The sequence below is a fragment of the Pan paniscus genome, chromosome 2 (genome assembly GCF_029289425.2).
Source record: "Pan paniscus chromosome 2, NHGRI_mPanPan1-v2.0_pri, whole genome shotgun sequence".
Taxonomy (NCBI): domain Eukaryota; kingdom Metazoa; phylum Chordata; class Mammalia; order Primates; family Hominidae; genus Pan; species Pan paniscus.
Genome location: NC_085926.1, coordinates 58265845 through 58510000, shown reverse-complemented (window position 1 = coordinate 58510000; position 244156 = coordinate 58265845). Strand labels below are relative to the sequence as shown.

The window sequence follows — 244156 nt, the reverse complement described above, 5'->3', positions numbered from 1 at the left end:
CCCAAAGTACGACAGTAGGGAAGAAAGAGAGGAGTCACAAAACAGAAAATAAGTAACAAAATGGCAGTATTACATTCTTACCTATTAATAATAAAATTCAATGTAAATTAACTGAATTCTCCAATTAAAAGACATGGAAGCCAGATGCTGTGATATGTACCTGTATCCCCAGCTACTTAGAAGGCTGAGGTAGGAAGATTGCTTGAGCCCAGGAGTTCAAGACCAGCCTGGGCAACACAGTGAGACCCTGCCTCTAAAACAATTTTTTAAATTTAAATTTAAAAAGACATAGAGAGGGGCCAGGCACAGTGGCTCACACCTGTAATCCCAGCACTTTGGATGGCCGAGGCAGGTGGATCATCTGAGGTCAGGAGTTCAAGACTAACCTGGCCAACATGGTGAAACCCTGTCTCTACTAAAAATACAAAAATTAGCCGGGCATGGTGGCACATGCCTGTAATCCCAGATACTTGGGAGGCTGAGGCAGGAGAATCACTTGAACCCGGGAGGTGGAGGTTGCAGTGAGCCAAGATCGTGCCACTGCACTCCAGCCTGGGCAACAAGAATAAAACTCCATCTCAAATAAATAAATAAATATAAAAAGACATAGAGTGGCTAAATGGATTAAGAAAACAAGACCCAACTACTATATACTGCCTACAAGAAATTCACTTCACCATTAAAGACACACATAGCCTGAAAGTGAAGGAATGGAAAAAGATATGCCACACAAAGGAAAAACAAAAAAGAGCAGGAGTCGCTATACTTACAGCAGATAAAATGGATTTCAAATCAAAAAATGTAAAAAGAGACAAGGAAGGTCACTAGAGGGCCAGGTGTAGTGGCTCACACCTCTATCCCAGCTCTTTGGGAGTCTGAGGTGGACAAATCACTTGAGGCCAGGAGTTCGAGACCAGCCTGGCCAACATATCAAAACCCCATCTTTACTAAAAATACAAAAGATAGCTGGGCTGAGGCACGAAAATCACTTGAGCCTGGGAGGCAGGATATCACTTTGGAAACACTGCCGGGGTACACAGCTTTTTGGTACAAGTAGTGTCAAAGGAATCCCTGGCTTTGAGATATAAGGGCTCCAACCTCCCAGCAGTCCTCCCAGGGCAGCCCCAGCGACAGGCACAAAGGTCACACCCATGCAGGAAGAGAGGGAGGAAGGAGAGGAGCTCCATAAGCCCAGACAAGGGCTTGAGAGCAGACAAGGGCTTGAGAGCTGGCCAAGCAGGTTCTCTCAGCTTCTGTGTTCCAGCCCCTCTGTGGGAGGAGAGAAGGGCAGGACCACAAGCCTGCCAGAGGCTGCGGCCTACAGCCGGGGAGAGGCCAGCCCGGCCTACAGTGCGGACACAGGACAGAGGGGAGCCAGGTGAGCCAGGTTTTTGGGCAGGGAGGGACTGGGAGACCCCAGAGGAGAGGGCTGCCCCCGTGATGACCCTGTCTGCAGCTCCGAGAGACCCTGAGCAAGGCTTTCTTCACTGGGCACCTCCTGCAAATCAGGCCCTGCACTAAGTGTTAGGGTCACGGCATGACAGTGACAAAGATCCCGGCCCTCTTGCAGTTTCTGTGTTAGTAGCAGGGAGATGGAAGTAAACAAAAACGTATGAAATGAGTAAATGATCTCAAATGTCAGAAGGGGATAAGTGAAAAGAGAAAAAGGAGAGCAGAGTGAGGACAGGGAATGCCCGGGGAGGGGGCTTGGGGTTTTAAAGAGGGTGGCCTCTTTAAGGTTAAATGAGGTTCAATGCAAAAAGCCCTAGTGACATTTGAAGAAAGGGTGTTCTGGGCAGATGGAGATGCCCTAGCAAAAGCTGGCAGTGGCAGGAAGGCCTGGAGCATTCAGAACAGCAAGGAGGCAGTGGCAGCAGAGCAAGGAAAAGAGGTAAGGCAGGACGAGAGGAGCCGCACTAGGTGCACTTGCAGGACTCCAGGGGGCAGAGGATGGGGCCCCTTGCCAGCACCCCCACAGCCCTGCTGGGGGTATTGGTTTGAAAGCCTCATATGAATCACTTGCTACATGTGGTTGCATGACCCTTATAAAGTCTCCTCCCTTTCCAAGGCCCACATCCTCTCCATAAAATGGTAATAACAGCAGTGCATCTGTCAGGTTGAGGTCAGGAAGGAAGGGGATCAAAAGCATGGCAGCCTGCCGGAGAGATTTACAACATACCTGCTGCAAGCTAGGAAACGCAGAGCTGGCCTCCCAGGCCTTGTGGGAGGAACATGTAAGCAAATAAGAACTTGTCCCTAACCCTAGAGCACCCAGGGAACAAGGGAGCTGAACTTTGTTCAGAGAGAACAGCAGGGGCAAAGGGTAGGAAGAGAATGAGTGGAGGCCAGGGATGAAGGCAGTAAGTTGACATAGGAGAGAGGTGAGTGGAGTAGGGGTGGGTAGACACAGCAAGGACTCCATTCCACAAACAGTGGGCCCCAAGGAGCAGATTCCAAGCAGGAGAGGAAAACAATGTGATTTGCAGTTCAAGAGTTCACCTGGCAGCTGGGAGAACAAATAAGAGGAACACTGAGGCCAAGTAAGAGATAACAGTGGCCTGGATGCTAGCCAAAGAGATAGCAAGGAGCAGATGGCCTCAAGAGACTTGTGAAATAGGATGGACTGCACCTCATGGTTGCCTCACTCTGGAGGAATAGGGGCTTCTCAGAGGCCAAGCACTTGCTATGAAGGAGATAGGGTCCAACCTGGGTATGAAAGACACTCAGGGGCTCCAGGGGAACACTTCACAGGCAGGAAGCAGGCTTCCTCCCTTCAGTTCCACAATACACCTGCAGGGCTCATAGAAATGGAGCTGAGTGATCCTAGAACTTATGAGCAGCTTAACGAGACCAAGGTGCCCCCAGCAATCCTCCACAGTGGAGCTGTAGTATGGACAAGTCATGTGCTTTGTGGTCAGACCCCATCCAACTCCTGGCCATCTCCAGCTGTGTGGCTAGGGGCCACTCAACCTCTCCAGGATTATTTTCTTCAGGTGTAAGCTTCACTGACTTTTTTGTGAAGATTTCCCTAGGCAATTCATGTAACTCAAACTGCAGTGGATAGAGCCCAGTCTTTGGGGTCAGGCCCTATCCAATCTTGGCTAACAAGTATTGAACAAACATGTACCAAGCAATGGCTGCATACCATGCCTACCATGCACACAGTGCCTGGTCCACAGCCAGTGTCCACAGGGGGAGTGGGGAGGTGGAGTGGCATTCAGGTACTTAGGGATGTCTTTCTTCTACCAACCAGCCCTGGCTGACACCCAGCCCTAGGCAGTTCCTCTTGCACACAGGTTCTTTGCACTGACCAATGCTCAGAGCAGACCCTCGGAGCAGCCGGGTTGGAAGTGTCTCTCCACAGTCACCAGACAGATCCAGGATAGGATGGGCAGCTCAGTGCACCGAGTGTCATTGGGGGATACCTGGAGCAGGCAAATGCACCCCGACATAGAGAGCGAGAGGTATATGCAGTCCTTTGACGTGGAACGGCTCACCAACATCCTTGATGGAGGTGCCCAGAACACTGCACTCCGCAGGAAAGTTGGTAAGGGGAAGCTGGGGAATGGGACATCTGTTTTATGCCCCATGCTTCTCTTGTAAGAAGAGTCCTTCATTAGCAGTTCTGCTTCCAAATAACAAACTTTGCCCTTGAAATTCCACTGTTAGAGATTCATTCCTTCGAACTGTAAAGACAATCTTCACATGTCAATATTGCCTGAGCCCACCTAGGGGATAGAAGAGTCCTAGGCAGCAGAAGACCTGGATTCTGGTCCTAAAATTCTGCCACTGCATAGCTTTGTAACCTTGGGCAATTCACTTTCCCACCTTGGTCCTCAGTTTTGTCATCTGTAAAATAACAATAATGTCTGACTTCCTTTCCAGATCCATGAAGCAAGTGGGTGAGAAGATTTGAAGGTGCCAGAAACCTCACCCAGGTCCCTAAGCCCTCTGTTCTCTGTCCTCTGCAGAGAGCATCATCCACAGTTACCCGGAGTTTAGCTGTAAGGACAATTATTTCATGACCCAGAATGAGCGTTATAAGGCTGCCATGCAGAGGGCATTCCACATCCGGTTGATAGCTCGGCGCCTGGGTTGGTTAGAAGATGGTCGTGAATTAGGCTACGCTTACAGGTGCTCACTCCTCGAGCAGCCCCACTAGAGAGGGATCTGCCTGGGATCACCTGGAAACCCCCTAGCCCCATGAGCCATTTCCCCCAACAAAGGGAAGACTTGTTGGGAAACCAGGATGCTAGGTGCCCTTTATCTCCTGTACTCTGCTCAGGCAGGGGGTACCTGGGCCCCTGTCTCCAATAAGCTACTCAACTACAGCATCTCTCCCCAACAGAGCCCTTTCTGGAGACGTGGCCTTAAATATACACAGAGTCTTCGTGAGAGCCCTCAGGAGCCTGGGCTCAGAGGAGCAGATTGCCAAATGGGACCCACTCTGCAAAAACATCCAGATCATCGCAACGTATGCACAGACAGAGTTGGGACATGGTGAGCTAGGACTGCTGCGTGTGGTGTTTAGGTTGTGCACTGCAAAACTCCAGAGGGCCCATTTACATCTAGGTAGTCATAGGTTCATATGCTCCGAGGGACATATGTTTAATAAGAAAACATTCCAGCAGCTGGCAGTCAAGGGTCTTGAGGAAGGGGTGCCGCCTTCTAATTTGCACGTATTGTATGAGCTCCCAGTGGGGCAAGTCGTTCCTTCTGGAAACATCAGCAGCCACCCCTTCTCATGGACTGGCTATAGGGGACTGTGTGTCCCACACACAGCCCACAGATGAAAGGGGAGAACTGCCTGCAAGTACAGCTGGGAGCTGGGCCCCACTCCATACTGCGCTGATGCCTAAGAGTTCAGACCCACCTAGAAGCAGCTTCACAGGTAAGAACCCCACCTCAGGCCAATGTCTAACACCCCTCCTTGATCCTAAGGGACATATCTTCAGGGCCTGGAGACTGAAGCCACCTATGACGCAGCCACCCAGGAGTTTGTGATACACAGCCCCACGCTGACTGCCACCAAATGGTGGCCTGGAGACTGTGAGTATACATCCACCCCCCTTCCTTATCTCTCCCCAAGTAGAAGAATGTTGGAGGGCAGAGTAGCACTGGCTTTGAGGTTCAACAGACCTCAGATTGATTTTCTGTTCTAGGCTGCTGACCTTGGGCAAGTCAGTTCACCAACCTGAGCCTCAGGTTCTTACTCTGTAAAATAGGTGGGATATTAAACATTTCATTAGTGAGTGGCTGGAAAGTCCCCAAAGGAACTTTGAAGTAGAGGAGACAATCGATCCATGAGAGACAAGGCCTCACTCACACACACGCACAAACACACACACTTGGTCTAGTCCTAGGCACTCCTCACAACCCCGGTTCCTCTCATCTCCCGAGTTAGTGGCAGAGCTTGCCACCAGCCAGAGCACAGGCCCTGTGATGACACAGTGGAAAGAATACGCCTGCCTGCCCCTGCTGCAGACACCCAGGAAGGCTCACGCCCACCACCAGCCCCCATCAGGCCACCAACGCCGTACCTCCTGCTGTGGCCACCAGGTGGCGGCCACATCAAGCGTCCCTGAGGCTTGGTGATTTACCAAGCCCCAAGGAGGGATTTCCCCTTCCTCCAACTTGAGAATTTCACCTCCAAGGACACATCTGTGGCACTTGGGGACCCACACCTTGTGTGGAAAAAATTAAAACAAATATGCTGAGCCCAACTAAAGCAGGAGAGTGACAGAGATGAGAGACACATAGAGAGAGGGAGACACAGGCAGAGACCAGAGACATAAGAGAGAGACATGAGCCGGGTGCGGTGGCTCATGCCTATAATCCCAGCACTTTGGGATGCCGAGGTGAGTGGATCACCTGAGGTCAGGAGTTTGAACCAGCCTGACCAATATCATTAAACCTCATCTCTACTAAAAATACAAAAATTAGTCGTGTGTGGTGGCGGGCATCTGTGGTCCCACCTACTCGGGAGGCTGAGACAGGAGAATTGCTTGAACCTGGGAGGCAGAGGTTGCAATGAGCCGAGCTCAGGCCATTGCACTCCAGCCTGGCGAAAGAGTGAGACTCGGTCTCAAAAACAAAAGAAAGAAAGAAAGAAGAAAAAGAAAAAAAAGAGAGAGATGAGAGAGTGATGACAGAAAGAGAGAGAGAAAATAAATGACCACCGTCAAAAATGAAGACAAAAGAAACCAGCCTTTTAGATCAGACAGACCAGGGTACAGATGAATCCTAGCTCTGCCCCTCCAGGCCAATGACCTTCAGTGTGTCACTCTACTCTCTGAGCCTGTTTCCTTAACTGGAAAATGGGACTCATCATCCTCTCTCCCCTGCAAGAACTGGAAAGCATCTATCACAGGGTCTAGCGCCACCTGGATTTTGATAAATGATAATTATCTGTATTCATTATTATAAGGTTGATGACAGAGTAATTCATTAATAGTTGGGGGGGCAAAAAAAAAGCTGGATCATTTCACAGTGCCTTTGCCAACGCTGCTAGGTTTGCTTGGTTCTTTGGGGGCAATCCCCTCTCTCTTTGATCAGTGACTTTTCAGGGCCCCAGAGGTACCCATCCAAAACCCCAGCCCCAGGAGGCTGGGTTGGTTGGGAAAAGCAATGCGCAGGTCTTCCTGTGACGGGCCGCTACTCTCTCTGCCCTCAGTGGGACGGTCAGCCACCCACGCCCTGGTCCAGGCCCAGCTGATCTGCTCAGGAGCCAGGCAGGGCATGCACGCTTTTATTGTGCCAATCCGGAGTCTTCGGGACCACACCCCACTGCCAGGTAAGCCCATAATGCTCCCTCAAGGAACCCTGCCAGGAGGAGAGCCCAGGTGGCCTCCCTGACCTGGGGCCCCAGAGGGCCACAGGAGTAGCTAAGACATGTCTCCCTTGGGCAGGGAGCAGTCCAGTTGGACAGACTTGGTGCTAACTGGCTAGGTGAACTTGAGCAAGATTTAGCATCTTTCTGACCTCAGCTTGTTCACCTGCAAAATAGGTACAATAATCCCAGTGTCACAGGCTGCTGTGACCTGGAATGTGTGTATGATACCTGCCACATAGCAAGCACTCTCTCAACTGATAGGTGTCCTCATCTCCATCTCCTTCAAGGAATCATCATTGGGGACATCGGACCCAAGATGGACTTTGATCAAACAGACAATGGCTTCCTGCAGCTGAACCATGTGCGGGTTCCCAGGGAGAACATGCTGAGTCGCTTTGCACAGGTTACAGACCTGGGGAGGCCGGGGACTTGTACTTCCTGGAGAGGGGACCTGTGCTTTGTGCAGGCTGGGCCTGGGTCCTCCATAGAGCTTAGTTTGGGCCACATAACCTCCTCCCCCAAGAGAGGCTCTGATATCCCACAGATTGGGGTGAAACCCCTGCTTAGGAGCAGTATGATCTTGGGCACAGAGCCTCAGACCTCTCATGCAGAAATGCTCGTCACATAGGCTGACAGAGCAATCGTGGGGTGGGGTGGCAGCCCCAGGAGAGGATAGGGCTGAGGTGATCTGCATAATATTTACCCACAGTGAGGCCTGACACAGCCAATCGCCCAACAGATACCAGCCAGAATGCCAGCAGGAGTTCTGAAGGTCCCAATTCTGCCAGGCATCACCCCTTTAGTTATGGGTCGTGGGGAGGTCCGGGGTGTCCCAGGAGAGGCACTGTGAAGCAGGGCACTTGGGGAAATGGCCTGGTATTTTAACACTCCAACTCCAGATGCGCCGGTTGAGGGGCGAGGTGCCCTCCATGTGTGGAGCCCCACAGCTCTGGAGAAGCGAGGGCATCCTGGGAAGCCTTGGCCCAGAACTTGTGCCCGTCCTTGTTCCACACAGGTCTTGCCAGATGGCACCTACGTCAAACTCGGTACAGCACAGAGCAACTACCTTCCCATGGTGGTGGTGCGGGTGGAGCTGCTGTCAGGGGAGATCCTCCCTATACTGCAGAAGGCCTGTGTCATCGCCATGCGCTACTCGGTCATCCGCCGCCAATCCCGGCTCCGGCCCAGGCAAGGGGTGCCCAGTGACTGACTACCGCAGATATGCTGCCTCTTGGTCCCACAGTGCCTCCCCCTGACACCACCCTTCTGCCAGAGCCAGAGTGCTGGGAGCAGGCAATGCCCCCCACCACATACACACACACAAACACAAAATCTACCCAGCCTGGCCCCATCTGGGCATGTCAGAGGGGTCTCTCTGGCTGCCTCTAACAGGGCTGACCAGCCGGCCTAACCTGCATCCTCAGTGCCTGGCCCCCATCGGGCTCTATGTGATAGTGTCTTTGGCCCTGTAGCACCAGGTCTGTCTGACTCTGTGTCTGTCCGAGTCCAGCCGTGTTCTGTGCGGCTGTGATGGGTTGGACGGGTCTGGGTCAGCCAGTTGCCAGCTGCATCAGACTATGGCTGGCTGAGTTGATTCTGTCAGGCCGAGCCTAGCAAAATCCAATATCATATCGACTGTGTGTGGCTGAGCTCGTTCTGTCCAGCTGTGCTGTCAGCATCCGACTGGTATGTCTAGTCTGGATCCCTTTTGTTGTAATTGGTTGTGTTGCTACCACTCCCTCCACCCCACAGCACAGAATAGCAAGGGCTGCCTGAACCCTCTGTGAACACTCAGCTCGGCCATTTCACTTCATCCCTCAGCTTCCTCAGCTACAAAATGGGTGTGGCAGAAGCGGCCTTTCAGTGTGGTGTGGAGGGTGAAATGCAGTAAGGCACATTAAGCCCTCAGCCCAGGGTCCTTTCCTCTGGCAAGCTCACAGCGCCCTCGCCTGGCCTGGGCTTCAGAATCCGGGCTGCAAGAGTTCTCTGGAGGACAGGGCCACTGGGAAGAAGGGGCTTCTGCTGCTGTCCTGCCCGAGGCCCATTTATCTGGGCTGCAGAAGTGTCCCCAGGGTGGTTATAAGAAAGATGCGCCAGGTAAGCAGCTGCTGTCTGGAGAGGAGGCTTCTTGTAATCACATCCTCTTTCAATCCAGTTACTGCGAGCTCCTAAATGCTGGACATAGCCTTGGGCACTGAGGACATAGCAGCGGATAAGGCAGACACAGTCCCTTCCTTGGGGTTCCATCAGACCTGAGTTTACATCCTAAGAGTTATTGTTTAGGCTTGACATATTCCTCAGCATGCGGCAAGTGCACACGGGCAGTGGAAGGTCACAGGTTCAAATCATCACAGGTGCAAGGCCACAACTCTTCACCTGAAATCTTGGGACCAGACGTGTTGGAGTCTCAGAACTTTTCAGGTTTTAGGATAATACTGTGTATATGCTGGAATTCTATAAGCCTCCCTTAACAAGGGGCAGTACCCACCAACAAATGTGTCAGTATTCCTGCAGTGAAATGTGTGGATGTTCATGTTAGATGGGATTTTTAAAGGATTATCAATGGCCTCGTGTCAGTTCAAGTTTTGCAATGAGTTCTAAGGAACTGTCTGTTTTTAAGGTTTTTATGGTGTCGGGGATAGGGGAAGGTGGACACAACAGGTAGTGATCTAAATCTTCTGGTTCTTTTCCCTTCAGTGACCCAGAGGCAAAGGTCCTGGACTACCAGACACAACAGCAGAAACTCTTTCCTCAGCTGGCCATCAGTTATGCCTTCCATTTCCTGGCAGTCAGCCTCTTGGAGTTCTTCCAGCACTCCTACACTGCCATTCTGAACCAAGACTTCAGCTTCCTGCCTGAGGTACCTGCTGTCTGCGGAGGGGCAGGCGCTGGCAGGCGCTGGGAGCTAAGATTGTTCCACTCACTGGGGAGCAGCCACAGCCCCATCCCCATGGGCACTCCCCACCCCCACCTCTCCCAGCTTTCAGCATCCCAGGGCGTCTGGGTGAACAGCACCCTGGTATATAAATTTACCCACAACCAGCCCCCAGAGAGCTACAAACATGCTAAGAGAAAACAATCACACCTAGCGTAGAGAACACAGGTCCACAACCCCTGATGTGTATTTGAAACCTGAAAAGCTCCAAAAAACAGTTGTTTGGAACTCATTTGGTGGCATAGTTTGACCTGAACTGACCTGATTTATCCCTCTGCGTGTGAATACATTTTGCAGAAAAATTATTAATGTGTTTAATCACTAAAGCTGCCCCAAACCCCACTGGGGCTATTATATAAAATGCACTTTAAATGCCACTTGGCCTCTCTATAATCCAAAAGTTACTCTGATTCCTAAACACATCTGGCTCACAGGTCTCAGGTAAAGCATTGTGGACTTACATATATAGTAAAATTCAGTCTGTCCAGGCTACCATGCTTTATAAGCACTGCTCATTAACCCTTCCAACTGCAATGAGGCACAGAGAGATCAAGGGACATAACTTTCCTCCCAAGGACTTGAAAGCTCCAAAGATAGGCAGGGGCTTCAAGAACCAAAATCTGAAAGCAGGCCTGCTGCCCAGCAGCCTCTGTCCTGTTGGGGCCACTGTAACAAAATACCATAAAGCAGTGGTTTATAAACAACAGAAATTGGCCTGGCATGGTGACTTACACCTGTAATCTCAGCACTTTGGGAGGCCAGGGCAGGAGGATTGCTTGAGCCCAGGAGTTCAAGACCAGCCTGAGCAAGATGGTGAGACCCCCATCTCCACAAAAAAAAAAAAAAAATGAAAAATTAGTCAGGTGTGGTAGCACACACCTGTAGTCCCAACTACTACTTTGGAGGCTGAGGTGGGAGGATTCCTTGAGCCCAGAATTCAAGGATGCAGTGAGCTGTGATTGTGCCACTGCACTCCAGTCCAGCCTGAGCAGCAGAGTGAGACCCTGTCTCAAAAAAGAAAAACAAACAAATTTATTTCTCACAATTCTGGAGGCTGGGAAGTCCAAGGTCAAGGCACTAGTGCATTTGGTGTCAGGTGAGAGCCTGCTTCCTGAACGGCTGTCTTTTTGCTGTGTCCTCATATGGTAGAAGCAGCCTCTTTCTTTTTTTTTTTTTTTTTTTTCCTGAGACAGAGTCTCACTCTGTCACCCAGGCTGGAGTGCAGTGGTACAATCTTGGCTCACTGCAACCTCCGCCTCCCAGGTTCAAGAGATTCTCCTGCCTCAGCCTCCTGTGTAGCTGGGACTACAAGTGCACGCCACCACGCCCAGCTAATTTTTGTATTTTTAGTAGAGACGGGGTTTCACTATGTTGGCCAGGATGGCCTCGGTCTCCTGACCTCGTGATCCACCTGCCTTGGCCTCCCAAAGTGCTGGGATTGCAGGTGTGAGCCACCAGACCCAGCCAGAAGCAGCCTCTTTCATGAGGGCACTGATCCCATTCATGAAGCCTCCACCCTCATGACTTAATTACCTCCTGAAGGCCCCACCTCCTACTACCCTCATAATACCTCCTAATCCTAGTCCTAATCATCAATACCTCCTAATCCTAGCCCTAACCCTTGAGGGTTAGGATTTCTACATAAGAATTTTAGGTGGACACATTCAGACCCTGTCACCCTCCTACAACCCAGTAAGTGGGCTTACAGTGGACACCCATCCTCATAAGCTAGCTTTCTAAAACCCATGCCAGCAAAATCCGTAACTCCTGGAGGTTTGTGGGCCCAATCCAGGCAGCACCCTCTTCCCAATCCTGGAGACACTGGCCAGGCCAGGTTTTCCTTCACTCTTATGCCCCTACAGCTACATTGCCTAACTGTGTGCCTCTGGGTGAGTCACATAAGCTGAGTACCCGCCTTCTCATTCATAAAGTTGTGAGCAGAGGAAACACTTCTTACCTCAGAGCTGAGCTGGGCATGAGTAGATGCTCAGTAAGTGGTGCACAGGGTTGGTCCCTATGGTGGAGGCCCCCTAACACCGCCCAACCCCCCTCCGTGTTCTCACAGCTCCACGCACTGAGCACGGGCATGAAGGCCATGATGTCAGAATTCTGCACCCAGGGAGCTGAGATGTGCCGCAGGGCCTGTGGCGGACATGGCTACTCAAAGCTGAGTGGCCTGCCATCACTGGTCACCAAATTGTCGGCCTCCTGCACCTACGAGGGTGAGAACACAGTGCTCTACCTGCAGGTGGCCAGGTAAGGTCCAGGCTGACCCAGGCCTTTGCCCAAGTCCTTGGGGACCCACCAAGCTTCTGTTGGGTGGAGGGTTCCGTCTGAGGCCCATAAAAAGAGCAGGCTTTGCGAAGTGCTATTTGGGAGCTGTCCAATTCCCCAGTATGACTAACCTATCCACTTCTAGGCCACCATCCTCTCTCACCTCCACCACAGCCTCAGACCCCTCCCTGGTCTCTTGCTTCTATCCTGTCCTGCTTCTCCACAGGCAGCCGGAGGGATCTTTTCAGAGCCTAGGGAGGATCACATCTTTCTCTGGTTTGAAATTCTTCAACGGCTTCCCAGTGCTCATAGGAAAATGACATATTCTATGCTGTGGCCTGCAAGGTCCATGTGACCTGACCCCTGCCTCCCCGTCCATCCTGCTGTCACCACCTCCTGCCTCTGCTCACTTCTTCTTTTTTTTTTTTTTTTGAGATGGAGTCTCACTCTGTCACCTAGGCTGGAGTGCAGTGGTGCAATCTCGGCTCACTGCAACCTCTGCCCGCCGGGTTCAAGCAATTCTCCTGCCTTAGCCTCCGCAGTAGCCGGGATTACACACCACCATGCCCATCTAATTTTTGTATTTTTAGTAGAGATGGGGTTTCACCATGTTGGCCAGGCTGCTCTCCAACTCCTGACCTCAGGTGATCCACCTGCCTTAGCCTCCCAAAGTGCTGGGATTACAGGCACAAGCCACCGCACCCAGCCACCTCTGCTCACTTCTGCCGGCCACACACTTCTTTCTGTCCAGGAGGCCTTTGCATTTGATCCCCTCCCACCCAACATGGTCTTGTTTCCTTTGGAGCAGTTTCACAATCTATCATTGTCTCATTTTTTTGTTCACCTGTTTAGCTCTACTCTCCAACTAGATTAGGAGCTCCCTGAGGGCAGGGACTACCCCTACCTTGCTCGCTTTAGCATCGCCTAGGCTTGGTGCAGAGCCTGCACACAGAGGCTCCAAGCAATGGCCAAGTCAGCTTCCTCCACACAGGCGATTTCTTTTCATCCCTCTTAGGTCTGTGGGCCCTGGAGGCCGACAGAGCCTCATCCTCACCTATTCTCAGGTGAACAAACAGGGCAAATGCTTCCCTATGCAAGGAGAAAGAAGTTCACTGGCAAATATGAAAAACAACATTTATTATATTTTTAAAAATATATAACATCCCTTGGTTTTTTTCCAAATTAGAAAAGGAATACAATAGCACATATTATGCACTCTGCACTGCGCCAAGCACTCTACAAATATCATCTCATTCCATTTCACAAACCCTCAATCAGATGAGAACTGTCCTCCCCACCTAGAGCTAGAGAAACCGAGACTTGGGAGGTGAAGCTTCTTTCATCACACAGGTCTCGGCGAGGCTGTATGGGAATTCAGGGCTGTCTAAGCCCAGAACCTGTAACCACTGGATTATCCTAAAGCAGCAGTTGAGAGTCACCTATAATCCTCCTACTCCTGTTAGCATTCTTGCCTCTATCCTTCTTTTTTCAGCTAAGAAAATTTAATTTCCACCCAGTCACTGTACAAGTCATTATAAATCCCAAAATCGCAGTGTTCTGATGGAAAATTCTGTTTGCTCAGATCACAGAAGGGTTTATGTTCAGGATCAGAGAGTGTCTGGCCCAGCTCCACAGGTCCCGGGGTATGCCTGACTGAGGGCCTCGAGGCAGGATGGCCCGAGGGGGAACCCTCAGGAGGGAGACCAGGCAGAGGCCTGGTGACCTGGCTCTCCCACGGGAAGGCTGGAACCTAGCATGAGCTTGCCTGTCTCTGGGAGTGAGGGGGTGCTGGGCTGTCTCACAGAGTCTCTGCCCTCTCACCTGCCTCCTCTTCCAACCCCCAGGTTCCTGGTGAAGAGCTACCTGCAGACTCAGATGTCCCCTGGCTCCACGCCACAGAGATCTCTCCCTCCATCTGTCGCATATCTCACCGCACCTGACCTGGCCAGGTGTCCAGCCCAGAGGGCAGCCGACTTCCTCTGCCCGGAGCTCTATACCACGGCCTGGGCACATGTGGCAGTAAGGTAAGCCAGTGCTGAGAAATCAGCCATCCCACCTGGGCACAGGCTCCATGCCACACTAGGGCCTTTGGATTGGTTGGGTGGACATTCGTGGATTCAGTTCTAAAAACCACCCCATGCCTAGCCTCCCCGGTCCTCTCAGTTCCTGCCACCATGGGCAGAGAGAGGGGATGTCCCCCCCATCAGCCATGGACCCCCGTCACTTCCCCATCCTGGTCACAGTAGTAGAAGGACATCACACCTCTGGCCAGTGAGATATTTTTAAAATCTCTAGGGTCCTATGGTGATTTGCAATACAACGAATGTACCCATATGTAAATACTACAAATGTATTGATATGCAAATACCAATAAATAAAGCAATACTCACTCGTATGTTTGAAATATCCCATAATCTAAAAATAATTTTTGAAAATATGACTACACCACAGGATAGAATTCATTTATTTCCAGGGTCTAGTAGGCTCCAGGGAACATGGACAAAACCAAGGACTCATCCATTCTGTCATTCAACAAATATTGTTCAGTACCTACTATGTGTTAGGAATGAACAAATATGCCAGGGGCTGGGAATAGAGAGGTCCTGACCAAACACACATACCACCATGGAAAAGATGGAGGTTTAACTACCTAAAAAGAAAACGTTCTGAATGCTGCCCCCAAATTAAAACACCGAAAACAGGCTGGGCATGGTGGCTGACACCAGTAATTCCAGCACTTTGGGAGGTCGAGGTGGGCGGATTGCTTGAGCTCAGGAGTTTGAGACCAGCTTCGGCAACATGGTGAAACCCCACCTCTACCAAAAATACAAAAAATTTTAATAAAAAAATTAAAAGGAAACACCAAAAACAAACTGGAAAAACATATTTTCAGTATATAATAAGAGGTCTTATATCCCAACCTGTGGTCCCAGGAATGGTTAATAGTTATTTCAAGATCACAAGCAACTTGGAACATTCATTTATTTATTCCAAAAATATTTATTAACTGCCTATAATATGGCAGGCACTGTTCTAGGCATTAGGGACCTATCAGTAAATAGGCCTGATAAACACCCCAAACTCATAGAGCTAACATTTCAATTGGGAGATTTGAGGAGGGGAAAATAAGGCTGCTCGAGGTGATTAAAGTGTCATGGTATTTCTCCTTGCTTGAAACTCAATGTGACATCTGCTTATCTATTCCCTGACAAAGCAAAAAACATATTGCTTAATAAACAGTTTGCTTTACACACAAATTCTAAGGGTCATGGATGGATGGGCAGGGAATAGAAAATAAGAGGGGATTAAAGGTTATTTAATGACTAATTTAGTGGTTTGCAGGACAAAGGTTGGTTTTCTCTTTTTGTTTTTAGGTCCCTTGGGTAGAACCTGCAGCAGGCTAGGTGACCGACGGGCCTCTCTAGCCTTTACAGAAAAACCATTCTCCTTGCTCAGGCCATAGGACGTCAGTCAACAAAAAGGCCTGAACATACTGGTGTGAGGCTGGAATCTGCATTAGAAATAGGGGACAGCTCCTGGCCTGTGGCCCTGAGGCTTTATAACATGGCGATTAACAACAAGTCAAAATCCTGGCTCCACTCCTTACTAGCTGTGTGACCCTGGACAAATTGGTTAACCTCTCTGGGACTCAGTTTTCCCCATTGCAAACTGGGGGGTGCCTGCCCTTAAAAGAGTTAAAAAGATAATAAATATCAATCATTTAGCTTTATGGCACATAAGTGGTCAATAAACAGGCATTATTTCTACTTCTGAGGGACCACAGGAAGCCCATCAGTTGTCTTTTCCACTCAGTCAGGAAGCTGAACCTTTTTTGCTTTGGCCTTCAGGCTCATAAAGGACTCAGTGCAGCTTTTACAGACCCTGACACAATCCGGAGCTGACCAGCACGAGGCTTGGAACCAGACCACTGTCATACACCTCCAGGCTGCTAAGGTGAGCGCCTGCCAGCTGAAGCTGAAAGGGATCCATTTTGCTTCCCAGGCAGCCTACCCTGCTGGGAAAATCCGGGCTCTGCCATTATTCCCCAACTCTGCTTCAGTGGCGGCTGCCCTCATTTCACTTCCAAGGCTTTAGTCCAGGGTATTTTAATTGAAGGACTTAACTCCAAAGCAATCTTGCTGGCAGCTCTTAGGGGAAAAGGTAATGAGGCAGTGTTATTGGATTTGCTTCAGGTTGTTCAAATATTTCCTCCCAGATAGAAAAGCAGGTCAAGTCTCCCCTTAGCCCCACAGGCAATCCTTGGATGTCTGATTCCATTTCCACTCGTTTTGTGTTTCTGCATAATTCACAGTCGGTCGGCAAATATTTGAGCACCCACTCTGCCCTGGGCACTGACCTGGGTGCTCAACAGTGAAGCCACTGCCCATGCACGGCTACAATCAAGGAAGCACCATGACAGGGAAATACAGGCTGCTATGGAATCCCAGAGCAGGTACACTTCTGCCCACCTGGAGGAGTCAGAAAGACTTCCCAAAAGAAGTGGCATATCGGCTAAGACTTCAAGGATAAGCTGAAATTAGCCAGCTAAAGGGTGGGGTGGCAGCTTTGGAGAGAAAAGTTTCCAGGCAAAGGGAGCTGCGCGTGCAAAAGGAGGCAGCAAGAAGGATCCTGGTGTGCTTGGGAGGAAGTGCAAATCTCCCAAGGAGGACCTAAGGAGAAGAACTGAGATAAGGGGAGAAGGAGAGACAGGCAAGGCCTCTGACCTTTTGCACCACTGTGAAAAGTTGGGGTTTTGTTTTCATTGCAATGCCTTTGCTGAGTTTGTTTGGAGGTGGGGTAAAGTGATCAGTTTCATTCTAGAAGAATCATGCAGGTTGCCCAGGATGGAATGAAAGGGAGCAAGTTAGAAAGGAGCAAGTCTGAACCGGGACTGAGGGTGGTCCTGACCATGAGCATGGCAGAAGGCCTGGAGACAAGTGGGTAGATCAGAGATGCTAAGGGGGAAGAAGGCAGGGACAGGCCTCAGAGTGCTGGGGTGGGAAAGAGGTAAGAACAACTCCTGAGTTCTAGCTTAGGCAGCTGGGACTCTGGCACTGCCAATAACTGGAAAACTAAAGTGATCACGCCAATCCTCAGACCCAGAAAATGGCAGCCTTGGAACAGGAGAGCCCTGAAGGGCTGCAGAGGCCCTCGTGGGACAGGGCTGGTCAGGCAGGCTGGACGTTGAGCACCACCACGTGACCCACCACCTCCACCACACCACAAGTGACGGGATTACCTCTGCAGCCCTCAGTTCTGCTCAGCCTACAGCAGGGGCACCCCCTGCTGTGCTAACTGTCCTGTCAACACAGAGGGTGAGCCAAGGCTTCCTGCTTTCACTGGATCACCAAAACAGGAACCACAGCCACCCATTATCCACTCATTCATTTTCCAAACCTATGGCCTGCCTTCAAATGGACCAGATGCTGCTTGCCAGGGTTACTTCATTTAATCCACACAGCCCTGGGAGGGAGACTGACATTATTTCCACTTCAAGGGTGAGGAAAGAGAACTCAGGAGTTAGGTCCCAGAGGTAGGAAATAGCTGAGTCCAGATGCTTTCCCTTCCCACACCACTGAGGGTGTGATGAGTGACTGAGGTGAGCAACAAATTCTGGGGGGATGGAGGGTGACAGCCAGCCAGCCTGCGGGGGAAGAACACGTCCCTGACAGCTTCCTGGGGAGGTGGTGCCCCAGCTGAGTCTCCAAGGTCATAATGGATAGGGCTTTCTGTACTCTCCGTGCTTTGTGGGGTTATTTAGTCTACAGAAAGCTTCAGCACCCAACTGGGCCCCATCTAGAAACCATAAATGTGCAGGTAGAGATAACTGCAACTTGAGGGAAGAGGGGATGATACTGCCAGAAGAGTAGACAAGGGGGAGCCACGGGCTAAATTCTGGTCCCAGCTCTGTGTGACCTCAGGCGGCCCCTTCCCTCTCTGGGCTTTAACTTCCCTGTCTGTAGACAAAGGGGCATGGAAGAGCCCTTTAGGCTCTGTCAGGCTGTGGTCCTATAATTCAGACTCTGACCAGAAGAGATGTCAGTCTCCAGGACCATGGGAACAAATGCTGGCCTCATTATAATCCAGCCTCAGTCTCCTGTGGCTTTGGCCACACAGGGTTAGGAATACAGCCCTGGTGTGGATCTCACTGCTACCACTTCCTAGCCATGACCTTGGGCAAAAAACTTAATCTTTCAGAGCCTCAGTCTCTTCGTCTGCAAGATAGAGCTAATAACAGTACCTACTTTGTAGGATTCTAATAAAGATTAAATGAGTAAAACTTAGAGAGGCAGCGAGCACCCCCACCCCCAAATTAGACAGGAGGCAAGATTTAAACCAACACACACAATGTAAATAATGTTCACTGTGCTCAGAGCGTGGGGCCAAGGTTCAGCTCAGCCCTTCCCCAAAGTGTAGAGGTCACCTCTGTCTCTGATCCTCATCCTGCTTTTTAAGGCCCAGGCCCTTGGGCAGCTCTCCATCACTCCACTCCTCAACTCAGAGCCTTGAGCATTTGAGGATGTGGCTCTCAGATTAGGACAGGAAAAGGAGTGCGGGTCCGCAGTTCTGCCAAGCTGGACCCAGTCTGAGCAACAAAGGCTACTGGGGCCAGCAGAGGCAACACAGCACATCTGCTCACCTTCCACAGCCAAATGCTGCAAGCCCAGCATGGCTGTGAGCACACCATGTCTGAATGGCAAAGTAGAGTTGTCAGCACCTGTGTGAGGGCCCCCTAGGAAACACAAGTTCTTTCCAAGTGAGAAAGCGGATCGGGTCACTGCCCAGCTGAAGACTCCCAGTCCCACAGAGCAAATTCTGACCATGTTATTCACAGCCCTTCACTGACCTGGGCCCCAGGTATGAGTCCACCCTAACCTCCATGGTTCCCCATCATCACCTCATTATACCACCACACTTCAGCCTCATTAAATTGCCTGCAGCTTCCTGAAGGTACAGCCTTTTGCACATAAAGTTCCCCCTGCCTGGAATGACCTTTCCCCCAACTCATGTCCGCCTGGGTGAATTCCTTTGAACCCCCAAGGCACTCTTTTTTTTTTTTAAGATAGAGTCTCACTCCATCACCCAGGCTGGAGTGCGGTGGCATGGTCTCAGCTCACTGCAACCTCCACCTCCCAGGTTCAAGCAATTCTTGTGCCTCAGCCTTCCGAGTAGCCAGAATTACAGGTGTGCACCACCACACCTGGCTAATTTTTGTATTTTTTGTAGAGACAGGGTTTTGCCATGTTGGCCAGGCTGGTCTCGAACTCCTGACCTCAAGTGGTCCGCCCACCTCAGCTTCCCAAATTGCTGGGATATAGGTGTGAGCCACCGCGCCCAGCCGAACCCCCAAGACACTCTAAGTCTTGCTACTGAAAATCACTACAGCAGCATGGGCATCACAGGGGACCTTGTTAGAAATGCACAGTCTCAGGCCCTGCCCTGGAATCTGCATTTTGACAAGATCCCCAGGTGATCTATATGCACATAAAAAGCTGAGAGGCAGGGCGGGGTCCAGAGGCTCACGCCTGTAATCCCAGCACTTTGGGAAGCCAAGGAAGGAGGATCACTTGAGCTCAGGAGTTCGAGACCAGTGTAGGCAACATAGCAAGACCCTCGTCTCTACTAAAAATACAAAAAAAAAAAAAAAAAGCCGGGCATGGTGGTGTGTGCCTGTGGTCCCAACTACTCAGGAGGCTGAGGTGGGAGAATCACTTGAGCCCAGTGGGACAGAGGTTGCAGCAAGGCAAGATTGCAACATTGCTCTTCAGCCTGGGTGGACAGAGTGAGATTCTATCTCAGAAAAAACAATTAAGAAGCACTGCTTTATACTTTCTCTCTTCCTTGCTCTCCCTTATAGAACTCATATATCCTACCTGACAAAATAATTGTGTGTGCTTGTCTTGACGAGATGCGGACTGTTCAAAATATGTTACAACCAGTAGGACAAGGCACCAACCAATCAAAATGGACTTCAGCCCTAGGGGAAGCAAGGTCCTGAAGGCCTCCTGCTGGGTCAAACATTAATCCTTTAGTTGCTGGGCTGTGGAGAGAAGGAGGGGTTCTTCGGGAAGGAGTCCATCTGGCAGAAGGGGCTCTCACAGGGTTGATGGCAGTGGACAGTTGCCAGCTGGTATTAAAGTATTATTTTAACAACTGCCACAGCCAGACCATTACATATGGGCTAAATAACAGCACTGCTTACCTTAAGGAGTTTATACTCTAGCTGGAATAAATTTCATATATATCTTGAAACTTTCTCACCCCATGGTGCACACATGTGCACGCACACACACACACCACTGACTTGAACACAGCAGACAACAAATAGCTATTTTCTTTTTTTTTTTTTTTTTTTTTTGAGATGGAGTTTTGCTCTTATTGCCCAGGCTGGAGTGCAATGGCATGATTTTGGTTCACTGCAACCTCCGCCTCCTGGGTTCAAATGATTCTCCTGCCTCAGCCTCCCAAGTAGCTGGGATTACAGGCATGCACCACCATGCCTGGCTAATTTTTGCATTTTTAGTAAAGACAGGGTTTCACCATGTTGGTCATACTGGTCTCAAACTCCTGACCTCAGGTGATCCACCCACCTTGGCCTCCCAAAGTGCTGGGATTACAGGCGTAAGCCACCGCGCCCAGCCTTAAAATAGCTAATTTCTTAAGAACAGTGGTGCTGTCCTCCACCTTCCCCAGGCCAGCCTCCAATATGCCTGTATTCTTTCCTTCCACTTTCCAACCTACTTGAAACCGCTCCAAGCAAAAGAAAACAAGGGCCATGTTTCAAAGCCCACCAGTCCCCCCCGTCCCCGCCCCCCGCCCCCCACACACACACATATACACAACATCAAAACGCCTTGATCAGACCCAGAGTGAGCTAGGAGAAAAGGCAGCTGCTCATCAGCCTGCTGGGAAGCACATCATGCCTCAAGTTTATTCCAGCCATCTTGCCACGCTTCCAGGGTGACTTCTGGCGTAGAAAACCAGAAATCAGGAGAACATATCTTTGTGTCTTTGTAGGTGCACTGCTACTATGTCACTGTGAAGGGTTTTACAGAAGCTCTGGAGAAACTAGAAAATGAACCAGCGATTCAGCAGGTGCTCAAGCGCCTCTGTGACCTCCATGCCATACACGGAATCTTGACTAACTCGGGTGACTTTCTCCATGACGCCTTCCTGTCTGGTGCCCAAGTGGACATGGCAAGAACAGCCTACCTGGACCTGCTCCGCCTGATCCGGTGAGTGGCAGATACTTCAAACCATGTTAGTCTTCAGAGAATAACCCTACCCCTTGTTCACAGGTCACTTCCAACTCCAAAACCTTGCTAATGGGCAGAGCAGCAACAGCCCTGGAGAGGTCTACACCCTATTATCATTACACCAGCATAAAGCATTATGAATTAATGAAAGAAAAAAATGGGAAAAATACTGAAGAATAAATGAGCTACCTCAGTTGAACTCTTTACATTGTCAAGGAAATAGGAATAGTATCTAAGGAAAATCAATAAAATGAAGCATGCTACATATGAATGATATGTGCTAATGTGCTAATAATAGTCTCAACCATAGCAACTTTTTTTTTCTTTTCTTTTTTTTTAGACAGGGACTGGCTCTGTCACCCAGGCTAAAGTGCAGTAGTACAATCTTGTCTCACTGCAACCTCTGCCTCCGGGTTCAAGTGATTCTCCTGCTTCAGCCTCCCAAGTAGCTGGGATTACAGGTGCCCACCCCCATGCCCAGCTAATTTTTGTATTTTTAGTAGAGATGGGGTTTCGCCATGTTGACCAGGCTGGTCTCCAACTCCTGACCTCAAGTGATCCACCTGCCTCGGCCTCCCAAAGTGCTGGGATTACAGGTGTGAACCAACGTGCTCAGGCATAGCCAACCTTTAAAGAGCACTTATGTGACAGGCCCTGTGCCAAAGGCTTTTACATACATCTCATTTAATCCTTACAGCCCTTTGAAATGGGTACTATTAATCTCCTCATTTTATTGGAAAGGAAATTCAGGCTGATGGGAGTTGCCCAGTATCACACAATCAGCCAGAGGAGGGGCTGGGTACAATCTCAGGTCTGGCCCCTGGGCATGAGCTCTTAACCTGTATGTCAAGGTTAAGGTTGAGGTATTATATACTTTGAACACATCCTAGTCTTTGTTGAATGTGCTTAAGCAAATTCTTACCAAGTTTAGTAAACTTACCTTAATCTTCCCTCAGCTTCAAGATGAAAAATTTTTTTAACTCTGTAATTCATATATCGATTTATAAAATAATAACACAAAGTTTTTTAATGCAGCATTAATGCAGTGCCATGTATGGTCAATGAAATACTAATGCAGTGCTTTCACACTATTATTCTATAATCTAAACGATTGCTTTAAAAACATATCAAAACCAAAGCCCAACCTGATCAGAGTCCTAGAAAAAATAGAAATAAAAACAATAAAGAAAAAAAAAAAGCCTGGGCAACATGGCAAAACCCCACCTCTACAAGAAATGAATCAGGCACACACCTGTAGTCTCAGCTACTCGGGAGGCTGAGGTAGGAGGACTGATTGATCCCAGGAGGTTGAGGTTGCAGTAAGCTATGATCACACCACTGCACTCCAGCCTGGGCAACAAAGTGAGACCTTGTCTCAAAAAAAGGAAAGAAAAGAAAACATTGCAAATTATTTACCATTGTCCATAAGATTTAAAAAAAATGGACTAATTTGAGAATATAATCTTTTTGAGACCTCACTGGGCAGAAAATATGATACCTATTGCACGGAGTTAGAGGCGACTCCTAGAATCTCCAACAATTCTCATATCAACAAGACTAATAAAAAGAAAAAAAGAGGCTGGGAGCAGTGGCTCACACCTGTAATCCCAGCACTTTGGGAGGCCAAGGTGGGAGGATCACTTGAGGCAAAGAGTTTAAGACTAACTTGGGCAACATAGTGAGACCCTGTCTCTAAAAGATTTGTAATTTTTTAAAAATAAGATTTTTAAGACAGGTTTTTAAAAAACTAGACCAAATTCCTTTTATTTCTCACAATATGCAATATGTTACATGCCCTTTATGACTACTCATAGCATGTAACAGATAGCTGGTGGTCAAAAAAAGTTTGTTCAGGCCAGACGCGGTGGCTAATACCTGTAATCCCAGCACTTTGGGAGGCCAAGGTGGGTGGATCACCTGAGGTCAGGAGTTCGAGGCCAGCCTGGCCAACATGGTGAAACCCGGTCTCTACTAAAAATACAAAAATCAGCTGGGTGTGATGGCACATGCCTGTAATCCCAGTTACTTGGGAGGCTGAGGCAGAATCGCTTGAACCCGGGAGGCAGAGGCTGCCGTGAGCCAAGATCGTACCACTGCACTCCAGCCTTGGCGACAAGAGTGAGACTCCATCTCAAGAAAAAAAAAAGTTTGTTCAGTTAAATCATCAAAAACTGTCAAAAATACGTTTGACACAATCATGTCCCAGGTATAAAACTTTCCCTAATACAGGGAATCCAGTGGTGAAAACTATTAAGAGCATAATTAAGTACTGCACAGTTCAAGCCCAAGGGTGTCCATCTTTTTGAAACTCTCAGAATTTAAAAGCACTTGAAAATAATGTTCTAGCCCCAGTTGTCAGTGATGATAAAATACAAAAGATTACCTTAACACCCTATAAGCATGTTTTTTAAATTTGCAAACAGCATTTCTAAGTGCTTGCCTTGGCTCCAGAAACTTACAATTCAAGACAAGACAGACAGCCCAGATGCAATCTGCCAACTTACTCATGCGTCAAACCCAGAAATTGATTTACTTCCATGATGGTTCCTAAGTAGCCTTACTACTGCAGGGTAATTAGGCACATAACAGATTCTATGCATATCACTGTTTGGTGTCACAGTTCCCTGCCTTGATTAGTCACTATCTCCCTAAGATTTCTGAGATGAAAACTGAAGGGCGGCATAGTATGCTATGGATGCCAAGAACAAGCTCTCTGCAATGTTAACTGACCCAAACAGTTTTCAGTTGTTTAAGCGGTCATAAAACCTCAGCTGGGGGGACTTCCAGGTAAAGATGACAGATTAAACTATGCATTTACTTCTGTTCTTTCCCGAAACCCTACTAAAACATCAGTGAATGGACTGAAATTTTTTAAAAGGCATAAACCCACAAAGAGAAAGAGATGTTGTCTCTGTGTTGTCCGGGCTGCTCTTGAACTCCTGGGCTCAAGGGATCCTCCTACCTCAGCCTCCCAAAGTGCTGGGATTACATGCATGAGCTAACACACCTAGCCTCTGTGAGTAATTTTAAGACTTTCCTTGACTCTGCCCTGGCAGAAGGGTAAATAGAGGATCTGTGGACTAGGGAGCATCAGGTATAGTTGATAATAAGGCTACCCTTCAGAAAACACAGGGTTCTTTATAGGCCAAATACTGACACCTCCCTCCCCCAGACCTTTTTTCCCACTGGTTCCTAAAAAACTGGCAGCCAGACTAGTACCCTGCAAGAAGATGGTAAGATGATCCTTCTCTGGAGAATCTGACCAGCCCAAGGAGAAGGAGCTAAAGACACTGACATCAGAGTCCCCCAATGGTCCACCCAATTCACTCCATAGTGAACCCCATACTAGCAAGCATAGCCACAAGTTTGTAATCAGCTAGTTAAGGCTTTGCTTTTAGCTATGATCAGACACTCAGGGATCACCAAACACCTGAAGAATGCCCCTAACATAAAAGATGGAGACCAAAACAAGCAAGAACAAGGCAATTCAGAGGACATAAGAGAATCCACAGGGAGAAGAAAACTTAAAAAAAAAAACAGTGATATCTCAGAGTTAAGAGACGGTATTGCAACCACAATAAAAACCTGAATGCCATTATTTAAAACTAATATTCAGAGAACCTAAAAAAAGAGCTCCTTGAAGTTAAAAAATGATAATGGAAATGAAAAACTCAATGTAAGGACTGGAAGATAAAGTTGCAGAAATCTCACAGCAAGAAAGCAAAAAGACAAAAAAAAGGAGGACTTTTAAAAAGTAAGAGGACCAATCTTAGCTGTTCATCATCTGAAGAACAGGTCTAGAAAGAAGACAGAGAAAACAGAAGGAAGCGAATCATTAATAAAATAATTCAAGAAAACATTCCTCAAATGAAGGATATGAGTTTCAGATGAAAAAGGGTCACAGATGCCTACAGACTAGAGGAGAGGAGACAGGCACACACATGCACAAAATAAGTCACACTGTATACCATGTGAAATGGTAATACCTACCATGAAAGAAAGGATAGCAGGAAGTGGAGGAAAGAATGCTGGGGGTCAGTAGGGAGGAGGGGGAGCTACAATTTTAAGTAGGCCAGAGAAGGCCTCCCTGGGAGGGTGACATTTAAGGAAAGACCTGAGGAGAAGGTAGGGAGAAGCTGTTGTGGCTGCTAGGGAAAGAGCATTACAGGCAGAACATAAGTACAGTCATGCATCACTTAATGACCGGAGGATCCGTTCTGAGAAATGTGTCTTCAGGTGAGTCTGTCATCATGTGAACATCACAGAGTGTACTTATACAAGCCTAAATGGTATAGCCTTTTGCTCGTACAGTCACACCTGCAAAGCATGTTGCTGTTCTGAATTCTGCAGCCAATTCTAACATCAATCACTAAGCAATAGGAATTTTTCAGCTCTATCATAATGTCATGGGACCGCCATCATATACATGGTCCATCACTGACCAAAACATCATTATGCAGTGCATGACAGTACAAATGTTGGAGACCAGAGTGTGCTTGGCATATCCATCCAGAGAACACAGAAGAGGCCACAGGGGCAGGAATGGCATGACTGCGGTGGAAAATGATGGCAGAGGGCAGAGAGTTAAGGGAGTACAGTAGGGGGTGGGAAGAGACGGTAAGGTAGATCATTGCAAAGACTTAAGAGAATGCGAAGGTTTTGAGCATGGGATAGAATGGGAGGGTTTTGAGCATTGGATAGACACAACCTAAAAGAATCTGATGTGTATTTTTAAAGGCTCGCTCCAGCTGCCATATTAAGAACTAAGAGTGAAAAGCAGGGAGATCAGCTGGATTGCTAATGCAATCATCCAAGTGAGTGATGATAGTGGATTGGAGCAGTGACAGTGCTGGAGGTGGTGGGAATGGTTGAAGTTTGAATATATCTTGAAGGCAGAACAGGATTTGCTGAAAGATTAGATGTATGGTGAGAAAGAAGAGAAGAATCAAGGTTTTTGGTCAGAAGGACAGAGCTGCCATTTACTATAAATGCGGAAGACTACAGGAGGCCCAGGTTTGGGCAGGGTGGACAGGAAGGAGTTGGGGTTCAGATACATTACTTTTGAAGAGCCTATCAGAAATCCAAGTACAGATGTTGGTAAGCAGGGGACACTGGAGGAATAAGTTTGGAAGTCATTGGCGTATGGTTGATATTTAAAGCCTTGAGAAGAACATCACAAGGAGTGCGTGAAGAGAAGAGGTCCAAGTACTCAGTCTTGAGACCCTCGAAAGATAATAAGGAAGTAACCGTGGCAAGAGCTATTTCTGTGGAGTGGTGGGAGTAAAAACATGAACAGATCCAGTTCAGGAGAGAATGTGAAAATTGGAAATCATAAGCATAAACACACATAACACTTTCAGGGAGTTTTGTACTAAACGGGAGCCAAGGTGATGGAGAAGGAAATAGAGTCAAAAGCTTGTGTTTAAGATGGGAGAAACGATTGTCTGTTTGTATACTGATGGAAATGATCCAGTAGAGAGGGGATTTTTTTTTCTTGTACCTTTCTTTGAACTTGATCTTGGCCTCCCATCACGCCTTGTGTTTAAGAGCAAGGTCTTTGAGGAGATCCTTGTTGATGACAGTTTGTCCAAGAGGATATCTACAGAGTACCTTGTGGGCATGAGGTGATTGCAGTTATAAGCTTTTGCAAAAGACTTGATCCTTGACCTCTTGGAGATCTTCTTGCCTATGGCAGCTGTCACTTTGTGAGGATAGCAGTCAATTCCAGCTACCAAAGCATGACTGTAAGAATGGACTGAGGTGCCATCATCAATGTCCTTCATGATAATGGCTTTGCGTCCAGAGTAGCATCCAGCCAGGACCAGCACCACTTTCCCACTTTTTCATGAACTTGCCCATTTTGACAGCAACCAGCCAGGCCTACAGTAAAAAGAAAGAAGGGCATTTCCACTAACTTTTTACCCCTGAGGGGAATTTTGATGTTGTTGGAGAAAGGCAGGAGAATGTTGTTCTCCAGTATGCAAGAGGAAAAGACATCTAGTAGACAAGGAGGGACTGAGGCCTGAGCTGACAGCCTGAAGAGAGAAGGCATTGTATGTATAAATGCAAGGGTGGGAACTTACACAGATTCTCTTACTGCTTCCACTTCATTAGTGAAATACGATGTAAAGCCATCCAGGCAAAAGAGATGGGAAAGGTGGATAGTGTCAATCTGAGGATCAAAGAGATGGTAAGAAATAACTACCTAAGAAAAGGAAAGAGTAAATGAACAATGAGTAAATATTGCCATGTAATACGATTGCTGAGCTGCAATCAGGGCCCACTTGAGCCCTTATTACACCAGTTATGATTGTTTTTTCCAGCCATGTATAGCTACAAAGGTGGTGGCACAAAGTGGGTGGAAAACTAAAGACAAAGAGGTATGCGTTTTGCTAAACAGGTATGACAAAGCAAGAAAAATCGTTGAGTGTGTGTGTGTGTGTGTGTGTGTGTGTGTGTATATATATATATATATTTTTTTTTTTTTTTGAGCGGGAGTCTTGCTCTGTTGCCCAAGCTGGAGTGCAGCGGCACGATCTCAGCTCACTGCAACCTCTGACTCCCAGGTTCAAGCGATTCTCCCACCTCAGCCTTCCCAGTAGCTGAGACTACAGGCACACACCACCACACCTGGCTGATTTTTGCAGTTTTAGTAGAGACAGGGTTCCGCCATGTTGGCCAGGCTGGTCTCGAACTCCTGACCTCAGCTGATCCATCTGCCTCGGTCTCCCAAATTGCTGGGATTACAGGCGTGAGCCATCGCGCCCGGCCTGTTGAATGTATTTTTGAGAGAGTAATAGAACATGGAATTTCAGCTGGATAAGGAATGAAGTGAGACCACAAGGGGGCAGGGGGACATTAAATTGGTGGTAGGGCTCATATGATGTTGGGGATCATCAAGAAAGGATTACATTGGATACAGTATCCCAGTTACCACCAATGCTTTAATGACACACAATCATCATAATGTCAATACTAAATATTGGTCTGGCCAAAATTATAACTATATTGGGAGGCCCGAAGGCCAGGAGGAAGAAGAATGGGAACAAGGGGAGGTAGGAGTGAAGAGAGGGGGTGATAAATATAAATCTTTACCTTTTGAATGAAGAATCAACAGATAATATCTCAAACTGAACCATCAACAAGCAGCAATATAAACAAGATATTTTGACATTCAGATAAATACTGAAATATCAATTAAAAGATTGAAATTGCCAGCCGGGCATGGTGGCTCATGCTTGTAATCTCAGCACTTTGGGAGGCCGAGGTGGGCAGATCACCTGAGGTCAGGAATTCGAGACCAACCTGGCCAACATGGTGAAACCCCATCTCTACTAAAAATACAAAAATCAGCCAGGCATGGTGGCGGGCGCCTGTAATCCCAACTACTCGGGAGGTTGAGGCAGGAGAATGGCTTGAGCCCAGGAGGTAGAGGTTGCAGTGAGCTGAGATCGTGCCACTGCACTCCAGCCTGGGCAACTGAGACTCTGTCTCAAAAAAAAAAAAAAAAAAAAAAAAACAGATTGAAATTGCTTCTGAGGAAAAAGAAGTGGAAATCAGACAGGTATATGCTGGTTATTTATTTATTTATTTATTTTGGGACAGGAGTCTCACTCTGTCGCCCAGGCTGGAGTGCAGTGGCATGATCTCCACTCACTGCAACCTCCGCCTCCTGGGTTCAAGTGATTCTCCTGCCTCAGCCTCCCAAGTAGTTGGGACTACAGGCATGTGCCACCATGCCTGGCTAATTTTTTGTATTTTTAGTAGAGACGGGGTTTCACCATGTTACCCAGGATGGTCTTGATCTCCTGACCTCATGATCCACCTACTTCGGCCCCCCAAAGTGCCGGGATTACAGGCGTGAGCCACCACGCATGGCCGGATATGCTGTTTTTTAAACAAGCCTTACGGAACCCTTTGACTCATTATACTATGCACATATAACTGATTAAAAAAAAAAAATGCTGAATTGTTTGAAAAGCGAATAATCATGCAACCTCTAATTAGGTATTGTTATTCACCATCCAAGACTAGTTTGATTCATAAGAGCAATCTAAAATACTTACAAACTCTTGTTTCCTATCCCAGGAAGGATGCCATCCTGTTAACTGATGCTTTTGACTTCACCGATCAGTGTTTAAATTCAGCACTTGGCTGTTATGATGGAAACGTCTACGAACGCCTGTTCCAGTGGGCTCAGAAGTCACCAACCAATACTCAGGTAGTTGAGTGGAACACATTATAAATTATGTAAGAAAGCAGAGAACAGGCAGTGAATACACCTTCATGTTCTCCCATTTTAATTGATTCCCGTTAGGTTGGCAATCACTTGGCGTAGCACGTCTGTTTAAAATATTCTTAGAGAACACATAAAAGAAACAAGGAGTGGCAGTATGGCCTGGCAGGAACTCTGAGCCTGGATTGTAATCAGCAAAATGCACTGCTCGGAACTTAGTAAAGGGAATTAAGAGGAAGGCCCAAGCTCTAAATCATGGCTTGACAGACCCAAGGGCATACACACAGAGTGGTAAACTGGCTTTTAAGTAACAAAAAGAAGGAGATAAATCACTGCGGTAACTGAACCACCTTATTTTCAGCCTTTTAACTTTCAGTTTTGTGTAGATAAAAGTAGGTATTCAGAAGTGGTAGGAAGCTTGAGGGATGTCTCTCTCAGACCTGATTGCCTGCTAGAGATGATACCCTCTCCTCTTCACTCTAAGGAATACAATCCAAGGAGCAAAGAAAGCTGCTGCACTGCCATTAGTAGCCCAGGAAAGCCATATGAGTGACAATTGAAAGGGTCATGCCAAAAAAATCCCCAGCCATCCTAGGAGAGCACACCAGAACTCTACATCATTAACAGCGAGAAGACGGGGAGGACTCATAAGGTCCCAACACTCAAGGGCCAGGGTATGCTCGCAGCTCTCTGCTTATGAGCCTCTTTGGGAAAAGTTGTAAATGTCAATGAATATGTTAACAGGAGTGAGGTAATAAACCCTGTAGTTAGAATATGAGGAACCAATATTTAATAGCAGATTTTACATAGATGATCAAAACAAAAAGTCTATAGGTACAAAACAGATTATTTTAAATTTTATAGTGCAAATACATGATTCAGGTGGTGAAGCTTTCTTTTTTACCTCTTTGGTCCAATTTCAGAAAAGGTGTCTTAACACCACATCAAATTGGCAACTCTCAGGCTTTCATTCACACCCAGCATGGTGTTAGACTTGCTCTTAACAATTTGCAGCCTGTCATACCACATGGCTTAATTTAACATGATTATCTAAAGTTACAACACAACTAACCCATCTTGGTCACTCCCTGTCCCCAGAAAGACATCCTTTTAACTCAAGGAAATATAAACAACATATGTTCACTGCTTTAGTACAGTTAACCTACTTCCAGTGTGTTACTTTTTCTAATGATTAGATCTAACATTTCAATCTTGGCATAAAAATACAGCAGTCCTCCCACTCCAGACTAGCTTCCATGGTCTAAAGATAAATGTGTGCCCTTTGGTGCTCCACAGAAAAACCCGCCCTGCTCTAACACCTGTCAGAAATGCTGACATATATAGCCCAAACCTGTTATACTGGCAACACAGGAAACATTCTGGTTTCTCTAGAGAGAATGGAGGGGGCTTTCTTGTGTTTTAGTTGGTTTTAATATTTATTTTAAAAGACTTTAATCTGGATACTACATGAGAACATGTTTATCTAAACGAGAGGAATGACTGACCCAGAGGGTCAACACATTTGGGAAAACATTGATGCACTTCATCCCAGTCACTTCTATCTCCTTCCACTTGACTGTGAACAACGAAGGAGTCTTCACCTTCCCAACTCCAAGATCTATCACAGAGTAGACACTCCACGTCTATGGAATAAATGAACATGGTTTTACGACCTGCATAGTGAGACAAAGGAATCTGCTGCGTACACAGTGCCACACACTCTTGTCATCCTAGCTTATATTACCTTCCTAAAAAGGTGACAGGTATAGCACTGTGGATCTTTCACGCATGATAATTTGGGAATGTGAAGTTACAAATGACCTTAGTGAACTGTTTCCAGTCAGTTAAAATGACATGAGGCTGCCTGCTAATGTACGTGATCTTACATTTCTGGCTCCTTTTAGAGATCACCAAAATAGCACTTTTAAAGTGTATTTTTTAATGTGCTGTGGATAATTTTTTAACCCTACTCTTAAGATATGCTATAATTTTGAAGCTGCAATAAGAGACATTTTCCTCATTTGCACTAATAGAAAAAGGCACACTACAGATATTTTATGTATTTTTATTTATTATTATTTTTGAGACAGAGTCTCGCTCTGTCGCCCAGGTTGAAATGCAGTGGCACAACCGCGGCTCACTGCAACCCTCTGCCTCCCAGGTTCAAGCAATTCTCCTGCCTCCCAAGTAGCTGGGATTACAGGCACAAGCCACCAAACCCAGCTAATTTTTGTATTTTGTATTAGTAGAGATGGGGTTTCACCATGTTGGCCAGGCTGGTCTCAAACTCCTAACCTCAAATGATCCGCCTGCCTCAGCCTCCCAAAGTGCTGGGATTATAGGTGTGAGCCACCATGCCTGGCAGATATTTTAAATAAAACAGCAGCTATGTTGAAACACGCCCTGTAGACATAAAAGTACAGACAGGAATATATTTCACTGACATTTTTCTACCAAAAGAAAAGTGCTATGCTAAGGTAAACATCTTAGAATCATAGGAGAAGCTCTCTTCTGTCTGGGGCAGCGTTGAGCTTTATTCCTGGACAGGATGATGTGCTTTCTTGGTTTAAGGGAAGAATCATTGGGGATAATTTCAAAACAAAAATCCTGTTTTTCCCCAATTATTCTATTGTAAAAATGTGTCCAAGTAGGAGTTAGATGCATTAAATACATCAACTGATTCATTCATTCAATAATTCAACAAATATTTACTAAGTACATGCTTTGTGCCAAAAACTATTCTAGATACTGAAGATACACTGGAGAACAAGAGTCATAAACCCAGACTGAGTGCAGTGGCTCAAGCCTGTAATCCCAGCACTTTGGGAGGCTGAGGCGGGTGGATCACTTGAGGTTAGGAGTTTGAGACCAACCTGGCCAACATGGCGAAACTCCGTCTCTATTAAAAATACAAAAATTAGCCAGGTGTGGTGGTGCACACCTGTAATCCAAGGTACTCGGGAGGCTGAGGCACAAGAATCGCTTGAACCCAGGAGGCGGAAGTTGCAGTGAGCCAAAATCGCACCACTGCACTCCAGCCTGGGCAACAGAGCAATACTGTCTCCAAAAAAAAAACAGTCAAAAGCCCAGTGTTCGAGGAGCTTACAGTTTTAGTGTAGACAGGCACACACACACACACAAAGTAAATATTATAAAAGATGAGACTAGAACTAAGAAACAAAGAATCAAGACACTGAATTACAGCATAATGAGGAAAACCTAGTCGGACCTAGAATACTGCTTATATGATCCCTATCTGGTTCCTTGCTTTGTGATTAATGTTCAGTTTCAGAGAGCCTCAAAGAGTCAAGCCTTTTATTTGTACGAAATTCCGAAAGCAAGTGATAAGCTGTGTTTTTAATTGGCCACCTGCATCCACAATTTAAAATCTGCATGAGAAAAGGAAGGATGCCCTTTGGAAAAAATGTTTCTCCATATGTTCACACAAAATGAGTCTTAGAAATAATTTTTAAAATTAAGAATCTTACGTAATGTTACTTTTTGAAGCTAGAGACTTAATTTGAAAGTAAAAGTCATTAATCCTGGCAGAAATGTACTGTGTTAACAATGCGTTTCTTTCTACAAACAGGAGAACCCTGCCTATGAGGAATATATAAGACCACTATTACAAAGTTGGAGATCCAAGCTATGAAATAACCAACAGTATTCAAGAAGCAACCAGCACCATCATGTGATAATGGTACTATGGCATATATGCAACATTAAAATTTTAAATTAGATATTTATGTTTTAGAGTCATTATCTTTTAGATACAGTCTGAAGTGATATATGTGAAATAATACCTGTGATTTACTTCAAAATAATCCATAGGAGAAAAAAGCCAAAGTGAACAGTTGTTGAAGCTGGTCAATGGGCAGGTACATGAGTGTTCATTACACTATCCTCTCTACTTCTGAATGTGTTTGCAATTTCCAGTGGGGCGTGGTGGATCATGCCTGTAATCCCAACACATTAGGAGGTCAAGATGAGAGGATCACTTGAGCCTAGAAGTTCGAGACCAGCCTGAGCAACATAGAGAGATGCCATCTCTACAAAAATAACTATCTCACGCCTGTAATACCAGCACTTTGGGAGGCCGAGGCAGGTGGATCACGAGGTCAGGAGATCGAGACCATCCTCGCTAACACGGTGAAACCCCGTCTCTACTAAAAATACAAAAAAAGTAGCCGGGCGTGGTGGTGGGCGCCTGTAGTCACAGCTACTTGGGAGGCTGAAGAAGGAAAATGGTGTGAACCCGGGAGGCAGAGGATGCAGTGAGCCGAGATCGCGCCACTGCACTCCAACCTGGGTGACAGAGCGAGAGTCTGCCTCAAAAAAAAAAAAAAAAAAAAAAAACTGGCCAGGCATGGGGGTACATGCCTGTAGTCCCAGCTATAGGGAGGCTGATTGCCTGAGCCCAGGAGGTTGAGGCTGCAGTGAGCCGTGATCACATCACTGCATTCCAGCCTGAGCAACAGAGTAAGAACCTATCTCGAAAAAGAAAAAGAAAGAAATTTCCCACAGTAAAAAAACTGTACCACTGTCCATTTATAGCATCTATTTGGTTAAATACAAGGATTTTGCTGTAGATCTAGCAAAAGCCAATAGGCTCATCAGTTAGTGTGTTTTTCGCACACATTTATCCTTGGGTTTAAAAGGACACACATACATGCACACACACAATCCTCCTAAGTGCGTATACTTGCTGTAATCTAAATAAAATACAGCTCTAAGAATGCAACTATCATTTTTTAAAAATCAACTCTTCCACAGTGATTATTTAAAATTTCATTAAAAGACATAACTGTCTCAAGTTACCCAAATATAATGAAGCTACATTTTTCATATCATTTTCAATTGCCCAATTAGACAAAACACTCTAAATGTCACTAGACAAGTAAAATGGCAAAAAAAAAAAAAAAAATTCAGCTGGCTACTTTTCCTAATTTACTCATATAAACAATCATTTCATTGTTAATAATCAGTAAATTTGAGAAAATTTACCAAAAGCAAACTTATCTCCAGTAAACAGGACAAGGAAGAGGCCTCATAAGTTTTTAACTTTTAAAAACTTGGGCTGGGTGCAGTGGCTCATACCTGTAAACCCAGCACTTCGGGAGGCCAGGGCAGGTGGATCACCTGAGGTCAGGAGTTCAAAACCAGCATGGTCAACATGGTGAAACCCTATCTCTACTAAAAATACAAAAATTAGCCGGGCATGATGGCACACACCTGTAATCCCAGCTACTCAGGAGGCTGAAGCAGGAGAATCACCTGAACCTGGGAGGCACGGGTTGCAGTGAGCCAAGATCGTGCCACTGCACTCCAGCCTGGGTGACAAGAGTGAGACTCTGTCTCAAAAATAAATAAATAAAAATCATTTAAAAATAAAATAAAAATAAAACCTGGAAACTAGTATTATTCCTATTTCCCTACCTGTTTTCAACCCAAATCATTTTATTTCATATGGACCTCAGCTAGCTCAACAACACGTAACTGGTTGGGCCTTTTTTTTTTTTAAGGTAACTATCAAATCAATTTTAAATACAAGATAATTTTCCAAAATGATAACCTTGTACTCGTATATTGATTTACTGAAACCACAGCAACCTGTCAATAACATCAAAGGATCTTAGTTTGAAGATGGTGAAAATAGGGTAATTACAGGTTTCTGGATGTGGGTCATTTGTCACATTTTAAAATAAATTTTCAGAGACGTGGGCAAAAATAGACATAAGGAAGTGTTGTCATCTTCCTTGCAGAGAGAGAACCTCAGAACATTCTCACAGAGAGGAGAAAAGGAGTGGCCTGCTTGCCCCAGGGCACACAGCCTCAGAGCTCCACTCTTCCCTTAGAAAATAGGGAATAAATTACATGACTTCCTTTTATACTGTGGTCTAACAAAGTAGGAAGTCTCAGTACAATTAAAATAATCCTTCCTATGAGTTACTTTCAAGAAATAGAAGCACATGAACTATGCAAAAGAAGACTACAGTGAAATAAATAAAAGTACGTGTATTTCTCCAAGTACGTGCATTTCTCCAACCGTTCTAGGTCATTCATTCACTGCAGTTTGTTTCTTCTCTTCAGAAATAAACTTAACTTTGTTAACAAAATACATTTGTGGATTACCACAAAACATGAGCATAAAGGGCTAAAGTCATTTTGTTCCTGTGCTTAGCACAAAACTGAAATAATGGTCATAGAACTGTGGGCAATTAAAGTAAAATCTGTAATCTTCAACATAAATTCTTTTGAAAAAATATGAAAAACTGTATGTTCACTGTTCAAATATGCACCCTTTTAGTCAAAATTAATAATTCCATCCATCCTTGCTTCAGTGACGCAACAGTTCTTATAAACTGCAACCTAAGATCCCACTGTGTCCTCTCACATCAAATACAAATGTGCTATGGGCAGTAAACACTGGGACATAAACAATGCATATTTTAGACAAGAAATATGATTTTCTCCCCTTAAGTAATAATAATCAATAAATACAAACTTAATTTTCATATTTCATTTTTTATTAGTTTTTTTTTTTTTTTTTCTGGTAGACAGTACACTTGGGAATTATACTGCACCAGGCATAAAGAGTAAGTTTTCTACCACAGGGACATTTTGTATTCAGAATTCAATATAAATATTTCTAGTCAGACATTTCCATGGCTACAGATATTTGGTTCCTTGATTTATATGCATAGAAAGAAACAGTTGTCATAACTGTAAAAAGCAGTACTTAATAAGTACTTTTAAATGATTGGAACAGTTTTCCTTTAATATTACAATACTACTTATTTATTGGTTTGGAAACTAGGTCACCCTACATGATGTTTTGATTTTTCTCAAAGGCATCATGAGTACTCTGCTTATTCTTTCATCTTTGTATTTTTAGCCTTCTAGTTGAGTTAGGGACCATTTTATCAGAAATCATTTTAGCACTGTAATAAGAAAAGCTCTGTTAAGGGTAGATTATATACCATAATGATTTTCAGACTTCTTTTTATAAAAAAGGTATCTGGAGACTCTGAACAGGCACATGCATACTCAGGGGGAAGGGAACAAAACATGGAGGAGTCTGCCAAAGCACAAAACTTCCTTCTGGTCCTCACTGCCTTCAAATAAATACAACTATTTAAAAGAAAAAAAAATATCTCACACTGTGATTTAAAAAAAAAAATCAGTATCTTCCATTTCCTGGAGAGTCTTTCCAGGAACCTGTGGCAGGGTCGGAGATCAGTCGTCTGTCTTCCGGGCTAGCCTACAGAAAGTCCAGTTGTGCTCCACTGTGTTTTCATTGGCCCGCTCACTCATGTGATGCACCCGGGTGTTGCGGATCGTGAAACCTTGTTTTGTAATGTATTCCATCAGGTGGACCCTAAGAGAAACTTCCTGGTGATAATCACAGGGTCCAAAAGTAAAGGAAACCTGGCAGTCTCTGGTGTCCATCATGTGCTTATTCCACTTGGTAAAATAATTTGAGATGCCTTCTAGTAAGGAATGGACCTTAGTGGTGATGGTTAGTTGCGTTATGATGACAGCCACTGGGTTGGAGTACTTAGAAAGCTTCCGAGTACTAGACAGCTCCACAACTTCTTCAAAAGTATCCATGGGATACAAAGGCTTAGGATCATTGAGACACTGAATCAAGGGCTCAATCTGGTAAAAATCTGCTTCTTTCCGAAGCAGATCAAATTCCTTAAAATCCAACGGTAAGGTCAATTCTGAAGTTCTTAAGAAGTTGAGGACATATCGGAAAAGAGGTCCATCTCGATCAATAAAGTAATTGCCTTGAGGGTCTCGAGCTGTGGGGAAGTCCCCCCCAAACATAGCTCCAAGCATGGAATCCGGGTAACGCGTCAATGTGGTGAGAGACGTTGTATACAAGTGTCCACCTACATTTAATGTGACTGGGTCAGTCATCTGAAATTTGTAAAGAAATGATCAGTCATCTGAAATTTTTAAATACTAACTTTGACAAATTAAGAAAGTAAGTGATACTGAGCAAAGCCCAAGATTCTTTCAGGCTATAATGTATTTAGTAATCCTCTAATGCAAAATGACTTTACTACCAGCAATAAACCCACCCAGATGAAGTGATCTAACATTTGCTTTCAATAGAAAAAAAAAAGGAGAAATCCAATTTCTCTTTAAAAGACTTATGCTAAGAATACAGGGCATTGACTTCCAGAGCCACATCATTTCAGGCCCATTATCTATAGAGTTTTCAGGCCAGAATATATTGTGGGAAGGGAAAAGCCACGCTAAAATACACTTTTTTTTTCTGATTTTTTTTAAGGCTTGCATTTTTCTGAATTTAATTTAACATTAGATAGAATTAAAATGATCTGATAATATAGACATTTACTTTCAATATTTCTTTGGTTTCTCCCCCTCAAACAAAAGGAACAAACTATGAAATTTGTTTTTAAAATAAAAAGTTGGCCCAGATACAGTGGCTCATACCTGTAATCCTAGCACTTTGGGAGGCCGGGGCAGGCAGATTGCCTGAGCTCAGGAGTTCAAGACCAGCCTGGGCAACATGGCAAGACCCCATCTCTATTAAAAATACAAAAAAAAAAAAAAATCACTGGGCGTGGTGGCCTGAGTAGTCCTAGCTACTTGGGAGGCTGAGGTATGAGAATCACTTGAACCCAGGAGGCGGAGGCTGCAGTGAGCCAAGATCACGCCACTTCACTTCAGCCTGGGCGACACAGAGAGATTCTGTCTCCAAAAAAAAAAAAATTATTTAAATTAAATTAAAAACTGTGCAGACCTAATCTTGGTAACTTTTTCATGGAAGTGATACTTTCAAATACTAAGTTAAAATATACAGTTTAGTCAATACAACCAAGCCAGAAAAGCATCACATACCCAAAAGCTAACAGCAGCCATAAAATTTCATAATCTGATAGTATATTCACTTTTGTAACATTAATGCTGCAATCTGGCCTTTAATTTTGAGAAGCAAGCTTCTCTTAAAAAACATACCTTCAGTTTTAGAAATACTATTTACGAAAAAAATAGGCCAGGTGTGGTGGCTCACACTTGTAATCCCAGCACTTTGGGAGGCCAAGGAGGGTGGACCACTTGAGCCCAGGAGTTGCTGACCAGCCTGGGCAACATGACAAAACTCCATCTCTACAAAAAATACAAAATATTAGCCACACATGTTGGTGCCCACTATCGTCTCAGCTACTCAGGAGGCTGAGGTGGCACAATCACCTGAGCTTGGAAAGTCATGAGCTGAGATCACGCCACTGCACTCCAGCCTAGGGAAAAGAGCAAGACCCTGTCTCGAAAAAAAAAAAAAAGGAAGAAAGAAAAAAGAAAGGCAGACAGAGACTTCAGGTACTAGGCAAGTAAAATATACCTTACACCAAAGGAATAGAAAAATAGGGAGACATATGCACACACAAAAAATGCAAGCGGGGAGAAGAGGCACTTTCTCAACCATTAATCTCCCAAACCACAACAAAATATCCTCCAAACTCACTAGATCCTTTTGTAGTCACTATTCATGAAGAAAGAGCCTTCAGAGCAACACACTTGAAAAAATAAAAAATCACGTTACCTCTCCAGTGATTATAAAAAGTATTTGGAAAATCCATTTTGAGTTTGATTCCATTAAAACACCAAACAAAGGCAGAGGATCATTTGAGGTCAGGAGTTCGAGATCAGCCTGGCCAACATGGTGAAACCCTGTGTCTACTAAAAATACAAAAATTAGCCAGATGTGGTGGTGCACGCTGATAATCCCAGCTACTCAGGAGGCTGAGGCAGGAGAATCTCTTGAACCTAGGAGGTGGAGGTTGCAGTGAGCCAAGATCGCGCCACTGCACTCCAGCCTGGGCAAGAAGGCGAGACTCCACATAGAAAAAATTAAAAAATTAAATAAAAATTTAAAAAACACCACACAAGACAAAAACGCCTCCAAAATACATCTAAACTAAGTAAAAGGGGGAAGAGAGGTTACACAAATTCACAATTTTCTGTTCTTATAAGATATACCTAAAAATACATAAGGATAAAAAGACACACAAAAATAATTCCCCAGCCTTCAAAATGCATCTCCAAGAAGCACTCACCATATAGCCCCAGTCTCCATTATCCATCTGCTCCAGTGATGCGTCTTCAAGAGCCCAGGTTTCAGGGAAACTTCAAGAGGAGAAAAACAGACATATGATAGCATATATAACTATGAAAATAGAGAAGAAAGGCTTTTTCCACCCAACAGAGGAGGCCAAACACCAGAAAAACTACTCGTCCTTGCTCAGCTGAAACCTACTACAGGGCAAAGATCTGGAGAAGAAAGCATTCCCCTAGGGCCTTCTACATGTCCTGTATTCTTACCATAGAGAACCCATCTGGAACTAAGAGACTGAAGATTTTCAGAGAAAGAACTATACTGTACTTAAGAGAAGGAGGAACAGTCTAGGAAGTAACCCAGTCATTCAAATTCTACCTCTCTTCTTAGAACATCAATTTTTAGAATTTATATAAGAGAATATTATGATGAACTCTACAACCTTATCCTGGTACAAACCTATAATGGTCCTCACCAAAAAGGTCATTTAAGAAAAAGGGACAGGCTGGGCGCGGTGGCTCACGCCTATAATCCCAGCACTTTGGGAGGCTGAGGCAGGCGGATCACCAGGTCAGGAGTTCAAGACCAGCCTGCCCAACATAGTGAAACCCCATCTCTACTAAAAATACAAAAAATTAGCTGGGCGTGGTGGTGGGCACCTGTAATCCTAGCTATTCAGGAGGCTGAGGCAGGAGCATCACTTGAACCCGGGAGGCGGAGGTTGCAGTGAGCCGAGACTGTGCCACTGCACACCAGCCCCTGCAACAGTGCGAGCCTCCATCTCAAAAAAAAAAAAAAAAAAGAAAAGAAAAGAAAAAGGGAGAAGGGAAAACTCCTTTTCATCAGCATTTCAGCTATACAAGCCAATCACCTGAGTAAAAGCATCAAAAATCATAAACCTCCCAGGATACCAGCATCCCTTTCCAAGAGAAATACATCAGAATGGTATTTATCTTACAATATTAAAAAAAATGATGATGCTTTTAAATAATGATGTGTTTCTCTTTGTACAATTAAAACAAATAGAAAGCGATTTAAATGCCGAAGTGTTAAAGAGCACAATTTGGGGCAAAAAGAACCTTACCGATATAGATGAGAGTCAATCAGCCAGCACTCATGGAGAGCCAGCCTTAAGACACTGAGAAATGCTCAGATACTAATGATGCCAATGTGAATTTATTTTTATCTACAATTCAAAAGCATTTAAACAAACAGTTTCCCAGCAACTGAACTGCCTTAGTCAGTTCCCTCTCACACACTTCAATCCCAAATCAACCTGTAAAGCAAACTGCAGAGCAAATTTCTAAAGCTCTGGCAAGACATGGTAAGAAACATGGACTTATTGGTATTCATCCAGGAAAAGCACTGGCTTTTTTACGTGGTCCTTTAACAGATTCACTTTTCCCACTTTTAGAGGAATCTGGCACAGAATTCCCAGAACAAGCCCTAGCTACAGAAGATCACAAAGGCTCTTTCTCAAAAGGTCACTCAGGCATGTAGAGAACATTTGCATAGCACAGCATGGGCTGAAATCAGAGCCTGAAGCATCTATTTCTCTACCTTGCAAATCCTTCAAAGCACACAAACTAAAATGTGGACCAGACTATGGGGCAGTCAGTTTTTATTCTTTACACTCAGCAGTTGGATATAGACAGGCCTCCACATGCTATGGGGTGAGAAATGGAACAAATGTCAAATTCAAGACTGTTATGACAGTCTTTCATTCCTCTGACTTGCTTCACAAATAGTATCCGAAGTAAACAGGACCAAGAAATGGGCTTTGCCAATTTGTCTTGCCAGGATCTGATTCAGTTACTGATAACAACAGATTAGTAACTGAGCAATTTAAAAGGCCACTCATCCAAAAGTTCTGGTAAGATGCTCATCTTTGGCATTTTCCCATCACGCAAAGTATTCATTCTGACAGCCTCAATAATCATTCATTCAGCCAACAATTATTGTGGGTCACCTATGGAGTGGAGGGGGTGCCTATGTGCAATGCGGACACACAGAAAGAGGAAAAGGACAATCTTTGCCCTCACGGAGCTTTCCATCTATAATGGAAGGCAACATGCAGTGACTGAAGTACAGAACAGAATTCAAAGTGCTATACAACAGATGGACCAGCAGAGGCCCGCGAGAGGGGAAAAGCAAGATTCCAAATGGGAAATAGAGGACTTCTGGGAAGAGCCCATTCAGTTGAATCCTTGAAAGAAAATTCGGACAACCTGAGAAGGGATTCTAGAAGGAAGAAACAATTTAATAGACAGGGGCATGAAAGACTTTTTTTCCCCCTACAACATTCCTGATACCAGTAGGCCGAGCAGGGATTACTATCCTCATCTTAAAGATGCAAAACAGAGAAACAAGGCAGATTAAGTGACTAGCTGAGGGCGCCACAGCTGGGAAGTAACTAGATAAGAACTTGCATGTTCTGACTCTTAGTCTAGATTTTTCCATAAATCCCCTCCTAGGGTAGAAATTGAAAGAACAGAATCCAAGAGACAAGAAATTGAAAAAGCTTAACTTTAAACTCTCTATAGCCATCTATTAACCCTATCCATCCAGTAGGGTTTTATTTACAAATTTTACAGTAACTCAGCCTAACTAAACAGTCATAATGGGTTTGTAAAAATTCTCCTGAGGGCGCCCCCCCACCAAAAAAAGGCAGGAACCCATTCAACTACTGTGAATAACGGTTGCTGTCCTGTCTGTAGTGACATAAAGAACTCCAATCCGTGAATATCCAAATGATTAAATGAGAAACAGAAGATCAAAGACAAGGAAAAAAGCAGACATCAATGTTGCAGCCGTTAACGAAAAGTCTGTCCACTATTAACCCTTTTTTTCTTTTTTACTACTAAATCAAAACAAGGTAACTTCTTGAGCAGTTCTCTAAAAAAAAAAAAAAAAAAATTAGATGATGTCCCTGAATCTGTTCCACAGCAAAAGCAGAAGTTCCGGTACAAAGATGTAATGAAAGCTCATGCTTAATAATTCAGGAAAGCAATTATGGGAATCTACAGCCCATGTTTCTTAAAAACCACCCAAAAGCCTTCCTATACTTGTGTATAAGATACATCAAAATAAATTGAAGCAAAGTCACTATTAGTCACTTCCAATAACAATGACTAAACTGTCTAAAGAAATCAAATTGTGCATTAAAGAGTTCAAAGGGAAAAAACAGTATTGATTAGTTTAAATTTTATCTCTACCTGCTTCTAAATATCTTCTGTGGAGATGCTTAAATACAGCAAGAAACAAACAAACAAACAAAAAAGCATGAAAAATTCCCTGTTATCCAATAGCTGGATAATGAGCGGCTTCTGAATTCTGAATTGACGACCATTAGGAACATCTCTGAAACGATGCAGATGAATGAAATACAATCCCAAAGAATTTCCAGAATAGTTTCAATCTCTTCTACTGAATCATTTTCCAGAGCTACTAACAATTAGAAAATGATTCATTTGCTTTTCATCTTCTCTCCCTTCTGGCACAGTCTCCAGTGGAGGGCTTAATGAGACGTTAAATGACCACAAGACAGGCAGCAGAAGGAAGATCTTGAAATGGGTATCAAATAGGCCTATTTTACTTGATGAAAGCAAAGAAATATCTAATATTTCAGAAAATCTACCAGGAATGGTAACAATAAAAAACTTTTCCTTTATAGTGACTTTCCTTACTAAAACTAAAGATGGTTTTGAAAGACAGCAAATGCAACTGAGCACAAACAGCTATAAAATTCAAAGAAGCCTCTGACCCTGCAAAATCAGTTCACCTGAAAAGATGTAACCTTTGATGCAAATAAAATTCTTGTGAAAACAACACCGCCCATTCCCCAAAGAATATAAAGCAGTGCTGAAAATTCAACCATGTTTAAGCTTCAAAGGTTATTGTGACTAATGTATAAATTCTGACAGTGTCATGTTAGCAGGTAATTAAGCTTAAGAAAACACATACTGAAGAATTTATAGAAACCTTAAAAGGAAGTATTAATTTTCTAAAGTAGCATATCTGAAGAAATGCATACATAATTCAGTAAGTTAATAACTTAAAAAAAGAACCTAAGAACGCTTAAATGCCATTCTCCCTATCACTGCAGAATTGCAATTACAGGCCTAATGGTTATGATGAACTAACTTAACAAAAATATTCTGGGTTTATCATTCCTGCTATAGATTAAGAATTCTCCGGGGCAAAAGTCCTAATCCTATATAACTACCTATATGTTGCAATAAAAACCTCCAATGAATAATAAAAAACTCCAACTACTGACTTCCCAGAGTTTCCAGGCAGCCCTTTAAAAATGCTTTTTTACTGAAACCTTCGTGTCTGGTAGTCAGAAAAGACTCAATAAACTCCCTCTTTCTATACTTACCTTCAAAATTGCCTTGTATTGAGTTGCTCTTCTTGAAATGCGGGAGTTTGAAAGTGAAATACTTTTTATATTAACTAGTTCAGCGACATCTAAAGGAGTCTTTGGGGTTAACATTCACATACAGGCCAGCACAAGTAGCCAGGCATACAAGGATAATGTGATTATGGTTAGATTATCCTTAACCATACCACTGCAGAAATGGATTTTTCTCTACAAGTAATCATTTTCTCTTTCTCCTTTCTCAACCATGTGGTCTAGAAGAGAGAAGCTATAGGTTTAAAAGTGACCTAATATTAAAAAGCTGTCACGAATAGTCACAAAATCATAACACTCCTCTTAACCCTCAGTTTCCGCAAGATAAAACGGAATAATACCACCTTCCCAAAACGGGGTAATTACACCATTTAGGCACAACACAAAGGCAAAAATTGGCCTATAAGAGTAACACATCAGGACAAGGAAAGAGAACAGGTTCCCAGGGAGGTCCTGTAGTTGAATTCTGCTCCGTTACTGATTATGAGACCCTGAGAAAATCACTCTTTATGCCCAGCTTCTTTGGGGAAATGGAGAAAATAAGGGAGATCATGAATATAAAACAATCTGTAAACTGGCAAGTATTAGACAAATGTGAAAACACTAGTGGTAGCAGCATAAACAAAATTTCTAGGTTAACATGAGAAACTTGAGTGTGAACACAAGTAATTTAGAGCATTGGCCTGGAGACGGCAAATATGGAGGAGGCAGCCTCTTAATTTGCTTCAAATCTCCCCAGGTCCTCCTTTTCCCAGAGCTCCAGAAGGGAGAACTACATACAGGTAAAGGGGAGTGTCTAGTTTTCCCAGAGATCACCAAACACCTGAGCTCCTGACCTCAGAAGGAACTTCTTTAAAGCATGACTCAGGATTATCTCCAAGGTAAAGCTGAATCCAAATACATACATGCACTCCATTTTAAATGGACCCCAAATATCAAAATCCAAGCGCACTGAAGGATTCATAGGGTTCACCCTAAGATTCCTTTAAGTAGTAATGCTTTGGTTAAAATATGATTTATGAAAATTCAAATCACAAAACTTTGGAATGGCATCCATGGCTATCCTGACCACTCCATCGTTCATATCTAAGGCATAGCACAAAACCAAGTATCAGTATGGACTGATGGTTTTCGGCCAAAGAGAAAATACTCTCAACCTACCAAGCCTGCTGACAAACACATTTTCCTTTTCCTAGCTACATATTTGTTCATTTGAAAACATCTCAATCTTGGGCTCAGGACTGTGCTACATGCTGTCCCCAAGCTTCTCTCCTATCCCAGGATGATTCAAGTAATAGGGCATTTGTGACAGCGAAAAAAAGAACACGCCAGGGGGATATGGAAGAGATACTTAGGCTACCCCAAATATTCTTAGCCGAGCCGGGTCATCCCAGGTCACTTTGCCACCCAAACCTCTTCTATCACAAAGTCCTAAAATTGGATCCAACAACTTGTTCTAGAACTGGCATACTTGAACAGAAACATGGTAACTTCGGCAGAATATCCAAGCAGGATCTCTGTCACGTTTCATTTTCCCCGTCCCACCCCCAGACACAGCCTCCACCACTGTCAGCCCAGCAGGTGCTGCCAGGGCTCCCCATTACCATGGCCATTTATCACCTCTGACATCAAGCATTAAAAACGCCACCACACACACACAAATCTAGGCATAAAGAACTCAGCTGCGATCTGAGAGTCTCTTCAGGGCAAAAAATCCCAAAGGCAGGGTTTTGAGTCCTGCCTCAAGCTTTAAACTAGGGCAATTGGTGGCTAATAAGCGCCATCTCCCAAAAACAATCATTTTCGAGCACACCCCAAATATCTCCGTCCGGGCCGCCCTTCGCTGCTGCCCGGCCAGCGAAGCCCCCGCAACCCGACCCGGCCAGGGGTAGGGCGGGCGATGCTCCGGGCCCGGACGAGGGGCGCGCCGCGGGGCTCCGAACCCGGGCCCGCAGAAACCGCGCATCCCCGCCGGGCGGGCCCCGGAACCCCCGCCCAGGCCCCGCCGCGGGCACCTCCGCTGCTGGCTCGTGCCAGCCCGGGACGCGCGGTCCCCTCAACGCGGCCCCGCCGCCGCCCCGTTCCAGGAGCCCCCGCCCAGATACTCCTCAGCCCCGCTCCCCTGGCTGCTCGGCGCAGACGTCTCCTGAAACCCGGCCCTCCCAAGCCCCGGCCCCGCAAGCCCCGCGCCAGCCCCACTCACTGCGCGGCGGCGGCGGCGGCGGCTGCGGCCGGGCCGGGAGATGCCCGCGGCCGGAGAGCGCGAGCGCGGGGACAAGCGAGCCCGCGCCCGGCGACGGCGGCGGCGGCGGCGGCAGAGGGGACGACTGAGCCCGCGCCCGGAGTTGCGGCTCCAGCTGCCCGGCGCGGGCGGCGCCTTCCCAGCAGAGCCGCGGCGCCACGAGCGCGGGCGCCCCCTAACGGCAGCGCGGGCGGGAAGCCAGAGAGCCAGGCGGCCTGAAGAACTCAGCCAGCGCAGCCGGAGCCGCGCGGTCAAGACCACACGACCGCAGCCCCGAAGCCCCGCCCCGAAGCCCCAGTCCCGCCCCTTAGGCTCCGCTCCGAAGCCCCGAAACCCCGCCCCTACGTCCCGCCTCCGCCCGCAGCCGGGGGTCCGCCCAACCCCAGGCCCAGTGCGTCCTCAGGGCTGGTGCCTCCACAGCTGTTTCTCCTTAGTCATTTCACGAACTTGTATGGGCCCCCCACTATATCTCAGGCCTGGGGGTTTAGGAGATACAGCGGCCACCAAGACGGAGGCGGGTCCTAATGAAAGGAGAAGACAGACAAGACTCAAGGAAACAGCTAATAGACAAAATAATGACAAGTTATGACCGTAAGTGTTGGGAGGGACATGATTAGAGGACTTAGATGGAGAAGAAGGGAAGGGAGCCCCTGCTTCAAACGCAGTGGCCGAGGAAGACCTGGACCCCGACCTGCGGCCAGAGCTCCTCCTGCCTGCCCTGCATTGGGGAGACAACCCTGCGATGAGGCCTGTGAAGAAGCCCCCGGGGCCACCGGGGCAAGACGGTCTGGTCCGGCCTGGCGGGCAAGACAGCAAAGGGCTGCTGGGCCCAGAGGCTCAGCAACACGGGCAGCCAGGTGGAGAGAAGGGCAGAGCTACCTTCAGCAGACAAAACGACCTGTGCAAAGGCTCTGGGGCCTGGAGGAGCTCGGCCCTAGATGAGACTGGCGCTGGTATTGTCCCCACTTCACCAGGAAGGAAGCCAAGGCTGCAGAGGATGGGCAGCACCTAACGCCTCAGGGCTAATTGGTCTCCATCCGTCCACTCGTTCCAAGTCCATTCACTTCCTGCTAGCCAGGCCACTGTCCCCTTCCGGTGGGACCAGTTACCTGATGCTGGGTTTAACCTTCTCCACCAGAATAACCACTGGCCTTAGAAACTCACTTGGGTTTCACGTCTGCATGTGTGTGAGCTAGCTCTGGGGTTGAAATTATATCAGCATGATCATCACAGTTATATCTGATACTTGATTTGTCTCCAAAAGCTCAGATTGATAGGTTAAATAAATGACATATGCTTCATCAACATAACTGAGTGCTACATTATCAAATTCACAAAGACTAGGTGAGAATACAGGGAAATGTGTGTGAAAATGATCAATACACAAACTAGTACACATGATATCCTGATTTCATTTTTAAAAACATAAATATATACAGACAAAAATTTTGAAGGAAATACATCAAACCATTGACCATCGTGTTCAAGATAACAGTATGGGAATGTTAATGGCATTACTTCATAACGTTCTTCTGAATTTTCATGAATATTGAATTTATAATCAGAACACATGAATACTGAATTTATAATCAGAAAAATACAATGAGTTTTGGTTTGGTTTTTCTTTTTTTGCCCCCCACTCCGCCCCACCCCACTGGGTTTTGTTGTTTTTTAATAGAAGGACAATACCAAAATTACCCAATACTCAGATCTCCAGAATTTGGTGCCATTGAAAACCCAGAATTGCCTCTGATTTACTGGGTATCCTTGAAAGAGTCATTTCCCCTCTCAGGGCTTCTATTTCCCCATATAAAAACTGATGGATTAATTTTGTTGGTGATTTTGTCAGACCTAGTCCTTCCTATCTTAAAATTTTTATAACTAGTGCTAATTGTACTTTCACTTTTGTATTTTATAATTGATAGATGGCTATTGAAATGCAGTTGGGTTTTATATAATCTTATATTCAGCAAAAGTGAACTCTTTCAGTTCTAATAAGTTTGTAGGTTCTCTTGAATTCGCTGTGCAAATAATCATAGAGTCTGCAAGTCATAGCAGTGTGGTATCTTCCTGTCCTTTTTTTCCTTTTTCTTGCTGTACTGTGCTGACTAAATTCTCTCACACAATGTTGAAGAGCAGTAATGGCAGTGATGGTAATGGGCATTTTTATCCTGTTCTTGACTGCTTGTAACATATCACCATTAACTATAGTGTTTGTTGTGGATTTTTTGATAGATTATCAGGGTAAGGAAGCACTATTCTTACTATGAATGGGTGCTGAATTTTATCAATGTGAGATTCCCCCCATTGCAATGTAATGAATTAAAACCATGGATCTTACTATATTAAACCATCCATATATTCCCGGGATAAACTCGCCTTGATGATGTATTTTTTTAAGTCAATACATTTTTATTCAAGGAATTTCACACGTCATGATGTATTATTTTTTCAGTATACCGCTAGATTCCATTTGCTGATATTTCATTTAGGGTTCCATTTGCTAATTTCATTTAGGGTTTTTGTATCCACGTGGATGACTGAGATATGCGACTATTTGCTTATTCTCTCCTCGTCTGGCTTTGCTATCAAAGTTACATGAGCCTCATAACATACCTTAAGGAATGAGTGTCTGTTCACTAGACTGGGATTTTCTGTAGTTTGAATGTTCTCTAGGATTCTCCCGCAAACCATCTGGATCTGTTGGTTTGGGGGGTTGGGGGGTGGAAAGGGTTTATATTGGAAGCTGTTTGCCTCCACAGAGCTCAGGGTTGCAAGCCTGCTGGGGAAGGCTGGCTTCTGGTTTACAGCTGCCCCTGACCCTCTGCACCTTCCTTTTCCAGGTGGCCACCAAGTATCCAGGCTCCTGTGGTAAAGATACTGATCCTGGTCTGCCCTGGGGCCAGGCTGACCTGGAGGGAGCTGTTTATTATTGCAGCTACACCTGTTACAGGAAGGAACCAAGCCCAGCATGGTGCTGGGAGGGCAAAGGGGGACCAGCAGTTGACAAAACAATGAAGTGTGGAGATCTGAGTCCCCTCCCTCTCTCCCTTCTCCCAACTCTCACTGCCTAGCTGACCTCACCTCCTACTTGTCAGGAAAACCTTTCCCCTTCAGTGGGAGCCCCCTAGAACCCTCCTCTGCCCTCTTTTGGAATGACCTGCATTGCACTGTCCTCCCCTCATGAGATGGCTGGGGGATTCCACCTCCTGTCCAGGTGATCCCCTCCCTGGGTTCTAGTCCATTCCTTCTCCCGCCCTTTAGCCTGTCCAGGCTCAGATCTTCCATCCCTCCCTCTCTCCAGTCCCCATCTCCCACGCCCATCAGCAGATAAACAGCCTCAGGTCTCTGTCCCTGACTCAAGAATTTTCAGACTTCTCTTTCGACACAGTGTCCCCCTCCCTCTCTTCCTTTGCTGTGTCCCCCCACTTCCCCTAAGACCCCAACCCGTAACATTCAATCTGGCCTCAGGGCCCACCTCTCCATCTAAATGGGTCACCAGAATCCTCCTTGATACTAAATCTGAAAGAACCTCCTCCGACCTGCATGGCTCAGGCCTCTCCACAGCAAGGCTTCTGCAGTGACGTCTGCCAGGGGACAGCCCCTTCCCTTGGCTTCTAGGATGCGTGTTCTCCTCCTTCTTCCGTAGCTCCTCCTCTTAGACTTACAAAGATGCTCCTCTTGCTTTACCCCGACACTTAAGCTCAAGTTCCTGTTCAACACCATCCCCTCCTCTCCATGTACCCCTCTCCATGGAATGGCTCAGCCACCTCCATGGATTCCTTTACTGTGTCTGAGCCAAAGGCTTCCAAATCCCTGTCTCCGGCCCAGCCCTGTGTCCTGAATCCAGAGCTATAGATCTTGTCTGTTCTATAGCCCCAGTTCTGTACAAGGTACTGTGCTAGGTGCTTTTACCCACTGTATCAGTTACCTTTTGCCACATAACAAATAATCCCAAAAGGTAGGGACTTAAAACGGCTTCCAAGTGCTTTCCCCTCTGTTTCTGTGGGTCAGGAACTTGGAAGCAGCTCAGGGTCCCGCAGGAGCTTGCCATCTAATTGGCGGCAGGGGCTGCAGTCGTCCGAAGCCTGGAGACTTCCCTTCCAAGCTCACTCACGTGGCGTTCAGCACAAGGCATTCATTCCTTGTCATGAGAGTCTCTCCTGACAACATGGCAGCTGACGTCCCCCAGAGCAAGTGACCCAAGAGAGAGCAAGATAGAAGCCACAATGTCTTTTATAACCCAGCCTCAAAAGCGACACACATATGATTATGGTCCCACAGATCAACCCTACTACAGTGTGGGAGGGCACAACAAGGCATGAACCAGGAGGCTGCCACCACACCCTCACGATAGCTCTGAGGGCAGAATACCCCCACCTCCCACGGGATACGTGAGAAGGCAAAGGCACAGAGATGTGAAGTTATTGATCCAGGCCACGTGACTAAGTGTGGCAGGAGAGACTGGAACATGGTTCTGCCGGCTCCCTGCAGTTTCCTCCTCCTCACAGCCCATCGAACCAGGGTCTACCGCCAGCCTCCTCACCCTCAGCATGTGCAAACCTGAACTCTCCTCACCACCCCCAAACCTCCCAAGTCCCCAGCTCAGCTCGGCAAATGGCGCCTCCGTCCTCCCATCTGCCCAGACCAGAAGCTTTGAGTCATGCCTGCTCCTCCCTCCCCCTCACTTCCCAGTGCCAGAGAACCCAGCCCTGCCAAGTCTTCCCCCTCAGTGCAGCCTGGATCCATTTCTCCTTCTCCCTCTTCATCTCCACCACCAAGCCAGCAATGTGTCCATCTCGGACCTCTGCAGTAGCCCCCTCCTGGTGTCCCCCGTTCCCTCCGCCCTGACCCTACACTGCCCATCCGTCGTCCTCTCTCCAGCATGAGTCAGCTCTAAGAGCACGAAGCTGTGTGTCACCCTGCCTGCTTTATACTCCTTCAGTGGCACCCATTGCCTTCAGGGTCCAGTTGAAACTCCCTGCAGTGTGGTCTGGTCCCTGCCCACTGGTCCTTCCTCCTCCCCTCTCCTCTCTCTCTGGGCCCAGCCTCTCTGGCCACATTTTAGGTCCTGGGACCCACCGCTCATTTTCTCACTTCAGGCCTTTCCATTATGCGGTTCCCTTGACCTAGATCTCTCTTTCCCCACCCCTTAGCATACCTGTCTCCTCATCCTTCAGCATATTGTCACCTCCTCAGGGAGGTCTTCCCTGACCTCCCACGGAGGCTGAGTTCCCCCAGCTATAACTTCCACAGTGCCTGTCCTTCCCTCTCTCCACCTCGCTGCTTCTCAGCTGGACTGTGAGCTTCCTGAGGGCAGAGGCTGTGTCCCATTAGCTCATAACTGCACCCTAGAACTTCACCTGGTACCCGGCACTTAGCAGGTACTCAACAGCTATGTGACGGTTTGGTGCATACTCTGCACTGCCTCCCGCCCTCTTGCACTCCATACTCCAGCATGTGGACAATGTTCGTTTCCTTAGATGAATTACGGGATCTCTGACCTCCAGATGTTCACTCATGCTGTTCCCTCTCAGGCATGCCCTTCCCTTTCTTCCCCCAATTCACTCAGCTAACTCCAGTTTATTCATCAGCAACTTGGTTTGCCAGATTTAGCAAATGAAAATACAGGATGCTCTGTTAAATTTGAATTTCAGATAAACAGCGAATATTTTTTTTCATATAAGTATGTCCCAAATATTGCAGTAGATACAAGCATCCAGTATTTTACCTGGCCACCCTATCAGGAACCAGCACCACTCCCCTCTCCCTTGAGAGGTCTCCCTGGCCTTCACCTCTACTTTAGGTCTGCTCGCCCCCTAAGCCAGAGGTCCCAAACCAGCCCCCTGCTGGCTCCTGCTGAGCACATAAACACTCCCTCTGTTTTGAAATAGTCCGTACCAACTGGACTGTGATCTCCTGACACAGAGAACTTTGTCTCAGACTCCATTCAGAATCTCTCTTCACCTGGGACAATCTTGGCCCTCAGGAGATGGTCAGTCAGGTTTAGAGAGAAGAGAAATGAAAAAGCAATGAAGACAAAAAAGTAAACGAGAAAGGAAAAGGAACTACGAAATGTAACACAGCCCAAGGAGCAAGAGCAGGCTGAAGCTCTTGACTGATTGTGTGCAATGTGGAGTTCCCCTCCCCACCTCCTTCCATGCCTTGCCTTGCCTTTGTCAAGTAGAGCCCCTCTTCCCCCAGTTCCAGCCTCAGGGAGCTTTCAGATTATTCTGGAGCAGGAATGCACAAAGAAACCAGTCTGGGTCCCTTTAGAAGGTTTTCCAAAACAACCTCTCGAGCTTTAAAATGGGAGGCCCTAGGCAGGCGCAGTGGCTCACACCTGTAATCCCAGTACTTTGGGAGGCCAAAGCAGAAGGATGGATCACTTAAGCCCATGAGTTCGAGACCAGCCTGAGCAACATAATGAGACCCCCCCCCCCCCCGCCCACCGCCATCCCTACAAAAAAATACAAAAATTAGCAGGGCATGGTGATGTGCGTCTATAGTCCCAGCTACTTAGGAGGACGAGGTGGGAGAATTGCTTGAGGTGGCTGATGCTGCAGTAAGCTGCGATTGCGCCAGTGCATTCCAGCCTGGGAAACAGAGCAAGACCCCATCTCAAAAAATAAAATAACCAATTCATTAATTAAAATAAAATGGGAGGCCCTGTGAGGGAGCAAGGTGGGAGTTCATGCTTCAGCCCCAGATGGAGGAGAGCTGTGAGGGTGCACTGGGCAGGGAGGCACCCCTGAAGTGGGGGGCTGCTCAACTGCTATCAGAGTCCAAGCAGGTCACCCGAGGGCCAAACCCGCACTCAGCCCACACATGGCCATTCAAATTACCTGCCACAAGCTCTGCCATGCTGGGGGTGGTCCCTAGGGACTGCAGGAGGTGAGGAACCCTAAAGCAGTGAGTTGCATCGATTATCTGAACCCTCATCTCTGCTGATCTCCTTCCAACTACCCGTTGTGGCATATTCTGAGCAGTCGAGGAACTGGCCAGTGGGGAAATGCACTCCACTCTGCCTCTCTTGGTGGTGGGCTCTGTCTCTTCTGTGTATGGGTGTGTGTATGGGTGTGTGTGTCCCTTTCTTTTCCTTTGGTCCTTTTGCCACCAGTTTCACCAGCTGTGGTTTTCTTAGGACTTGTAAATGGCCTTCTTTCATTTTATACTCACTGGGCGCATCAACTCAGAAATAACTTCCTAAACAGTCCCCTTGCACTCTCTGTCCCTGGGAACTGGCCCCGGTCCCTCTCCACACTTTCCTCAGCTTCCAGGCCACCCTCTGGCACAAGCAACCCTTGCAGCCAGCAGTTTCCAATGCCTCCTCCACATCCAGCCATTAAGACGCTTTGGCAAGTTTGATGAGAGTGTTTTTCCTTTTTTTAATAAGGTTTCTAATTGCCTGTTATTTCCAACCTTCTCTTTAATCAGCTTCCAAAACTCTGCTGGGAGCTACAGAACCAGGGAAAGGAATCTGGTTCTCACCAGTGTCAGGAGAGAGGCCCTGTCATTGTCCTTGGATGTCACCATCCTCTTCACCATTATGACTCTGTAATTATAGACAACGGATCTTAAATTAGCCCAGGAATCAGAAGCTCTGGCTCCTGTCTTCAGCCCCAGGAGTGTCTCAGCGTGCCACCTCTGAAAAGTTAACTGGCTTTGAGACCCCTTTTATGTCAAGTGGGAATAAAGCCGCCTAGCCATAGCATCACCGGCTGGTGTGAAAAAGGCTCGTAAAACAACTCCAGATTCTGAAGTCTCACTCTTTCAACTCCGTGCCCCCAAACACTTGTCTGTAACACATTTCAGGCCTTGGTTTGTCCTCCCCCTCTGTTCCTAGTCCAAGCCATTTCCTCTGCATGTGTTTAGTTGTTTAGCAAGAGTGTAATCACTTGCAAAGCCTTGCTTCTCCCTTTTCTGTCCAGTCCCTCCCAGGCTGGGTCTCTCTGGGTCCTAGGGCCTCTCTTTCCCCACTTTTTCCTACCTGGATGCCCACCCTCAACTTCAACCCAATGAGGGGGCACCGACCCACTGTCCCCGCCCCACCTCAAATATATTGCCTTGTCAAGGAGTTCTGCATGACTGTCTGAAATATGGTTATGACAGGGATCAGGACATGCTCCCCCAAAATATGGCAACCTGGTATACTGGATATTTTTAAGCTGAAAGAATTTGAGATGCAGGAAGGACTCTCTGACTTTCCCCTGAAACTAGTCATAAGCCCTTATTTAGTTCCTTATGAAGTCCTCCACATCACACAAAACTTATATTACATAAATGTGTAAGTTTTTCTCTTGTTAATCTGTCTTTTGCTACAGAAGGAAAAAGGTATTTTTTCCTCCATATAGTTACCTTTATAGAGCTCCTATGTTTTATACAACATGCAATAATGATATTTGTAAAGTTGCCATAATACTGGATCTGTGAATGTTATAGGAGCTTCTGAAATGTAAAGTATGATTACAAGGCAAGAACACTATTTTAACCCTAGTAAAATGTCCCTAGGGTTTTGGGGCGATACAGGGTTTGGAGGGCTCAACACCTCAATGGCTAACAGTGGATCCATTGTCATCTCAGCAAAAAAAAAAAAAAAAAAAAAAGAAGAGAGATAGACAGAGCATCATGTTGAGCAGTAACTATAGCAACTGCATGAAGAGCCATGTTTTGGGATTCAGAATTGCCTTACACATGTCACTTATTTCCTGTTACTGACGTCAGGTCCCAAGATGACTGGGTGGGACCCCAGCTTGCTCTCTGGCTCTGTCACTTACCAGCAACCAGGGCTCAGACCCACTCAAAAGCCTCTCAGCCTCAGTTTCCTCAACTGTAAAATGGAATAAACAACTCCTATGCAGGGTTGTTACGACACTAAAATGAAACAATTAAAGTATGAAAAATTCTGATAATGCAGTGCCTGGCATGAAGTCGGCACACAATAAATTGGTAGCTCTTATTGTAATAACTAATTGCCGTACTGCTGATTTGAAGAGATAAATTTAGAAGTGAAACCCTGGCAGGCAGCAGGAGAACTGGGCTGAGAGATAGGGGACTTTTTGAGACTGATGATTTGATTGTTCCAATAAGACCTCTTAAAACATCCATTTATTTTGGTTGCAAGTTGAGATATTGTCCACCTTGATAATTGCTATGAATAATTAAGGAACAATGACTTCCATTGACGTTCTTATAGCACTTGTGTGATTAATTAAATATGTCTTTTTATAATCCTTTCTGAATTAAGACACACAAAACCTAAACTCCTAACATTGTAAAACTAAAGTGGCAGAGTGATGTAATTATACACAGTAATAAACAGGAAAGTAATAACTTTAAATATCATTAAATACTTAAGTAATAACGAGGAAGAAACAGCATCCCCATTTTGACTGAATTTTTTTTTTTTTCGGTATAATTTTGTTACTGGGGTATAACGTCCATATAGAAATATGCACAGAGCAAAAACAGCTCAATGAATTTTCACAAAGTAAACATACCCTTGTAACCAACATGCAGATAAAGACAAAGAACAGCACCAGTACTCCAGGAGCCCCTCATATCCTGTCTTGGCTAATCTTTCCATTACTTTCTTTATTTTGTTTTCTTTTCTCCTCTTCCTCCTTCTTCCCCTTTGAGATATAATTTGCAAGCCATACAATGTATTCATTGTAAATATAGTTTGATGATTTCTTCTAAATTTATGCAATTGTGCAACCATCACCACCATTCACTTATTTGTTTGTTTGTTTTTTGAGATGGAGTTTCGCTCTTGTTGCCCAGGCTGGAGTGCAATGTCATGTTCTCGGCTCGCTGTAACCTCTGATTCCTGGGTTCAAGGGATTCTCCTGCCTCAGCCTCCTGAGTAGCTGGAATTACAGGCACCCACAACCATGCCTTGATAATTTTTGTATTTTTAGTAGAGACAGGGCTTCACCATGTTGGCCAGGCTGGTCTCGAACTCATGACCTCAGGTGATCCACCCGCCTCGGCCTCCTAAAGTGCTGGGATGACAGGCATGACCCAACATGACTGACCACTATCCAGTTTTAGAATTCTTCCTTTGCTCCAAAAACTTCTCTTGTTCAAAGTCAGTCCCTTTTGATGGTCAATCCTTACTCCCATCCTCAGCCCCAGACAACCATTGATCTGCTTTCTGTCCCTAGAGTTTAGAGCTTTGCCTTTACCAAAATTTTTAAATAAGTGGAAGCATACAACAGGAGACAAACAATAATAGTCTTTTGTGTTATAACTGGTTTTTGTTTTTGTTTTGAGACGGAATTTCGCTCTGTCACCCAGGCTGGAGTGCAGTGGCACAATCTCGGCTCACTGCAACTTCCACCTCGGGGGTTCAAGCGATTCTTCTGCATCAGCCTCCCGAGTAGCTGGGAGTACAGGCGCATGCCACCATGACTGGCTAATTTTTCTATTTTTAGTAGAGACGGGGTTTAACCATATTGGCCAGGCTAGTCTTGAATTCCTGACCTCGTGATCTGCCTGCCTCGGCCATAACTGGCTTTTTAACCATAAAACATATAAATATGAACATTGCCAGATTAGAGTTTTCCAAAGGTGGCACATGAAACAACTTTAGTTCCTCAACAAAATACTAGCAAACAGAATTCAACAACACATTAAAAAGATTATTCACCATAATCAAAGGGGATTCACCCCAGGGATGCAAGGATGGTTCAGCATATGCAAATCAATAAACATGATACATACATCATCAGAATCAAGGAGAAAAACCATATTAGCATTTCCATAGATGCTGAAAAAAACAGACAAAAGTCAATATTCCTTCATGGTAAAAACCCTCAACAAATTGGGTATAGAAGGAACATACCTTAACGCAATAAAGGGCATATATGACAAGGCTACAGCTGAACAGGGAAAAATTAAAAGCCTTTCCACTAAGATTTGGAAAAAGACAAGGATGCCCACTTTCGCCACTTTTATTCAACATAGTACTAGAAGGTAGAGAAATACGTCAAGGACATTCAAATTGAAAAGGAAAAAGTCAAATAATCCTTGTTTGCAAATAACATGATCTTATATTTACAAAAGCCTAAAGACTCCATGAAAAAAACCCTTAGAACTGATCGATGAATTTAGTAAAGTTGCAGAATACAAAATCAACATGCAAAAATCAGTAATGCTTCTATATGCTAACAGTGATCAATCTAAAAAGAAATCAAGAAAGCAATTTTATTTATAATAGCTACAAAAAAATAAAATACCTAGGAGTAAATTTAACCAAAGAAACAGGGCCAGGCATGGCAGCTCATGCCTATAGTCACAGCACTTTAGGAGGCCAAGGTGGGCATATTGCTTGTGTTCAGGAGTTTGAGACCAGCCTGAGCAACATGGTGAAACTCTATCTCTACAAAAAGTACAAAAAATTAGCTAGGCATGGTGGCATGCACCTGAAGTCCCAGCTACTTGGGAGGCTGAGATAGGAGGATCACCTGTGCCCAGGAGGTTGAGGTTGCAGTGAGTCATGATCACACCACTGCACTCCAGCCTGGGCGCTGGAATGAAACCCTGTCTCAAAAGAAAAAGGAAGATCTGTACAAAGAAAACTATAAAACAGTGATGAAAGAAATTTAAGAGGACACAAACAATGGAAAGATATCCCATGTTCATGGATTGGAAAAATTAATATTATTAAAATGTTTATACTACCCAAAGTGATCTACAGATTCAATGCAATGTCTATCAAAATAATGACATTCTTCATAGAATTAGAAAAAAGAATCCTGGCTGGGCACAGTGGCTCAAGCCTATAATCCCAACACTTTGGGAGGCCGAGGTGAGAGGATCACTTGAGTTCAGGAGTTCAAGACCAGCCTGACCAACATGGAAAAACCCTGTCTCTACTAAAAATACAAAATTAGCCAGGTGTGGTGGCACATGCCTGTAATCCCAGCTGCTCAGGAGGCTGAGGCAGGAGAATTGCTTGAACCTGGGAGGCAGAGGTTGCAGTGAGCTGAGATCGTGCCATTGCACTTCAGCCAGGGCAACAAGAACAAAACTCTGTCTCAAAAAAAAAAAAAAAAAAAGAAAGAAAGAAAGAAAAAAGAATCCTAAAAGAATGTGGAACCACAAAATACCCCACATAGCTAAAGCAATCATAAGCAAAAAGAACAAAGTTGGAAGCATCACACTACTTGATTTCAAATTATACTACAAAGCTATAGTAACCAAAACAGCATTCCACTGGCATAAAAACAGACACATAGACCAATGGAACAAAATCAAGAACCCAGAAATAAATCCATGCATTTACAGTCAATTGATTTCCACAAAGGCACCAAGAACATATATTGGGGAAAGGGCTGTCTATAATAAATGGTGCTGCAAAAACTGGATATCCGTATGCAGAAAAATAAAACTAGATCCCCATCTTTCACCATACACAAAAATCAACTCAAAATGGATTAAAGACTTAAATGTAAGGCCTACAACTCTGAAACTACTAGAAGGAAACATTGGGGAAACACTACAGGACAGTGGTCTGAACAAAGATTTTTTGAGTAAGACCTCAAAAGCACAGGCAACAAAAGCAAAAAATTAACAAAGTGAAGAGACAACCTTCAGAATGGGAGAAAATATTTGCAAAATATTTGGATATTTGACCCTCAAAAGCCTCATGTTGAAATTGACCCCAGTGTTGGAGGCGGAGCCTAATTGGAAGGTCCACTTCCAATGGGTTATAGGGGCAGATCCCTGATGAATGGCTTGGTGTTGACCTCACAGTAAGGAGTGTGTGCTCTGTTAGCTCCTGTGGGAGCTGATTGTTTAGAAAGAGCCTGGCACCTGCCTCCCTTCTCTCTTACTTCCTCTCTCTGGCAATGCCAGCTCCCTTTTGCCTTCTGCCATGGGTAGAAGCAGCCTGAAGACCTCACCAGAAACATGCTGGTGCCACACTTCTTGTATAGCCTGCAGAACCACGAGCCAAAGAAACCTCTTTTCTTTATAAACAACCCAGCTTCAGGTATTCCTTTATAGGAACACTACACAGACTGAGACACTGTATTAGTTCATTTTCACGCTGCTGATAAAGACATACCCGAAACTGGGAACAAAAAAGGTTTAGTTGGACTTACAGTTCCACACGGCTGGGGAGGCCTCAGGATCATGGCAGGAGGTGAAAAGTTCTTCTTACACGGCAGCGGCAAGAGAAAATGAGGAAGAAGCAAAGGCAGACACCCCTTATAAACCCATCAGATCTTGTGAGACTTATCCACAATCACAAGAATAGCATGGGACCCAGGAGGAGGTAATCATTACCTCCTGTCCCCAGGTAATGATTACCTCCTCCTGGGTCCCTCCCACAACTTGTGAGAATTCTGGAGATACAATCCAAGTTGATATTTGGGTGGGGACACAGCCAAACCATATCACCATCCAACAAGGGATTAATAACCAGAATATATAGGGAACTCAAACAACTCAATAGCAAAACAAACAAACAAATAATCCAGTAAAAATGGGCAAAATATATGAATAGACTTTTCTCAAAAGAAGACATACAAATGGCCAATAGGCACATGAGAAAATGCTCAACATCACTAATCATCAGGGATATGCAAATTAAAATCACAATAAAATATGACCTCACCCCAATTAAAATGTCTGTTATCAAAAAAACAAAAAAATAACAAATGCTGGCAAGGATGTGGGAAAGGGGGAACAGTTGTATACTGTTGGTGGGAAAGTAAATTAGTACAGCCACTGTGGAGAACAGTATGGAAGTTCCTCAAAAAACTAAAAATAGAACTACCATATGATCTAGCAATCACACTGCAGTGTATACCCAAAAGAAAGGAAATCAGTATGTCAGAGATATCTGCACTCCTATGTTTATTGCAGCACTATTTACAACAGCCAAGATATGGAATCAACCTGTGTGTCCATCAATGGATGAATGGATAAAGAAAATATGGTATACATACACAATGAAATATTCTTCAGCTATAAAGAAGAATGAAATCCTGTCATTTGCAGCATCATGGATGGAACTGGAGGAGGTCATTATGTTCATATAAGCCAGGCACAGAAAGACAAATACCACATATTCTTATTCATATGTGGGAGCTAAAAATGTGGATCTCATGGAGGTGGAGAGTAGAATGGTGGTTACCAGAGGCTGGGAAGGTAGAGGGGATGAAGAGACGTTGATTAATGGTTACAAAAATACAGTTAGATGGAAGGAATACATTCTAGTATTTGATAGTGCAGTAGGGAAATTATAATTAACAATAATTTATTGGCTGGGTACAGTGGCTCATGCCTGTAATCCCAGCACTTTGGGACGCCAAGGTGGGTGGATCACCTGAGGTCAGGAGTTCAAGACCAGCCTGACCAACATGGAGAAACCCCATCTCTACTAAAAATACAAAAATTAGCCACCGTTGTGGCACATGCCCGTAATTACAGCTACTCAGGAGGCTGAGGCAGGAGAATCACTTGAACCCGGGAGGCGGAGGTTGCAGTGAGCCGAGATCGTGCCATTGCACTCTAGCCTGGGCAACAAGAGCAAAAAAAAAAAAAAAAAAAAAAAAAACTCTGTATCAAGAAACTGTATTTACAGGCCAGGCGCAGTGGCTCACGTCTGTAATCCCAGTACTTTGGGAGGCCAAGGCTGGCGGATCACCTGAGGTCGGGAGTTCAAGACCAGCCTGACCAACATTGAGAAACCCCATCTCTACTAAAAATACAAAATTAGCTGGGCATGGTGGCACATGCCTGTAATCTCAGCTACTCGGGAGGCTGAGACAGGAGAATCGCTTGAACCCAGGAGGTGGAGGTTGCAGTGAGCCGAGATGGTGCCATTGCACTCCAGCCTGGGCAACAAGAGCAAAAACTCTGTCTCAAAAAAAAAAAAAAAAACACACACACACAATAATTTATTGTGTATCTCAAAATAGCTGGAAGAGAAGAATTACAATGTTTCCAACACAAGGAAAAGTTAAGTACTTGAGGTGATGGATATCCCAATTACCCTAATTTGATCATTCCACATTGTATACATGTACCAAAATATCATATGTAGCCCCAGAATATATACAACCATTACATATCATGTTTAAGAAAGAAAGAATTGGCCAGGTGTGGTGGCTCATGCCTGTAATCCCAGCACTTTGGGAGGCTGAGACAGACAGATCACCTGAGGTCGGGAGTTTGAGACCACCCTGACCAACATGGAGAAACCCCCTCTCTACTAAAAATACAAAAAAAAATATCTGGGCATGGTGGTACATGCCTGTAATCCCAGCCACTCAGGAGTCTGAGGCAGGAGAATAGCTTGAACCAGGGAGGCGGAGGTTGCGGTGAGCCGAGATCGTGCCATTGCACTCCAGCCTGGGCAACAAGAGCAAAAAAAAAAAAAAAAAAAAAAGAAAGGAAGAATTTTGTGTGTATAGATAACCATTTGCTATCTTAATTGTGTATTTTTAATTAGATACATGAAAATAACTAGCACATCATGCCAATGATGTCACAAATACTATTGCTTAGATCTGGACTAAGTTTAAAAATTAATCAATTTAAAGAAACATTAGGCCCAGCGCGATAGCTCACGCCTGTAATCCCAGCACTTTGGGAGGCTCAGGCGGATGGATCACGAGGTCAGGAGTTCAAGACCAGCCTAGTCAAGATGGTGAAATCCTGTCACTACTAAAAGTACAAAAGTTAGCCAGGCATGGTGGCAGGCGCCTGTAATCCCAGCTGCTTGAGAGGCTGAGGCAGGAGAACCGCTTGAACCCGGGAGGTGGAGGTTGCAGTGAGCCGAGATTGCACCACTGCATTCCAGCCTGGGTGACAGAGCGAGACTCCGTCACAAAAACCAAACCAAAACAAACAAACAAAAAAGAAACATTAATAATAACACAAGATAACATAGATAACAAAAAAAAATAAAGATATGTGCAAAGGATTGAAGCCAGTAAAATAGTAGCTTAGATTAATAGAGAGAAATAGTTTCTGTGAGCCCTGAAATTCTGCATATCCATCAATATTTAGCCTTTAAAAAATAATAACAAGAGCCGGGCGCAGTGGCTCACACCTGTAATCCCAGCACTTTGAGAGGCTGAAGCGGGTGAATCACTTGAGGTCAGGAGTTCGAGATCAGCCTGGCCAACAAGGTAAAACCTCGTCTCTACTAAAAATACAAAAATTAGCTGGGTGTGGTGGCACATCCCTCTAATCCCAGCTACTTGGGAGGCTGAGGCAGGAGAATCGCTTGAACCCAGGAGGCGGAGGTTGCAGTGAGCCGAGATCGTACCACAGCACTCCAGCCTGGGTGACACAGCGAGACTACTTCTCAAAAAAAAAGAAAAAAAATTATGTTCATGGCCATTGAGGTGTTTTATTCATCATTTCAACACTTTTTTTAATTGTGTGCCTTCTATGTGCTAGATGCTAGATAAATGTTCATTTAGAGATACTACTCAAACTGCTTTTTGTATTTACATTTAAAATATCCTTAAAAGGAATTCGATGATTCAGATTAAGTCAGAAAATGTCTATGGAGGTTTAGGAGCATAAGAAGGTGCTGTGCTGTCCCTTCCCTACTCCCATGCAATGAAGGGGGTGCAGGGGTGTGCAGGATAGAGCCCTGACCCTCAGAGAGCTCACGATGAGGTTGGAGAGAAAACATAGCAATAAAATGAGAAATGGCAGCAAAACAGGAAAGATCAATCCCCAGGAGATGCAGTGACACACAGTAGTGCATGGTTACATGTTTGCAGACAGCAGCTGCCACAAAGGCTTTGGGCTGACAAGAAGATTCAGAATTCAGGACGGGGAGTGAAAGTGTGTATGGATGATGAGGGATTTGGCTCAAGGAAGGGTAGAATTTAGACAGGCAAAGAAGAAAGCGATGGTTCCAGCAAAATCAGAAGCAGAACAGAGAAAAGCATATGCTAGGGTCAATGAGCTGACCTATGGACTAGTGCAGAGTTGAAAAGGGTGAAGAGTTGGCCACAGGTCAGAAGGGCTGATTCCAATGTTGACTACCCACAAACAACTATGACCAGGACTCATGAAAAACAAGAGATGTAGTCAGAATGTTTAGGCTGCCTCAATCAATCATTTGTGGAATCTCTACAGGATAGATAGGTGGCTTGGTGGGTGAGTGGATGTATGGATGGATGGATAGATGGATGGTTGGATAGATGGATGGATGAATGGATGGATGAAGGAATGCAGGAAGGGAGATTGTGCATATGTAGCCCACATCCATCCCTGCCTGTGTATGTAAGACCTAAAATTAAAGTTCAATATTATGTGCTGTCTTGACATCTGGTAAAATGAAAGGGCCTCAAATGGCCTAACAAACAAGTCCTCTTCCCCACTATGTTCCTGTAGATATGGTCCCCTGGCCAAATAACCTTCCTTATTTAAGGGACAAGGCACAGTTCCTGCTTATCACTGAGTAGGAGGTTTCACTTCCTGCCAGCCCACAGAATTATTCCAAAAGCCAATCACTTCCTCCTGTAGGGACTAAAGAGCACTTCACCCTCTTAAAACTACAAAGCCTGCCTCCCAGAGCCCCTGATTGTTTACTCTGTTCCTGGGTGCAACCTCCATATGGTCCTGTGTCCCCCTCCCCTGGGCTGTGAGTATATGTGATGAGTAAGCTGTCTCAATCTCACCTGGCCAGTGTAGTGTTCGGTCACCCCCATAACCCTAGCTAGGAATCCCTCCCTCACTAATGGGATGAAGAGGAAGCAATCAAAATAATCCTCTCCATTTTTCTTTGGTGATAGAACCTGGATTTTGTTCAAGGGGCCATCCCCCACAACATGACTTAGAAAATGGTCGCTTCAACCCTAGCTCAGAGATAAATCCTAATTGGTTTTATTCCCTCTTAGTGGTACCATCAGACTCTAGCACGTGACCCAGTTCTGCCCATTAAAACCCGAGGATATATCTGATGGGAGGTTTCTGGGAAGGAATTCCTGACTCCTGAGAAGGGGACACTGAAATAAAGGCCCCTGTTCTATCTCTGTATGTTGCTATGTCTAAACACCATGTGTTCACCTGCAGCTCCAGTTACCCTGTGGCCATGAGCATATGCAGCCTACTCTAGAGGAAACTGGAAAACAGATGGAAAAACCTGGGTCAGGCTGGGAGCAGTGGCTCACACCTGTAATCCCAGCGCTTTGGGAGGGTGAGGCGGGAGGGTCTCAGGCCCAGGAGTTCAAGACTGAGTCTTAACTGCCACCATTGAGCCAGTGAATCAACCTTCACACCTTTGAATAATGTCTTTTCTTACTGTTTATGCCAGTTCGGGTCAGTATTTTCTCTTCCTTGCAACTGCAAACATCTTACTGATACATCAGCTTTTAGCTGTATTGGTAAACATGAATTCCTAAATCCATCCAAAGGGATGGCATTCTTAAAGAGTTTTCAGAAGGACCTTAAGTTTAAAGTTCAAATTGACGATGAAGTTGATTTAATTATCAGAGAAAGGAATTAGCCATTGAGTGCCTACTGCCTACATTCACAATATCCCTAAAGTTGGTTGCATTATTGCCCCTGTTTTATGGAGGAGGAAACAGAAGCTCAGGGAGGTATGTGACCAGCTCAGGTCACTTGAACAGCAAGCATCAGAGCTGGAGTTTAAAACCCAGGTCTATCTGTCTTGTCAGACCCCTGCAGGGGGTTTCACCCTGAGTGGATTAGACTGGGAACTAACTGGGAAGGCAAAATGAAGGAAGAGTTGAAGGAATATCAATAGGCAATTTTTTTTTAAGCAAAACTAGAAGGACTTCTTCTATTTTTTAGAGAAAACAACGCTACCAGCAACCTCTCACTTTTTCTGGCACATCTAAACCAGACCCAAAAGTATGTGAAAATGCAAAATCACGTGTCAGATGTACAATCCATCAGTCACCAAGTATTTATGGAGCTCATAGCATGAGCCTGGCAGCCACGGTAGCTGCTGGGCGCTGTGTTTTCTAGTCCCACTGAGAGAGGGGCCAGACTATAGTACAAACTCCAGGACAAGATGAGAATAATCATAAAAATGTAGTTTAAAGATCCCCTCGCAGGCAGGGTGCGGTGCCTCCCGTCTGTAATCCCAGCACTTTGGGAGGTTCAGGTGGCAGATCACTTGAGGTCAGGAGTTTGAGACCAGCCTGGCCAACATGGTGAAATCCCATCTCTAGTAAAAATACAAAAACTAGCTGGGCATGGTGGCGCATGCCTGTAGACCCAGCTACTTGGGAGGCTGAGGCAGGAGAATTGCTTGAACCTGGGAGGCAGAGGTTGCAGTGAGCTGAGATCCCGCCACTGCACTCTAGCCAGCCTGGGTGACAGAGTAAGACTCTGCCTCAAAAAAAAAAAAAAAAAAAAAATCCTCTCTCAGGATTATAGGTTCAGCATTTTTTAAGTATCTAAGATACAGCTGAGCACTGATTATAAATAAGTTGTTGGACTCTAGAGTCAGGAAAACTGGTATTAAAACCTCTTCCACCACTGCAGTATGACCTTGAGCAAGCTTCTTATATCACTGGGCCTTAGTTTTCTGATCTGTGAAATGGAAATAATAATAGTACTCAGTCCAAAAGGCTACTGTGCCAGGTCCAGTTTGTATCTAACAGATGTTAGAAAATATTGCTTTTTATCCGTTTATTATTCCTTTTGAAAAAGTAGATGTCTGTAATCTCCCACCTGGAAATACAGAGCTGGCTGTGGGCCTGGATCATGCTATAGGGTGTTAATCCACATGGTTGGGTCTTCTTGTATTTTCCTTTCTCTCTTTCTCCCAATTCAGAAGGGAGCTGACTCTGGGAATACCGTCCAGAGTCTGGAAGCCTGTGGAGGGTACAACCAGCCATTACGGTAACTTCAGAAAGGGCCCCAGGATGGCAGGAAAGCAGCAGAGGACCCTGAAGCAAAAGGGGCCACTTAGCAAGACCAACAGATCCCTTGACCAACTATGTGGACCAATGACCCAGAGCCAGATTCATTTCCCTCCCTAATCATGGCCTTACTTCAGCCCCCAGGACGGTGGGCAACTCAATGAATACGTGTTGCTGGGGAAGTGGGTATGTGCCCGGCAAAGACCATGGTTAGAGGTTTTATACCAGTCTGGCACAGCAAAGACCTGAACCCAGAGTCAAGTTCTAGAAAAGAAAGCTTTATTTTTTGTCTACCTGAGTTGTGGCCCGAAATTCCTACCAGCCATAGCTGGTGTGAAGAATTTCCAGTTGCTTGTTCCAAGGAGACCACAGTGGATACAAAGGTCCGCAAATCTCAACCAAGAGCAGGAAAGAAGGTAAACCTACAGGCGAGACCACAGGCCCATCATCAGGAGGAGGGCGCGCAGACAGTGACTGGCCAGAGGACTTTGGTGTGGGCTTGGGCACCAACGAGGAAGCAAATGAGGGAATGAAGGAACAAATAAACTCACCTGGCAGAAAACTGCCACTGTTCACAGTCTTTCACACCCAATTCTTATTAAATCCAGAGATTTGGGTTTGCAGCTAGGGTTTAGCAATTAAAACTGTTATGTTGCAACACCTTTCCGGTTTGAAGTGGTAAAGGCATAAGGCCTGCGAATTTGTGGATTTGATTTGACACCACAGCCTTCTGTGCAAACATCTGACTCACTCTACACACACCCAGTGGGGAAGAAGCCAGCTCAGGTTTCATTCTTAACCCCCAAACCCTGCTGTGAATGTCAGTTCTTTCCCAGAAGCAAACTGAACAAAGCAAATCTCTTTAAATCAGTGCTGACAACCTAAACCCAAGTTTATGAAGGTTCAGGCCACAGAGGAGGCCCTGTGCTCCAGGGTTGCACTGTGAGGGGTGAGGGGCTCTGACTCAAATGAGCCGGAACCTAGGCTTCACTATTTTCATCACCTTAACATTTACATTCCGACAGCCTGGGGAAATGGATCTTTGAGATGACAGAACATTAACCTTTGCTATAGCAAAGTCTGGGCCGTCTCCAAGTGCCTAACAAAAAAATGGTACTCCTTATCTTCATTCTAGCCTCCAGTCTGTTGGAAAGGTCAAAACAGGGGAGGGGCATGGACAGCAGCGAAGTCTCAGGAAATCTTAGTGCTCACAGGGCCTGTAGCTATCCTCCAAGTCCACCCTGGCATTTTCTGCACGAGTAAACTCAGGCTTAGGAGAGGTTAGGGAACCTCTGCAATGTCCCAGCGCTGGGTGGTCCATGAGCTGCGGCTGAGATCCATGCTACCTGCTCTGGTCTTTTCATTCACTGTAATGAACACGTGCTGGTTACTACCAAGGAACTTCTGTCTGTGGTTGTATGGGTCATGGTGGACAGTGCAGGCCCAACCTCCCCTATGGAAGTCGAGGAGGCCCCAGATCCCCTCTCCTCACCTCCCGAGAGCAGAGATGTGATCCACACCCTGCCATCAGGACACTCCACCTGCAATGTCTGTGGGAGATCAGAATACAACCCCCTAAATACGCCTCTTTGTTATAAGCACTGTTGAGCTGAAGGCAATTGAGAAGATGCAGATGCAGGAAAGCTCTCTGCCCTTCCTCTACTTGCCTAAAAGCAGGACATAGATTACGAAGACAAAAGGTATTCTGTACCCCCTTCTACCAAAGAGGACAAAGCTTGGGGCTGGGCGTGGTAGCTCACGCCAGTAATCCTAGCACTTTGGGAGGCCGAGGCGGGTGGATCACCTGAGGTCAGGATTTCAAGACCAGCCTGGCCAACATGGTGAAACCCTGTCTCAACAAAAAATAAAAAAATTAGCTGGGCATGGTGGCAGACACCTGTAATCCCAGCTACTTGGGAGGCTGAGACAGGAGGATCACTTGAGGCAGAAGTTGCAGTGAGCTGAGATCGTGCCACTGCACTCCAACCTGGGCAACAGAGCGAGACTCCGTCCCAAAAAAAAAGGAGGACAAAGGTTAACCACTGAAGACAACTTGAGACCTTCATGGGCCCCTGGAGATGACGCCAGAGGAATCGACATGAACAAGCTTCACTCACTGGCCTTTATCTGCCAATTACTTGCCTTCCCACAAGTTACTGCCCCTGGAGACTCAAGTTCTTTTCCCATCTTGTCACTTCTCTAAACATTCACTGTTCTTTGTTGGAGATGCTATATAAGCTGGAATTCCTGGAGAACGACTCATTCCCTGGGTATCCCTCATGTATATATGTTGCTGGAAAAGAGGGTCCTGATCCAGACCCCAAGAACAGGTTCTTGGATCTAACGCAGAAAAGAATTCAAGGCAGGCCGGGCGTGGTGGCTCACGCCCGTAATCCCAGCACTTTGGGATGCCAAGGTGGGCGGATCACCTGAGGTCGGGAGTTCGAGACAGCCTGACCAACATGGAGAAACCCCGTCTCTACTAAAAATACAAAATTAGCCAGGCGTGGTTGCACATGCCTGTAATCCCAGCTACTCGGGAGGCTGAGGCAGGAGAATCGCTTGAACCTGGGGGGCAGAGGTTGCGGTGAGCCAAGATCGCACCATTGCACTCCAGCCTGGGCAACAAGAGCGAAACTCCATCTCAAAAAAAAAAAAAAAAAAAAAAAAATTTCAAGGAGAGCCACAGACCACAGTGAAAGAAGCAAGTTTATTGGAAATCACCCTGTTACAGAGTAAAGTAGAGCATCCTCAGAAAGCAGGAGGAGGAACATGCCATCCTTGGTTAGCATCTCTACTTATAAGAAACTATAAGGAGCTATAATTAAACTTGAAATGTGCAGATGTGCTCGCTAAAGGTAGTGGCTATTAGTATTGTCAATGACCATTAATCCTTCAATCGAAGCCTGCTCATTATCATTATCTTTAAGTACATTTGCTCCGTGCTTAGGACATCTGGACATTCTGCAGGCTTAGTGGGAGCTGCTCTGTAGGGCCATAAATATTCTGTAATTATAATTGGTGGTCAGCTTAGAGTGTGGCTACTTTCAGGTCCTAAATATTAACCTTTTTAGTGTCTTATGAGTGCCCAGTTACTCACTTCAAGAGGGAGTCATTCTGGTCATGTGTTATTAAACCAGAGGCCTGGTAAGCAGGGGTTCCTCTAACATATATAAAATACATACATTAATAAACTCCTGTTTGCTTTGCTTTTCTCTTGTTAATCTGTCTTTTGTTACAGGGGTCTTTTCCAACTAAGAACTTAGGAAAGTTGAGGAAAAATTTTTTTTTCCCAACATGCCCAAACTGCCCATGACTGCCACGTTGGTCCTGCCCCAGGAACAGACTACTGTGACCAGAGCCACGTATTCTTTCTTTTTTTTTTTTTTTTTTTGAGACGGAGTTTGGCTCTTGTTGCCCAGGCTGGAGTGCAGTGATGCAATCTCAGCTCATTGCAACCTCTGTCTCCTGGGTTCAAGCAAGTCTCCTGTCTCAGCCTCCTGAGTAGCTGGGATTATAGGCATGCACCACCATGCCTGGCTAATTTTGTATTTTTAGTAGAGATAGGGTTTCACCATGTTTGTCAGGCTGGTCTCAAACTTCTGACCTCAGATGATCCACCTGCCTCGGCCTCCCGAAGTGCTAGGGTTACAGGGGTGAGCCACCACGCCCGGCCCCAGAGCCAGGTATTCTAATGATAAATTTGCCAGGTGACCAGTTCACCTGTTGACTAATTTGCATAATGAACAGTTTGCCTTGAATTCAGACCTCTTTTGAGAGTTTTTGCATTTATTCAGCTGCCCTATTCTTTTTTATTTTTTTTAGTCACATTTTAGGCATTTTTAACAATTTAAAAAATTAACTTCCTCTAAGGGGCTTTTCCCCTGCTAAATCTCATATTTCTGATTATTTATGAAATGTATATTCTAAGCAATGAAATTGCTATTTATTGTGTGGGAGTCTTGATAATATATCAACCTTCAAACAAACTGTAAGATACTTTTTTGTAAGTTTACATAAAGACTCTTCAAAGTTGTATGTTTACAGCAAGAGACCCTTACCGAGTCTGATGTTCAAGATATTAAATTCAGAAAATTATCCTAGATTTTAAACATTAAATGAGTGCTCTTGGTGAGCAACTGAGCTGACTTTCATGGTGGCATGAGACACCAGCACAGCTCTTAGCAGCTAACCATAATTAATGTCTGATAATGAATAAGAATATACTAGGCCAAGTGTGTGATACTTGGTTCATATTCTATTTCAGTCCATAAATAAGTATTGTGTGTGACTATATTTATAATAAAAGCAGGCCAGACGCAGTGGTTCACGCCTATAATCCCAGCATTTTGGGAGGACAAAGCAGGCGGATCACTTGAGGTCAGGAGTTCGAGACCAGCCTGGCCAACATGGTGAAACCCCGTCTCTACTAAAAATACAAAAATTAGCTGGTCATGGCGGCACACGCCTATAGTCCTACCTACTCAGGAGGCTGAAGCAGGATGATCACTTGAACCCAGGAGGCGGAGGTTGCAGTGAGCCGAGATCCTGCCATTGCACCCCAGCCTGGGTGACAGAGTGAGACTCAATCTCAACAAAAAATATATATATAATAAAAATTAAAACAACTAACATTTTTTAAAGGCTGGCCACGTGCTGAAGACTGGGCTGAGCTGTGTACTCCTGTTTTCTCTTTTTGTGGTGCTTCCTGAGAGCAGGGCCTTATCTTTCCTCCCCAGCATATTCTCAGCTGGCTCATAGTAGATGCTCTATAACTATTTTCAGAATAACTGAGTGACCTTGTTGGCTGGTACTGTTGTTATCTATCACCTCAAGTGTGTAAGTGAGGAAATTCAGGTTTAGGAGTTGTTACTTGCCCAAGAACAAGAGAAAGGGCAGCATGACCCTGGAGCCTGCATTCCTAACGCAGGTGAGTGTGACCTCACCCTTGTGCTCTAACAAGTAAAGCCCTAGAGGGAGGCAGGGGAGGATGATAGATGGATTAAAACATTATTTTAATGTGAGGCTCAGAGTTGGGGGACTGAGGGTGGGTGTGTAGGTACAGCGATCCATCCGTGGGATGGTTCTGAAATGGCTCTCTGTGAACCCTAAATGCCTTTATTATTGGGAATGTGGGAGTAGAACATTCCAGAATGAGCCAAGGCTTTCTAGGGAGGCTTGGGACAGAGAACAAGCTAGGGACAGAGGCCAAGAGTACAACAGGTGGCCTGTTCAACATGTTGTAGCTTTCCAACAAAAGGTTAGCCTTGACCTCTCTTTTTTGCTTCATCTGACACATACAAATTATTTTATTTTATTTTATTTTATTTTATTTATTTATTTATTTTTGAGACAGAATCTCACTCTGTCTCCCAGGCTGGGGTGCAGTGGTGCAATCTTAATTCACTCCAACCTCTGCCTCCCAGGTTCAAGCAATTATCGTGCCTCAGCCACCCAAATAGCTGGGATTACTGGTGTGGGCCACCACACCCTACTAATTTTCTTTTTCTCTTTTTTTTTTTTTTGAGACAAAATCTTGCTCTGTTGCCCAGGCTGGAGTGCAATGGCGCGATCTCTGCTCACTGCAACCTCTGCCTCCCCAGTTCAAGCGATTCTCCTGCCTCAGCCTCCCAAGTAGCTGGGATTACAGGCGCGAGCCACCATGCCCGGCTAATTTTTTGTGTTTTAGTAGAGATGGGGTTTCAGCATGTTGGCCAGGCTGGTCTTGAGTTCCGGGCCTCACATGATCCGCCCACCCCGGCCTCCCAAAGTGTGTGAGCCACTGCACCTGGCTAGTTCTGCATCTTTATTGTGGTGGTTGCCCAATTCCATACGTGCCACAAAATAGCACAGGACTATCCACACACTGTACCAATATCAATTGCCTTGTTTTGATATTGTGCTATAGTTACCTGAGCTGCAACCATTGGAGAAACTAGGTGAAGGGCACACAGGACCTCTTTGTACTCTCTTGGTAACTTCCTGTGAATCTATAATTATTTCAAAATAGAAAGGTTTTTTTAGCTGGGCTCAGTGGCTTACACCTGTAATCCCAGCACTTTGGGAGGCCAAGGCGGGTGGATCACGAGGTCAAGAGATCGAGACCATCCTGACCAACATAGTGAAACCCTGTCTCTACAAAAATACAAAAATTAGCTGGGCATGGTGGTGCGCACCTGTAATCCTAGCTACTCTGGAGGCTGACGCAAGAGAATCGCTTGAACCGGGTTGTGGAGGTTTCAGTGAGCCAAGATCACACCACTGCACTCCAGCCTGGTGACAGAGCGAGACTCTGTCTCAAAAAAAAAGAAAGTTTTTTTTTAAAATTGTGGTTCAAGCATCACCTGGTTTCTCCGATTTCCCTTTATAAACATTTGCAGAGATTCTGGTGAAGTGCAAAGATGGATATGCCTTTCATATACAGAAAGTTCCCATATTCTTTTGACAGCTTTATAATATTCTATTTCATGACTGTGCCAGGTATTTTTAAATTCAGACCCTAACCCATGAACATTTAGGTTATTCCCATTTTTTGCTGTTATAAATATTATCATAAATAGTTGACATGAATCATCTTATCACTCATTGTTTTTGTGACTGTGTTTGCAGATTCCTGAAATCAAAACTGATTTTCTTAACAGCTATGCTATGTTGTCATATTTATCTGTGTTTTAAGCCAATATATACATTTTTTCAAAGAGCCTCAAAATTCCTAAAATAGATATTTATATCTACATTCTAAATGGCAAAAGAATGAGAGAAAGAAAGAAAGAGAAAGAGAGAGGGAGGGTGAGGCACGGTAGCTCATGCCTATAATTCAAGCACTCTGGGAGGCCAAGGCAGGCATATCACTTGAACACAGGAGTTTCAGACCAGCCTGGGCAACATAGGGAGACCTCGTCTGTACAAAAAATACAAACGTTAGCCAGGCATGGTGGCATGCCCCAGTAGTCCCAGCTACTTAGGAGGCTGAGGCAGGAGGCTTGTTTGAGCCTGGGAAGTGGAGGTTGCAGTGAGCCAACATCATACCACTGCATTCCAGCCTGGGTGACAGATTGAGACCCTGTCTCAAAAAATACATATAAAACAAAAAAATTTTAAATAATTAAATGGCAAAAATAGTCTTGCTATGGTTTGGCTGTGTGCCCACACAAATCTCATTTTGAATTGCAGTTCCCATAATCCCCACACGTCATGGGAAGGACCAGGTGGAGATAATTGAATCAGAGGCAGTTACCCTCTTGCTGTTCTCATGATAGTGAGTGAGTTCTCACGAGATCTGATGGTTTTATAAGGGGCTTCCCCCTTTGCTCAGCATTCACTTCTTTCACCTGCCACCGTGATTATAAGTTTCCTGAGGCCTCTCTAACCACGTGGAATTGTGAATTACTTAAATCTCTTTTCCTTATAAATTACCCAGTCTCAGGTATGTCTTCATGGCAGCATGAAAACAGAATAATAGTCTGCTTCAAGTTACTGTACATGTTCAACATTAATAAAATAACATTTCTGGCTGGGCACAGTGGCTCACGCCTGTAATCCCAGCATTTTGGGAGGCCAAGGCAGGTGGATCGCTTGAGCCCAGGAGACCAGCCTGGGCAACATGGCAAGACCCTTGTATCTACAAAAAAAATAATAATAATAGAAAAAATTAGCCAGGAGTTGTGGCACGTGCCTGTGGTCCCAGCTACTTGGGAGGCTGAAGTGGGAGGATCACTTGAGCCCAGGAGGTGGAGGTTGCAGTGAGCCAAAATTGTGCCAATGCATTCCAGCCTGGGGGGGAGAGAGTGAGACCCTATCTTAAAATAAATTTAAAAAATCAAATAACATTTCTGTGTGGTTAATTTAAACTAGTCATTTATCTATTGGCATTGATTTAATTACTTTTAAAAAGGAATATACACACTATTATAATATAGTTCCTTTTCACACAGACCCAGAGATAATGTGGTGAAATCTTGCCTCCCTAAATATAAGAACAAAACATAAGACTGGTATAATCGTTCAGAGAGACATTAACACCAATGCTATAAGTCAGTTCTAATGTATTTAATAAAACGGCTTTCCTTTAGTCAAAAAAAAATTTTTAATCTAGTCAAGTAATCAGCATCGAAATGTTTGGGGCACTGAGAAGTGTCTCTTTTGTGCCTGGAAATAGGTGTTTTCTTCATCCTCTGGAAGTTTACAGTACAGTGTGTGGGCGAAGCTTTCTGGACAACCTGTCCCTCTGTCAGCTTTTTGCCTCTGCAAAGCCAAAATGTGGGTTCTGTGTCTGAGTATTGCAACCCACAAGAAACGTGGCTAAGGCCAGAAAACATAAGTGTGAATACATTTGGAAGGCTGCGCATCTCATGAGTCACATGGGAGCAGCCCCGACCGTGGTTTGTGCACCTTCTGCCCTAGCAGCTGCCAGTCAAGCGAAGAGGCGACCTCTAGGGGTGAGCCTGGGCAACAAAATAGTCACCTTCCCCTGGGAAAGCGAATGTGGGGATCCACCTTTAGGAATTCCCTTTTCTAAAAAGCTACGCCTCTAAAGCTTTCAAAAATGAAATTCTATCAATAAGGTACCAGAAGTAACCAAATGGACCCATGTGCGTGCTTGCGTGTGTACGCATGCGTGCATGCCCATATAAACTGAGTATCAATAGGAGCAGGAAACTAGTATCCGTGCTGGCCTCCTGGGAGGGGAACCGCATAAAGGAGATGGGGACAGCGGGGAAACTCACTTTCCCCTCCCCTCAACTTTTATTATGAAAAACTTTCAAACAGAAAAGTTGAGAGAATAGTGCAATAAATTCCCGCATACTCAGCACCTAGATTTCACGTGGTTAGCATGTTTGTATTTGCTTTATCTCTATATTCGTTTGTCTGACTTCTCTTAGACTCACCTTTCACAGTAAAGTCTTTGGACCCTTTCAACTGTATACCGTGTGTATGTCATCTATCCAAATAAGTTTATTAGTAATTAATAGTAACCACCTCTGAGAGGCGTTGTGAGGGAGGGTTAAATTAAATGAGGAGAAGGGCATAAAATATCTGGCGCAGCGCCAAACACATTGCTCAAGAAATGCTGTGGTCGCTCTCAGATTTCCCTTCATTCACTCTTAGGTCCCACAGTAAACTCAGCACCTTTGATTTCATCTGAGTCTTTTCCCAAGCCAGCCCTCTTTCCCCTTTTCCACCCCTCTCTCAACTTCTCTATGGCTCCTGGCAGGCACAGAGTAAAAGGGATCATCACACCCTGCAGGAAAGCGGCAGGGCCTCCAGACAACACTTACAGGCAGACCACTGGGCTGGAGGAGGCCTAGGTGGCCATGACTCTTAACCCTTCCCTGGCTGCTCCTAGAAAATGGCTTCATGCCTACAAATAGCCACCCTTTCTCATGGCCTATCTTGTAATAGGTTTGGCAATTTTCTGATGTCAGAAATACATAAGTACAAAATATTAAAATAATATAAAATAAGGCCGGGCACAGTGACTCACGCCTGTAATCCTAGAACTTTGGGAGGCCGAGGCGGGTGGATCACGAGGTCAGGAGTTCAAGACCAGCCTGGCCAAGATGGTGAAACCCCATCTCTACTAAAAATACAAAAATTAGCCGGGCACGGTGGCAGATGCCTATAACCCCAGCTACTCGGGAGGCTGAGGCAGGAGAATAACTTGAACCTGGGCGGCACAGGTTTGACAGAGTGAGACTCTGTCTCAAAATAAATAAATAAATAAATAATATATTATATATATAAAATATAAAATGTAAGTATGTGGTAAAAACCAAGAAGAGATGCTAACTGTATCTCTAAATATATCATATAATATGTATGTGCAGTATAATATACATATATTAATATACTACACTACACATAATATGTGTTAACATGTATATGTTTCATCACATAATATAACATAAATATACAATATAATTCAATATGTGGTAAAAATTAAAAAAAAAAAAGTAGAGATTCGGCCAGACATGGTGGCTCACATCTGTAATCCCAGCCCTTTGGGAGGCTGAGACAGGTGGATCACCTGAGGTCGGGAGTTCAAGACCAGCCTGACCAACATGGTGGAACCCCATCTCTACTAAAAATACAAAATTAGCCAGGTGTGGTAGTGGATGCCTGTAATCCCAGCTACTCGGGAGGCTGAGGCAGGAGAATCGCTTGAACCCGGGAGGCAGAGGTTGCGGTGAGCCAAGGTCGCGCCATTGCACTCCAGCCTGGCCAATAAGAGTGAAATTCTGTCTCAAAAAAAAAAAAAAAGGTAGAGATTCTATGCTATGTCTCTCTTTCTTGTTCTCTATACACATGTATATTCAACATACAGAACATGTATATAACACATTACATATGTGTATATTATATTACATATGCTATCTATCACACATATGTATATGTATCATAGGAAAAAGCAACTCTTTTTACTCTATATACTCACACCCTCAGTACTTTACTTCTGACATCAGATGTGTGGGTTTTTTCCAACACATCAATTCTCTGGCAGACACCAATTGGGTGTCCTACAATTAATTCAATTTTGACACCAGTTAGAGTTAGTGCAAAGCCCACAGGTTAAGGGCTCAGTCCCATAAGGCTGCCCCCACTTCAGATGCTGGTTGCAAGTCCCAGGTTGTCACTTGTACTTCTGACCAACCAACTACAAATCGGGATTCCCTTCCTCAGGTTTGATACTTTGCTAGGGTGGCTTCTAGAACTCAGAAAACACTTATGCTTACCTGTTTATTATAAAGGATATCACAAAGGATGGAGATGAACAGCTAGATGAAGAGGTACATAGGGCAAAGTGTTGGGTGACCATGCCCCAGCACTTCCACCCATTCAGCAACCTGAAAGCTCTCCAAAGCCCACAGTTTTATAAAGGCATCATCGTATGGGCATGATCAATTATTAACTCAATCTCCAGCCCACTCACCTTCCCAGAGGATAGGGAGTGGAGCTAAAAGCTCCAAACTTCTCATCACGGCTTGGTCTTTCTGGAGACCGGCCCCCATCCAGGAACCCACCAAGAGTCACCTCATTAGGACAAAAGATGCTCCTATCACCCAGGAAATTCCAAGGGATTAGGAGCTCTGTGGAACGAACTGGGGTCAAAGAGCAAATATTAGAACAAAAGATACACCTAGCACCTCTATCGCTCAGGAAATTACAAGCAAGGGTTTTCAGAGCTCTGTGCCAGGAACTGGGTCGAAGACCAAAATATATTTCTTTTTTTTTTGAGACACAGTCCTGCTCTGTCGCCCAGGCTGGAGTGCAGTGGCATGATCTCGGCTCACTGCAAGCTCCGCCTCCCGGGTTCACACCATTCTCCTGCCTCAGCCTCCCGAGTAGCTGGGACTACAGGCGCCCGCCACCATGCCCAGCTAATTTTTTGTGTTTTTAGTAGAGACGGGGTTTTACTGTGGTCTCAATCTCCTGACCTCGTGATCCACCCGCTTCGGCCTCCCAAAGTACTGGAATTACAGGCATGAGCCACCGCGCCCAGCCCAAAATATATTTCTTAGTATAAATAACAACATTGTAGTATGTTATATGTATATACACATACTAACATACACAATATGGTACATATGAGATATAGATATGTTTACAGATCTAGTTAACATTTCTAACGACTTGGTTTTTAACCACGTACTGAATTATGTTTGGCCAGACTCACCCTCCACCCATCCAGGGCCCTAAGTCCCATCTCTTATTTTTCAAGGTAAAACAGTTGAGTCACCACCTGCTCTGTTAGCCACATCCAATGTGACTTTGGGGTCTCAGATCTTTCTGGCAACTGCGCATAAGCCCAGACCTTACTCTAGTCCTTGGGGAGAGAAAACTAGGGAACTCCTCTGCCCCTCAAAGGCCCTGTTTTTCCATTGCCTTGGTTCTGTTGCTACCACACTGGGCACCAGGGAGAGCAAATCCCTATAAGCCATGTGTGCCTTCTCCACCACCAGAAGGCTGCTCCATGGGGCCTGACCCTGCCCACGTGTGACTGTTCCTAGAGGAGAACAGTTCCCTCATGCAGGGTCACAGCAGCCCCAGATGCATCATCCTTGGGTAACAATTCACAGCCACTTGCTGTGGAAGGGCCCACAAAGAAAACCAAGGAAACCCTAACAAAAATAAGAGCATTTGCTGAGCATTCACTGTGTGCCAGGCACTGTGCAAAATACTTTTTTTTTTTAAGAGATGGGGTCTCACTATGTTGCCCAGGCTGGTCTCAAACTCCTGGACTCAAATAATCCTCCCACCTCTACCTCCCAAGTAGCTGGGATTACAGGAATGAGCCACTGCACCTGGCTTAAAATACTAAAAACATGTTATCAAATTTAACCTGATCACCTCAACCCCTCTACAAAGCAGGCATTTTTCCCTGACTTGAGTTCTGCTTTTTTTGGTGAGTTCTTCTTGGGAGACCTTAATTCATGTTTTAAAATTAATTAATCAATTAACATTTATACAGCACTTACTATGTGGCAGACACCGAGTGAGCAGCTTTACAAACATTAACTCACTGAGCCCTCATCACAGCCCTATGAGATGAGCACTACTATTATTCCCATAATAGTCACAAGCAATAAGCTCAAAGTCACACAGCTAATAAGTGGTAGAAGTGGGATGCCTGTTCTGCCAGTGGAAATGTAATGGAGGTGACTCAAAGTGGGAACATATGCACATGAAGTATATTGGCAAGGGCATGGAGAAATAGGCACTTTCAGGTATTGCTTATGGGAGGGCAAATTTGCAAGGCAATGTGACAATATTGAACACAATTTAAAATGCATGGGCAGTAGTTACTTTGACCTTGATATTCTTCCTCTAGAAATTATTCACAGATATTTATATGCGTATGAAAACATATGGACAAGTCATCTTATTGCACCACGTTTGTATTAGTAAAAGCTAGAAGCAACCAGAATGATGATTAATAGGACATCAGGGCAGGGCATGGTGGCTCACGCCTGTAATCTCAGCACTTTGGGAGGCTGAGGCAGGCGGATCACATGAGGTGAGGAGTTCAAGACCAGCCTGGCCAACATGGCAAAGCCCCATCTCTACTAAAAAATACAAAACTTAGGCCGGGCGTGGTAGCCCACGCCTGTAATCCCAGCACTCTGGGAGGCCGAGGAGGGTGGATCACGGGGTCAGGAGGTTGAGACCATCCTGGCTAATACGGTGAAACCCCGTCTCTACTAAAAATACAAAAACAAAATTAGCTGGGTGTGGTGGTGGGTGCCTGTAATCTCAGCTTCTGGGGAGGCTGAGGCAGGGAGAATTGCTTGCACCCGGGAGGCGGAAGTTGCAGTGAGCCGAGATCACGCCACTGCACTCCAGCCAGGGGGACAGAGCGAGACTCTGTCTCGAAAAAAAAAAAATAGGACATAAGTTAAATGAGTTATAATACAGCCACACTCTGGAATACTATAAAGCTGTGAAGATGAATGAGTGAAACATACTGGTACTGAAGTAAAGTCCTCCAAGATGTATTTGTAATGAAAATACAAAGCACAGAGCATAAGTGTGTTTTCAAGGCTAATATCCAAGCCAAAGTCTAGGGTCTGACTCCAGGGAAGGTAAACACATCCTCTATCTATTACCATATGAATGTGGTGATAGCAGCCCAGTTGAATTTGTTTCCATTTAAATATATAAATTTGGCTGTGTGGGGAGGGGGCAAAATTCAGGTCACAGTGGGGCTTTAGTCTCCCTGTCCTGGTGCACACTTTCCCCACGGAACTGAATCTGGAACCAATAGAGAACACAGAAAAAGGCAACGGGGATTACCCACTCCCCCGCGCACGCACTCTTGGACCACAGCTCCTCTGGTTAGTGACAAATATCCCTCCATAATGTTAAGTGCCTGCCCACTCGCTGCTGCCACCAACTCCAAGGTATTGCCTCCTGGCATGGGCAGAGGAAAATAGAAAAAGAAAGCAAAAACCAAAATGGGATTCTCTCTGCCGCTCCCTAGCAAACGCGGGGGCGCGCGCGCGCGCGCACACACACACACACACACACACACACACTCCCCAGATGAAAAAGAGAAGGCTTCTCTTGGAAGCTTCCCGTCTGGACCTACTACAGGCTTCTGAGTTTCTGGCAGCTGTGTTTGAGTCCAGGCTGGGCAATACTTCAGGCGAAAAAAATATGTAAACTTTCCACCATTTTGATGGAACTTTTTTTTTTTTGGAGACGGAATTTCGCTATGGAGTGCAGTGACGCAGTCTCGGAGGCAGCCTCTGCCTCCTCAGTTTAAGCACTTCTCCTGGCTCAGCCTCCCGAGTAGCTGGGATTACTGTGGGTGCGCCACCACGCCCAGCTAACCCAGCTAATTTTTGTATTTTTAGTAGAGACGGGGGTTTCACCATGTTGGCCAGGCTGTTCTTGAACTCCTCACCTCAAGTGATCCACCTGCCTCAGCCTCCCAAAGTGCTGGGATTACAGGTGTGAGCCACCGTGCCCAGGTGGAGCTTTGAATTCTCATCTCTTTCCCCAATCCACTGGCTACAGTTTGCTTTTCAGAGTCCTTAGCTGCTCCATGACTTCTGAAAGGATCTGTAGTTGCAGCCAATGTGATTAGAAAGTATTGGGAAGATCACAGAGTTGGGGGAGATCAAGAGAGACATCCCAAATAGGTTTGTATGAACTCATGGGGTTCACCCTGTGCTTGCAGGTATGGATCTCACCCCAAACAGAATACCACAGGCTTTGTGAACTCTGTTGCAGGCAGCTCTCCGCCCAGGTCACTGAATGATCTCAATTTAGTAGAAGCCAATTATAGTTTGGCCAGACTTGGGGGCACACAGGTGGGACTCATCTGAACAGCCCTGCAAATACTTTCAAAACTTTACTTGGAATCACAGCTCACACAAAGCCAGTTGAAATTTCTGACCTGAATTTCACCTTCTAGGTTACCTGCTAAAATAAAAAATATCGGCCAGGCACGGTGGCTCACACCTGTAATCCCAGCATTTTGAGAGGCCAAGGAGGGCAGATAATTAGGTCAGGAGATCAAGACCATCCTGGCTAACATGGTGAAAACCCGTCTCTACTTAAAATACAAAAAATTAGCTGGGCATGATGGCACGTGCCTGTAGTCCCAGCTACTCGGGAGGCTGGGGCAGGAGAATGGTGTGAACCCAGAAAGTGGAGCTTGCAGTGAGCCGAGATCGCACCACTGCACTCCAGTCTGGGCGACAGAGCAAGACTCCATCTCAAAAAAAAAAAAAAAAAAAATCAACATTATTTAGCCAGACTGACAATGAAATAGAAAGGACAGAAACTACTAAATTCAGGAATGAAAGAAGAAATATCACTACAGATTCCTTCCTCGACACTTTAAAAGGCTCATAAGTGAATATTATGACAAACCAAGGCATAAAAACTTGGCAACTTAGAAGAAGTGGACCAATTCCTTGACAGATACAAATGATCTCAATTTTTCCAAGAACAAATAGATACCCTGAATAGTTCTCTATCTGGTAAAGAACTTGAATTTGTAGCTAAAAGCCCCTGAAAAAGACATCTCCAGGTAGTTTCACTCACAAATTCTAACAAACATTTAAAGAAGAAATAACACCAATTCTACACAATCTCATCCAGAAAACAGAAGAGGAGAGAACACTTCCCAGTCCATTTTGTGAGGCCAACATTACTTTGATATCAAAATCAGACAAGACAATAAAATTACAAACCAAAGATCTTTTGGCCAGGCGTGGTGGCTCACACCTGTAATCCCAGCACTTTGGGAGGCCGAGGAAGGCGAATCATCTAAGGTTGGGAGTTCAAGACCAGCCTGACCAACATGGTGAAACCCCGTCTCTACTAAAAATATAAAAATTAGCTGGGTGTGGTGGCACATGCCTGTAATCCCAGCTACTTGGGAGGCTGAGGCAGGAGAATCACTAGAACCCAGGAGGAGGAGGTTGTGGTGAGCCCAGATCTTGCCGTTGCACTCCAGCCTGGGCAACAAGAGCAAAACTCTATCTCAAAAAAAAAAAAAAAAAAACAAAAAAACAAAACCGAAGCTCTTTCATGAATATAGACATGAATCTCAACAAAATATTAGCAAATTAAATCCACCAATATACATGCATGTGTGCATATCTTACCATGAGCAAGCAAGGTTTATACCAAGAATTCAAGGATGGTTCAATATTTGAAAATCAATTAATGTAATCCACCATGTTAAAGAGGCCAGGCACGGTGGCTCATGCCTGTAATCCCAGCACTTTGGGAGGCTGAGGTGGGCGGATCACAAGGTCAGGAGTTTGAGACCAGCCTGGCCAATATGGTCAAACCCCACCTCTACTAATAATACAAAAATTAGCTGGGCATGGTGGCAGGTGCCTGTAGTCCCAGCTACTTGGGAGGCTGAGGCAGGAGAATTGCTTGAACCCAGGAGGCAGAGGTTGCAGTGAGCCGAGATTGCACCACTGCACTCCAGCCTGGGCCACAAAGCAAGACTCTGTCTCACAAAAAAAAAAACAAAAAACAAAAAAAAAAAAAGCTAAAGAAGAAAAAAATCAATCAAATAAACTGATGTAGACAAAGCATCTCACAAAATTCAGTGGTCATTCTGGTAAAAGGACTCAGCAAACTAGGAACAGAAGAGAGCTTCCTTAGCCTGAATAAGGGCATCTGCAAAAAAAACAAAAACAAGCATCATACTTAATGTTGAAAGATTGAACACTTTCCGTCTGAGATCAGGAACAAGACAAGGTTATTCATTCTCACCACTCCTATTTAATATTGTACTAGAAGACCAGCAATAAGACAAGAAAAACAAACAAAAGACATGCATTTTAGAAGGAAAGAAATTGTGTTTTTCACAGACAACTTTATCGTCTATGTTGACAATTCCACGGAATGTATAGAAAAGCTCCTAAAAATAATAAATGAGTTCAGCAAGACTGTAGGACATAATATCAACACATGAAAATCAATTGTGTTTCAAAACAGTAGCAGTAACTGACTGGATTCTGATCTGAATTCAATTGAAATTTTTTTAAAACAGCATTGACAAAACCTTAAACAAAAAAATACTTAGGCAGAAATCTAATAAAATGTGCAGAATCGATACACTGAAAACTATAAAACACTGATGAAAGAAATCAAAGAACACCTAAGCAAATGAAGAAAAGGCTACACTTGTGAATGGTAACATTCATTCAGTATAGTTAGGATGACAATTTCCCCAAAATGTTCTACAGATTTAACAATATTCTAATAGATATTCTATCAAGAATTTTTTTGTAGATGCAGATAAGCTGATTCTAAAACAATTTTGAAAAAGAAGAGCAGACCAGGTGTGGTGGCTGACACCTGTAATCCCCGAGGCCAAGGCAGTCAGATCACTTGAGGCCAAGAGTTCAAGACCAGCCTGGCCAACATGGTGAAACCCCATCTGTACTAAAAATATAAAAATTAGCTGGGCCTGGTGGCACACACCTGTAATCCCAGCCACTTGGGTGGCTGAGGCACTTGAACCTGGGAGGCAGAGATTGTAGTGAGCTGAGATCACGCCACTGTACTCCAGCCTGGGTGACAGAGTGAGACTCTGTCTCAAAAAAAAAAAAAAAAAAAAAAAAGCAAGGTTGGAAGACTCACTCTTTCTGATTATCAAAATTACTATTTAACTACAGTAATCAACACTGAATAATATTGAAGAAGGGATAAACACAAGATCAATGGATCAGAATACAGAGTCCAAAAATAGATCCACTCAAAATGGCCAATTGATTTTGACCAGGGTCCGAAGGCAATTCAATGAAGAAAAGATAGTCTTTTCACCAAATGATGTTGAAACAACTGAACAACCAGATGCCAAAAAAACTCGGATCTAAACCTCACACCTTAAACAAAAATTAACTCAAAGTGGACCATAGATCTAAATGTAAAACTATAAAACTTTAGAAAAAAAAAAAAGAAAACTTTGCAACCTGACAGTAAGCAAGGAGTTTGTAGATATGACACCAATACATGATCCATAAAAAAAAAAAAGATAAATTCAGTTTCATCACAATTTAAACTTTTTTCTTTGCAAAAGGCACTGTTAAGAGAATGAAAAGACATCTCACACTGGGAGAAAATATTTGCAAATCACATATTCAACATAGAGCTTGTATTCAGAATAGGTAGATAGATATCAATTGTAGGAAGCTGTAAGAAAACAAATGACTGATTTAAAAATGGGCAAAAGATTTGAACAGATATTTCTCCAAAGATGATATACAAATGGCCAATAAGCACAGTAAGAGATGCTCAATATCATTAGCCATTAGCGAAGCACAACTCAAAACTACCATGAGATATCACTACACACCTACTAGAGAGGCAAAAACCAAAAACAAACAAATGATAATACCAAATACTGATGAGAGTTCCAGTTGTGGAGCAACTGGGGAGAATACAAAATAGTGTAGCCACTCCAAAAACAGTTTGATAATTCCTTAAAAGTTAGGCTGGGTGCAGTGGCTCATGTATGTAATCTTAGCATTTTGGGAGGCTGAGGTGGGCAGATTGCTTGAGTTCAGGAGTTTGAGACCAGCCGGGGCAACATGGCAAAACCCCATCTCCACAAAATATACAAAAATTAGCCAGACATGGTGGCATGTGCCTGGTCCCAGCTACTTGGAAGGCTGAGGTAGGAGGATTGCTTAAGCCCAAAAGGCAGAGGACACAGTAAGTCAAGATAGCACCACCACATTCCAGCCTGGCAATAGGACAAGATGGCAGCTTTTGCCACTTCTATTCAACATAGTATTGGAAGTCCTAGCCAAAGCAATTGGGCAAGAAAAAGAAATAAAAGGCATCTAAATTGGAAATGAAGGAGTAAATTGCCTTTTTCCTCACATGACAAGATCTTATATGTAGAAAACCCTAAAGATTACACACACACACACACACACACACACACCTATTAGAACTACATTTGATCTTGGCCAAAAGGCCAAGAAGTGATTCTGTTAGAACAAATGAACAAATGTAGCAAAGTTGCAGGATATGAAATCAACACACAAAAACCAGTTGTATTTCTATACGTTGATAATAGACAATCTAAAATGAACATTAAGAAAACAATTCGATTTACAATAACATCAAAAAGGATAAGGCCAGTCATGGTAGCTCACACCTGTTATCTGAACACTTTGGGAGGCCAAGGTGGGAGGATTGTTTGAGGAGTTAAGAGGCTGCAGTGAGCTGTGATCGTACCACTGCACTCCAGCCTGGGCAACAGAGTGAGATCCTGTCTCCAAAAAAGAAAAAAAGAAAGTCAAGATAACAGGAGAAGCAGCTTCTGCTGACCAAGATGCAGCAGATAAGCTCCCAGATGCCATTAAGAAACTCACTGAGGCTGGGTGTGGTGGCTTATGCCTGTAATCCCAGCACTTTGGGAGGCAGAGGTGGACAGATAACCTGAGGTCAGGAGTTCAAGACCAGCCTGGCCAACACAGTGAAACCCTGTCTCTACTAAAAACACAAGAAATTAGCCAAACGTGGTGGCAGATGCCTGTTATCCCAGCTACTTGGGAGGCTGAGGCATGAGAATTGTTTGAACCTGGGAGGCAGAGGTTGCAGTGAGCCGACATGGCACCACTGCACTCCAGCCTCGGTAACAGCAAGACTCCATCTCAAAAAAAAAAAAAAAAAAAAAAAAGGAACTGATGAGAAAGGATATCTGCCTGAGCAGGTTTTTATGCAGATGAAAGTGCCCTGTTCTGGAAAATAAAATGCCACAAAGAACATTTATTAGTAAGGAAGAGAAGGGAGCACCAGGAATTAAGGTAGGAAGGGATGAGCTCTACTCTACTGCTTTGTGCAAATGCAGTCAGGTTTATGATCATGACTGCCCTTATCTGTAAAGCTGCTAACCTCTGAGCCTTGCACAGAAAGGATAAACACCAGCTGCTGGTCTTTTGTTTGTACAACAATAAGGCATGGACAATGAGAACGCTTTTTCTGGACTGGTCTCATTGATGCTTTGTCCCTGAACTCAGGAAGTAACTTGATAGTAAGGAATTGCCTTTTAAAGTTCTCTTAATATTGGACAATGCCCCTGGCCACCCAGAACCCCATGAGTTCAACACTGAAGGCGTTGAAGTTGTCTACTTGTCCCCAAACATGAGGTCTCTAATATAGCCTCTAGATCAGGGGGTCATAAGGACCTGCAAGGCTCATTACACACAACAGTCTATGGAAAGGATTGTCAGTGCTATGGAAGAAAACCCAGATAGAGAGACTATCATGAAAGTCAGGAAGGATCACACCATTGAACATGCCATCATTGTTATGGAAAAGCTGTTAAAGCCTAAATAAATAAAAAATAAGTAAGTTAACTGAATAAAAATTAAAAGCTGTGAAAGCCATCAAGCCCAAAACAAAAAATGTGGGAGGGTGTGGGGTGGAGGGTTTCAAGATATGGATCTTGGGGAAATTAAAGTGCTAATAGAAGCCATACCAGAGGAATTAATCGAAGATGACTTGATGGAGATGAGTGCTTCTGAACCAGTGCCAGACCATGAGGAAGAAGACATAAAAGAATCGTTACTAGAAAAAAAATTAACATTAGACAGTCTGACAGAAGGGTTCTCATTATTCATGCCTGCTTTTTACTTCTTTTACATGGACCCTTCCATGATATGGGCACTAAAACTACAGCAAATGGTAGAAAAGGGATTGCTATCATATAGAAATATTTTTAGAGAAATGAACAAAAAAGTCAGAAATAAATTACATTGCATTTCTGTAGTTTCACTGAGTGTGCCCACTTCTCCTGCCTCCCCTTCCACCTCCTCCACCTCTTCTGCCTCTGCCACTCCTGAGACAGCAAAATCAACCCTTCCTCTTCCTCCTCCTCAGCCTACTCAACAGGAAGTGAAGAGGATGAAGACCTTTGTGATGACCCATTTCCACTTAATGAACAGTGAATGTATTTTCTCTTCCTTACAATTTTTTAAATAGCATTTTCTTTACTCTAATTTACTCTATTAAGAATATAGGGCAGGCGCAGTGACTCACACCTGTAATCCCAGCACTTTGGGAGGCCGAGGCGGGTGGCTCACCTGAGGTTGGGAGTTCAAGACCAGCCTGGCCAACATGGTGAAACACTGTCTCTACTAAAAATACAAAAATTAGCCAGGCGTGATGGCGCATGCCTGTAATCCCAGCTACTTGGAAGGCTGAGGCAGGAGAATCGCTTGAACCTGGGAGGCAGAGTTTGCAGTGAGCCCAGATTGTGCCACTGCACTCCAGCCTGAGTGACAGAGTGAGACTCCATTGCAAAAAAAAAAAAAAAAAAAAGGCAGTATATAATAGATAAACAAAATGTGTTAATTGACTGTGTTATTGTAAAATTTCTAGTCAACAGTAAGCTGTTTATAGTTAAACTTTGGGGGAGTCAAAAATGACACATAGATTTTTTTTTTTTTTTTGAGACAGAGTCTCGCTCTGTCACCCAGGCTGGAGTGAGTTGGCGCAATCTCAGCTCACTGCAAGCTCCGCCTCCCAGGTTCACACCATTCTCCTGCCTCAGCCTCCCAGGTAGCTGGGACTACAGGCACCCGCCACTGTCTCACGCATCTGTGTGAAGAGACCACCAAACAGGCGTTGTGTGAGCAACAGGGCTATTTATTTCACCTGGGTGCAGACGGGCTGAGTCTGAAAAGACAGTCAGCAAAGGGTGGTGGGATTATCATTAGTTCTAATAGGTTTTGGGATAGGCGGTGGAGTTAGGAGCAATGTTTTGTGGGCAGGGGGTGGATCTCACAAAGTACATTCTTAAGGGTAGGGGGTAGATTACAAAGAACCTTCTTAAGGGTGGGGGAGAAACAAATCACAATGGTGGAATGTCATCAGTTAAGGCTATTTTCACTTGTTTTGTGGATTTTCAGTTGCTTCAGGCCATCTGGATGTATACATGCAGGTCACAGAGGATATGATGGCTTAGCTTGGGCTCAGAGGCCTGACAGCCACCACACCTGGCTAATTTTTTGTATTTTTAGTAGAGACTGGGTTTCACTTTGTTAGCCAGGATGGTCTCGATCTCCTGACCTCATGATCCACCCTCCTCAGCCTCCCAAAGTGCTGGGATTACAGGTGGGAGCCACTGCGCCCGGCTGACACACGGATTTTTGACTGCAAGGAGGATCAATGCCCCTAATTATTCAAGTTCAAGGGCCAACTAAATACAAAAATCAACTCAAAATGTATCATAGACCTAAATATAAGAGCTAATATTGTAAAACCTTGGAAACAAAACATACAGGAGCAGCTCCATGACATCTAACTTAAAAATTTCTCACGTATGACCCCAAAAGCACAGACAATAAAACAAAAAAATAGTTAAATTGGACTTTACCAAAATTTTAAAATTTGTGCAACAAAGGACACTATCAACAGAGTAAAAATGCGACCCAAGGAATAAGAGAAAATAATTATATCTGATAAATGATTAATATCTAGAATATATATAGAGAGAACGTCTACAATTCACAGCAGAAAAAAAAACTATTTAAAAATGGACAAAGGACTTGAATAGACATTTCTCCAAGGAAGATATGCAAATGGCCGATACGCACATGAAAAAATACTCAATATCACTAATCATTAGGGAAACTAAAATCAAAATTACAACGAGATATCACTGCAAACACACTAAGATGGCTATTATCTAAAACAAACATATACATGGCCCGGCACGGTGGCTCATGCCTGTAATCCCAGCACTTTGGGAGGTCAAGGCAGGCAGATCACATGAGACCAGGAGTTTGAGACCAACCTGGCCAACATAGCAAAACCCCATCTCTACTAAAAATACAAAAATTAGCCGGGCATGGTGGCGCATGTCTGTGGTCCCAGCTATTTGGGGGAGGGGGTGCTGAGGCATGAGAATTGCTTGAACCCGGGAGGCAGAGGCTGCAGTGAGCCAAGATCACACCGTTGCTCTCCAGCCTGGGCAACAGAGTGAGACTCCATCTCAAAAAATAAATAATTAATTTTTAAAAAATTTAAAACACACAAAGCAACAAAACAGAAAATAAGTGTTGTTGAGGATGTGGAGAAATTGAAAGCTTTTATTGTGTGTGTTCTGACTCTTCCACTGACCAGTTACCCCAACCAGTCCACCCCATCTCTCTCTCCCTTTCCTCGGGCCTTTCTATTCCTTGAGACACAACAATATTGAAATCAGGCAGGGTGCAGTGGCTCACACCTGTAATCCCAGCACTTTGGGAGGACGAGGTGGGAGGATTGTGTGAGCCCGGGAGGCCAAGGCCACAGTGAGCCATGATTGTGCTACTACACTCCAGCCTGGGCAACAAAGCAAGATCCTGTCTCCCCAAAAAAAAAAGAAAGAAAGAAAGAAAGAAAGAAAGAAAGGAAAATTAGGCCAAATAATAACCCTAAAATAGTCTCAAAAGTGTTCAAGTGAAAGGAAGACTCACACATTTCTCATTTTAAATCAAAACCTAGAAATAATTAAGTTTAGTAAGGAAAGCATGTCAAAAGCCAAGATAGGGTGAAAGATAGGTCCCTTGCATCAAACAGCCAAGTTATGAATGATAGAAAAAGCTCTTGAAGGAAATTAAAAGTGCTACTCCAGTGAACACACAAATGACAAGAAAGCAAAAACAGCCTTTTGCTAATGTGGCGAAAGTTTGCGTGGTCTGGATAGATCAAACCAGCCACAATATTCCCTTAAGCCAAAGCCTAATCCGGAGCAATTCTTAAATTCCATAAAGGTTCAGAGAGTGAGGAAGCTGCAGAAGAAAAGTTGAAAGCCAGCAGAGGTTGGTTCATGAGGTTTAAGGGAAAAAGCTGTCTTCATAACATAAAAGGGCAAGGTGAAGTAGCAAGTGCTAATACAGAAGCTGCAGCAAGTTCTCCAGAAGATCTAGCTAAGATCATTGATGAAAGTGGCTACACTAAACAACAGATTTCCCATGTAGATGAAACAGGCTTCTGCTGGGAAAAAGATGCCATCTAGGACTATCATAGCTAGAGAGGAGAAATCAATGCTTGGTTTCAAAGCTTCAAAGGACAGGCCGACTTTTTTTTTGTTTTTGTTTTTGTTTTTTTGAGACAGGGTCTCACTCAGTTGCCCAGGCCGGAGTGCAGTGGCAGTCATGGCTCACTGCAGCCTTGACCTCCTGGGCTTAAGTGTGATCCTCTTGCCTCAGCTTCCCAAGTAGCTGGGACCACAGGTGCATGCCACTATGCCCAGCTAACTTTTTAAAAATTTTTTGGACTGGGCGTGATGGCTCACACCTGTAATCTCAGCACTTTGGGAGGCCAAGACGGGCAGATCACGAGGTCAGGAGATCGAAACCATCCTGGCTAACACGGTGAAACCCCGTCTCTACTAAAAATACAAAAAATTAGCCGGGCGTGATGGCGGGCGCCTGTAGTCCCAGCTACTCGGGAGGCTGAGGCACGAGAATCACTGGAACCTGGGAGGTAGAACATGCAGTAAGCCGAGATCATGCCACTGCACTCCAGCCTGGGTGACAGAGGGAGATTCCATCTCAAAAAAAAAAAAAATGTTTTTCGTAGAATCAGAGTCTCCCTACATTGCCCAGGCTGGTCTCATCTGGGCCCAAGCAATCTTCCTGCCTCAGCCTGCCAAAGTGCTGGGATTACAGGTATGAGCCACCATGTCCAGCCCAGGCTGACTCCTTTGTTAGGGGCTAATGCTGCTGGTGACTTTCAGTTGAAGCCAATGCTCATTTACCATTCCTAAAATCCTAGAACCCTTTAAAAAATTTCCACTCTGCCTGTGCTTTAATAAACGGACAAAGAAAGCCTGGATGACAGCACATCCATTTACAGCATGGTTTACTGAATATCTTAAGCCTACTGTTGAGAACTACTGCTCAGAAAAAAGATCCCTTTCAAAAGATTAGTGCTTATCGACAGTGCACATGATCACCCAAGGAGATCTGTAAGACGTACAAAAAGATTAACATGTTGTTTTCATGCCTGCTAATGCAACAGCCATTCTGCAGCCATTCAAGAAATAATTTCAACTTTCAAGTTTTGTTATTTAAGAAATACACTTCATGCCGGGTGAGGTGGCTCACGCCTATAATCCCAACACTTTGGAAGGCCGAGGCAGGAGGATGGCTTGGGCCCAGGAGTTTGAGACCAGCCTGGGCAGCATGGCGAGACCCTGTCTCTACAAAACATTTAAAAATTAGCCAGGTGTTGTGGTGCATGCCTGTGGTCCTGAGGTGGCATACACCTGAGGAAGCTCAGGCTGGAGGACTGCTTGAGCCCAGGAGGTTGAGACTGCAGTGAGCTGTGATCATGCCACTGCACTCCAGCCAGGGTGACAGAATGAGACTCAAAAAAAAAAAAAAAGAAGAAATGCACTTCATAAGGCTATAGTGATTCCTCTGATGGATCTTGTAAATTGAAAACCTTTCAGAAAGAATTCACCAGTCTAGATGCCATTCAGAACCTTTGTGATTCCTGGGAGGAGGTCAAAATATTAACATGAACAGAAGTTTGGAAGAAGTTTGGCCGGGCGTGGTGGCGGGCGCCTGTGGTCCCAGCTACTCGGGAGGCTGAGGCAGGAGAATGGCGTGAACCCAGGAGGTAGAGCTTGCAGTGAGCCGAGATCGCACCACTGCACTCCAGCCTGGGTGAAAGTGCAAGACTCTGTCTCAAAAAAAATAAAAACAAAAATAAATAAATAAATAAAATTAAAATAATTTTAAAAATTAGAAAAAAAAAAGAAATTTGGAAGAAGTTGATTCTCACCTACACGGATGGCTTTGAGGGGTCCAAGACTTCGGTGGAGGAAGGAACTGCAGATGTGGAAATAGCAAGAGAATTAGAATTAGAAGTGGAACCTGAAGATGTGACTGAATTCCTACAATTTCATGATCAAACTTGAATTGATGAGAAGTTGCTTATTAAGAAAGTGGTTTCTTGAGATGGAATCTACTCCTGATGTAGATGATTGTGAACATTTTTGAAATGACCACAAAGGGCTGGGCACAATGGCTCATCTATAATCCCAGCACTTTGTGAGGGCAAGGCAGGTGGATCACTTGAGCCCAGGAGTTTGAGACAAGCCTGGGCAACATAGTAAGATGTCATCTCTACTAAAAACGTTTTGAAAAAATAAAATTAATTTTAAAAAAGAAACGACAACAAAGGATTTAGAATATTTCATAGTCTTAGTTGATAAAGCAGTGACAGATTGGAGGAGACTAACCAATTTTGAAAGAAGTTCTGTTGGGGGTAAAATGCTATCAAATGGCATCATGTGCTACAGAGAAACCTTTGTGAAAAGAAGAGTCAATTGACATGGCAAACTTCACTGTTGTCTTATTTTAAGAAATTGTCACAACCACTCCAACCTTCAGCAACCATCACCCTGATCTGTCAGTAGCCATCAACATCAAGGCCAGGCCCTGGGCCAGCGAAATGATTATAACTCACTGAGGCTCAGATGAGGTTAACATTTTTTAGTAATAAAGTATTTTTAAATTAAGGTATGCACATTTTTAGACATAATCCTATTGCACATTAATAGACTACAATATAGTGTAAACATAACTTTTATATGTGCTGGGAAACAAAACAATTTGTGTGACTTGCTTTATTGCAATATTTGTGTTATTGTGGTGATGTGGAACCATACCTGCAATATCTCCAAGGTATGCTTGTATACCCAAAAGAAGTAAAAGCAGGCATTCAGACAGATATTTGTACACCAATATTTATAGCAGCATTATTCACAAATCCAAAAGGTGGGGGCAACCCAAATGTCCATCAACAGGCAAATGGATCAGCAAAATGTGGTGTAGGCATACAGTGGAATACTATACAGCCTTAGAAAGAAATGAAATTATAACATGTGCTACAACATGGGTGAACCTTGACATGCCAAGTGAAATAAGCCAGACACAAAAAAGACAAATATTGGACGATGCCACTTATATGAGGTACTTAGTCAAATTCATAGAGACAGAGAGCAGAATGTCGATTGCCAAGGGGTGGAGTGTTGGGGTGATCAGACCCAACACCAGGTCGTGGGGGTGACAAAGTCCAGCAGAGTCAAAGGATTGAGAAAAAGACAGTGAGAGAAAAAGGTGGGACACCAGGGGGCCATCGCTATGTATGGAGGCCGCGAAGGCCCCAAGCTCTGAGAGCCCACGGTATTTATTGGTAATCCAACAAAGAAACAGGTGTTGAGACTGTGGAGGTCAAAAGAGCATGTTCCATTAAGCACATGATTTACAGCTGTGATGGTTTAGCATTTATATGGAACATGTCCTGCTACTTGAGATAATGGGAACAGGAGCCTAGGAGGGCTAGAAGCAAGCAGCCAGCAAGTCTAGACACATTCCAAAGGACACTATGCAAGCCCTGCCTCAGTTTCCCTCCCTACACTCAGCTTTTTCCCAACAGTGGCGGGAGGGGAGAATGAAGTTATTGTTTATTGGTAGAATTTTAGCTGGGGAAGATAAAACAGTTCTGGAGATGGATGGTGGTGTGGCTAAACAGTGTGAATGTGCTTAGTGCCACAGAACTGCACAACTAAAAACGGTAAATTTTATGTTATGCACATTTTATCACAATTTTAAAACATAATCTAATTAGAATATGGTCAAAAGATGTAAACACACACTTTCACCACAGAGGATGACCTGTCACCAAAGATGGATGGCAAGTCAGCACATGAAAAGATGATCGGGCTGGGCACAGTGGTAATGGCTCATGTCTATAATCCCAGCACTTTGGGAGGCCAAGGTGCAAGGATCATTTGAGGACAGGAGTTCGAGACCAGTCCAAGCAACATGACAAGACCCCTGTCTCTACAAAAATAAAATAAAATTCACCAGGTGTGGTGGCGCACACCTGTGGTCTCAGCTATTTGGGAAGCTGAGGTGGGAGGATCGCTTAAGCCCAGACAGCAAGGCTGCAAGGATCTGTGATTGTGCCACTGCACTCCAGCCTGGGTGACATAGTAAAACCCTCTCTCCAATAATAATACTAATAATATTACCAAGTGCTGGAAAGGATCCAGATGTCTCATGCACTGGGGACATAACATAAATGACACAGCAACTCTGGAAAAACAGTTTGGCAGATTCTGAAAATTTAAACATACACATACCATTACAATCATACAATTACCATACAATCATACAATCTACGATTTCCTGCAAAAATGAAAGCTGATGCTCACCCCTAAACCTGTAAGCCAATGTTCTGTGGTAAGCAGGTCTACGTAAACCCCCAAAGACAAAGGGAGGTGAGAGGCTGAAGACAAAGGGTGAAAAATCCAGTTTCTCAGAAGGAAACATTTAGTAGGGACTTACAAACAGAAGTGGCATCTCTGGCAGCCAAGAGATGGTGGATGCCCACACCCAACTTTCTTTCTGGAAAATATTCTTTAATTAGCAAGCTGTTTTTGGTAAAACATGTGCAGCTGGTCATGTCTCAGACCCTCTTATGAAACAACTAGGGACCACTGGGGAAGTTAGATAAGTATCTTTATGAGGGGTTATCTATGTACAGGCATTGTTCCTCTATGAGGAGTTGGATGCTACGGGCATTGTTTCTTGACCTTGTTGTGGGAATGGGAACGAGTTGGTATGCAGACATCAGTCATCACAGCAGTTTCGCTTCAAAATGGTGTAATCTTGCCATGCAGCAGGCTGTTTTCCTACAACCAATGTTGATAACAGCGTTATTGGTAATAGCTAAAACTGGATATAGCCCAAATGTCCTTCAATGGGTGAAAGGGTAAATTAATGCAGCCATACAACAATTTAGCAATAAAACAAAAACAAAAACAAAAACAAAATTTGGCCAGGCACAGTAGCTCACGCCCGTAATTCCAGCACTTTGGAAGGCTGAGGCAGGTGGATCACTTGAGGTCAGGAGTTCGAGACCAGCCTGGCCAACATGGTGAAACCCCATCTCTACTAAAAATACAGAAATTAGGTGAGCATGGTGGCACGTGGCTATAGTCCCAGCTACTTGGGAGGCCGAGGCGGGAGAATCGCTTGAACTTGGGAGGTGGAGATTGCAGTGAGCCAAGATGGTGCCATTGCACTGAAAAGAGCCGGGCGCATTCCTCAGCCCCGGGCTCAAAACAAACAAGCCCAGTACAAACACATCCCATCCTCCCATCCCACCACATATCACCATATATCTCTTAAACTTCCCCAGGGCTCAAAACAAACAAGCCCAGTACAAACACCACCAGGAAAGTCTCCGATAAGGGGACAGATGAGGGGACAGCCGTTCAAAGTTTTACTGAAAGAGCGGGAACCAAAAGAATTCCTTTGTTCCCCTGTAACTTTCAGGCTATAAAAAGCAAACACTCGCATTGTTCAGGGCCCTCTTGTATGCTGTGGAATGGAGGGACCAGGTTCGAACTTGTAGTAAAGATCCTTGCCGCTTGGCTTTGACTCTGGACTCTGGTGGTCTTCTTTGGGGAACTAACGGTCTGGGCATAACAGCACTCCAGCCTGGGCAACAGAGCGAAACTCTGTCTCATTAAAAAAAAAAAAAGGAAAAAATTGATACATAATTTGAATGGATCTTGAGGGCATGTCAGTTGATGACAAGAACCAATCTCAATGAGCTACGTATCGTATGATTCTTGAAATCATACATATTGAACATTCTTGAAATAACAAATTATAGTACTTGAGAATAGATCAGTGGTAGCCAGGAGTTAGGAGTTGGGGTAGATGTGACTGTGAGGTAACAAGGAAGTTTCTTTATGGCGAGGGAACAATTCTGTATTCTGATTGTGGTGGTAGCTACATGAAAATGTACATGTGATAAAACTCTACAGTACTACACACACACACACACACACACACACACACACACACAAATACATATACAAACTGATGAAATCTGAATAAAGTCTCTCCTGGAGTTAATAGTATAGTTGTACCAAAGTCAGTTACTGGGTTTTGATAACTGTGGCTATATATTATAACTGGGAAAAGGTATACAGAAAATCTTATTATTATTTTTATTTTTAATAGAGATGAGGTCTCACTATGTTGCCCAGGCTGCTCTCAAACTCCTGGCCTCAAGCCATCCTCCTGCCTTGGCCTTCCAAAGTGCTGAGATTACAGGCGTGAGCCACTGCACCCGGCCCAAAAACCTTGAATGAAGGACTTTCTGACAACTGACAAAGAACCCAAAATGTTCTTAAGGGCAAATATTCCATGTAACCCTGAAAAGATTTAGTTCCGAGAGAAGATTAGTTGGCCAATTTACACCTTGAAATCTCTTTTAGGAAAATCTAGTGAGCACAGAGATGCAGTCATTTTTAAAAGATTATGGATTTAAAATTCACCACTTTGACCTTTTGTGTTTTTTACTCTGTAAACTAAAAATAAAATTATAAGCCCCCCAATCAACTGAATGGACCCTCACCCCCTTGGCCAAGGGGATTCCCCAAGACAACCTGAAAAACAAGTTCAGGCCACTAGATGGGAAGGCAGGTAGGATACCCTCAGTATACTTTCCTCGCTTTGGAGTTTAGGTGCCACTGACCAGCATTAACATTAAAATACATTTCTTAAGACTGACAAAACAGACTCTTTATAGCAATAAGATACCAAATTCCAACCTGACTCTGGTATACCATCACATGACAGATAACAGGGTCTAAAGGAAATGCAAGTATTTTACTCTAAAATACGTTTATTTGGCATATTTTGGAATGGCCCTGCAAAGCCTTGCCTTGGGGAAATTTGCATTCTGTAGAGAATCCCCTTCCTTTTCCAGGTCTTTCCCTGATCCAGGAGAAATTTAACTAAGAGTCTGACACCTTTGAAGGTCTGATAAGAGACATTTACCATCTATTTACTCTGAAGCCTGCCACTCAGAGGCTTCATCTACTTAACAAAAACCTTGGCTTCCACAACCACTCTTATCTTAACTCAAGCATTTCTTTATGCTGACTTCAACTCTTCAGGCAAAGCTTAACTTTTTCAACCAACTGCCAATCAGAAAATCTTTGCATCCATGTATAACCTGGAAGCATCCCACCCCCGACTTGGAGATGCCCCACCTTTCCTGGCTCAACCAATGTATACCTTACATGTGTTGATTTATGTCTTTGCCTGTATGTCTTTGCCTGTCTCCGTAAAATGTATAAAACCAAATGGTAACCCAACTACCTTGAACCCATGTTCTCAGGACCTCCTGAGGCTGTGTCCTGGCCCAAGGTCACTAAATTATAAGGCTCAGAATAAACTTCTTTAAATATTTTACAGTTTGACTTTCTTCATTAACAGCTTTTAAACAGAAAATTCCACCCAGCCTTTCCAAACTGGCCAGTTTGAGTTTGAAAGAAAGGCACATGTACTAATGAATATACTTCTTGTCAGGCCTCTGAGCCCAAGCTAAGCCATCATATCCCCTGTGACCTGCACGTATACATCCAGATGGCCTGAAGTAACTGAAGAATCACAAAAGAAGTGATATTTAAATGGCCTGTTCCTGCCTTAACTGATGCCATTCCACCACAAAATAAGTGAAAATGGTCGGTCCTTGCCTTAAGTGATGACATTACCTTGTGAAATTCCTTCTCCTGGCTCATCCTGGCTCAAAAACCTCTCCCGCTGAGCAACTTGTGACCCCCACTCCTGCCTGCCAGAGAACAACCCCTCTTTGACTGTAACTTTCCTTTACCTACCCAAATCTTATAAAACGGCCCCACCCCATCTCCCTTCGTTGACTGTCTTTTCGGACTCAGCCCGCCTGCACCCAGGTGATTAAAAGCTTTATTGCTCACACAAAGCCTGTTTGGTGGTCTCTTCACACAGACGCGCATGAAACTTCTGATGTGTCTAAAATGTCCACAGTCATTATTTCAAAAGAACATTCTCAGCTGGGGCCTGTGACTCACATTGCCTTCCAGATTAGCTACACAGACTCAGCGTTCCTGGCTTTTCTGGATCTCTGTATTAAATATATCTCAAGAATACTGTCCTTTGTTTAGACCACGGTCCAGATCCTGGCTTCTCTTTGGGCTATCATCCTTCATCTTGATGTCTCTCTCAGAGGTATGTGAACCAGAGCAACTCCATCTTGAATAGGAGCTGGGTAAAATGAGGCTGAGACCTACTGGTTAGAGACAAGACTAGCTGGATTTCCTAGGCTGACTAAAAAATCCCTAAGCCTAGCTGGGAAGGTGACCACATCCACTTTTAAACACGGGGCTTGCAACTTAGCTCACACCTGACAAATCAGGTAGAAAAGAAAGCTCACTAAAATGCTAATTAGGCAAAAACAGGAGGTAAAGAAATAGCCAATCATCTATCACCTGAGAGCACAGGGGGAGGGACAATAATCGGGATATAAACCCAGGTATTCAAGCTGGCAACGGCAACCCCCTTCGGGTCCCCTCCCATTTTATGGGAACTCTGTTTGCACTCTATTAAATCTTGCAACTGCACACTCTTCTGGTCCATGTTTGTTATGGCTCGAACTGAGCTTTTGCTTGCCGTCTACCACTGCTGTTTGCCACCATCGCAGACCCGCTGCTGACTTCCACCCCTCCGGATCCGGCAGGGTGTCCACTGTGCTCCTGATCCAGCGGGGCACCCATTGCCATTCCCGATCGGGCTAAAGGCTTGCCATTGTTCCTGCACGGCTAAGTGCCCAGGTTCATCTTAATCGAGCTGAACACTAGTTGCTGGGTTCCACGGTTCTCTTCCGTGACCCACGGCTTCTAATAGAGCTATAACACTCACCACATGGTCCAAAATTCCATTCCTTGGATCCGTGAGGCCAAGAACCCCAGGTCAGAGAACAAGAGGCTTGCCGCCATCTTGGAAGCAGCCTGCCACCATCTTGGGAGCTCTAAGAACAAGCCCCCCCACCACCCCCTTAACACTGGATTCCCAGACATTTAGGGCATTCTCAGTCACAGAATGAGATAGGAGGTCAGCACAAGATACAGGTCATAAAGACCTTGCTGATAAAACAGGTTGCAGGAAAGAAGCTAGCCAAAACCCACCAAAACCAAGATGGCGATGAGAATGACCTCTGATCATCCTCACTGCTACACTCCCACCAGCGCCATGACAATTTACAAATGCCATGGCAACATCAGGAAGTTACCCTATATAGTCTAAAAAGGGGAGGCATGAATAATCCACCCCTCGTTTAGCATATAATCAAGAAATAACTGGAAAAATGAGCAACCAGTAACCCTTGAGGCTTCTCTGTCTATGGAGTAGCCATTCTTTTTTTTTTTTGAGACGGAGTCTCGCACTGTCGCCCAGGCTGGAGTGCAGTGGCACAATCTCGGCTCACTGCAAGCTCCGCCTCCCAGATTCACACCATTCTCCTGCCTCAGGCTCCCAAGTAGCTGGGACTACAGGCGCCCACCACCGTGCCTGGCTAATTTTTTTGTATTTTTACTAGAGATAGGATTTCATTGTCTTAGCCAGGATGGTCTCAATCTCCTGACCTTGTGATCCGCCCGTCTCGGCCTCCCAAAGTGCTGGGATTACAGGTGTGAGCCACCGCGCCCGGCTGCCATTCTTTTATTCTTTTACTTTCTTAGTAAACTTGCTTTTGCTTTGCACTGTGGACTCGCCCTGAATTCTTTCTGTGCGAGATCCAAGAACCCTCTCTTGGGGACTGGATCGGGACCCCTTTCCTATAACATCTTTCTGGTGACCACTGAAGGGACTACAGTGCGGAAACCCTGGACCCAAACCCCTTACTTACCAAGGTTTTCACCAAAAATAAAAGTTGCTAAGAGTTAACATTGTAACATGTATTTGAGACTACTACAGAAACAGTTCTTCTACACGTAAGGCGTGTAGGGAAAGCGAAATGTGTTTTTAGTAAAAGATTATAAGAAGTCACGGGAATGTGGATTTTCTTGTCTAAAGGGTTAAAGGATTGTTTTAAGTTAAACAGGATAAAGCTAAAGGTTTGAGCAAGTTATGAAAAGTTCATAAAAAATGAATCTTGTAAAAAGAAATTCTTTGTGTGAACATATTGGCTAAAGTTAAAGGGGTATTATTCAGTTTTTCCATAAATTAAGCATTGGACTAAAAGTACAACAGGTTTTTCTTAGAACACTAATCTGCTCTTTCACAAAAAAAGTAAAGGGTTAATAAAAGGTTTATGAAAATCTTACCTATGGTCAAACTAATTGAGTATTCCTAATTTATGCAATATAGTTATTTGCATAAGTGCAAATAAGTATCTGTTTTCTTTTGCAACAGGACACAATTGGAGAAACTGGTTATTTTATCAAGGCTTTGACTGGAATGGCATGTTTTCTTTTAAGGAATTAAACTTAACTTATAGAGCCAATAGAAGCCCCTTGGGGAACTGGCCTCATACCTTGCCTACACAGTCCTTGTACAGGGTTTCTGACCTGTGGTAAGTAAAGAATGTCACTTTCTAACAGACCCAGGAACTCCAAGTTATCTTGGAACCTCAAGAAGAGAGGAATTTACCCAACTCATACGTATTTGAGGGTACAAACCCATGGCAAAAAGTCTTATCTAAGATTCCTTTTTTGGAACAGAGTTCCAGGAAAGCCAATTTAAAAAGAGCTTATGTGGCTGGCTGTGGTGGCTCACACCTGTAATACCAGCACTTTGGGAGGCCAAGGTGGGCAGATCACTTGAGGTCAGGAGTTCGAGACCAGCCTGGCCAACAAGGTGAAATCCTGTCTCTACTAAAAATACAAAAATATTAGCAGGGCACGGTGGTGGGCACCTGTAATCCCAGCTACTTGGGAGGCTGAGGCAGATGAATCGCTTGAGCCCAGGAGGCAGAGGTTGTAGTAAGCCAAGATCGTACCACTGCACTCCAGCCTGGGTGACAGAGTGAGACTCCATCTCAATAAATAAATAATAAAAAGAGCTTATGTGAAAAATAATTATTCTTGCTACACTTTATATAAATAATCAGGCCAAGTATAACAAAGCAAATCAGTCTTACCAAGATTTGTCTTTAGTAAAAATGGGAAACTGGAGAGAGAAATATAATGTTTCAAGAACTTATGGTATACTGGTTATTAGATTCTAGTCTCATCAGTTGTTTTTAAGTTTGTTTCTGCAATTTAGGCTAACCCAGCTTATTCCTGTGAACCAACCAGTGATCTCTGACTGCTGCTCAAAACAAACAAGAGTGATGGTGTCAGGTCTCTGAGCAGATGGCCTGAAGCAAGTGAAGAATCACAAAAGAACTGAAAATGGCCGGTTCCTGCCTTAACTGGTGACATTACCTTGTGAAATTCCTTCTCCTGGCTCGTCCTGGCTCAGGAGCTCCCCCACTGAGCACCTTGTGACCCCCACTTCTGCCAGCCAGAGAACAACCCCCTTTGACTGTAATTTTCCACTACCTACCCAAATCCTATAAAACGGCCCCACCGTTATCTTCCTTCGCTGACTCTCTTTTTGGACTCAGCCCGCCTGCACCCAGGTGATTAAAAAGCTTTATTGCTCACACAAAGCCTATTTGGTGGTCTCTTCACATGGACGCGCATGGAAGATGGGTAATGTAAAAATCTGAATCGATATTCTAATTCTGAACACACTGGAATCAGCTAGCAACCCCACATCAGCTTGGTTCCAACAGTTGCCCAGTTCATGGAAAGCCTTCTAATTTAGTTTACTTGCGATAATTTTACTTATTTTGCTTTACTCTTGTGGCATATATTGCTATAGTACTCTTTGTGTAGGAGTGCAGGATAAGCTTACTGAATGTTTTCTTAAACTGAATACTTATTAATCTTCCAGATATCACCTTTTGTCAGAACTTGGAGTTATGAATGGCCCTCACTATACTGATGTTTTCTGAGCTCCTCTCTACTCTGAACATAAGGGACCCTAATAGTTAAGCAGGAATATCATCACCCCTATTCAGCCTGAAGAAGTTACAGAAGATGCATCTTCATCCCTCCGAAACTTTTAGGATTAAAGTTTCTCTCATAATAGGGAGGAGGCAAATGTCAGAGGCATGTGAACCAGAGCAACTCCATCTTGAATAGGAGCTGGGTAAAATGAGGCAGAGACCTACAGGGCTGCATTCCCAGACAGTTAGGCATTCTCAGTCACAGGATGAGATAGGAGGTCAGCACAAGATACAGGTCATAAAGACCTTGCTGATAAAACAGGTTGCAGGAAAGAAGCTAGCCAAAACCCACCAAAACCAAGACAGCGATGAGCATGACCTCTGGTCATCCTCACTGCTGCACTCCCACCAGCGCCATGACAGTTTATAAATGCCACGGCAATGTCAAGAAGTTACCCTATATGGTCTAAAAAGGGGAGGCATGAATAATCCACCCCTTCTTTAGTATAAAATCAAGAAATAATCATAAAAATGGGCAATCAGCAGCCGTCAGGGCTGCTCTGTCTATAGAGTAGCCATTCTTTTATTGCTTTACTTTCTTAATAAACTTGCTTTTGCTTTGCACTGTGGACTTGCCCTGAATTCTTTCTTGTGTGAGATCCAAGAACTCTCTCTTGGGATCTCGATCGGGACTGCTTTCCTGTAACATCTCCTTTTGCTTGGCAAATCTGATCCTGAAATCTTTTGGTGCTAGGTTGTGGGAAAGGTGGGAAGGACTGATTCACTTTTTCATTCTGAGCACCACCCACAAACTTTTGGGGGCTGAAATCTCAAGTTCAGGAGTTTCTCAGGGATGCTGTGGCAGTCTAGGAAGTGCTGGCCATTCCTGAGGCTTCCTGGCAGGGACAGTTGGGACTAGACGATGGTGGCAGGTGAGGGAGACTCAGAAGGTGTTGATTCCATATCTTGAAGATCTTCTGTCCATTTTACAGATGAAACAGTCCCAGAGAGTAAATGTCATCTCTATGCAGCTGTCCCCAAATTTCTACCTTTAGCCCTGACTAGGCCCTAGGCTCCAGGCAACCTGGGTATGTCCCAGTCATCTAAAGAATAAAGGCTGGCTGCAGTGGCTCATGCCTGTAATCCCAGCACTTTGGGAGGCTGAGGCGGGTGGATCACTTGAGGTCAAGAGTTCAACACCAGCCTGGTCAACATAGTGAAAATTCATCTCTACTAAAAATAAAAAAAATTAGCCGGGCATGGTGGCAGGTGCCTGTAATCCCAGCTACTCGGGAGGCTGAAGCAGGGGAATAGCTTGAACCTGGGAGGCAGAGGTTGCAGTGAGGCCCACTGCACTTCAGCCTGGGTGACAGAGTGAAACTCCATCTCAAAAAATAAACAAAAATACACTCTTACTTCCCCAGCTCCTGGCACTTACACTGCCCCAGGCTCCTCCCTTACCCCATCTATCCATCCAGCAATGACAAAAATCCAAAATTTTCCTCTGCTCTTCCCTAGCACTTACAGCATTCCTATTGATTCTAGCCCAAATAGATCTCAAAACTGTCCCCCTCCTCTCCATCTGGAAGTTGCCTCCTAGTCTGGCTCTGTTGCTGCCACAGACTTCCCAGCATCCGCCTGTTCTGCCTTTGCCTCCACCCCCTCCCATTCCCAGTCAGCAACCTACTGGAAGTTGCAAATTCCTAATTTGGCAGCCTGCAGCTGTGATCCATAGAAGGGAATGTTTGGAATGTCTTGGGGATGGGTGGAGACTGGGTGCTCAATTGTCCCATCTGACCCCCAAGGGCCAAATTAAGACTAATGAGCTTCCAGAGGTTGTCCCTATGGCCAAGTGTTTGGCACCTCCCCATAAGGGAGGAAACCACCCCTCATATTGTCTTATGCCCAATTTCTGCCTCCAAAGAAAGAAAAAGTAAAAACTAAAAGGCAGAAATGAAATCCACAGACAGCCTGGTGCCACACCCTGGGCCTGGTAAAGATCGACCCCGACCTAATCGGTTATGTTAACTATAGATTACAGACATTGTATAGAAAAGCACTGTGAAAATCCCTATCCTGTTCCGATCTAATTACCGGTGCTTGCAGCCCCCAGTCACGTACCCACTGCTTGCTCAATCAATCATGACCCTCTCACGCACACCTTAGAGCTGTGAGCCCTTAAAAGGGACAGGAATTGCTCATTCGGGGAGCTCGGCTCTTGAGACAGGAGTCTTGCCAATGCCCCTGGCCGAATAAACCCCTTCCTTCTTTAACTCGGTGTCTGAGGAGTTTCGTCTGCGGCTTGTCCTGCTACATCCATAGGGCCGCCCTTCTCTAAAGTTGTTGTAACCTTCCCCCAAGCAGGACTCCACTTCTGCTTTAGGAAGCAGTGGGAAAAAGACCATGCTTTAGAGTCAAGACAGTCCTAAATTAAAATATCGGCTCATTTAATCAATTTCTGCTTCAGTTTAACCGTCTTCAAAATGGAGATAATAATAACACTAATTACCCAAGTGGGGTACTGTGAGAATGAGCTATACAGCACATATCTCAATGCTTGGCTCACAGTAGGTGCTTAATGCAATCAATGAAAGCTATGATGTGCATTATAAGGAATCAACAGACAGCACTGTCCAGGGAAGAATAGACTCACTCATGAAGTGTTAAGTTCCCCATCACTAGAGCGTGTGCAAGCACTTCTTGGTGCCCAAAGGATTCCAGCACCCACAACAGGTTGGCCTAACTCTTAAGGTCTCTCCAGCTTCCAGAGATCATGCTCCTCAGGGTCTGACTTCTAGTCCCCACGCTTCAAGTAACACCGACCAGGCACGTGTGCCCAGCGTGCACCCCGCCTGTCGGTCACCGCCTACTGTCAATAAAGTTGATTTGAGGCGGCTCGAGGCAGAGGGGCACGGCCACCCACACGCCACCTCAGCCCGGCCCCGCGGCCCCTCACCCGGTGGGCGGGTGGGCGGGTCACGCAGGCGGCGCGCCTTGCCATTGGCCCGCGCCGGTGGAGGCGGGGCCTGCTCACGTCTGCCGGCCCCTCTGTTGTCATTTGGCAGCGGATAGAGGACACGACCAAGATGGCGGCGGTGTCTGGCTTGGTGCGGAGACCCCTTCGGGAGGTAGGCAGCAGCGCGCGGCCTGTATTCCCACGCGACCCCTGCCCACCCTGCGTCCCGCCGTCATCTTCCTCTCTCCTTGCCAGGTCTCCGGGCTGCTGAAGAGGCGCTTTCACTGGACCGCGCCGGCTGCGCTGCAGGTAACAGGCGCGGGCGCTCGTCGGACGAGGGCGGGGAGGGTCCCCCGTTCTCTCGGGAAGGAGGCCGGAGTCGCGCCTGCGCTGTGGCCTTCCGGCGCTGTGGCCTTCCGGCGCCGTGGGCCTTGGGTTTGCGGAGCCAGCATCCTTCGTGGAGCTCCTGCTGCCTCTGTCGCCGCCTGGCGCTTAGCACACCGGCGAGTCACCACCTCACAGCTGGCTGGGCAATGGGGGAAAACTAAGACTAGGCGTTTCCTCCCTCACTCCATGTTTTTTTCTTTAAATTGAAGCAAAATGGACCTAACTTAAAATGTACTTTTTAGAAGTGTATAATTCAGTGGCATTAAGTACATTCACCATGTTGTACAACCATTAACCACCATCCATTTCCAGAACTTTTTAATCATCCCAAGCAGAAACTGTCCATTACTCGGTAACTCCTCATTTCCCTTCCCCAAACCCCTGGTAACCCCTGTTGTACTTTTCTGTCTCTATGAGGTTGCCTATTCTAGAACTTCATATAAGTGGCATCATTTGTCCTTTTGTGTCTGGCTTATCTCAGCGTAATGTCCTCAAGGTTCATCCATGTTGTAGCATGCGTCAGAGTTTGATTCTTTCCTAAGGCTGAATAATATATATATGTATATTTTTTTGAGAGAGTCTCCCTCTGTCACCCAGGTTGGAGTGCAGTGGCGCGATCTCAGCTCACTGCAACCTCCACCTCCTGGGCTCAAGGGATTCTCGCGCCTCACACTCCTGAGTAGCTGTGATTACAGGCCGGTGCCACCACACCGGGCTAATTTTTGTATTTTTAGTACAGACAGCGTCTCACCATATTGCCCAGGCTGGTCTTGAACTCCTGGCCTCAAGTGATCTGCCTGCCTTGGCCTCCCAAAGTGCTAGGATTACAGGCATGAGCCACCTCGCTCAGCCCGACATTTTCTTTTTTTTTTTTTTTTGAGACGGAGTTTTGCTCTTGCTGCCCAGGCTAGAGTGCAATGGCACTATCTCAGCTCACTGCAACCTCTGCCTCCTGGGTTCAAGCAATTCTGCCTCAGCCTCCTGAGTAGCTGGGATTACAGGCACCCGCCACCACACCCGGCCAATTTTTGTATTTTTAGTAGAGAATGGGTTTCACCATGTTGGCCAGGGTGGTCTCGAACTCCTGACCTCAAGTGATCCACCTGCCTTGGCCTCCCAGAGTGCTGGAATTACAGGTGTGAGCCACCGTGCCTGGCCTTGTTTTGTCTATTGTGAGTAATGCTGCTGTGAACATTGATGTGCAAGTATATGCTTGAATCCCTGCTTTCAATTATTTGGGGCATATACATAGAAGTGGAATTGATGGATTGTATGTTAATTCTCCTCGCCTTCCTTTTTTTAACTAGATTTTACCATTCATTATATTAAAATAGCAACTCCTACATTCTGGATGCAAAGTATTTGGCAGTGCTTGGCACCTAGTGAGCACTCAGTACATTAACACATGCAAAGACCAACTATGTGTAATAGAAATGTTACTTTTAGAATTCTTTGAGTTTTTAGAGAGAAGCTTGTTCTAGTGTTTTTATATTGTATGCTGTGGGCAGCCTAGGTAAATATAAAGGAAGAAAATCTTAGTTGAATCCCAAACAATTCTGTATTGACTGTTTTTGCATACCTGTGACAGGTGACAGTTCGTGATGCTATAAATCAGGGTATGGATGAGGAGCTGGAAAGAGATGAGAAGGTATTTCTGCTTGGAGAAGAAGTTGCCCAGTATGATGGGGCATACAAGGTAACTAAAATATATGAAAGTTATACAAAATTGAGGTCACTGTTACCCCCAGATACACTTAAGGGATCAACTCTTAATTGTAGGTTAGTCGAGGGCTGTGGAAGAAATATGGAGACAAGAGGATTATTGATACTCCCATATCAGAGGTAAGCCTTCCAGTGGGAAGCAGACCCTGGAGGGCATGTCTGTTAGTGTCCATTATCCTCATTTTTATGGATTTTCACTTACGTTTATATTTTACTTTATAGATGGGCTTTGCTGGAATTGCTGTAGGTGCAGCTATGGTATGTAATACTCTTTATGAAACTTATCCAAAGACATTTCTTGTTTTCTTTTTCTTTCTTTTGAGACAGAGTCTCACTCTGTTGTCCAGCCTGGAGTGCACTGGCACCATCTCAGCTTCCAGGTTCAAGCGATTCTCCTGCCTCAGCCTCCATAGTGGCTGGGATTACAGGTCGCGCCACTGTGCCTAGCCAATTTTTGTGTTTTTAGTAGAGATGGGGTTTTACCAAGTTGGCCAGGCTGGTCTTGAACTCCTGACCTCAAATGATCCGACCGCCTTGGCCTCCCAAAGTGCTGGGATTACAGGCGTGAGCCACTGTGCCCATCCCCAAAGAGATTTAACATCACCTTTTAAAAACATCATTTGGGAAAAAAACAAAAAAATACCAAGTAGGTAGATGTGGTGGTGCTTGCCTGCAGTCCCAGCTACTCGGGATGCTGAGGAAGGATTACTTGAGCCTAGGAGTTAGAGGCTGCAGTGAGCTATGATGTGTGCCACTGCACTCCAGCGTGGGTGACAGTGAGACCCTGTCCATAAAAAATAAAAATAAAAAATAAAAACATTATTTGAATGTTGGAAGACTTGGAGTGATCTGTTTGCTACTGTTTGTTGCTGTTTCTAGTCTTTTTAACATCCATGTTTTTGATTTTACAGGCTGGGTTGCGGCCCATTTGTGAATTTATGACCTTCAATTTCTCCATGCAAGCCATTGACCAGGTTATAAACTCAGCTGCCAAGACCTACTACATGTCTGGTGGCCTTCAGCCTGTGCCTATAGTCTTCAGGGGACCCAATGGTGCCTCAGCAGGTGTAGCTGCCCAGCACTCACAGTGCTTTGCTGCCTGGTATGGGCACTGCCCAGGCTTAAAGGTGGTCAGCCCCTGGAATTCAGAGGATGCTAAAGGACTTATTAAATCAGCCATTCGGGATAACAATCCAGGTCAGCACAGGGACCCTTTGGTTTTTTTTGAAGATTGAAAAACTAAAATGATATATTTGCACAGAGGAAACCATTAAAGTCTTTTAGTTAGGCTTAGATATATCGTATAGAATGTTAATACTTTATATAGTAAAGACAGTAAAGAATGTGCTTGCTTTTCCTATTTCCGAATATAAGGGGCCAGCTAGGTAAAGGGGACATTTACTGCACACCCACAATACTGGTTTGATAGATAAAATTATATTGACCAAACTACAAATTTAAGTACCTAAACTGCTCTCAAGGCTGCTGGTCATGGTAGAGATAAGGCTAATCAGCACAATGAAACTTCTCACAAGATGAATGATATTGCTTTCTATGCAGTTTTAGTCATTCTGGATGTGATTAATTACTTTTGTTTAAATATTTATGTTTTTCAGTGGTGGTGCTAGAGAATGAATTGATGTATGGGGTTCCTTTTGAATTTCCTCCGGAAGCTCAGTCAAAAGATTTTCTGATTCCTATTGGAAAAGCCAAAATAGAAAGGCAAGGTAAGAAAACTAAGATATATAGACAGTATTTTTAATCCAGCCCCTCAATTTTGGTAAAATTTAATCTAGAAGTTACTGTCATTTACTTTGACTGAAAAATTATAGGATGAGCTCAAGATGCCCCAATTTCTCATTCAGTTGTGCTTTTCTAGATCTCAGTCTGGTAGGTTTGTGTTTCATTTCTAGGAAGGCTGCCACATTCCTCAGCTCACTGGAATGAAGTTGAATTGAAGACTATGAATGAACAAGAGCCACAGCTGGCTGCACAGTGGTGTAGCATCTTCAGTTTCAACCTGATCTCTGATCTGTGACCACTCTGTTTTCAGGAACACATATAACTGTGGTTTCCCATTCAAGACCTGTGGGCCACTGCTTAGAAGCTGCAGCAGTGCTATCTAAAGAAGGAGTTGAATGTGAGGTGAGTGGACATTTACTTGTTCTTAAAGAATTAGAAGGGCTCCTTTTAGATTTAAGACCCAGAAGAGTTCTGTAACAGGTTAATTAGATGTAAAACCTTGCTTTGTCACTCATTTCTGTCTCTGCTTAAAGCTGGGAATCTGCCTGCAGTTCACATACTTAGCTTTTTACCACTCAGGTCACTTAGGTTCTGGATATTTTTTTTTTGAGAGACAGCGGGAGCTCTCTGAACCTCTTCTGGTTCTCAGTGATACCCCCTGAGAGAGAAAAATACAGGCTTTTGTTCTGTTGCCCAGGCTGAAGTGCAGTGGCTGGATCATGGCTCACTGTAACCGTGAACTCCTGGGCCCAAGTGATGCTCCCACCTCACCCTTCTGAGGTTCTGGATCTTTTAGAAACTCACCATGTGCTAGTTATACTTGGGCAAGTTATATACTCTAAATCTGTTTCATCAGCTATAAAACGGGGATAATATAAATACTGTCCCGTCATAGGGCTGTTGTGAGAATTACACTTAGTGTAGTGCTTGGTACATGATGGGCACTCAGCTGTTAACTGTTAACTTATTTTGATGAGGGAATTTAAAGTGAAGGAGGATTGGCTGGGCGTGGTGGATCACCTGAGGTCAGGAGTTCAAGACCAGCCTGGCCAACATGTTGAAACCCCATCTCTACTAAAAATACAAAAATTAGCTAGGCGTGGTGGTCTATGCCTGTAATCCGAGCTACTCCAGAGGCTGAGGCAGGAAAATGGCTTGAACTGGGAAGGCGGGGGTGGCAGTGAGCCGAGATCACGCCACTGCACTCCAGCCTGGACAACAAGAGCAAAACTCCATCTCAAAAGAAATAAAAAAGTGAAGGAAGATAAATGAATCCTGTAACTGCACAGAGCTGCTTGTGGTAGACATACAGATCTTTGTTTTAATTAAAATTTTTCCTTTTACAGTTTGTACATTCATGAATAGGTATTCATAGGCAGATTAGATTTTCCTAGATACAAAGATTAACAGGAAACAAAAAAGGAAATGGTATTATGGGGATAAGGCTCTATTTGTGCTGCAATAGCTCTGTCAACTTGATTATATTACCTGTTTAGGTGATAAATATGCGTACCATTAGACCAATGGACATGGAAACCATAGAAGCCAGTGTCATGAAGACAAATCATCTCGTAACTGTGGAAGGAGGCTGGCCACAGTTTGGAGTAGGAGCTGAAATCTGTGCCAGGATCATGGAAGGTATTTCAAAGAAACTGGTTCTAGAATACAGTCAAGCTATAGTAAACATCATGTACCTGAATACGTACAGGATAAAGAGATTGAAAGCTAGGAGTGGCCAAACGACTTCAACTTTAAACTTGTAAGTTTGGCATTTCTCTTCAGGCAGATATTTTTAAAAGCAAATCCAGAAAGCGGTTCCCCATAATTAGCATTCCTTACATTTTCTCTTCCTGGTCAGCCACACCTCTGTGCCAAGGTGGTAGTGCCCAGCTGGCATTTGCACTCTCTCAGTTGAGCCTTCCTTCTCCTAGGTCCTGCGTTCAATTTCCTGGATGCTCCTGCTGTTCGTGTCACTGGTGCTGACGTCCCTATGCCTTATGCAAAGATTCTAGAGGACAACTCTATACCTCAGGTCAAAGACATCATATTTGCAATAAAGAAAACATTAAATATTTAGTTTGGACTTGAATATCAAGTCGTTGAAATTTATTTGAAATACTTGCTGGCACTGCACCTGGATTTGTACTGCAAGACCTGACTACTCATAAAGGAAAACGATTTCTAAAGCAACAGCAGGTATTTTTGTACAGGGAAGTTTAAATGTGTTTGTGTATGGAAAACTCTCCACTCTCCTGCCCTAGATGCCATGCTTCCTTTTGTCTGTTACGGTTGCCATGTTCTTTGAATAACAAATTATATAACATTTTATCCTCTCTCACCACAAGGACAAAGTATGGATGTGGCAGAGTCCTGATGAAAGATAGATATATCCAAACAAGATAACTTATATGTATAAAATTAAAGCATATAATATACATTTACTGTTAGTTTGTTTTGATAAGGAATAAAGGAATTTCTAACATTACTAATTTTTTTTTTTTGAGACAAGGTTTGGCTCTGTTCCCCAAGCTGGAGTGTGATGGCAGAATCTTGGCTCACTGCAGCCTCCATCTCCCAGGTTCAGGTGATTCTTCTGCCTCAGCCTCAGGAGTAGGAAATTAGCCACCACATCCGGCTAATTTTGGTGTTTTTAGTAGAGGTGGGGTTTCACCATGTTGGCCAGGCTGGTCTTGAACTCCTGACCTCAGGTGATCCACCTGCCTTGGCCCTCCCAAACTGCTGGGATTACAGGCATGAGCCACCACACCTGGCCATGACTGTTGTATTTTTATATTGAAAGAATTGGCTGGGCTGGGCGTGGTGGCTCATGCCTGTAATCCCAGTACTTTGGGAGGCCAAGGCGGGCAGAACATGATGTCAGGAGATCAAGACCATCTTGGCTAACATGGTGAAACCCTGTCTTTACTAAAGCCGGGCATGGTGGCATGCGCCTGTAGACCCAGCTGCTCGGGAGGCTGAGGCAGGATAATTGCTTGAACCCAGGAGGCGGAGGTTGCAGTGAGCAGAGATGGCGCCACTGTACTCCAGCCTGGGCAACAGAGCAAGACTCCGTCTCAAAAAAAAAAAAGAATTGGCTGGGTGTGGTGGCTCAAACGTGTAATCCTAGCACTTTGGGAGGCCGAGGTGGGTGTATCCCTTGAGTGTAGGAGTTCAGGACCAGCCTGGGGAACATGGCAAAACCCCATCTCTACAAAGAAAAGATAGAAAAAAAAAAGTCAATGTGGGTAGAAAACTTGAAATTCTATTAAGAAATTAGTGCTGCCAGGCCACAGTAGCTCATGCCTATAATCCCAGCACTTTGGGAGGCTGAGGCAGGGATTGCTTGAGCCCAGGAGTTTTGAGACCAGCCTGGGGCAACGTTGCAAAAACCCTGCCTACAAAAACAAAACAAAAAAAACAAAACAAAAAACCCAGGTATCTGGTGGTGTGCCTATAGGAGGATTGCTTGAGCCCTGGGAGGTCAAGGCTGCAGTGAGCTGTGATTGGGTCACTGCACTCCAGCCTGAGTGAAAGAGCGAAACCCTGTCTTAAAAATAACAACAAAAGAAATTAGTTCCATGTGGAAAATAAGCTGGTACTGTACAAGACCATTACCTGTTTGTATTCATATATCTGAACTATCCAAAATAGTCAGCAAAACTGACTTCAGAAGGACTCAGGCCTCACAAGCCTCCATCAGGTAATCACCTAGGTTGCATCACACTTGAAACAGGAACTTCTCCACAGACTCTCCAAATGCCTAATTCTAATAGCATTCTCTTTAAAATTATGGCAAAGTTTATATCAGGTGTTTTTCCCATTTCCAAAGATCAGATATTCTGTCAAATACTGCCCTCTTCAGAAGCTGAGATGGAAAAGATGGGTTTCAATTAGTTAGAGAAGCATATAGGTGGTACCTAATTTAAGTAGCAAGACAGGATTTTTAGTTCTTAGAGGAAAAGTGAGACACAAAAGAATAAGAGACAGGATAGGTAAGAAGGAAACCTTAGACTGAATCTATTCTTTGTTAACAACAGATGCTACAAAAAGTTCTCATTTGAAATATCTTGTCAAGCTACAGACAGCACGTTTTCTTGACATGATTTTAATAAAAAATACAGCTGACATCACAGATTACATGAAACTATACACAATGACATTCTCTGCATAGTAACCAACACTGATGTGTGTACTTGAATTTTTAAATGGATTATTTATAATCCTTTAAAGTGCAATTTATTGAAAGGTTTAAGCAAATCAGGATAAAGGATCTTTCTAATGACTAACATTAAAGAGATGCTATATTGATATCTTTAGATAAATCTTTCAAAAATCATAATTGATTTCTATAGATGCCAAATTTACTTCTGTTGTAACAATGACCTGCCCCCCTCAAACCCCAAACTTAATTGCTGAGGATTAAGAAGATCCTCTAATTGGCAAGAGCTTTTTCTGATGTTAATATTTTTGTCTGTTTCAATACATTCTAACTAAAAAGAACTATGGGTCTAGAGTAGTTGCTTTAGCAGTCCTGAGTTCTATAACCACAATGGTATTCCTGTTAACTTAAGAGAATGTTGTGAACGTTCCCCATTCTATTTGAGAGGAAAACAAAGAACTCAGTTGCTTTCTGATTTAGCAAAGTAACTATGCTTTGGGCTATAGTGTTAATGTCTAAGATAAAGGTAGCAAAAATTGGAGTTATCTAAGAATCAGAAAATGCTTTAGAGAAATGAACTGTAAGAGGAATGTTTCTAGGAGCTGTCTAATGGGGTAGAAGGGATTGCAACACAAAGGCCATTTACTGCTGTGATTGAATATTGTCATTGTTTTTCTGTCTATTTCCTTTAGTTGGTGAAAATATTTCAATATGCTGCTGTCCCAAAAGCCTGGCCATTAGAGGATAAACAAGACTCCTTTACAGGGTTAATAAAGGAGCAAGATCTTAAGGGAGCAATGCCAGCCTAACTTTATTCTGCTTAAAGAATTATTTCTCTCTTGAAAAGCTTCTTACATGAGCATCTGCAAAATAGTACTGTTTGTGGCTGTACTGGCTCAGCAATTACTTTCCCAGGAAGAGGGTAGTTTGGGGGGTAGGGGTGAGTAGGAATAAAAAAGAACTTTTCCCTCCAAGTGTAAACAGGAAGCTTCAGCCGATCTTCGGAGCACTGTGATCACAGGTTTTGGCTTTCCTCAAAGTTCCTTTTTGGAAATTCTGGATGGAGCTGAGCAAGGCCCCTCGGCTCATGCCATTCACAGCCTGAGACGAGAGCTGGGCAGGTGCCTCGGTGCTCGCAGGAGGCAGGGGAGCTGCTGGTGGTGGTGGAGGTGGAGGAGGTGGAGGTAATGCAGATATCCCTGTGGAGGAAAAGGGGGACAATCAGTATTCCCCTCCACAGCTGCCCTGCACACACGCTACTGCTCAGTCCTGAGCACAACGGACTGGTGAGAGTCCACATGTTTTCCTCAGAGGGACCAACATACCTAGTACTGTATGAGTTCTTAGAATACTAAAGAAAGCTAGAAGTATCAAAGGGGAATTAAAAGTTGCCATGTTTCTCAAACAATAGTCATGTTAAAGGCTGTTGGAACAAATAATTACAGATTACATGAAACCACGTATGGTGACATTCTCTGCATAGATGAGGCTCTGACTCCATTTGCAAATATTAGTAATAGTTCCCAAAGAAGAGTACCATCTATCAGTTACTTTAGCCAGGTCCCAGGAAGCTCTGTCTGCTTCTGAGCTAGCAATTAAAGATAGACATCTGCATGATGGAGTTGGGCTTCCTGAATGTCAGTTATTCATAAGGGATGAACAGTTCTTTCGCTGCTCCAACATACACAATATTTGAAGGATGTGATCTTATGTAAAATGACAGACCACTCAGGATTCTCAGCAAGGAATCAGTGCCTCCTGGGTTATGCATTTCCCAGAGGAGTCTGTCTCGAATAATAATTTCCTATTAGGTTGCATTAAAGAAATATAAAATGCTAATAACTGTTAGCAATGCAAAGCAGGGGGCAGAGGGGTCTCTCTGCCATGGTATTCTTACAGAGAAATCCTTCTCAAGTACTATTCTCTCCATTGTGGCCCAACCAAGGAACAGGACAGAACTGCACTAAATGTCTTTGATGAAGCATCAGGAGAAACTAGAATGTCGTGCTGTACCGCAGTGGGCAAGGAGAGGGAAACTGGGCAGGTGTCTAAAACTTCCCTCAGCTTCCAGGCACATGGACATTTGCAACTCGAATTTCATATTTTGGAATCAATGAATGGTTCTCTCAGGACAGAATAAACACCGAGTTCAGAAAAAGCCTTGCCTTAAAGAATGTTCCTGTGCCACAGTTAGTTGCCTCGTCTCCTGTGACCTTGCAGCTCTCTGAGACTGCCTGTCAGATGCTGTCTCTGTCCCTCCCAGGGCTACTCCAGGGAGACATTCTGCCAGGTGGTTTCTCCTACACTGCTACTGAGTTGTGATAAGTAACAGGTAAAGCTACCCTACTTAAGTTTGTATGGACGACTGGCTCAGAATCACCAACACAATACTCAGGTAAGTACATCCTTTTCACCAAGTGTGACAGGTATCGGTTAAAGGCTTACGATAGAAAATCACTTACCTTTCTTTACATCTTTTACTCAAACCTAAGGCAGCTGAAATTAAAGAATCACACAAATACACACGCTCATGCTCTGCAATCTTGGAATGCTCAAATATAGCAATACAAAAAAGATTAAATACAGACAAATGACCAACATGTTCATTGGTTCTACACAATAAAAACTGATGAATGAAATTGTTATGTTTTATGCTAAGGTGGATTGTGGGAAAATGTTCCTGGCTTTATGTCACAGGGTTACAGAGATAAAAAGGACTTTAAACCTGAAGTAACTGTTGAAGTGGGAAAACGGAGAATAAGCATGTGTGATAAGCATTCCTCTGAAGAGGACTTCTGGAGAGCAACCAGTGAAATACCAGGAGGAGGGGAGACCTCTGCTGAAGGTTTTTGGAACTGAGTCTCTTGACTGCAACACCAAGTGGGCCCGAAGGAGTGAGCTCTGCCCACTTGGGAGTGAGTAGGTGCCAGTGCCCTTCCCCAGCACCCTCCCACCCAATAGCCAGAAAAGGGCAGTGGAATCTGGACTTGATATTCAGGGCCACGTAGTGTAACAGAAGGAGCTCCAGGGTTTCTGCCTCCCAGGTTTGTGCTTTGACCCCCGGCAGAAGAATCACTGTGCAGTTAAGGACAGGCTCTCGGCTGCGGCGGTACTTGGGAGTTCTACTAAAGGCTCAGCACTGGCCATCTAGAGACTGACTAGCCCTCCAGGCAAGGATTTTGGGGGGCTGGAGACAGGCCTCAGGGCTGGGCTGAGGGGTAGGGGCTGCCATCTTGGCACAGAACAAAACTGCTTGGCCTCACAGAGAACCAACCCTTGGTTTTGGCCTCATTACCAGGCCCTCAAAATTAGAAGTGCAAACGCACCACCGCGGAGTTTGGGAGTTGAGGGTGGGGTTCAGTACATGGATTTTCCACTGTCCAAGTAAATGGACATGGATTTTCCACTGTCACTTTAAATGAATCTCTTTGAAAATGTAGGTGGTGTCAATAAATACACTGTCCAAAGGGCTCCAGGGCTCCAGTAAAGCAGATGGAACGAAAGGACAGGCAGCAGGATCTCCCTGATGTGGCCTCAGCAGGCTGGAGCAGTCCGGTGGGGCTTGATGTCCCAGCAAGTCCACTTTTCCTCACTGGGCCTGCAACAACCATGGTGGCTCTTATGTACAACCAGGGCAAGGAAGGCCAGACCCAGCTTGCCAGTTTGGAACACTCTGGAGGGGAGAGGAGGTCTAGGGGTCAGAAGGTGGAAACTGGAGGAGGCAGGAACACAGACCTGGGACTCGGTCTCACTCAGTCTGCCCCATTGATTGTTTTTGGCTTTTCCTTTTGGCCCTTTCCATGGTCCACAAGCTTCCTGAAAGGTCCGTTGGAGCTTCAGCTACAACACATGGCTAACAATGGAGGGAAGAGGGGGCAGGGGCAACAAAGGCCAAATGAAAGTTACCATTTGGCCTGTGACAAACCTGGGAACAACTGCCTGCTGCCTGCGCTCTCTCCACCCCTAAAATGTGAATGAGTCCTTCCTGCCAAGAGACCTCCAATACCCTTATCTCCAGGCCACATATGAGAGCAGACCGATTCCATGTTAGACTTATGATACCTGAATTTGCACCCAGGAAGGGGGATGCTGCAAACAGCTTACCTTCAGTTACGACCAGGTCAGTCTCGATTTCTCCCATCTCACTTTCTCTTAGACAGAATCCCTGAGAGCCAACTACTTACTCTACCCACCCCAAAATCTTCTCCACCAAACCACACGGGAACCTGGCAGTCCAGCAGAGGCCCTGTCAGAGGGCAGAGAATGCTGCAGGGAGAGCATAGGTCAGATCTAGGGAGGAATGCCAGGCCAGAAACTCCCTCGACAGCCTTGTGGACAGGATGTCTGAGGGTCCCCCCCTCCAGTTCCTTTTTTTCTGAGATGGAGTCTCGCCCTGTTGCCCAGGCTGGAGTGCAGTGGCGCGATCTCGGCTCACTGCAAGCTCCGCCTCCCGGGTTCAAGCGATTCTCTGCCTCAGCCTCCCGAGTAGCTGGGATTACAGGCGCGTGGTACCATGCCCAGCTAATTTTTGTATTTTTAGTACAGATGGGGTTTCACCATGTTGGCCAGGTTGGTCTTGAACTCCTGATCCTTGTGATCCACCCGCCTCAGCCTCCCAAAGTGCTGAGATTATAGGTGTGAGCCACTGCGCCCGGCTCCCTTCCCCACCGACTCTTAGGCCCATGTTAGCAGCCAGCAGTGGGTAATCTACAGTCTCTCTAATTCTGAGCTCCTTTGTGGTCACATACAGGAAGGGAGGCCAAGTGGCCATGAGACCACACTAGGGTAACACCAGACTTACCAGCCACCCTTGGGAGAGAACCGAAGCAGGCAAGCCCCCAGCTCTCGGGAGAACCACCTTCTCCTTTGGCCTCAGGCAGGTGAGGAGGCTGTACTCCTGTCACAGCTCGAGAATTATAAAGGATGCTTACAAAAGAACTGTTTTTCCCTACCGTCAGTTATAAAAGCCAGTAAGTTGTCTCCCTGTAACCAAGAGCTCAAGTGCCTAACACTCTTTCCTCTTCATCAGAGTAACTAGGAATCAACATTTTTGCAGCAACGGGACTTTGAGAGTTATGGTTTCCAAAATTAAAATATACCAAAATGCCATGCAGTTGATTTGCAGGTTTTAGAGCTGTATTTTAAAACTGAAATCAGAGTGAAAATGAAGATTTTGAAGGTCATGATGAAAATGAAATGAATATAGATGAAGTCACTGGGTGCTTTTTAAAGATGCTGTATTTCATTTAAATATTCAGATAAGGAAATAGTCTCAAATCTGCTTTCCCACTTGTTCATCACTTCAGCAATCGAGACACTTTGGGTCCTATTTCACACACAGAAACAGAGCATCTTTAAAGTCTGAGAAATCAGCATAGTTTACTTTACCGAAAATTCACGTTCAAAATGGTGCATGCTCTACTGAAAACAGCAAAGAGAGAGAGAGAAAGGGGGGACACAAGTCATTATTCAGATTTTAGTGTCATTTAATCAAATAGTAACAGACAGTAAAATATTAGTCTGAATCACAAGCTGATTATTCTCACTTCGAAACTAGGATATACTCAAATTAACCACAGCACTGGTTTGTAAACACGATTGTGAGCCTTTTAAAACATGGCAAACGTATTTATAGAATAACCAATGAGTCGCTTTTTGAGCCACCTAATGAGTCACTTTCTTCATGTTCTTTGTCCTCTGAGCCAGTTAGGTACTATTTTTATTTATTTACAAGCACAACGCTCACTTCAGAAAAGCCATGAAGGTCTTACCTCTGAAGAGCAGAATGGATATGAGGAGTGTGCTTAGTTCTATTATTAAACAAGGACAGTTGATCAAGACGGGAGAAAAATGAAAACCCATAACTTTTTTCCAAGCAAGTCTTCTAGAGTCTACAATAGATTTGTCTCTTTAAAGTTGGGAGGAGTGTGAGCAGGCCTAAGGCCAGAGATCCTGGGCAAGCATCCTCAAGGCGGAAGCACTGGGCCCCTCCCTGAGGCCCTGTGAGCCCCTCCCTAGAGGCTGAATTGGGCAGTGAAACTTACTTAAGGCCATAAAGCCGTTTTAAAAAGGAAAGCAAGGCAAATGTTTTTCTTGTCTTCTTTTAAACTGACTAGATCCCCAGCTAAATGTGAAGGATCATGCTTTGGTAAATCTCAGAGTTCCTAATGAACCAACTCTGCCCCACAGCCTTCTCCTGGAAAGGGGCTGGGAAACGGAAAAGAGGCCCTCCAGCCTTCTCAGTACCATTGTCCCCCAAGGCTAGCCAGAGAAACTTGAATCCCTCCTTCTCCAAGGTGGGTCACAGAAACAGAACCCATTTTCCCCAAAGCCAGCCATCATACCTAAAAATATTACTCTCCCTCCACCTTTCTGTGTAAAAACTGTCCATAAAGAAATCACTTGGCTGGGTGTGGTGGCTCACGCCTGTAATCCCAGCACTTTGGGAGGCCAAGGCGGGCGGATCACCTGAGGCCAGAAGTTCGAGACCAGCCTGGCCAACATGGTGAAACCCTGTGTCTACTAAAACTACAAAAAAGTAGCTGGGCGTGGTGGTGGGCGCCTGTAATCCCAGCTACCTGGGAGGCTGAGGCAGGAGAATTACTTGAACCCAGGAGGCAGAGGCTGCAGTGAGCCAAGATCGAGCCATTGCACTCCAGCCTGGGCAACAAGAGTGAAACTCCATCTCAAAAAAGAAAAGAAATCACCTGACCTACCTTGTCTGACTATAGGTTGTAAGACCCCCATTCCAGAGAGAGTCCTGCCCATACCCAGAAGGAAGGAATGCTGCTCAGAGAGGCTGAGAACAATCTAGACAGACAGACTTGCTGGGTTTCCCCACTCAGCCTATTAGCATTAGATCATAGCCTTTTCCTCCAATCATATTTCCACACAGCTGTCCATACTTTGTTGAACCTAAGCATAAAAATGGACAATTTTCCCTGTATCTTTGGGTCTTCATTCTGAAGGCTCCTGTGTATACATATTAAATAAACTTGTATGCCTTTTCTCTTATTCATCTGTTTTGCGAGTTGAATTTTAAGCAGACCTTCAGAGGGCGGGCTCCCACACCTCTTCCTCTGCAGATTTGAAACTTCCCTTTCTCTCCACTCATTCTTGCAAACTGGGTTTTCTACAAACTGCCAGCTCTCTCACCTCAAAATTATTGCTTAAAACATAAACTACAAGCAAGAACGGCTAGAATTATCTGATTGCAAGACATTCATAGTTTATACCTGATAGTGCTTTACCGCTTATAAAGCCTCGCCATGTATGCCATCTATCTAATAAAGAGCGAGACTTCTTTTAAAAGACAGCCTCAAAGAACAGAAATTATTTGTCCAAGGTCATAGCAGGAATGTGGCAGAGCTAGGACTCAAGCCCTGGTTTACTGACTCAACATTCAGGGTTCTTTTCACACCAGCCAACAACAGTATTTAAGAGCACGGGCCCTGCAGCGCACCCTGAAGAAAGCAGGCACTCAATACATCAATGGGGTAAATGAACAAATACAGAACAAGTTACACTCCTGGCTCTAGCACCGCCCTAACTTGTGTGACCTTGGTCAAAGTCTCTTAATCCTACTAGAGTGTCAGTTTCAACTGTAAAATGGACCTAAGCTGGAGTCCACTCACACTGGATAAGAAGGTATTCACGATGATTAACTGAAACAAGTGCCCATAAAAGCAACAGTGCCTGGCACAAAATAAGTGCTTCAAATATATTACATATAATTATTTTAAATAACAATTTAGGGTCCTCTGCTTACTTAGCTTTCCCAAAATACTCTTACAAACCCATTTTTTTTTTTTTAAACCCATTTTTTAAAAAAAGGGCTGGGTGTGGGTGGCTCATGCCTGTAATCCCACCATTATGGGAGGCTAAGGCGGGCAGATCACTTGAGCCCCAGAGCTCAAGACTAGCCTGGGCAACATGGCAAAACCCGTCTCTACAAAAAAATACAAAAATTAGCCAAGGGTGGTGGTGCACACCTGTAGTCCCACTCAGGAGGCTGAGGTGGGAGGTTAAGGCTGCAGTGAGCCGTGATTGCACCACTGCATTCCAGCCAAGGTGACAGAGAGAGACCCTGTCTCAAAAAAATAGATAGCAAGGCAACAGACCTGTCTAATCCCAAAGGAGGGTGGGAGGGAATATTTGTGTGTGTGTAAATTGGGACCTTTAAAACCAATCAGTTCTATGAATAGAGTATAAATACTAGTTGGTGATATTACCATGAAATAAACCAGGATAAAGAATTTTAAAGTCCTGGAAAAAGTGACCTTCCTGAGGCAGAAAACAACCTTTTGCAGAAAAGACAGTGCTAGGAATGTTCTTACTGAAAAAACAGGGGTCTAAGCAAAAGAGTATTAGAGAATCCCACCCCACCCAATGGAACTGCCAGCAGACTTAAAGAAAGGATATTTCTCCCATCAGCTTGGTAAGGACCTCAAGAAGGAGCCCCCAGAGAAGAAGCTACAGTAAGAAAAGGGAGGGGCCCCAACCCTTACACAGTTGCTAGAAAGGGCTCATAAGGGTAAGACCCCTTCACTTAGAAACTGAGATTAAAACCACCTTTAGCTGCCATAAATGTGCTTACAACCGATGCTTTCGGGAAGAAAGGCACTGCTGCTGAATTCAACTTACCTAAGCTCATCTATTGCTGCTGATCTATTGCTGAGCAAACTGCCAAAGGCCAGAGTTCACAGTGGATTTAGGATTTAGAGTGTGCTTGACTAGAAAGAACTGTGAGGCCAGGTGCTGTGGCTCCCATCTATAATCCCAGCAATTTGGAGGCTGAGGTGAGAGGAGTGCTTGTGCCCAGGAGTTTGAGACCAGCCTGGGCAACATGGTGAGACCCCTGTCTCTACAAAAAATTTAAAAATTAGCTGGATGTGGTGGTGCATGCCTATAGTCCCAGCCTCTCAGAAGGCTGAGGCAGGAGGATCACTTGAGCCCAGGAGAAGACCGACCTCCAGTTCTGCAAGGAAGAACAGCATAAGCATGGGCTGGCCAGCCAAAAGTTGCAATCCTGGCTGGGCACAGTGGCTCAAGCCTGTAATCCCAGCACTTTGGGGGCCAAGGCGGGTGGATCACTTTGAGGTCAGGAGTTCAAGACCAGCCTGGCCAACGTAGTGAAACCCCATCTCTATCAAAAATACAAAAATATTAGCCAAGTGTGGTGGTGAGTGCCTATAATCCCAGCTACTCGGGAGGCTGAGGCATAAAAATTGCTTGAACCCAGGAGGCGGAAGTTGCAGTGAGCCGAGATCTCACGACTGTATTCCAGCCTGGGTGACAGACCCAGACTCTGTCTCAAAAACAAAAATGGTGTAATCCCTAGGCTCAGAGTCCTGCTGTCACTCTGCAGAGGCCTTGAAGGCAGAGCAAGCCTATGTAAATCAAAGATTTGCCAAGCATCTCCTACACACGCCCCATACCCTAGAAGAAGGAAAGCTGTACAGAGAGGCCAAGCAGAATCTGAACAAACAGGCCTTGCTGGGGTGAGATCATACCCTTTTTGTCCAATCACAATGAGATAGAAACTGGGACCGCCCCCAACTTTTAGGGACCTGTAAACCTGAAGGCATGGAAATAAGGGAAAATCCAAATGTTCCTTAAAGAAAAATTCCAGGCATCCAGCTAGCCCTAGAAGTAATTAAGTAACTTGGTAAACAAGAAGGTAATAAGTGGCTTAAGAACAATAGCCAAGGAAGTTAAAGCTCCAGAGAAGTTCCCTTGCCCTATAGAAACTAAAGATAAGATCTTAACATATGTCCCTGAGTTGTCTTTCAAAGGCTCAGGCCCCCACTGAAGACCCTCACCACAAAGATCCCAGCTTAGGAGGAAAAGAAGACTAAACTTTACCTATTATCGATCCCACCATCCTTTGTTCTAAGTTTCTTCTTGAGAGGCTTGGAGAAAGTCACTCCCCCTAGCAAGTTAGCATTTTACTACTGACCCCAAAATTCTTAGAGCCTCTGCAACTAAGATCAACTGCAAGTCAGATCTCTGAATCTACCTGTGAGCACCCCCTACCACCAAGATGTCCCGCCCTTTTAAGCTTAAACCAATGTGCAACCTCGGTGTACTGATTTATAATTTTGCCTGTAGCTTCTGTTTTCCTGAAATTTACCCCACCGTTAAAAATCCTTGCCTGTAAGCCATCTGGAAGGTCAGATTTTTTAGCATTTTGCTGCCTGGTCCCCCTTGCACAGCACTCTGCAATAAATGCCTTCCTTTCTGTCACTGCAACAGCCTTGGTGTGGGTATCTGATTTTATTGCACTGGGTGAGCAGACCAAAATTGGGTTCTATAACAACATTTCTATATGGTTGTCAATCATGCCTATCCAATGACGTCTCCATAAAAGGCCCAAGAGGGCAGGGTTTGGAGAGCTTCCTGATAGCTGAACATGCGGAGGTTCCTGAAGGGTGATGTGCCCAGGGAAGGCATGGAAGCTCCTTCCCCCACACCTTGCCCTATGCATCTTTTCATCTGTATCCTTTGTAACATCCTTTATAATAAACCAGTAAACATGTTTCCCTGAATTCTGTGAGCTGCTCCAGCAAATTAACGGTGGGAACTCCTACTTGAAGCTGGCCGGTCAAAAGTTCTGGAGTCCCATCCTTGCAAATGGTGTCAGAAAGAGCAGGTAGTTTTGGGGACTGAGCCCCAACCTGTGGGGTCTGACGCTATCTCCAGGTAGATAGTGTCAGAATTGAATTGGAGGACACCCAGCTGGTGTCCACAGCAAAACTGATTGCTTACTTGGTGGTGGACAGAACCACTCCCCCACACCCTGACATTTGGTCACAGAAGTCTGTTTGCGTTGATTATTATTGTGTTGAGTGACAGAATAGGGAAAAATACTTTTGAGTGTGAGTTTTTCCTAAACAGTGTCTATCATTTTGGAGCTTCTGAGAGGCACTGGAAATGTGACTCCATGAGAGCTAGGGCCTTGTCTAGCCATTTCTGTAACCCAGGGCCAAGCACAGTCCTTAGCAAACCATAGGTTCTCAGTAAATGCACCTTGAATGTTTATTCTTAAATGAATAAACTCCCTTGGGTTGAAATGCTTAGGGCCTGAAATGCTAGGTTGCCAGGCAAATACTAAATATTAGTTACCATTTTCATGAGATGCATTACAGGAAATGCCCAGCAGAGGTCAGATTGCAGGCTGAGTCAATTTCATCAACAAAACATTAAGGAGATAAAAGAAAGGAGGAGCCAATATTTGCTGGGAACCTCTCATCTCTGCCAGGCACTCTCACTCTGCCAGGCATTGTGCTGGGGCCTCACATGTGCTTTCCTTCTAAATCCTCAAGACTCCCCTTCAGGCTGGGTGCTATCAAATTCACAGGAATGCCCCTCCCACTCACCTCCAAGTTTTCCCAACATTGACTCTAATTACACAAGATTCCTCTTTTTTTTCTCTCATTCTAAAAGTTACCTTATCTCATGCAAACTTACTACTGTATGAGACAGCACCCATTTAAACACAGATAAATTAGAGAATTCCCCCCAAAAGTCCAAATAAATTGTAAATTCCCAAAGGCATTTAGAGATAAGAACCGGCAGTCAAGTGAGCAGGGACAGATCTAACCACACAGACAGGGGCTGTGAACCCTTAAACAGACGCCTCAAGTGCCTTGCTTGTTAAAGGAGGATTTCTGGATTCTCACTACCAATTTTCTCCAATTTTCTTAATATGCCCAAGTGGTGTTAAATTAATATCCTATCTTCTAGAAAATGGCTTAATATAGTCCGGGCAGTAGATCACCAGACATTTCTGATCAGCCTAAACAGTGTATCTCCACAAAAGACAAAAAAGGCCTATTTTCTGTCTTGATCAACATTTGGGGGCTTTCTTGGGAAATCTGCTGACAAAGTAAGATAAGGACAAGAATATCCTCCCATGGACCAGGTACTTTGCTACCCAAAACAGGCCCTAGAACATTCAGCAGTAAGGCACCAGTAACCACCCTCAGCCAGAAGTAAGTCACTCACACTAGTCCCCGTGTGTTTGCTTGCTCTCATTTTCTTAGGAGGGTCAGTTAGAAGCATTTGAGTGGAGCTGAAGAATGCTCTTGGCAGCTCCTGGGTGCTGTGTTAGTTATTAATAATGAATATGGGATCAACTCATATACCAACCCCCTGCCAATGACTCCCCCTTCACACAGCTGTAGGAACCCTTCCAGGCACAGCCAGCAAGCTCTGAGTGGCAGAAGCAGCTCCTCGCACATCTGGAACAACTGGTTCATTTAAGAAGCAAAAGGAGATACTGGTGTCCCAATTGTTTTTACTGGGCTTGCAAAAGACTTTAGGAGAGACATCTTGGTTCAAAAATAAAAGAAAGATAGTATTATGGGGCTACTCAACAAAATTGGGGATTATTTTTATAAGCAGTTTCCAAGATAAATTCTTTTTACATTTTTCAATCAAAACTAGTATCTAATTTACAAAAGTGAAGCAAAGGCTAATAATAGAAAAATATTCAGATAATTAAATACATTACAGAGCAAAACAGAGTCAAATCGTTGCCAGAAAATCAGAAACGCAGTGACTCTTTCACTCCTCCACCTAGGCATCTTACCAGTTGTGCTCTGTGACAAAACTGACCCTATGGACGGGCTCCCTGAGGAGAGAGGCCTGGAAGGACGGGACCCCTGGGCCACGGCGCATTTGTGTTGTTCAGCTAAGCATGTACCAAGACAGGCTCCAATCTGAGAAGCTCTGAATGAAGCTTTTCAGCAAAGACAGCAAGCTGGAGCCCGGGGGTGGCTAGTGGCCCTGAAACCGGTCCATTCCCTGTGAAAGCCGAGCTTGGAATCTAGCCCCTCAGCTCTCCCAAATGACACTGCTAATTTGCACTCCCACTGATCTCTCTTGAGAAAGCTGCTGCTATCTAACCCCTGAAATTGTTGGGCCAAGGCAGGAAGAGGCACAGCCCGCTCCTCCTGTTGGCGGACAGGAAGGTGGCATGTCACTTTACTCCATCACTAACCTGATGTAGAGGGTGGAGTTGGCGATGACGGGGACGTGAGAGGTGAGCTGGCCCCAGATCCTGCTAAGATAAAACACAGAGAAACCCTCATGGGGACCAATGAAAGACATTTGGAATTTGGCCCAGGCTGGGACCCACTGCTGTCTGAGAATCTACATTTGGCTTAGTGTGTGAGCCTTGTGAAACAAGATGATGAGGGACAAAAAACTCAGAGACCGGACCCAATGACGGGCTTTTACTCTGGTGCAGGGTCCAACTCCTTCCCCAAGCCACTAAAAGCTCCTTGCCTCCCACTGCTCCCCATGGCCTGCCTGGTTTGAAACTTTGCACCATCAACAGCTTAGGCAATTGGCTGCAGTATCTCTTCCTGACCCAACCTCCACTCCTGGGTAATGACAAATGACAGAAGCCACAAGTGGTACAGTGGACAGAGAGGTGCAGAGCAGCCTTCTGGGGGTTTCCAAAGGAAGGGAGTGCCCCGTACAGCATCCACCCAGTAACGCATTCTGCAGAAGTTCCATTTTATCAGCAGGTAGAATCAACTAGATAGGGTCAGTCTATTCAGTTTATGGATTTCACAGCCCTTTTCTTATCTAGAATAAGTAAATGTCCTTATTCACATTAAAACAATGTGAATCCCACCTGTTGCATGCTTTTTCTGGATCTAGTAACCTTATTATATTTCAAATATTCCCAAGTTCTCAGCATCTCCCCATTACTTGGCAATCCCTAGAAAATATCTTCCTGAGCTGACATGAAGTAGCCCAATGAGCAGAGGTTCCTACGTAAGCCTTTCTGTGGACACAGAAACCCCCCTCCCACACATAGAGATCCTATGGAGAGGTTAACCAAATCTCCCTAGTCAGGTGGTTTCTGGGCTGATGGGCACACACACCCAGAGGGCTGCCATCACATGCCTGAGAAGCCACCAGAGCTGGTGTGGTTAAGGCCCCAGCCATCACTTCACTCACTACCCACAGGACGTGTTGGTGTCTCATGGACACTGGCCATGATGAGAAATGTCCTGATTAAACCACACCTCCCTCCAGTTTAATGCTTTTCTACTTGCAATATTCCCTCAGTTCCCTATAAAATATGAGGGTGTTTTACTGAAAAAGGAGGTAAAACTCAATGCATGCTGTCTTTATACTGTTCGTAGTGCTAATGAACTTTAATGGGGAGAAGCTTCACTGCTTGACTCCAGTAAAGTTTGGGAATTATCTGTATATATCCATCAACTGCTACTTCATTTTCCTAAACTCCTGAGGGCACTGGGGTATCCTGAAGTCCTTGAGTCCTACCTGGCTTCATGTGACACAGCTTTGCAGGCAGGCAGGGTCTTAGAAGGTAGAGAGCACACTGTCAGGCTTTCTCTGCTCTATAAAACATTAGCTACTGGACAGAATGACTGCTGGTTGGAATCATGAGTCTCAGTATAATAATGACCATGACTGGTCCATGTCCCTCCCATCAACCATGGCGAAGATAGGCTTCCAACTGAAATTACCTGCCAGCCACAACAGCATTCACCCCCAAGGAGCCTGCGCTGGTCCTCATTGGGACCACCCCTCCTTCCTCTCCTTTGCAGCTCTTCCTGAGCCCTTCTCCAGTCTGGACTCTGCAGTGGTGTCAATGTGACTCTCACTCTCCTTCTGGAGTTCATGGGCTTTATCTATTCAGGGCTGCCAATCTCCAGCTCTGGTCATGCCACTTGCATTCTCCAGCTGTGGCTCATGCAGCCCTCTGGGCTGCAGCCTAATCATCTTGTACACTTTTCTCCTCCCGCCCCAGGCAGACATTCTCCTCCCTGACTTCACTGAGAAGACTGAGGCATGACCGTGAATATCCCCAGTTTCCTCCCTTCTAAACATCTCTGCCTCTTCACCTGCCTGCACCAAATCCTACCGCTAGGAAGAGATGCATGGGTTTCCTCAAAGTTGAGACTGATAGCTGGGCTTTGGATGCTAACCCCTTGGCTTTCTACCCGCCATGGTGCCCCTGCCAGTTACCGTCTCTTTTGCATCTTCAAATTCCCCCTCTCTGCTCTGTCCTTCCTCTGCCTAAAAGTATAAGCAGGTATTCCTCAACCCCAAAATCTCCCATTCCCGTGGCCCTTCAGGGCTAAGTCAAAACTGCTTGGTAACTAGGGTGAAACCTTCCCTTCTCTATGTGGGCTCTACTTCACAGATTCATAAACTAGAAAAACTGGAAGGCCCCCAGGGATCATTCAATCTGGCTCTGATTTCCAAAGATGGGACATTATGGCCCAAAGCCAGCAGAGCTGGGTGAAGGGCAGCTGGGAGTGGCAGCAAGGACTGCCAACTCGGGACAGTGCTCTTTGTACCATCTCGGTTTCTTGCCATCCCCACACACCATCGAGTCCTTTCCTTAATTCACACAGGAGAGCACATCCTCCCATCACATGGGGTCCAGAGCAGTGGGCAGGATTTAAGGTCATTTCTGTTCATGCAGGCTCTACTAAAAAACAGGAGGCCTTACATTTTAAGTCAGGTCTGTTTTCCTTCCATGACTAATGCTCCTGTGTCTTTAGATGATCAAGTGCTGCCATCAGTGAAGAAGGTGAGCTACCCAATTACCTCAGAAGTCCCTTCTAGCATTTGAATGCTGTAAGCCTACGAATACTGTTGCAATCTTTCATTAGAGACAGAGTTATTTTGTTCTCTGTAGTCATTACTACATTGCCCAGTTTCTGGCCAGCAGAACTCAAGACCTCTTGACCAACTAGAGACTCCTGATCCTGATCTCTGTGTCCTGGGCCCCACTACCATCTATAACCAGTTACCTGAATTATTGGAGTTGCTGTACTTCGCTGAATGCTCTTCACTATTTTCAAGAGCAGATCGTTTTGACTTCTTTAAGAATAAAAGGAAAGGGGGAGGGAGGGAGAGGAAAGCAAAGAATAAACACAGTGAAGCTGGAAGTTAGAATAAAAATATTTTCCAGGCATAGCATTAAACTAGCTGCAGACAAGGTAATATTCGGCCCCATAACTTAACACAGTGAAGAAGTCACAGCCAAAACTAAAGGCGGAAATAAAACAAAAAATGCTGACTTTACTATCTCAGGCCAATCGTTTCCTCCAATTACATTATGCCATAATCTGCCCAGCAAGCTAGGAAACTACATGGGCTATTTCTCTGCTGATTATCATATGACTCTTTTTTTTTTTTTCCCAAAAAAAGCTGCACCCCAGTCATCTGGAAATAGTCTTAGCTTTCAAGGAGATATAGCACAGCATCTGTCATTAAATGGGCACCATTAACCTAGAACTTTCTTCACATGTACTCAAGAACTCATAGAGGGACTGCAGAGAGACACGAGGCTTACCTTTCGAGCTAAAATTTTTCTTTTTTTTCTTTCCTCCTCAGATCCATGGTGGGACTGAGCTCTTGTCAGTCTTCGATGCTGGTGAATCTTTAAAAGACCATAAGATGTAAGCATATCCCACATAAGGCAGCTTCCTAATGAAAATCTTCTCCAACATGTTTTGGCAAACCACATTTTATTGGGATAAAAGAAAATCTTTCCTTGCTCAGGCTGTCTACTTCCTGGCTCGGGTCTGGATGCCAGGTAGAGGAGTATGCCAAAGGAAGAGGTCCTTTCTCATGCCCCTAATGCCTTCCTGCCTTTCCCTCTTTTACAGAAGAAGAATGTGGTGAGACAGCATGGACCATGCATGCCCGCAACTATCACCGGCCGGCATGCTCTGATCAGAAACCCAGACTGCCCTTCCTGGAGATGTTTGTTTCCCACATAGACTAAGCAGGACTGAAGGCAGGACTGTCAAGTATTCAGCTCTGCAGGGAAGCATTTAGCCTAAAGGCTGGCTGAGAGTAAGTATGCTTAAAATATTTGCAGAGGGAACAGTCAAAGGTCAATCACTATAAAAACCACGGCAGAGGATGGGGACACTAAAAGGCAAAGAGGAACCGTTATCAATTTACCTGTTTCTGTTCCTCAATTAGTCTCTTCTCTATACATTCTTTGGCAATTCTCAATGCCTCTTTTAACTTTGTAGGGATCTGACAGGAGAGAAAAGTACATCATCTATTGAAAAAGGTGGCTGGAGATACTTCCAAGTCCTGGAGTAAATGAAGGAGCAGGTGGTTATCAAGAGTAATTTCGGCCAGGCGCAGTAGCTCATGCCTGTAATCCCAGGACTTTGAGAGGCCAAGGCGGGCGGATCACGAGGTCAGGAGATGGAGACCATCCTGGCTAACACGGTGAAACCCCGTCTCTACTAAAAATACAAAAAATTAGCTGGGCATGGTGGCGCCTGTAGTCCCAGCTACTCAGGAGGCTGAGGCAGGAGAATGGCGTGAACCCGGGAGGCGGAGCTTGCAGAGAGCCGAGATCGCGCCACTGCACTCCAGCCTGGGTGACAGAGCAAGACTCCATCTCAAAAAAAAAAAAAAGAGTCATTTGGAATAAAATCAGTTAAAGCTGTCCATTCAAATCCTACCCCAGCCACTTTTGGTATCCCTAACACACTCACTTCTCTAGCATTTTTTAGCAATGAACAATAAAACTAAAACATAAATAAACATGATATGTTTCAAGTAATGCAAGTAATTCTCAAGGGCTGTAAATTGCCAAAACAATCTGAAAAAGAAAAATAAAGTTGAAGGCCTCACATTTCCTGATTTTGAAACCTATTACATAGCTACAGTAATTAAAACAGTGTGGTACTGACATGCAGGCAGATACACAGACCAATGGAAAAGAAGGAGAGAGAGCCCAGAAATAAACGCTTGAGGATATGGTCAAATAATCTTTGACAAGGGTTCCAAGAACATACAATGGGGGAAAGGACAGTGTATTCAATAACAGTGCTGGGAAAATTGGATATCCACATACAAAAGAGTGAAGTTGGACCCTTACCTTACACCACAAACAAAAATTAACTCAAAATGGATTCAAAACCTAAACATAAGACCTAAAACTATAAAACTCCTAAAAGAAAAGACACAGGGGAAAAGCTTCTTGACACTGGATTTGGCAGTGATTTCTTGGATATGACACCAAAAGCACAGGCAATAAAAGAAAAAAAAATTAAACTTCATCAAAATTTAAAACTTTGGTGCAGCCGGGCACGGTGGCTCACGCCTGTAATCCCAATACTTTGGGAGGCTGAGGTGGGTGGATCACTTGAGGTCAGAAGTTCAAGACCAGCCTGGCCAACATGGCAAAACCCCGTCTCTACTAAAGATACAAAAATTAGCCAGGTGTGGTGGTGCACGCCTGTAATCTACTTGGGAGGCTGAGGCAGGAAGATCACTTGAACCTGGGAGGGCGGAGGTTGCAGTGAGCTGAGATTGTGCTGCTGCACTCCAGCCTAAGCAACAGAACGAGACCCTGTCTCCAAAAGAAAAAAAGAAAAATAAGTAAATAAATAAATAAAACATTGGTGCAACAAAGAAAAACGGAGTAAAAAGACAACTCAAGAAATGGGACATAATATTTGCAAATCATAGGTCTGATAAGGGGTTAATATCCAGAATATATAAAGGAACTCCAACAACTCAACAACAAAATATAAGTAACCCAATTAAAAAGAGGCAAAAGACATAGACATTTCTCTAAAGAAAATATACAAATGGCCAAAAAACATATGAAAAGACACTCAATGTCTTTAGTCATTAGAGAAATGTAAATCAAAACCACAATGAGACATCACCTCACAGCCATTAGGATAGCCACTATTAAAATAATAAAATAAATGTTGGTGAGAATGTGGAGAAACTGAAACCCTTGTACACTGCTGGTGGAAATGTAGAGTAGTACAGCTGCTATGGAAAACAGTATGGAGGTGCCTCAAAAAACTACAAAACGGAACTACCATATGAGGAATTCCACTTCTGGGTATACATCCAAAAGAATCAAAAGCAGGATCTCAAAAAGATATTTGCACACCCATGTTCACTGTAGCATTATTCATGACAGACAAGAGGTAAAAGCAGCCTAAATGTTCATCAACAGATGAATGGATAAAAAAAGTGTGGCATATACATACAATGGAATATTACTCAACCTTAAAAATAGAAGGAAATCTTGTTACATGTTACAATATAGATGAACCTTGAGGACATTATGCTAAGTGAAATAAATGATCCACAAAAGGATAAATACTTATATAAGGTTTCTAGAGTAGTCAAGATCACAGAAACAAAGTAGAATAGTGATTGCCCGGAGCTGTGGGGAGGGAGAAATGGGGAGTCATTATTCTATGGGTATAGAGTTTCAGGTTGTAAGCTCTAGAGACCTGTTATACAATAATGTGAAGATAGTTAACACCACTAAACTGTACACTTAAAAATGGTTCAGAGAGTAAATTTTATATTGTATTTTTTATCACAATTAAAAATTTAAAAATTAGGTCAGGCACAGTGGCTCACACCTGTAATCCCAGCACTTTGGGAGGCCACTTGGGGCCAAGAGTTCAAGACTAGCCTGGGCAACATAGTAAGACTCTGTCTCTACAAAAAAATTAAAAAATTAGCAGGGTGTGGTGGTACGCGCCTGTTGTCCCAGCTACTCAACAGGCTGAGGCAGGAGGATTACCTGAGCTCAGGAGTTTGAGGCTGCACTGAGCCCCGTCATTGCACCACTGCACTCCAGCCTGGCAACAAAAAATCGCCTACTTCAAAAAAAAAAAATTAAAATTAAAAATTAAAAAAATTGGCTGGGTGCAGTGGCTCACACCTGTAATCCCAGCACTTTGGGAGGCCGAGGTGAGTGGTTCACCTGAGGTCGAGACCAGCCTGACCAACATAATGAAACCCCGTCTCTACTAAAAATACAAAAATTAGCCAGGCGTGGTGGCACATGCTTGTAATCCCAGCTGCTCAGGAGGCTGAAGCAGGAGAATTGCTTGAACTCAGGAGGCGGAGGTTGCAGTGAGCCGAGATCATGCCATTGTACTCCAGCCTGGGTGACAAGAGCGAGACTCCGTCTCAAAAGAAAAAAAAAATTTAAAAAATTATATAAAGCTTATTGGAACATACATAAATTCAACCAGTTATAATAACTTCAGAGATATCTTCTTTGTGAGAGATTTATGTTCTGAATTTTGTAAGATTAAACTTTCCCAGCTTTCCCTGTTGGGAGACATTCCAAACAACAGCCCAGTTTGTTTCTGAGCCTATCATTTCTTTTTTTTTTTTGAGACAGAATCTCACTCTGTTCCCCAGGCTGGAGTGTACCGGCATGATCTCAGCTCACTGCAACCTCTGCCTCCATCATTTCTTTTTTTTTTTTTTTGAGACAGAGTCTCACTCTGTTGCCCAGGCTGGAGTGCAGTGGTGTGCTCTCAGTTCACTGCAACCTCTGCCTCCCAGGTCTAAGCAATTCTCCTGCTTCAGCCTCCCGAGTAGCTGGGATTACAGGCACCTGCCACTAAGTCTGGCTAATTTCTGTATTTTTAGTAGAGATGGGGTTTTGCCATGTTGGCCAGGCTGGTCTGGAACTCCTGACCTCAAATGATCCACCTGCCTCAGCCTCCCAAAGTGTTGGGATTACAGGCATGAGCCACCACGCCCGGGCCATTTCTTAATTTATTAGCTTTTTAAATCATGAGGAGTCTGGTCCTGGAAGATAAGACCCCCAGATCATGTTGAACTTTTTGTCTTTATTATTCTGTAAAAATTTCAAATTAAAAAAAAAAGCTGTAAGTAGGTAATACAGTCACATGGTTTAAAATCCCAAAGGTATAAAAGGGCACATACACAGTGAAGTCTCCCACCTACTTCCATGGAGGAAACCAACATTACCAGTCTCCTGTATATCTTTCCAGAAAGTCAGTGTACATACAAGAACTAATGTTGGATTTTAAAATCATACTATCTTTGCTGCATAGGCTCTCTGGCTTAGGGGAAGAGCGAGGTCTAGTACTAACTCCTGAATCCTAAAGGCCAGACTGTCAGGGTTGGAGGAGAATATATTTATTGACAAGGCTGAAGAAATTTCCTAAGATGCTTCAGTGAAGGAGACATTAAATTTAAATGTTTTTTTCTCTCCTACTTCAGATCCAAAGAAGCTATTATTGTCAGAATTCCTCTAACTGGCAAAACAGAACAGAGGAAAGCACCTCTCTCACTGACACAGTCTTCTAAACCCTCCCTTGGTTTTCTTTCTTTTTTTTGTTTTCTAAATTTATTTTCATCCTAATAGTATTACATGTTCTTTTGGAATATAGAAAGGAGAGGGAGAATTACCTTTTATCCTCCTACCCAAATCGCACTCATAGTGAGCACTGCCAAGAGCCATGGCCTGAACAAGGAGTTTCCGTAGATGACCTCAGTTGTCTAATGACAACAGACATGCATTACTCACCAATTTTACACATGAGTACATGCAGACTCAAAGATTAAGTGCTTGCCCATAGATCAGCAGCTCTCAACTGGGAGCAATTTTGTACACCACCCCCCAGGAGACATTTAGCAATGTCTGGAGACATTTTTGGTTGTCACAGTGCAGGAGAGGGTACAAGGAGTATCGTTGGCATCTAGTGGTGAGGTTAGGGATGCTGCTTCACATCCTACCGTGCACAGGCAGCCCTCACAACAAAGAATCATCTCACCCAAAACGTCAAATACCGTGGTTGAAACACCCTGCTGTAGATAACAGCTAATATTGTAGGAATAAAGTAAGATATCATTCTGGTTTTTTGGGTTCCGAAGCCCATTCTCTTTCCATGACACATAACACCACTGCTTCCCAGGAGAAGACCTCCTTCCAGGCTTGTTTCTAGACAGATATGTTGTTTTACACATTATCTTATTTTTTTATACCTAAGCACAAATCTAAATCATTTCCCATATTACTACAATGTCTTTATCAATTTCACTTTTAATTATATTATCAAATAGATGTACCATAAATTATTAAACTAGCCCCTAATTGTAGGACATTTAGGTTATTTCCCAATTTTCCCTATTATATATCTTTTCTTTTTTTGGCTAAAAATACAGCTAACTTTCAAATTCAACTTAGTTATGTCACAAACCAAAAAACGATATAATTGTCTTTACCTTAAACTGTGGTTTTTCAGAAGTGGTTAGTAAAACATCGCTGAATAATCTGTAAAGAAAAGAAACAAACAAAAATCTTTCTTGAACCACGTGCACTCTCAGACTAGGATGAAAGCAGATTAAGACACCTTTAGCCCATGAGGTCTCCCTTCCCTGCACCACATCCTCCAGCCCCCGGCCTAATCCACCATTCCATGTTCATTAACAAATGCAAAGGGATTTGCAGGTGGCCCAGTGTGACCCCCTTCCCACTGTGTTACTAGGGTATCTGGGCCAGCTGTGTACTAGAGAGGGTTTCCCTGCTATGGGCAATATTGCATTTTTAAGAAATTACTTTTGCGAATGCTAATTTGCAAAAAAATCGCAAATAATATATGCGGTAGATATTTCTAAATAGAATAGTTTTCTGCTATTTTTCTTGCCTCAGAAGAGGATAAAATTTATTCTAGAGTTCAGTAACATAAAAATGTTCAAGTAAGTAGAAAGGAATTGTCCTGATTGGAATCTAACAGGAAAGTAATTTTCTTCTAAGTATTTCTCATACTTCATTTTTAAAAGTAGTAGCTTTTGGAGTAAATCAATTCTCTCTTCAAAAATATGTTACTGGCTGGGTGCGGTGGCTCATGTCTTGTAATCCCAGCACTTTGTGAGGCTGAGGCAGGCGGATCACTTGAGGTCAGGGGTTCGAGACCAGAGTGGGCAGCATGGTGAAACCCCATCTCTACTAAAAATACAAAAATTAGCCGGGTTGTAGTGGTGCGTGCCTATTGTCCCAGCTACTTGGGAGGCTAAGGCAGGAGATTCCCTGGAACCCAGGAGGCAGAGGCTGCAGTGAACCGAGATTGCACCACTGCACTCCTGCCTGGGCAACAGAGCAAGACTCCATCTTAAAAAAAAAAAAAAAAAGGGTATGTTATTGCAAAACAGTAAACAACAGACACCGGGTCTACTTAGGGGGAGAGGTGGGGAGAGCAGCAGAAATACTAAATATTGCATACTGGGTTTAATAGCTGGGTGATGAAATATGTACAACAAACCCCCATGACATGTTTACCTATGTAGCAAACTTTCGCATCTACCCCCACACCTAAAAGTTAAAAATAAAAATAATAAAAAATGATTTTAAAATTACCTATGTGACCAAAAAAAAAAAAAAGTATATTATTAAAAACAATAGCATGGGCCGGATGCAGTGGCTCACACCTGTAATCTCAGCACTTTGGGAGGCTGAGGCAGGTGGATCACCTGAGGTCAGGAGTTCAAGACCAGCCTGGCCAACATGGTGAAAACCCTGTTTCTACTAAAAATACAAAAACTAGCCGGGCGTGGTGGCACGCACCTGTAGTTCCAGCTACTCAGGAGGCTGAGGCAAGAGGATCACTTGAACCCGGGAGGCGGAGCTTGCAGTGAGCCAAGATCACACCACTGCACTCCAGCCTGGGTGACAGAGCAAGACTCTATCTAAAAAAAAGAAAAGAAAAGAAAAGAAAAAAACAATAGCATGAACTGGGTGACCTGGGCACAGTGGCATTCACCTGCAGTCCCAGCTACTCCAGAGCTAGAGGTGGGAGGACCCTTTGAGCTCAGGAGTTTAAGACCAGCCTGCATAACACAGCAAGACTCTCAAAAAGAAGAAGGGGGGAGAGAGAGGGGGAGGGGGAGTGCGAGGGGGAGGGAAAGAAAAGAGGAGAAGAGAGGAGGAGGAGAGGGAAAGAGGGAAAGCAATAGCATGAACAACTCTGAACTGCTAGGTAAAACAGGTCAAAGAATAGAAATGGTTGCTTGGGTAGCACCCAAACAGCTATAAGTAAGTCTTTCTTTGAATATGCCTCCTGCCCCTCCCCTACTTTTTAAAGAGATGGAGTCTTGTTATGTTGTCCAGGCTGCCCTGGAAGTCCTGGGCTCAATCAATCCTCCCATCTTGGCCTCCTGAGTAGCTAGAACTACAGGCATGTGCCAGTATGCCTGGCTGAATATCCTGCGCCCCCAGTTTGTTTTATTTTTTATTTTATTTTATTTTTTTGAGATGGAGTCTCACTCTGTCGCCCAGGCTGGAGTGCAGTGGCGCGCTCCAGTGCAAACTCCGCCTCCTGGGTAGCTGGGACTACAGACGCCCGCCACCACGCTCGGCTAATTTTTTGCATTTTTAGTAGAGACGGGGTTTCACCGTGTTAGCTAGGATGGTCTGGATCTCCTGACCTTGTGATCCACCTGCCTTGGCCTCCTAAAGTGCTGGGATTACAGGCATGAGCCACCACGCCTGCCCCTCACTTTGTTTTATTTTTGAGACAGGGTCTTACTCTGTCATCTAGGCTGGAGTGCAGTGGTGAGTTCACAGCTCACTGCAACCTCAAATTCCTAGGCTCAAGCGATTCTACCACCTCAGCCTTCCAAGTAGCTGGGATTACTACTTGGTGCACACCACCACGCCGAGCTAATTTTGTTGTTGTTGTATTTTTTGTAGAGATGGGGTTTCGCCATGTTGGCCAGGCTGGTCTTGAACTCCTGAGCTCAAGTGATCCACCTGCCTCAGCCTCCCAAACTGCTGGGATTACAGGTGTGAGCCACCGCGCCCAGCTATATTACTCTTTTTTAAAGATGGGAACTTCATCACAAGTAGAAATGACAGGATTAGCTTTCCCCACAGGGCTCTTCAGGGCCCCGTCTGTCCCTCAGCCACACATCTCTTTACTTCCAGAGGACACATTTTAATTGAACATGGTTTACGCCTGTCCAGCTCTTCTCATGGCTGAAGCCCACATCGTAGAAAGACTTAGGTGAAGAAAAAAATATTTGGATTCACTTAAGGACTGGAAGACTGAGAGAAAGATGTAAGAGCTTTGGAATGGGGAGTGTAAATGCAAACTCAAGTAAATCAACCTGTATATAGGCTATTTCCTAAGTACAAGTGCATTTTGCTAGAAAAGTTTGTGTGAAAGTTGTTTTCCAAACTGGGTCTGTTTTTCCATATTCACATTGTTTGTTTTGTTTTGAGACGGAGTCTTGCTCTGTCGCCCAGGCTGGAGTGCAGTGCTGAGATCTTGGCTCACTGCAACCTCTGCCTCCCCAGTTCAAGTGATTCTTCTGCCTCAGCCTCCTGAGTAGCTGGGATTACAGGAGTGTGCCACCATGCCCAGCTAATTTTTTATATTTTCTTAGTAGAGACAGGGTTTCACCACACGTTGGCCAGGATGGTCTTGAACTCCTGACCTCAAGTGATCCACCCGCCTCAGCCTCCCAAAGTGCTGGGATTATAGGCATAAGCCACTGCCCAGCCCACATTATTACATTATTATTAATGGTTGCTGGTTTGGCGACAGACGCTTCAGTGTCTGTGGAACAGTAGAATGTCACATCCACGGGGCAGGGGCTTGGTTTCCTCTTTTCATTACAGTGCCTAGGACAGCAGCTGGCCTCCAGAAGGCCCTCTCTAAACATTTGTGGAAAGAAAGAACCAGGAACCGGAAGTTATCTCTACCTTCTCTGAACTCTGGCTGCATGCCCTTCAAGCTGTCCCCTGCCTCGTTTCCCCATATTATTGTTTTCAGAGTATATCTGTTATATAATACGCTGGTGCAGACAAAGCACCAGATACACTGCATGGTGTGTGATATTCAAAAAAGATCAGCTGATTCAGTAGTAAGCATAACTAACACTTAATGAGCACATATTAAGTGCCGGGTCCCTACTAGGAATCACCTCATTAAATCCTCCCAACTACCTTCTGAGGTGGGAACTTATTATCATTCCCATTTCACAGTTCACAAAACTCTACTTCCAGAGGTTAGGAAATTTGTCTAAGGTCACCCAGGTAGAAGTGGTGAAGCTGGAATCCACCTCCAGGTCTGTCCCACCCCAGGCACACCCTTCTTAACCACTCTGCTGCCTTTCCATGAAAGAACAGAAAATGCACCTGAAGGGAAGGCCCCACAGCACTATTTCAGCTGCCCTGGTTATCTATTCATAATCCAGTTTCAGAGAAAATGTCTTCTGAGCTCCAAGACCCTAGAACAGTGCCTGGTACATGCTAGAGTTTAATAAATAGTACCCAGTGAGTAAATTCACAAGCAGAAGCATGGGTGCTCAGAAACACGTTGCCCTCTTCCTGGAGGGCAGACCCTTCAAGGCCCTGTGACTTGTGAACTATGCACAGCTGGGGGCCAACTGGTTTGCTGATGCACGGTCAGAAAGGAGCCACTTGAGAGGGCCCTCCTTCAGTATTTCCTAAGCTGGGGGCTGCGACACATACGCACACCCAATGCTAATGTACGTACACACAATGCTAACGTTGAGTGAGGAGATACACGTGAAAATGACACAGATGTTAAAGGATAGCCATCAGACCAGGAGAGCACAGAGATCACAAACAAAGGGTGAGGACATCATGCTGCAAGTGCCCATCAGCAAGCAGGCCACGCCAACTCTGCAGGGACCGCAAGAGTCTTTACTACAGTACCAGGTGCTTGGACACAGTGGTCTGGTGTTCAACATAGTTATCAAGATTACAACCAACGCATATGATTGACTTACGGCATCTGTAAGAGCCGGGAGATGGTAGGCATGCCATTTTTACAGGCTTCACAAGACAGCGTAGACTCCAACACGGCCACTTGAAATGAACAGATACACATTTTAGTTCCACAGAACACGCTGGCAAATCCACTTGCTGATGAAAAGTTTAACACCACTTTGCAATAACTGTCTGCGGGCTGATCAGGACAGTGTCAAAAATCTTCACACACAGACAGATGGCATACGTGGGGTGGGGGAATGCTGGCAACACTGGCGTTACCGATGACTCAAAAGAAATGGTTTAGAAACTACATGCTGACAGAAAGCTAAATATATTTCAAAGATAATTGGAGGAAGGATTCAAGATATCATTCATAAAAGTGTTTGTTCTCTTGAAAGAGATGTAAACACTACACAGAAGTAAAATTCTGAACTTGAAAGACATTTTGCTGCTTGCCTGCTTTTCATCAAAACCAGCACACAAAATGCCAATTGTTGATATCTCATCATCCAACACCTTGGATGCTATTAACAGGAGCAGCCAGATTTTTCTACCCACAGGTCACTGTTCAGTTTCAGCGGTTCAAATTCAACACAATATAGTCCCAGGGCCTGTTCTCTTGAATTGCCTCTTTTGACACAATAACGCTTGGTGAAGGGTGGACTTGAGTATCTCCAAGGCACAGGGGTCCAAGAGCTACCCTGCCCTCCCCTCTCTCTGCTCCAGCTGTGGGTGCCAGCCTGGCTGTGGAGGGGATGAAAGGGTCCTGGATGAGTCTGTACCAGTTCCTGCATCCCTCCTTCCTAAAGGTGCTCTCACTTGTCCTCCAGCTCCCCTCAGCCCCCGCAGGTAATGCTGTAAGAGCTCCTGGATCCAATTTGTCTTGGTGTCTGCATTCCTGCCTGCCTGCCCTAGGTCTGGGCCTGCTAGGCTCTTATCTACTAGGCTTCTGGCCTATGGCATTCTTGTTTTGTTTTGTTTTTGTTTGAGGCAGAGTCTTGCTGTGTTGCCCAGGCTGGAGTGCAGTGGCGCAGTCTCGGCTCACTGCAACCTCCACCTCCCAAGAGGCGGGTTCAAGCAATTCTCGTGCCTCAGCCTCCCAAAAAGCTGGGATTACAGGCATGCACCTCCACGCCCAGCTAATTTTTGTATTTTTAGTACAGATGGGGTTTCATTATGTTGGCCAGGCTGGTCTCAAACTCCTGACCTCATGTGATCCACCCACCTCGGCCTTCCAAAGTGCTGGGATTACAGGTGTGAGCCACCATGCCTGGCCTCTCTTGTTTCTTACAAGTCTCACTTCAGTCTTGATCTGACGTCTGACACCTGCCTGAGTCCTCAAGACTGGCTTCAAGTTGCCTGGCTCTAGCTTCTGCATCACACTCATGCAGGCCATACTTCTCTTTACATCCTCCTGCTTCCAAAGCTCTAAAGCATTTTGCAAAAAGTTCCCAGAAATTTCAGATAGCCTGGCAAATGGACAAGCCACCTGAATTTTCACAGAAGTGTATTTAAGTAAACTACTCAAATTTGGTCTACTTTTAAATTTTGTAAGAATTTCTGGCTGTGGAGGACAGCAACTTCCTCTGGGTCTTTCCTGGACTCTGGAAAGGGGATGAGTGGTTCTGCACACTACCAGGGCCCAGAAGACCCTTCCCAACCCCATACTGACCCACAGCCATGGACGGGGCAGGAGGGAAGGAGTCCACAGGCACCGAGTCTGGCGGTCGTCCATAAGTCATTTCATACAGTAAGTGGCCAAAGCAGTGGACATCCACACTTTCCAATGTCTGTGGGAGAAAGAGTAGCAGCGTGTTCACCCTTCACTTTGGCTTTGTGGACCCCCACGCTCCTGCCCCAAGGCTTCTCTGAGAAACAAACCCCAGGGATAGCCCCGCTCCTAATTGGTAACGTAAATGCAACTCCAAAGCCTTCTGTAAAACCTCATGAGGTATCCCAAAGGTCTTGGTACGACCCTCCACAGTTTTCCAATCAGTGAGTCCACCTCCCTCCTTACCCCACCCGCCATTTCAACTCAGCCTCCCAGAGATACAGCAACGCTCCAAGAGCTGACCGGCAAGGCCTGTCCCAACTATACCTTTCACTACTTGGTGCATATTTCCTACATGGGCAGATCATGGGGATAATTGACACCTAAAAATGAACCTGCTATTTCATTACTTTAGCAACTTACATTGATTTTCCTGAATTGTGAAAAATAAGATCGGTAGAAGGAAGGCAGGCCCAATAAGGAATTCTCAAGGTCTAGCAGCCGGCAAGTGTCCCCATCGAGCATCACATTGGAGGCGTGAAGATGCCCATAAGGGAATCCCTTGTCGTGAAGAAACTTCAGTACCTATCAAAACATATGGGAAAGTTACATTTTCCCCAAACTCATTCAGATATAAGACAAGTTAAACTTTGTTTTTTAGTCAATATATTTTGAAACAAAACCAAACAGGTCACTGAGAAGATTCCTGAAGAAAAATGCCACCTCTACCCATTTGTTTGGAAAAGGAAGTGAAGCTGAATGCTTTCCAGTTTTGAGGCTGTGAGATGCAACATCAGTTCTTTCTTTCCTCAAAAGAATAGAGAAGCAGCCTGCATATGCTTGGAATTAATAACTCTGATGCCAAAAGGCTCTGCTTTAAGCACTTTCTGATTCCAATAGGCCAGCTCTCTTCAGGGCAAAGTCTTGATCATCCTGCATAGATGAGTGAAGCTATCTTATCAGTGCTTCTGCCAGTAATTCAGAAAAAGGGGTTGAACTAGAAAACATCTCTAGTTCAGTCTCTCCTCCAAATATATTTAGCTGTTTATTAATAGGAACACACAACAGGATCCCAGAAAAAGCAGTAAATATTTCCGCTGCCATATAAATAATCAGTGGCTTACCCAGTAAGAGAGATGCTTAGATATAGCCCTGCAATGTCCTGGTGAACTAGAGCAGTGATAGGCAAGTGGGGTGCCCAGAGCAATTCACTAAGGACTAGAAGAAAATATTACAACTTCTCTTCATAGTTGTTGTTTTTTAAAAATGTTATTTTTTTAACTTATAATATACAAAATATATTACTAGTATGCTGTCTCCATCCAAACAAATATAATATATATACACACATACACATATATGTATGTGCATAGTACATGCATATAATTTATAGTTAAATAGACATAACATTGGGATATTAAACTGGTTATTACTGATAAGGTTGCATAATCCCAGAAGCTTGGAGAATCCTGATCTAGAGGGTGATGTCGGAAAGGCTTCTCACTGTTGGTTATACTTCTGTAAGGGAGCCATATGGCTATGCATATGACATAACAAAATCAAAAACCTTGGCATGGGGATAAAGAGCAACCAAAGATAATATAAAAGTTGGTATCCACACAGTAAAGTTCTTAAAACTCAGACACTAAATTGCAATAGCTAAAGCTTTAAGAATTTTGTAGACTTAAGTGACTGTTGCCTTAGTCTCAAATATTTACTTTTTGAGGCAAAATATGACAATGCAATCAGTTTATAAGTAATCAGACAACTTAAGTAATTTTGGATATTACTTAAGAACTTTTCCAGGTGAATAATGCAATTTTGGATGAAATTTGAATGCAACTTAAACAAAAGTACCTCTTACCTCTAATATTTGCCGTCCATATGTTTTTATTTGCTGGAGTTCCAGGCCCTGAATCTTCTTAGGGTTGCAGTACTTCTTTAGAAATGGGTCTTTTGGTTTTGCCTTTGGAAAAGAACAAAGAACACGTAAGAAAGCAGCAGAGGGGCCAATATCTGCACACAGACTCCCTGACCAGGCAGGATTCTACAGAGGCTAGGGGCGCCAGAGATGGCCAGCTGCAAGATGTGAGTTTTTAAAATACAACAGTCTGCATTGTTGATAGAAAGAGGCTGACCCAGGTTCCATCCCTTCTCTAGCCCAGTGAAGATGTGCCTGGTCTTGCCCTTAGCAGACCCCAAAGTCTTGCATATTGTTCGAATTCTTCAGTACTGCTTTGTTAAGCGCAAAACACAAACTTAAAAACTGACCTAAGAGAACAGCTTGCCATGTAATGGACATAATTATTAAATGTTCAACCTTTCCTCACATGGGAAAAGGAATGCTCTTTAACCAAACTAAGTAGAGTTTTTATTGCATGAATAAAAATAAATTCCAAATAAAATCAAAACTAACATCAAATCCTCAGGGCCTAGCCTCTGGAGTCTTAGAGACTAAGTATCAATAACAGGTTCTAAAGGAACTTGAGAATTCCTTATGACCATGAACTTGCACAGGTACCTTGTAGATCAGATCCTTCAATGTTCCCTTTTCGTTAAACATCCTAATTAGCAACGCTGAGGATTCATTAGCTGTGGCAAAGGTAACCCGATAGATGTAAGGGTGCTGTCAAAACAAAAAAGAAATTCACATTGATTTGCGTCAGGATCTAGGTCCTTTTAAATACAGGATCTGGTTATGCAGAGTCAAGTAGCACTGTGGTGGTTTAATTGCATAGGAATGTAGTGATATTCCCTGAACACATGGCATTTTCAAGTTATTCAGTTACCAGCTAGTTCCTCCTCCTTCAGATGGAGGAAGGGACATAAACTGTAGGAACAAAGGAAAACAGGAGACAGATAATGGATGTGGTAAACTCCACAAGTGAAGGGGTCCTCTTTGGTGTGTGCACTCTCATAGCTCAGGCAAAAGTGTGGTGGAAGAGATAAAATGTCTGAGTTTTGAGGATAATAGTGTTAATATCCTGTCTCTGTAAGTCAGTAAAGAATACAGCCAAATCTCAGAACAGCCAAATGGAGACCAGGATCAATGTGTCTTTGCTCACAGCTTTGCCTAACATTCCGCACTGCTGTTTGGGTGCCAAGCCAAGAAGCATACTAGCCAGAAAACAGGCAAAAGTAGCATCTTCTGGAATCTCAGCCCTTTCCACAGTAGCTGGCATGAATCTTCCTACCCTTCTATAGAATTCTGCAACATAAAGATTCACAGTGTCCTCCTCAGATGGAGAAACTGACATTAAGCAACTGGGGTGGAGAAAAGACAAATTATTTAATGAGTGAAAGGAAAGTGCTGTTTTTCCCTGGAATTCTGATTACGTGAAACAAACTGGGTCCAGACAGGTATTACAATGTTCACTAGCTCAAAGGAGTATCATGAAAATTTAAACCCATGGGAGCTGAGCTATGCAGGGATTTTGGAGGCTGGCATGCAGCAGGTTGGGGGGTGGAAAGGTGTACCCAGGAAAATAGAGTAATTGATCATGAAGTTCTCCTGATCATCACATCAAAATGGTTGCTGCTGACTTTTTAACAGCTTTGTTGAGATATAATTCACATGCCATTACTATTCACACATTTAAACTGTACAAGTCAATGATTTTCAGTATATTCAGTTATACAACCATCATACAATCTAATTATAGAACATTTTCAACACCCCAAAAAGAAACACAATGGGTAGAATAAAAATCCTTGAGTACATACTAATATAAATTTTTTAAAAAGGGAGAAGAGAAGCTCTTTAGAGTAGAATGCCAACTGATAAGTAAATACGGAAGGAATAATAGAGTTAGAAAATCACGTTAAATGTTAAAATGCTAGTGGGCTTCAAAAAGAACAGAATATGTAGTGTCACAATATCTCCTTACACATTGGTTATTAATTATAGGTATTTACCTTAAGAAATTAAGTATGGGTATAATGTTTAGCAAAAATTGTTCACTATGGCTTTTTTCTTTTTTAAAAAATAAGAGCAAAAAGCTGGAGGTGATCTAAATGTCAATAGAAGATTGAGTAAACTAAGGTATGGCCAATGATAATTCTATACAGCCCATAATAATGATGCTATATTTACTAACAACTAAAGATGCTCATGGTACACCATTAATGAAAAAAAATCAGGTTTTAAAGCACTACATATATAATTTACTTTTTTATCATAAAAATTCTTAAAAAGTAACAACTGAACATTTTGGTTCATACTTCTGGTTGACTGGGATTACTGGTGAGTTTTCTTTTCTTTTCTTTTCTTTCTTTTTTTTTGAGACGGAGTCTGCTCTGTTGCCCAGGCTGGAGTACAGTGGCACGATCTCGGCTTACTGCAAGCTCCGCCTCCCGGGTTCACGCCATTCTCCTGCCTCAGCCTTCCTAGTAGCTGGGACCACAGGTGCCCACCACCACGTCCAGCTAATTTTTTCTATTTTTAGTAGAGACAGGGTTTCACCATGTTAGCCAGGATGGTTTCGATCTCCTGACCTTGTGATCCATCTGCCTCAGCCTCCCAAAGTGCTGGGATTACAGGCATGAGCCACCGCGCTCGGCTTATTTTCTTATTTTTGCTTATCTGCCTTCTGACTTTGCTACAATTAATATGCACCATTTTTATGTGCTTCTTTTTTTAAAGAAGCACTTCTATTAAAAGAAATTTAGGGCCGGGTGCGGTGGCTCACACCTGTCATCCCAGCACTTTGGGAAGTCGAGGCAGGCAGATCATGAGGTCAGGAGTTCAAGACCAGCCCGGCCAACATGGTGAAACCCCATCTCTACTAAAAATACAAAAATTAGCTGGGTGTGGTGGCATGCACCTGTAATCCCAGCTACTTGGGAGGCTGAGGCAGGAGAATCGCCTGAACCCAGGAGGTGGAGGTTGCAGTGAGCCGAGATCGCACCACTGCATTCCAGCCTGGGTGACAAAGAGAGACTCCACCTTGGAAAAAAAAAAAAGAAATTTAGAACTAGGTCCTGGCAGCCTATGTCACACAACCAATCAAGCTCTAAGACTAAAAGCGTCTTTTTGGCCTCACATTGCACCTCATTAATAGCTTGGTTTGCTAGCTTGACAAGACACTATATGGCCAAAAACAAACTTGCCAAACCAAGTGCATAAGTCAGTGTAATTGTGTTCAGTTCACTAGTGATTCATTCCAGGGAACTACATCTTCATGCAGACAAGATAAAGAATGTCAATGTTAACTCAATTTCCTGGCCAGATTAGTCTTTGCTGAAGACATTCTGCACATATTTTGAAATATATCAATGTGGTTCTTTGCACTGAAGGCCCTGGATTAGAGCTGTGTAGTAGCGTAAATAATATCATGTATTCCTAAAGGTCATCTGGTTAGCCTGTGAAGGTAGTAACTCAGATAGAAAAATGGCTATTTTGCCTTTTCTTCACCCAGCTTATCTAAATCCTCATTAGTTCTGTTTTCTCAGGCTGGAAAGAGTATCTTTTAGTTCCACTGAGATAAATACCTTCACCAAGAACAACAGGCTGGGAGAAGTAGCTGCTTCCCTACTCTCATCTTTGTTTAAAATTCAAAGTCTGTATTTAAATTACTATGTTTCATGGGTGTGCAGATGTCATGAATGCCATTTCAAATAGCCTATGATCTAAGAGATTAGCCCTACACAATTTCAGTCTGACCTGAAATCCACTGTATCTCCCCATTCTCTTTTCCAGCTTTTCTGTCCATGTTCACCCAGAAAAAATACTGTGACTCTATCATCAGCACTGAGAATAAAAGAAAGACTTATACTCACCAAACAAGAAGGCAGAAGTTTGATTAGACACTGAAAATCTTTATCTGACAAATACTTGTCTGGGCCAAGGTCAGCCTGAAAACATGGAAGGGAATATCAGGGTACTGTTTTGGTCATCAAAAGAAAAATTCCTTGTCTTTCCCTTTAATTTTATTATCCAAAATATGACTGGAAACCAAAGACGAAAACAACACTAAGTCTGGCTGCCTCAAGACCTTTCTGGAGAAGCAGTGTGTAAAAATACCAGACTTAACTGTAATCTTATCTAATTCCACTAACCAAATCTATCACTAAAACTCTCAAAGTCAAAGAGATAAAGTAATGCCCAAGTATTTTTTTTTTTGGGAAGTAAACTCCAAAACTATAAACCCTAAAGAGATTCCAGAGAGTTATTTTAAGCTGTTCTTGATTCTTTCCAAATGTTTACTAGTTGACCAAATATAATTGCATTTATATAACCAAATACACAGGAAAATGACTCAAAATGACTTTTCTTTGACATGGACCAAGGAAGCCTTTACATCATCACTTAAGAGCACAGTACAATTTTGTAATTCTCTTGTCAAATCTGCTTTCATTAACCCATCTAAAGTCACTGAAGGAGACCAAAGCAAAAAGCTAGCTTACCCAGCTTAACACTAGCCGTTCCTTTGGCTGATTTTTAATCTTCATCAAGAAATATTTCTTCCTTATTCTCCAACCTGCCATAAAAGCAAAAATGTGCTTAGAGCTGCACAATTTTTGCAACAACTGATATGTTTCACTGACTAGGTAATCAAGAAAAATTAAGTTTGACAATATTATTCGCAGCTACATAGGCACGAGTAAAAGAACCATTTGATAACGTTGGCATAGTAAAGGCTATACTTAAAAAGAAACAGTAAATGAAGAAATTATTCACGGAAAAGGCAGGAAAATAGCACTTCAGTTTAGATTTAGTGAAAAAGATAGATGAAGAAGGAATGGTGTTTCTGAAAGTTATTACCATCCAAATGCTTTGATGGGGCTTTAACCAAGGTTCATTAAGTATTAAAAGTTACCAGCTGTATCCTCAAGCAGTGGATGTGCAAAAAGAAAAAGAAGTCACCTGCATTTAAGCATGTTCCTGGGATACGTATCAGAAAGCATGACTAAGGATCCAGTTCTGTGATATGTCTTTTTAACAGAATGAGCGTGCCAATGTCTCACCTATGTCTTTCAAAGGTTCCACCACCTCCCACTTTGGTTCTGATCGGAAGAACATGGAAACCTGTTGCAAGGCAATCTCTGCAAAGACATTTTAGAAACCCATTAGTCAGACATATCAGGAAAGGGCCATATGCTGAAGATATTATTCTTGTAAATGAAATCCTTATAGTCTATGACCTTTTTAAAAAACTTAATTACCAAAAAATAATAACAATAAGGAAAGAAAATACACACAAACTAAATGCAATGTGGGATTTTAGATTGGACCCTGGAATAGAAAAAGTACACTAGCAGAAAAACTGGTAAAATCCGAATAAAGCCCATAGTTAATAGTAACATTACTAATATTCACTTCTAGTTTTGATAAATGTGCTATGGTTATATAAAATATTAACATTAGGAGAAACTGGGTGAGAAGTATATGGCAATTTTCTGTACTATCATTGCAACTTCTTTTGTTTAGTTTTGTTTTTTGTTTTTTGAGATAGGGTCTCACTCTGTTGCCCAGGCTGGAACTCAGTGGCACAATCATGGCTCACTGCAAACTCAACCTCCTGGGCTCAAGTGATCCTCCCACCTCAGCCTCCTGAATAGCTGGGACTACAAGCATGGGCCATCATGGCTGGCTAAATTGTTTTTTTTTTTTTTTTTTTTTTTTTGAGACGGAGTTTCACTCTTGTTACCCAGGTTGGAGTGCAATGGTGCGATCTCGGCTCACCGCAACCTCCACCTCCTGGGTTCAAGCAATTCTCCTGCCTCAGCCTCCTGAGTAGTTAGGATTACAGGCATGCGCCACCATGCCCAGCTAATTTTGTATTTTTAGTAGAAACGGGGTTTCTCCATGTTGTTCAGGCTGGTCTCGAGCTCCTGACCTCAGGTGATCCGCCCACCTCGGCCTCCCAAAGTGCTGAGACTACAGGCATGAGCCACTGCACCTGCCCAACGCCTGGCTAATTTCTGGTGTGTGTGGTTTTTTTTTTGTTTGTTTTTTTTTTTTTTTTAGTGACAAGGTATTTGCCATCTCCACCCAGGCTGGTCTCAAACTCTTGGCTCAAGAGATCCGCCCATCTCGACCTCCCAAAGTGCTGGGAATACAACCATGAACCACTGCACGCAGCCCACTGCAATTTCTATGTAAATCTAAAATTATTCTAAAATGTAAAGTTTATTTTAAAAATTATTAATAATGTGAAAATGTATATTTTTCAAAACTGGAAAATCTAAAATATGTAATCTAGCTGGTCTAAGCCAAGAATTCAATATATGCACCAGACCACAACCCAAGCCCAAAACTCAAAACATGTTCTAAAGTCAGCTGGAAACAGTATTTAATGTTGCTCCAAGTACTATTTATCCCATCTGGAATTATAGCTTTCATCAACAAAAAAGTGATTAGCCTTAAATATATACTAGAAATAAAAGCCAGTGTACAGCAACAACATGGTTCTATTGTGGAAAGTCTCCGAGTGCCTGTTTACTGGGAAAAAAAAATCCATCCTCTTTTTCTGTTCATTTATCATGAAAATGTTTCCCCCTTTTAAGAAGACAATAAGAAAGGAAGTTCTTTAAAGTTCTTTGCATTAAGAAATTATGAAAATAGCTGTGCTTTTACATTTCCTGTAAAAAGCAACATCTGTAATTTGCCATTTCCCCTCATTGCAGTGAGTAAATGAAGCCATTCCAGATCCCTGAAAGCAAACAGCAATCCTCCAAATGCACTGTGGAATTTCAGTTCTGCCTAGCATTAATTACATTCCAAGCAGACTGGTGAGGCATGAGGGATTCAGTAGAAATGCTCTCCATATGTCAAAATGACCTTGTTTAGAATTCACATGTCAAGAGCTTGGCAAACAATATCATTTGGATATATTTTATAGTACATTTTGAGTTAAGAGATCAGGGAAGAAAACAATTTACTAGCTATTTGTTTACTGACTCAATATGTAAAGTGTCACTGGCATCTACTCAGAAGAAAACATGTGATGTGATGACCAAATACAAAACTGGCTCCATTCACATTTGTTCTAACTACCCCAGAGTGTGACAAACCATCTGGAAGATCTGGGTGCAGCAGAAACACACAGACTTTCATTATCAACACTGGGAACTTTGTACTTCTTCTATAATTCATGTTAATATAAAGTGTTTATAGTATTTCCAAAGTAACTCGAACATAAAGAAACTTAAAAGGAAATTAAGTGAAAATCATTCATATCAACTTTGAGAAGGAGCATGAAAAATAATTCTCTAATGTGTACAATGTCATTCTAAAAGACCGACAGTGACACGGAATTCCCTACAAAATCATTATTCAGCAATATCTACTGTATGCTACTATGTGCCATACATTGTTTTAGGAATAGGGGAAATAGCTGTGAACAGATGGAACATACTGGATTTCTCACTGATAAACTGAGGACTGTGAAATAGCTTTTTTCACTTAGGGTCAGGGAATTGGAGAAAGGATAATTTCTTCCCACTGAACTGTGATTTACTGTCAAATAAACTGCATGACTATCATGTGCCAAATAATAACCCCCTCCTTCCCCAGACTCGGGCAACACATTTCAGTCCTAAACATCTACTCCTTTGCTTAGAAGCCTTTACTGGTTCCCCACTTCCTTGCCCAAATCAAGACCAAACATAAACCGAGTGTTCAACCAACCTCTGGCTTTAACCTACCTTTCTGGCTTTATCTCCCACAGTGTGTGGGGTCTCTCTGCACTCTGAGATTTGCCTACCATGGCCCCTAAAGACTGGCCTGCCCCCACTCCCTCAGCATTTTCCATCTGGCCCAGACTCAGCCCAGATGTTCTGCTCCATTAGCCAGGACTCTCTCCCTCTCTCCTCCTTTCTCTCCTCTGTACACTCCCAGTGCTCTGTGTGTCCCTCTCTTATGGGATTACCTGTGAATGTCCTCTATTAGGGCTACTCTCTTCCACCTAGACTGTATGCTCTGGCTGGAAGGGTAAAGCCAGGATATATCTTCTCAAGCTGCTCTGCCCAGAGCACTGGCCACTGCCTCTCGGCCTGGCTACCTTCTACTCACCCCTCAGATCTCCGTGTAGGAATGAACTCTTCTGGGAAGCCTTCCTTCAACTTTAGGTGTGGATCATCCATGCCCCCGCCCCCTTCCCCAAGGTGCTCCCTAACATTTACTCTGCCACAGCCATCACCTGTCAATCTCCCTGTGTAACTGTCATGGAGTAGGAAGTGGGGGAATTATTCTTTCCTCCTGGCTGCATACATAGCACCTGACACACAGTAGATGCTCAATAAATATCTGATGAAGCAGGAACCAAGGGTTCAATTGTGTTCAGCAGATGTGGAAACTCTCTCCCATTAGAACATGAAATCCATGAGAAGGAAGGCATCTGCCCTCTAGTTCTGACACAGGAACTGACTGACACATGTGGAAAAACTGCATGCTCAGAAAGTGCTGATAAACAAGCTGGAGACAGGAAATGGAGAGCACAGCCTTCAAGTCCATCCTGTGCTTCCCACAGAGCTCAGTTGTACCAGGCGCCCCCAGTGCGAGCAGTCATTGAATTCCTCGATCGCAGCCCCATGGAATGACTGCAGGGAACAAACACTGACTCCTCTAGGACTGGAGCTAGGGTCCAGACCCCTAGTCCACTACAGCAGATTGCACTGCAGAAAGGCCTGCAACCTCACCAAATACCCTGCTGTTGTTCTAAATATAGTCCTCTTTCTCCACTCTCTCCCTTTTTATATCCCAGAGTCCACTACTTTCCTACCTTTTCAAGGGATTCCTGGGGCTTTAGGCCTAAAAGGGCAACTTCAGCACTCCCTGCTCTATTCCCCCTCCCCAGCCTCTTGTTTTATAGGTCAGGATGTGGGCCCACTGAGAGGAAATGCTGCTAATGACAAAGCTGGGACCATGATACAGGCCTCTGATTTCCGGTTCAAATGACTTTTGCATGGACATTAAAATCCCCTTACTCCAAGAGGGTATAAGGACTGAGGCAGGAAGATGGCTACAGTGCAGTGAGGCTTTTAAATGACAGAAGTACCTTGTTAAAAAGATGAATATTGTAGGCCAGGTGCAGTGGCTCATGCCTGTAATCCCAGCGCTTTGGGAGGCCGAGGTGGGCGTATCACAAGGTCAGGAGTTCAAGACCAGCCTGGCCAACATCGTGAAACCCCATCTCTACTAAAAATACAAAAAAATTAGCTTGGCATGGTGGCAGGTGCTTGTAATCCTAGCTACTCAGGAGGCTGAGGCAGGAGAATCACTTGAACTGGGGGGCTGAGGTTGCAGTGAGCCAAGACCACGCTACAGCACTCCAGCCTGGCCAACAGAGATTCTGTCTCAAAAAAAAAAAAAAAAAAAAAAGTAAGGGGGATATATGTGTGAGATAGATTCTCAACACAAACTTCTCAGGACCAGGAGATACCTGTTTTCCCTGCACAACAGCTGGCCCTCAATTAGACTTTCTAATTCAAATGAACACCTCACAACTCCCTCACAGAAGACCAAGGGTCTACATTTCCTTTCTGAGGATTGGCTCTTCTGGAGAAAACCTGGAAAAGAAACAAAGGCTCAGCAGTCCCAGGCTGGGGACCCAGGGAAGAGAGAAGGAAGCTTCCAATGTCCTGAGAGCTCCCGATTAGCCATCCCCTGGGAGCAGAATGCCATCACAGTCCCCCTCCAACAAGACACCCTCACCCTCCATCAGAGCAAGGACCAGGAAAAGTGCTCTGCTGATTCTGGCCACCACTTGAACACAGAACTCAAATCCTGCTGAAATGAAGCTGGGTGGTGACTGCAGACCATGTGGAAAATGAGAAGAGGTGGAGACATTATCCACATTAAAAGGGAAAAGTGGGCCAGGCACAGTGGCTCATGCCTGTAATCCCAGCACTTCGGGAGGCTGAGGTGGGCAGATCATTTGAGCTCAAGAGTTTGAGACCAGCCTAGTCAACATAGTGAAACCCCCTCTCTACAAACAATGAAAAAATTAGCTGGGCATGGTGGTGTGCACTTGTAATCCCAGCTACTCAGGAGGCTGGGGCGCAAGGATCACTTGAACCCAGAAGGTCACGGCTGCACAGAGCTGGGATAGTGCCATTGCGCTCCAGCCTGGGCAACAGAGTGAGACCCTTGCTCAAAAAACAAACAGGGAAAGCGGCCCTGCTTAGAGAAGTGCCACAAGGTGAGAGCCGTGCAGGGTATGTTCCGTGGGCCATGCTGTGAATCTCAGGAATGGTCCTGTCAAGCTGGCATGGAGGGGGCAGCCTATGCTTCCTTTTCCTGAGGTGGCTGGTACGTCAGCCTTGAGGCTAGACAAACTCCGAAATTTCATTCAAAGGGTGAAATAAATCAACATCTCTCTGAAAACAGCATCCATCACCTATTGTTTAATTCCGGGATTGTGCCCTCTGAATAGCAGCCAGCACAGGTTCCGGCAGGAGTTTCTGGTGGTCTTTTTATACCCCTGCCCACATCTGCTTTGGACTCCTGACTGTCTACCATGCTGGAGGCCTGGGGGTGGGGAGGGGGAGTGGAGATCAAAGACAACAACAGCATGTGGGGCAGTTACAGAAAAAAGCAGAGAACCGACAACTGTCAGAATAGACAACCTTCTAGGAGCTACAAAGCATTTTAACTTAAACACTCAGACCAGACTAAAGTCACACAAATGTGCAATCCTGGCTAGGGCCCTCCCTCTCTGGGGGCCTTAGGTGAACTCATTCATGAAAAGAGAGGGTTAGACATGATACATCTGCTCTAAGATCCCTTTTAGCTCTGACCCCATGGGACTCAATGTACTTCTGGTACCAGCTCCCTGAGAGCAAGGAACACATTTATTTGTGCCTGCATCCCAATACCCAGCACACATCACATTTGTTGAATAAATGGCATCATTACACTACACCTTGATGCTTGCCCTCAGGAGAACATTAGCAGGCACTCGCAGGGAATGAGGGAGATAAACCACCGAGTGGGCCTGGGTTAGGGCTGATTTGACAAGTCAGTCCAGATGGCCTGCTGTCTGACAATTTTGGGAACAATCAAGGTGAAACACTGAGAAATGAAAGCCACAAAAGATGCTACTTTGACAGAATTCAAGCTGTCCCTAGAGCCCCAGTCCTATCTGTGCTATCTTTTCTCTTCCGTGAACAAAAAAACAAGTGAAGGCAGGAATGGAATCCTTGTAACAACTCAATGCTCCATTTGGTAACTTACAGTAAGTGTGAGTTTGAAATAAACTTTCCTTCTCTTGGTTACACTCTAGAAAGGCATTTTCCTTAGCCCTGTAGAGCACTTCGGTTAGGAAATGGCAGGTACATCCTAGCGCGAGGCTTCTCACGCTTTAATGTGCGTGCAAATCACCTGGGGACCTTGTTAAAATCAGATCCTGATTCAGGAAGTCTGGGATGAGGACTGAATTCTGCACCTTCAACAAGCTCCCAGTGATGCCAATGCTGCTGGTCAGAGAACCACACTGTGAGTCACCAGCCTCAAGGGCTGTGGTTTTCAAACTTGGCTCCATATTGGAATCACTTGGGAAGCTTTACAGACTACAAGCTCCACCCACAAGACTCCGATTTAATCAGCATGCACGCAGCCTGGGCATGAGAAATTTTTTTAACGCTCCCCAGGTGATTCTACTGTGGAGAAAAACTTGGTGCCTGCCAAGTAGACATCTGTTTCCCCTCTCTGAAATAGGAATATTTTGGTGAATGAATGGGTAAGAATAAATAAATAAAAGGAATAAAACAGGAATAAAACTGCCTCTCTCTAATTACTTCAAAAGCAATGTTTTAAGGACTCAATTATCTGATATGGTGTATTCTCTTAGCAAGCAAAGTAACAATATCCATAGTTCCACTTAGAAAGTCTCTAAAGCATGGTTTCTCTTTAACAAATCAGGTGAAACAATGGTTTCTACTGTTCTTTTCAAAGTGACACCAGAATGTATTAAATATTTAGTTTCTCATTCTGCTGACATCAGGCTTAGGTTATTCATGCCAGCTTTGAGTGTAATCAGTACTGGAAGAGAAGCCCTTTCAACCACAGTACCTTGGCGGCTGCCCTGATCCAGGAAAGATTCGGAAAAGAATGACCTCCTATGCTTTGCACTGAGTGGGTCTCAGGGAGCAAATAGGAAGACACAGAGAGGACCCTTCTGAATCACTGCTGTGTTTAAAGTAAATTCCCAGAAAAAACAGAACACACAACATATTGTAAATACAAAAACAGAGCCAAATACAAATCAGATTAAGATTATTGTATGTATAAGGTGTTGATTAGAGGTCAAAAGTAATATAAAAATTACTGTATGCATTATTGTGGATTAATTATTATTATTATTTTTTTAAGACAGAGTCTTGCTCTGTTGCCTAGGGTAGAGTGCAGTGGCGCTATCTCAGCTCACTGCAACCTCCACCTCCCGGGTTCAAGCGATTCTTCTGCCTCAGCCTCCCGAGTAGCTAGGATTACAGGCATGTGCCATTATGCCTGCCTAATTTTTGTATTTTTAGTAGAGACAGGGTTTCACCATGTTGGCCAGGCTGGACTCAAACTCCTGACCTCAGGTGATCCACCCGCCTTGGCCTCCCAAAGTGCTGGGATTATAGGCATGAGCCACCGCGTCTGGCCTATTGTAGATTACTTACTCTCTGTTCTGTCAGGGAAGACAATAAAGGCAAGAGTATAAGTATACATACAATAATTTCTCTTCCATATTTTTCTGTGCAGACTTTACAAATATTTTGGAAGTAAATTATTTTCTTCTTATACATCTACAGTAAACTACAATCAAGAAAATCTTAGTAAATTCATAATATGCTATAACAAATGTATACACATCCCCATTTTGAGAAAACATTTCTCCCATGTACGTTATCTCCAGCAAGGGACAGTGCCTCTTTAGCCATGTGACCATAGTTCACAGATTCCTTCGCTTACCAGTATAGTTTGCGGAATAGTTGTTTGGATCTAAAAACTTCTTAACCAGCTCACAATTAGACAAGATATGATTTGTTGTGATCACGTTGAGATAGTTCTGAAGACCTTTCTGCCTTTCAGCTATGAATTCACGATCCATGTTACCAATCAATTTTTTGGGAGGAAGAGGTAGACTTAGGCCTGCAATCTTTAAAAAAAAAAAAAAAAAGTTACACTCATGTCATCCACAAATAAGAATCAACACAAAAATCTTGACCTATCATATTTCATTAAACCTAAGACAATGCAGATTTTAGATGCATCCTAATTTCAGTGATATAAAAATTGTGAAAAACTGCATTTAGAATTGATAAAATACTGTATTAAGCATATTTTACTTTATTTTTGAGATGGAGTTTACTATGTCACCCAGGCTGGAGTGCAGTGGTGCAATTTTGGCTCACTGAAACCTCCACCTCCTGACTTCAAGAGATTCTCCTGCCTCAGCCTCCTGAGTAGCTGGGACTACAGGCATGTGACATCACACCCAGCTAATTTTTGTATTTTTAGGAGCGACAGGGTTTTACCATGTTGGCCAGGCTGATCTCAAACTCCTGACCTCAAGTGATCCACCAGCTTCAGCCTCCCAAAGTGCTGGGATTACAGGTATGAGCCACCACATCTGGCCAGGCAGAGTAATTTTAAAACTTTATTTTTTTAATGTGCTTTTATTTTTACTAAAGTTACATAAAAACATAATTTCAAGAGTAACTCACTTTCTTAAATTATTACTGGCAGTCCCATGACACCCCTTACCCCTGCTACCAGGTGACATAACCATTCTCTGCTCCCCTAAGACAGCCACGTTCGAGTCTCAGCTGATCTTTTGACAATGGGGAATGCTCATACTGTCATGGCTTGATTTTTCATTTTTAGGCATTATCTGTAGATTTCCCATTATGGAAGATGAGGATTAAGTTCTCTTTCACAATCCTAACCTCATCTCACACACATCCTGTCCCTAATCCTCCTGACATCATTATATTATAATTTGATTTGGTACAATATTCACATTTACCTTAAGTAAATAATATTCACAACTGAGCTAGAGCCATGCTTACTTTTCCTTTACAGCAACTTGTAGTCTTTTTTTTTTTTTTTTTTTTTTTGGTTTTCTATTCAACTTGAAAGTCTCCATCCAAGCCTTCTCTCAACACATTCAGATACACAGCTGCGTCAGTTTTATCTTTTGAAGGGTACCTTCCAGAGTCCAACAACCTACTCCAAGCAGGACTGGCGGTCCCTACACTGCTGCAAAGGTGGCATCCTGGGACCTCCTTTCATCCTTATCCTAGAGATGTTTTTGCTTTTGTCATACTAAACCCCATTTTGTATCCCCTACATTCATTTTTTGTACATAATTCCCTTGTTTTTGGTAGAGTGTAACCTCTGTTGGCTTTTTTTTTTTTTTTGAGACGGAGTCTCGCACTATCGCCTAGGCTGGAGTGCAGTGGCGCGATCTCGGCTCGCTGCAAACTCTGTCTCCTGGGTTCACGCCATTCTCCTGCCTCAGCCTCCCAAGTAGCTGGGACTACAGGCGCCAGCCACAACGCCCAGCTAATTTTTTTGTATTTTTAGTAGAGACGGGATTTCACCATGTTAGCCAGGATGGTCTCGATCTCCTGACCTCGTGATCCACCCACCTCGGCCTCCCAAAGTGCTGGGATTACAGGCGTGAGCCACCGCGCCTGGCCCTCTGTTGGTGTTAAAAAGGAGAGCAAGAGATACATTTTTTTGAAACCTTGCATATATAAGGATGTCTTTATCCTCCCCTTATACTTGATTTATAGCTAGTGTTGATGTGGAATTTTAAGTTGGGGATACATTTTCTTCAGAATTTTATTTCTATTTCTTTATTTACTTACTTACTTTGAGACAGAGTCTCCCTCTGTCACCCAGGCTGGAGTGCAGCAAACTCCGCCTCCCGGGTTCAAGCAGTTCTCCTGCCTCAGCCTCCAAGCAGCTGTGCCACTGCACCCGGCTAATTTTTGTATTTTTAGTAGAGATGGGGTTTTACCCTGTTGGCCAGGCTGGTCTCGAACTCCTGACATCAAGTGATCTGCCTGCCTTGGCCTCTCAAAGTATTGGGATTACAGGCGTGAGCCACTGCACCCGGCCTTTCTTCAGAATTTTAAATAAATATTTGGTTGTCTTCTAGTTTATAGTGCTGCTGTTAAAGGTTCAAGCATATTGATGCCTTTTTTTTTTTTTTAAGAGATAGGGTCTTGCTTTGTCACTCAGGCTGGAGTGTGGTGGCGTGATCATAGCCCACTGTCGCCTCAAATTCCTGAGCTCAAGAGATCCTGTCACCCCAGCCTCACAAGTAGCTGGGACTACAGGTGCACGCCACCACACACAGCTAATCATAATGATTCTTGATCCTTTTTTTGTTGTTGTTTTCCCATAAGCTTTCAGGATCTTCTCTATGACCTCAGTTTGTGACTTTCATGTGTCTGTTTTCATCCCTCATGGTGAGCACTCAGTCCTTTCAAACTAAAAACTAATCTCCTTAAGTTCTTTGGCCTTTTATTGTATTGTTAGGTCATTATTTCTTCCCCTCCATGCCTTCTGCTTTCTTTTACTGAAACTCCTATTTTTTCAATGTTGGACTTCCTGGACTGCTCCTGTAATTTTATCTTTTTAATTTTCTGCTCTTTTTGTTTTGTTTTTGAGACAGGTTCTCACCCTGTCACCCAGGCTAGAGTGCAGTGGCATGATCACCGCTCACTGTAGCCTCGACCTCCTGAGCTCAAGCAATCCTGTCACCTCAGCCTCTACAAGTGGCACACACCTGTAGCTGGGACTACAGATGTGCACCACCATGCCTGACTAATTTTTGTATTTCGCTTTTCTTTTTTTTAAAGAGTATTTCCTTTATCTTTTAGCCCTTCTAAATAGTTGTCTACTGTTACTTTTTATTTGTAAGTACTCTTTTCTATTCTTTTTCTTCCTTAATAGCACCTTGAATGTAATACCATTTCTTATCTCTCTGAGAAGACAAAAGATAATCTTCCTCAAGAGTCTAAAGCATTCTTCTCACTGCATACCTTCTGCTTCCTGATGGTTCCTTTTTTTCCTATTTGTTTTGGTCACTTTCGAGTTAAAAGTCTTTCTTGGTGGGAGTCAGGTATGAACAGGAACTGGGATTTAAGGGCCACACTTCAGAGGTATCCCAGGTCTCCTTTTTGCCAGAATTATGGGAAGATAATGTTGTGGGATGTGAGCAGTGAAATTTAGAAAAAGCAGAGAGTCCTACAAAACATATCCACAGGAAGACAATTAAAGAGCAACTTACACCACGTAGGTGAAACTCTAATGCTTCTGAAACAGATAAGGAAGAACACGGCAAATTTTTACCAAAGCTAAGTATTGAACATGGAGAAAAAGTAAACTAGTTCTTAGGTATAAAAATAAAGGGCTACCGCGAGCAGTGGCTCACTCCTGTAATTCCAGCACTATGGGAGGCTGAGGTGGGTGGATCACCTGAGGTCAGGAGTTCAAAACCAGCCTGGGCAACATGGTGAAACTCCGTCTCTACTAAACACACAAAAATTAGGCAGGCAAGGTGGTGGGTGCCTGTAATCCCAGCTACTCAGGAGGCTGAGGCAGGAGAATTGCTTGAACCCAGGAGGCGGAGGCCGCAGTAAGCCAAGATTGCACCACTGCCCTCCAGCCTGGGCAACAGAGCAAAACTCTGTCTCAAATACTACTACTACTAATAATAATAATAAAGGGCTACCAAAATATATACGCTAATATCTGATCAGACTAGTTATGTCTACATACTCCTTAAAAAAATGAAGTCCGGCTGGGTGCGGTGGCTCATGCCTGTAATCCCAGCACTTTGGGAGGCCGAGGCAGGCGAATCACCTGAAGTCGGGAGTTTGAGATTAGCCTGACCAACATGGAGAAACCCCATCTCTACTAAAAACACAAAAAATTAGCTGAGCATGGTGATGCATGCCTGTAATCCCAGCTACTCAGGAGGCTGAGGCAGGAGAATCGCTTGAACCTGGGAGGCAGAGGTTGCGGTGAGCCGAGATCCCACCACTGCACTCCAGCCTGGGCAACAAGAGCGAAACTTCGTCACACACACACACACACACACACACACACACACACACACACACACACACACAAAAGAAGAAGAAGAAAAATGAAGTCCAAATCCAATGAAAACATTTAAATAAGAAACAAAAATGAGTCCTGTAGGAGTCTGGTGACCCTTTGGTTATCAGCCCATATTCAAGAGTGGGGCACCAAAAGTTGACTGGAACCTCTGGGTGAGTGCCCTGGGATTTATCTACTGTGGGCTTTATTTTACCAGATGACCCTATGCAGCTGTTTTACTGGACAAACCTTTAGCTCTTTCCTCTTAGGCAGGACAGATTCCTCTAAAACAATCTTCTAATATCCTGCCTGAAAAGTCTGAAGTCTGACTGCCAGAATTCTGGGAGTTGAGAGGAAGAAGGAAGCTAGGGAGGGAGTGGGGTCCTCACGTATAGTACGTACATGTTTTCAAATGTGCCTGCATACCCCAGCCTAAAGACTGACCCTCTCCAGAAAATAAACTTACAGTTTTTTGCTAGAGGGAGGAGGGCAGGCATAAGTTGTACGGACATGGGAGATTTGGGGATCTGACTGCTTCTTAAACAGACTTGCAACTCCTTGACCTTCACCCCACTCTGGGGGCAGCACCTGGTACTGCCAATGCTGGAACCTTCCAGGGGTTCTGTGATATAAATTGAGACCCAATGAGATTATCTGCTTCCCATCTCAGAATTCTGCCTTCTTACATTTGCTTAATCAGTTAGCTCTCACCCACTGGATTTTCAGCTTAAAGTGTTTTATTGTGGTTTTTTCTTCTCCTGTTCTGTTTGTCCTTCAGAGTGTGTTTGTGTATATAAACAATCCACTATTATTCTAGACTGATTTCGGGAGGGAGAAAAAGTAAATACAGGTACTCAATCTACTATCATTTTCCACACTATTAAAAACTTTTAGTCTTTTCTTTCTTTTCTTTTTTTTTTTTTTTAGAAAGAGATAGGGTCTCACTATGTACTTGAACTCCTGGTTGCAAGTAATCCTCCCACCTCAGCCTGCCTCTCGAGTAGCTGGGACTGTGAGTTTATTTTTTAAACATAAAAAGCAAAGCATGAGATTGGCATTTTAATTTAATGAGCAAAGTCACTTTCAAAGAGTAGTACTATTCTAGACTTGTGCTTATATTAGAGCAGTCCAGTGGCATGTGTATTGATCGAGGGTAAGGTCTAAAGAGAAGGGCATCCTGAATTTAGAAAAGGATGTAATCTAAACCATTAAACTGGGCAAACCTAACTGTTCCATTCTGTATTTTTCAAACAACAATGATGCAGCCAAATGAAGACCTTGAACTTGATACTGGACAAGATGAAAAGGTTGGCGGATAATTCTAAATTGCCAATTTCTCAAATATAATTACGAAAATATGTCAGAGCATACACAGAGTAAATTTTCTATCACAGCATAATTCATTTCCAAATAAGAATCAAATTTCACATCATTTGCCTCATTTATACAGTTAGGCTTTATCTAATAGCAGTTTCTTTTTTAGCTGAATAAAATGCATACATATGAAGAAAGTACATCACTTAGCTATTGCACATCCAAGCCAATCACTTTATTTTTTGGTTCAAGGACATGATGAATTAAATCAAGGGTAGGCCGGGCACAGTGGCTCATGCCTGTAATCCCAGCACTTTGGGAGACCGAGGCAAGTGGATTACCTGGGGTCAGGAGTTAGATATCAGCCTAATCAACATAGCAAAACCCCATCTCTACTAAAAATACAAAAACTAGTCAGGCATGGTGGTACACGACTGTAATTTCAGCTCCTCAGGAGGCTGAGGCACAAGAATCGCTTGAATCCAGGAGGCAAAGGTTGCAGTGAGCCACGATGGCACCACTGCACTCCAGCCTGGGTAATGGAGTGAGACTCTGTCTCAAAAATAAATAAATAAATAAATATATAAATAAATAAATAATAAAGGGTAATATATTACCTAAAACACAACTGATGTATCTTCCCTGAAACTATTTTATGAAGTTGCAGAATATCATCTCATTTACGTGTGTGTATGCTAAGTTATCACTTAATGTTGTCTATAGGTTCTTACAAACTGGGACTTTAAGCAAAATGAATAACAAGACTAATTTTACCATAGGCTAATTAATTAATTTTATTTATTTATTTATTTATTTTTAGACAGAGTTTCGCTCTTGTCACCCAGGCTGGAGTGCAATGACACAATCTCGGCTCACTGCAACCTCCGCCTCCTGGGTTCAAGTAATTCTCCTGTCTCAGCCTCCCAAGTAAGTGGGATTACAGGTGCCCGCCACCACGCCTGGCTAATTTTTGTATTTTTAGTAGAGATGGGGTTTCACCATGTTGGCCAGGCTGGTCTCAAACTCTTGATCTCAAGTGATTCACCAGCCTCAGCCTCCCAAAGTGCTGGAATTACAGGCGTGAGCCACCACGCCCGGCCAGGCTAATTTATATAAACAAGAATTAACTTCCTACAGCATATTTCTGGTCACAAAAACATCAGCAAACTTCTAAAGACCTAAAACATGTCTAATAATAAACACTGAAATAAATATTACCTATATATAATTTAAGAAGGATTAATAAAAACAAGATAATTATTTTGGAGGGTAGCTGTTGTTAACTTGGTGTATTTTTGCACTTAACATTCATTACTTAAAGCAATTATATAGATATTAAAATGTAATTAAAGAATCCAGAAGAAATGGAAAATTACTTAAGCAATTATAATGCTTAGCATTGGTGAGATTTTGCCAACTTAACAAGGTAATTATTTATGCCATGTTTCCAGTTTAGGGTCTCAGGTGGCCGGAACCCATCCCATGTCAGGGTGCGCTCACACACACCCACACTCACATGGGGACTATGCAGACATGCCGGTTCACCTAACCTGTATGTCTTTGGGATGTGGGAAGAAACTGGAGTACCCAGAGAAAATCCACGTAGACATGGAGAGAAAGTGCAAACTCCATTCACACAGTGGCCTTGGTCGTGGATAGATTTATTTTTTTCTCATCAACATTACAACCAAACAATGTTGAACAAAACAGTGTTATCTGAGAACCTGCTGTCTTAGCCCGGGATATGGTTACACAGGCACAGAAAAAATGTCTGGGAGGACTCACACCAACTGCTTAACAATAACCATTTCTAGGAGTGGGTTGGTTCATTAATTTTTATTTCTCTACTGTGAAATGTTTACAGTGTTCATTTACTACTTTTTTTTCAATTAAAGAAAGAAAAGTGCTTTTGTTTATCAAACTGATTGTATATGGAGCAAGGATTTTTAAAATACCATTACCCAGTATCGACAGATTTGCCTGCACTACCGCATAGCAGCAGCCCCAGCTGAGTCCACATCACTCAGAAAGGAGTCACATCTGACATCATTGGATTCAAATCCCAATATTCTGGCTCCTTTTCTTTCATTGTGGGGATGTGAGAGTGAATTTCATAAAGTATCTGTTTTGAACTTTGTGGCTTCCAAGCTTCAACGTATCCAGTTTGTCAAGCTTCATTTCACTTTTTTAAATGTATTGCTCTGCCCAGACCTCCCATCAGTTCTTTCAAACCGTCAGGTGAAACAAAGAGCTCTTTTGCCAACAGCTGCAATTATAATGTCCCTGCTATGTCAGACAGACCGGAGGTGGTTTTCCTGCCCTAAGTTTAAGATCTCACAAAAAAATTCCTAAAGGTACTCAGACTATGCAACATATGTGTTATTTTAAAACCCCATCTCTTAAAAAAGATTATTCAAGAGACACTTACTTTCTCTTTCAGCTTTCTCCTAGAATTTCTAAACTGTTTACCAATTACAGAATAGAAAATTTAGAATTCCAATGGCTAATTAGAAGGGAGGGAAAAAAATACTACACATGGAATAATGAAGTCTCTAAGCCACTGATTTCCTAGACACCTCCACACTGATGACTTCAAGCCAGGATGCCTCATCATCTCACTTTCACTACCTTCCTCTTTAACATGCCCTATGGATTCCCTTCTTGAGTTCCTTATAGAAGGAAAAGAGAACAAGACAGCCAGCAGAGGAGTCCCCGGAGTTCCATGCACAACTGCAGAGTGAAAATGGAAAGGGGAGGCCAGGCGCCGTGGCTCACACCTGTAGTCCCAGCATTTTGGGAGGCTGAGGTGGGTGGATCACCTGAGGTCAGGAGTTCGAGACCAACCTGGCCAACATGATGAAACCCCCATCTCTACTGAAGATACAAAAAAATTAGCCAGGCATGATGGTGGGGGCCTGTAATTCCAGCAACTTGGGAGGCTGAGGCAGGATAATCGCTTGAACCCAGGAGGTGGAGGTTGCAGTGAGCACGATCTCGGCTCACTGCACTCCAGCCTGGGCAACAGAGTGAGACTGTCTCAAAACAAAAAAAAAAAAAAAAGAAAGAAAATGGAAAGCAGGGAATGATTCCCAAATTGGGATTTAGAGCCCAAAATTACATGACAAACTATATTACAGTTTCAAGAAAACTAGCTTTTATCTGGAGGGAAAACCTTTTTTTTTTTTTTTGAGATGGAGTCTCGCTCTGTCGCCGTGGCTGGAGTGCAGTGTGCGATCTCGGCTCACTGCAAGCTCCACCTCCTGGGTTCACGCCATTCTCCTGCCTCAGCCTCCCGAGTAGCTGGGACTACAGGCGCCGGCCACCACGCCCTGCTAATTTTTTGTATTTTTAGTAGAGACGGGGTTTCACCATGTTAGCCAGGATGGTCTCGATCTCCTGACCTCGTGATCCACCCACCTCGGCCTCCCAAAGTGCTGGGATTACAGGCGTGAGCCACCACGTCAGGGGATGAGATGGCACTGGCCACAAGCTTACAGCAACTTCCAGGCAGAGGAAACAGAACATACAAAGGCCCTGGGCTAAGACAGGAATGAAAAACTTTCAACCTCAATCTGTTCATTGCTCTTTACTTCCAACATCAGATCTTCATGATCTGTAAATTGCCTTCAACCATATTCCAGTCAGTATCCTAGGGAGTTCTAAGCTTTCAACAGACCCTCAATTTGTCTCAACCCCCTGCTGTCCCCTGGAGTACAGTAAGTCTCTCCAAGGTCAACAATGGGCAGTAAAATTCTAATTACAAAACATTTGTGCTATAAGAGACCTCAGAAGTCATCTAGTTCAACCCCTTTATTTCAGCGGCGAAAGTGAAACCCAAGAGAAGAAATGATGGACTCGGCCGGGTGCTGTGGCTCACACCTGTAATCCCAGCACTTTGGGAGGCCAAGGTGGGCGGATCACGAGGTCAGGAGATCGAGACCATCCTGGCTAACACAGTGAAATCCCAACTCTACTTAAAATACAAAAAATTAGCCAGGCATGGTGGCGGGCGCCTTGTAGTCTTAGCTACTCAGGAGGCTGAGGCAGGAGAATGGCGTGAACCTGGGAGGTGGAGCTTGCAGTAAGCAGAGATTGCACCACTGCACTCCAGCCTGGGCGACAGAGCGACTACGTCTCAAAAAAAAAAAAAAAAAAAAAAAGAAATGACGGACTCAAGGTCTCAACACTGGAAGGGGCAGGGCCTGGGTTCCTTCTCAAGTCTAAGGAACAGAGACTGAGTTCTTTCTCTCTCTGCCCAGTTTCCAACATTTCAACAGCCTGCTTCTTTCCCTTCGTTGTATGCTGTCTCCCTAGATGGCTGCTAATCTGATGTTGCATTTAAAATAAGATGGTGATTTTTCTTCATTGTTTCCACAAAATATGCTCACTATAAAAAGTCTGGCAGCCTGGCCAACACAGTGAAACCCCGTCTCTACTAAAAATACAAAAATTAGCCGGGCATGGTGGCGCGTGCCTGTAATCTCAGCTACTCGGGAGGTTATGGCAGGAGAATTGCTTGAACCCAAGAGGCAGAGATTGCAGTGAGCCAAGATCACGCCACTGCATTCCAGTTTGGGTGACAGGGCGAGACTCCATCTCAAAAAAAAAAAAAGTTTAGAAAATGCAGCTTTTGCTGGGCGCGGTGGCTCACTCCTGTAATCCCAGCACTTTGGGAGGCCGAGGCAGGCAGATCACAAGGTCAGAAGATCGAAACCATCCTGGCTAACACGGTGAAACCCCGTCTCTACTAAAAATACAAAAAATTAGCCGGGCGTGGTGGCGGGCGCCTGTAGTCCCAGCTACTCGGGAGGCTGAGGCAGGAGAATGAGGTGAACCCGGGAGGTGGAGCTTGCAGTCAGCCAAGATCGCGCCACTGCACTCCAGCCTGGGCGACAGAGTGAGACTCCATCTCAAAAAAAAAAGAAAAAGCAGCTTTTTTCTGTTTTTCCGCTTAGATAGCCTACATGTGCTTGTTTGTGGAGCACTTGGAAAGTACAGAACATTAAACAAAACAAAACAAAGAAACAGAAAAAGACATAACCTATAATTCTGCCACCTGGGGATCACCATTAACATTTTGGCATATTTACTTGCAATCCTGTTTTCCAAACATTTCTTGTAATTATATTATATGGCATATATAATTTTGCATTCTGCTTTTTTTCACTTAGACATGTTCCTATTGGACTCAGATATGTGTCCAACTCCGCATATGTGTATTATATTTATCTTTCTTCAGCAGGAACTCATTTATCTGTCAAAAGGGTAATTGGACACTGAAAATCATGGTCACAGTTTTATTCTGAGGTTTGAGTCTTTTTGGTCTGTTTTACGGATATTGTTTTAAATTATTTCACTGCCAAAAAGCTGTATGTGCTTTCTTCTGTTTGTTTACTTGAATCCAGAAAAACCGCCCACTGAAATGATGTCTGACCATATTCTGCCCAACATAAGCCAACATCAATACATGGGGATATTTGCATTTGAAATAAGATGCACATTGAAAGTCCCCATTTTAAAAGGTAAAATTACACTGAAGCAAGCATAAAATTCACTATATTAAAAAGGCCATAAGTGAAGAGTTGTGGAGAAACTTTATCACCCCAAAGTATGAGTAAATGAGAGATAAAACTCTCCTCCCCACCCTCTATTCTTAGAGGCTAAGTCTAGGCAATTTCAATTTCAAAAATATTTCTCCCACAATTCTTACTCGGCCTGGCTGAATGACATTGTACAAAGATCACGTCCCCTTTATGCACAAGCAAAGGTTCGCTTGAACATAAAGGCAGAAACAGTTAGTAGGCCCACTGTTAATTCCCAAATGCTTACACCACTGTGGAAATGTCACATGGGCCACTGCACTGGGGAGAGGAGGGCTTGAGGAGAAAATCCACTGCTGGAATAAACTGCACATTGATACCTTATCTACAATGTCATCATAGGCCCAGCTCTTGTCTGAGTGCAAAGATGCTATTAAAATCCATAAATAAAACCAATTAAACCCACTGATGAGAATTTGATGTCTGCCAATATTCTATCTGAAGACTCAAATGGGTCATACTAAAATTAAAACACAAAAAGACATTATGTGTCAAATGCATGACAAGTATGGCAATACATAATCATCTGCAGATACTCAGGCCCCTTCCTTCAAAAGGAAAACAAGGCATTCATGCTTTCAGCAGCATTATAAATAATGTTAAAGTGTGGGCTGTACAAATACTTATTTCCTTTTTTGTTTGTTTGTTTTTTGAGACAGAGTCTTGCTCTATTGCCCAGGATGCAGTGCAACGTGGTGCATTCTTGGCTCACTGCAACCTCCCCCTCCTGGGTTCAGGCGGTTCTCCTGCCTCAGCCCCCTGAGTAGCTGGGATTACAGGTGCCCATCACCACACCCAGCTAATTTTTGTATTTTTAGTAGAGACAGGGTTTCGCCATGTTAGCCAGGCTGGTCTTGAACTCCTGACCTCAGGTGATCCACCCACCTCAGCTTCCCAAAGTGCTGGGATTACAGGAGTGAGCCACCACGTGTGGCCCAAATGCTTATTTTCTGAAGTCTGACCAACAAAACGTGGCCTTCTGAAGGAAAGGAAGTATTACGCTTCCTCCTAGTGCACAGTCCTCCTGACCTTTATGGGCAAGATCAGAGGTCCCTCAGAATGAGCGATAACGGCTAGCTCACCAATGACGGGAGCAGTCCTTTCCCTCCTGGCTGAGTCCTTTACCTCATAAGCCGTGCACTCTTCCTCAGGTTTAAAGGGTTTTATGTTACCAATCAAACCTGAAGTATGACACACAAGAGCACAATAGTCTTCAGTAATCCAAGGCACTTGAAGACCAGCCTGCCAAGTGAAGACATGGCGGGTATTGGCAGGACTTCCTAAGGTGCTAAAGCCCCTCTTGGACCCTTTAACCATTACCAACACTGGCTGTGTTTCTAGATGAAGACCTTCCAGCTCATGCTTCTTCCCATTATGGCCCTCAAGTTAGGAACATTTAAAACAAAGGGATTTCTAACTACATATTTAGGATAAAAAAGTTAAACAGAAAAAGGCTGAGACTCTCAGTTACTGCTGCATGTTGATCCGCAGAGCTGATATGTAGCCTAGTTCAATGAAGAGATTCAGAGTCCCAGCTCCACCTAAGTGAACAACACTAGCAATCCACGCAATCATTCCACATCTGTTAAAAGGAGATATTACGTCAGCCTCCTATGACTGTGGTAAGGATACAGTCTGGCACAATAATACTTGGTTGCAAGGTGACTATTAATTATAAATCACATGTTGATTCCCAAAAGTTTATTTTTGGGAATACTTTACATCATCTGTATAAAGTATGAATTTATTTTCTTTGACAGGGAAATGTGCTAATTTCTTGTTTCTGATATTGCCATTTCCAACCAGTTTTGTTTTTTTTTTTTTTTTTTGAGACGGAGTTTCACTCTTATTGCCCAGGCTGGAGTGCAATGGTGCGATCTCGGCTCACCACAACCTCCGCTTCCCAGGTTCAAGTGATTCTCCTGCCTCAGCCTTCCAAGTAGCTAGGATTACAGGCACGCGCCACCACGCCTGGCTAATTTTGTATTTTTAGTAGAGATGGGGTTTCTCCATGTTGGTCAGGTGGTCTTGAACGCCTGACCTCAGGTGATCCACCCGCATTGGCCTCCCCAAGTGCTGGGATTACAGGCGTTGAGCCACCGTGCCTGGACTCCAGCCAGTTTTTTAGACACCCCAAGTAATCAATGTGTGTAATTAGAATTTCAAAACATTTACCTGTAAGCTGTTGTTAAGCAAATCAAAGTCACTGTATCTTCTAACAATCTGTAAGAGACAAGAAGTAGTGTTTTGATTCAGCAAAGACTATCTCTTTTCATTTCTTTATTTAATATGCATTAGAATTAGTAATATTGGCACTCTAGAGCTCAGGCACTTGTGCTAAGGGTAGTAGGGCTTACACCTGGTGCTTAACTGTTTAACCTGACAAGCCTAGAAAACAGACTTAGCAGTGCCAAGCGTTGGCTGGGCCATGGGAAACTGGTTAATACCTGTCAAATTCACAAGATGCCAAGAGATAAGTGAGAATATTTGTTTTCAGGGCAAACAGCCCTTCAAATGTCTTTCTTATTAACCAGGCACCTAGAAAGATGAATGACTTAAAAAAAAAAAAAGTTTTACTGAGCATGGAATCAAAGCAAGAGGAAATGGACAGTTTTGAGGCCATTTCACCTTTGTCCTGGGTCAAACTTTCCCCAGGTGAGCTCCCACCACCCTGGAGACTGGACTGCATTGCAGGCAGAGCTGCCACACATCGCCCTGATTCCCCAGGGTTCCCCCTCTTGACAGATAGTCCACCTTCCATTGTCTACACATTCTTTCTCAGTTGTATTAATGCCATTGATTAGGCTATAGACAAATTCTACTAGTTCTTCAGGCCCTGATCAAGAAAATAATTTTGGTTTGAATAGTTTGACTTTAACCTTTATTGGTGATTTTCACATGTTAATGTGCAGAAAAGTATTACCTGGATATCACCTAGAACCCTATCGGGGCTCAGAAAATGATATCCCAGTATGGTACTTTGGCATGCTAAGTACTTTGAACTAAAGGAGATTAGAAGGCCTCAGAAATGGGCTGGGCACAGTGGCTTGTGACTGTAATCCCAGCACTTTGGGAGGCTAAGGCGGGTGGATCACCTGAGGCCAGGAGTTCGAGACCAGCCTGGCCAACATGGCGAAACCCGTCTCTACTAAAAATACAAAGATTAGCTGGGCATGGTGGCGAGCACCTGTAGCCTCAGCTACTCGGGAGGCAGAAGCACTAGAATCGCTTGAGCCTAGGAGGCAGAGATTGCAGTGAGCAGAGATCGCTCCACTGCATTCCAGCCCAGGCAACAGAATGAGACTCTGTCTAAAAAAAAAAGAAGGGCTCACAAATGAGTTATTCTTTCTGGTCTTCTGCCCTCCTGTCTCTAGCCCCTCTACCTCTCACAAAGTAAGCCATAAAACCTAGAGGTTGCTCTCTCCCTTCTCCCTTGAGGACTCTCATTCTAAAGGGGTCCTGCCCCATACCCAGGAGGAAGGAAGGCTACACGGACAGACCAAGAAAAACAGACAGGCCCAGGCACAATGGCTCATACCTACAATCCCAGCACTTTGGGAGGCAAAGGCAGGAGGATCCCTTGAGCTTAGGAGTTAAAGACCAGTCTGGGCAACATAGCAAGACCCCTTTTCTACAAAACTAAAAATTAAAAAAAGAAGAACAGACAAGGCCAGGCATGGTGGCTCATGCCTACAATCCCAGCACTTTGGGAGGCTAAGGCAGGAGGATTGCTTGAGCTCAGGAGTTCCAGACCAGCCTGGGCAACATGGCCAAACCCCATCTCTATAAAAAATACACAAAAATTAGTTGGGCATAGTGGCACCTGCCTATAGTTCCAGCTACTCAGGAGGCTGAAGTGGGAGGATCACTTGAGCCCAGGAGGTCGAGGCTGAAGTGAGCTGTGATCACACCACTGCACTCCAGTCTGGGCCACAGAGCAAAACCCTATCTCAAAAAAATAAAAATAAAAACATAAAGAAATTGTTTGTTCAATCACATTCTACATGGCTATCCATTCTTCATCAAATCAAGCATAAAAATGGACAGTTTTCCCCGGGTCTTTGGGTCTTCATTTCTGAAAGTTCCTGTGTCACATAAAACTTTGATTGGTCAGGCGCAGTGGCTCACACCTGTAATCCCAACACTTTGGGAGGCCGAGGCAGGCGGATCACGAGGTCAGGACATCGAGAACATCCTGGCTAACACAGTGAAACCCTGTCTCTACTAAAAATACAAAAAAATTAGCTGGGCCTGGTGGCGGGTGCCTGTAGTCCCAGCTACTCGGGAGGCTAAGGCAGGAGAATGGCGTGAACCCAGGAGGCGGAGTTTGCAGTGAGCGTAGATCGTGCCACTGCACTGCAGCCTGGGCGACAGAGCAAGACTCCGTCTAAAAAAAAAAAAAAAAAACTTTTATTAAATAAATTTGTTATGCTTTTCCCTTATTAATCTGTCTTCTGTTATAGGAGTGTTGGCCACAACCATTACCATGGGTGAAGAAAGGTATCACACCTCTCTGCCCCTACAACCCCACCCATTGAAAATCTGATCAGTAGGTCTAGGATGGGGCCCAAGAGTCTACATTTTTGTTGAGTCCTCCTGGGTTTCTAATGCAATGGATCTAGAAAACTGCACCAAGGGTTGATCTTTCTGGTAGGACACTGCTGTTGGCCCTGTTTGCCAAATATACATCAAAAAGTTAAATATAAGGTCATCCCTGATAACAGTCAAGAAGCAAAAGATCGTAGAGTGGTTAACCACAGAGAATGAGCAAATTCCAACTCTATTCTGCCAATGATCTAACTGTGACCTTAGACAGTTACTTACTTCACAAATGTAAAATGAGGACAATACTACCACATAGGACATTTTTAAAAGGTTAAGTGAATTAATGTGTTTAAACCAGTGAACACTTAATACATGCTCAATAGATGTTAAATATAATAATTATTCAAACAAACAGTAGTTTGAAATTTCAGGCAAAGAAAAGACCAAGTGTGGACAACTGTGTGTAAGAGGCTGCTTAAGGTAGAAGGTTAAAGTTTGAGCTGGGCTGTGAAGGAGAAGGTAAGATTTTTGGGAGAGAAGAAGGGTTGCGGGGAGGTGGAGGTGGTAATTATAATTACTAAAACAGGAAAGAAAGGGCCCCTATGCAGAATTCAGCCACCCTCTGTAAGTCAACTCAGATGGGAAGGACCTCTCGATCTGTCCAGGAATTCTTTTCTCTCTGAGGCCACCACTGAAGAAAGCAGAGCCTGGGGCCCCAAGAAGACCCTCCCCTAGAGACAATGAGGGAGCTAGCACCAGAAGCTGCCCATGAGTGGACCTGAGATCCATAAAATGTAGTGGCCCAAACTGTACAATAACCAAGACTCAATCTCACCTTTCTACCTGGTAGACTGAACTCAAACCATAGCTACAGGGGAGAAGGTGTGAATTTCTAGAAAGAAAACAAGTAATTTGCATACACTATTTGCCCTGGGTTGAGCTGGGGAACAAATTCCTAGATACCCTCCATAGTAATATCAATCACACACAATTTAACCAAACAACTGGGGACAGGAAAGACTCTTATCATACTTGTCTTAAAGCTAAAAGTTTATAGCTAAAAGAAACATGATTTATATTTATGCATGTTCTGATTTTTCCAGACTTTCAGAGGCCCCAAGTCAGGGTTTTAGTCACGCATTTAAATATTTTTCTTTTTTTTTTTTTTTTTCTTTTTCTTTTTTATTGATCATTCTTGGGTGTTTCTCGCAGAGGGGGATTTGGCAGGGTCATAGGACAATAGTGGAGGGAAGGTCAGCAGATAAACAAGTGAACAAAGTTCTCTGGTTTTCCTAGGCAGAGGACCCTGCGGCCTTCCGCAGTGTTTGCGTCCCTGGGTACTTGAGATTAAGGAGTGGTGATGACTCTTAACGAACATGCTGCCTTCAAGCATCTGTTTAACAAAGCACATCTTGCACCGCCCTTAATCCATTCAACCCTGAGTGGATACAGCACATGTTTCAGAGAGCACAGGGTTGGGGGTAAGGTCACAGATCAACAGGATCCCAAGGCAGAAGAATTTTTCTTAGTACAGAACAAAATGAAAAGTCTCCCATGTCTACCTCTTTCTACACAGACACAGCAACCATCCGATTTCTCAATCTTTTCCCCACCTTTCCCCCCTTTCTATTCCACAAAACCGCCATTGTCTTCATGGCCCGTTCTCAATGAGCTGTTGAGTACACCTCCCAGATGGGGTGGTGGCCGGGCAGAGGAGCTCCTCACTTCCCAGTAGGGGCGGCCGGGCAGAAGCGCCCCTCACCTCCCGGACGGGGCGGCTGGCCGGGCGGGGGGCTGACCCCCCCCACCTCCCTCCCGGACGGGGCGGCTGGCCGGGCGGGGGGCTGACCCCCCACCTCCCTCCTGGACAGGGCGGCTGGCCAGGCGGAGGGGCTCCTCACTTCCCAGTAGGGGCGGCCAGGCAGAGGCGCCCCTCACTTCCCCGACGGGGCGGCTGGCCCGGCGGGGGGCTGACCCCCCCACCTCCCTCCCGGAGGGGGCGGCTGGCCGGGCAGAGGGGCTCCTCACTTCCCGGTAGGGGCGGCCGGGCAGAGGCGCCCCTCACCTCCCGGACAGGGCGGCTGGCCGGGCGGGGGGTGATCCCCCCACCTCCCTCCCGGACGGGGCGGCTGGCCGGGCGGGGGGCTGACCCCCCCACCTCCCTCCCGGACGGGGCGGCTGGCCGGGCGGGGGGCTGACCCCCCCACCTCCCTCCCGGACGGGGCGGCTGGCCGGGCGGGGGGCTGACCCCCCCACCTCCCTCCCGGACGGGGCGGCTGGCCGGGCAGAGGGGCTCCTCACTTCCCAGAAGGGGCGGCCGGGCAGAGGCGCCCCTCACCTCCCGGATGGGGCGGCTGGCCAGGCGGGGGGCTAACCCCCCCACCTCCCTCCCGGACGGGGCGGCTGGCCGGGCCGGGGGCTGACCCCCCCACCTCCCTCCCAGACAGAGCGGCTGGCCGGGCAGAGGGGCTCCTCACTTCCCAGAAGGGGCGGCCGGGCAGAGGCGCCCCTCACCTCCCGGATGGGGCGGCTGGCCAGGCGGGGGGCTAATCCCCCCACCTCCCTCCCGGACGGGGCGGCTGGCCGGGCCGGGGGCTGACCCCCCCACCTCCCTCCCAGACAGAGCGGCTGGCCGGGCAGAGGGGCTCCTCACTTCCCAGTAGGGGCAGCCGGGCAGAGGCGCCCCCCCCACCTCCTGGACAGGGCGGCTGGCCGGGCAGGGGGCTGATCCCCCCACCTCCCTCCCGGACGGGGCGGCTGGCCGGGGGGCTGATCCCCCCACCTCCCTCCCGGATGGGGCGGCTGGCCAGGAGGGGGGCTGACCCCCCCACCTCCCTCCCGGACGGGGCAGCTGGCCGGGCAGAGGGGCTCCTCACTTCCCAGTAGGGGCGGCCGGGCAGAGGCACCCCTCGCCTCCCGGATGGGGCGGCTGGCCAGGCGGGGGGCTGACCCCCCCACCTCCCTCCCAGACGAGGCGGCTGGCCGGGCAGAGGGGCTCCTCACTTCCCGGTAGGGGCGGCCGGGCAGAGGTGCCCCTCACCTCCCGGACGGGGCGGCTGGCCGGGTGGGGGGCTGACCCCCCCCACCTCCCTCCCAGACGAGGAGGGAGGACGCTCCTCACTTCTCAGACGGGGTGGCTGCCGGGCGGAGGGGCTCCTCACTTCTCAGACGGGGCGGTTGCCAGGCAGAGGGTCTCCTCACTTCTCAGACAGGGCGGCCGGGCAGAGACACTCCTCACATCCCGGACGGGGTGGCAGGGCAGAGGTGCTCCCCACATCTCAGACGATGGGCGGCCGGGCAGAGACGCTCCTCACTTCCCAGATGTGATGGCGGCCGGGAAGAGGCGCTCCTCACTTCCTAGATGGGATGGCGGCCGGGCAGAGACGCTCCTCACTTTCCAGACTGGGCAGCCAGGCAGAGGGGCTCCTCACATCCCAGACGATGGGCAGTCAGGCGGAGACGCTCCTCACTTCCCAGACGGGGTGGCTGCCAGGCAGAGGCTGCAATCTCGGCACTTAGGGAGGCCAAGGCAGGCGGCTGGGAGGTGGTTGTAGCGAGCCGAGATCACGCCACTGCGCTCCAGCCTGGGCGCCATTGAGCACTGAGTTAACGAGACTCCGTCTGCAATCCCGGCACCTCGGGAGGCCGAGGCTGGCGGATCACTCGCAGTTAGGAGCTGGAGACCAGCCCAGCCGACACATCGAAACCCCGTCTCCACCAAAAAAATACGAAAACCAGTCAGGCGTGGCGGCGCACGCCTGCAATCGCAGGCACTCGGCAGGCTGAGGCAGGAGAATCGGGCAGGGAGGTTGCAGTGAGCTGAGATGGCAGCAGTACCGTCCAGCTTCGGCTCGGCATCAGAGGGAGACCGTGGAAAGAGGGGAGAGGGGAGAGGGGAGAGGGGGGAGGGGAGAGGGGAGAGGGGAGAGGGGAGAGGGGAGAGGCAGTAGCAACTTCTTTGCTAACAAAAGAAAGTCTTAAATATTTTTCTAATTGACAAAAAAAAAAAAAAAAAAAAAGATGCTTACCTGCCAGCTGTTTTCCACAGAAATTCCTCTTTGCACTCGAATAATATATTCCTTAAAAAGAGAAGGGAAGAATAACCTCAGTTATAAAACTGAGTTTGATTCCCAAATCAGGGAATCAAAAATAAGTTTTAAAAAATCAGATAAAGTAGACTTCAGAGCAAGGAAAATTACCAGAGACAGAGAGAAAGGGACATTACATAAAAACAAAAGGGTAATCTACCAGGAAGACATAGCAATCCTAAATGTATATGCATCAAACAACAGAGCTGTAAAATATGTGAGGCAAAAAACTGATAAAACTGAAAGAAGTGACAGACAAATCCAAAATTATAGTTGAAGACTTCAATACTCCTCTGTCAGGAATTGACAGAACAACTAAACAGAACACCAACTAGGATATAGAAGAACTTAACAATACCATCAGCCAACAGGATTTAATTAGCATTTATAGAGCACTCCATCCAGTAACAGCAGAATACACATTCTTTCCAAGTCATCATGCGTACCATAGACCAATACAGATCATATCCTGAGCCATAAATCTCAAAATATTTAAAAGAACCAAAATCATACAAACTAGAAATCAGTAAGATTGGTAACAGGAAAATCTCCACAACAGTTGGAAACTAAACAACACAGTTCTAAATAATCCATGTTTTAAAGACAAAATCTCAAGGGAAATTAAAAATTACATACATTGAACTGAAAGAAAATACAGCATATCAAAATTTGTGGGACACGTCAGCTAACACAGCACTGAGAGGGAAATTTAAGCACTAAATGCTTATATTAGAAAAGAGAAAAACTATCAAATCAATAACCTAAACTTCACCTCAAGAACCTAGAAAAAGAAGAGCATAATAAACTCAAAGCAAGCAGAAGAAGGAAAAATAAAGAGCAGAAATCAATAAAATTGAAAACAAAGAAATAAAGTCAAGAAATAAAAAGCTGATTATTTGAAAAGACCAATAAAATTGAAAAAAATGGACAAAATAAAGATAAGACATGTATTATTAATATCAAGAATGAATTAGGATACCACTACAGACTGTGCAGATATCAAATGGATAAGGGAATGCTGTGAACGATTCTACATATATCAATTTGACAACTTAGATGAAATGGACCACTTCCTCAGGAACACTAAATACCACAACTCACTCAATATGAAATACATAATTTGATCTTCATAATGATTTTTTTTTTTTTGAGACCGAGTCTCACTCTGTCACCCAGGCTGGAGTGCAGTGGCACGATCTCAGCTCACTGCCACTTCCGCCTCCTGGGTTCAAGCAATTCTCCTGCCTCAGCCTCCTGAGTAGCTGGGATTACAGGTGCCTGCCACTGTTCCCGGCTAATTTTTGTGTTTTTAGCGGAGATGGGGTTTCACCATATTGGCCCAGCTGGTCTCGAACTCCTGACCTCAAGTAATCCGCCCACCTCGGCCTCCCAAAGTGCTGGGATTACAGGCGTGAGCCACCGCGCCCAGCCTATAATGATTTATAATTAAATTCATAACTAAAAAACTCCGCTCCCCTTCCCCCGCCAAATATGTATCAAGGCCCAATGGTTTCACTGGAGAATTCTACTAAGTGTCTTAAGAAGAATCAACACCAATTCTCTACAAACTCTTCTAAAACACAGAAGAGGAAGGAACACTTCCCAATTCACTTGATGAAGCTAGTATTACCCAGGTCCCAAAACCAAAGACAGTACAAAAAAGAGAACTACAGATCAATACCATTCACAAACATAGGCTCAAAAATCCTTACCAAAATATTAGTAAATTGAATTCAGCAATTTATAAAAAGAATTATATACCATGACCAAGTGGGTCTCATTCTAGGGACTCAAGGCTGGTTCACCATTCAGAAACTGATCGATGTAATCTGCCATATTAACAGACTAATCAAGAAAAATCATGTGATCGTATCAAATGATGCAGAAAAAGCATCTGGCAAAACTCAACATCCTTTCATGATAAAAAATTTTAGAAAAATAGGAATAGAGGACACTTCCTTAAGTTGATGAAAAAGTTCTACAAAAAACCTACAGCTGACATACTTAATGGTGGAAGACTCAATATTTTCCCCTAAGATCAGGAACAAGGCAAGGCAGTGTGTTCTCCTACTCAACAAACTACTGGAAGATCTAGCCAGTGTAATAAAAACAGGAAAAGAAATAAACGGCATATAGATCAAAAGGAAGAAATAAAACTGTTCCTATTTTTAGGCAACATGATAGTCTATGTAGAAAATCCCAAGGGATCTACAAAAAAACTGGAATTAATAAATTCTTAGGCCAGACTCAGCGGCTCATGCCTGTAATCTCAGCACTTTAGCAGGCTGAGGTGGGAGGACTGCTTGAGTCCAGGAGTTTAAGACTAGCCCAGGCAAAACAGCAAGACCTCGTCTCTACAAAAATAAAAAAATTAGCCAGGCATGGTGGTACATGCCTGTAGTCCCAGCTACTCAGGAGGCAGAGGGAATGCTTGAGCCCGGAAGGTCATGACTGCCATGAGCCATGTTGGCACCCGCACTCCAGCCTTGGCAAAAGAGAGAGACCCAGTCATTGATTAATTAATTGAGTTCAACAAGGCCACAGAATACAAGTATACAAATATCAATTGTGTATCTATATACTAGAAATGAACATATATAGGTATAAATTAGAAATATAATACCATTTACAATTACTCAAAAAAAAATACTTGGAGGGAAATCTAAAACATGCACAGTACTTGTATGTCGAAAACTACAAACCACTGATAACGGAAATCAAAGCTCTGAATAAACGAATAGAAATAAAGATTTCAATTATCCCTAAATTGATATACATGTTTAAAACAAATCCTATTAAAAGTTTTTTTTCCAAATATAGTCAAGATTATTCTAAAATGTAGATGGGGCCAAGTCAGCAGCTCATGACTATAATCTGAGCATTTGGGGAGGCCAAGGCGGGAGGATCACTTGAGCTCAGGAGTTCAACCAACCTGGGCAACACGGTGAAACTCCACCTCTACAAAATATAAAAAAATTAATTAGCCAGGCACGGTGGTACGCACTTGTAGTCCCAGCTACTCAGGAAGCTGAGGAAGGAGAATTGCTTGAGCCTGGGAGGCTGAAGCTGCAGTGAGCCAAGATCATGCCACTGCACTCCAGCCTGGGCAAGAGAGCAAGACCTTGTCTCTAAATAAATAAAGTATGAGGACTCAGTCTACCTGATGTCAAGACTATTACATCAGTACAGTAATCAAGACTGTGTAGTGTTGGTGGAGGCATAAACATATACGTCACTGGAAGACAACAGAGAACCCAGAAATAATTCCATATAAGTATGCCTAATTAAATTTTTTATGAAAGTGCAAAGGCAATTCAATAGAAGAATGATAGCCTTTTCAACAAATGGTGCCAGAGCAATTGGACACTCAGCAATGAAATGAACCTCAACCTAACATTCATGTGTTGTATTACTTTCACGTGTCAGAGCAATTGGACACTCAGCAATGAAATGAACCTCAACCTAAGATTCAGGCATTGTATTCACACATTGTACTACCAAAATAAATTATGTACTTAAATGTAAAATGTAAAACTGTAAGACTTTTAGGAAAAAAAATAGGAGAGAAAAATCTGGGATCCAGGTTTAGGCAACAAGTTCTTGACAGCAAAAGCATGATCTATGTAAGGGAAAAATTGGACTTCATCAAAATTAAAAACATTTTTCTATGAAAGAACAAACATTTTTTAAAAATCCAATTAGAAAATGGGCAAATAATAAGAATACATTTCACTGAAGAGGATATACAGATGGCATACATGAAAATATATTCAACATTACTAGCCCTCAGGGAAATGCAAATTAAGGCCACTATACACCTATCAGAATGGCTTAAATAAAAAACAGTAATAACACCAAATCCTGGCTAGGATACAAAAAAACTGGATCACTCATACATTGCAGATGGGACTATAAAATGGTATAACTACTCCAGAACAGTTTGGAAGTTTCTTTAAAAACTATATATGCAACTACTATACAACCTAGCAACTGTATTCCTAGACATTTATTCCAAAGAAATGAAAACTTATATTCACATAAGAATTTATACACAAATGTTCATAGCAGCTTTATCAGTAAAAGCCTCAAAGTGGAAACAAGACAGATGTCCTTCAATAGGTGGTTAAATTCTGCTATATCCATACCATGAAACACTACTCAAGCAAAAAAAGAAATGAACTATTAATATACACAATAACTTGGATGGATCTCCAGAGAATCACGCTGAGTGGAAAAAAAAGCAATCTTGAAAGGTTATATACTGTACAATTCTATTTATATAACATTCTTGAAGTGACAAAATTATAGAGATGGAGAACAGATTAATGGTTACCTGGAGTTAAGGCTGTGGTAGTGAGATGGGCATCAGAGGGAAGCAGTGTAGCTACAGAAGGGCAAAGTGAGGAATGCTCGTAATAATGGAAGTGTTCTCTATCGTGACTGTATCACTGTCAATATCCTGGTTATAATATTGTACTATAGGTTTGCAAGATGTTACCATTGGAGAAAATTGAGTAAAGGGTATATGGGATCTCTCTCCATTTTTTTTTTTTTTTTTTTTTTTTTGAGACAGAGTCTTGCTCTGTCACCCAGGCTGGAGTGCAGTGGTACAATCTCAGCTCACTACAACCTCCGCCTCCCGGGTTCAAGTGATTCTCCTGCCTCAGCCTCTCGAGTAGCTGGGATTACAGGTGCGCGCCAACATTCTGGCTAATTTTTGTATTTTTAGTAGAGACGAGGTTTCGCCACCTTGGCCTGGCTGGTCTCTAACTCCTGACCTCAGGTGATCCGCCCACCTCAGCCTCCCAAAGTGCCAGGATTACAGGCATGAACCACCACGCCCGGCCAAAATGAGAAGTTTTAATAGCTTCCCCAGGTAATAATTATTAAGCAAGCATGAAACACAGACCTAGAGCAGCCTCCAGTTTATACACACAGGACATTATGATGAAAGTATAAATTAAATCATAAAGAATGTTATTGTTTCCTCAAATATTCAGAACTGTTTTATTAACTTTTTTTTTTTTTTTTCAGTCGGGGTCTCACTTTGTTGCCTAGGTTGGAGTGCAATGGTGCAATCTCAGCTCACTGTAACCTCCACCTCCTGGGTTCAAGCAATCCTCCTGCCTCAACCTCCCAAGTAGCTGGGACCACAGGCATGCACCACCACCCTCGGCTAATTTTTGTATTTTTTGTAGAGACGGTGTTTCACCATGTTGCCCAGGCTGGTCTCAAACTCCTGGACTCAAGTGATCTGCCCACCCTGGGATTACAGGTGGGATTACAGGTATGAGCCACTGTGCCCGGCCTGGAGCTGGGATTACAGGTATGAGCCACTGCGCCCAGCCTGTTTTACTAACTTTGAGTGGTATCATATAGGCATTACTCACGGTCACTACTCAACAAATCCTTTCTACTGAATTGATTCCACTGATTTAAATAGGTTATTTAGAAAATAAAGCCAAATGAGATGTTAACTTGGTAACTACATTTTAAAATTGATCGTATTACACTATCATTCATTTATATGCTGTTTATTTGGCAAAGACTGATAAATTCCAAATAAGCAGGAACTTCTGCCTCTCCTGGATTATGTTAAGGATGGTACATTCAACGTTCAACAATATCCGCTCAATTATTATGTACTTGGCATGGTTTTATATGGGGTTATAAAACATTTCAAAACTGACTTGTGTAGTGTGACAAATCTCTCTCTCTCTTTTACTTTTTTTAAAGATAAGGTGTTACTCTGTCATCCACGCTAGAGTACAATGGCATGCAGCCTCGACCTCCTGGGCTCAAGCAGTCCTCCCACCTCAGCCTCCTAAGTGGCTGGGACTACAGGTGCGCTCCACCATCTCCAGCTAATTTTTAAATTTTTTGTAGAAACGGGGTCTCAGTATGTTGCTCAGGTTGGTCTCGAACTCCTGGCCTCCAGCAATTCTTCTGTCTCAGCCTCCCAAAGTGCTGGGATTACAGGCATGAGCTACCATGCCCAGCCTCAGGCAAATCTCTTAAGCAATATGCTAATGCAATTATTTCTGAATACATAAAGATAAAATGCTAAAAACAACTGACAGTCTTACATTTGGAGATCAGTCCTTTAGCATTTAAATGTTCTTGTCATCTTAGGTTCGTTTTACTGACACATTTTCTTGGCTTTTACATTCTTATAGAAATGTAAATTGGCATGTATAATTGGGTAACTCCAAACAACTACACATAAACATGTTTTTTTTATGTCTAGAGGGAAAAAAATGTTAAATCACAAAAATCACTTTGCGCATCGATTGCTTCATGTATCAGAGGAATAATTTTTTTTCTTTTTTTTTTTTTTTTTTTGAGACAGAGTCTCACTCTGTGGCCAGGCTGGAGTGCAGTGGCGCGATCTCGGCTCACTGCAACCTCTGACTCCTTAGTTCAAGCGATTCTCCCACCTCAGCCTCCCGAGTAGCTGGGATTTACAGGCACGCACCACCATGCCTGGCTAATTTTTGTATTTTCAGTAGAGAGGGGGTTTCACCATGTTGGCCAGGATGGTCTCGATCTCCTGACCTCATGATCTGCCCACCTCGCCCTCCCAAAGTGCTAGGATTCCAGGCGTGAGCCACTGCGCCTGGCCATCAGAGGAATAATTTTAATGTTTAAAATTCCAGCTCAATGTTGGGCACTTAGAAGCTACTAAGTAAGCATTTGCTGGTCTCCTTTATATAAACACATATAAACTACATAGCTTTGAGTTTAAAGTTTGGACATGTGTTTTTATGAAGATGTTGCTGCCAATTGTGAGCATGGACTAAGCACCTATCACGTTCCAAACCCGTGCTTTGTTCATGTTGGGGAAATGATTCTCAACAGAAAAGTGCATTCTGACGAAAAAGGTACTGCATTCCATTCCTTTCCTGTGTATAGATATAATTTAGATTAAAAAAATAAACTTGGCTATAAAACACGCAATAATGTTTGGGGAAAGCATTTGGCATATGGGAAGCAGTAGCAGCAAGACAATGCCTGCGTCCTGATGTCAGGCTGTGACATCCCAAAATGATATCCTAGTTAATGTTTCTGCCAAGACACTCTATGTTTAGGTCAGTGTTCTTAAAAGCGGGGGTGATTCTGCTCAGCAGACATCTGGTAATGTCTGGAAACATTTTAGGTTGTCACAGGGGACAGGAGTGCTACCTAATAGGTAGTGGCCAGGAATGCTGCTAAATGTCCTGTAATGCACAGGAGACCCCCACAACAAAGAGCCATCTGACCCCAAATGTCAAAGTACCAAGGTTGAGAAACTGGGGATCAGGTGAGTAGAAGAGGTCACACCAGCCCATGGAGGCTTGGGATACAGGATGGAGTGGGCGTTACTTCTGCTGTCACCTGCCCTGGACCGTGGCCCACTGCTATCCTACATGCAACACCATTTGTAGCATGTGCATGTCTACCTACAGGGTGTGCTTAGTTACTGGTAGCCCCAAGGCACCACCCATACCCATTGTATTTCCCCTGTAAAGGAACATTAAGAATGAGCCTCCAGAAGTAGAGTAGGATGGTAGTTACCACAGGGTGGCAGTGGGAGTAGACCAAGAAAGAGATGATGCTGGTGGAAGGTTTCTAGTAAGACACGAAGAATATGCTGTGGTGATCTACTGCACACCATGGTGATTGTAGTCAATAATAATGCATATTTCAAAATGACTAAAACAGTGGATTTTAAATGTTCTCACCACAAAGAAATGATAACTACATGAAGTGATAATATGTTCATTGGCTTGATTCAATTATTCCACAAAGTATATATAGTTATGCACTGCATAATGACATTTCAGTCACAACAGACCACAAATATCATGATGGTCCAGTAAGATTAGGTTTTCTTTCTTGGTTTTTTTTTTTTTTTTTTTTTGAGACAGAGTCTCACTTTGTCACCCAGGCTGGAGTGACATGCAGTGGCATGCAGTGGCATGATCTCACTTCACTGCAACCTCTGCTTCCCGGGTTCATATAATTCTCCTGCCTCAGCTTCCCAAGTAGCTGGGATTACAGGTGCCCACCACCAAGCCAGGCTAATTTTTGTATTTTTAGTAGAGATGGGGTTTCACCATGTTTGCCAGGCTGGTCTGTAACTCCTTACCTCAAAGTGATCCGCCCACCTTGGCCTCCCAAAGTGCTAGGATTACATATAGGTGTCAGCCACAACGCCTGGCCAAGGTGTAATAAGATTATAATGGAGCTAAAAACATTTCTATTGCCTAGTGACATCACAGATGTCTTAACATTATAGCGCAATGGATTACTCATGTGTTTGTAGTATCGTGGTGTAAATAAACCTACTGCTTTTTATAGTTATTTCAGAGTATACTCCTTCTACTTAGAAATGAAAGGTAACTGTAAAACAGCCTCAGACAGGTCCTTCAGGAGGTATCCAGAAGGCATTGCTATCATAGGAGAGCTCCATGTGTGTTATTGCCCCAGAAGACCTTCCAGTGGGACAGGATGTGGAAGTGGAAGACAGTCATACTGATGATCTTGATACTGTGTAGGCCTAGGCTAATGTGTGTGTTTATGTCTTAGTTTTTGTTTTTTTTTTTTGAGACAGAGTCTCGCTCTGTTGCCCAGGCTGGAGTGCAGTCGCACAATCTCGGCTCACTGCAACCTCTGCCTCCCAGGTTCAAATGATTCTCCTGCCTCAGCCTCCCACGTAGCTGGGACTACAGGCGTGTGCCGCCACACCCGGCTAATTTTTGTATTTTTAGTAGAGATGGGGTTTCACCATGTTGGCCAGAATGGTCTCCATCTCTTGCCCTCATGATCTGCCTGCCTCAGCCTCCCAAAGTGCTGGGATTACAGGTGTGAGCCACCGCGCCCAGCCTGAAGTTTTCTAGATTGCTCGATATACCAACCAGCCTAATCAAAAGGGAAATGTTTTCACCTCAAGTTTCCAATGCTGTGAACAAAAAAAAAAAAAGAGGCTGGGCGCAGTGGCTCACGCCTCTAATCCCAGCACTTTGGAGGCTGAGGAAGGTGGATCACAAGGTCAGGCATTCAAGACCAGCCTGGCCAACATAGTGAAACTCCGTCTCTACTAAAAATACAAAAATTAGCCGGGCATGGAGGTACGCATCTGTAGTCCCAGCTACATGGGAGGCTTAGGCAGGAGGATCACTTGAACCCAGGAGGCGGAGGTTGTGGTGAGCCGAGATTGCACCACTGCACTCCAGCCTTGGCAACAGAGCAAGACTCCGTCTCAAAAAAAAGAAAAAAAAAACACAGCTGCCTACTGCTTGCAACCAGGCTGTAGCTCTTATTAAAGTAAAGAGAAGAGAGCCCTGGAGACCAGCAGAAACTCGACATTTGAAGTCAGGCCTCCACCTCCTGAGCTGGAGTCAGCAGCCTGGGATTCTCCAATGAATCATTCCCATCTTTACTGCCCTCTCCGATGTGGAACAGGATCGACAGAGTGCATAAAAGAGAAGATAAAGCACCAAGGCCCATCAGGCATGGAAAGGAGAGCAAACAGCCCTGCAGGGCAGACCTGAGTCAGATGGATTTCAGCCTGCCACCAAACCCTGCCATCTGCTGCCACTTCCCCAAAGGGCCCACTCCTTTCTGCCCCTCCTTTTGACACAACACCCCCTATCTTGGCATGCCAGGGAGGCTGCTGTGTCAAGTCCTACCATGTGGGCATTCTGGCAAATCACTGAGGTCTGGTGCTGAAGTTTTTCAAACTGGAAATGCACTTGCACCAGGACCACGTGATTTCTGACTTAAGTGAGGGAGGAAAAGAGATAATTAACTTAAAACCAGTACTGATCATGTGCTGGGAATTTTGCTAAGCCCCTAACCCAATACTTCTCATTAATCCTCACAGCCACCCTAGGTGGTAGATCTCAGCTCAGCAAGATCGAATGAGCTATCCAAGGTGGCATAGCTAGGATGCAGCTGGCTGGGAACTGGAACCCAAGTCCTGCTGACTCCCAAGACCCTCCAACCTGCCAGACATAGCTGGCAACCCGGGGAAGTCCTGAGGCCAGGCTCTTTCTGCAATTTGGAAAGGGGGGAGTCCTCACTAGTCCATGGACTGAGCTGGTTCACCCCAATGATGTAGACCCACTGACTCTTACCTGAGGGTGCAGAGGTGGGGGCTGTTATTCCCACACCTTTGGAATTGATTAATGCTCCCAACACTGGCCGTGCCATTTTCCAAGTAAGCATCCCCACTTGCAATTTGTTTTCCTGAGTTTCTGAAAGGGTATGTGGGATTTCACTGCACAGTAGCAGGTACTCAAAGGTACCTCGGTTTGGTGAAATTTTAGGAAAACGAAGTAGGAAAACGTATTTTGAACCTTTCTGGCCCCAAATTACTTTAGTGAGGCTACAAACACAAATTACTTTGAAATAAACGTGTTAAGTCGCTCAAGCCAAAACTTATGCAAACCTTCAAACCAGCCTAGCCCACGTAATTCTCTCTTCCCTTTCGGCACAGCTATCAGATGTGCCGTGAAACTTGAAGTACAGAAAAAGACACCAGCAGCTGTTCAGAGATGTTTTGCAGAACCTGTCAGTGTTCCCATCTCTCTACCCCTAAGGCAGAGCATCTCAACCCTGCTGCATTCTAGAATCACCTAGAGAACTTGAAAAGATACCTACACTTGTGCCCTCACAGATTCTGATTTAATTTGTCTGGCCTGGGCACAGGCATTAGCAGGTCTTCTGTTTTTTCTCTCTTTTTTTTTTTTTTTCCTTTTCTTTGAGACAGAGTCTCACTTTGTTGCCCAGGCTGGAGTAAAATTCACAATCTTGGCTCACTGTAACCTCTGCCTCTGTCTCCCAGGTTCAAGCGATTCTCGTGCCTCAGCCTCCCAAGTAGCTGCGACTACAGGCGCACACCACTATGCTTGGCTAATTTTTGCAATTTTAGTAGAGACGGGATTTTACCATGTTGGCCAGGATGGTCTCGAACTCCTGACCTCAGGTGATCCCACCTGCCTCAGTCTCCAAAAGTGTTGGGATTACAAGCGCGAGCCACTGCCACCACACCTGGCCAGCAGGTCTTAAATGTTCCTCAGTTGATACTAATGTGCAGCCAGGGGTGAGAACCATTGTTCTAAACCTCTTAAAGAAATCGGGCCAGGCGCGGTGGCTCATGCTTGTAATCCCAGCACTTTGGGAGGCCGAGGTGGGCGATTCACAAGGTCAGGAGTTCGAGACCAACCTGGCCAACATGATGAAACCCCCATCTCTACTGAAGATACAAAAAAATTAGCCAGGCACGATGGTGGGCGCCTGTAATCCCAGCTACTCAGGAGGCTGAGGCAGGAGAATCGCTTGAACCTGGGAGGTGGAGGTTGCAGTGAGCTGAGATCAGGCCACTGCACTCCAGCCTGCGACAGAGTGAGAGACTCAGTCTCAAAAAAAAAAAAAAAAAAAAAAAATTAGGAAGCAGCTCCACACCACAAAAATAAAAAACCTTGCACGAGTGGAAGGCGACAGATGACGCAACCACCAACCAAACCTCATACATAATCTCTTCTACTCTCACCCATATCTCCCCACCTCCTCTTAAGGACTCAGCTCATCTGTCTTTTTGGGGGTACAGTTGGTATCTAACCTGAGCCTCTAGAAATCCCTCACACTGGGCTCTGTAGTGGTGGCTCCCATAGGCACCACTCACACTATCTGCCAATGCCGTTTAAAGGGAGCAAGAAAGAACTATTTCCCTCTGCTGGAGGAAATGAGTCTCTGAAGGATAGATGCCTTGACTAGAAAGTGGTGGATCTGGGAGAGGAGGCAGGCCTGTTTGTCTCCAGCGCCCATCAGTCACACCACCCCTCTGGGTTCACTCCGAAACTCACTTCTCCCCTGGCACTTTCTCTTCATAGGAAGGCCTGAAAAGAATGCTGAAAACAAGTGACCTGGCTGGAATCTACCACCACGCTACTTCTCTGCTCCAGGACCTTCCATGGCTCCCACTGGCTCACAGGGTAAATCCAAATTCCTCAGCCTAGCTTCCAAATTCTTCTACCACCTGACCAAACTGTCCTAACCCTTTCTTCCCATGCAAACCCTCCTCTACCCAGTCAGACTGTTTATATCCTAAATATCCCTTACTTATGCCCCTCTTTTCGCTGTTCTACCTATTCAAAATCACAGTGTCACACAGCACAACAGCTGCAGCCATAGGCAGCAGTCCACATCATCCTAGAGGACAGCAAGGTTTCTGAGGAAATTCTCATAGAATTCAGCTTGCAGGACTTCTGCTTAGCTCACTGGCCACCTGCCTGGCCGCTTACAGTCCTTAATATTTCACTTAGAATTAGTGATTACTCCTTGCTCTGCTAAGTAGTCATTATTTACTGTTGTTTCATCTGCAGATTTTCAGTGCTAGAACCTACCTTTGTTTTGTTTCAATTTTTCTGCAATCTAATAATATGCAAAAACTGCCCCAAAACAAATGAAAATGTTAAGGGTTTTTAAAGGCATCTGAAGAATCATTACTGTATTAACCTAAATTTTGGCAGATGAATAAAGCCAAACGCATCTTCTTTTCAGCCACATGAAATAAATTTTGTTTAAAAATCTAATTCATAGAGACCGGGCACAGTGGCTCACGTCTGTAATCCCAGCACTTTGGGAGGCCGAGGCGGGCGGATCACGAGGTCAGGAGATCAAGACCATTCTGGCTAACACGGTGAAACCCTGTCTCTACTAAAAAATACAAAAAATTAGCCGGGCGTGGTGGCGGGCGCCTGTAGTCCCAGCTATTCGGGAGGCTGAGGCAGGAGAACGGCGTGAACCCAGGAGGCGGAGCTTGCAGTGAGCCGAGATCGCACCACTGCACTCCAGCCTGGGTGACAGAGCAAGACTCTGTCTCAAAAAAAAAAATCTAATTCATAGAATCATGTGCTTTAACTTTAGCAAAAGAAGAGATGAAGCACACATTGCAAACACGCTTTGATCCCTGCAGTGAGATGAGCGTCATGATCATGCATGCTTCTCTTCTCCCTTCTCCGGGCCTTTTGAAGTCTACACTCTCCGCTGTGGGATGGTCTCCTGCCCTACCAGGAGAGCTGGTCTCCACACCGACTTCAAAGACAACTGATGTTCCAGAGAAGAAAAACACTGCAAAGAAGCACTCCAAAATCCTTTTGACCTCAAACATGACTACAGAATGGATACGGCTTTTTAAATAGCCACTTCCTGCAGCATTCTATAGTACAATGACCCTTAAATGACACCCACGCAAATTACATACTTTGCTAAAATGGAAACCCAGTAATTCCATCTTACATCAAAGTAAAGAAAAAAATACCAAACTTTAAAAATCTGAAGCTTAATTAAATAGTAATTAAAAATGAAATATAACTTTCACTTGTTCAATAATCCTCACAATGTCCTAAAACTCTACAAATGGATGAAGTGAACATGATCTCAGAGAACTACCCACTACATGTTTAGTAGGCTAGAATAGACAACAACATAGAAACTCGGATCCGCTGGAAATGATGCTTTTTCTTTGGGCTCTGGTATCTGAGGTGGCCAGCTCCTCATCCCTCACGCCCTTCACTGGCACTGACCTGAGTACCTGCTGGAGACTGAAGCGCTCCCTCCTGGGCCATGTCTCCTCTACCTTCCCCCTTTTCCACTGCCTCAAAGACAGGCCCCCTGGGAGCCCTTCTGGAACCTGAAGGAGGAGCTGGTCACTGTGTCATGATCAGCCACAATGTGCCATCCCTCCTCCATAGCACAGCCACAAGTCCCCAGCAGGGGAGGGCACAAGCTTTCCAGTCACAGAGATCTGGAACGAAGCCCAACGACTGCTTATTAGCTTTGCAGCCTAACTTCTCTGTGCTTCAGTTTCCTCATCTGCTAAATCACACCTTCAGAGTCGTGGTGAATATGAAAGAAGACAGTATATTTAGAGCAGCCAGCACAATGGCCAGCTTTGTAACTGTTTTCTTCCCTGCTAAGAAAATAGCAAACACAAAGTGTCTACAGGTGAGTATATCACGACTCTAATCAGCAAGCATAGAAGACGGTGGCAGCACTGTGAAGAGCACCCAGAAAAAACAAAAAGCAGCCATTCTCTTTAAATATGAGAAACAATTGTATCAGTCTCTGATTTCTAAGAAGGAGTACCATGACTCCAGCCTCTGTTGTCCTAGATTCTATGCCCACTTTTGGCTATTTTTTTTTTCCTATGTTTTTCAGGTTATCTTCAATGAGCATAAATTATTTTTACAATCAGGAAAAACAATTTTTGGAAAAGTTTCTCAGTTTGCTACACATGTAATTTAAAACATGATACTTTAAAATAAGAAATCCTGGCCAGGCACAGTGGCTCACACCTGTAATCTCAGCACTTTGGGAGGATGAGGCAGGTGGATTGCATGAGCCCAGGAGTTCAAGACCAGCCTGGGCAACATGGTGAAACCCTGTCTCTACAAAAAATACACACACACACACACACACACACACACACACACACACACAAATAGCTAGCTGTGGTGGCGCACACCTGTAGTCTCAGCTATTTGGGGGGCTGAGGCGGGTGGATCACTGAAGCCCAAGAAGGATCATTTAAGCCCAGGGAGATGGAGGCTGCCGTGAGCCGTGATTGCACCACTGCACTCCAGCCTGGGCGATAGAGTGAGACCCTTTCTTGGAAAAATAAAATAAATTAAATAAGGAATCCTGAGTAATAAAGATTGAGATCATCTGAGCTTGGGTAAGAGCCTGGTATGTTATCAATGATAAATGCACCTTTTTTCCTTTGACAAGGGAGCTTTTGGTCATTTTACTACTCATCAGTACTTTCTGTGCTGGGGAGACTGGGAAAACAGAAGATGAAAGTAAAGTAAAGGAGCTCTTCTACTTGTAACAGGGCTGCTAAAGCATTTAGTGGGAGAGAAGCTTGAAACTATAGGCTGAAGTCAAGCTAGAAGTCCCTACTGGTTTTAATAATGGTCACCATCACTTAGGATAACGTACACATAAATCTATCCTTCCTACTCTGAGAATGTTGCTGTGTCATCCTGAGACACTAGCTCCAATTTCATAACCAACTGTGGAAGTGACCACAGTACACATGCCATGCAGACACATATCTTCAGAGAGGGAGGTATAACTGCTCTGCTTATGGGGCACTTACTCTCTGCCTTCTAGCCCTCAGTTTACTCCATCTCCCAACAATGTCTGAAGGGAGGCGTCACTACATCTCTTATACAACAAAAACCCTGAAGCTCAGAGAGGGTAGATGCCTTAAACAAGGGCGCACCACTAGTATGTGATGAGAATAGACTCCACCCCAGGCCAGTCTGACCCAGGGGCACAGCGGTTCCTACCTTCTATGCCCTTGGACACAATACTTTCACATGCTCCAAGGTCTCATTTTGATGAACAGAGTGCAGCTGGGCAGGCAGAACCAGTCTATCAAGTCAGGGGGAAGCTGACAGGGTGAAGGGCAGAGTAAGGACAAGAACCCGGGCCTGGAGAATATGAGTTACTATAGCAATAGGGCTCTCAGAATACCACAACCACCTGGTTTTAATACCCCTATACTTTGCAGCCTACCTCCTACTACATGGACACAAACTGCTGGAGCTGAATGTAATGTGAGCACCACCTAGAAGTTGTGTACAAGTAAGAAACTATTTTTTCTCCAAAATGTTAAGCAAGCCCCATAATGTACATTAGGCAGTTAAGAAGCAGTCGAAAGGAATATTTTTATAAGAACATGCCTAAAGTGGACATCAGGTTTATGTGATCCTCAGCAATTTGAATAGTAGTTAATTTCAGTTGTACAAAAACGGAACAGGGTCCTCCACAAAGCTGTTTTGCTTCCACACTGTGCTCCTGTTAAACTCCCCAAGGTACTAATAACGGTTGCACCTCAGTGAGCTTCCTTCCTGTGTGTTACTCTTAAAAACCACAGAGGCTCTGGGACTCAGTAGTCACAAAACCCCAATGGCTGCAGGGCTAGCAGGTTCTATCTGTTAAGCTCAGTCTTTCTCAACCAGTTCAGCAGTTTGAAGAAAGCAGTGACCTAAGGCTTGATATCCAATATGGTAGCCACTATGCACAAGGGACTACTGAGCTCTTGGAATGTGGATAGGGTGATGAAGGGACTGAATTTTTAGCTTAATTTTATTAGCCTAGTGGCTACAATACTGGATAGTGTGCAGTTACAGACTGTTTATTTGCAGGTATAAACACAGATATTTATGAAAATGTGGCCAGGTGCTGTGGCTCATGCCTGTAATCCCAGCTCTTTGGGAAGCCGAGGAGGGTAGATCATTTGAGGTCAGGAGTTCGAGACCAGCCTGGCCAACATGGTGAAACCCCGTCTCTACTAAAAATACAAAAATTAGCCAGGCGTGGTGGCAGGAGCCTGTAATCCCAGCTACTCAGGAGGCTGAGGCAGGAGAATCGCTTGAACCGGGGAGGCAGAGGTTGCAGTGAGCCAAGATCACATCACTGCACTCCAGCCTGGGCGACACAGTGAGACTCCGTCTCAAAAAAAAAAAAAAAAAAGATATTTATGAGAATGAAAGCATACTAAACATAGTGTGTTATGACTTGCTTTTTCTCTCACTTAATATAACATGGATCTCTTTCCATAACAACACATTTGGGATTTTATTTTTAATTTCTTTTGGAGATGGGGTCTGGCTCTGTCGCCCAGGCTGGAGTGCAGTGGTACAATCATAGCTCACTGCAGCCTTGAACTCCTGGGCTCAAGTGATCCTCCCACCTCAGCCTCCCTAGTAACTGGGGCTACAAGCATGAGCTACCATGCCTGGCAAATATTTTTAATGTCTGTATCTCTGCTGCCTAGTAGCCACAAGCAATATGTGGCTACTGAGCACCTGATATGTGGCTAGTCCCAATTGAGATATGCTGTAATTGTAAAATACACACCAGATTTCAAATACTTTTATGACAAGAGGAATGCAAAACATATTAATTAAAAAAAAGTACAGACAGGGTCTCACTCTGTTACCTAGGCTGGAGTGCAGTGGTGCAATCATAGCTCACTGCAGCCTCCACTGCCTGGGCTCAAGGGATTCTTCTACTCAACCTCCTGAGTAGCTGAGACTACAGGTATGCCACCACACCTGACTTTTTTTTTTTTTTTTAAGTTTTGTAGAGACTAGATCTTGCTATATTGCTTAGGCTGGTCTCGATCTCCCGGCCTCAAGCAATCCTCCCTCCTCAACCTGCCAAAGTGCTGAGATTACAGGCATTAGTCACTGCACCTAACATAGTAATAATTTTTATAATGATTCCATGTTGAAATTATAATATTTTGGATATATTGGGTTAAATATATTATTTAAATTAATTTCACCTGTTTCTTTTTACTTTTTTTAACGTGGCTACTAGAAAATGTAAAGTTACATATGTGGCTAGCATTATACTTCCATTGGACAGCACTGCCCTAAGGCCTCTGTCGTATGTAGTGAATTAACTCCATCCCTATGCAGCCAGAATGGAAGAACTGAGAAAATGGTCACACAAATCATTGTCTGGTTCTGTGGTTCAGAAGGAGACCACTAGCTTGTCCTCTTTCAACCAATGCTTAGTGGAGCCATCAATCAGGTCCACCACTCTGTAGGCCCTGACAACAGATCAGCTTAGGGATGGCTGCCAACTCTTACCTCTTTCATTCAAAGTTCACTAGTCAGCTGGGCACGGCAGCTCACACCTGTAATCCCAGCACTTTGGAAGGCAGAGGTAGGTGGATGACTTGAGGTCAGAGTTCAAGACCAGCCTGGCCAACATAGCAAAACCCCACCTCTACTGAAAAAAACACAAAAATTAGCCGGGCATGGTCCCACGCGCCTGTAGTCCCAGCTACTTGGGAGGCAGGAAAATCACTTGAACCCGGGAGGTGAAGGTTGCGGTGAGCCGACTTCACACCACTGCACTCCAGCCTGGGCAACAGAGTGAGACTCAGTCTCAAAAAAACAAAACAAAGTTCACTAGCCTCATAGAAACCTTCAATCTTACTCTTTTTGCACCTCATTTTCTTCAACTACAAAACTGGGATAATAACTAATGCAATTCAAACTATCATGAAGGTAAAACAAAAATCTAGAAAAGTTTGGCAATTTCTTATAAAGTTTAGCCTATCACTCAGCAATTCCATTTCTAGGCATTCACTCAGGAGAAATGAAAAAATATATCTACACAAAGACTTTACCCAAATATTCATGGCAGCTGTATTTATAATAGCCCCAAACTGGAAATAACCCAAATATCTACCAACTGGTGAATGGATAACAAATGTTAAATCCATACAATGGAATACTACTCAGTAATAAAAAGAAACATATAACATCATAGAAGAATTTCAAAGCTTTATGTTAAGTAAAAGAAGCCAGACCAAAAAAAGACTATATTGTATAAGATTCCACTTATAGATGACATTCTATTAATAGAAAGGATTAAACAATAGTAACAGAAAGCAGATCAGTAGTTCCCAGGGACCAGAAGGAGGGCAGGGTCTGCAAAGGGGCACCAAGGAAACAACTGGAGTGATGAAAGTGGGTGTGTATATATATATTTGTCAAGATTTATCAAATTGTATACTTAAAATAGGTGAATTTCATTGTATGTAAATTTTACTTCAACAAAGTTGACCAGAAAGAGAGAAACAGAGAGAGAAAGAATTATCTAATCCCTTGAGCCCAGGAATTCGAGACCAGCCGGGACAACATAGTGAGACCTGGTCTTTATAAAAAATGAACATGGCCGGGCACGGTAGCTCACAACTGTAATCCCAGCACTTTGGGAAGCCGAGGCAGGTGGATCACTTGAGGTCAGCAGTTTGAGACCACCCTGGCCAACATGGTGAAACCCCATCTCTACTAAAAATACAAAAAAATTAGCCGGGCATGGTGGCACGCGCCTGTAGTCTCAGCTACTCAGGAGACTGAGGAAGGAGAATGGCTTGAACCTGGGAGGCGGAGGTTGCAGTGAGCCAAGATCGCACCACTGCACTCCAGCCTGGGTGACGGAGCCAGACTCCGTGCCCCCCACCCCACCCTCCCAAAAAAAGGACACAATTAGCCATGTGTGGTGGCATGAGGCTGTGGTCCTAGTTACTCAGGAGGCTGAAGTGGGAGGACCGCTTAAGCCCAGAAGGTTGAGGCTACAGTGAGCCAAGATCACGCTACTGCACTCCAGCTTGGTGACAGAGTGAGACTCTGTTTCAAAAAAAAAAAAAGAAAAGAAAAAAGAAAAATAATTATAGAATTACTATAAAGCACTTGGCTTGGCACATAGTGAAAGCTTAAACAATGTCATCTATTATGACAAGTAACACTCCCTTTTCAGTATTACTCAAGGTGTCTAAAACCAAACAGACTCATCATCTTCCTGGGAAAACCAGCTGCCCTTCATCTACCTTGTACTACTTCTCTAATAATTTCCTGATGCCTCTGTTTCCCTTGTGGCCTCTACTTGGCAGACTTTTCCTCTTTTGTGTTCCTCCCCTCTCCCTGCCATAGACCTGAGCTGTGGCCTCTCTAACTTCACTGTTCCATTAGCACCCTTGACTCTCTTCTCTCCTTCCTTCACCCTTTCCACTGCACCTTGCACACAGACAACAAATTAAGCTTCCTAAAATGCCACTTTTATGAGCCACACCTCCACCCAAACCCCCCCTCACTGTTGTTCAGATTCCTTAGCCTGGCATCCAAGAGGCCCCACAATTGGCTCTAACCTTTCTTTTCCATCTTTTACCCCACCCCAGAATCTTCACCAATAAACCCAGTTGGAATGAATGAACAAAGAAGGCAGGAACCAAGTCTGTCTTGCTTAGACCTGTACCCCAAGTGCCTAGGCCATGCCAGGAACACAGGGCATACTCACAACAGTATCTGCTGAATGAACTAATGAACTCCTGAAGTCTACAAATGCAACCTTGACCTCAGAGAAGAATCATTCTTCAGATTTTTAAACTGAGATCCTTATGGTGGGTTACTAAGAGTCTGGAAGAGGATGAACAACGAGGTGCCCCAGAAGGTGTTTCAGGATATATACGTTAAAGGCTATAAGGCTTCTGTTTCTACTTTTCAAAAATAATAACTTAAATATCGATAAAACAATAACATAAATATTTTTTCCCTTTAACCTAGAATAGAGTAGGAGCTTCCAAATGGGCACACAGGAAGCATGGGATGAGTTGTGGAAGTCATGAGTATGCTCATAACTCAGTTGGTTTATCACAGTTTTTACCATTACACAGTATTTTAATTGACTTTGCTCTTAGTCATATATGATTTCATTTACATCCATAATAAACCACTGACTAAATGTAGGCTCAAGCAATGCCAATGACAAAACACATGTTAGTGAGAAGTTAGTGAGAAATACAAGTGAGAATTATCATAAAAACGGTAATTCTACAAGTTGTCTGAAGATGCTGTTTCTCAGGGCCTTAAGTTGTATTCCTCTGAACACAATTTAAAAATATATATAGTTCAGATCCCAAATAATTTTTAGTAATATACTGATCTAAATAAAATATTTTTATATTTAAAATAACTTCCAGAGAGTCTGTACCATTCCCTATTACTATGAAAGGAGTTTGCAAGTTAGAAAAGGCTGAGGCATACTGATTTAGAACGTTTTCTCTAAAATGCTGGCTCCTCTGTTAACCACTCCGAGTTCCCTAAGCCCCAGGGAGGACCTGACCAGCCTCTCCCCTGTGCCCTGCTCTCCCAGGCAGAGGGGCCCTTTAGTACTTTGCTTCATCTTTGCTTTTGTGGCTGCTATATTGACTAGGATGTCAGCTCCCTGCTTCATTCATCTTTTTATCTTAATAGGCAGTACAGTGCCTGGCACCCAGAAGACTCTTTTTAAGTATCTGTTAATGTTCCTGAGATCAAATGTCTATGTACTGATGTTGGAACCCCTTTAGGGATTAACAAAAACTGAGAGGGGAAGAGCTGAAATGGGCATTTGCTGGGGGCTGCCTCCCTTCAGGTCTGGCCTCCGGGAGCTCATGGCTGAGCCCTATGGCCTGCCCACTTGTTTTTTGTTTTGTTTTGTTTTGTTTTGAGATGGAGTTTCACTCTTGTTGCCCAGGCTGGAGTGCAATGGTGCAATCTCGACTCACTGCAGCCTCCGCCTCCAAGGTTCAAGCGATTCTCCTGCCTCAGCCTCCTGAGTAGCTGGGATTACAGGTGCCCACCACCACAACTGGCTAATTATTTGTGTATTTTTTAGTAGAGATGGGGTTTCACCATGTTGGCCAGGCTGGTCTCAAACTCCTGGCCTCAGGTGATCTGCCCATCTTGGCTACCCAAAGTGCTGGGATTACAGGCATAAGCCACCGTGCCCAGCCGACCACTTGTCTTTTCCGTCACCACTGAACACCAATAGCCAGCTCTGCAGCCTGGTAAGGAGGCCCTGAGCTACATCTCCCAAGCATGGCTGTCAAAACGTGTTACTCCAGGGTAAAAAGGAAAAAACAGGGGGAAACCTAGTCTTGGAGGTGTCACTGATGTTTTTTGCCACATATTAGCAAAGTAATCACAGCTGACAGTGAGACAAACTTTTAAATAAATAATTTTCCTTTTCCCATTCAAAACATATATTTGAATGCCAAAAAAGCACTAAGTAGTACGCCAGTGCTCTGGCAAATACAACAGTAATAAACAACAAAACAAATGACATTTATGTGCTGGGCTTTGTTCTGAATACTCCATGTGGATGAGCTCGGTTAATCCTTACAGCAGTCCTAACATACTCTTTCTATCCTCACTTTACAGATGAAGAAACTGAGGCTGGAGAAATCAAGCAGCAATTTGTCCAAGGTCATTAAGCCATTGTCGCTCTTCCCAATTATATACAGTTTTACCTGCGTGGGATTGGGGGAGGGGGGTTATAAACAGAAAACAAGGTAGTAAGAAATAATAGGTGTATAAAATGAGTGTACCTTTGAGGCAGATATACTCTATGGGAATTTCAGAGGAAGGAAAATTATATCCAGCTTGGCAGACAAGAGGCAGAAGTACCCCGTAACCCGCTTGGCAGGTACAATGGTCAGCAGCAGTACATAAGAGCTTTACCTCCAATAATGGCATTCATTCTCAAATTCACTTATTCAGCAAATGTTTGCTGTAGGCTTACTATCTATGTGCCAGGGACTGGGCTAGTTTGAAATTGAATCAACCCAGCAATACATAGACAATAAAGTCTGGATTTAGAGAAAAAAATAAAACAAGCCTCAAAGAGGCAGAACAAGCTGCCTGCGCCCCTTACCATCTACAGAGTGGGAAGAAGCAGAGGTGTGTCTTCTATGCACAGACCCTCCTGTCCACCCTCAACAGCATGAGCCCCTAGAGCAGCGACTGCTCACCACTGCATTCCTGGAGACCACAACGCTCACCAAAGAGTGGGAGCTTGAGAAGTGCCTGTGGAATGTGGAATAAACCAGTGCCAGGCTGCTGGTGAATATGGTGGGCTACATGGTCACATGCATAGATGCCTACAGCATGGCAGTGTGACACTCAGCCATTCCCTGTGCTCTCACGGACCAGCAGGGTGCTTGATGCTGCCTGATGCTAGAGGTCTGGTGTGAGCAGACCCATTTCTTTCTGGCTTCATTTCCCTCTACTTCTGGCAAGAGGAACGTATGCAGGACTAAAGTGCAATGAGACCCTGCCCAGGAATCACTTGTTACCTGGTGGAAGGGCAGGCTCAAAAGGAAGGCAATGAATGAACGACACTGCTTTCCCTTTTCACCACTACAGGTGGCTCTTAGACATTTTGAGATCCAGGATTCTCCCATACCAACACTCCATTCACTTCCCTCCAGTCCAGCAAAAAAGCCTCAACTGAATTAATGAGGAGAAATGACCTATTTCTGATGAGCACATCAAAGAAATGTGAGCAGCCTTGTTTAAATATTATAAAGAGGTGCTGCGACAGCAGGCAGAGCCGTGCCTAGAACCCTGCTCTCCGGCACAGAGCCCTTTGCCCTTCCCCATGCCACTGTCTAATAAGTCATCTGTGCACACACTTAAACGCACCAGGCAAGCTGCAACCCAAAGCAATTTGTTTTCAAACTAAGAGGACATAGTTCATCTATTGTTCTAAATACAGGATTTTCTTAAAGTAGGATATAGATGGTATTATAGTACATTTTTCAGATGCACATATTTCACCAACTAAAATAAGTAATACTCCAAGTTTACAGTTTTAAAAAGTTTTTCTTTCTTTTTCTCTTTTTCTTTTTTTTTTTTTTTTTTTTTTTTTGAGACAGAGTCTCACTCTGTGGCCCAGGCTGGAGTGCACTGGCATGATCTCAGCTCACTGCAACCTCTGCCTCCCAGGTTCAAGCGATTCTCGTGCCTCAGCTTCCTGAGGAGCAGGGACTACAGGCATGCACTACCTTACCTGGCTAATCTTTGTATTTTTAGTAGAGACAGGGTTTCACCATGTTGCCTAGGCTGGTCTTGAACTCAAGCCATCCACCCACCTCAGCCTCTCAAAGTGCTATGATTACAGGCAAGAGCCACCGTGCCTGGCCTAAAAAAGTTTTTCCAGCAGTGATTCTTACCCTAAGATCCAAAGCCTAAGAATGGGCTTCAGGTCAGTGAGGTTCTGAGAGTTCACAAAGACATGTTTATGGGTATTTATGAACAGGGAAGCAGTCCCTGTGATGAGATCCTTAAAGGAGTTGGGCCCAAAGAGCTAAAGAACTTGTGCTTAGAATACATTCTGAAACAATTCCGATAACAATAGAACTTAGTTGTTTCTTGGAGTTTGGTAATCAGGTGTTTATATTAAATTAGTTTAGTAGCCTTGTAGGTTTAAAAAAAAAAAAACATTCTGAGTTATAAAACAGGGTGATGACTAAGGCTTCTTTTTGGGGTACTGAAAAGTTTCTGGCCAGGCGCGTTGGCTCACGCTTGTAATCCCAGCACTTTGGGAGGCTGAGGCAGCCAGATCACCTGAGGTCAGGAGTTTGAGACCAGCCTGGCCAACATGGTGAAACCCCATCTCTACTAAAAATACAAAAATTAGCCAGGCGTGGTAGCGGGTGCCTGTAGTCCCAGCTACGCAGGAGGCTGAGGCAGGAGAATCACTGGAACCCAGGAGGTGGAGGTTGCAGTGAGCCAAGATCACACCGCTGCACTCCAGCCTGGGCAACAAAGCAAGACTCCTCGCCAAAAAAAAAAAGAAAAGAAAAGAAAAGAAAATGTTCTAAGATTGATTATGGTGATGAATACACAACTCTGTAAATATACCAAAAGCCATTGGATTGTATGCTTTAAATGAGTGACTCATATGGTATGTGAATTATATAAAGTTTTGTTTTGTTTTGTTTTTGAGATAGAGTCTCACTCTGTCATCCAGGATGCAGTGCAGTGGCATGATCTTGGCTCACTGCAACAACCGTCCCCTGGGTTCAAGCAATTCTGCTGCCTCAGCCTCCCAAGTAGCTAGTATTACAGGCGTGCGCTACCACTCTCAGCTAATTTTTGTACTTTTAGTAGCGACAGGGTTTCCCCATGTTGGCCAGGCTAGTCTCAACCTCCTGACCTCAAGTGATCTGCCTGCCTCAGCCTCCCAAAGTGCTGGCATTTCAGGCATGAGCCACCATGCCTGGCTCAAAACACTTGATATTTTAACTTCAGCTAAAAATGGTTACTTACCCTAAATGTGGTTGTCCGCAAGGTGAGCTGGAGACTAAATGGTCAATCTGAAGAAACTCTCCTCCTCCTGAGGTCCAAGTATTTACCAAAGATAAAGCACTTGTTCCATACTCCTAAGTCAAAAGTTTCAAACCACAAATGAAGGGCCACTGTCATCTCTTCTGAAGAGGAGTCAACTTTAACTTCCCCCTGTACATCCTTGGTGCTTGCAAAGGAAGGCACTGATAAGAATGACTTCTAGTTTAAGGAAAAAAAAAAAGGAAAAACTCTATTACTCCCCCTCTGGTATCCCAAACACTTAAGCTCTTATGACTTCTAAAATGGGATCCATTTCCCCCTTTCTCAGGGTGCTAAAAGCTGGAACATAAAGGAGATTCATTTCCTATGACGCTACCCCAAAATCTCTAGCAGCCTAAAAAGAAACCACTACCTGCCCTGCAGTGAGGAACAGAGGGTTTACTTTACTTGCTCCAAGTAAAGTAAACCCATTTAAACTTTTTTTTTTTTGAGACAGAGTTTCCCTCTTGTTACCAAGGCTGGAGTGCAATGGTGCCATCTTGGCTCACTACAATCTCCACTTCCTGGGTTCAAGGATTCTCCTGCCTCAGCCTCCCGAGTAGCTGGGATTACAGGCATGCGCCACCACGCCTGGCTAATTTTGTATTTTTAGTAGAAATGGGGTTTCTCCATGTTGGTCAGGCTGGTCTCAAACTCCTGACCTCAGGTGATCCATCCACCTCAGCCTCCCAAAGTGCTGAGATTACAGGTGTGAGCCACCACACCAGCCTTAAACTTTCGATCAACAATCTAGGCTTGGTGCGGTGGCTCACACTTGCAATCCCAGCACTTTGGGAGGCCAAGGTGGGAGGATCACTTGAGGCCAAGAGTTTGGGACCAGCCTGGGCAACATGGGGAGGCCCTGTCTCGACAGAAAATTTAAAAATTAGCCAGGTATTGTGATGCGTGTCTGTAGTTCCAGCTACTCAGGAGGCTGAGGCAGAAGGATTGTTTGAGCTGGAGAGGTCAAGGCTACAGTAAGCCAAGATTACTCCACACTGCCCTCCAGCCTGGCTGACGGAGTGAGACCCAGTCTTAAAAAAAAAAAAAAAAAAAAAAAAAAATCGGCCAGGCGCAGTGGCTGGGGCCTGTAATCCCAGTACTTTGGGAGGCCAAGGCGGGTGGATCACCTGAGGTCAGGAGTTCAAGACCAGCTGGGCCACATGGTGAAACCCCGTCTCTACTAAAAATACAAAAAAAAATTAGCCAGGCATGGTGGCAGTCGCCTGTAATCCCAGCTACTCGGGAGGCTGAGGCAGGAGAATCGCTTAAATCCAGGAGGTGGAGGTTGCAGTGAGCCGAGATCGCGCCATTGCACTCCAGCCTGGGCAACAACAGTGAAACTCTGTCTCAAAAAAAAAAAAAAAATCTATATATTGAACAATCTCAAGATCACAATCCATATGGAAGCTAAGTACCCATGGGTGGCTCTTTCCACTGTTCCCTAGGGAAGCAAAACATGTAACTATCTTTTCACATGAAATAAACCTCAGCCCCAGAATCTTAGATTTCTTCCTAGTAATTATAGTCAGGTACTCGGATTTATATTCTTATTACGAGAAACCTTTCTCATGGGATAGTCCCCAAAACAGATGATATACAGGGATTGAGTATCACCAGCCCATAAATTAGGCTGCAAAAAAAAGCAACTTCTGGCTGGGCACGGTAGCTCATGCCTGTAATCCCAGCCCTTTGGAAGGCCGAGGCACGCAGATCACTTGAGGTGAGGAGTTCAAGACCAGCCTGGCCAACGTGGTAAAACCCCGTCTCTACTAAAAATACAAAAATTAGCCGAGCATGGTAGGTGGCGCCTGTAATACCAGCTACTCGAGAGGCAAGGCAAGAGAAGCACTTGAACCTGGGAGGCGGAGATTGCAGTGAGCTGAGATCGCACTACTATACTCCAGCCTGGGCAACAGAGTAAGACTACGTCTAAAAAAAAAACAAAAACAAAAAAACAAAAAAAAACCCCACAAAACCCAACAACAACAAAAAAACCAACGTCTTCAATAGGAAGAGACAACTTACAATCTCTAAATGAACCAATTACCAGTACCTAAAAGCTTTCAACTCAGGGTTTTCCGACTGCGTCCATCTCAGATTTCCAGGACAAGTGGGGAAAAATACATAACCACATAGAATAGATGCCCAGAAAATAACTGCTCTTATATTTTATTATAATGTGTGGAAGTGCTGCAAGATGGCTGAGTGCAGTGGCTCACGCCTGTAATCCCAACACTTTGGGAGGCTGAGGCAGATAGATCACCTGAGGTCAGGAGTTCAAGACCAGCCTGGCCAACATGGTGAAACCCTGTCTCTACTAAAAATACAAAAATTAGCCGGGTGTGGTGGTGGGCGTCTGTAATCCCATCTACTCGGGAGGCTGAAGCAGTATTGCTTGAACCCGGGAGGCAGAGGTTGCGGTGAGCCGAGATCGCGCCACTGCACTCCCACCTGGGGGACAGAGCAAGACTCCAGCTAAAAAAAAAAAAAAGAAAAAGGAAGTGCTGCAAGTTAACTATCACACAGTATGCAAACATCTTTAAAAGAATTTTTTTTTTTTAGACGGAGTCTTGCTCTGTCGCCCAGGCTGGAGTGCAATGGCACAATCTTGGCTCACTGCAACCGCCACCTCACAGGTTCAAGCAATTCTCCTGCCTCAGCCTCCCAAGTAGCTGGGACTACAGGCACACCCCACCATGCCCGGCTAATTTTTGTATTTTTAGTAGAGACAGGGTTTCACCACGTTGGCCAGGCTGTTCTCGAACTTCTGACCTCAGGTGATCCACCCGCCTCAGCCTCCCAAAGTGCTAGGATTATGGGCATGAGCCACCGCGCCTGGCCTAAAGAAACTTTTTTTTTTTTTTTTTTTTGAGACGGAGAGTGCAATGGCGTGATGTTGGCTCACTGCAGCCTCCACCTCCCGGGTTAAAGGGATTCTCCTGCCTCAGCCTCCCAAGTAGCTGGACGACAGGCATGTGCCACCACGCCCAGCTAATTTTGTATTTTTAGTAGAGACTGAGTTTTACCATGCTGGTCAGGCTGGTCTCGAACTCCTGACCTCAGATGATCTGCCTGCCTCGGCCTCCCAAAGTGCTGGGATTACAAGTGTGAGCCACCACGCCTGGCTAAGAAATTTTTAAAGTATTCAGTATAACTTGGAATTCTAAAGAAACTTCCAAGTAGCATTCTAAAAGGAAGTTCAAATTCTGATACTGAGTACTAGATTACCCTAAAATTTCAGGATCTGAAAGCAGCAATGTCTCCTAATTTGCCATTACATTTGAATAGTTATTCTGGTGATAAATAAATAAAGTTTAAAAGTCTATAAAAAGGGTCGGGTCATTGATGAGCAGCTGAAGATCAATAAACCAAGCCACTAAAACCATCTGTTTTATGAATGGTAAAGATCCTAGTTGAGGCCAGGTACAGTGGCTTACACCTATAATCCCAGCATTTTGGGAGGCCGAGGCAGGAGGATCACTTGAACTCAGGAGTTTGAGACCAACCTGGACAACATAGCAAGACACCATCTCTACTAAAAATCAAAGAATTAGCCAGGTATGGTGGTGCATGCCTACAGTCCCAGCTACTCAGGAGGCTCAGGCAGGAGGATTCCTTGAGCCAGGAGACTGAGGTTGCCGTGAGCTGTGGTCCTGTACTCTAGCCTGGGTGACAGAGCAAGACCCTGTCTCACAATGAAAAAAAAAAAAAAAAAAAGACCTTGGAATCCAACAGAACAAAAGCTCCATGGATGCAGGAGCTGTCTGGTTCACCATTCTATCTCTAGCATGTGCCTGGCACATAGTAGGCATTTAATACATTTTTGTTGAATGAATGAGTATAGCTGAATAAATAAGCCATGCAGGAATGCAGTTTCCAAATATCAAAAGTTCAAGGAGAGATCCATTTTCAGTAAAGATTTTAACATGTAATATTATCTTTTCCACAGATTTTAAAAAATGTTTTCTATTGTGCCTTAACTATCACTATAATTATCTGTTTCTCAAAAACAAAATGTCCAAATGGAAGATAAACAGTCCCTGATCCAGATGAACTCCACAGAAGAATATTTAAAAAGGAGAAAACTGCCAGGCATGGTGGCTCAAACCTGTAATCCCCGCACCTTAGGAGCCCGAGGCAGGTGGATCACCTGAGGTCAGGTGTTCAAGACCAGCCTAGTCAACGTGGTGAAACCCCATCTCTACTAAAAATACAAAAATTAGCCAGGCATGGTGGTGCATACCTGTAATCCCAGCTACTTGGGAGGCTGAGGCAGAAGAATCGCTTGAACCTGGGAGGTGGAGGTTGCAGTGAGCTGAGATTGCGACCTGCACTCTAGCCTGGTGACAGAGCGAGACTCTGTCCCCCACCCCCCAAAAAAAGGAGAAAACTGAGATGAAAAGCTATCACACACAGCCTACCCACCAGCAAAAATTGGATGTGCACATTTGATAACAGCGCTTCCCAAAACTTTGTTTCCTCTGGTTTCTATTTCAGCTATGTAAGCATTTTTTTAGTCTACTGACTTTAAAAAGTTTTCCCTTTTATATAGCCAAGAACTTACCTTTCCCTTGTCCTCTCTTGGTCCTCCTAAGTTTTCTCACAACTCACCTGTGTGGCTTTTCACCAGAATTCCTTTTGTCTGGAAAATCTTCCTTCTTCCTCCAAACCTAACCTGAAAGCATCCTCCCCCTAAATACTAGCCTTTCTGATTTTATAGAAGCTTCATTTCCTTGCAGCAGAGGGCTGGTCTAGCTCTTAATGCTAAATTCATTTTGCTCCATAAAAATGATGCATCAGCATCAGCAAAGCACAGAATCACCTACCAACACATGTCCTTTCTGCCAGTTGCTCATCCAAATATGCCTTTCTGGTGGTGACCTTGTGTTCCCTTCATCCTTCTGGTGACTCAGTTTTCCAAACCACAGAATTTTTCCCTACCAAGTTCACAAATCCTAAATCATTTCTGTTATAGGTGGTTTCCCAGCTGGGTGCAGTGGTTCACACCTATAATCCCAGCACTTTGGGAGGCTGAGGTGGGAGGATCATTTGAGGTCAGGAGTTCAAGACCAGCCTGGGCAACACAGCAAGAACCCCATTGGTATTAAAAAAAAAAAAAAAAAAAAAATATATATATATATATATATATATATATATATATATATATATGTTTCCCAAGGTTAAACAAACTTGATAAATGAAAGGAACTATGGACAGAAATGAGCTTACTTGCAATAATGCCCTCTAATGTGTTTAACGCTTTGCACAAATGTTGTCAGGGAGTGAAGAGATGGAGGGAGGAAGGAATACATTTTACAAATACTTCATCAAGATGATTTCATTTGATCTTCCTAACAACCTTGGGAGGCAGGCAGGGCAGGCATTTATTACTCCCATTTACAGATGACAAAACTAAACTTCAAAAAGGTTTAAGTGACTTGCCCAGCCTATATCACATGACTAGCAAGTATCAGCCCAGACCTGTATTAAGGTCTTGCCTCTTCCAACCCCAAGTCTGTCTCTATCTCCGTATGTTTCTGTCTACAGCCAAGGAGTAACTTCCTAGAGATTCAGCATTTCAAAGCGAGAGTAGAGCTCTGACTTCTGGAACACCATCTCCCTTCAGCTACCAAGCTGGAAAGCCAACTTCAATCTCCCCAAGAAAAAACAGTGCCTTTCTCTTCTACATACCCCTCTTAACAACTACTACTTTCCAAAATAATTTCCAACAGTTCCTGGTTTAAAAAAGACTTACTCATAAGACACTAACAGTCCAAAAAGTTTGCATCAGCATAAGATTTTCTCAATAAACTTCAGGGCTGATGCAACATTTCTCAGTCAAACTTTACAGCTAAAATGACAAGAACACAGAACAGTCAAAAAATTACGCAAGACAATGCTACAGTTTTTTACTCTACCACATCTGCCTCTATGGGTCTCCTGTGAGTCATTGTCTTTTGTGGTCAGTCATCCCTACAAGAACTGCCATTTTCTACCCTAAATTATTTTATTTTTTAAAGAAAAGATCTGCAGGGCCAGGTGTGGTGGCTCACATCTGTATACCAGCACTTTGTGGGGCTGAGGCAGGAGAACGGCCTGAGCCCAGGCGTTCCAGACCAGCCTGGACAACATGGTGAGACGCTGTCTCCACACACACACACACACACACACACACACACACACACACCAGCCTGGACAACATGGTGAGACGCTGTCTCTACACACACACACACACACACAGACACACACACACACACACCCCCCTACAATAAAAACAGAATCCTATTACATCTTTCGCCACCTAGCTAAAGCACTGATCTCTAAGTTATTTTTTCAATGTTTACAATTACCATTTTACATAAACAGAAAAAGAGGCATAGTAAGGTTGAAGTTGGATTATTTAGTCATTTGATAAACACATTTGAAATCCTATCAAAAACCAGGGAATGAGACTCAAAAGTGAGGAAGAAGTGCCCCTCCTCTTGTAGCCTGGTGGAGACAAAAAGTAAAGAAGTAATTACAGGACAAACTAATCAAGATTAAGGTGTGGGTAGGCACATGGGCTGGGGCTGTAGAAATCATGAATGCTTCCTAGGGAAAGTAATTTGTGAGTATTTATAAACATCTATCTCTTTATTTTCAATACAAAATAAACCTAAAGGACTCGACACTATTCTCTGAAAGGTTATAAGACTTACTTGCCAATAGTCAAGTCAAAAATCAAATTTAATAGCTGAATTACTCTTGACTCCCTATCCTAAATTTCAACCCTTATGCCATACTCCCTTTAGGCACAAATGAGAGCAAGTTTAACAAATTCTGTCCTGTATGTGCCTTCTCACATGTCTACAGAATAGGATTAAAGACACGCAGCGTGAATAAATAGCCCTTTTTAAAAAGATAATAATTTTCTTAACTGGAAGTGAATGCTTTCAACAATTCAAGCCCTACAAAGCATGGCTGTCAGAAGAGGAAACTGAGGTTCAAAAAAGTCTCACTTTAATACAACAGAATAAAAGGTCTCTTTGAAGTCATCAGAAGAGCTTGAACGAAAAGAGAAACAGAAGGCTATTGTGAGCTTTAGCCTCCAGATCATGACCCCCCAAACACACTGCAATGGTAAACAAACAAGCCTCTGAGTCTGAATCTGATTCGGTGGACTGACAAAACATCACAATTGAAGGAATCTCTCTCCTCACTCATTACTTTTCCAAAAAAGTCCCACTAGCTGATAGCTCCAGGTTTCTTGCTGGTTCCTAGATTTATTGCTTGGAAATTATAATGCATAGTGGGCCTTTCAAAAAAAAAAAGGTACAAGCAAATGAAAACAACCACGGTTTTAAAGCCCCATAAAAGACCGTATATGTAGCAGAAATGAACCCTGCCAATGTTTACTATGAGGACCTATTACTCCTTTATGCTACTCGAGTGGATTTTAAACTCAAATGAATGCTACCACTGCCCACTAAAGAGCAAGTTAGAGAAGCACATTCATACACCTGCTTAACAGCGCCCCGACTGCCGCCCCCACCACTTCCCGGGACCAGGGCCAAGCGGCTGACCTGGAAACGGGGCTGCAGACCCCAGCCACTTACACTCTGCTGTCCCAACAAGTAGGCTCTGGAGTCACACTTCATTTGGCCCGGCACACCCTCATCCCCATCACCCAGACCCTCAGCTGCAAGGAGGAAATTACACGGCCTCAAAAAGGAAAAGGCTGGCGGCGGGCAGAAGTGGATGGTCCTGAGCGGTCTCGTTCCTGCTCCCCTAGTCCAAGGTGAGCCCGGGAATCCCGCAGCCCCCGCCCCCGCCCCCCAACTCGGAGTCGCTTTCCTGGTCGCCGCCGAGCTCCTTCCACCCCGCGGCGCCGGGAGCTGCGGTCCCCATCCTTGGCCCCTCCGGGCCTCAGCGTTCGCCTGGGCCCCAGGGGCCCTGACCCAGACCCAGCGGCGCGCCACAGCCTTCTCGGCCAGGGCCGCCCACCCTGTGGCCCGGTCTCCGTCCGACGACCCTGCCTGGCCCGCGCCAGGCAGCCTCGCGGCCCGGGGCCGCCCCACGCCGCCCGCCCGCCCGCCCGCCGGGCCGCGCACCGTGTGGGACTGCAGGCTCTGGCTCGCCTCGATGGCTGCTGTCAGCGGCACCGTGTCGTCCAGCAGCACCTTGCCGGCTGGCGGCTTCTCCATGAAGGCCATCCCGGGACGCCCGGCCGCCGCCGCCTAGGGACGCGAGGCAGGAACCCGAGGCGCCGACTCCCGCCGCCCGCCCGGTTCCACCGCCGCCGCTGTCAACACGCGCCGCCCCACGCGCCGCCGGGCCCGCGGGGTCCTAGCGCCGCCCTTCCCACGGCCGCCGCCCCGGAGTCCTAGCGCCGACCCAGCGCAGAACGTGTGGGGGCCGCCAGCACTGCCGCCCGCTGGCCCGCTCCTCCGCCTCGCGGCTGCCATGGGCCTGCGCTTCCCCGCTCCTCGCAGCCGCACCGCAGACCCGGTGCCCTTAGCTCCGGGCTTCGGACCGGGGAACACCACCCTAAGCCATCACTACCAGGATCCTCAGATCCAGAGACGCCTGGTCCTGAGCCCTGGGATCCAGGAATCTTCAGGGCGAGATTTCCAAACCAGGCCTCTCAGAACTGGGCTTTTCGGGGACTGTACGTCTTGAAACCCTCAGAACTGGATCTCTCTCACCCCCCAGGCCCAAGGACCCTAAAACTCAGAAAAAGGGCCTTTAGGATGGGACCCCCAGTCTGAGCCCTGCAAACCCAGAGACTTTCTGAAACAAGCCCTTCCTACCGAAACTTCACAGGGACTCTTGAACGTGGCTCCTCAGGCCTGAACACCTAAGAGCTGGACCCCATAATTGGAGGTCTTGGGCCCCAGAACCCTCAGACCCAAGCTCTAAGAACTGGAGACCCTATAAAATGGTCCAGAGACCCCTAGCCTCTACTCTTGGCCCCCACTGCGGGCTCAACCACATCCCTTAGACTTGGGAGTTTTTGATCCCACCATATGGACTAGAAGAACTTCAAACCAAGAGCCAAGCCAGAGAACCTTGGGATCAACTTCTCAGCCCTAAATCTGCCCACAGTCTGCCTGAACCCAAAGCCATAATCCTGGCACCACCTCATCCCCCCATCTCCATATACACCTAGAAATTTCACCCACACTGCCCTCTCCTAGGGCAGCATTCCAGGATAGTGAAGAGTTAAATTTAGAATCGGAGGACCATCATCTCCATGGCTCTGGCATTTACCAGCTGTGTGATCTTCAATAAGTTACCCAACCTCTCTGAGTCCCAACTCCCCAATTTGCAAAGTGGAGATAATATTATTTGTATGAAAAGGTTAATACAAGGAATGCAGTAGACTGGGAAGGGGCTTGGCACATAGTAAAAACTCAAACGGTGGTCAGGCATGATCGCTCACGCTTGTAATCCCAGCACTTTGGGAAGCCAAGGTGGGTGGATCACCTGAGGTCAGGAATTTGAGACCAGCCTGGCCAACATGGCAAAACCCCCACTACTAAAAGTATAAAAATTAGCTGGGCATGGTGGCACGCGCCTGTAGATCCAGCTACTCTGGAGGCTGAGGCAGGAGAATTGCTTGAACCCGGGATGGGGACGTTGCAGTGAGCCAAGATCATACCACTACACTCCAGCCTGGGTGACAGAGTGAGACTCTGTCTCAAAAAACAAACAAAAAAACAGACAAACAAAAACACCTCAAACCGTGGTCAGGCATGATGGCTCACCTTTGTAATTCCAGCACTTTGGGAGGCTGAGGAGAGTGGATGGCTTGAGTCCAGGAGTTTAGCCTGGGCAATATGGTGAGACCCCGTCTCTACAAAAAAATTTTAAAAATACCTGGGCATGATGGCTCACACCTGTGGTCCCAACTACTCAGGAGGCTGAGGTGGGAGAATTTTTTGAGCACAGGAGGTTGAAGCCGCAGTGAGCCATGATCATGCCACTTCACTCCAGCCTGGGTAACAGAGCAAGACCGTCTCCGGAAAAACAAAAAAAAACAAAACAAAGTCAATATTAGTTTCCTCCTTCCCCTACAGTTGACAGAATGGAAGGTTCCTAACTCTTAAATTTGCCTCCACTAAATTTCTACACTTCAGATAAGGGAACAAAGTTTCTTGGTAATCCCACCACCACCACCAAAATTTGACATCACAGGAAAGGCCCACATCATATATAAAGGGTCCCTTCTCCAGATCTCAAGCTTATTGGGATCGTTGGGCAGCCCCATTGAGTCAAGTAGCCATGAGATTGGTCCCAGGGGCCAAGATCCAATAGAGCGAGATGTGAAGAAGGAATCCTGGACCTTCATGATTCAGCCCTAAAATAATCAGAACTCTCCCTCCATTCCACTTTTGTGCCAGTGTGTTTAAAAGCAGCAGTCTATTAAAGCAAAACCATATGTCATTTAGGGAGGATTCAACTTTTTACTTTCATTTCTTTGTTTTAAGGCAAATAGATTATTTCTCTGCCAGAGTCACAGAAACCAAAATCCAGCTATAATCATTACTCCTATTGTGATGTGGACTGACCAAGACAAGGCTATTTTCTCTTACTGCAGGTGGGAGTATAAATTGGCGCCACCTTTCTGGAGGGCATTCGTACATTCATTCAACAATTATTTGCTAAGTACCTACTATGTAATAGACCTAGTACAAGGAGCTAAAACAAATATGTATTAAGGGCTTTGAAAATGTTCTTATCCTATGACCAAGTAATTCTGCGTCTAGGAGGGTATCCTAAGAAAATAATCAGAGATCAGTAAAAAAAAAAAAAAAATAGCATGCAAGGATAAATGACTAACAGTTGGGTTTTGGACAAATCTTGGTACAATCATGAATTTTTTGCAATGTTAAAAATCAGGCCAGGGTAAGTGGTGCATGCCTATAGTCCCAGGCACTCAGGAGGCTGAGGTGGGAGGATCACTTGAACCCGGAAGGTGGAGGCTGCAGTGAGCCAAGATTGCATCACCGCATTCCAGCCTGGGCAACAGAGCAAAACCCTGTCTCAACAAACAAACAAACAAATAAATAAATAAAAAGTCACATGATTAAAGAATATTTTATGATCTTGAGAAATGCTCTTGATATAATAGTAAATGAAAAAAGCAATTTAGCATCCATATAATCCCAACATATCTATAGGACAAACACCAGAAGAACATATATCAAAATATGGGCTGAGTACAGAGGCTCACACCTGTAATCCCAGCACTTTGAGAGGCCGAGGCGGGCACATCACTTGAGGTCAGGAGTCTGAGACCAGCCTGGACAACATGGTGAAAACCTGTCTCTACTTTTAGAGAAAAATTAGCCAGAACATGGTGGCACACACCTGTAATCCCAGCTACTCGGGAAGTTGAAGCAGGAGAATCATTTAAACCCAAGAGGTGGAGGTTGCAGTGAGCCGATATCGTATCACTGCACTCTAGCCTCAGTGACAGAGTGAGACTCCGTCTCAAAAATAAATAAATAAATATGAACGGTGGGCCTCTAAGAAGCAGAATCATGATGATTTCTTCTGTATGCTTTTCTGTATTTAACTTGTATGATTGGGGGAAAAATGTTAGACAACTGGAGTCCAGTGCTCTGACAACTGCTTCCATAAGATAAAGTCATGACAGTAACAGGAAGAAGGCTTCTCTGGGGTTTAGCTCCATTTTCTCTGTAATCTGTCCACACAGTCCAAATGCTTTTGTAAGAGAAACCAACTTGTCCATAGTTCATACCTTACAAGAAATTTCACATGCTCTGAAAAATGCATTTTGCATACTTTTACAAATTAGATTTTTTTCATTTAAGATTATGTGATTGGCGGATGACAATCTTCATGCGTATGTTTTTGACAAATGATCACAGTAGTGATTTTTTTTCAAAGTCAGTAAGTGGTACTTGAAGACTTTCAATATTGCAGGTCCTGTAGAGGACAAAATGGAAAAGAAGCAGACTCCTTTTCATCCAATAATTTTTAAGGAGGATAGGAAAGATTGTCACAGAAACAGTGACTCCAAGACAGCCTATACTGAGTCCTGAAATTGAGGCTCTGGGTACCATGAGAAGATAAGAAAGAAAAGAGTCATGGCACTAGACTGGGTTATGGGGCAGTTCATGGAAGAACTGGGGTTTGAGAGGGGCCTTTAATGATGGGTGAGATTTGGATAGCAGGATATGGAGAAAGAACATTTCACTCAATCTTTTTTTTTCCAAAATGGAGGCTTGCTCTGTCGCTCAGGCTGGAGTGCAGTGGCACGATCTCGGCTCACTGCAACCTCCACCTCCCGGGTTCAGGCAATTCTCCTGCCTCAGTCTCCCGAGTAGCTGGGATTACAGGCACCTGCCACCATGCCTGGCTAATTTTTGTATTTTTAGTAGAGACGTTTTCACCATGTTTCAGGCTGGTCTTGAACTCCTGATCTCATGATTTGCCCATTTTGGCATCCCAAAGTGCTGGGATTACAGGCATGAGCCACTGCACCCGGCCCATTTCACTCAATCTTTTAGCAAATTCCTTGCAGAATACTAGATACAAGACACTATGTCAGGCACAGGGGAGTTAAAACAAACAGGACAGATGTCATCGTCTATCAAGCTGCTTACCTACATGAACGAGAAAAACAATGAGTCCGGGCTCAGTGGCTCACCCCTGTAATCCCAGCACTTTGGGAGGCTGAGGCAGGTGGACAGTTCGAGGCCAGGAGTTCAAGACCAGCCTGGGCAACATAGCAAGACCCCATCTCTACAAAAAATAAAGGCCAGGCACGGTGGCTCATGCCTGTAATGCCAGCACTTTGGGAGGCTGAGATGGGTGGATCACTTAAGGTCAGGAGTTCAAGACCAGCCTGGCCAACATGGCAAAACCCCATCTCCACTAAAAGTACAAAAATTGGCCGGGTGTGGTGATGCACCCCTGTAATCCCAGCTACTCGGGAGGCTGAGGCAGGAGAATCGCTTGAACCCGGGAGGTGGAGGTTGCAGTGAGCCAAGATCGTGCCACTGCACTCCAGCCTGGCCGACAGAGCGAGACTCTGGCTCAAAAAAAAAAAAAAAAAAAAGAAAGAAAAAATTAGCCAGGCATGATGGTGCATGTCTGTAGTCCCAGCTATTCAAGAGGCTGAGGTGGAAGGATAGCTTGAGCCTAGGAAGATTGAAGCTGCAGTGAGCCATGATGGTACAACTGTACTCCAGCCTGGGCAACAGAGTGAGACCCTGTACCCATCACTCCCCACCCCTGCTAAAAAAAAAAAAAAATAGAAAGAAAAGAAAACAACGTGGACATGCAGTGACAGGCTAGTTCAGGGGTTTATGGAAGCCCTGGGCACTGCAAAGCCATGCAGGCTGCAGGACTGGAAAGTAGGATGTGTGAAGGGCTGGGGAGGAGATGGCTCAACAGGAAAGGTGGGGAAAGGAGCCTTTCCGCACCCTTCTATCCCCAGCTGTGTTACACAGGCTCCTGACAGTTAAGGACGTTTGCAAGGGAACAGATACTTCCCTCGGAGGAGCCCCTCTGAGATCACAGTGACCACTGACACACACATCTGGCCTGGGCTCTGCTGCTTCAAGGAGGGGAACATGAATAACATGCAGGTAAAAGTAATGAGGGGGTCAGGAGCAGTGGCTCACGTCTGTAATCCCAGCACTTTAGGAGGCCGAGGCAGTGGATCACCTGAGGTCAGGAGTTTGAGACCAGCCTGACCTACATGGAAAAACCCTGTCTCTACTAAAATTACACAATTAGCTAGGCATGGTGGCAGAGGCTGAGGCAGAATTGCTTGAACCGGGAGGCAGAGGTTGCAGTGAGCCGAGATCATGCGACTGCCTCCAGCCTGGGCAATAAGAGCGAAACTCCAATCTCAAAAACAAAACAAAACAAAACAAAACAAAAAGGCCTGGCACAGTGGCTCACGTCTGTAATCCCAGGACTTTGGGAGGCCAAGGCAAGCAGATCACAAGGTCAGGAGTTCGAGACCAGCCTGCTGGCCAATATGGTGAAACCCCATCTCTACTAAAAATACAAAAAATTAGCCAGGCATGGTGGCACGTGCCTATCATCCCAGCTACTCGGGAGGCTGAGGCAGAAGAACCGCTTGAACCCGGGAGGCAGAGGTTGCAGTGAGCCGAGATCGTGCCACTGCACTCCACCCTGGGTGACAGAGCAAGACTCCATCTCAAAAAAAAAAATAAATAAATATAAAATAAAAAAGTAGTGAGGGAGTGATGAGAATGAGAAGAGGGAGATAAGTGGGGAAGTCGGGAGGGAGAGGGGAAGGTAGGCAGATGGGAGAGAAAAAAAGGCAGAATGTGAGATTCAAAAACTAGGCAAAAAGCTGCCCTCATAAGCCTGAGGAAGAAGCTGGAGTGTTGGTCATAGTTAAGGGCCTAAGCTCCCAGGTGACTTCTTGCGTTCACACCGGCTACACAGCTTACTGGCAGCCTGACCTCTCTTTGCTTCAGCTCCTCGTCTGCAGAATGAAGATAATGATAGCCTCCACTCTGTAGGATCATTGGGAGGACTGGATGCGCTAATGTAGGCAATGACCTGGAAGACAGGCTGGTAGGGAGAATGCAGAGTATTAGCTCTTATGTTATAAAGGAAATCACGGCCAGGTGTGGGGGCTTGCCTCTTTAGGGCTCCTGAGTCTCTTTGGGGACAGTTCCTGGCACAGAGTTTGTGCTCAGTAAATATTTGTCAAATGGATGTGTGAACAAACCAAAAAAGGAGGCAGGGCATGGTGGCTCACACCTATAATCCTAGCACCTTGGGAGACTGAGACGGGAGGATGGCTTGAGGCTAGGAATTCAAGACCAGACAGAGCAACATAGTGAGACCCTGTCTCTACAAAAAAAATTTTTTTTTTGAGATAGAGTCTCGCTCTGTCACCCAGGCTGGAATGCAGTGGCGCTATCTTGGCTCACTGCAAGCTCCGCCTCCCAGGTTCACACCAGTCTCCTGCCTCAGCCTCCCGAGCAGCTGGGACCAGGTGCCTGCCACCACACCCGGCTAATTTTTTGTATTTTTAGTAGAGACAGGGTTTTACCGTGTTAGCCAGGATGGTCTCGATCTCCTGACCTCGTGATCCGTCCACCTCGGCCTCCCAAAGTGCTGGGATTACAGGCTTGAGCCACTGTGCCCTGCCTGTCTCTACAAAATTTTTAAAAAGTCACCAGGTGTGGTGGTGCATGCCTGTAGGCCTAGCTACTCAGAAGGCTGAGGTAGGAGGATCTCTTGAGCCCAGCTGAGGTGGCAGTGACCCATGATTGTGCCACTGGCCTCCAGCTTGGGCAACCAAGCAAGACTGTCTCTAAAACAAAATAAAAATTAAAAATAAACGAAATCAGCAGATGAACCGTACAGGGAGAGAAAAGTTGTTCAACGGAAAGGAATTCAAATACTTTTCTCCCTGGAAGGGAAGAGAACAGAAAAGGAATTAGAATTGAAGGTCAGAGTTGCAAAGGTCATACAATAACAGCCTTATCTAGTTTTCCTTACTAAGGAAAGGAAACTGAAAGTGAGAAATCAGGTATTTGATGAAATGAAGCCAGAGACAAGCTCTCAGTCTAGACTTTCCCTTTCTCTGTGAATTCTTCTGGGAAGTGGGCCCCTTAAAGTAAATATTGTGGTAAGCCTCATGATTTATTTTTATCTACCCAAATCAGTGTCTTGTCAGTGATCCTCTGAGGACACTGGACTTAAACTGGATCCATGATCCATGGGGAACCAGGTTTCAAACCCCAAGACAGCCTCGATATCCACCTGGCATTTGAAATGGCTAAGGCTTAGCTGGGCATGGTGGCTCATGCCTACAATCCCAGCACTTTGGGAGGCCAAGACAGGCAGATCGCTTGAGCCCAGGAGTTTGAGACCAGCCTAGGCAACATAGTGAGATTCCCATCTCTACAAAAAGTCATAAAATTAGCCGGGCATGGTGGCACATGCCTGTGATCCCAGCTACTCAGGAAGCTGAGGTAGGAGGATCACATGAGCACAGGGAGGTCGAGGCTGCAATAAGCCGTGATCCCATCACTCCACTCCAGCCTGGATGACAGAGCCATATCCTGTCTCAAAAAAAAAGAATAGAAAAGAAATGGCTTAGGCTGAACATGGGGAAACACCCCAAGGCCGGAGCTGATCTAATTTAAATCGGTTTTTTTTCTATAGTCTCAGGCTGCCTAAGGCTAATGAGGAAAGAGGGAACCTCAGCTTTTGCCACACATACAACTACTCAGGGCTCACAAAAAAAAAAAAAATATATATATATATGTATAAAAAAAAAAAATATATATATATACATATATATACACACACACACATATTTCCCACTGTTGCCAAATGTTTAAATGGCCCACAGGTTGTTTGTCTAACAACTTGATGTTTGCCCAGATTGACTGAAGATAATGAGTTTTAGCAAGGATGCTCCTTAGGCCTGGCAACTACTCTACAAAATCAAATCATAGAAGCTTGTGAAAAACTCAGTGTTTCCTAAGTAGCATGGCCTCCCAACTCAGAATGCTTTTATTTCTTTAAATATTCATGATCTGGATCTAAAACAACAAAACTCAACTCACAGTCATTCTTATTTCCTTTACGTGTTGATATTTTCCACCGCATCACAGGGGACTTTTGCCCAGGGTTTATAAGCAGGTCATTTGAATTGCTTTACAGCTAAGAACCACCTTAGGAATTAACTGTGGGGCCTCCTATTAATCTTGTTGTATTTATGCAGTGTTAACATTGGTTCTGGGTTCCTTATGATTTTTGAATTTAAATGGTTTCTTCTAGTTGGTGATTCTGCTCTAACCCACAGTTTCTCTGAAGATGCTGCGAATTAATTTATCTGCTGTGTTTGTAACCCAAAATAAAAGCAAAGATAAGAACAAAGGAGGTGAAACATCTGGGACACTGGAGATACCTGTGGACCAAGACTAATTCAGCAGCACTCCCATTCTGCTCAGAGCTAGATAATAAGCTATGCCGACACATGAGGCATTCACAGTGGCACAGTTGCTCAGAGTGACAGTCATCCCTTGGTAGAAAATGTTTTAATATGAAAACTTAATAGATGTAATGGCAATTTTCTTTGGGAATAAATTGGTCTCTGAATCATACTCTAAAAACATAAAGGAAAAATGACTAATAATTCAGCACAAAATGAAAACCTGTGGTTACCTAAGAGGTATCAGTGTGCATTTAGCAATTTCTTCTTTTTCTAGGTGAATAAGCATGTCAGGTCCACAAGACAAATGGTGGCTGTTGCCAAGCTTTCTTCCCATTGCTACTCAAGATTTGCTCCTCAGAAAAAGGAATGAGTGGCATTTCACCAATATGGAAATGTTTCCAATAGAATATAAAAATCCATTAAGCAATTTTCCAGTACATTAGGCTAAAAGTGCTTAAAACGAGTATCTCTTTCTGTGACAATTAAACATCACACAATCTGCAGTCGTATAATACCCCTATGTACAAAGTGCTCGGACAACTTGGCCTATTTTAGTCATTACTTTTGTACTTATTTCCACGTGTGACCTGGTACAGTCAAGGCCACTTCTCAATTATCTGGGAGAGAATTTCCTAATTTGAGGGTCACTCAGGCTTTCATTAAGAGTCATTCTTTTGAGCAGTTTGTATAGACTCAATGAAAAAGCCAAGCAACCAGTTTTCCTTATAGCCAGCTTTAACAAAGCACGTGTGGTTTGAGAATCTTGACTCTGGATAAAAATGACAAGTTACTATTTAAAGAGAAGTACTGATAACTTCTTGTCTACTTCTCTGTAGACAAAGACCATGACTCAGGGAGCATAAAAATGTGGAACTCTGTATGCAGAAGCTCATTCCAGCATTTTGGGAGGCCAAAGCAGGAGTATCGCTTGAGACCAGGAGTTCGAGACAACCTGGGCGACACAGTGAGACCCACATCTCTACAAAAAATACATACATTTTAAAAAAGTGAACATGAAGGCTGAGCACAGTGGCTCATGCCTGTAATCCCAGCACTTTGGGAAGCCAAGGTGGGAGGATTGCTTGAGCCCAGGAGTTTGAAACTAGCCTGGGCAACAAAGTGAGACCTCATCTCTGCAAAAAATCAAAAAATAAGCCAGATATGGTGGTGTGCACCTCTGTTCTCTGCTATATAGGAGGCTGAGGCAGGATTGTGTAAGCTCAGGAGGTGCTGCAGTCATTGCACCACTGCAACTCCAGCCTGGGAGACAGAGTGAGACTCTGTCTCAGAAAACAAACAAAACAAAAAACAGTGGAAATGCTCACATTGAGTAGCTACTTTTGAAAGTTACACAGTATAAATCAACTATCATTCAGATCTGACATCCCTTCCGTACCCTATATTTTTCATCTTTAACCCTTTAAGCCATTCTTCGGTGAAGACAAATAATCACTGAATGTCGGCTTAGAAAATGTGTAGGTGATATGCATGGGTGGAAGACTTTCAACTAATAGTATTAGGAAAACGCTACAACTCTAGCGGGGAATAAGATCCAGAACATTCCGAAAGCAAAAAGATTGCTATAGAATGATTCCAATTATTTTAATGCCATGTAAGATGCTATTATAGAAACTGACAGTGCTCCAGTTCCAGCAACACGAATGAGGGAAATAAAAATATTTCACCCCAAAATATATTTGTCATATTTTCAGATGGCTGTTCAGAGAGCCAAGAGAAGTAGCCCTGCAAAGCTGTCTTTTGTGGAGAAAACTTGCATTTGCAGAGAATCTGCTTGATGCAGCCAGGCCTTCCCTTGTCTGGATCTCGGGAAGATTAACTTAGTCTGACACTTTAAAGGTCTGAAACATGCTGGACATGGTGGCTCACATCTGTAATCCCAGCACTTTGGGAGGCCGAGGAGGCCAGATCACCTGAGGTCAGGAGTTCGAAACCAGCCTGGCCAACATGGTGAAACCCCATCTCCACTAAAAATACAAAATTTAGCTGGGCATGGTGGCACATGCCTGTAATCCCAGCTACTTGGGAGGCTGAGGCCAAGAGAATCGCTTGAACCCGGGAGGCGGAGGCCGCAGTGAACCAAGATCGTGCCATTGCAATCCAGCCTGGGCAATAAGAGCGAGACTCTGTCTCATACAACCACAAAAAAGGTCTAAAACATTTACCATCTATTCTTTTGAGGGCTGCCACCTGTGGGGCTTCATTTACATAACAAGACCACCTTTGCTAGCCAGCCTTCCCCTTCTCCAGCTCCCCGAACCTGTTATGCCACTGATCCAAGCCCACACTCTTTCTGTAACCTTTAGGTGGTATTTAAGCTTCTAAACCCTATTGGGCGGGGGTTTGGGGGGTAATCACTCTGTAGCTCTCCCCTTCATGCAAGCTAATATATTGGTATGCCTTTTCTCCAATTAATTTGCCTTTTCTCAGTTGATTTTTCAGTGAACCTTCAGAGGGCAAAGGGGAAGTTTTCCCTTGGTTCCTACAGGAACCTAAGACCCACAGAGTGATGGAAAAAGGAAAGGCTTTGGAGCCAGGCAGGCCCAAGTTTGAATCCCAGCTGTACTGCTTATTCGCTGAACAACCTTGGGCAAGTCAGTTATCCTACTTAAAAACAAGATAATGTTAACTTCACACAGTTGTTTCAAGGATTAGCATTAATGTAGAAAATCAACTCATCAGGCATTGAAAAAATGGTGGCTATCAGTATCAATGATCACATCCCAATCCAGTTATGGACCTAACTTTAAGACTGCTGCTAAATCCCAGGGAATGAGTTCTGCAGGAGCAAGCAGTCCTGGCCTCAAGTCCGTATATTTGTGCCTCATGTTCCCCATTTTGTTTTGCCATTTGAACACATTTTCAGCATGTCTAGTGATTCACCTATAAATGTCTTCTTCATGTGGATCTCAGCCTGCACATGCTGCACATTCTGAAACTCACAAGAACAGTATCCTTGCTCCCCACATTGATTTTGGTCTTGTCTTCCACCTTCGAAAACTAGTGTATGGTATAATACAGTATTAAAGTTTTAAAGTACTAACTTTATACACAACACTGCCCTCTAGCGACTAGAATAATCCTTTTTTTTTTTTTTGACGGAGTCTCGCTCTGTTGCCCAGGCTAGAGTGCAGGGGCATGATCTCAGCTCAATGCAACCTCCACCTCCCAGTTCAAGCAATCTTCCTGCCTCAGCCTCCGAGTAGCTGGGATTACAGGCGCGCACCACCACACCCAGTTAATTTTTTTGTATTCTTAGTAGAGATGGGGTTTCATCATGATGGCCAGGATGGTCTCAATCTCTTGACCTCGACCTCGCGATCCGCCTGCCTTGGCCTCCCAAAGTGCTGAGAATTACAGGCGTGAGCCACCACGCCTGGCCTAGAATAATTCTTTCTAGTTGTCTGTTCAGCTGCTCTCTGGGTAAAAATTAAAAATTCTGTCATAGATTGTCTTGAATGTGTTGGCTGACATTAGAGAAATGGAAATCATAACTACAATGAGATACCACCTCATGCCCAATAGTAATTTGAACAACAATTTGACAATTCTTTATAATATTAAAGTTACATGATCCAGCAATTCCACTCCTAGAATTTAAAACCTGTCGGCCAGGCACAGTGGCTAACGCCTGTAATCCCAGCACTTTGGGAGGCCGAGGCAGGCAGATCACGAGGTCAGGAGATCGAGACCATCCCGGTTAACACGGTGAAACCCCGTCTCTACTAAAAATACAAAAAATTAGCCGGGCGTGGTTGCAGGCGCCTGTAGTCCCAGCTACTTGGGAGGCTGAGGCAGGAGAATGGCCTGAACCCAGGAGGAGGAGCTTGCAGTGAGCTGGGATCGCACCACTGCACTCCAGCCTGGGCGACAGAGCAAGACTCCGTCTCAAAAAAGAAAAGAAAAGAAAAGAAAAAATATATATATATATTTAAAACCTGTGCACATAAAAACCTCTTCTATAATGTTCATAACATTATTTTTAACAGCCCAAAAGCGAAAATAATCCAAACATCAACTGATGTATGGGTAAATACAATGGAATACTATTCAGCCATAAAATAAAATGATGTACTGATACATGCTGTAACATGGATGAACCCTGAAAACATGCTATATCAAAGAAGCCAGTTCCAAAGGATCATATATTGTATGAACTTTTATGAAATGTCCAGAACAGGGAAACCCATAGAGACAGAAAGTAGACTGGTGATTCCCGAAGACTGGAGGAGAGAAATGGATTGACTGCTAATGGGAGGTTCTTTTGGGGGTGATGAAAAATGCTATAAAAAATTGATTTGGTGATGGTTGTACAACTTTGTGGATATTCTGAAAACCAATAAACTGTACACTTTTAAAAGGTGAACTTTATGGTATGTGAATTATATCTCAATTTTATTAAAAAATGGGAAACAAAAAAAAATGGGAAACAAAAGTGTTGGCTGTGTTGGGATGGCCATTTAGTACTAACATGTTAGGCACATCTCCCCTTCAATATAACCTCCCTGACCCCAGCCCCTAAAGTCTTAAGAATTTGGCCTCCATAATCTTCTTAATATTTATTTCTTACAAGTTTTCTTTTTTTTTTTTTTACTATAAGCATGTATTACTCATAATAATGGGAGGTAGATCCAAATTTTCAAGGAATAATCTGAACTTTTAAAACAGAAACTGTACTTAAGAACACTAATAGAGGTTGGCTGACACCCTGAAAAACTGGTCTGTTACGTTTAACTGTGGGCCAGTCAGCTTCAAACTCAGAAAAACCTCTCACCTCAGTTGCAGGGGAAATGGGCAACAATAATAGTAGCTACTGCTGACAGGCTGGGCCCTGTGCTTAACTCCATCTATCATCTCCACCAACTATCCCACGTGGCATGTGCTACCACTATTTTACAGATCAGACCGTTTACATAACTGAGACCGAGGATGCACATACGCCCCTCCCCTGAAACGCAAGTCTCACTGAAGGTAGACTAAGATGCCACCTTGGTGTAAATAACAAATTACAATAAACTCTGACTCAGATACTGAAGAACAGTCTAAAAATATTCATTGATAAAAGGTAGGTGTTCAAAGATGACCCAACTTCTATTTTTGCCTTCAATAATTGTTACACAGTTAAAATACAGTGACAAGCTGCTTCCACATGGCTATAGGTAGGGCTTTGGTATCCAAATGCAAATCTATCTAGGTCTGAATTTCTAAAAGTAGAATTTTTTTTTTTTGAGGTGGAGTTTTGCTCTGTCGCCCAGGCTGAAGTGCAGTGGTGTGATTTCAGCTCACTGCAACCTCCCAGGTTCAAGAGATTCTCCTGCCTCAGCCTCCCAAGTAGCTGGGATTACAGGTGCCCGCCACCATGCCCGGTTAGTTTTTGTATTTTTAGTAGAGATGGGGTTTCACATGTTGGCCAGGCTGGTCTTGAACTCCTGACCTCAAGTGATTCGCCTGCCTCAGCCTCCCAAAATGCTAGGATTACAGGCGTGAGCTGCCACGCCTGATTTAAAAGTAGTCTTTAAATAACCTTCCCAATACTTCTTTCTTGAGACAGGGTCTCGCTCTGTCACTCAGGCTACAGTGCAGTGGTGCAATCTCAGCTTCTCACCATAACCTCCAGCTCTCAGGCCCAAGCAATTCTCCCACCTCAGCCTCCCAAGCAACTGGGACTACAGGGCCAAGTCACCAAGCACAGCTAGTTGCATTTTTTTTTTGGTAGAGATGGGGTTTCACCATGTTGGCCAGGCTGGTCTTGGACTCCTGACCTCAAGTGATCCGCCTGCCGCAGCCTCCCAAAGTGCCAGGATTACAGGCATGAGCCACCGGGCCCAGCCTACTTCTTGAATTAAAAAACAAAAAACAAACGAACAAAAAACCCAGGCAGATAATGAAATCCTGCATACACTCAAGTCTGCATGAAGCATAAGGCCAAACTGGAAAGTGGGCATTTGAACAACCCTCTTCCTGCTCCCTTCCCCTAACTAAGATGGGCTTCTGGGCCTATCAACCATTCTTTGGTGAAAAGCAGCAATTCCCCATAGGCTCTTTAACAACAGCATTGGTGTTTGAGGTTGCATCTTTAAAACATGTATTTCAGGATTTGGGAGCTTCTGGAACCATAACTTTAACCCAGCCTTCCATAACAGTCTTTTTACTTTCTATTACAGAACATGACACTGCAATAATAGCAATGAACCGCTTCAGCTTTTTCACTTCTGCAGAAGCTAAAACAACTTCTCCAATATATAAAGGGGCTGGAAAGCTAATTTCCTGGGAAAGAAATACACAGCCTGGTCCTGGCATTTTAGTTCCCAGGAGAGCTGAGATAAGTCCGTTGATCAAAACTCCATGTACAATTGTATTTCCAAACTTGGTGTGTTTTGCAAAGTCTTCATTCAAATGCAAAGGATTGACATCCCCTGTTAATTCTGAGAAGGTAGCCACATCCGTCTGTGTGAAGGCCCTCCTAAGTTCAGCGCGGTCTCCAACTTTGATGTGCATATGCTGAAAGTGCTGCAGGGTCACCACTGGCAGGTTCAGACAGACTGTCCTCCGAAGCCCACCCCACCAAAGGTGATGGCTGGAAATTAGTGGGAACATCTTCAGCACCCTCAGATTTCATCAAGAGCTTTTAGCCTGCTTCAGTCTTCAAACATGCAGGCACCAAAAAATAAATATGAGAGTGGACGAACATTTCCAAAATGGAAGACTATTCATTCAGTCCAATACTAGTTCCCTACTATTACCAGATAATGCAAGGAGAAATGGAGAAACCTAGAAGAGAAAGAAAAAGGTTAAGGCATTGGGAGAAACCACACTGAAGCACAGGGCAATGGGGAAACATGCCCAGTTTTACAGGATAAACAAAGCTGATGCAGGAGCATTTTACAGAGCATCCCGAGAGGAAGCCTTCGATAACGAGTGGTCACATCTCAAAAAGAGCGTACCAATATATAACACACAAGGCATTAAGTGTTAAATAAAAAAAGTAAGCCTTAACCACAGGGTTGCAAGTTTTATCCCAAAACATCTCCCACAGAATTTAACATCTAAGTGCTCTGTCTCACATTTTTGGAAACAATCAAGTCCTTTATTTTCCCCTACTTAGATCATTTTAACCATATTACATTTATGCAAGCACAAAAATGAGTTGTGTATATTAAGAAGCAGTTGACCCATCACTCAGTCTTGTTTGGAATATGTGAGGGAATAGTCTTTACCTGAATCACCCGGAAAGCACATTTTTTGCCTTTATAGGATCCTAACAGGGTCAAAGAGCTCCACAATTTGACAAGACCACTGCAGAAAGATCAAGAAAATACACAGTGTGTCATAGACAGAGAACAAAATGAACCTCAACTAAGGTTTCTAAAATATTCACTTCTGACTTTGCAACTATAACCATCAATGGGAAAACTACAGCTGTAACCAAATCGTAAGTTTTGCCCTCTCTAGAGTACAAGTTTCTGGTGGATGAATGTTCATATTCATCCCCGTTTAAATTCCCAAAAGCTGCTCAGAGTTCACAACAAAAAAATTACTCTCATTCTCAGAAGAGAGCATTTTTGCTCCACCGGTCTCTCTGCCCTGTTATACTAGAAATTTCCCACTCTCTGTCATACCTGCTACATATTCTCAAGATGGCTGACAAGGTCTTCTCTTCATAGGTTAGGATGTCCAAAGGTAAGGCGGCATCAACCTGCATATGGAATAATGCTATTAGCAGGCTATTCTCACCATTATTCTTGAATGCTTGTCAACTTTTGACAACAAATGAGTTTTGAGCTTTTCTCCTCCACAAAAGCAGTATTTTATTTAATGGTGCTGGCACTTTAGTTGCCTACTTACAGCTCCCCCTGCCTAGAATGTTCTGCCTACACCTCTTCATATGGCTGATGTCCCTCATCCTTTGAGCCTTCATTTAAATTGTTCCTTGACTGATCTTCAAGATGAGACAAAGTCAGCTTGCTATGTTCTTTCTTGTACAGGACACCATACTTTCTCTTTCATAATTCCCTTTATTCTTGTCACTAATTGTCTAACATGTTTTCCTACTACAAGAACCAAGACATTAGTCCATGTGGCAGAGGCCATGTCTGTTTGTTTGCAGCTATATAAACCCCAGGAACGAGGTTTTCTACCTGACACACAGGTACACACAGGGATATTTTTAAAAAAATTTTTGTATTTAAAAAAATTATAGACTCACAAGGGATCACAAAGAGATGTACAGGGATTGGCCGGGCACAGTGGCTCACGCCTGTAATCCTGGCACTTTGGGAGGCCAAGGAGGGCGGATCACCTGAGGTCGGGAGTTTGAGACCAGTCTGATCAACACGGAGAAACCCCATTTTTACTAAAAATACAAAATTAGCTGGGTGTGGTGGCACATGCCTGTAATCCCAGCTACTTGCGAGGCTGAGGCAGGAGAATCGCTTGAACCTGGGAGGCGGAGGGTGCGGTGAGCCAAGATCGTGCCATTGCACTCCAGCCTGGGCAAGAAGAGCGAAACTCTGTTTCAAAAATAAATAAATAAATAAAAAAGAAATGTACAGGGAGGTTCCATGCACTCTTCATCCAGCCTCCCACAATGTCAATGTCTTGCATAACTACAGTACAGTAGCAAAACTACAAAACTGGTATTGGTACAAACCAGAGGTTATTCAGATTTTACCAATTGTATGTCTACTCATATTTATACCTGTGTGTGGCTCTATGTAATATTCCCACATAGGTAGCTTCATATAACTACCACCACAATCAATGATAAAGAACTGTACCATCATAAGACTCCCTTATTCTACCCTTTACAGCCACACCCACCCCTCCTCCCCTACTCCTCACCCCAGCAACCACTAACCTTTTTCCAGATTATATATAGTATTTCAAGAGTCTTCTATAAATGGAAACACCCAGTATGTCATGTTTTGGGATTGGCTTTTTTTCGCTCAGCATAATTCTCTGGAGATTCATTCATATTGTGTCTAAATAGGTCATTCCTTTTCACTGTCGAGTATATTCCATAGTAGGAATGTACCACAGTTTATTCACCCATTGAAGGATATATGGGGTATTTTCAGTTTCATTGTTATTAAAAATAAAGCTGCTATGAATATTCATGTACAGGCTTTTGTGTGAACTTAAGTTTTCAGTCCTCTGGAACAGATGCCCAGGAGTGCTAATGCTGGGTTCTATGGCAGATGCACGTTTAGTTTGTTAAAGATACTGCTGGCCAGGCGTGGTGGCTCACACCTGTAATCCCAGCACTTTGGGAGGCCGAGGCAGGCGGATCACAAGGTCAAGAGATTGAGACCATCCTGGTCAACATGGTGAAACCCCGTCTCCACTAAAAATACAAAAAAATTAGCTGGGTGTGGTGGTGTGTGCCTGTAGTCCTAGCTACTTGGGAGGCTGAGGCAGGAGAATCGCCTGAACCTGGGAGGCGGAGGTTGCAGTGAGCCAAGATTGTGCCACTGCACTCCAGCCCGGTGACAGAACGAGACTCCATCTCAACAAAACAAAACAAAACAAAAAAATACTGCCAAACTATGTTCCAGAGTGGCTGCATCATTTGACATACTCACTGTAGTGTATGAGTGATCTAGTTTCTTTGCATTCTTGCTAGCACTTAGTGTTGTCATTTTTTATTTCAGTCATTCTGCTAGGTACACAGTGGTATCTCATTGTGTCATTAATGTGCATTTCCCTAATGGCTAATGTTAAACATCTTTCCATGTGCTTCTTTGCCAACCACACATTCTCTTTAGCAAAATGTCTGTTAATGTTTTTGCCCATTTTCTAATTGAATTGTTTGGTTGAGTTTTGATACTTCTTTTTTATTATTATTACTATTATTTTTTTGAGACAGAGTCTCTTTCTATCACCCTGGCTGGAGTGCAGTGGTGTGATCTCAGCTCACTGCAACCTCCGCCTCCCAGGTTCAAGTGGTTCTCCTGCCTTAACCTCCCGAGTAGCTGGGGTTACAGGCATGTGCCACCACGCCCGGCTAGTTTTTATAGTTTTAGCAGAGACAGGGTTTTGCCATGTTGGCCAGGATGGTCTCGAACTCCTGACCTCAGGCAATCAACCCACCTTGGCCTCCCAAAGTGCTGGGATTACAGGCATGAGCCACCACGCCCCACGTGTTATTATTTTTGAGACAGGGTCTTGTTCTGTTGACCAGGCTGCAGTGCAGTAGTGCAATCATAGTTTACCACAGCCAGCCTCGAACTCCTGGCCTCAAGCAATCTTCCTGCCCTGGCTTCCCAAAGTGTTGGGATTACGGGCGTGAGCCACTGCACCAGGCCAAATGTCATTTATATATTCTAGACACTATAGTCCTTCGTTGGATACGTGGTTTACAAATATTTTCCCCCAGTGTGTAATTCATCTTTTCATCCTTTCCCACCCCTACCCCCAGCCATGGAGGTGTGATCACCACTCATTGCAACCTTGAGCTCTTGGGCTCAAGCAATCCTCCCACCTCAGCCTCCTGACTAGTTGGGACTATCAGTGCACACCACCACACCCAGCTCAATTTTTCAAATTGTTTTGTAGAGATGGGGTTTCACCAGATATCCAGGCTGGCCTGGAACTCCTGGGCTCAAGTGATCCACCTGCTTGGCCTCTCAAAGTGGTGGGATTATAGCTGTGAGCCACTGCACCTGGCCCTTTCATCCTCTTAAGAGTCTTTTGCAGAGTAAAAGTTTTAAATTTTGATGAGGTACTTAGCATATTTTGATTTGACAGACTATATGAACCACAAAATAATTTCCTGAGCATCCTGTCTTCTCTCAACTTCTGAAACTCTGCTTCTCTACTTCTGTTCTCAAAGTTGCTTAAAATGCTGGTCTATGACAAAATAATGAGTTGAATCAGAATATAAACCAACAGTATCATTAATCACCATGTTTAGTTCAGTTCATCTTTTTTTCATGAGGAGCCTTTTTTTTGAGACGGAGTCTCGCTCTGTCGCCCAGGCTGGAGTGCAGTGGCGCGATCTCGGCTCACTGCAAGCTCCACCTCCCGGGTTCATGCCATTCTCCTGCCTCAGCCTCCCGAGTAGCTGGGACTACAGGTGCCCGCCGCTGCGCCCGGCTTTTTGTGTTTTTATTAGAGACGGGGTTTCACCGTGTTAGCCAGGATGGTCTCGATCGCCTGACCTTGGGATCTGCCTGCCTTGGCCTCCCAAAGTGCTAGGATTACAGGCGTGAGCTACCGTGCCCAGCCCTTTTTTTTTTTTTTTTGAGACAGAGTCTTGCTCTGTTGCCCAGGCTGGAATGCAGTGGCGTGATCTCTGCTCACTGCAACCTCTGCCTCCCAGGTTCAAGCAATTCTCCTGCCTCAGCCTTCCAAGTAGCTGGGACTACAAGCGTGCGCCACCATGCCCAGCTAATTTTTGTATTTTCAGTAGAGAAAGCGTTTCACCACGTTGGCCAGGCTAGTCTCAAACTCCTGACCGTAAGTGATCTGCTCATCTCAGCCTCCCGAAGAGGTGGGATTATAGGAGTGAGCCACTGCACCTGGCCCATAAGGAGACTTTCTCATTAAAAGTGGTTCTGCTGCAAATTCCTTATCTCTTCAAGATGGGCAGAGTTTGCAGGTGCCAGTCTAGGCCACACTTTGAGTAGCACTGTGCTACAACAATCATTTGTCTAACGTGTTCCTTGTCAAACAGAAGGCATATTAGAATAAACCCAACAAAATTCATCACTTCTGAAAGTTTACTTCTGCAATTTCAAACACAGTTTTAAAATAATCTCTAGGGGAATACAAAAATTAGCTGGGCGTGGTGGCAGGCACCTGTAGTCTCAGCTACTCGGGAGGCTGAGGCAGGAGAATCACTTGAATCCGGGAGGGGCGGGGGGGCGGGTGCGGAGGTTGTGCCACTGCACTCCAGCCTGGGTGACAGAGCGAGACTCTGTCTCAAAAAATAAATAAATAAAAATAAAATAAAATAATCTCTAGGGGAACCCTCACACACTACTGGGAGGAATGTAAATGTACAACCACTGTGGAGAGCAGTATGGAGGTTTCCCAAAAAACTAAAAATAGGTCAGGTGCAGTGGCTCATGTCTGTAATCCCAGTGCTTTGGGAGGCCAAGGCAGGAGGATTGCTTGAGGCCAGGAGCCTGGGCAACATAGTGAGACCTCGTCTCTACAAGTAAAAAAATTGGCGTGGTGGCACATGCCTGTGGTCCCAGCTACTCGGGATACTGAGGTGGGAGAATCACTTGAGCTTGGGAGGTTGAGGCTGTAGTGAGCCATGACCATGCCACTGCACTCCACCCTGGGCATCACGGCAAGACTTCATCTCAAAAACAAAAAACAAAAGAAACTAAACTAAAAATAGAATACCATTTAATCCAGCAAGTCTACTACTGAGCATAAATCCAAGAGAAAGGAAATCAATTCAAAAAGACATGTGCAGCTGGGCATAGTGGCTCATGCTGTCATCCCAGCACTTTGGGAAGCCAAGGTGGGGAAAAAAAAAAAAAAGGACATATGCACTCTCATATTTATTGCAGTACTATTCCCAATAGGCAAAATATAGAACTTAAGTGCCCATCAATGGATAAAAAAAAAAAAGTGGTATATATTACAATGGAATATTATTCAGCCATAAAAAAGAATGAAATTCTGTCATTTGCAGCACCATGAATAGAACTGGAGGCCATTTTGTTAAGTGAAGCCAGCCAGGCACAGAAAGACAACTGTTGCATGTTCTCACTCATATGTGAGAGCTAAAAAAGCAGATCTCGCCAGGCACAGTGGCTCGTGCCTGTAATCCCAGCACTTTGGGAGCCCAAGGCGCGTGGATCACCTGAGGTCAGGAGTTCAAGACCAGCCTGGCCAACATGACGAAACCCTGTCTCTAGTAAAAATACAAAAATTAGTTGGGCATGGTAGCGTGTGCCTGTAATCTCAGCTACCAGGGGGGCTAAGGCAGGAAGATCCCTTGAATCTGGGAGGCAGAGGCTGCAGTGAGCCGAGAATGTGCCATTGCACTCCAGCCTGGGCAACAAAGCAAGACTCCATCTCAAAGAAAAACAACAACAACAACAACAAAAAGTAGATTTCATGAGGATAGAAAGTAGATTGGTGATTATCAGAGGCTGGGAAGGGTAGGAGGGTAGAGAGGATGAAGGAGGAAAAAAAGGAATACAAATGTGTTTATTACAATAAATGAATAAAAATTTAAAAATACAGAGTTGTATAATTTTTTTTTTTTTTTTTGATGTTTGAAAAGCATTCTTTCTCGATTTTGTTTTTGTGACAGAGTCTCGCTCTGTTGCCAGGCTGGAGTGCAGTGGCGTTATCTCGGCTCACTGCAACCTCTGCCTCCCGGGTTCAAGCAATTCTCCTGCCTCAGCTTCCCGAGTAGCTGGGATTACAGGTGCCTGCCACCACACCCGGCTTATCTTTGCAGTTTTAGTACAGATGGGGTTTCACCATGTTGGCCAGGATGGTCTCGATCTCTTGACCTCATGATCTGCCCACCTCGGCCTCCAAAGTGCTGGGATTACAGGCGTGAGCTACCGCGCCCAGCCTCTTTCTGTATTTCTTACAAAGATCTTTGGAATGTTCAATCTACCAAGTGATTCCATACCTCCCCGAACAGGTCCTTCACAGCCGAAATAAGCAGCTGTTTGAACTGTGCAGCATTCAGTCCAACTCCACAATCTTGAAATTCTCTAAAAAAAGTGAAAAAAAAAAAGACATATTAAATTTCATTCTATTCAGATTCATGTTAGAAAAGTAATCTAAAATAGAACTTAGGAAACTAAACTTACAGGCAGACTTTCATGTAGTGGTACTCGGAAGGGTTTTTGTAAACTACTCTTTCATATGTGGCAGCAGGGGCAGGCATCTTTTCCAGTGCTGATCACACCTACAGTAAGTCAAGAGGGCTAGAAATGACCAATGCACATGCTATTTTTCAGAGTTTTGATGAGAATTTGGCCTATTTTTTTTTTTGTTTGTTTGTTTTAAGGCAGGGTCTCACCCTGTCACCTAGGCTGAAGTGCAGTGGTACAATCAGAGTTCACTGCAGCCTCCACCTCTGGCTCTCGAGGCTCAGGTGATCCTCCTGCCTCAGACTCCTGAGTAGCTGGGAGTATAGGCATGTGCCACCACATCCAGCAGATTTTTGTATTTTTTGTAGAGACAGGGTTTCACCATGTTGCCCAGGCTGGTTTCAAACTCCTGGGCTCAAGCAATTTGCCCAACTCAGCCTCCCAAAGTGCTGGGATTACAAGTGTGAGCCACCAGGCCCGGCCTTCCTGTTATTATTATTTTTTTTTTGGAGAGGGAGTCTTGCTCTGTCGCCCAGGCTGGAGTGCAGTGGCACAATCTTGGCTCACTGCAACCTCTGCCTCCCGGATTCAAGCAATTCTCCTGCCTCAGCCTCCCGAGTAGCTGGGATTATAGGAATGTGCTACCATGCCCGGCTACCTTTTTTGTATTTTTAGTAGAGACAGGGTTTCACCATATTGGTCAGGCTGGTCTCGAACTCCTGACCTTGTGATACACCTGCCTCGGCCTCCCAAAGTGCCGGTATTACAGGTGTGAGCCACCGTGCCTGGCCTCCTGTTTGGTTTTTAAGACTTCTGAGCACAGTAACTCATCTAATTCTGATCAAACTAAGGTTACCCATACGAATACAAAATAAGTTTCTATATTCTATAAATGCCAAATCACTGTACTCTTACTTAAAACATAAAAACATAATTTTGGCTAACAATTTTCCTTATGAGCACCCAGCTCTTTGCTAAACATTTCACATGCCTTAGCTTGTCTTCAAAATGCTCCTGAGGTAAGAGGTATTATTATTCCCATTTTCGAGAAGATGACACAGAGGTTTAGTAAACGTAGGTAACATCTGCCCAAGGGTGCCCAGAGATTCCAACCACTCTGAGCCCACTCAAGACCAGTTACGATGCCTCTTTATCCAAAGAAAAAGAAAAGACATAAAGGAGTAAAATCTAAGATTTGAAGGTCCTCTTCTTGTTTACTCTCAGTCAACACAGAACACAAAGAGAAGAATGAGGGATGGTCGTTCTGCCATCTCCTCCCATCCTGGGTCTGCCTGCTCTCAGTCCAAAAGCCAGGTCTGTGCAAGACTATCTGTGAACAACTGAGCTTAAACAGCACAGGGGTTGAGAAGAGGGATTCCTGGAAGGGGCACTCAATGCAGCTTCTAAAAGGTCTGAACTTTCAAGAACGTAGAACATGCTCATCTCTCTGTAGACAGTTCCTTTCCTTGGCTCCATGCCAACCTTGCTCTCCCTCTGGATAGGTCCTATTCCTCCTTCAACTTTCAGTTTAAATACCACCTCTTCATGAAGGTCTTCTCTGACACCCTGCTCTAAGTTAAGCCCCCATGTTATGCAATCTCTTAACATTGTCTATTTGTTTAATATATGGATCCCCCACTACAGGGAACAGGAAACTGAGGCCCAATCAAGGAAAGGGACTTATCCAAGGTCACAGAGCTATGGACCAGCATTTCAAAACCACTCTGGGTTAGACCCAGTTCCAACCACTCCCAGATGATGACCTCTGGAGAAAAGAAGTCAGGGTCAAGGAGCTACATCTACCAATCCATTCAACAAACATTAATACTTTGGGGCCTGGCGTGGTGCTCATGCCTGTAATCTCAACAGTTTGGGAGGCCAGGAGTTTGAGACCAGCCTGGGAAACATAGTGAGACCCTGTCACTAAAAAAAAAAAAAAAAACTTAAATTAACCAGGCATGGTAGTGTGTGCCTGTAGTCCCAGCTACTCCAGGGGCTGAGGTGGGAGGATAGCTTGAGTCTGGGAGGTTAAGGATACAGTGCACTGTGATTGTACCACTGCACTCCAGCCTGGGTGACAGAGCATAACCCTGTCTCCAAAACAAACAAACAAAAAATACTGTAATACTATGACACAAAGTAGGTATTCAAATGAGAGAAAAGTGATAGTGGTATAGGCCTATATATTCAAAAGAATCCTTGGTTTCAGGACAGCGGAAATAGTTACCAGATGCTTCTTTCCCAGTCACTAGAGTCTCCCCTAACTAGAAGGGCAGGGAGAACAAGAAACCTCATCTGTTTCTTTCATTGCTTGGCACATAAATGTTTTTTAGTGTTACTGCCTTGATGGAGCTGGCTGCCTAAAATAGGGGAGTGAAATTAGGCCCAGGGCTTAGATGCCAGTAAAACGAAGACTTACACAACATTCACGAGATGGACAGTGGTGATGGCTGCACAGCGTTGTGAATGTACTCAATGCTACTTACGATAAATTTTATGTCACGTATTTTTTGCAATAAAAAAAAAAAAAAGACTTACAAATGACAGCAATGCCCTCTGCAGGCTGTTCTGAGATTAAAGGAGAGGATACCTGGGAAATTATTTTGTACAGACTGGTATTAAATATGTTCACCAGGCTCTCCACAGATGTGGGCTCACGAAGTTACTGTCATCGTCATCTTTAAAGTCAGTCTTGTTGTTTGTTTTGAGATGGAGTCTCACTCTGTCGCCCAGGCTGGAGTGCTTCGGGTCGAAGCAATTCTCGCTCCTCAGCCTCCTGAGTAGCTGGGATTACAGGCGTACGTCATCACGCCCAGCTAACTTTTGTATTTTTAGTACAAATGGGGTTTCGCCATGTTGGCCCAGGCTGGTCTCGAACTCCTGGCGTCAAGTGATCCGCCGACCTCGGCCCCCTCAAAGTGCTGGGATTACAGGCATGAGGCACCGCGCCCGGCCTAAAGTCAGTCTTTTTTAGTGGCTGCGCAGGGATGCTCCTAATCTGACCTATTAGTAATAAATCGGATTCTCCCTACTCCCCCGCTTCTCCATCCCTACGGCGGCCAGTGAGTCTATTAACATCTACTCAAGCTACATCATTCCTCTGCTCAAAATCTTGCTATGGTTCCCGTTTTAATCAGAGTAAGGCCAAAGTCCTTAGAGCAGCCTGCAAGGCTCTGCCTCACCTGCAGGACTGCTCCCTCTACACCTCTGACTTCATGTCCTGCCATTCTCCCTCCGCTCAATCCCCGCCACCACACAGGCCTAGCCTAGCTCTTTCTCACGCGCCAGTCTCGCTCCCACCGCTGGGCCTCGGCTCTAGCTTTTCCCCATGCTGGGAAAGATCTTCCTCCAGGCAGCCACCGGACTCACACCCTTGCCCCCTTCCTGGCTTAGCTCAAATCTCAATCGGTTTGGCCCAGTGCCCTTCTCGGCTAACACTGCACCCCACCCCCATGCCCCGTCCCTGCTTTCTTCTTCGTAGCATTTGCCTTTTTCTATGACAATTATGTAACTCGTTTATCTTTATCTGTACTTCCCCTCCCCATCCCAACAAAAGTCCACTCCAAGAATCTTGCTATCTTGTTCACTGCTGTTTCCCAAGGCCCTAAAACACTGGGTCGTGCACAGTGGGCGTGCAACGTACAATTTTTGGACTAAATCAATCACTTTAAAAAGCTCAATTTCCTTACTGCTGAGCACTTGGGTGGCTTTCAATATTTTTCAACAACCACTATTTAGCGCTCACCTCGCGCCGGGCGCATGGAGAGCGCTCAGGACACGGTCCCGAAGTCTCGCCCGGGCCTCTCGGCCACGTTCTGCGGCCGAGACCCTACGCGGCGCCGTACAGAGGCCCTCAGCGCCCGGGGTCGGAGAGGACAAGCTACCCAAGGCGCACCGCCCGCCCCGCGCATGCGCCCGGGTCGCGGCCAACTGAGATGGCTCCCGGACAACCGCCGCTCTTTGGAGGGCTTCCACCTACCCACTCTTCGTCGGACTGGCCTGACGCCTGACCAGACTCCTATTCGCCGCAAGGACCCGCCAAGGCTTGGGGCTCCCCGGCAGCAGCCACAGCTGGGCCCGAGAAACTCCTGGTGTCTTTACGTTTGGCTTCTCCTCGTCCCGCCCCACGAAGCGTGACGCCCAGGCGGATATGACGTCACCACGCGGCGTCTTCCTAAGGACCCAGGCGCGAATCCTGATCCGGAGCTGAGAGCGGCCGAGCTCAGCGCCCTCTGGTGTCCACTCCGGGAAAGCCGTGTGTGCAATTTGCTTGGGGTGCGGTTTAGGGCGGGTTTTTTCCGCCTTGGACGGTGCTTCATAGTTATCCATTTCTTCATGCATTCATTCATTCATTCAACAATTTTTTCGTTGTTTTTTTGAGACAGTTTCACTCTGTCGCCCAGGCTGGAGTGCACTGGCGCGATCTGGCTTACTGCTACCTCCGCCTCCAGGGCTCAAGCGATTCTCCCACCTCAGCCTCCTGAGTAGCTAGGACTACAGGTATGCTCCACCATGCCTGGCTAATTTTTGTATTTTTAGTAGAGACGGGGTTTCACCATGTTGGCCAGGCTGGTCTCGAACTCCTCGCCTCAAGTGATCTGCCCACCTTGGCCTCCCAAAGTGCTGGGATTACAGACGTGAGCAACTGCGCCCGAGTCATTCTACACATTTTTTTCATTATATTATAATTTATTTATTGAGATGGAGTCTCGCTCTGTCGCCCAGGCTGGAGTGCAGTGGCGCCATCTTGGCTCACTGCACCCTCCGCCTCCCTTCAAGTGATTCTTCTGCCTCAGCCTCCCAAGTTGCTGGGACTACAGGCATGCACCACCATGCCCAGCTAATTTTTGTATTTTTAGTCGAGACGAGGTTTCACCATGTTGGCCAGCATGGTCTCAATCTCTTGACCTCGTGATCTGCCCACCTCGGCCTCCCAAAGTGTTGGGATTACAGGCGTGAGCCACCGCGCCTGGCCTAATTTTTGTATTTTTAGTAGAGACAGGGTTTCACTATGTTGGCCAAGCAGGTCTCAAACTCCTGACTTCAGGCAATCCACCCACCTCGCCTCCCAAAGTGCTGGGATTACAGACGTGAGCCACCGCGCCCAGCCTACAAATTTATATCTAGCATCTCCTCTCCTCAAGATCTCCTATGTCAAGCACTCCCCAAAGATAGGACCCACTCTCAGTGTCCCTTGTGACTCCCAGCACATAGTAGGTGTTCTATCTAGGCCGTCCTGGAAAGACGCACAAAGTAAAGACTTACTTTGTGCTAGGCACTGTGCAAAATATTTTACATATGTCATCTCATGGAACCCTCACACAATCCTGAGATGGCTATTACTATGATCATCACCATTTTAGAGGTAGAAACTGAGGCACAGGCCAGGCGCAGTGGCTCATGCCTGTAATTCCAGCACTTTGGGAGGCTGAGGCGGGCAGATCACTTGAGGCCAGGAATTCGAGACCAGCCTGGCCAGCATGGTGAGACCCCCGTCTCTACTAAAAATACAAAAATTAGCTGGGCACGGTGGTGCACACCTGTAATCCCAGTTACTCGGGAGGCTGAAGCAGGAGAATTGCTTGAACCTGGGAGGTAGAGGTTGCAGTAAGCCGAGATCACACCACTGCACTCTAGCCTGGCAACAGGAAAAGAAACTGAGGCACAGAGAGGCTAAGTTATTTGCTCAAGATCACAGTTATAAGCAGTGGCATGGGCTGTCTGATTCTAGCCAGTGCTCTCCATACTGCACTGTATTACCACCAATTGAGGGGCTGCAGTGGGAAGGGAAACTTTAGTGTAACCCCCATGAGGATGGGGCCTTGTCTGTGTTTCTCACCACTGCATCCCAGTTCCTGGTACCCAATGGTGACCCAACATCTATTTACTGAAGGCATTTGTTCATAAATGGATGTGCTGGTTTTGCTTGGGTTGGGGGGCAAAGGGTTGCCTTGCACAGGACAGTTGAGTCAGCGGGGATCTCCTTCCTCAATTCTTTTCTCAAAATCCCACTGTGTTGTTTCCAGAAGCTTCAGTCCTCAACCTTGGCCATGCTCTCCAGTTCTGTGGTTCCTACTTTCTTCTTCCTTCAGAGGAGACAGGGCTTGTTCCAGATGTGGGAAGAGGTGGAGAAAGCAAACACAGACCCCATAGACCCAAGTATTATCTTTCTCAAAGCAGCTTGATTTCAGAAGCTGCCAGAACTTGCTTCAAATGCATCCTCTGCCACTTACCTACCTCCCTCATCTGTCACATGGAGAGATTATTAGCATCTACCTCACAGAGTTGAGGGAAAAAGAGTTGATGGTATAAAGTGTCTGGCACCCCAGGAAACCCTCAGTAATGGGAGAGGGTTCCTGTAAGCCAGCTGCCTGGCAAATGTATCCTGCCAGGTGGCCCAGGAAAACCAGAGCAATTCCTGTATTTTGAACTTCAAGGAACAATAGATAATTTTCACCCTGCTGCAACAAACCCTGAAAATGAAGTGTCTTCCCTGTTGCCTGAATTCTCTCATGCTGTCTTATTAATTCAGAGCGGAGGATAAAAAGATGCCTTTGAATGATAAAGACAAAAAACTTGTTTTTTGGCTGGGTGTTGTGGCTCAGGCCTGTAATCCAGCACTTTAGGAGGCCGAGGTGGGCAGAACACCTGAGGTCAGGAGTTCAAGACCAGCCTGGCCAACATGGCGAAACCCTGTCTCTACTAAAAATACAAAAATTAGCTGGGTGTGATGGTGCGCACCTGTGATCCCAGCTACTCGGGAGGCTGAGGCAGGAGAATTGCTTGAACCCAGGAGGCAGAGGTTGCAGTAAGCTGAGATCACGCCACTGCACTCTAGCCGAGATGACAGAGCGAGACTCTGCCAACAAACAAAACAAAACAAAAAACAAAAAAAAACTTTTGTTTTTCAACTAAATTTTATATTAAAAAATCGTTTTTGGACAGTGTGTCACTGTCACCCAGACTGTAGTACAATAATGTGATCATGGGTCACTGTAGCCTCAGCCTCCCAGGCTCAACCGATCCTCCCACCCCAGCCTCCCAAGTAGCTGGGACTACAGGTGCATGCCACCATGGCCAGCTAATTTTTAATTTTTTTGTAGAAACAGGGTCTCACCATGTTGCTCAGGCTGGTCATGAACTCCTAGGCTCAAGCGATCCTTCTGCGTTGGCCTCCCAAAATGCTGGGATTACAGGTGTGAGGCACCGCACCATGCCTAAATTTTATCTTCTGAATAGGTACTATAGGCTTACAGCATACATTTCAAATGACATAAAGGGATAGATATTAAAAAGTGAGTCTCCCTTCCACCTCTTCCCCTGTCAGCCTCTCCCCTCTCCAGGAGCAACAACTAGTATGAGTTTCTTAAGTGTCCCCTGACAAATATGATATGGGGGCTTTTACCTCTTGACGATGTATCTAAAATTGCTCCAAATCAAAACACACAAGGCTGCCTCAGTCTTTTTTTCTTTTTTTTTTTTTGGAGACAGGGTCTTACTCTGTGGTCCAGGCTGGAGTACAGTGGTGCAAACATAGGTCACTGCAGCCTCAAACTCCTGGGCTCAAGTGATCCTCCTGCCTCAGCCTCCAGAGGAGCTGGGACTACAGGCATGTGTCACCACACCTGGCTAATTTTTTTGATTTTTATTTTTAGAGAGGGGATCTTGCTATGTTGCCCAGGTTAGCTGCCTCAGTCTTTATGAAAGTTACCCTGTACTGCATTGGGTGGAGCCAGTTAGTTCTTAAGAGGACCATTTCAGGCACCCTCTGTGTTTCAGAGCAAAGTTGTTGGGGTCGGTCTCTGTTTTATGTCCCTGAAAGGTACGGCAGCCAAGAATGAGTTAAGTCCACACTTCCCCTCTGCTGTGTGGCTCCCCTCCCTGCCTTACTTATTGGTGCCAAATGGATTTTTCTAAAGCTGAGGAGCTTTCTCAACTTGGGGAAGAAAAGGCAAGAGAGAAGGGTCCAAGTGAGATTCCAGTCCCCCTGTTCTCCACTGATTTAATGGAAAACATACCCCCTATGTCAGCAGATTGTGGAGATAGGACAAAGGAAGTGAAAATGATCAGAAGTTAAAACCTATGGAACTGTAGCCATTGTTTCTGTTTAGAGAATAAGATCACATAGTTTAGGGAGATTTGCCAAGTACCAGCTAACTTGCTCACATTATTCCATCAACCATGCAATGTCACTATAATTACCACTTTTCACAGATGAAGAAAATGAAGCTAAGTCATTTATCTAAGGTGGTGAGAGGCTCCAGAGCCTAAAAAGCTGCATTCCATCCCTCACATGTGGAAGACCAGTCTGGGAGCTGCTCCTTTGAGGCAACTCAAGCATCATCAACTCAAGCGTCATCTCCAAACAAGAAACTCTGAAAAACAGGCAGTGCTTTAGAATCCCTAGAAGCCAAGCCTGAGAGAGAGACCCTCACGGAAGTGATTTACTGGGAGATGGCCCCCAAGTGAAATCTGTAAGGGAGGAGGGAAGCAAGATAGGGCAGGAGAAGAAGCCAAGCAAAGATGTGGATTTGAAACTGGTCCAATCATTCCACAGAACTGATGCTTACGGTTTCTTTTGAGTATATGTAGAAATTGACCTTCTCATGTTAAAATTTGAGAAGTTACATTTGTCTTATCTGAGTTCCTTTCTCAGTAAACCAACCATGAGGCTTCCCAGGTAGTATCAAGGAGCTGAAACTCACCAGATCACTGCATTTGGACAATGACAGTCCAGACCCTTCACCCTTCATGACTGCCTGTCTCCCACGACCTGCTTTCTGTTGACCAACTCCCCTTCCTTATCCTTCCCTGATTCCTGTTTTCCTGCATTTAGTTATATTTCTGCTGTATACACTCCTAATTTTAGTCAGTCAGGGAGATGGATTTGAGACTGATCTCCCATGTCCACAGCAGCAGCTCCCAAAGAAAGCCTTCTTCCCTGGCAATATTCATTGTTTCAGTGATTAGCTTTCTCTTTGGTGAGCAGCAGGACCTAGAAGCAACACTTGGTGTTTCAGTAACAGATTCAGCTGAGTCTAGCCTCAGCTGGATCCCATGGGGAGTCCTGGAGCATAAATGATACTAAGGAAGCTTCTAGGCTTTGAGGCAAGGGGAGCCTTCTATAGGTGTCATTGGCTGCTACCTATAGGGTTGCCAGATTTAGCAAATAAAAATATAGGATAGGCCAGGCATGGCGGCTCATGTCTGTAATCACAGTGCTTTTGGAGGCTGAGGCAGGAGGATTGCTTGAGCCCAGGAGTTCTTACCCATATGTATGTGTGCAAATGCACAGAAATCCCAGTGGACTGACTGATGGGGGAAGGGTGGGGCTGTGCAGAGGGTGTAAGAGACTTTCATTTTTTCAGCAATCTTTTTGTTTGATTTTTTTTTTTGAGACCCAGTTTTGTTCTTGTTGCCCAGGCTGGAGTGCAATGGCACAATCTCAGCTCACTGCAACCTCCGTCTCCCAGGTTCAAGCGATTCTCCTGCCTCAGCCTCCCAAGTAACTGGGATTACAGGCATGCACCATCACACGGGGCTAATTTGTTTTTTGTTTTTTGTTTTGTTTTGTTTTGTTTTGTTTGAGTCGGAGTTTCGCTCTTGTTGCCCAGACTGGAGTGCAATGGCCCGATCTCTGCTCACCTCCACCTCCACCTCCTGGGTTCAAGCAATTCTCCTGCCTCAGCCTCCAGAGTAGCTGGGATTACAGGCATGCACCACCACGCCTGGCTAATTTTGCATTTTTAGTAGAGACAGGGTTTCTCCATGTTGGTCAGGCTGGTCTTTAACTCCCGACCTCAGATGACCTGCCTGCCTCGGCCTCCCAAAGTGCTGGGATTACAGGCGTGAGCCACTGCGCCTGGCCTAATTTTGCATTTTTAGTAGAGACAGGGTTTCTCCATGTTGGTCAGGCTGGTCTTTAACTCCCGACCTCAGATGATCTGCCTGCCTCGGCCTCCCAAAGTGCTGGGATCAGGTGTGAGCCACCGCGCCCGGCTGTTTGATTTCTTTTAAAGTGACAGCATCATTTTGGTAACACTAATAATTATTAAATAAAAAATCAGGACCTGCTACTTACATAGTTAGGCACAAGAGGGAGCTGTGGACCACACCTATCTTGTTTGTTTTTTCTCTGCAAAAACAAGCAAAAATACAGAATTCCCAGTTAAATTTGAGTTTCAGATAAACAATGAGTGGGACATCTTTATACTAAAAATGTATTTGTTGTTTATCTGAAATTAACATTTAACTGGGCATCCCGTATTTTATCTGGCAACACTTGGACGTAAGAGGAGAAAAGGTATAGCTTCGCAGGCATCTCCAGTCATCTGAGGGTAGCTCAACTGGGCAGCCAACCCAGCAGGTGGGGGGTGGATGCAGCAGTCAGTAAAGGGGACCTGGGAAGGACAGAAGCACACCCCTTTTGGGCAGGAACTCTGGGGGCAGTGCACCAGACAATGGTAAAAAAAGACTAAAAGCCCTTTCCTAGACCATCAAAACCACCCCCATCACCCAGGGAACAGCAAGACAGCCTGGTCCCCTGCCCCAGCACCCACCCCTCTGCCAGCAGCTACTGGAGGACATCTTTTCTCCTTCAGTCATTCCCCTGCTTGTCTGGGGGTTATAGCTGGAGCCATGCTGTTTAACTTTGTCTCACCCAGCATTTCTGAACTGTATTTAAATGATGGAGGAAACTTTCCTTGGAAGTGATCTTAGAAATCTCCCTCCTAAAAAAATGGCTCCAGGGCCCCAGGAAGGGAGATTTTGGGGAGGGGATAACCACCCTGTAATAAAGCAGCCCATTTCTGGAGGGGCCTTAAATCCTTTCTTCAAATTCAGAGACCTTCTCCTGGGGGTTCAAAGAGGTCCTTACAAAGAGATTTGCACCCCGTTTTCTCTGGAGGACTCTGCATCCCTGTTATAGGAACCTGGGGGCTCTGTGGGTTTGGACCTAGAAGAGCTCCAGGGAAAAGAGCAGGAGGAGTGGGCAACAGTAATGTCTAGCATAGCCCCAATTGTGTTATAAAAAAAAATCCAAAGCCAACCAGTTTTACACTGCTTACCCATATGTATGTGTGCAAATGCACAGAAACCCCAATGGGCTGACTGATGGGGGAAGGGTGGGGCTGTGCAGAGGGTGTAGGAGACTCTCCTTTTTTAAGCAATCTTTTTGTTTGATTTCTTTTAAAGTGACAGAGCATCATTTTGGTAACACTAATAATTATTAAATAAAAATCAGGACCTGCTACTTACATAGTTAGGCACAAGAGGGATCTATGGACCTATCTATATGCTGCGCCTTCCACGCTGGAAGAAAAAAATGCTTCCTCAGCCCACCCCCAAGGCAGGAGAGCCGGACCTAGAAAGCAGGCTCCCATCCCTTATCTGAAATCCTAAAAAAAAAAACAACTGGAAACCAAGTATCTTCATCCAGTGCCAATGCTTAATCTGAACTAAGGTGAGGCTTACAGCTTTTGTCCCACTTACTGTGGCTACACATACATTGCATGGCAGAAATACGAATGCATTTATTTGACCATGTGTGGTGGCCCCAGACCCTGCAGAGGGCATCACATGATACATGGTATACACACTGTGATACCTTTCCAGGTTGGAATGCTTCTGAATTCAAATCATGTCTGGCCTGAGAGCTTTGGGGAGGGGTTGTCTTGGCAACCACCTTTCCAGTTGTCCTTCAGGAAGTCACCTGCCCCTGACCCAGCCAGCTTTGGCCTTTGGTCATTGGAATTGTTACCCCCTTACTGCCCCTACGAACTCTTCCTTCTTCCACCCCCTCCTGCAGCTCCTGATGTGGCCTCAGATGCCTGTTCATTGCCTTGAGGATTTAAAGACCCTAAGATCCAGAAACCAATGAAGGGAAGGTTCCTCCAGGAGCCAAGAGAGAGGGACTGTCCTGTTGCTGAAAGGAGACCCGAGCAGTCACCTGTCCTCTCCCTCTGTCCCTCTGCCAGACTAGGCTGATGATGGTCACAAGACTCTCCTCCCACTGCCAGCACAGGCAACCCCAAGTCCACACCCTGGTTGGTACCAGCCCCAGGGAGCAAATACTGGGCCCCAGAGCCCTGCGGCAGCTGGGGACACCAGAAGAGCCAGCCCCAGGACTGTCACCTGGCAGGTAATTTGAGGATATCTCCACTGCCCTATCTGTGACCAGCCCCGTCCCTCTAAAAAAAAACCCTCTGCTTTTTTGTCTCCTTTCAGGAAATGGAGAAATTGCAAGAACAGCACCCAGTTTGGGGTTGGGGAGGGAGAAAAGGCTGATGAGAAGGTCCAGTCTGTGGTTGAAGGGTGATGCTGGAAGAGCTGAAAGGTGATGGCTCCTCCAAAGCAGAAGGCTGGGGCCTGCACGTGTTAAAATCTGCAGCCACCATTTTAGAACGATGGTAGTTACCTAAGCAACCCATGGTCCTAAGAACAATATCCAGGGCTTGGAAAGTAAATAAGGGGGCCTACATTCAGCATTTATTATAAATATTGGACCCAAAATGTGTTTGAAGGCAGGTATAGCCCCTGGCCAGTAAGCAATCCCTTTAAAAGATGCCTGGGCAGACCCCAGCAGAGCTTCAGGGCTGGCTTCTGAAGCAGCAGCTAGGAGCAGTCACATTTTTTTTTCTTTTTTCTTTTTTTTTTTTGAGACAGAGTCTTGCTGTGCTGCCCAGGCTGGAGTGCAGTGGCGCAATCTTGGCTCACTGCAACCTCCACCTCCTGGGTTCAAGCAATTCTCGTGCCTCAGCCTCCTGAGTAGCTGGGACTACAGGTGTGC

General features: G+C 44.8%; 5 protein-coding genes, 1 long non-coding RNA gene and 1 pseudogene across 39 annotated transcripts; 2 read left to right on the top strand and 5 right to left on the bottom strand.

Annotated features, from left to right (window-relative positions):
* The first annotated feature begins 1165 nt into the window (after positions 1–1165).
* On the top strand, positions 1166–33274 carry ACOX2 (acyl-CoA oxidase 2). The gene is made up of 15 exons (XM_003811615.5): positions 1166–1378; positions 3297–3547; positions 3972–4134; positions 4349–4500; positions 4942–5049; positions 6674–6793; positions 7120–7235; positions 7848–8020; positions 9530–9692; positions 11833–12023; positions 13886–14065; positions 15890–15995; positions 21060–21277; positions 29387–29519; positions 33124–33274. The coding sequence occupies exons 2-15, from the start codon at positions 3388–3390 to the stop codon at positions 33184–33186; spliced, it is 2046 nt and encodes a 681-aa protein (XP_003811663.4). The 5' UTR covers positions 1166–1378; positions 3297–3387; the 3' UTR covers positions 33187–33274.
* Positions 33275–36043: 2769 nt separating this feature from the next.
* On the bottom strand, positions 36044–105191 carry KCTD6 (potassium channel tetramerization domain containing 6). Of its 5 annotated transcripts, XM_034956778.4 has the most exons (4): positions 46239–46296; positions 44003–44256; positions 39623–39692; positions 36044–37457 (listed from the first exon to the last, which is right to left on the bottom strand). In XM_034956778.4, exons 3-4 carry the CDS (start codon positions 39647–39649, stop codon positions 36771–36773), a joined length of 714 nt encoding a protein of 237 aa, XP_034812669.2. In that variant the 5' UTR covers positions 39650–39692; positions 44003–44256; positions 46239–46296; the 3' UTR covers positions 36044–36770. The 5 variants fall into 5 exon arrangements, with proteins under 5 accessions (XP_034812669.2, XP_034812670.2, XP_014199751.3 ...); XM_034956779.4 differs by lacking the exons at positions 44003–44256; positions 46239–46296 and adding an exon at positions 105152–105191; XM_014344265.6 differs by lacking the exons at positions 44003–44256; positions 46239–46296 and adding an exon at positions 104631–104830.
* On the bottom strand, positions 84959–85121 carry LOC112439531 (U2 spliceosomal RNA; annotated as a pseudogene).
* On the bottom strand, positions 87408–95983 carry LOC129397406 (uncharacterized). Its single transcript, XR_008624754.2, has 3 exons — positions 94740–95983; positions 94176–94262; positions 87408–91965 (listed from the first exon to the last, which is right to left on the bottom strand). It is a non-coding gene; the product is annotated as an uncharacterized LOC129397406 (long non-coding RNA).
* Positions 104866–111270, top strand: PDHB (pyruvate dehydrogenase E1 subunit beta). The gene is made up of 10 exons (XM_003811622.5): positions 104866–105105; positions 105189–105242; positions 106909–107016; positions 107100–107162; positions 107265–107300; positions 107954–108239; positions 108659–108769; positions 109096–109187; positions 110282–110423; positions 110717–111270. Exons 1-10 carry the CDS (start codon positions 105064–105066, stop codon positions 110860–110862), a joined length of 1080 nt encoding a protein of 359 aa, XP_003811670.1. The 5' UTR covers positions 104866–105063; the 3' UTR covers positions 110863–111270.
* Positions 111271–112874: 1604 nt separating this feature from the next.
* Positions 112875–208935, bottom strand: PXK (PX domain containing serine/threonine kinase like). Of its 27 annotated transcripts, none has more exons than XM_034956754.3 (20): positions 208698–208935; positions 175820–175870; positions 169422–169469; positions 156184–156370; positions 148248–148325; positions 147687–147760; positions 147060–147134; positions 143803–143907; positions 143146–143247; positions 141705–141866; positions 141183–141300; positions 139528–139606; positions 134998–135046; positions 129913–129990; positions 129296–129382; positions 128751–128820; positions 125948–126010; positions 118333–118365; positions 115407–115440; positions 114008–114143 (listed from the first exon to the last, which is right to left on the bottom strand). In XM_034956754.3, the coding sequence occupies exons 1-18, from the start codon at positions 208797–208799 to the stop codon at positions 118346–118348; spliced, it is 1548 nt and encodes a 515-aa protein (XP_034812645.2). In that variant the 5' UTR covers positions 208800–208935; the 3' UTR covers positions 114008–114143; positions 115407–115440; positions 118333–118345. The 27 variants fall into 27 exon arrangements, with proteins under 27 accessions (XP_054966048.1, XP_054966050.1, XP_054966055.1 ...); XM_034956756.3 differs by having other exon boundaries at positions 118333–118362; XM_055110073.2 differs by having other exon boundaries at positions 112875–115440.
* Positions 208936–217633: 8698 nt separating this feature from the next.
* On the bottom strand, positions 217634–235713 carry RPP14 (ribonuclease P/MRP subunit p14). 4 transcript variants are annotated; one of them, XM_034956740.3, is made up of 6 exons: positions 235115–235504; positions 231367–231464; positions 231183–231267; positions 225196–225272; positions 224794–224872; positions 222613–224347 (listed from the first exon to the last, which is right to left on the bottom strand). In XM_034956740.3, the coding sequence occupies exons 2-6, from the start codon at positions 231441–231443 to the stop codon at positions 224291–224293; spliced, it is 375 nt and encodes a 124-aa protein (XP_034812631.1). In that variant the 5' UTR covers positions 231444–231464; positions 235115–235504; the 3' UTR covers positions 222613–224290. The 4 variants fall into 4 exon arrangements, with proteins under 4 accessions (XP_034812630.1, XP_034812631.1, XP_034812632.1 ...); XM_034956741.3 differs by having other exon boundaries at positions 235349–235486; XM_034956742.3 differs by having other exon boundaries at positions 231367–231483; positions 235115–235320.
* Between the last annotated feature and the right edge of the window lie 8443 nt (positions 235714–244156).

Bases quoted from the DNA above. Each gene is read 5' to 3' on its own strand.
- ACOX2 (XM_003811615.5), top strand. From the start codon at position 3,388: ATGGGCAGCTCAGTGCACCGAGTGTCATTGGGGGATACCTGGAGCAGG. The intron at 14,066-15,889 runs GTAAGCCAGTGC...TTTGGCCTTCAG, and splicing joins TGGGCACATGTGGCAGTAAG to GCTCATAAAGGACTCAGTGC. The intron at 15,996-21,059 runs GTGAGCGCCTGC...GTGTCTTTGTAG, and splicing joins TACACCTCCAGGCTGCTAAG to GTGCACTGCTACTATGTCAC.
- KCTD6 (XM_014344265.6), bottom strand. From the start codon at position 104,653: ATGGGGAACTTAACACTTCATGA. The intron at 39,693-104,630 runs GTGAGTCTATTC...CTCCTCTTGAAG, and splicing joins GGGAACTTAACACTTCATGA to TTTCCCTGAAACCTGGGCTC. The intron at 37,458-39,622 runs GTGAGTGCTTCT...TACAAATTTCAG, and splicing joins ATGGAGACTGGGGCTATATG to ATGACTGACCCAGTCACATT.
- PDHB (XM_003811622.5), top strand. From the start codon at position 105,064: ATGGCGGCGGTGTCTGGCTTGGTGCGGAGACCCCTTCGGGAG. The intron at 107,163-107,264 runs GTAAGCCTTCCA...TTTACTTTATAG, and splicing joins TTGATACTCCCATATCAGAG to ATGGGCTTTGCTGGAATTGC. The intron at 110,424-110,716 runs GTATTTCAAAGA...TCCTTCTCCTAG, and splicing joins CTGTGCCAGGATCATGGAAG to GTCCTGCGTTCAATTTCCTG.
- PXK (XM_055110080.2), bottom strand. From the start codon at position 208,799: ATGGCCTTCATGGAGAAGCCGCCAGCCGGCAAGGTGCTGCTGGACGAC. The intron at 143,248-143,802 runs GTACCTGTGCAA...TCTTTTCCAAAG, and splicing joins TGAAGGATCTGATCTACAAG to GCAAAACCAAAAGACCCATT. The intron at 129,383-129,912 runs GTAAATTGATAA...GGTCTTTTAAAG, and splicing joins TAATTGAGGAACAGAAACAG to ATTCACCAGCATCGAAGACT.
- RPP14 (XM_034956739.3), bottom strand. From the start codon at position 235,710: ATGCATGAAGAAATGGATAACTATGAAGCACCGTCCAAGGCGGAAAAA. The intron at 225,273-231,182 runs GTATGGAATCAC...TTCCATATGCAG, and splicing joins TGAAGGACCTGTTCGGGGAG to GTTGATGCCGCCTTACCTTT. The intron at 224,348-224,793 runs GTAAAGACTATT...TTTCTCTTCTAG, and splicing joins GTGCTTTCCGGGTGATTCAG to GTTTCTCCATTTCTCCTTGC.